The sequence below is a fragment of the Camelus bactrianus genome, chromosome 2, assembly GCF_048773025.1.
Source record: "Camelus bactrianus isolate YW-2024 breed Bactrian camel chromosome 2, ASM4877302v1, whole genome shotgun sequence".
In the NCBI taxonomy this organism is placed as follows: Eukaryota; Metazoa; Chordata; class Mammalia; order Artiodactyla; family Camelidae; genus Camelus; species Camelus bactrianus.
The window spans coordinates 85651283-85939640 of NC_133540.1; the positions used below are offsets into that span (position 1 = coordinate 85651283).

General features: G+C 37.0%; 5 protein-coding genes and 1 pseudogene across 16 annotated transcripts; 5 read left to right on the forward strand and 1 right to left on the reverse strand.

The window, feature by feature from the left end:
• Positions 1-2498: 2498 nt before the first annotated feature.
• Positions 2499-4766, forward strand: LOC141573786 (growth-regulated protein homolog gamma-like). Its single transcript, XM_074345049.1, has 4 exons — positions 2499-2838; positions 2934-3057; positions 3165-3248; positions 4031-4766. The coding sequence occupies exons 1-4, from the start codon at positions 2748-2750 to the stop codon at positions 4044-4046; spliced, it is 315 nt and encodes a 104-aa protein (XP_074201150.1). The 5' UTR covers positions 2499-2747; the 3' UTR covers positions 4047-4766.
• A 14819-nt stretch (positions 4767-19585) lies between these two features.
• On the forward strand, positions 19586-134779 carry MTHFD2L (methylenetetrahydrofolate dehydrogenase (NADP+ dependent) 2 like). 9 transcript variants are annotated; one of them, XM_074345081.1, is made up of 11 exons: positions 19810-19949; positions 20229-20276; positions 21806-23583; positions 25551-25596; positions 35426-35610; positions 36239-36361; positions 58141-58293; positions 59424-59531; positions 75005-75097; positions 113020-113145; positions 133417-134779. In XM_074345081.1, exons 3-11 carry the CDS (start codon positions 23556-23558, stop codon positions 133527-133529), a joined length of 975 nt encoding a protein of 324 aa, XP_074201182.1. In that variant the 5' UTR covers positions 19810-19949; positions 20229-20276; positions 21806-23555; the 3' UTR covers positions 133530-134779. The 9 variants fall into 9 exon arrangements, with proteins under 9 accessions (XP_074201174.1, XP_074201190.1, XP_074201207.1 ...); XM_074345098.1 differs by having other exon boundaries at positions 21806-21925; XM_074345097.1 differs by lacking the exon at positions 25551-25596 and having other exon boundaries at positions 21806-21925.
• On the reverse strand, positions 115991-126394 carry LOC123612606 (bolA-like protein 3 pseudogene; annotated as a pseudogene).
• A 3993-nt stretch (positions 134780-138772) lies between the features above and the next one.
• Positions 138773-147907, forward strand: EPGN (epithelial mitogen). Of its 3 annotated transcripts, XM_010969337.3 has the most exons (5): positions 138795-139536; positions 140070-140159; positions 142916-143036; positions 143776-143928; positions 145411-147906. In XM_010969337.3, exons 1-5 carry the CDS (start codon positions 139494-139496, stop codon positions 145463-145465), a joined length of 462 nt encoding a protein of 153 aa, XP_010967639.1. In that variant the 5' UTR covers positions 138795-139493; the 3' UTR covers positions 145466-147906. The 3 variants fall into 3 exon arrangements, with proteins under 3 accessions (XP_045362170.1, XP_045362169.1, XP_010967639.1); XM_045506214.2 differs by lacking the exon at positions 143776-143928 and having other exon boundaries at positions 138773-139536; positions 145411-147907; XM_045506213.2 differs by lacking the exon at positions 140070-140159 and having other exon boundaries at positions 138784-139536; positions 145411-147907.
• Positions 147908-189035: 41128 nt separating this feature from the next.
• Positions 189036-209065, forward strand: EREG (epiregulin). Of its 2 annotated transcripts, none has more exons than XM_074345137.1 (5): positions 189036-189214; positions 201047-201133; positions 203001-203124; positions 203754-203903; positions 205347-205777. In XM_074345137.1, exons 1-5 carry the CDS (start codon positions 189163-189165, stop codon positions 205492-205494), a joined length of 561 nt encoding a protein of 186 aa, XP_074201238.1. In that variant the 5' UTR covers positions 189036-189162; the 3' UTR covers positions 205495-205777. The 2 variants fall into 2 exon arrangements, with proteins under 2 accessions (XP_074201238.1, XP_010967709.2); XM_010969407.3 differs by lacking the exon at positions 205347-205777 and adding an exon at positions 205784-209065 and having other exon boundaries at positions 189039-189214.
• A 36961-nt stretch (positions 209066-246026) lies between these two features.
• On the forward strand, positions 246027-255573 carry AREG (amphiregulin). The gene is made up of 6 exons (XM_010969335.2): positions 246027-246325; positions 247433-247681; positions 250275-250476; positions 251194-251349; positions 253473-253584; positions 255316-255573. Exons 1-5 carry the CDS (start codon positions 246079-246081, stop codon positions 253564-253566), a joined length of 948 nt encoding a protein of 315 aa, XP_010967637.2. The 5' UTR covers positions 246027-246078; the 3' UTR covers positions 253567-253584; positions 255316-255573.
• The last annotated feature ends 32785 nt before the right edge of the window (positions 255574-288358 follow it).

A 288358-nucleotide genomic window follows, 5' to 3' on the forward strand; every position in this document is an offset into this window, starting at 1 on the left:
TATATTAACTGTGAAACCTTGGCAACTTGCTTAGTTTCCTTGTGGAGAAAAACTGGAGAAAAAAAGACCAGTAACTACTTCACGGGGCAGCTGAGAAAATGAAGTGGGTTTTATACATATGTAAGAGATTCAGAATATTGTCTGTTACATGAAAATGATATTTATGACAGCACTTCATGGTTACTCAGCATCTTGTAAGCATATAAAATATGTCAGTTACTAGGGACGCTGAAAAAATGATTCGATTAATGCATTGATAATGAAGAAGGAAACGGGCTGTTTTATGGTACCCTAGTATTATTGATACGATTGCTTCACGGTAGCCTAGCCTGTGCACTAATAAATGAATCGCTATAAAAATTTTACACCTGTAGTACTACAGTCAAATTCATAACATAGGAGTGGAAACATTTTTTCAAAAATTTACCTGTGATGACAGGCTGATGATACACAGTTTCTCCAACAAAAAGAGAAAGGCATGCTGTAGGGTAATGAAATTCTTTGAAAGCAAAGTTATAAAACAGTAAGAAAATTAACACGTTAATTTTATATTAAATATTACTCACCTTATGCCTATATAAGAATAGACTAGTATGTACATGTATTCTACACATTCATGACATATAAAACTTTTTCTTAATTTTTTCGATATTTCTGGGTGACATGTTTAGACTTTGAGTTTTTTTCAAATTGCCACAAATCTCCAAAATATTTTCCAGTATATTTATTGAAAACAATTCACATATATATGGATCTGTGCAGTTCACACCCACGTTGTTCAAGATTCAATTGTATTTCCAAAAGAATCCCCCCAAAATAAGAATACCAATAGGATCTAAACAAATTCTCAATTATTTCTGAGATAACTCATGTTTTAGAAGCTTTAGGTCATCCTGCATTTCCTACTCCTTTTTAAAAAATAAATAAATAGTCTGTTCTTTTTCTCAGGACTTGTACAGATGATTACTGACAAATAAAATGTAAAGACAAATCTTTATTCATAATCTAGTCATTCACAATCTCTAATAATCAAGATAGGACATCTTTAACTTTATTCACATTCTGTAGTTGAAATGACTAAAACTAGAATTATAGAATTACCCAACAATTAAACTAGACAACAAAACATTCTAAGTTTTCTCTTAAGAAAAAAAAAAATAAATATTTTATGCTGTAGGATTTTGTGGGGTTTTGTTGTTTGTTTTGTTTTGTTTGCAATAATTCTGTTCTCTTTGTATGAAGATCTTATCCCCAGGTTAGTTTCAGTTTAGTAATATGGAAAAGCAACTTCTATTTAATTAATTAATTTATTTATTATTTATAGCTTTTAATATGTACTGGTATTTTCAAATGTTTACACATTTATTCATCATAACAACCTGTTGAAGTGGAAAGTACCTTTAATTTCCATTTTACAGATAAACTAAGGCACAGACAGGTTAAATGTCATGTCAGTTATCGGGAGCACTGTAATTCCTATCCTGGCATATGGGGCAGAGTCCTTCTCTGTGCCTTCACCCACCTCTCCAGCATCCTTTCCCTGCTCATGCTTCCCACCTGGTGGGTATCCCCACCCCTCTCACAGATCTGCATCCAGAATCACTCCTAAACCATCTGAAACCTATCTGAGTATAATCCAAGAAAGGACATTAAAACTAAGAATGAAAAATAACTACGCAATGACAAAGGCTCCAGTTACCAGCTTGAAATGTCTTATTAGAAAGCAGTAGAAATAAAATATGACTGCAATTATTTCTCTAGAGAGGAAATCAGATCACTGGAAGCAGGAAAGTCCATATAACTTGGAAATGAAATGAGATTTGTAGCCATAAAACAAGGAAATGAAATTAGATTCATGATCTAGCTCTTAGATACTTTACAGGAGCACGTTTTTCTGCTGCTTAGGCGAGCAAAGGGCGCTACTACTCACGTTAGACAACTGCTTCCGGTCCCTATGACCTATTCTGTGCTTGGACAAAACTGGAAACCGTGGACCCGTGAGCCCAACGCAGCTGTCCCTCTCAGAGCAGCTCCAAATGACCACCAACCCCTCATTTCATGGATTAATCAACACCCTCTATACCAAAAAGGTGGTATTCGTGGATTTACTCGAGCTCTGGAAGTTCCAGAATTTCACAGGGGTAGGATTACAACACGACACTATGTTCTATTTTAAACACTGAATTAAACTTTTGATGTTTGTCATCCCGTCACCAGTGCGAGACGATATGACACAAAGTGTGATTTATTCGTGCTTTCAAAATACCACGAAGTAGGGGAACTTCCTTATGTATAATTTGAGGTGGCATGTATTTTAACTGTTATTTATGCAAATACGAGTAAAATCAAGTCCCAAGGTTCTTAATGCGTAAGTAACACATGGAAAATCAGTTCTCTCTGATTTTCCCCTCCTCTCTCTCCTTAATTCCCCCAATCTTAATAACTAACGTTCATCACGACACCTGTCTCTAAGGTCTGACACCACATCTTGCACGGCGACTCATTCCCCCGTGGGGAGGCCACACCCCGGGGTCCCCGGATTATGCGGGAGTGGGGCGGGCGGGGCCCGGGCGGGGCCGCGTCTTCCTTCCGCACCGCGGAACGACCCGTGCGTCAGGGGATTTCCCTGCCTGGGGCTGCGGGTTCCCGTCCCATCAGGATAAAAGGCGTTCGACCGCCCCGGGGAGTCACAGAATCCGATTCGCCAGCTCAACCGCCGCAGACAGAGACCCTCCGAGCTGAGCCCCATGGCCCGCACCGCGACCCCCGCCGCCCCCCGGCTCCTCCGCGCCGCGCTGCTGCTCCTGCTCCTGGTGGCCGCCGGCCGGCGCGCAGCAGGTGAGACGCGGCGCCCGGCATCGCCGGGGCGGGTGGGCGGGTGGCTGGGCGCCCATCCCCGGACGGCCCCCTAACCGAGTCTGCTCTCTCTGCAGGGGTGCCTGTGGTCACCGAACTGCGCTGCCACTGCTTGCAGACCTTGCAGGGAATTCACTTCAAGAACATCCAGAGCGTGAAGGTGACGGCCCCGGGACCCCACTGTGGCCAAACGGAAGTCATGTAAGTGCCGCCGCTGCTGCGGTCCTTGTCACCGCTACCCTCCCTGTCCCCCCACCCTGACCCCCAGCCCGACCTCCGGCCTCACGTGGTCTCCCCTCTCTCTGCAGAGCCACTCTCAAGAATGGCCAGGAAGCTTGTCTCAACCCCGCAGCCCCCATGGTTAAGAAAATAGTCGACAAGATGCTAAACAAGTGAGTTATGGTTTATATTTGCACGTACGGCTAGAGCAATTGGTCACAAATACAGACATATTACCTTCTGAAAACTGTATCAGAGAACCTTAGGGTTTAGCTGCAGGGCTGAAAATCATTATTATTTCACAATTAAATTTGCCATTAAGGTCATGAATCTGCTCTGGCGCCAGAAGGATATTTCCAGTGCCTCATCCCCCTCTCCATCCCCGGTGAATGTGGGTAAATGTATGTTCCTGAAAGATTAAGTAGATTTAGCCAATGATGCTAAAATGCTGCCTACGCATTAAGGAACAGATATTGTTTAGGTCTGTCTCCTATGGGTTTCAGACCTGAAAAGTAGAACCCTTGGTTTTGAGCAACACACACCTCTCAAGCTTAGTGGTGAAGAGGGAGGACTTTGCAGTGAAAACCAACCCCCACCCCATAGGTTTAGTTTCCACATTTTATTGTTCCTGTAACCCCAAGGAAAGTATTTAACCTCTTTAAGTCTCAATAACATGGGGAAAGTAATAGCAGCGACTGCACGGGGTTTGCTATCAGGCTTAAGTGATGTCATGCATGTACTTTTTTTTTTTTTTAATTCCATTGCTTTCTGTTTTTTTTTTGAAGCTAATAATAAGATTGTGACCACAGGCTCCTTATTCCTAATTAAATGGCATCTAGGAGCCTGGCATTTTCTGCCACACAAGGCAGCAGTGGTCTAGGTAGCAACTACTTGGTATAAGGCTATGAGGTCAATTTTTTGAGTCCTACTAACAGTAACTATTTTCTCATCACAGGGGCAGCACCAACTGATCTGGAGAGAAAGAGGAAGCTTACTGGCTACTGCTGAGCCCTAGTGGAATTGGAGTGAATGAAGAGAAAGGAATAGCTCCTGGGGCCACCTAGACTGCATTTAATGTGTTTGGCTATTTCTTATGAGAGTTTTCTATTTATTTGTATGTATTTATTTATTTTTCAAAGCTTGTATATTGATGTTCTATCTAATATTTAAAGATATGAATGTGTTTGGCAATTTTCTGTACTGTTATTTAAAAAGATAATTTTTATGTTCAAAGTTCAGTTCTATTATTTAATTTGAAGATGCTATGTTTTAAATGTTCATTCATTAAACTACTTGGGGGGGAGTGGCTAGGGGGTACCATACTGTACCATCCACTTTGGTAAAGGCTGGAAACAATAGTGGGGGAATCCAAGCAAATAGATCACTGTTAAGTTAGGGGAATGTATGTGTACATTATTATCTGTCCTGATGAGAAGATTGTCAGTTGTTATTTATTGAAACAATTTCATAGCATGTGGTCAACATTTCTGATGCTGAAGCTTTTAAATAGACAGTATTCTGAATATCCCTTGGACATTTTATGTCTTCCTTGTAAGGCATAATGCCTTGTGTAGTGTTAATTATGCAATGATTTTCTCTCTCTCTCTTGGAATAGAGAAGTTTAAATATTTTTTGATGTATTTTTACAAATAACATGAAAATAAAGCTTTTTACAAAAATTTCTTGCTTAGATTTCTTTTTTACTCCTTAACCTTTTCCCCCTCCCCTGAATACCCAGCACTTGGGTTTTCTATTGCTGGTGCAACAAATTATTGCAAATTTAGTAGTTTTAAAGAACACAGACTTATTCTCTTACAGTTCTGGAGGTCAGAAAATCAAAATTTGTTCTACTGGGCTAAAGTCAAGGTGTCCACAAGGCTATCTCCTTCTGGAGGCCCGAGGGGACTCCATTGCTCTGATCGATTTAGTTAGCAGAGGCCATTTATACTCCATAGTTCACAGTCATCTTCCTGCATCTTCAAAGCTATCAACATAGCCTCTTCAAGTCTCTTTTTTAGGGCAGCAAAACGTATCTCTTTTCTGATTATTTTTAATAAACAGAAGGCTCAAAAAGTTTTTCTTGTTACTTCCCTCTTACTTGCCTAAAGTAATTTAGATAAAGGACCTGTTCTCATAATAGAGATATCACCAGAGATATCTGCAAAGAAAATGGGCCAGGAGTGGTGGGGGAAACTCTAGTCAGGGCCTTGAGATCAGAGTCCACTCTGTCCCATTGTCTCTGCAAGGCCCAGTAAGTATTGTTTACCAAACATTTGCTTTTCCATCTCCAGGTAAATTGCCTTTTCCCCCCTTGAAGTCTCAGACCATTACCCCTAACATCCTCTCTTGTCTTTAGCTGAAGATGGTATTTAAGGCGAGGACTTTGGCCATTTTACTTGGTTTTCCTGTGTCTCTCCCATGATATGTATTATTAAACTTTTGTTTGACTTTCTTCTCTTAATCTGTCTTATGTCAACTTAAATCTTAGATCAGCCAGAAGAATTTACAAGGGTAGAGGAAAATTTCTCCTTACCTGACACTTTCTGTCCTTCTGCTCTGTCACATCACCTTCTGTCTGATTCTGACTTTTTCTGCATCCCTTTTGTAAGAATCTTAGTGATTCTATCAGTCCATCTGGGTAACACAGGATAATCTTTCCATTGTGAGGTCTGTAATTTAATCACATCTGTAAAGGTCCTTCTAAAATGGAAGATAACATGTTCTCAGTTTCCGGGGATTAAGACAAGGGTATCTCTGGGGAGCTATCATTCAAACTTCCACAGGGTATTTGGATTTCAGTGCCAAAAGCAATTTTGATTAGGTTAATGAATGTTATGTTATAGAAGGGGAATTGGAGATTGTGGATGGAGCCAAAATGGTATCAGGACTGGCTAATATTCAACAAATGCAACTATTATTAATGTTTGTCAGTTAAGAAGAAGCAGATTTAGGTATTTTCTCCAGATTGCTACTAGAAAGCTTCAGAGAACAAAAATATATTTATTACATAACTAGAGGGAAGACATGAATGATTGGAAGAGGAGGAGGAAGATCTGGGTCTGCATTTATCGTTGGTCCTCTGGCTTGCTCTCACAGATAATAACGCAGTCCTGGAGCAAGCATAAATGTCAAGAGTCAGAACCATGTCTGGAAGTCTTTGGAGAAGAAGGCAGCCCTCCACTAGGAACAATAAGGTAGGAAGTAGAAGACAGGTATTTGAAAGGATGGTCACAGGTTGATGATGGCAGGAAAGAGATGTTCTCTGCATAAGCAGATCAGTTAGAACAGTGTGACACAGTATTACCAGCTGAACTTGAGAAGCCAGCAGGATACCATAATGGCAGCAGTGCCAGAAGTTTCCTGGGCAAAGGAGCCAGAGCAGAAGAAAAGGAATAATGGGTGATCCCACTCCATGATTATGATTACTTATTTGAGAGTTCTCTTGAGATATCCTCCAGAGACTTTCAGAAATTAGCCAGATGTGCGAGAGAGGAGAGATGGAGGTTCTGTAATAGCAAGATGGGGAAATGTTTTCTCTGCTGGAACAGGAAAATTACAAGGTAAGAGTCCTGTTTTATTCTATATTTCCCATAAAACAGAGCCCTTGTGCAAGTGCCTTATTAAGTCCACCAGCTCACATCCCGAACTTTATCTTCACCTGTGTGTGGTACCTCTGTGGAAACATTTTATCCTCTGCTTTCAGAATGGTAGCAGCAGATGATTAGGGGTGTGCCTTTTACTTTTAGGAGTCCTGTGAAAAGAAAACGAGATGATCAGGGCCGTCATGAACAGATCAGATGGACTTGCACCCAGAACAGCAAGTTAGAGCTCAAAGAAATCTGCTCAGTGGGCCACAAAACCTACACATGCACAGAACCACCCAGCCAGTGCCCTAATACAGCTGACACAGAAGAAGAAAGAGAAGCAAGGTTCTTGAACATTAGTCCAGTTCACATCACCCTCAGAGGACTGTGGCTGACCTCTGACTCTAGCATCATCTAGAGCACGGCACGTTGTAGAACCACCAATTCCCTCTGCTTCTCAGGTTTCTTCCCAGACCCCTCACTGTGGGCCACTGCAGGGTGGACTAAAGCAAAGTTATGGGCATTGGCCAAACACATTTGAAAGAAAAAAATAATTACCTTTCTCTTTTTGTGACCTTGCCAGATTATTTACCTCCTCTGAGTTTCAATTTCCTCATCAGTAAAATAAAAACATGCCTTGTAACATTGTTGAAAGGTTTCAAGAATATACACCACAAGCATGTAAAGCAGCACTGGCATAAAGCAAAACGCAACAAATGGTGGTTACTTTTAGGACAATGTGTGGTATCTATGTCAGAATAAATAATTATTTTTGAGGAGAGAAATATAAGACATAGGTCAAAATGGAGTATTTAAAGTAACTTACAAATTTATGCATATAGCCCTCTGAGCAGCTGGAAGATCATGGTAATGTGGTAGATGATCTTATAAACCTGAAGATTTGATCATCTTACAATATTAAGAATTTAGAGCTTACTACAAATTAAATATACTATCAATCTGGCATTGAATCAAAGCTCTGATAGCACATAATTTGATCACCTCCACGTGGTGCATAGACAATTGAAATTCAAGGAATTTAAGATCATGTCTGAATAGTGTTTCTGATTCATTGTGGCAGTTTTTTGCTTGGCATGAAGGCCAAGAACCCAGCAGTCAGTTGAATGTTACAGTCATTTTAATCTAAATACATGTTGAGACTTATTTCCTAATATGTCATTCCCTGTCACAAAGCTGTACCTCTTGAAGCATAATTCTGTTTACAGTGTTTATCAGTTCTTTCTCTTAACGCTGAGTTTCTATTCGTCTTTTTTTTTAATTGAAGTATAGTTAATTTATAATGCTGTGTTAGTTTCAGGTGTGCAGCAAAGTGATTCAGTTATACTTATATATGTATATTCATCTTTACAGACTCAATTCAATGTTATCTTCTTCAATGAAAGCAAATGAGATATTCTGATTATTGAGGTTATCTGTAAAGTGGCCCTGTGTCAACAATTGTATTAATTATTCAGTTAAGTGGTTTGTTTATTGATGCAGAAAAAATGTGTTGAATATGACATAACCAAGGCCATTTAATAGAACAATTAACAGAATTTGAGCTCATATTTCACTGTTAGTAATTTAGTCATTACAGCTTTGAAACTTAACATACTCTTGGTAGGACAGGAATTATTAATTTATCAATAGACAGCAGATTCCATTAAGACTTTAAATGTGATCATGCAAGTGGACATAAAAGGCAAAGACATAGTAAAGCATATTAATTTCCATATTAATTTTTCAAAAGATGTACAGACTTCCTCATGACAATATTCTTCAAATTATCATTAACTGAAAATGGCATTGGATCCTTCAAAGTTTCATAGCTCCACCCCTAGGAAATAATAAGGCAAAATTCTCTCTTTTAACAAACGTATTACATTCTGCACTCCCCATCCCTCCCAAATAAAATAAACTAGAAAAATAAATTCTACTTCCCTATTGACTTATTTTAAAACTGACAAATACTCCTTTGATAAGCTTCTTGTTTTATTCTTCAACAAAGAGAGAGAAAGCAATAAAAATTAATCTTGAGATTGCAGTGCATAAAGCCTACTATAGTGTTGCATCCACCAAGGTCTGAAAACAGAGGTGCCTACTGTAACCTCATAGACATTTTTCTTTTTCTTTTATCTATTGGAAGTTTCATAAAAGAAGAACTAGATCTAAAGAGACTTTTTGTTTGACTTTAAGTGAAGTAAAAACTGTAAATCGTTAGCCAATGTCATAATAAACATGCATTACTGAGCTACTACAATGGAACAGTGTTAGACATGCTAGATCAAAAACCCATTCCTTAGGTTTTTATTGTCATCAGGATAAGCAATATAAGCAGAAAATTAACTGTTTCATTCAATGAACATTTATTCACATGATAATTAGATGTGAAATCTCTTTTGTGATTTCTCCTTAATCATTTCTACCAATTTTGAATTGTTAATCCAATATAGTGGTGGGCTACATTGACTTAAATTTGGGTTGCTTAACGTTTTGCTATTAAGAAAAATGCAGCATTTTTGTACTCGTCTCCAGCTACACATGTGTAAGAGATACTCTAGAATATATATGTAGGAGGGGAATTACTGGCTCATACAGTTTACACATCTTCAACTTCGCCAAGTAACACTATTTTCCTAATGGTAGTACTGATTAATTCCACCTGCAGGCAACTCATGACAGTTCCTCTTCCTCCACCTACTGGCCAGTACTTGGAATTGTCAGACTTCTTAAATTGTGGAAAATCAAATTACTGTATAACAGTATCTTATTGTGCTTTTAATTTGCTTTTCCTTTATTACAAGTGAGACTGAATATCTTTTCATATGCATATAAACTATTTGGATTTGATCCTCTGTGAAATTGTATTTCTTTTGTCAATTTTTTTCTGTTATCCCATTTGCTATTTCATAAAAGTTTTTTAAAAAACATATATTTTGTATATGAATCATTTGTCACCATATGTATGGCAAAAAGTTGTATCTGTGGTATTGTAAAACAGATTTTTATAATGTAACTTTTTAATAGCTATGCTCAAAGTCATAAAAATAATCTTTTGTATTGACTTCTAAAAATTGGATAGTTTTATCTTTTGTATTCAGAACTCAGAATTGATTATTCTCTATGATATGAATAGAAAGTCAATTTTTACTTTTCACATATGGATAACCAATTGTCCCAGTACTATTTATAAAAAAAAAAGTCCATCATTTCCCAATCTCTGTCATAAATCAAGAGAAGTAAAAGTAAGGGTTTGTTTCTGGACTCTGTTTTTTTTCTTTTTTTTCCCCCATGGATCAATATATTTATCTGACATCAGAACCATACCATCTTTACCACTGTAGCATTACAAAAACTCTTGATAAGTGTAAAGGCAAGTCCCCCAACATCATTTTTCTTCTTTAGGAATGTCTTAGCTCTTCTTAGTTCTTTCATATACATCTTAAAATCAGTTTGTCAATATGTGGATTTTGAATGAAAGTGTTTTGAATTATAGATCAGTTTGAGTAGGGATATTTGATGCACCTTTAAAATAGAAAATCTTACATTTGTGACCTTGATGTGGTCCAGAAAGTGAGGTCTTTGAATAACATTTACTTCCAGAGACTTTTGCGTCTGGATGCTATTGTAAATGTTGTCTTTAAAACTGCATTTTCTGATTTTTGTAAATTAGTTTTGTATCCATCAGCCTTCTCCTTATGAATCTGTAAATTATTTTGCGTTTTCTACAGAGATAATTATGTCATCTGCTACTAGTGACTGTTCCATTTTTTCTAACCTTCCTGCACAAGTTAAACATTTCAGTATAAGCTTGAATGAAGGATCATAGCAGGTTCTCTTGTTTCGTTCTCAATAAACCTCTTAAACATTTCACCACTAGGTATAATATTTACTGTGGATATTTTATAGCTTTCTGAGGTTAAGAAAGGAAACGCCTATTAATGAGTTCTTTCTCTTTTTAATGGAGATACTGGGAACTGAACCCAGGACCTTGTGCATGCTAAGCACACACTCTACCACTGAGCTATTTCCCTCCCCTTATCGATGATTTCTTAAGAGTTTCTTTTTAAATCACAAGTTAATATTGAATTATATTACTTTTAAATCCTGGAATTTCCACTCTGAGTTCAAACTATGGTGAGATGGCCACATTTTGAACCTAACAAACTTCTGAGGAAACATGGAGATGCAGGTAGAGCCCTGGGGCCTATGAACAGCAGTTGACAACTTCAGAATTAATGGGGGCTTAAGTAGGACACAGAATACTTTCCCGTGATTTGAACAATGTATGCTCTCTCTTCCCAATAATAAATAAGATCTTAATGAGATTCTAGAAGTAGAGCAAGCAAACAAACAGAAATAGACCACAAAGACTACCAGAGACATAATACTAGACAATATATGGTAAACATTCTATGATGTCAGCTTGGGAGATACATGTGTAGATTACCAAACCTAACACAGAACCTTGTACATGGAATTACATGTATTATGTACATATTACATACATAGTAAGAAATGCTTTCTGATTGGTTTATTGCTGACAAGGTCCTATCTTCCATTTGAACTGACATTATTTGTGGTCAATGGCATAAAATTGTGGTAGTACATATAGAATATTGTAACCTAAATATATGGTTAGTGTGATATCTGAGACAAATTTGTTTTTAAATACATATATTTTGTAGTTGCTTTTACAAACTCAGTAAGTAACATTAAATTACCTTGGAATATTAAGTAAAGCATTTTTTTTTAAAAGCAGTACTCCCATTTTTAGTAATCCGAATAGTCTCCTTTTAGAGTCACACTGAAAGATAGAAAATCAATTTTCTTGGCTCCTGAGGATGTATGGGTGATGATCATTATCAAAAAGATAAAGACAGGTACAATATATACCAAGGCGTTTTCAGGCAAATTTTTTTCTTCTTAAATAGATTGATATTGAAACAAAAGCTTTGCTATAGATTTGAATGAGTTGCAACTATACCTCTTATGTAATGTGACATGACCTATTATTCCAAGTAAACATGTAAATGATTAAAAGGACTATAAGTTGTCTTATGTAGATCAAAACATAGGTATATTAACTAGGAAAATATCTGAGCAAAATTTCCTTCCTTCACTTACCCCCTTTGGAGGAAATCCTTGAACTCCAACACAGTGTTGCTAAAGGTTCAACTTCTAGCAGAGTTGACAAATCACTAAGTAGAAATGGGATAATGAGAGCAGAGCCTGAGACAAGGATTGAAGAGCATTGGGGAGGTGCAGGGAAGACCAGCAGAGAAGCATACAGAAACAATATCGAGACGGGAACGCCACCAGAGAAGAGGGCACTGTTAAGCCAGCTGCCACACTGGGACATCAGCTGAGCTCCTGCAGCACCTTCTACTGGAGGATGCTCTGAGTGGTGCACGTCCATGGCCATCAGAGACCGCAGCCCCAGATTCAGGAACCCAACAAACCACATGTAGGGTGAACAGAAATAATTCCACACCTTGTCACCTTGCGGTAAAACACAGAACACAGAGAACAGAGAAAATCTTATAATAAACCAGTGTAATCTTCCATGGGTCAGAGCTCCAGGGAAGAGGCATAGACAGAGCAGTTCTTCGAGTTTCTGGGTAGTATATAACAAAATGCACCCCCCTGTTAAGTCCATGTAAAACTGAATGGTGAGGGGGCAGGTATAGCTCAGTGGTAGAGCCTGTGCTTAGCACACATGAGGTCCTGGGTTCAATCCCCAGTACCTCCAATACATACATACATACACCTAATTATCTCCCCCTTCCCCTCAAAAACTGAATTTATCTGGATCTGAGTTTTGTTTAGTTTGTAAAATAAATGCAATTACTACGGATGTTCAGAGTTTCTATTTAGTGAATAGTAAGCAAGTTTACAATAGAAACCAATCATCAAAATTTTGTTTTGGGTCAGGCACAAAATTTGCTTTGAGATGACTTCTCTCTTTCCAGAAGACTAGAGTGGAAATAAAGGTTAGTAGATTCTCTGTTGAATTATTTGACTGTTTTACTTCCTGACTTATGCAGCCTAATTCTATACACTTAATGATTCTCATTTTAACATTTTTACCTTTAATTTTCTCTTTAAGCTCAAGTGAATGTTTTCTCTATAACCTCCTAGACAACGCTGAGAAATATTGGGCCCATGTCACCCTCAGCATGATCTTCTCCTGTCTGTATGGTGATGTAGGGAGGTTGTACCCAATTCATAGTTTCAGTGCAAATCCTGGTGCAGACATGACCAGTCCAGAGATCAGACCTTTATTAGCCATGTGACCTTGAGCAAATTACTGAACGGCTTACAGGTTAAGTTTTCTCACACTCTCCCCATGAAACCGTATGCTCTGGTTACATCAAATCACTTCCCAGTTCTCTGAAAACACCATTTTCTATTTGGGCTCAGGGTCTTACATACATTGTTGCCTCTAACTGGAACATCTTTTATCTCCTCCCCTTCCCCTAGCTCAGTTGTCTGGATAATCATTACTTTTCTTCAGCTCTTAGTTTATAGATTACCTCCTGCAGGAGGCTCTTCCTGAGCCCTTCAAGTATTAATTAGCTAATGAAGTGTCCTAAGAACAATCATTTTATTTTCACCCAGATCTGCTGGTGAAAGGAAATGAGGCAAAGAGAAATCAACTGACTTGCCCAAGGTTATAAAGCCCAATAAGGGCAGAGGCAAAGCAAGACGCCAGGAGTGTTATCTCCCTTTTCTTTCATTGCTTCTGCTTTAGTTAGCAAGGCCAGCTCCACCCTGGTTGCACCCAGATTCGTGGGATGCTGAGGCATACAATATCCAGAAAGATGCCCTCTGTGCATTTCTGGGTGAGGCGCATTTCTTCCCCGATGCAGTAATACTTCAGGCCATCTGAGACATCCTGACTGCCACTCCTTGCCAATCAACCAGCATCCTTTCATTGGATCATTGGGTGATATGATCTTAATCTGGACTTACGCCTTTCTCCTGTATTTTTTCCTTGCTGCCAATGTTAACATATATCCGCTGTAATTTAGTTCTCCGCAGATTTCATCTGGAAAATCCACTGCTTCTATGTTATTTTTCTTTTGCTTTCTAAAGAATTCCTTCAGCTGTCTTAACCAGGGGCCCTAGTTTCGTCCAGACTGACTCTCTCCTTTAGCTTTGCATCCAACTGGGTTCCGGATCCTGCACCTCAATCCCCTTAACAACTCTCATGTGAAACTCCTCCTCTCCCATCCTTGTGAAATTGCCCTAATTATGCCTTTCATCAGCTTTCGCAGGACCATTGACATAACTTCCTAATAGTCTCCCAGGCTGTTCTGTCCAATAAGTCCTACTCACTGCAGAGTGACTGAAAGAGCAGATCTCATCTGGTCACTCTTTTACTTGAGGTCCTGCAACGGCTGTCTATCACCTGAAGCCAATATCACTGGGCTAAGCTGGTGTATTAATTTGCTCAGGCCGCCATAACAAAGTAGTATACCACAGACTGAGTGGCGTGTCCAACAGAAATTTATTTTCTTATAGTTCAGGAGGCTAGAAGTCCAAGATCAAAGTGTTCTTAGGGTTGGTTCCTTCTGAGGCCTTTCTCCTTGGCTTGCAGATGGTTATCTTCTACACATATGTTCACATCCTCCTCCCTCTGTATGTGCCTGTGTCCTAATCGCCTGTTTTTATGAGAACACCAGTCACAGTGGATTAAAGCCCATCCCAGTGACCTCATTTTATCTTAATTACCTTTTAAAACAGCCTATCTCCAAATAAGTACTGAGGGTTAAGACTTCAACACAAGAATTCTGAGTACTGAAGGTTATGACTTCAACATAGGAATTTTAGGGGCGACAAATTCAATCCATAACAAATGGCTTACTCACCTTGTTCTTTATAAAAATTCTTATTATTTGCCCACATCACATGATATGCCATGAAACATTCAAAATGCTGTTAGTTGGCCCAAGCACTGGCCCAATCTTCTTTCAAAATGTCACACTCTTCTAACAGAGAGAGCTCCAAAATCTTATCTACCGTCATGGTCATTCCATAACACTTCACCCAATATGCTGCTAATCTATCAGAATCTAAAACTTATCACATCAAATAGGTAAACTGGTTATACTTATTTACTGCAGAAAAAAATATATGTACATTATAAAAATTTGAATGGTAAAAAGGTTATACAGTAAAAAACCCAAATCCTTCCCTCAATTAGAATTTCCTGCCTAAGAAAGTTAGTCACCAAGCAACACTTTAATGTGACCACTAAATACTAATAAGCACTATTTTTAAAAACTTCAAAGAAATAGTTAATGTAATTATGAGCATTCTACATTATGTACAAGTATTTAATTTATACTTCATTTTCATGGTTAAGATATCAAATAGTAGTTAAAATTTGTGTTATTTGTGATCAAAATCAAGTAAAAATAATATGTACACTAAATTCTCTGGGGCGATACACTCAGATTTTGATAGCATTCTTATTTGCAGGCTATGAGGATGTTGACAATAGTACTTTTGATTCTTCTCTTTTTCTTCTTTCATTCAAATTTACTCTAACTTTGAAATTTTCTATAATTAACATGTATAACTTTTGTAATAAAAAATATAACCTTTATTTGAAAAAAAATTCCAAGGTTATTGTTTAAACAGCTCACAACATCTAGATAAAAGTCAGGATCAGGTCTACTTTTTAAATACACTAATGAAAGAAGCTTCATCTCTTCCACAAGCAACATTTTTATTTTCTTTATTATTATGGCCAAAAAAGGTTTTACCAACTTTATTATTACTAATTTCTTACAGATCTGCTCATGAAAACTTTTTATATTCTTCATTCTTTTTTGTGCCTTTACGTCCACTGCTTTTCAAATCTTTGCCAAGCTTTGGGGTTCATGAAATACGAGCTCCCTCTAGTGACCAAATTAATTATGGCCCATCAATGGGAGATGAATGGATAGACAGACAGATCTATGGTATCTGTGATATCTAGGTCTATCTATTTATCCATTATCTATCTGTCTGTCTGTCTATCTATCTATCTATCTATCTATCTATCTATCTATCTATCTATCTATCTATCTATCTATATCGGCTTCTTATTGTGGGATGTGGATTAATTCTAAGGCGAATCAACAAATGCTTAGGCCCCTTGTTTAATCAATTTTAATTGAGGTATAATTTGCATACAATGAAATGTTCCCATTTTAAGCGTGTAATTTGGTGAGTTTTTACAAACATACAGTCCATGTACCATACCGCAATCAAAATATAGAACATTTCCATCACCCACCAAAGTTCTTTCGTACCCTTTTGCAGTCAGCCCCAGACAAACAGTACAGAATAGAAACGGTGGAAACAGAAATCCTTGTCTTATTCTCATCTTAGACGTCTTTCACCATGAAGTGAACCCATCATTAGCTGGGGTTATTCATAGACTTCCTTTATAAGCTTGATGAATGTTCCTCTGTTGATAGTTTTCTGCAAGTTTTAAATTTTTTCCATGAATGAATGTTGAATTCTATCAAATATGTTTTCTACATCTATTGAGATCATCACTGCTTTTTCCTTCTTCAATCTGTTGCTGTGGTAAATTACACTAATTAATTTTGAATGTTGAACCAGATAAATTCCACTTGATCATGACATATTACCCTTTTATATATTGCTTTATTAAATTTGCTATTGATTTTAAAGATTTTTTGTTACTATGTTGTTGAGGGATAGTGGTCTGTAGTGTCTTTTCTTGTAATGTTTTGGTATCAGGGCAATGGTGACTCTATAAAATGAGTTGGGAAGGCTCCTTTCTCTTCTACTTTTTGAGAGATTTACATAAGATTGTTATCATTGCTTTCTTAAATATTTGAGAGAAATCATCAGTGAAGCCTACTAAGCTTGAAGAATCTTTATCAGAAGATAATTAATTAGTAATTTCATTTAAAAATTTTTCATGGAGTTATTCAATTTTTAAGTCTCTTTTTGGGTCAGTTTTTTAACTGAGGTGTAGTTGAGTTACAATGTTGTGTTAGTTTCTGATGTACAGCATAGTTACTCAGTTACACATATTTATATATTTTTTCATACTTTTTCATTATAGGTTATTACAAGCTATTAAATATAGCTCCCGGTGTTATACAATAGGGCCTTGTTGTCTATTTTATATATTGTAGTTAGTATCTGCAAATCCCAAATTTGGGTCAATTTTTGATGATTTGTGTTTTTAAATAAATTTGTCTGTTTTATTTAGGTTGCCACATATGTTACATTAAAACTTTTTATATTATTACTTTATTAACATTTTAATACCTTTACATCTGTGGTGATATTCCATTTTCATTCCCTATATTGATAATTTGTGTCCTTGTGAGGGAGTTAATTGTGCCCTATCTACAATCTAGTAAGTTAGCCCTATACAGTTTCATGAAGACTTACAAAAGATACAAGACCCCTGGACAGAGACAAAGAAATTTGTGACAGCAAAAGTAGTAGCCAAAAATGACAAATCCAAAAAGGAAATAAAGAAAATATTTCAATTTACAATAGCACCAAGAAGTATAAAATACTAGAAAAAACCTAACCAAGGAGGACTTTTACACTGAAAACTGCAAAATGTTGCTGAAGGAAATCAGAGAAGATACAAATAAATGGAAAGATACCCTGTGTTCATGGACTGGAAGACTTAATATTGCTAAGATGCCAATGCTACCCAAAGCAATCTACAGATTTAATGAAATACCCATCAAAGTCCAAATGTCAGTTTTTGCAGAAGCAGAAAAACCCGTTCTAAAATTCATATGGAATCTCAAGAGACCCTGAATAGCCAAAACAATCTCGAAAAAGGAGAACAAAGTTGGAGGTCTTACACTCTCTGATTTGAAAACTTATTACAGAGACACAGTTATCCAAAGAGAAGGTGTTGGCATAGGTCAGACATATAGAATGATGGAATAGAATAGAGAACTCAGAAATAAACCCTTGCATATATGATCAAATGATACTTGACCAAAAAAGTGGCTGGAGTATCAGTGTCATTGTTGAAGTTTCCCTGCCCCACGTACCACAGAGTGATGTAGAGGACCAGATGAAGCCTACCTGCGTAGTGGGTTGCCCCACAGAAGAGGAATTCCGAGTTTAAGGAGTCCATCACTTTTAGGGCAAGCAGTAAGCGAGCATCCTCCCTGGCACAGGGAGACATTACCTTATCTCTTAGAATTACTGGCTGCATGAAGACTCCTGAGAAACGGCCCAAGTAGAAAGTGGTCAGGGTCTGGAGTCTTGACACTCAGCAAGACACACAGGAATGTGAATAGTCCATACACTGCCTCCCAGCAGTCCTCTTTTTCCCCTAGTTAATCTAATTAGTTTATCAATTATATTGATCTTTTCCAAAAACTTGCTTTTGATTTCATTGATTTCCTCTGTCATTTTTCTGTTTTCCATTTAATTTGGCGCTTATCTTTAGCTCAACGGTTCTTATTTTTCCCATTTGTTAAGATAGAAGCTTAGACCACTGATTTTAGACCTTTACTCTTTTCTAAAATAAGCATGTAAGGCTATGAATTTCTCTAAAAGAAATGCTGCTTTAGCTGCATTTCTCAAATTTTGATATGTTCTCTTTTTCTTCAGTTCAAAATTATTTTCTGATTTTCCTTTTCATGTCTTTGTCCCGTGAATTATTAGAAGTTTGTCATTTTTTTCAGCTACAGAATCAAGTACCTTTCTTTGAGCCTTAGATGTACCACTTACTAGACTGGTAGCTTTAGGCAAGTTCTTTAATTTCTTTGAAGTTCAAATTTATCATATGTAAAATGGGAACAATAAAAGACTCTACCTCCCAGAGCTATTGTGAAGATTAAATGAGGCAATCTATTTTAAGGACACAGAAGAGGACCTGGCACAGAGTAAGCCTACAGAAACTGCTAGGTATTACTAGTGATTTTTTTTTTTTACTTTTTATTTAATGAAACTTAATTCACAAATAATCCTGCATTTTTAACATGTAAATTACTTTTTATTTTCTCAATTATACATTTTTCATTTTGTGCACCCTTTTTCTGTATTTTGCATTATCCCTTCAGATTGGACTACAAGAAAAAACATTTTTAAAACAGTATTTAATTCAAGGGCATGAAACTACTTGTGTTTCCTTCATATAATCACTAATTAGGTAATATGTCTAATAGACCCCTGCTTTCCCCTAAAGGAAAGTAACCAAACCGCTTATTTGTCTAGTATAGCTTCCTAGTTCCTGCTCCCTTCTGCCTGTAAGTCTTTCATTTGATGAAAGACAGGCCCCTTGGAACTCCTTTCTATCTCGTAAATTGGATGCTGCCCGATTCAAATTGGTTTTTGTTCAAATAAACTCTTAAAATTTAAAAATAAGCCTCAGTTTGTCTTTTAGCATATCCCAGCATAATGAACGGACAGGCTGATTTTTACTTTTTCAAAGGGAGCTGATGTTTTGTTTTCTCACTACAAATTCACTGCATGAGGCAGGTTCCTACGCTGCCTCTAGACTCTAGAAAGTGACAGACATTGGCCAATCTTTTCTCACCAAAGTGGAGGTGAAAAGGCAGAGCTATAGAAATCCTTAGATCCAGGCCTTGCTCAGCCAGGTCCTCCTCTTACTCCTACACACTCACACTTGTGTTTCTTTCTCCGGCTCTCAAGGTATCCCGAAGTCTCACAAGGGAGTGAGAAACACTTTTCCTGCTTTAAATCAAATTCCAGGAACCCTCGGAGGCTGCTGGGTGGAGCGCTGGTTTGGGAGAAAAGGGGGATGCTGCTTGAACTAATTAGTTTAGCCGCCTTCCCTGTGTCCTCGCTACTGGAACATTAGCGTGCTCAGTGGGTGAGAAGCCGAGTCGCCGCCGGGCCACACCGCAAGCCGCCAGTTCCCTGACGCACCTGCCAGTACTCTGGCCCGCCCGCGGCTTGCGTCCCGCCGCGCACCCTGACACTCCCGGAGCTCCTTCGGGCCCGCCCCCGGCCCTGAGCTCTGCTCCTGACCCCGCCCCTGCGTGGAGCCCCCGGGCACCCGGCTGCTGCTGGGACGCGTACCGGGTGGGGGCGGAGCCTGGCTGCCGCTGCGGGACCGGAGCGGCGGGAGGTGGCGCCTCGGTCCAGAAGCCGGGGACTCGCGGCCATGACAGTGTCGGCCCGCGGCTTTCGGCTGCTCCGCGGCCGCCTAGGCCAAGTGCCGGCGCTGGGTGGGAGCGCGGTGCCCCCCTTGGCCGCGCCGGCGCCGGGAGCGGCCGGACGCGCGTTCCGGGGCTTTCGGAGCAGCGGTGTGAGGTACGAGCGCTCCCGGACGCTCGACCTCCTCGGGATTCTGGGCACCCGGGTGCGAAGCCGCCGGCGGTGGGAGGGGCGGCGGGGCGCCGGCAGCTGGCGCGGGCGAGGCCCTCGCGCGCGAGGCCGGGGCTCCACGGCAGTCGCTCGGCGCGGCGGGGCTGGGGGCGAGGCCTGCCTGGGCTCCGAACTTGGCCTGGCGGCCCGGCGGGGAGGTGCGTCGGCCTCCAGTCGGGCGCCTTGGACGTGCTCTGCGTTCACCAGAATGTTCCATCTTTGCAGCAGGTGCAGTGGAGTGATCCAGGAAGACTTTTGAGGCCCCAAGGAAAGGTGCCATAAAAACACGTGGTCTCTTGTTTCAAACACTTTGTTTTGGTTATTGGCATGTTTCGTAGACAAAGGAGCGGGGATGTCCAGCTGGCTTAGTAGTCTTTGAGTTTCTGAATTTCTTGGTTGGTAGTTATACTGATATCTTTTCCATCTCTAAAATCCTTAATGATTTCACACAACAGACATTAATCTTGCCTTATTCTTTTTCTGTATGGCGCTTCCTGAATCTCTTAAATCGTAGATTGAAGTGATCAATTTTACATTCACTGCATCTCTTCGGACCTTGTTTCTGCCTGGCATGTTGCAAATACAGAACAGTTCGGTTTTTAACTCTTCTGCACAGTGGTACCCAGGAGCACTTCACCCTTCCGTCATATACTTGTAGTTACAAACTAAAATCTAAGAAGCTAAAAATACATTCCCTTGACGCAGAGCTAGTGAGTCCAGAAGAGATTCTGTTTTCTGACTTTCGGGGCCTCCAGAAATGTGCTTTCACTGCAGTTTTATATTTTACTTCACAGAGATTATGTCTTACTCATCTTTTTGTATCCCCAGTGCTCAGCATTGTACCTGGAAGAAAGTAATGATCAGTAATGTGGAAAGACAGAGCTACTGCTTATTTAACTTAAATTAACTCCCCCATTGTGTATATTTTGGACCTTAGTCTTGAGTGACTGATATTAAAAACAGTATTTCCTGTGGGGTTTACTTTGGACATAGTTTATAGTGACTACTACTTGTCTTTCTCAAGTATATGTGAGAAAATAACAGAGATTCAGAGTTCTGGTTGTGGAAGCTCTCAGTGTCTGAAAAAATTGTCCAGTTGGTCTGGAACTATCAATTCTACTACCTAGGAAAAGATTCTGTAGAATTCTATTTGTTCTACAGAAATGAAGGAATTATGTACTATAGTCACTCTTATTTCGATAATTATTTTTTGAATTTCAGTTATTTTTGGGCTTCTTTCCAGAGTGCAGATAACCTTTTTCAAATTGTATAGCTGGTTAACTTCCCTTTGTTAGCTAATGTAAATAAACGACCCCAACACCCTATCTTCTCCATGTACATTGAATGGGAGCCACAATAGTTACAACCCCAACATTTCATTGTAGCCACTTGCTCCACACATATCCATACACACACACACACACACACACACACAGAAAATTCAGATTTTTAAAAATTAAATTAATGGCCTCTTTATAATTTAAAATAGTTGAGTGCAGTAGTTTTGGAAAGCTATTTTTAATATAAAGAAGTATTACTTTCAACCCAGCTGGTTTCAGCCCTATTTAATACAAATTATAACTGTATAAAATAATAATACTTTTGATAGTTTTTACTTTTTCAAGGCAGCACCAGTTAAGTTAGTATTAGGTGGTGTTTTTGATGTCCTCTTGGTGTTGAATACCATATATGAAGGTGAGGTTGGCTGTAAGGTTGAGAAACACCTGTGGACTGGTGGGTCTCGGGTGGGGAGGAATTCGGACAGTGTGTTGATGCTTATTGGTGTCTCTTTTCTCTTCTAGGACCAGCAGAGAGAAGAGATTCCTTCCAGAGGTCACCACTGTCTGCCTCCCCACTTGTCCCCATCCTCAGTCATCTTTTTTCTGATATGTAGTGACACGTTAGTTGTCTAGTTCTTCATAGTGAGTGTTTTTAAAATCTGATATCATTCCTACTGACTTGAAATTTGAACCTTAGTGTTAAATTGTCTTTAAGTTTTATAAGCTCTTTCCCCAGTGATACTGTTTTCAATCAACCGATTTATTACCAGTTTCTGAGTTATAGCACCTTAAATGAATAATGAAAAAAAACTTTGATCATTTTTTCATATTTTTGACTAATTAGATACCTATAATAGTTGAACATATAAATACTTTTTTAGTGGGAGAGTTTTTTTAATAAGCAGAATTTCAATAAATAATGTTTGGCAAAATTTGAAAGGTACAGAATCTTGAAGTATCTTTTAATATTAACCTCTCAATGGTTTTCCCTTTAAAATTTGCAATTATTTTTTTTCCTATTTTCTCAAGAGAAATTAGATCTTATTAACTGGAAGAAAATATATTTAATGTCATAGAAATAAATAAGCTATTTATTTCTTTTTGTTGCAGCTTATTGTTTCTTGAATTACCTAAACAGCCAAAAAGTTAAAACATTCTTAGTGATCGAATTTTTTCCATTTTTCCTTTTTGTACGAGAGATTTATAAATAAAAATATCCTTGGGTTATAAACATCACATGAATCTTTGGCATAGGGCTTTTCAGTGTATGGAGCCAGGTAGCAGCCTGTCCCATTTGGAGGTGAGGTTATAGACTTCGCACATTCAGGCCATGCTGTAAGCAGATTTGCAGGTGTCCTACAACAGGGACCTCCCCAGATCCTACACTTTAGATCCTCCTATCTGAATTCATTTTCAGTAACTAAATGGATAGCCCAAGCATTTGTTCCATGTTTATCCTGTTGCTCAGTGATTGCAAAAATCATTCATTTGCCAGATTCTCTTTATTTTTCCTCTCCTGCTGATTCCTTTTAGTATTTGTAAAATCTTGTATGCTGACCGACAGCTCTTTATAGAAGCCTCACCTTTTCTTTTTATCTCACTGCTAATGGCTTTATAATTTTTATAGCTAGGCTGGCATTTAAAAAAAAAACCATATTTTTGGAGTTAGTAAGAGACTCCGGTTTATGTTGTTTAAATAATCATGATTTGTAGAGTGGGGTGTTTAATAATTAAAAAACAAAATTTATCAGTAAGGCTGTTAAGCTTCCTTTAGACTCTCCCCTCTAGTGCTTACTCAGTATTTCTCTCTCTGCCATAGAATTATTTGATTTAAAGATCTTTTTATCCTCTTGTGAAGCTTGAAGGGCCCAGATTCCAGTTAGGACCATTACTAAAGGTGATTTTCCGTAACCTGATTTCAGCCAAGATAGAGTTAGTCCCAATGACTAGCAAAGGCAGTTTCTTAAAATCATGTTTTATTTTGTTGGCAATATTATAGAGTGGTTTTCCTATTGTAATGCCTTACATGTTCTAAAGAGAATGAGATATGATAGCTAGCTGGTTACAATTTTTGATTTCCAAGCAGTTCTTATTTCATTTTAGATTTCAAACCTAAATGTTTCACCATTTCTGTGTTGCCATTGTTTTTGCTAACATTTTATTAGCTGCATCATCTATATTAAGTCAATTGGCCATAACTTACATAACCATCTTGCTGTTGTTTAATGTCTAGTCCTTGAAACATGAAATAATTTACTCTGAGATTCAGGTCATGTTCTTGTCAACGTCATACCAACCAGGTTTGTTCACTTTCTATATAAGTTTCTATAATTACTTTTATTAAAGGGTATGCCTAGAGCTAAGAGACTATTCAAAGATTCATAATTCTAAAGTGGGGGCATATTATAGTTTAAAACAAATGTTTCCGCCCCACCCCCTTGGCTGTTTATCATTAACTTTGCAATGAATATCATCTTGCCTTTAAGTAATCCAGTTGTGTTGTTGAAAAATTCTTAATATTTAATGATCCCTTACTCTGTGTTAAGCACTTTGATGGGATTTTTCACATACAGTATGTCCTTTGTCCTTACAACAACTGAAGGAAGTAGACACTGTTACTATTCCCAATTAACAGATTGAGAACAGGTTGAGACATAGAGAAATTAAATAACTTGTCCAAGATAACACAAGAAATAGTGACGACAGGATATGAAGCTGCACGCAACCCAGTGCTTTACTCTATATGCAATTTATAATTGTTGTCATATCTCACTGTTGCTTTTCCTCTTTTTCAAAACATTTATTAAATCTCATAGAACTCCTGTGAGTCAAGAAAACTAATTTTGCATATAGATATTAAATACTGTCAGATTCCCTCACCGCCAGGTAACCTGGGACTGCATGAGAAGAATTTAGACCTCCTTAAACTTAGATGGGAGGTCACTAACCTCTGATAAATTTAGCATTTTCTTCAATTATGAATGTTGGCAACACACCACAGTAGTATTAGCAGTACTTGTGAGGTTTCCAGTAAAAATACAGATATTTTAATATCACAGAGTTGAGGCAGAGATCTCAAAACATACACACTCACCACTACTCTGGTATTATGGTAGTTATTAGACTTGCTACTAGATCCTTTTATTTAATGCTTTTAAAAAAATGTTTGATAACAGTATTTCAATAAAACTGGCTTCCTTGTAAACCTGTATATCCTATATTAAACATTTAAAAAGATTGTTCTGAGAAGGTGTCCATAGGGTTCAACAGACTGCCAAGGATTCTTATGGTATAAAGCTTAGCATCTAAGATTTTTCTGAAAAAGTATGTGTGTTTAGGTAGCTACTGATGTTCCAAGTTACAAGTTAGGGCCCTGGAAGAGTTAAGTTACAAAACTGAATATCAGTCATACTTAATGAAAAGAACTTGCTTTACATTGTATTGGTTTGCAGAAGTATAATTCCTGATAAAATTACTTCACAGTGTAAGATAGTATTTAGGATATGAAATGAATGTTTTTAAAAGGCCTTAAACTTAACCTTCCTAAGTATTCTTTTACTTTAAAAACATTCACTTACTTCAAAAGGCTCCCTAGTACTAGTGATTGGTTTTATTCCACGTGTAGTTTTACCCTGGTTCCTTTGGATTTCATATCAATGAAACTGTTAAGACCTGCAGAGATGTTTAAATTGCTCATGATTGTATTAGGCTTTTTCATCTTTGTAGATCATAAAACCATTTACTGCAGCTCTAATTAAAGTTGTGGTTGAAAGTGAGATTAAAACGTAGATGCAGAAGCAAAATGTCAAGTATACAAATTAGATACACTCTTGATCTTGGGTAGATTTTATTTGCTGTTACTTTACTATTTTGTAAAGGAATGTTTTGATACACAGGAAAGTCCTGATTTTTTTCTCTCCTGTTTACTGCTTTGCTTTAGTTAATTAAACACTTCATTTAGTTTTAGTAACCATAGATTAGGATGGTTACAATTTATTTTCTGGAAAGTATAGGTAAGTAATCAAGCTCTTAGAAACAGCGCTAAATGCTGATGGCTTTCTGGTGCCATAATTACTTTTGGTTCTCTGAACAGGTGTCCATCTGTTACTTAACAGAAACTAGGAGAGAGAGCCATTTTTACAAATCAGCCAATCAACTCTTAGCCAAATTCTCTTATGTAAGGTCAACAGAGAACATTCCCATTGTATAGATGAGGAAATTGCAAGCCTTTGAGAGCAGTTAAGTGACTTGTCCAATTTCATTATAGCTACTAAGGGTGAACCAGGGCTGGGACTCAGGACTTCTGGCTTTGGGTGAGTAATTTGTACTGAATTGTGTTGCCCTACTAACCTCCTCCCATCCGCCTTCCACTCTGATTTATTGCCTCCTAATGAAGTCACACTTAGTGCTAGCCTAGCAATGGGGTGAGAATAAAGTACTGAAAGAGAATAAAGTGCTAAAGAGAAGTCCTGCCTTCTCTGGGGGTGACTTGCAACATTTCTGCCTTTTTAGGAAATGTCACCTGAGCAAGTAATGACAGGGTGCCTTGTATGAAAGCTATCTAAGGGGTCAAATTGACTTCACTTTTGATGTGTATTAATGGCAATGTGACTATATAATTTTTTGATGAAACCAGCAAATTTTTAAGAGTAAAAAGTGATGAAAGTTACATATTTAGAACATTTATTGATTTATATTAGGCAACCTATAAAATAATTCTATTCAAAACTATTTTCAAAGTTAACATTTTTAAAAGGTAATTTACATCCTTATACATTAAGACAGTTTAAGTTTTTTATCTTAATTTTTATTAATACCCTTAAATGTTTGTGTTAACTAAGCAAATATTAACTTTTAACATGTGACACATTCTTGGTGCACATTCCCATGCAGTTGACTCTTGAACAATGCAGAGGTTAGGGATGCTGACCCTCCACACAGTCAGAAACCTTCACAGTTGGCCCTCTGTATTTGCAGTTCTGCATCCTCAGATTCAACCAACTGGGAATCATGTAGCACTGTGGTACCTTTTTAGTGAAAAAGATCTAAGAACAAGTGGACCTACGCAGTGCAAACACATTTTGCTCAGGGGTCAACCAAACTTGAATCAGTTTCTTAGCCATATCTTCCTTTAACACCTAGTTTCTGATACTTTTCTGAAAAAAAAAAGAAGTTAAATTTGCTGCAGTTTTCTTAATTACTCTTTTCTTTAGACAGTAGTATTTTTATGGTTTTAAAAATACTGTCTCTGCAGATGCTAAAGCACCTGGTAAACGCAGAACAAACTGCTAAAGGGAACATAGTCTCAATTCTAGTTTTTAAAATATTGAATGTGAAGATATTTCAACCTAAATAATTTTCACAGGTGCTATCTGCATGTCTCCTTTCAAAGTACCTTTCTTTGACAAATACTTAAGATAAAAGTTATCAAATAAGTTGTGCCTATTTATGATTTAAAATATTTTATTATTTATAGATGCAGTAAATGATAGGTCTTCTCAGTTGTATTCCATTAAATTACAAACTATAAATTTATTCAGTGAAAAATAGGAACTTTATCAAAAGCTCTTCCCACAATTAGAACATTTTAAATTGGATTGTAGATGTATTTGTTTACTAAGTCTACCATAAACAAAGTACCGCAAACTAGATGGCTTTGTGGAGGAGACGATATTCCCCTCTTTTGTCTCTCAGTTCCTTGAGCTGGTAATTAAAATGACATAAGACAGATGAACAGGAGAAAATCAAGGTTATTATGTACGTATGGGAAATTCACATAAACATGGAGAATTCCTAAGACAGTAAGGCAAGATGAGGTTTGTATGTTATTCTAGACTAAGGAGAAGAAGGTAAGGGTCTGGGAAAAGAGAAGTAAGGAAGGTGAAGAGTTACTGTTTGTTAAATGTTTGCTGGGTCATCTAGAGACAGTGGGACACAGAAAAGACTTTGATCAAATGGGTCTTGCCAGCTTCCTCCTTGTCTACCACACCTAGTTCATACTCTACTATGTTTATCTGTGGTTGTACCATGGTTATCTGTGGTGACAGCACCTTCCTGAACCAGGCCTCCTATCTTAAATTCTCTTAGGCATTTAGGAGGAATTTCAAACATTATTCCTGAGTCTTTTGGCCCTTGCTTGTTTCAGCATGAAATAATGTGTGTGGCACATCTTGGGGCAACTTGCCCTGAACCCCATCAGCTTAAAACAACAAAAAATGTATCCTCACATTTGTGGAGGCTAGAAATCTGAAACCAGCGTATTGGCAGGACCATGCTTTTCTAGCCTGTTGTTGCTGGCAGTCCTTGGTTTTCCTTGTCTATAACTGTGGGACTCCACCCCTGCCTCTGTGGTCATATGGCTCTCTTGCCTGTGTCTTCTCTTCCTACAAGGACGGCAGTCATGCTGGATTAATGGTCCACGCCGGTATGACTTCATCCTCCATCTTAATTACATCTGCAAATACTTTATTTCCAGAAAAGTTCACAGATACCAGAGATTAGGATTTGAACATACCTTCTTAGGGTCACAATTCAACACACAACAATAGAATTTCAAAATCACTTGTATATTATTTGAGCCATCATTGTTTAATTAGTTCAGTGTTTCCCTTGCTTTTGAAGGGAAACATTTCTGTTTGTAAGCTTTGATTTCAGTGATTGCAACTCACTAAAAGTTTCAAATCTGAAGTCCCATCTGCCTTGGTCTATTTTTTTTTAATATATTGATTAACAATTTTCAACAAATTTTGAATAAAATGCAACGCTTTTAGGTCTTTTGGACTCATTTACAAAATAGATTTTTAAATACATTTCTAAAATCTGATGTAGGGAATAAAGAGAATACATTCTGCTGTGATGAAATTTTTTTTGTATTCAATATAAACTTCACAAAAGTTTTTTAATTAAGTTACAAAACTGTTTATATTTGTTAATTTGTTATCAATTTATACTTTATTTGGTAGATTCTAGCTTATTTGCACATTATTATGGATAAAGAGTCCTATGACCAGTTTCGAGCACATATGCTTCACAGGTTTCCTTATATGGAAAGTAGCTGACCCCCTATCAGGAATACTAGAGTGGGGATTCCTGCTTTGAGAGTAATGGGGGCATAAATCAGAGATTCCTAATCAAGGCTCAGCAGAAGCTCTTTATAGATATTTTAATTAAACCCTGTGGGATTTTTAGGTCTAGCCTATACAGAATCTCAGAAAGTTCCTGACAATTCCTTAGCCAGTCTGTCTTAACTGAGTCCTGTTGTGTTCTGTAAAAGAAATTGTGTCAGAAATGGTGGAGATTTTCTTAAGAGACAAAAAGTGGACACTAGAGGCAAAGATGGTTGAGTTTCACATTAAAATCATGAACTCATCAAAAGTAACCATTTAATAAATGAAAAGACAAGCCACATACTATGATACTTGATACACAGATATAACTAATATAAGATTAATATTCAGAATGCATAAATAACTACTTCAAATTAGGCATGGGCTAATAATTCATTAGAAAAATGGTCAAGAGATGAACAGGCATTCCATCAAGAGGAATGCCAAATGGCCATTAAACCTATAAGATACCCAACCTGTAGTGATCAGGGAAATGCATATTAAAATCACAACAAAATTCCATTAACTAATTGGTTAAATTAAAAGCTTTGACAAAATCAAGGAAGTAGAGCAATAGAAATTCTTAAATACTACTGGTGGACTTGTGAACTAGTGCAATCACTTTGGAAAACAAGATGGCATAAATTGAACATACATAAATGATCTTATAATCCCGCAATTCTATTCCTGGGTGTAAACGTTAGTGAAATATTCTCATATTTCATATTATATACATATATAAATGTGATAGATGTCATGTAGATCATGTATATTATAAATTATCACACATAGTATATACGGTGTATATTATTATAATAATAATGTATATTGTTATATTTTTAATGTTTAGAGATAGAAACATTAGGTTAAATGGTAAAAAAGAACAATGGAATTATAAACCAAAATTTCAGGATCATATTTAACTCTATGAGAAAGGAAAAAGTTTTTGGTAGGGGAGGGTTATATAGACAATTTCAGTGATGATGATACTATTTTTCTTAAACTGGATGACAAGGTTTTTAATTTTACTATAATTGTTTTCTTTTCATGTGTTTTATATTTTGCATCTACTCATTTAATATAATTCAAGATCTATTTGATAACATTTAAAATATTTTAAGATAGAAAGATAAATATCCAGAATACTACCTATTTCACCATTTTATTTTATGTATTCCCTTTTAATCTTTAGTCATATGCATTCACATTTTAACAGTTATAATTATGAACCTACAATTTTTCATTTAATTTCTTCACTTAATTTTATACAATGAACATTTTCATATATTGATGTTTTTATAGTTAATTATTTTCAGTGGCTGCATAGTAAAAAATACAAATTGTGCAAATTATAATAAAAATTTAAGTCTGAGAATTCCACAGATATTTAATAAACATATACAATGTGCAAAATACTCTCAGGTATTAAGGAAGAACAACGTTTCAAGTCGAGGGAATAGTACAAGTGAATTCTCAGGAATGAGAACCTGGTGCGGTTGATAAGCTGAGATTTAGCTATGTGTAGTGTGGGACTTGGTGAGCACAGTGAGGCTGAAGAAAGCTCATGCAGGAGTGTGTAAGCCACAGGACATTTGGATTTGAGTTAAAACTCCCATTTTTCAGTTTCTCAGGTCAAAAATTTTGGAGTCATATTTGACTCGTGTTCTTTTTCTCACACCCTACACCTAATCTCCCAGTGGCCCCAGCCTCAAAATAGATTCTAAATCAGGCTACTTAGCACCTCCACTGCTATCCGCCTTGTCCAAGCCACCATCATCCCTTGCCTGGGATACCACACTAGCCTCTTAACTGGTGTCCCTGCTTCCCCCCTTCCTTCCATTGAGTATGTCCTCCGCATTTTAACCAGTTATCACTAAATTAGGAAATGGCACTCCTCAAAATCTCTAGACAGCTTTCTATCTCACAATAAAAGCAAATGTCCTTCTGAAGGCCTGTCGAACCCTGTGTGATCTGATGTCACACTACTTCTCTGACTTCATGTCCTGTTCTGGTCCATTTGTTCTTTCCACTGCAGCCACTGGCCTCCTTGTTATTCATCAGACATGCCAGGCATGCTCCTGCCTTAAGTCTTTTGTGCTTGCTGTGTACTTCCTAATTTAGCCTAGAATTCTTTTCTCCAGATAACCACGTAACATATTCCTTCATTTCCTTCAATGCCACCTGATTAATCAGAGAAGTGACACCTTAATCCACCTATGTAACATGGTAATTCTGGCCTCCAGGTATGCCTTTTCTTTCAGTTTATACATATGATATGTTAAATATTTGCTTTTTTAAAAAATTTGCTTATGTCTTCTCTAACTGGAATATAATTTTCATGAAAGTGGCCCATTTGTTCCATATTATTTATATTCCTGGTGCCTAGAATAGTGCCTGGCATATAGTTGATTTCAATATGTATTTATTAAATTAATAAAAATTGGACATGTGGATTTAATGAGGGAAGTGATATGATTCCATTTGGAAAATCACTCTGGCTGCAGTGTGGAAAATGGATTGGCAGAATTCAAGACTTGAGCCAGGGAGAATTCCTAGGAGTTGTATGCTTCTGTGGCTGGAAATTTGGGTTGTTGCTGATACTTAACATTTTTCACCAATATGTGTGTTGAAAAAAAAATCTCATCTCCTTATGCACTAAAGTCTTTTATGTGAGCTATGAATGTGTGTGTTTACCAGTCCTTCCAGCATATCAGCTGATACAGGCACCCTCCTGTTGGACCTCCGCTAATCCCAAGTTGCTTCATTTATCTTTATATCACGTCTCCCACAGAGCCGGAGTTGCGAGGCTCTGCAGTGACTGAGGGAATCAGTGGAATGGACCAGTTGCTACTGAAAATGCTCTAAGTCCGTATACATAATTGGATGGGAGTCTTATGCGTGTTTACTCATAAACACCAGCGAGGCCAGGCTTTACCATTTCAGCTGTAATTAGCAAACTGACTTAGCACGTCAGTGCTGTGATGTAAAGGAAGCCCTGTCACCTCAGACCCCAACACAGAAGGTGTAGTCAAGTTTCATCTGTAGATAGACTGTCTTCATGGAAGTGATGAATCAGTTTACGCCATTGTTACCTCCACCATCCTCAGGTTGACACAGCTCTGTAGTATCTAGGGCATCGGTATCCTGGATACTTATGCTCAGTGATTGCCAGTTTCACAGTAGCCCATGAATAAGTCATTGTGTTTAACAGAGAATCAGCTAATAAAACGTGTGCGCAGCTGTATTGCTATTCATATGCTATAAAATGTAACATAGAACTCAGATGGCTTTATAGTTTAAAATATAAATATATGTTCTTAAGAGTGAATTCTAGTATATTAGCAGATAAACTTGCTTCTATAGTAGAGTATTTTACCTATCTGAATATTGCTGACACAATAAATTTTTAGAAAGTAATTTTTACTGCCTTATAAATGAGTCATGCTTGAATTATTTGCAGTGTCTGCAGCCCTTCGTATTTGTTAATGTAAGAGTCCTTGTTCTCTTAGTATTAAAATTCTACTTAAATGAATTACTAAAAAATGTGCACCAGGAATTCAAAGTAAATAGTGGAAAAAGTTTGTTACTTAGTTCTGAAAAATAAAATTTAAACTCAAAATGAATATATTTTTATCTTAACTTGATTTAGTCTATAATTGTAATTACATACTAATTACTAGAATGTACAAAGGCAAACTACAAAAGCTCACTCAAGAAATAATAAATAACCTGAAGAGCCCTCTATATTAAAAAATTAATTTGTAGTTTTAAACCTTACAACACAGAAAGCTCCAGGACCAGATGGCTTCACAGGTGAAGTCTACCAAACATTTAGGGAAGAAATAATACGAATTCTACACAAACTCTTCTGGAAATCTGAAGGGGATGGAATACTTCCTAGCACATTCCCTGAGGGCAGCATCACCCTGACACCAAAAGCATGCAGAGACAGTACAAGAAAGGAAATCTACAAGTACCTCTCATGTACATAGGTACAAACATTTTGTCTTAAAATTTTGATGAAATCCAAAATATCTGGAAATGATAGGTGGGAAGTTTATCCTAGGACTGCAAGGTTGGTTTCACATTTGAAAATTAATCAATGTAATTTAACGTATTAATAGACTAAAACCAAAAAAAGCATATGATTATATGATCTTCTTAATAGACACAGAAAAAGCATTTGACAGTATTCTGATACAAAGCCTCATCAAACTAGGAATAGAACTAAATCACAAAACTGAATGTGTAACCTAAACCCATAAAACTTCTATAAGGAAACATTGGAGAAAATGTGACCTTGAGTTAAGCAAAAAATTTCTTATACACAATACCAAAAGCATAAACCATAAAAGGAAAATTAATTGAAATACATCAAAATTGAGAACTTAGCATCCAAAGACACAGTTAATAGAATGGAAATATGTCAAATCACATATCTTATAAAGGACTTGAATCAAGGATATATGAAGAACTCTCAAAATTCAATATTAAAGGGCAAAAACTCAAATCACACAATTCACCAAAGAAGATAGGCAGATGCTGTATAAGCACATGAAAAAAAGTGCTCAACATCATTATTCATCTGGGGAATGCAAATTAAAAGTACAGTCAGATGCTGCCATATAGCCACTAGATTGTCCAAAATTTAAAAGACTGACCATACCAAGTGATGGCAAGTATGTGGAGCAACTGGAACTCTTGTATACTGCTTGCAGAAATGTAAAATGATACAACTTTGGAAAACAGATTGACAGTTTCTTACAAATTTAAACATACCGTATGACCCAGTCATTCTGTTCCTAGATATTTGCTCAAGAGAAATGAAAGCGCATGTGCATACAAGACTTGCCCATGAATGTTTATAGCAGCTTTGTTTGTCATGACTAAAAACTGGAAACAACATAAATATCCATCAACCATTAAATGGATATACACATTTTGGTATGTCGTTACAATGGAAAGCTACTCAGCAATGAAAAGAAATGCACTACTGATATGTGCAGCAACATGAATGAATTTTAATTGTGCTGAGTCAAAGTAGCTGGATAAAATGGAGTATGTAGTGCATGATTCCATTTTTATAAAATTCATGATAATACAAACTAATATATAGCAACAGAAAGCAGATCAGTGTTGTATGGGGACATGGCAGGGACAGATGGAATGGTGAGATTAAAAAAGGATTACCAGGAAACTTTTGGGGGTGATGGATATGTTTATTTTCCTGATTTTGGTGATGGTTTCCCAGGTATATACACACATTAAAACATCAAATTGTACACGTTAAGTATATGCAGTATATTGTATGTCAGTTACACCCTAATAAAGCTATTATAAAATTAGGACAGTGGAGTAAGATTGGTACACTGAACTTACAATGACCTTTCATGTCTTGAAAGCTATTAAATTTTCAGTGAAAAGCAGACAAAATTAAAATCAAAAGTAGAGTGTACTTATAATTGTAATGTCTAACCAATCATTTTATTTGCTCAAATTGTTTACCCACAGTTACGATTATTATTAAAATATACTTTTGTGTTGAACTGAAGAAATGATTTTCAAACATGGTCATGTACAAGAATTACCTGTGGGAACCTGTTAGATGTGCAGATTCCCAGGCCCCCTCCATGGATTCTGAATCATGGGTGTGATCGTGGGGTCTAGGAATCTGCAAGTTCAGTAAGCTTCCCAGGCAATTTTGATACATGTATCCATAGACCACATTTCAGAATCATTTCTTAGCAGAACACTGTTTGCAACAAAATTGTGTAAATCTGGATGAACGCTGTGGATCACTGGTGCCAGACTGAAATGGAGTATTGATCTGAGTCTACGTATGTGTACACCAGCCTATTAGAGAGGGGAGTTGACTTCCCTGAGGGGCAGCAAATCTGCATTATGTCTGTATTGGCTGGTATTCATGATGCCTGATCTTGTTAGAAAATAAAAAGTGTCCAGGTACTTGAAAAAATGAAGGTGCCATAAGGTTTTTCTCTTCTCCCTTTTTCTTCTGCTTCCTCCTCTTCCTCCTTTTCCTCTTCTTCGCAATATTCACTGACCTGCATTTGGCATTTTGGGTCATACTCATGTGCTATACAGTTCATGCTTTCATCAGGCCTTTCAACAGTGAAAGGACAGGGGCAGCAGGAAGAAGGGACCATCTGTTACTTTATCAGGTATCTTTAAAAACGAAACGTGCAGTAGGAGCCACATTAATTCACTACTTTCAAGTCTGATGTCAGGGAGAGTAGGGAAGTCTTCCTGTAATGCATTTCTTTGTGCCTTTCTAGAGATAGATATGTGTCATCTGTCATACAGTGTTTCTTACCACCTTAGGCACTGATAAACCGCCAGGTAGTTTTGTACAGTTTTTCTATTAGAAGTGATGCTATGGTGTGGGGGTGGGGCTTACTGGCCTGGTCCCCACTGTGATCGATGACGAGCATGGCAAGACTGGCAGCTGTTGTCACAGTGGTCCTGGAGCTGAGGAATAACATTTTCCCTTGAGTACGTTAGAAGAGTTGTGTAGTACAGAGCTCATGACTGTGGGGTCTTGTACAGGGTATACTATTAGAAGTGAACTGACTTTGCCTTTGGGTCAAAAGACTACGGTGCTGCATCTGTACCCCATGGCCTGGGGCTTTGAAGATGGGTGCTGGTTTTAACTAGACTGTGCTGCTCTGCCTCTTCTGAAAAAATAACAGAGGCTTCAGTAGCGTCAATATTTTAGTCCAGATCTTGAGTATGTAGTTTGATAATTTAAAAAAAAAATCATGAAGTGAGAGTCATGAAGAAATGTATACTGTAGATAGATTATAATGCAGAACCAAAAAGCCTAGTTGGAATCTTTCATAAAATTAATAATATATTTTTGAACCTGAAGAATGTGTCGAATATACTTGAAAAAAATCAATTTCCGGTTGCTCACTTGGGGAATCAAAGATGTCTTGTTCACTCTTGTACCTTAAATTTATGTGGTCAAATGTTCCTTATTGCCTTTTTAGTACTACATTTCTCTCTTTGTTTTCCACAGACATGATGCAGTTATTATCTCAGGAACTGAAATGGCCAAACAAATCCAGAAAGAAATACGGCAAGGTGTGGACTCTTGGATTTCCTTTGGGAACAGAAGGCCTCACCTCAGCGTCGTTCTAGTGGGTGATGACCCCGCCAGCCACACCTACGTCAGGAGGAAGGTCAAAGCGGCCGCTGCTGTAGGTGGGCGTGCGTTTTAGTTGTGCTTTTTCCTAAATAATGTTTTCTGGTTTCACTTCAAAGTGTGATAATTATGAATGAAAATTGTCAACTCAGTGCTATTCGAATAACATGTATTATTATTATTATTAGAGATTATTTAGTTACCAAAGTTTATTTTCATTTCTTATTCTTTTTCTTCAGATTTTCTTATTGAATCAATTCAGTGTGATTTCAGATCCTATGATGAAATGTGAGAGCAACACTTTACATTTAAAGGGCCTGTTTTTGTCACATTTGCTTTAATCTCATGGTAAACCTGGCCAGTGCACTCTGTCCAACTTGGCTTGGTAGTGGCGGTGGCAGTATTGGTGTTTTTATTCTCTTTAAATCCACTGACAGTAGCTTATCGGCAATAAACGCAATTTGCCACATGGGGTCCTGGACTAAAGAATGCATGTGAATCATGAGAAAACATCTGCACTATTTGAGAAATCCCTTCTGATGGTGCTTTGGACATCATTTTTGTAGAAGGACCTTTCCTTCCCATGGGACGGGAGCAGAGGGAGCCAATTACACGCTGTAAAACATCACTAATGGAAAAACACATCTTTGTTAGTCGAGTGACTTTCTGTACTTGTTTTTCTTCCAGGTATCTGTAGTGAGATCATTCTAAAACCTAAGGACGTTTCTCAGGAAGAACTTTTGGACATAACTGATCAGTTGAACATGGACCCAAGAGTCAGTGGTATATTAGTTCAGTTGCCACTGCCAGGTACATAATGCTCTTCTACGTGTCTGGTTCGGTTAGGAGCAAGGACACCTTTCAACATTATATCCTGACACCTCAAGTAATTTATAAAATATGTTCAGAAGGGGACTAGCTCTTGTATTAGCATATAATAGGTGACAATTTCTGAAAGACTTACATTTACAATGACTGAAAATTGTGAAAGAAAAATGTAGGCTTTGGCAACACGTGCAGTTCTGGCTTTGCACAGCAGTGCAAGAACATAGAAATGACTATGTCTGCTGCAGCTGGTCAAAGCGATCTAAATAAATCAGTGGGAAAATAGCTATTGTTCTGTGACCTTTAAAATTTTTCTCAAAACATCAAAAACTCTCTTACTGTGGTTTGCAAATGTATAAGGACATGAAAAAATAGTAAAACTAATATTAAGTACACTATGATTTAAAACATTAGAAACATTGAGAATTAAAGTGTCTTATTTCATCGGCAAAGTCTTGTCAAGAGGAGTTTGACCTTCCTTCCTCTCATCCTATAACTCTTCATGTGGAACGCTTGCTCTTTTCTAAGCATCTTTTCTGTGCCTTGGTGAGTTGAACTGTCATATTCCTTTCCAAGTTTGGATCAGCTTCTGTTTTGTCCTTTGTACTTTTGAAGTCATGAACTGTCTCTGAGAGTTTCTTTAATGTGAGGTTTTATTCTGGTGTCACTTTCTCTGGGGTGTTGTTGTCCTTTTTGTCACAAGCACATTCCTCATTTATTTGGATCTGTTTGTCCTCATTACGTTCCTGTGGCTGCGTAGCTACGTGGCTTCAAAGGGTGCAGTGTCAGCATTCTGGGGTCATGGCCTACTTCTTGTACAGCCCGTTTACATTCAGGTAGAAATCTACTGAAGCAGGTTTATCTTGTTTTTTACGTTCATGGTTCTTACCTTTATGCTGGCCTAGGTCTCTTCTGTCTTTGCTGTGCCACCATCAGTTCTTCTGTTCACATCTGCTTTCACTTCCAGAATCATCGCCTTTTATTTCTTCATTGCACTTCATCTTTGCAGGCTCATTCCCTCTTCTGATTATCCGCTTCTGTGAAATGTCATGTGAGTTTATCACTGGGAGACAAGGAGGCAGTATGATTTACTGTCTGTGTTTGAACTGAATAACAGATGTGCCGTGATCAATCACCGACAGACTCTGAAAGAAGTGACATGTTAGTCACTGATCATGATGCGCATCTGTTACTTACATAGTGATTTGTGGACCAAAGAGCTGGCAGCGCTTATATAATCACTCACAGTTAATATGCCATGATAACTGAAATTCAAACTGTGTTGCTGGAAGACTGGTGGTGCTTGACTGAATTGTGGCTCTGAAATTCGTGCATATTCAATGAGCAAAGCAAGGATTGCTTGAATATTATGGATTAGGGTAGTTTGGTGCAGTTTTGAATTCTTGTGTAAGTTTGACTTGCAGAAAGTAGAGCTGTATGATATTACTTAGGATCTTTGTATGGTATTAATATTTTAATTTATGCAATAATATAACTTACTGTCTCAGTGTATAACATTTGTGCTATTTAAATTACAACAAAAACTCACATTTTTAATTATTTTCTTTTGATATGGCGGGATTTAAAAAAATTAAAAAATTGGAAAGGATCTTAGAAGTTATCAAGGTTCCCCCCAAGAAAAATGCTTCTGACAGATAATACTATAGACTCATCATGTTAAAATTAGCATGGTGATTTATCACTTACTTTTACAACTATAAAAGGCATTCAACATGTACAGCACACTCATTTCATATCATAGGAAGTTAAGGTCTAGAAAATATCAGGAGTTTAATTAACATCACAGATCTGTCCCAAAAATTTTGGCATTTGGGTTTAAGCCCAGTTTTTGGCTCATGCAAAACAAGATCTTTTTTTTTTTTTTTTTTTTGGTACTGTATTTGTCTCACAATCTTCTTCTTGTGGTTTGCAGTTTTTAAATTTCCTTCACTTGTATTTGAAATACATTCAGATAGTTATAAAAACATGTAAACATGTAAAAATTTTCCAAATATTTGGAAATTAAAAATTAAATTCATATCTGTAAGAAATTTTACCCCTTTATGGGCAATATTCTTTGTTGAATTTATTAGCAATTTGCCACTAGATGGCACTGTTGATCTCTCTGTACTGAAATTTCTCAAGTCTTGTGTTTGAGAGTGAGAAGCATAGAGCTAAAGGGACATGGTGATAAAAAAATATCTGGATTCTCTGAGAAACGACAATTTTATATCTAGTTGAAAAGCCAATAATATACAAAATAACCAAAATTTACTATGTCAGGCATTTATGTCTCAGGCACTTTACATTATTGATTCATTGAATCCTCATAATAACCCTATGGAGGTGGAGCTATTATTATATGCATTTTACTGATGAGGGATTTGGGGCACAGAGAGGTTAGATAACTGCCCCTAAGCTCACAGAGCTGGTAATGGAGCTGGAATGTGAGTCCAGGCAGACTGGCCCCTCATTCCATTACCATTATGTTACCACTCTCACCGCATGTCAGTGTTAGCTGGTGAGTAACAGGTGCTACTACGTGGCAGGTGTTCTTTTATATGGATAATTTTATTGAATCCTCAAAACAGCCTAGCCTTATGTGTAGGAATTATCTTCTTCATCTTACAGATGAGGGGACTCTTCTGTATTACTTAACCTATTCACCTACATTACACTGGGATATGTAATTTGGTTAATAGAAAAAGTTGGATAAAGTAGGAAATCATAAAACAAGGCATTTTATCTTAAACATAGCATTATAACATAAAACATTTAAATATTAATTCACCAATCTTTTGATGTAGGTTGTCGGGAAGGAAGAAATTTTCCTCTTCCCTTCTAGTTTCTTCTGGCTGATCTAAGAGTTAAATAGATATGAGACAGATTAACATGAGGAAAAGAAACAAAAGTTAATAACATGTGTACATGGGAGAGACCCAGGAAAACTGAGTAACTTGCTGAAATGGCTGAAGCCCTCACCTTAAATACCATCTTCAGCTAAGAGAAAAGAAGGCATTGGTGGTAGTGCTTTGGGACCTTAAAGGGGAGGAAGGCAGTTCACCTGCAGATGCAAAAACAAATGTTTGCTGGGCCACGTAAGGACAATGGACACAAAATGGACTCTGATCTTCAGACCCTGCTGAGTTTTCCCCACCACCCCGGCCCATTTTCTTTGCAGTTATCTCTGGTGGTAGCTCTATTCTGGGAACAGGTCCTTTATCTAGATTCTTTAGGCAGCCAAAGGGGAGGCAAAAAGACAGACTTACTGAGTCTTCTGTTTCTTAAAAATAATCAGCCTAAAATTATCCTCATGCCAAAGAGACATTGTGGGGTGGCAAACTGTGCTTCCCTACAAGGTCCAAGACTCTTTGGAAACTACTGTTAGGAATTTTGCACTATCTTTTGGCATTAATAACACCTATGATTCATTGCCTATAATTTTCAGTTTGAGGTAAAAATATCTAAAATACATCTGTATTTTTAAAATGTCTCCCAATCTTAATAGCTGTCTTGCTTTTATCTAAGTCATTATTAATTCTTTTTAGTTCTCAAGAGTGTTTCAAGAATATTCAAATTAGTCTTCATAGAAATAATTGTTTGTTTATACTGTTTTAAATTAAATTTCATAATTTACTGTGAAAGAACTGGCAAAAACAGATGAGAAATACACACAATTGTCTCTTGATTATCATGAAATTCAACTGGTAGGAGCAGGAGTAGCTTATTAACTACTTTCTGATATTCTTTCAGCAAGCCCCGGGCATCAACCTGCATATTTTAAGAAGACATGGAACTCATTAGTCATTTTGGTAGATTGTGCTGGGGAGGGGGAAATTCTCCCCTCTTCTTCTCTTGAGTTCTTGTGGCTGGACTAATACACAACACAAATAAACAGGAGATAAATAAACTTTTAAGAAATTTTAATTTATGCACATGGAGGTCCCACAGACATGTGACCTAGGAAGTGGCCAAAGCAGGCAGCTTTTATACTTTTTAGACAAATAATACATTTGTGAGGAATTGACAGGACAAAGAAAATTAGGCCTTGGGTGCTTAATTCATGAAAAATCTAAATCTAAAAGCTTTCTAAGACATCTACTAAACAGAATTTGGGCTTGAGGTGGTAAGTTAAAGGCGTCGCGAGCTTTATTTACATAGGATTCTTGCCCTGAATTCCCTGTCTCTGGCAACAAGGGTGTCCTACCCCCAGATGCAGGGAGTGTGCCTTTCATGTGAGATTTATTTTCTCCTTTCAAGGGGACAGAGGAGGGTCAGAGTGTCCCCTCTTACAACGGCTCTTTCTTAAGTAACAAATTCAAAATAATTAATGTGCCATTGAGGCATATTTTTGGGTGGCCTACCCTGAGCCCCAACAGTTGGCTATGTGCAAGTGGTTGAAATAGCCTCTCCTGTACGTGTCTTCTAAGATTGTTACAACGAAATGATGAGCAAATGAACAAATGAAATGATTCTAGTCGATTTTACCTCTAATTTTTTGTCATTCGGTTAACATCTGGATTCCACATTATTTCGTGATATAAATCGGAGATTATTTTTTACAATTAGGACAATATCTTAAGCAAAAGAAATTGTAAATTAGAATTAGAAACCTGATGTTGGAGGACTAGCTTGCATAAGGATTAAAGAGAGCATACAAGCAGTTTCCATGCATCTCATTTGGATACAAAGCAAAGAAATGAGAGAGAATTCTGTTCTCCATTTGGTGATAATGAGTCTGTCACAGGCTTACACCCATGTTTATGCTCAGGAGCTGTGTGACTCTGGTCAGGACTGGAAGTACTGAGGGTGCAACTGTGCGTCCACAGTCGTATGGCCTGTCTGTCCTGTAGCTGATCCTACAAAGAGGGAGAAATAGAGCAGTCATATGAGGTTGCTTCCCTACTCCTGCACGACTGAGCACAGATTCTGTCAGTATCAGTAAGTCGTCATCATGTCAAGGCCAGAATGATGTCTGCTATTCACATTATATATATATTTTTTCTCCTAATTAGGCATTATTTGCTTTTAGCTTTTATTGAGTTATATCTATTAAACTGATATTATATTAAGAGTAATATAATTTGTAGAGTATGTCAACCAAAGAAAAATACACAACGTAAAAGTTGAGAGTTAAGTTTTATTTGGGAACATTCTGAGGACTACTGCCTGGGAGACAGACTCTTAGCTCTGAGAAGCTGCTCAGAAGAGGTACGGAAGAAGCTAGGATATCTAGGAGTTTTTGCTGGGGGAGGGGGGTGGGAAACATGTAGTTGAATATCAAAAGCTTACTGCTAATCACAAAAACCAGACATCGCAAGTGAATGACTTTAGTGGTTTTCTATGGGAAGATGCAAGAGTCTGGGCTCACTGAAATTATTCCTTAGCTATGCATCTTAACTATCTAGCATCAGTACCCGGGACACAGAGTGTTTCCTGTTTTTCTCCATCCTGAATTCTCCTCAGGGCACACTGTCAGGCAGGGGGTGGGGCAGCAGCAGTGGCTGCTGGCTTGATGGTGGGCAGCAACTTTATTTTGCTAAAATGCTAGGCAACATTCCCTTCCCACAAGTATCTGTATCAGTACGTACTGTGAAAAGTAAAGTGGGAATGATGGTCTTTAAAAGTTGGGGACCAGTGACATTCTTTTCAGACCAAAGTAACAAAAGGGGAATTATAATATCCACAAGCTTGAAACACACTGAAAATTTGCTATAAATATTTGTCATAGTGCGGGATTTGGCACGGGGTGAATTTGGTTTAAAAGGGTTCAAATTATATGAATTATATGAAAGCATTCAGATGTAAGCCTAGAAAACAATTATCAGTCAATTCAATTTGGATGCGGTGTTTTACGACTACTGTTCCTTGACAGCTATTACCATTTATGACTGCCAGCAATATTCAGTAAGTAATTAACACTCAGAGCAACCCTCAGTGGTAGGTACTTTTTTTTAAATCCATGGTTTATAGTCAAGGAAACTAAGTGAGCTGAGAAACTTGTGTAACGTCACGGCAGTAGCGGGTAGCAGAGCAGTGCCAGGAGAACCAATTCTGGTGTTCTTTCAGTCTTCATCACAGTCCTACAGCTGAGACTGCAAGTCAAGCACCAAGAGATGCTTACCCACCCCTTTTTATTTTCTTGCTTTCTAAGAAATCTACTTCTCCTCTATCTCTGGGAACAAAATTTATTAGGTCGAATGGGAAAACTTAATCTAGCTTATCTATCTTTTTCTAAAATTGTTTTTCAAATGTTTCCCTTCAGTTAGTTTGAAACTTTTGAGGATTAAATCTTCCAATTTATGTAAGAGGATTGATCAGAGAAACTAGAATGAAATATAGGATTAAAGGATTAAATACAGATACGGTGAGTAAGAAGAGTTAGAATTCACAGTGTAGATTTAACAAAGATAATATTTTCTAGTAATTAGTAGGCATAAAAATGTGGGTATTGACCTAATTAGGGCATGCAGATATGTGCATTTGTCTAAAACCTGATTCTTCATTTGGAGGGGATAAAAGGGCCTTGTCTTGATTGCTTTTCTTGAGAGATTATGAAATTTGTGTATGCAGAATACTTACTACTCTATGTATAATGTTTTTCAACAGAGTAGAAAATTTTCATCACCCTAGACTCCATTTTAGTAGAGCTTTTTTTCCTGTTTATTTCTAAATAGTTTCTAAATTAGACTTGACCTTTGTTATAGCATTTTTACTCCTTTCTCTAGGGAGGAACCCCAGTTCTGTGACTGAGTGCACAGAACAATTCCACATAGAATATTTCATTACTTTTTAGTAATGTGTTTCTTCCACTAGACTATTAGTTTCACCATATCAGGGGGGGATTGCAGTCAACGTTTTATTCCTGAATTCCACCCTGCATCCTGGTAGATTCCTAGTGAATGTTATTGCTGGAATGAATGAACCCTGTAGTTTTACAGTCACTGCTTTTGTTTCCCCCTCCGTTAAAGTTTCATCCTTCTACATATTCTTCTACATCTAAGAGAGTAGTATGTAAGTTCTGTCACTGGTCAAGATTTGGCGAGGATCTTACACCCCAGACCCTAGAAAGCTTTCTGTAGCCCTAAGTATTTATTATACAGAGAACACGGTAGGATAACATTTTATTACTTGAATAGGGCTTTAGCCTCTGGCCTCTTAACTACATTGGTTATCTTTTAAACATACCAGTGCTGACTTCTTTCCCACCTTTAGGTCTTGGCTTAAATGCCACTGCCTCAGAGAGCCTTTTTTAGCCACACCCTCCGAAATTGTTTCAGTTCTGTCAATCCCTGCTTTAGATCTGCTTTTTTGTGCAGCAAACAAAGTTCTCGAAACATCCACATATCCCCTTACATTTCCCAGCTTCTCTTAGCAATTAGGCTGGGGCCATGTGACTTCTGGCTCCTGGACTGTGAGGAGAAGTGACTTTTTTTGAGCCATTCTGAACTGAGATGGTTAAAAGCTACGTAGCATCCACCCCTACTTCTCTTTTTGTTGCACTAATCCTGGAAGGTATGTATTATAGATGATTGTCAATTACAAGAAGGAGGGAAGTGGGAATCTTAACAGAGGTTACATGAGTAAGAAATAAGTATCCTTTCACAAGTGATTGGGATTTCAGATTAAAATTCACAAATGTGATGAAAACTATAAACCCGCAGATCTACAAGCTCAACAAACTCCCTGCCCATGAAATATGAAGAAAACTATACCAATAAAAACACCATAATCAAATTATTCAAAACCAGTGTAATGCAGAGAAAAAATACTGAAAGCATCAAGTGGGGAGAAGTCACATTACATACAGAGGGATAAAAAGAAAGAAATAGCAGATTTCTCATCAGAAACAATGTAAGTAAGAAGACAATGGAGCATCTTGATCTTTAAAGTACTGAGAGAAAAAAAACTATAACAATGACTTCTATACTCAGTGAAAATATCTTTAAAAACAAAGACAAATAAAATATTATTTTAGATATTTAGGGAGAATAGAATCCAGACAGAGCTAGGGAAACAATCACCAGCAAACCTACACTATAAAAAAATATTAAAGGAAGTCCTTCAGGCAGAAAAAAATGATACCAGATGAAAATATGTTTCTACACAAAGGAATGAAGAGCACTAGAAATGATAGCTATGTGAGTAAATATATATGATATTTTTCTTATTAGTAAGATAATTTTAGGATGTAATTGGTATTAAACCCCAAAGAAAAACAATTTAATGTGTGGTTTATATTCTAAAATTACCAATACCCAAAAATAAGCAAATAAATAAAAGAAAGGAAAACTACAAACTAATATCCTTCATGAACATAAATGCGAAAGATACTAACAAAATTTGAGAAATAAAATTCAACAATATATAAAAGGGATTGTTCATCATGACCAAAATCTATCAAGACTTTTATTCCAGGAATGCAACATTGGTTTAACATTGGAAAGTCCAACAATGTATTTCACCACATTAACCAATTAAAATGAAAAGTCATGTGATTATCTCAATAGCTAGAGATAAATTATTTGATAAAATTCATAATTGATTCCTGATAAAAAGCTGTCTAAAAACTAGTAACAAAACATAATCAAAGATAAGAAAAATTTGCAGCTAACATCATAGTTGATTATGAAAGACAATATTTTCCTCATATGATCAGGAAGAAATTAAGAATGTCCATTCTTAACCATGTCTATTCAACATTGTATTGGAGATTCTAACCAACACATAAGGCAAGGCAAGAAAAAGAAAATTAAAAGCAGATAACATGATCATCTATGTAGAAAATCCAGTGGAACCTAGGGGAAAAGAAAGGCTATTAATACTAATGAGTTTAACAAGGTTAGAAGATACAAGATTAATATGCAAATATCACTTGCCATTCTGTGTGTTAGCATCAGATATCAGATATTGAAGTGAATAAAGACATTTAAGTTGCATCGAAAATATAATATCTTTAGGCATAAATTTGACAAAAGATGTGAAAAATTTGTACATTAAAAACTACAGAACATTCCTGAGAGAAATTAAAGAAGACCTAAGTAAATAAATATATTGTATTCATGGATTGAAAGACTAACTAGTGTTAGGATGTCAGTTATCTTCAAATTAATTTGTAGATTCAAGACAGTCTCAATGAAAATCTCAGCATTGTTTTTTGTAGCAGTTGACAAAACTGATTGCTAAATTCATATGGAAATTCAAAGTACCTAGAATAGTTAAAACAGCTTTGAAAATTAGTAACAGTGTTGAAAGGTTAATACTTCCTGATTTTAAGACTAATCAAATGTCTTAAAATCAAAAGCAACAAACTTCCAGATATAAAATAAGTCATGGGGATGTAATATATGGCACGGTGACTAAAGTTAATAATACTGTATTGCATATTTGAAAGTTGCTGAGAGAATACACCTTAAAAGTCCTCATCATAAGAAAAAAAATTTTGACTGTGTATTGGAGGGATGTTAACTTATTGTGGTGATTATTTTGTAATATATGCAAATAATGAATCATTATGTTGTACACCTGAAACTAAACTATATGTCAGTTATACCTCAATTAAAATTTTTCAAAGACTAATTATAAAGCTACAGTAATTAAGACAGAGTGGTACTGGAATAAATAGGAAAACAGATGAATGGAAGAAAATTTAAAATCCAGAAATAGATCTATACCTATATCAACAATTGGTTTTTGAAAATGGTGGAAAGATAAATTAGTGCAGAAAGGATGTGCTTTTCAATAAATGGGGGCTGTTGCAATTGGATTGCATAGGAATATGAAACAAGAACTTGATAAATTAGATTTCATCAAAATGCAAAACTTCTGCTTTTCAAAAAATATTAAAAGAATAAAAAAAGACAGACTAGAAGAAAATATTTGCAAAGCATATATTTGCTAACATATATTTGCAGAATATATAAAGAGCTATCAAAAATCAATATCAAGAAAATAAAAACAACCCAATTAAACAAAGCCCAACTCTAGCCAGAACAACATAAATACTCTTGTCCTTATAACAAGAAAATGCTGGACAAACTGAAAATCAATACTTTTCTTGACCCATCAGAAAACTGAAGTTGCAGGGCAAACCACTATCCCAAAATCTGGAGAGACAGGCAAATCCAGTTACAACCAAGGTCTATTTACCTGTAACAAGATTCTGGAGCCATAAACTGATTGGAATACTTGAACGTAATTTTGATGACTTTCTGGAGATTAATGTGTATTAGCATGAGAGAAACTCCTAGGGGCCATTGTCTTAGATGTGGCTTCCCCCCCCCCAAAAAAAATCACAAAGCATGCCAAAAGACAAAGAAAAGCAGTCTAAAGAGACAAAAACCCCATTAGAAACAGATTCACATATGACACAGATTTTGGAGTTATTGGGAATTTAAAATAACTGTGATTAACATGTTAAAGGCTCTGGTGGAAAAAGTGGGCAATATGCAAGGACATACGGGTAATGAAAGAGAGATGGAAACTCTAAGAAAGATTCAAAAAGAAATGCTGAAATCAAAAACACTCTAACAGCAATGAAGAATGCTTTGTTGTAGCTCAGTTGTAGACTGGAAATAATCAGTAAGCTTGAGAATATGCCAATAGAAACTTCTCAAATTGCAATGCAGAGAGAAAAAAGAAAGAAAGAAAAAAAATGCAGAAAAGACCATCTAAGAACTATAGGACATTTTCAAAAGGTGGGACATACAGATGATTGGAATATCAGGAGAAGAGAGAACAGGGCAGAAGAAATATTTGAAGTAATAGTAGCTAAAACTGTCCAAAATTAATGGCACACACCAAATCAACACCAAACAGGGTAAATACTGAAAATGGTCAAAAGATATGAACAGTCACTTCACCAAAGAAGAAATACAAATGATACATAAGCACATAAGTAGATACTCAACATCAGTAGTCATTAGGGAAATTCAAATGGAAACTGTAATAAGATACTACTACACACCTATTAGAATGGCTGATACTAGAAAGATAACTGACCTTACCATGTATTGATGAGGATGTGTTGTTGGTGGGAATGCAACATGGTATACTTTGAAAAAAGATTGGCAGTGTCTTAAAAATTTACATGTATGTATGTATAATTGTCCATGTATTTCATGTCTCTGTATTTACCTAAAGAAAAAAAGATGTATTTGTTAACACAAAGACTTGTATATGCATGTTCATAGAAGCATTTTTTTTAACGGTCAAAAGCTGGAAATAACTCAAATGTTCATCAACAGGTGAATAGATATAAATGTGGTATAATCTATACAGTGGGATATTACTCAGCAATAAAAAGGAATTAAATATTGATGCACACTCCAGCATGGGTGAATATCAAAATAATTATGCTGAGTGAAATTATCCAGACAAGTGAAAGTACATACTCTATGGTTCTATTTATATAAAATTCTATGTACTGCAAACTAACATATAGTGACAGGAAGCAAATCAGTGGCTATTAGTCGGCTTGGGCTGCATAAAAAAATATCATAGACTAGGTGCCTTAAATAACAGAACTTTATTTTCTCACAGTTCTGAATGCTCGAAGTCTGAGATCAGGGTGCCAGAAGAGTCAGGTTTTGGTGAGAGCTCTCCTGCCTTTCAGATGACTCCCTCCTTCTCACATGACAGAGAAAGAGGAAGCTCTCTGGTGTCTCTTCTTATAAGGGCACTAATCCCATCATGAGGGGCCGACCATGAAGATTTCATGTAAACCTAATTACACACCGTTACATTAAGGGTTGGGCTTCAACACATGAATTTGTAGAGGGGACACAATTCAGCCCATAGCAAATGTTTATAGGTGGTTGAAGGTGAGGGGACAGGAAGGGATGAGGAAAAGAGGCATGTGGAAACTTTTCAGGGTGGTGTATGTGTTCATTATCTTGACTGGGGTGATGGTTTCATATATATATATAATATATATATATATATATATATATATATCACAGCTTATCAAATTGTACACTTTAAATATGTGCAGTCTGTTCTATTCAAATATTCTTAAAAGAAGTTGTTTAAAAAAACAAATCTATTAGAAATACAAATAAATGCAATAAAACAATATGGAAAGGAAGCTGAGGGAATGGCAGGCACAGGATGTTTACTGCAGGCAGGAGCAGGAAATGGGATGACTTAGTGGGTGAAATATATGATTAATCTATATGAAATATAGATTACTGTCAAGGCCATAACTTTTGTTTGGGGTGGTGGATTTGCATGCACTCAGCTTATTATTAAAAATAACTAATTAATTATTTTAAGTTGTATTGTGCTTGGAATAGTACTGAGATTGTGTCATAAACCATGACTTATGAATCAACCAATTTATGTCGTTAAGGTTTATTCAAAGAAAAATGGCCAGATTCCAAACACTATTTTGTTCAAATCCTTTCTGACATGATTTGAGTGTTAACATAGAAACAAAGCCAGCCCCATGATATCCTTTATCTACTTAAAAAAATTTCTGATTGTTAACGTTTTTACGAAAGAATTCGCATGTAGGGTGAATAAAATGGAAGACTATTCTCCTGCACGTGGCTTATGATAACCACATGATGGCGGCATAGAGCAAGCAGTGATTTTTCAAAATGTTAATGGTTTATACTGGAAGCTGAGTAAATCAGTTTTATAAGACTTACATATTAGTGGGATTGGTTGGTCTCTGTAGGCACGTATGTCTCTCCCTATTCACTCCCAGGTGCAAACCACCCCAAGAGTTATTTCAGTCACTCAGATCTATAGACTTATGTCTTTTTGAGCAGCTGCTATCATAAACAGGTTATATCATGTAACTTGAGATAATTTACTTCTCAAAGTATCTTCAAAATCCAGAATTTCTCAGGACAACAATAGTTACCTCTTTACTTTTTCATATTTTTTATTTTTCCTTCATCATGATATCTATTTTTGAGTGCATTTGGCTTTGCTAAAGAATTTACCAAAATCAGAAAGTCCTTTGAAACATTTGGATATTTCTTTGTAGAAAGTTTGTCAAGAAATCTATTTATATGATTGCTCTCTGACCCTCTTTGTTCATTTACCAGTTGAAAAAATTTTTACCTAGAGTCCAATCTATATATGAGTCTCTGATAGTCACTAGGGGGTGTGAATGAAAAATACTGCAAACCATATCAGTAAACAAAGAATGCTGAAGCCATCAAGTCATCAGCGGCTGCCGCCACCCCGCAGTGAAGACAAGCCTGCAGCCTGGCTTCTGCAGCCACTCACAATGGTGCACTCTGAGGGCACTCAGAATAAGAAAGGACAGGATACTGGCCCTAGATAGCTAGATGCTTGTCAAAGGAATGAATTCAATGAGCCCAAATGTTTGCCTCTTCCCGTACATAGAAAAGTACTAAATTCTTTAACTTGAGATGCCCGTTTTTCTTCAGGTAACAAGTAAACTTTTATTGTTCCAACTACCTGGTCTTTGTTGTAAAGCTTCTATATATCCTAGCTCCTCCCCTAACTCTTCGGAGCGATCTGAGAGGCTATCCTCCCAGCTCGAGTCCTCCCAGCTTGAGTCCTCCCAGCAAATAAAACATAACTCTCCACTTTCAGGCTGTGCATTTATTTCAGTCGACAGGGGAAAGGTTAGTTAGAAAACAATTTGCGACTAACTGGCCTTGAGAAGTTTGCAAAGTCCCTAAAACACAGCATCTCTTCCCTATGTATAAAAGAAGCTCATCAGACATGCTCACTTACCTATTTTCCTCTGGAATAGACACTGCTTCGAGTGCAGTACAATGTATTTGACAGAAGCCACTGTGTATACAGTCTAGGAAACCAACAGCTTAATAAACCAGAGTGTCTTCAAGCCTGACTGGGGATGTCCTGTATCATTTCTGTGGCTTTATAGGAGAAAGAGGTAAGGAAAGGTGGAGGGCCAGGGCCACACCTTTCTGGCCCAGCGGACACCTCCCGCTCCACCTCCAGGCTCTGCTGTTTTCTCAGATGTAGGGGTGGAGTGATACAGTGAGAGTAGTCACTTCATATTCCCTTTTTGTCCTCTCACCCCTTGATGATGAAATAATTCTTAAATGATATTAGGCAAGTGGTAAGCACCTTCTAAGTATTTTCTGTCAGAAAACATTCATGTAGAACCCAGAGGGTGTAACTTAAATATTATTTATTGGTTTGAGAACAGTGAACATAGTTTCCAAAAGCATATCTCTCATTTACTTCTAGTAAATAATTAACTAATTGAGAGACTACAGCTAAATAAAGGCAGACCTTTATTTCTTTAGAATGTAAGCTCCAGAGGGTAGGAGGTTTACCTGTTCGGTTCGCTTATTTTTCCTAAACCCTTGGAACAGTGCCAGGCACATGGTAGACACTCAATAAATATGTATTATAAATATATAAATATCTCTTGAATGAATAAATGAGTGAATTTTCAGGGACCTTATCTACACTTATTCAGAGTGTGGGCTTTAATGTATAAGCATAAAGCTTTGCCTGAGATTTCTGATTTTTCAAGTCCTGAAAGGAAGAAATAAATGATAAACAAACAAACATGAATCTTTACTTTAAATATATATTGGAGGATAAAAAGTACCAAATATCTAATATTGTAGATGCAGCAAATCAAGACTTTAATGAAAGCCATCTTTGGTTTTTTGTCATATTTGAAAAAGAGGGATGTCAGAGGTTGTAGAAAGACCATTCTAATTGTCTCCAGTTGTCCACTCATTTGTCTGTTTCTCAGTCTGTAAATCAACAGTAATAGTAATAATTTATTCAACAATTTCCAGGCACTGTTCTTTGTGCTAGGAGTACATCAGTGAAAAAAAGAAGTTTTTGCCCTTGTGGAGTAGTAGGAGAGACAGACAATTAAAAATAAACATAATAAATAAGCAACTACTGTATATTTATTAGAAGTTGATATGCTATGTGAAAAAAAAAAAGCAGAGCATGGTAAGAGCATCAGATGTTCAGGGATACGTTGTATTTTTATTCTCCCCTCAATATTTTATTATGAAAAATTTCAAACATTCAGAAAAAAGAATGATACAGTGAACATACATATGCCCACAACTTAGATTCTGTAATTAACATGTTGCTATATTTGCTTTGTTACATCTATCCATTTATTTATCTAATCATCCATCTAATTTTAAAAGCGTTTAAAAAAGAACAAGTAATGTACCTCTAAAACGCCAGTGTGCATATCATTAATTACACTGTTTCCATGTGAAATTTACATGCATTGAAATGCACACATCGTAAGTGTGCTATTCTATAAGTTTTGAAAAATGCAAATTCTCATTTGACTTAAATTCTTATCAAAATATAGAATTTTTTTTTTCAGCTGAGAGAGTTTCCTTGTGACCCTTCGCAGTCAACCTCTGGCTACTTTTCATTCTCACCCTTAAGTTCTCTGTTCTGATATTTTTTAACAAGCATATTGCCCATTTGAATATCTTACTTTATAAAGTGCCTGTTTAAGTATTAAGCTCATTTAAAAAAACTGAATTATTTATCTGTTAGTGATTGAGGTTTGGTAGTTCTTTATGTATCTCAACACATGTTCTTTGTCAGATACGTGTTTTGCAAATGTCTTCTCCCTATCTTTGGCTTGCCTATTCATTTTCTTAATGGTGTCTTTCCATGAGCATAAAATTTTAATTTTTCTGAAGTCTAATTGATCAATTTTTCTCTTTCATTTTTTTATGCTTTTTGTGTTCTTTCTAAGAAAACTTTGCCTGCACCTAGCACATAAATTAAAGTTTTCACCTAGAAACTCTTCAGTTTTATCTTAGGCTTATAAACCATTTCCAATTAATTTTTCTGTATGGTACTATCAAGGAGGTAGAAGGTAGAAGTTTTCCTTTACCCTTCTAAGTTCTTCTTCTGGCTGGTCTAAGAATAAAATTGACATGAGACAGATTAACAGAAGAAAATTAAACAAAAGTTTAATAACATGTATACATGAGAGAGATCCAGGAAAACTGAGTAACTCACCAAAATGGCTGAAACCCTCACCTGAATGCCATATTCAGCTAAAGACAAAAGAGGATGTCAGGGGTAATTGTTTGGGACCTCAAAGGGGAAGAAGGCAACTCACCTGGAGATGCAAAAGCAAATGTTTAGTAAACAAATACTTGCTGGGCGTTGCAGAGACAATGGGACACTGAGTGGACTCTCATGTCTAGGCTCTGTCTAAAGTTTCCCCCAACATAGTTAGCCTATATTCTTTGCAGAATCTGGTGACAGCTCTATTCTGGAACAGGTCTTTTATCTAAATTCTTTAGGCAGCTAAGGGGGAGGTAAAAATTAATTCTCATGCCAAAGAAACACATTTTGGGGTGACAGATGTTCTCCTTCACAGTCTGAAGTAGGGACTGTGGCTCAGTTTGGTTATTTTCTGTATGGCTGTCAAGTTGTTCAAGTATTATTTCTTGAAAAGACTTTCCTTTTCCCATTAAATTGCTTTTAACACCTTTGTTAAAAATCAAACTGATTGTGTAAGTTTTAGTCTAAAGTTGGTCTCTCTCTTCTGTTTCACTGATCTATTTGTCTATCCCTACACTAATACCACACTGTCTTGATTACTGTACCTTTGTAGCCAGTCTTAAAGTCAGGTATTCTAAGTCCTCTAACTTTGTTCAGTTTCAAGATTTCTTTGGATATTCTAAGTCCTTTGCATAGCCATATAAATTTTAGAATCAGTTTGTTGGCTTCTGCCAAAAAGCCTCATAGGATTATTTTTAAGATAACATTGAGTCTATAGATCAATTTGGAAGAATTGATATCTTAACATTATTGAGTCTTCCAATTCATGAATATGGTGTACATTCCATTTATTTAGGTAATCTGCCAGCAATGTTTTGTAGTTTTCATTATAGGTATCATCCCCCAAATTTTAAAATTTACTCCTAAGCATTTTATGATCTGTCAGCTATTGTAAGTAGAACTTTTACAATTTCATTTTCTAGTAGCTGCTGCTTGTATACAGAAATACAATTGACTTTTTTATATATTGACTTTGTACTCTGTGATCTTGCTAAATTCACTTTATTAGTTCTTTTATTGTTTTGTAAATTCTTCAGAATATTCTGCATGAACAACAATCTGTGGCTAGAGAGTTTTACTTCTTTTTTTCCTGATCTTTGGGTTTCTTTTTTCTTTTCCTTATCTTATTACACCAGCTAGGATCTTCAATAAAACACTGAATAGAAATGGTGGGAGTGGGCACCCTTGCCTTCTTCGGATCTTGGGGGAAAGGTTCAGTATTTCATTATTGAGTATAATAGCTGTAAATTTTTGTGTGTGAATGCCTATCATATTGAGAACTTCAAGCTTTGCTTTGCCCTTGGTGAACCACAGCTGCAATCTGTCTAGTTCTGTTAGCCTTAGATGGGCTTCCTGGAATTTGCCTCTTGTGTGTGTTGTTCAAAGGTCAGTCAGAGATTTGGACAGAGTTTATAGAAACAATTTGAGTCTCCTTTCTGCAGTTTTTGCTTTTGCTGGATATTCTCCTTTGATTTCCAGCTTCTGTCGTAGCCCCAAACTTCATTGTTTGATTCCTCAAGCAAGTAAAACTGCAGAGTTCTATCCAAATTCTTCCCAAATCAGAAACTCTTTCAGTGACATTCCATTCAGATGCCCGCCCTCTTCCAAATCTGTCTGCTTCTGGTAACTCTCCAGGGTTGTCAGTGGTTGTTTTAATATAATTTTCCCAATATTTACAGTTGTCTTCTGTTGAGACGTTTGGTCCAATATAAACAACTTTAACATTATCAGACATGGAGCCTACATTTTTAAATAATGTGGTCAGAATAGTCCTTAACAGAGAATGTGGAATTTAAGCAAAGATTTGAAAGATGAGAGGGATTTAGCCGAAGTGGCAGTTTTTTTTTTGAAAAGCCTCCAGGCGGACAGAAGAGCAATAACCAAGGTGGGAAATGCCTGATAGTTCTGAGGAAGAGCAAGAAGAGCAGGATTTTAAGGAGAAGAGTAGTGTGATCAGATATGCATTTCTCAAATATAACCCTTGCTATTTTGTAAATAGATTCTATGGATGCAAATGTAGAGGCAGAGGATTACTTAGGAGGCTGGACAATTCACAGGAGAGATAATGGCCACTCAAACCAGTGTTATCAGTGGCCGTGGTAAGACTGGTGAAGTGCTAGATGTTTATGAAGGAAGAGCCAACAGATTTTTCAGTGGCTTGGATGTGGCCTGTGAAGGAAAGTGAGGTTTCAGAATGACTCCAGGTTTTTCTAGCTTATAAAACAGAAGGATGGAATTCCTATCAACCAAGAGAAGGCTATGGGTGAATCAGCTTAATAAGACAAGATCTGTGCCCTAAAAGGCTCATAAATGAGAGAGATACTTAAATAACTAACAGGATCAACTAACTGAACTAATGTGCTAAGTACTTTTGATAGCAGTTCTGTGGGAGACCAGAGAAGAAAAGAAACATTTCAATTTGTGATGAGGGAGCAGCTGGTAGTGTAGCAACATAATAAAGAATAAATAGGATGTGAAAGAACAGGGAGGAAGGAATTGGTAATGGAAAAATAATCATGAACAATAACCCAGAAATGCAAAAATTAATGCTAAGGGTTTGGGTTTGGGAATTGGGTACAGTTTGGTGTGGCTTGAGTTAACGATGTGTGATAATGATGGTTGGGAAAGAGATGGTGCACTGGAAGAGAGGAAAGTAGAGGACAAAAGAAAGTAAGGAACATATGACTTACTATGCTGATGAGCTTGCACTTATCCAACAAGCACTGGGGAAGTGGAAGAAGGTACTTTTAAACAGTAATGTGAAAATCCTTGGGTGGAAATTAAACCAATAATTTTTGTTTGTTTTTTTGTTGTTGTTGTTCCTTATCTGAAGGCAATTAAATAAATAAATCACAAAAAATAAATATTCAGTGTTGAGTTCTACAGTGTGGTCCCTAAAGGTATTCCCTGAGCTGTTCTGTTGCAGTGTTATGAATTTAATTTGATGACTCTTTTTCTGGCATGATTTAATGACTTCTCATAATATTAAGTAGATGGGAAAAACACAAAGTGAATAATGCCAGGTTCCCCATTCATTTGGGTAAGATATTAAGTGGTTAATTGTTTGCCAGCGTATTCTATGAATTGAAAATGTTTTATAAGCCTTTTGAAAAAACTAATGCTGTTGAGTCTTGTGAATGTCTTTTCTTTTCAAGTCAGGGTCCCCAGGAGTGAGGTATCAGGGGACTTTCCGTAGCAGTCAGTCAAAATCATGAAATATGTTTATTTCTCTTACTCACACAACAAAAGGTGGTATTTGCATGAAATGTTTAATGCTTTTTTGCATGTGTTTAGACACGTGTTAGTTACTCTAGGGATGCTGTTGTCTTTGGAGGCCTAGAAGAAACAGTACATTCCTTGGGGTATTTTAGGATTGTCTTAATCAAATTAGATTAGATTAGAAGGGATAGGAGCCCTTTCTCATTTTAATGTTTGAGTGGTATTTAAGATGACTAGTATTTATGATTTCTATGTAATACAGACGTTTGGGGGCAGAAAGATGTGGATTTTATCTGGACCCTCCTCTTAGTAGCAGTTTGAGATTGGCTGAGTCTTACTCTTTGAGTGTCATCTTTAAAATGGAGATGATACCTTTTCTACCCCAGAAACTATGAAAATAAAAGGCGAAATCTATGATGGTAACATAAACATTATAAAGCACTATTTTAATGTAAGATATACTAATTTATATTACTCCATACACTTACATAATATAGTAGATAAATTTATAAAATAGAATAATAGATTACATAATAAAAGGTACATCTTTCCTGACAAATGATATATGTGAGATTTAACCCACTGCTGAGATAATACAGTTACATAAAAATCACATATGAATTGGTTTCCTTGATTTTCATGATCTTTAACATTTTTAACCTACTACTATCGGTTATTTTCCTTTTAGATTAAATATTCAGCACACGAATAATCCATTTTCATGTGTTCTCTACATCACACCTTTTATATATCCACACATCTGTCTTTGAAACAAAATTACTTAATTAGCTTAAGATAAACTTGTTCTAAAATGGTGATCAGAGTTGAAATTTAAGAAGTACAGAAGAGGACAAGTCTGTAATTATCAGTTTCTAGTGCTTGCCTCCAAATTTTCAGATGCTTACATTTCTTCCTGTTTCAGCTGTTGCATGAGATGAATTATTCATTACAACTTGATGTTATTTTTAGTGAATAAAGCGGCACAGACCAGTGGATGACGAAATTCAGATAGCTCAGGCTTATTTGGTAAGAGGATGGCTCTCAAAATCTACAAAAGAGCCTTTGTTGGATTCTTTCAACCATACATCTATTGTTGGCTCAGATATACATTAGCCAATTTTGAACTTAAAAATAATTTAAGCCATAGCTCAATAATGGAGAGTTCAATTACAGTTATTTCTTTTTTAATTTGCAAAGCTTTTGATGTTGTTGTAAGAAATGTCCATGGCATGAAGCTTCTGCCTGAGTGGTAGGTGTCTAAAAAACGAATCATCACCATCATCATCATCATCATCATCATCATCATCATCATCTTCATCCTCCTCCAGATTAAAAAAGGAACCACTGTTTTTGTCCTCAAATAGTAAGTTAAATATGTAATTCTAAAAAATTAAGAAGTTTTACTAGAACCTGTACAATCATCTTATAACTTCAGAGAAAACAGGTGGAGGCCTCCTCTGCTAGGACATCACAGAATGAATACAGTCACCGAAAGTGACAAACTGTCCATTGGAGAGATATTCCAAAGGCCCACTTTCTATTTGAATATGATTCATATTATGACTTTCATGTACATAAAGGACTTTGCTGGTCTAGTGATGGTGAACTGGGTCTGTCTGAAGTGAGATGGCAGTAGTGGCACTTTTAGAATGCAAAAGGTCTAAGGCATAAGGCATAGTCCTTTGAAAACAATGTGAACTTGGGCTCTGATAATGTTTTTAAAAAAATATGTCTAAATGGCGTTCATTGAATAATGCATTAAGAAACTTTTATGTAGCAAAAATACCTTTATTTTAATATTTTAGGCACATGGGTCAATTGTTGGGTTTCCAGTAACCTAAGCTACTCTGCACAGAATAGTATTAAGAGCCTATTTTATATTTCTATACTCACTGCTTTTCAAAATGAGATGATTGGAATCTCACATCTCATTTGATTAGTTCATTACTCACGTTATGTTCTTTTCCTTTCATAAAGGAAACCATATATTTTGGATTCCAATGTACTGATGCTTCAGGAAAATAACATGTATGTGTGTGTTATTTGCTTTTTGTTATGTCATTTGGGAGGAAGCTAGGCATTACTGAAGTTATCACTATTTTTAACAGTAACAAAGCCCTTTTAATCTGTAATGCTAGAAATATTCAATAGAAACCTATTTGTGGAAATATATAGGAAAAACATAGATTTAAATACCTAATCTTATTGAGGCAAAGATTTATCACCTGGATGTTCCCAGATCTCATTGGCATTGTTTTATTTCACAGATTTTTCTCTTTCACTGGGCCAGCCACTTCTGGTTCTGGACTTGCATAAACTGTTATAGTGGTTAATTACAGCCATTGGTCAAGGGCACTTTGGCTTACTATTTTGGTGGCAAGAAAGGGGAGAGAGGATGATTTTATACATTAACTGAAGCTGAACCATAAGTGATCTGGCTGTAGGTGCTCAGATTTAATTTTCCAGGTTTTCAAATAGATAACAATGATAAAATTACATCAGTTTTACTTACGTTTCAGACCATGTGGATGAGCGGACAGTATGCAATGGAATTGCCCCTGAAAAAGATGTAGATGGATTTCATATTATCAACATCGGAAGACTGTGCCTTGATCAGCATTCTCTCATACCTGCCACTGCTAGTGCTGTTTGGGAAATAATCAAAAGAACAGGTTGGTCTACGGAACATGAGTGCTAAGTGCCAAACTGAGGATTTGTGCATCGCCTTGATGGAAAGAGTGAAAGAATATAAGCCATAAAACTTCAGTCTATAGAAACATATAAAGTCATAGAAGTCAAAGAATAATATAAAATAAAACCAAATGAAGAACATGTGGCAGGTTACAAGTGAATGCTGTTTTATACTTTAGGGAGTGAATTTTCCAAATAGTACATTTGTCTCCCTACTTTCAAACTTTAAATTTAATGTATTTTGATGTACATTTTTCAAAATGTATTATGTTTTTCCTTACTTTTCAAAACAAAATGTGCTGAACACTTTTGAACCATCTCTGATGACCTAGGTTTTCATTATAAACACTTGCCCTTGAAATGCAGTCTAAATACAGTAATGCTCCGACAGACCCTCGAAGAGGCAGGTGATGGTTCTTAAGTCTCCGTTACTGTCATTTCCATTTCTGGCAGCATTTCCTCCTTTCTAATCTGCCGTTTTCTAAGTGAGAGAAAAAACTTCCAAGGGAAAGCAGACCCTAGAATCATACTCTTAGAATGTTAGTACTTGGAAAAACCTTAATTCTAACTTCTTCATTTTACTTAAGAAGAAATTATGCCCTAAAGAGGTAAAGGATGTTAAATCTGTAAGTTTTATCTTTTGGACCTTTTGAAGTCTATAACTTTAGTGGTTCTCTCCTATGGAGTAAAGTGCATGAGTTTTGTGAAAAAAACACTTTTTTTCCCTATGTCATTTTGTCCCAGATTTACTCAAAGTTTGATTGCCAATTAAGCTCGACATTGTTGTATTTGCTTACTTTATAATCAGTAATTCATATATTTTAATTCTCTGCATTTCTAACTCTTCATGTGCATTTTAACAGTTAAAAGTAACTTAATGGCAACTTGAAAATGTCTGTGGTTTTTTAATAAGGATGTAATGAGAGCGGAAGTGACAAATCCAAGACGTATAAAAAGAAATATTTATAAAGAATGAATGTGGGAACATTATAGACAAGACACACAATAATTCAAATTTAATTAGAAGTTTTTGAAGATTGTTTCAATTGACTGTTGTTTAATTTGATTCTTGTTGCTTATTCTTCATTTAAATCAAACTCTGTGTTTTAAGGGATTGAAACATTTGGGAAAAACGTGGTTGTGGTTGGAAGATCCAAGAATGTGGGGATGCCCATTGCCATGCTCCTCCACACCGACGGAGAACACGAACGGCCGGGAGGTAGGTGGGTCTGGAGATTCCAGGCACTCATACAGTCTCTTCTTAAAATCATCAAATGAAGATGTTTGAAAATGTGACTTAGCATATTTGTGGGTTTATGCAAATAAAGATTTTCCTTATTCCTTCTCTAATGACATGAGCACCTTGATAATGAATATAAGAATTATTGGAAATATGTGACCCCTTTGTTCCTACTTTTTCTTCTGAGTATATATACTTCCTTTAAATCATTAAAAATTTAAACATTAAGAAGGGTGGAAAGGCTAGATACATACTAGATACATACAAATCACATGTTAATAGATATGTGTCTGTCCATACACACCACACCCCCCAACACACACCACCAAGGTATGGGTAAAAGACTTTGTTTTACCACTATTAACCTTGGTGAATTCCAGTTTTCTGATTTCATTTATTCAAATATGATTGACTCTTGAACAACATGGGTTTCAACTGCATAGGTCCACTTACATGCAGATTTTTTTCACTGAATACATACTACAGTACTACAGGGTGAATTAATTGAATCAATGCACATGGAACCATGATTATGGGGGCCAACTGTAAAGTTACGTGTGGATTTTCAACTGGGCAGAGGGTTGGTGCCCTTAACCTCTGCATTGTTCAGGGGTCGACAGTACTAATTTTATGATCTTGATTGACATGATGCATATGAAATAATTTTTTAAGCCACAAATCCATATGGAAAAATAAGCCCAATTATAATGTATCATTTATTTAAAATGATGAATTCTAAGACTTTTGAATATTGTTTTTTCTCCCTGGACTTAAGGATTTAAATATTGCCGCAAATCAAAATGTGTATGTGCATCATAGTAAACTAGGGCCTGATAGTGACTCAAGGTAACTTTAAGAAGCCTTAGTTTTGCAGAGCTCTTTGAAAGGCCAAATCTGGTAGTATGAACACAGTTTGCATTGTAACCATCCATAAAGTTGCATTTCTAGTTTTACTGTTCCCTTCTAATTTAATCTATTAATGCTTATCTGTCTGTCTCTTACGGAGATGCTGATTCATATTTCCTTTATGTAACAGTTTCTATGTTAAGCAAGATAAAACGACCAGGGAAGTTTACCTTGGTGTATTAGTTTTGTTGGGAAATTTTGACCAAGAGCCAATGGGCAGTTTTGAATTCATTTTCAACATTTTATTTTCTTATCTCATCGATAACATAGCAACAGCATTATGTAACTCCATTACTTGCACAGCCCTTTCTTGTGAACTATCTCATTTAATCCTCAATAATTCCGGCATAGATTAGTATTTGCATTTTGCAATTAGAGGAAATGAGCTGTCGAGACTTCAGTGACTTACCCAAGGCCATACAAGGACATGGTGTTCTAAGCTGGCAGGTGGGTGCTGACTGTGTGTTTAGGAGGACAGACTTGAAGTCAGACCCCTCTCCTACCAAGCCCTGTGTCCTTGACAAGTCATTTAATCTGTATAAGCCTCCATTTCCCTCATTTGTAAAGCACAGATAGTATTACTATCTTCTTCACTGAGTTATTGTGAAAATTGAATGAGATTTGAGTGTCAAGCTCTACTCACAGTGCCTCACGCAGTAGGTTAAGTAGGCCCTTGGGATGTGTGAACTGTGGCTACTACTATTATTTCCATTATTATGCTTAAGTTAATACTCTGTGGCCATATACATAACTATAAAGTTTAGAGTAACATAATCCAAGGTTAATGATGTATTTTTCACCTTCATTTGAAATTTTATTTTCTTTTTCTGCTGGACTTTATGTTTGCTGTTTTGGGGATCAAACCTAGTCTTTGTTGTAATAATTTGCATAAATATAGAATTTATAAAGGCTATAAAGTATTAGATTAGAAATATGACATCATAAATTGTACTTTACATTTTTCTTGTAAGTATTAATACATTGTGTGCTAATTTCTTGATAAATTCCAATTTTGAATTATTTGTAAAATACCTAAGTGTAAGAAAATTAACTTACCTCTTCTTTATGCAATTTTAAATTAGACATTCCTATGTTGTAAAACATTAACTTTATTAATACTTTACCCGTTGTGTTACAAAATATTTTCACCTGAATGCATGTTAAAAATTGAATAAAAGCAGAATTAGCTATAATACTGGTTATTTACATGCCAAGTAGTTAAATTTACATTTATTATAGCGGCACCAGGTGCTGTTATAATTATAGTACCTAAAAAGTAATACATTATATTAAAAATGATGTTGGACAGTTCACAACATGGATGGTGTTTAATCTCATGCATATTTAATAGGAGTGTGGTGACATATATGATTAATATAATGAATTGTTGAGAGCTGCTTACTGAAGATTTGAAGTCTGTGGGAAAGTTAATATTTCAAACGTCCATGTCTATTAGAGCAGTAATTATGTGCAGTGACTCCATGTGCCTTGTTAGCTAATGGAAATAATGAAGGAGGATTAACTGGGCAACTTCATATCTATAGAACATGTTCTGATGACACTCACAATGTTCAGCATTCAGCTCACACTGTATTTCTTGGCCAGAAAAGATTCAGAGCCCTAATGATTCATTTGTGTCTTAAAGCAGAAGATAATTGCACTAGAAGAAATATGCCCATACCGTAACTTAGCTTGATAAATATGTGTCGACACCTGGCTAGCTTTTAGTCTGGATGAGTTAGGACATGGACCCCAGCTGTTTGGTGAGAAAGAGCTTCTTTGAATTATTCAAGGGCTTGAAATATTTAGAGGACTGAGAATGTGCTAAACTCTTGAGGTAAAGAGGTAGTACTGATACCCAACACAGCAGGATGCTGCAGGGGGACACCCGTCTGCTGAGGACGTGTCATCCCAGGAAGCTTCGTAGCAGACATGACATTTGAGCCACTATGTAGTTTGTAGAGAGCGACAAGTGGTCCCTGTCTTTCAAGAGCTTATAGTCTTGGTGGTGGTCAGGTGGGGATGGAAGTACAGGGGGAGCATTGTATGCAAGTACAGGTGACTTAAATGAGAAATATTCAGTGGCACAAATAAAACTCAGCATCCTTAAGCAAGCATTTCATTTGGTAACTGAGGAAACATAAAGACACTGGGAGTGGAGCGTCTCTTCTCCTAAGCCCCACTACTTGTTAGGCTGTTTGAGTACCATCGTGACTGCCGATAAATCACTGCTGCTCTGGTAACCTCTTTGTGTGTGGTAACCTACCCAGTGTCACCGTTCAGAAGGAAAACTGAACACTGTTGGCTTTAGCACAAAGTCTTTATGCTTAGCTCTACTGTGATGAGGTAAGACAGAAGTCCTCCAATTTCTTTGAAACAGTTGTTTTTTTCCCTTCAAGATAACAAAGTGTCATAATGACAAGGCATTATGTGTATTAATTACCACTGAACGAATACAGAATCTGATATTACTTCAAATTCTTTTCTGCCTATTTTATTTTCTTATGTAGGACATCTCATCTAAATAGGTCCCCCTGAATGGCCACAACATAGGGTTACGTGCTGCTCCTTTAACTGAAATGTGGGACTATTGCCGTGGCATTGGTGCTGGGTCTTTTTAAAAGAGCATTTTGAGGGTTAGCAAGTAGCTGGTTTTGCTTAGAGTCCTATGGACCCAGAGGTGTTCTTGATTTCATTCAGGCAATATGCATTCAGTACATATTCTCTATGAAACACTGTGGGGTACAGTGATGACTTAGTCCTCTGTTTCCAGAGGATGACAGACTGCATCTTCAGGGTTCAGCTTTGGACACCATGTTTTCTCAAGGCGCTGCTTCTGTATTGGTGCTCAGCTTTTACACTGAAGCTGCCCATCTGCTGCAAATTTCTACATATCAGATATTTTTTATTCAAGGGACATCCTATCTAAATGGAAAACCACAAGATATTTTGTCAGTGGAATGCCTTCCCTTTTTGAAAATTGGCTGCAGTTGTGAAAAATGATCATTTTTGCCAACCTGGGAGTATTACCTCCCACCTACAGGAGGTGCCTTCAGGTAGTAACACAGGAGCAGATGTTCCAGGCAATGCAACATGATATAAGTGGTATGTGTGATTAAGCTCAGCCCAGCGCCAGGCTGGGCCAGGCACTCTCGGGTTTCAAAAAGAGGAGCCAAAAAGGGACACCTAAGAGTGCAGGAGTCACGCAAAGCAATCATGCCACCGAGACCAAGATTCTTAGTCTTGTCGGCAGTGGAGTGGAGTGGGACTTTTGCTCCTCTGTAGAATGAACCGTTGTCAAACTGGGGCAGGGAGGAGTGGCCAGCATTTAGCCTCTGCACTTTCCATCCCACTATTCCTTAATTTAGAAGTACTCATGGGAAGATACTGGGGGAATGTTTTGTGATGCCTCCATGTTGACTAGACTTTACTGAATTACAGCTTTGAGTTTGCAGAGTGGAAAGCGATAGAACAGAACAAATGCTTGCTGTAGTCTCATTTTCTAAGCTGAATAGTAGGGATACTGTTTCATTTTCAATGTCTCTTAAATTCAGCCAGCTAGTATCTGGAAAGCACTGTACTTATACCGCCTATTCTCACAGCTGAAACTATTAGTTACACTGTTGAAACTAACATTAAACACTATTTAAAATATAAAATGAAGTCCAAATCCTTTTCCTTCCCTTTCATTTCTTCTCTTTTCATGAACTCAGAGTACCAGATATTTGTTTTATTACCATTACAAAGCATCCCTTTCTAATGTCTATAAGCCCAGTTGTTCCAGGCATCACTTGTAAAGTTGCTGTGCTCTGCTCTACCTGCCTTTTTAGCCATTCCTCCCATCACATTACCCCTCATACCTTATGCAGAAGCTCCATAGAACTACACACTGTTCCCCAAACACACCATCTCTTGCCTGCCTGCTTGGCATTACCTACCCTGTTCCCTCTGCAGAGACTGCCATTTCCCATCACTCGCCTGCTTTGCTCTCGCCTCCCACCCATCTTTCAAGATGTGGACCAGATCTAACTTTTGCACCTTATGTATGCTGCCATCACAATGCTAATCCTGTTGCATGTTGATTGTCTGCCCATTCCCCTGTCCTACACACACATAATAAATATGAACTGCTCCATGACAGATATTTTGTCTTAGGCTGTTTGTATCTCAGGAATTTAGCACAGGGCTTGGCATATAATAATGCAGCTAGTCAGTGAATCAATAAAAGCGTATTTAGTGTCTCCTATGTGCCTGTATTGTAGAAAATAAGGCTGCAGGCTGGGGATTTAAAATAAAACACTGCCATTTATTGAAAAAAATCCCTATATCGTGGGGAAGAGGGAGATAAGTAGCAAGGTGCCTACCACACACTGATTCCTTCACATTTTAACACTATAGCAATTTATATAAAAATATAACTTATGACTCCCCTTCCCCCAAGAATCAGATCACAGTGGAGGAGGGTGCCTCATGACCATCAGGAAAGGGAGAGACCTCAGGACACTGGGAAGAGAGAGGAAGTTGTTATCGACAGCATTAATTGAAAGAGGTCACAGTGTTTTTCCAGTAAAACACTTAAAATCTATCATTTTGTTTAGATTTTTTGTTTTCCTTGAGCTGCTGATATGTAATGCGGCCTTCTTATGAGGGCCTGATTTCTTTGTCACTAGCACGGGGAATATGATGGTGAATAAATCAGATATTGCCTTGTCCTCTTGAGCTTACAGCTTAGTAGGAAAGACAGTCATTAAACAATTAGGTATGAATGATTAATCATTGTAGTTGTACAAAGTGCTGCAAAAGAGGAGAGCTTTCTATAATAAAAAGCTTAGTTGTAGGAAGGAATGGATAATTTCTAATCACAATTATACATGAATGTTGTACCTTTTTTTTGTCTAACTTCTGTTACTGTTGCAGTGGAATGTTTTTATTGTCTACCTTCTGTCACTACTCTTCAAACTAAAAGATCCCATCTCACAAACAAAAATAAAAATATCTTCTAGGAAGTTATTAAAAATTTCTAAAATTTCTGAAATTTCTAGAAGAAAAAAGTTCATTCTCTACAAAGTAAATACTTTTATAATGATAATTGACGATTTGATGATTTAAAAAAATCAAGTCAATGCAAAATAGTGTTACTACTTCAGATATACATCAGATGCATCAGATATAACTTCCTCAAGCCAGCTCCTCTGAAAATCTCACCCACTCCCTCACACACACCACCACAGACACACTGAAGAACTTTTTCTTCACCACATTGATCAGTCTGTGATTATCACTCATCTGTGTCATTATCTGATTAGTGTTCATCCTACTTGCTGGTCTATCAACTCCACAAAAGCGAAAGCCAGATCTGCTTATCTTCCCATTTTATCTCCAGCATCTAGCACAATGGCTCTCCAAGAAGTCTTTGTTCAGTAAGTGAATGAATACATTCACTTTATTTGTAGCACCAGAGTGTCATGAAAGTTCTAATGCAGCTGTTGGTAAGCTGTTTCTTAGGCACACCCATGTACCACAAGATCTTAAATGGGTTTAATTATTTTTTAAAGGGGCAAGAATTAGTCTAATAAGTCTGGGTTAAACAAAATCAGACATATAAGTTGGCTGTGACTATAGTAATATAATATAGCCTTTTATATAGGTAGCACTGAGAGCTCTAATGTGGAATCTCTGAGAGTACCAGTCTTTAGTATTTGACCAGGACCTTTTTTTTTTTCCCCCATAGCTCTATATCTGAACTTGTATACTTTCTGTATCTGTACTAGTACACCCCAGAGGTCTAGCTTTCCCCCACACAGAGGAAGAACAGGGCAGTGAACAGCACAGTGTTCTTCAAGGTGTCTGCATTTTTCAGTCTCGAATTCAGGAAGGAACCTTGTGAATACTTATTTAGCATTAGTCTATGGTCTTTTAAGCTAGTTTGCAGAATCTGATGTAGCAAGATCCGAGTTTATTTTCATATGTTAATTTTAGAAAGCAGAAAATAAAATTCAAAAATTATAGAAAGATAATTATATAATTATGTACACTCACCTCCTAGCCAAAATGACATGAAAGAAAGGGCAATACCTTGGTCCATACTAACACTTAACCCTTTGTCCCATGGCTGGGCTGGCTACCTCATTTTGGCTAGGATTTGGGAGAGTCTGACTGCTTTAAAATCTAGTTTGTTGTTGTTTCTGTTTTTAATAGCTTAAAATCTGTTTCACATTCAGGAATACTACCATCAACACTGACCTCACAGTTTGGTACCATGAGGAATTTGGTCACCTGGGGAACTGATTCATGTGGATGATTTAACACATCTCATCCCTATAATGGGAAAATAACCCTAAAAATATGAGTCCAAAGTGAATATCTTCATTTATAACTGCCAACTTGTTCTCACTCTGCTGTAGTCTTGATGGGTGAAGACTGACTCCTGGAGCAGGAGAGCCTAGTGTTAATGAAAACAGGCCCTCTGATCATGCTGCCTGAGTGCACACTCTCTTCCTGCATCTTCCTAGAACTCAGTGTTTACTCGTAGGAAGTGTTCAGTTCACATTAGCCATTGTGATGTACTTATTCTAAAAAGTGTTTAAGGTGGGCCACAGCAGTAGATAAAGCACAATGCAAATGAGAAATAGTTAAGAAAAGGGGAAGAAAGGCTTGGATGTAAAATAGAGCCAAGAATAAAGCTACAATTAAAAATAGGCCTGTCTTTAAATCTTCATGGCTATTTTACCCCTACCAAGCACATTGCTTTTTTATATACTGTCACTGAATATATGTTTGTTGAATTTATTTAATTGAGTCTAAACTTAATGTGATAGGGTCACTAATTTCATTCTGAAGCTTTTTAGCAGTTGAAAAAAAAAAGATGACTAGTTACCCAATTAAGTGTCTTTAAGATTAAAAACAAACACATGCTCAGGATAAATAAACCATTTTCTGATATTAAGACCAAAAATTAATTTCTCCTAAGGATCCTTATAATCAGGGAGCTATGTAATGGACTGAGTAATATTCATACTATGCTTTTTAATTTAATGAAATGGCCATATTTTATAGGATTATTTCTTTTATTGCTTAGCATAGATCAAAGCCACCATTGGTATGCACTTCTCTGATCTCACTTAGACATTTCTTCTCATTCTCAGTTTCTGAGTCATTCTCTTCTTCCCAAGTTCTAAACCAGTGGTTCTCAACCTTAGCTTTCCACTGGAATCATCTGGGGACTTTAAAAAATGTAGTCACCGGATCCCAATGCAGAACAGTTATATCAGAATCTTTATGAGCTAGACCTGAGTATCAGTATTTTTTAGAAAGCTCCATAGATAATTTAATACAGTCAGGGTAATTGAGGGCGACTGCTCAAAACACTGAAATGAACCCACTGTTATTCCAAGATCCCACACTGGCCTCCTAAAAGAGTCAAGATGATAATCCGAGAAATGCTATTTTGCTGACAAGTGAAAACATGGTGTTTGCCAGCTCTGATTTTACAACTATGAATTCCAGCAGTTCCTTTTCTTTCTGTCCAGTGTGGAGGCTGGATAGAGAAATGACTAGAAGCTTGGACACTAAAACTGGACTAAATGAGTTTCAGTTCTGGCTCATATAATTTTATGACCTTGGACAGATTACTGGGCTTTTTGTGTTTCCTCAGTTTTCTCATTTATAAAATGTAAATAATGTTAATTTGTGTCTCATAAAAATACTCTTACAGTGTTTGGTGACGATGTATGAGTTAATGTGTGTAAAGCACTAGAACAGTGCTGGACATGTGGTAAGTTTTTATATAAGGATGATTCCCATCACATATGTTTTGGCTTTGCCTATTTAGCTTCTATGGAGAATTTTTCTATGGAAAGGTTTTTTGTTTGTCTGTTTTATGCTTCAAAATGCAATAGCAGCTTATGGAGAAAGAAATAACATATTCAAATCCAAAATCTTTAGGCCTCTGGGAGGCATTTGTCCTTTTTCCATCAAGTGCTCTTCTGTTGATGAGTACTGAGTTTTCCTTCCTGCAGTTTCCTCAGCAATTTTCCTCTAAGCCAGACCAGGGATGAATTAATGTAACAGGAATGACTCAGATTTCCCTTATCCAGAGAAAGTGACAAAGCAGAACCCTACATGTGAGATTCTAGCTCCTGTTGGATTCACCCTTTTGCTTCATCTGCTGACGCAGGCAGAAGCAAGTACATCATTATTTGAAGATGTACCTCATGGAAAAGGAAGATGAGACTTCTTCTGCGTTGCTGTGGACGACAGATCTAGGATCATGGTAAAAGCTGGGAAAAGGTAGACTTCCACTCCTTTAAGAAAGAAGTTTCTAACAGTTGGGGCTAAATAATATGCCCTCCTCACATTTTTATAGAAAATAATTTATCAATTGGAAAGGATAGGAAAAGCATAAGGTAACTGAAGCAGAAGCAAACCAAATTCCTACCCACATCAAGAATCTGTCTCTAAGACCTTTAACTGCCCCATGCTCTTCTCAGCTAGAGTAGATAATGGTGCTTGATGTCAACGCTGTAACTTACACCTCCTTTTGACGTGGAACTGTCACACTGTATTATGATTCTGATTCAGATCTGTTCTCCATGTGAGAACTGTGTGTCTCCATTGCTTGGCGTGGTCCTAGGATGATTTCTTAATTATTAAATAAATGAAGGTAGGAAACGGCCTGGAAATGTCTGAATAAGTGAACTTCTCATTTAGGTAATTTTAACCAAAAAAAAAAAAAAATAGACACTCTAAAATGAAGCGTATTGTGTTGTTTGTGTTAGCTTTTTTTAAGAGTGAATACTAATTTCCTCAAAATTGGCATTCTGTGTCAGTTGCCAACAACTCTTTGCTACAATCTGCAATTTTGCATAAATCACAGAGGTAATTTTAGACTAGAAAACCACTCAGGGGGCTGGAAGTGGACAACTCTTGTTTGTGTAAGGAGCGTATCTTGCCCAGCAGCTAATTATTAAGTTCTAACAGAACCTATGATCCCAGGAGATAGGTTCTAATAAGTCTTTTTCTCTTGCTATGTCTTATAAACATGGTGTAAAGCACTGGACACAATGAAATTGCTTAAGACTCTACTTATAGAACATTTTTATCTAGGTTTGTGTGATGGAAAAATTAGGCCCTCTCCCTGGCGGTTATCATACACACAATACGAGGATAAAACTGAGTGTGGGAAGAAGTCATCTGAGGGTCAGAGATACATGCATCATTCTATAAAGTAGCTACTGTAACTTGTTGGTGCTGATTACCCAAGGGAAAAAGCTGAGGTGCAAGAAACAATTAGGCACAGCAAGCCATGGGAGTCATTGAAGAAAAATAACGGCACCAGAATTGAAAATAGGAATGACAACAATTTTCACAATGCCAAGTAAGACAGGTTAAATAAAGCAATAGTTAGGGTATCTGGCTCTCAGCAACAGGAACAGGTATTGAGGGGCAAAGGGAGGAGAGTCTGATGCATTATTTGAATACATTTGCTCTTAACTCACCCTTGGTTCACCCCTCTTTTGCTATCATCATCTAGTCTAATGAACAGCAGGCTAGAAGCCTTGCCATGGTTTGATAGCACAGAAACTGACCAATCAAGTCTAAATATGACTCTGATAGGTATCATGAGTATCGCTGGCCTAACTCACTTAGAAGCAATAACAAGTTAACTAGATACTACTATTGAAGGAGTGGAACTGCCTAAAAGATTCTTCCATGCTGATTGAAATTCATCTTAATATTTTTTTACATGAAACTTTTCAGATTGTTAATCACAGTTGTTTGTATAACACATTGGATTATGTCTCTTTCAATTCCTTGCTTAAATCATCAGTACTGATGAAGTGAGAGGTTTTGGTTTAGTCTTGATTTTAATTCTGGCTTTTGTAGGGATTTGGGAGGCTTTTATCTGGAACCAGAGAATGCTTGAGTGGACTGCTAATGTATATTTCTAAATATAGGAGAACTATATTAAGATAGGGATGAGAAGATGCTTCATAATTTTGGTGTCTTGGGATGGTTCTAAACATATACTCTGCATTTGTTGATGGTTTATAGCAAGTAGAATAAAAAGAAAAAACAAGGAGACTCACAGACTTTCACTAAGTAACTGGGCAGAAGGTGGTACCATTACCTTAAATGAGAAAGATTACTCACGTAGTCTTTCTGCATCAAGTACAAGGAGTTCCCTCTCATTGTTCTTCCTATTCAAAGATTGGCTGGTTTTCTCATTTATTTTTCCATATTAACTTTAGGATAAAATTCTATTCATCCAGAAAGCAGCAGAAATGCCATTTTTTATTAGAGTCATATACAATGTGTAATGGACATAGGGGGGATTGTCATCTTTATGATGTTGAGCCTTTCTGCTCAAGAACATGGTTTAATCTTTAAACCATGACTAGTCCTCAGTCTTATTTAAGTCTTTTGGTGTTGTTCTAGAGATTGTCTTTTACCACATAAATTTTACTCATTTCTTGTTAAGTTTACTTCTGAGTATTTTACTTTTTGTATTGCTATTATAATGGGGTCTTTTCTTTCATTATATCTTCTTACATGTTTTTATATAGGATAGTATTTATGTCTGTTTTAAAAATAAAATAGCCAGTTACCTTATCTGCAAAATGAGTTTATTTGGGAATACCCAGAGGAACTGCAGTTTTCGAAATACAAGCTATGGTGGACCACAGGCAAATCCAGAGTGCAAAGGAGGCGAGCTTGCTTTTTATAGAGAAAAGGGGAGAGTTGGGAGGGACTGTTCTAAACGAAAATTTATTAGAGGAAAGTAAGAGTTCAGGATGGCAACGGTTTCTCATTGGCTGGGCTGTTGCTAGGCAAGAAAAATGTTCCTTCCTGTTGTAATTGACTTTTTCTTGTTTGAGAATGCTAGGTATAGCTCTTCCCATGGGATATGCAAATAGAGGCGAGTGCATACAAATGATGGAGCATTATAATAGTGAGAGTATCCTCTACAGGTCTTCTCAACTCTCGTTTTAGTTAAGGATACCTTATTAATTTTCACATTTATTTCTATGTATTCCTTTTTACTTGGCTAATTTATTGAATTCTCTCCTTGCCTATAATATTCCAGTTTTTAGGCTTATTTATATAAACATTTAAACATTTATGTTTATTAATCTTTTTCTCATTTATTTTATTGTTCTTTGCCTAACATTTTAAGGTAATAATTGATTCACTCATTTTTAAATTCCCATTTTATTTATATAATAATTTAGGACTGTGAATTTTCCTCTAAGCTTTCCTTTATTTATATTTTATAGGATCCAATCTGTAGTACTTTCATTGTACGTGTTTCTCGAAATTCTGCAATGTTGTTTTGTGTTTTCTTTTTGACCCAAGGATTGTTTAAAATAATATTCTAAATTTTTTTCTGATTTTTGCCAGTAATTATAACTTTAATGAGTTGTGATCAAAGAAAATATCTATAGTTTACCTAACCATCTACTTTTTGGTGTTCATTAATATTTTCTTTGTTGTCAAAAATCATATCATTAAAAATATATTCTTGGGGCATCTTAAAGGAAAATATATGATCTCTTTTTGGAGCTTGATATATTACAATCAGATATAAGTCATGAATTATGTTATTCATATTTACTATATCTTTGATCTGTCATGGATTGAGAAAGGTTAATTGAATTCAATAAATACAATATGTTTCTATTTCTGTGTACCTCCTGTAATTTCTGTTTTATGAATTATATTTCTCTTTTACTTGTTACTTATATATTTACCATTGTTGTGTCTTCATTTGAATCCCCCCTTTGCATTATAATATATATCTTTTTATTCTATTTGATTCTGAAAACAGCTTTGATTTAGGTGTGTTTTATATAAAATACAGAATTAGATTTTGCTTTGTGAACCAATTTGAAAATATTATTATATAGATAACTTAGAAGAATTTATATTTATTATTATGGTAAATATATACAATCTGAACTGTCATATTATTTTCTATTCTGTTTGTTGTTTTTATGGTTATTTTCTTTTTATGTTTTTTTCTTTTTGTGTATGGTTCCTTTGATATTTAGGAGATTTAGGAAGTTAATAATTATAACTTTATACAGTACTCTTAGTTCTCTGTTTTTTCATATGGTATCTATTGACAATTCTAATGGAAAAGGTAATAAAATGTTTCCCTTTCATAATTCCATTTCTTTGTCTTCTACCTGATATTTGCCAATAAATATTATCTTTGTTGTATGTTTACCTTATACTTTAAAGTATTCTTATGTTTCTATTATTTGATTGGCCAGTTTTAAATAATATCTGTTCATTCCAGTCATTAGATATAGGCAGTCAGCAAACTTTCTCATCTTTGGCCTTCCCATTCTAATTTTGTTAGTTGCATCATTTCTACACAATCAGAGCAAACAGCATTTACATTTTGTCTGTCACCCCAATCCTCACATTTTTGGTCATAATTTTTTAACTAAATATATTCAAAACTCTCCAATAGTTCTCTTGCCAGTTTCCTCAGATATATTTTGATTCATTAAAGTTCATCTTTTAGCACATACCTCAGGAAAAACTCATGGGAACAATATTCCCTGAGTTCTTACAATTCAAAATTGTTAGCAAACTTTTAATCTTGAAGGATGATTTGACTGGATATGAAGTCCTTGACTCCCAGTTTCTTTACATGAGTCTCATGTAGGTATTGCTCTGCTATTTTTCTGGAATTCAGTGTAAAAATCTGAATCTTTGCCCAGTTGCTCATAGAATTCTTTTTTTAATCTTTAAAATCCATCAACTTTGCTGAAATGTGTCCCAGTGTTGACCATTATAGGTCAATTTGTATGGATTCAAGTCTTTTTTTCCCCAGTTTGTATGACTCTAAGTTCTTATTTTTTAAATATTTAGTATAGTGTTTGGTCATAATGTTCAACTTTTCCACAATAACATTTTTCTGTTAGTTTATTACTTTGTGGGTAAATTCTTAATTTTTATTTCCCTGTAAGTCAACTATGCTTCAATTTAAAAAATTTTTTTGTTTCTGTTTTTTCTTGGGTTTGACATTTTTTAATGTATCCTTTTATTTACTTAAAAATTTGCATATAGTAAAACTTACTCTTTTTGGTGTATAGTTTCACGAATTTAGACAAATGCATATAGTCATGTAAGTATCACCAGAATCAAAATTCCCCTAGGCTGATCCTTATATAGTATCCTTGTATTGATGCTGTGTTAAATCCTTTTTTGTTTTTTATTACTTATCATGGAATGAGTTGGATTTTCTTGGGTAAGCTGTTTGCAGGGTACTTCTGCTGGGGTTTGGGGAGGATGTCCTGGGCAGCCTTCAGATTCTTCCTTTACCACTTTCACAGAGTCAAACTGCTTCCCGTTTAAATGGCTCCTCTGTGTGAGTCTTTGTGTTATACCCCCAGTGAACTATGCTAGATCCAAAAGGGCTCCCCTCGCCTTTATTCCTACATTCTCTGCTACAAATACGAGAGAGATATATTGCATTTTGATGTGACCCCCTTCACCTTCAGGAAGTGTATTTTTGTCGTCATTTTCAGAGATCTGCCAGTACTGGCCATCTTGGTATTCTCTGAACTTCTTTCTGCCTTTCTCCCTATGTGGTATCCACTAACTCTGCTACTCCTGGGTAACTTTTACATGTTTTTGGAGTCTGTGGAAAATATGTCTTCTAGTTTTGCTGAATACAGGGATCCTGCAGTTTTTGTTATTGTCATTAACTGTGTAGTGTTGCATGTTATCTGGGAGGAGAAGAAAGAAGATACTATCTCACACAGGCACGTTCTTACTGGAAGTCCTTCCTTTGACTGCCCTCATCACTGCCTTTCTCTCATTCCCCTTACTTGGCTCAGACTTTAAGCACTGGAATCCCTCAGACTGCTAACCTTTCTTATTCCTACATCACTTATTAAAGCATGTATGAATACTTCCTGTTATATCCTAGACCTCTCCATCGTTTTCTAAACATATAACTTCAAGGTTGGTCCATTTTTTCCTACTGTTCTTTCGGTTTGGAATGCCATTTTATTCTTTCCCTGATTAGTATACTCTTGTTCATACTTCATGACCTAAAAATGTACATTGACTCCTTTAGGAACCCTTCCTTGACACCTTCTCAAAATGAGGCAGAATTAATATCTCACTTGTGCTCCCATAGTACATCATCCCATTTTAGTGCACTTATTTTATTATTTTCAGAATTTATATATCTTATTATCAAGCTAGTGAATACCCCCTGCACCTATGTATTGACCTGTCAATACAGAACTTTCAAATCCTGGATTTCTAGGACCCTGTTTATAACTCTCCTTTGATGGTCAACACACACCCTTATTTGGTCTCATTTGATTTTCCACTGGTCAATTGAAGGGAACAATATTAAGGGTCATCTAGATTTCCTTATCTAACTTTTGGTTTCAAAGTGATTTGATCATTTCAAAGCAATTTTTCTATTCTCAGGATGTAACTAAAACTCCTGCAGAACTGGAGCATTATAAATTTTGAAAAACTCAGTAATCATTAATGGAAGTTATTCTATATTCTAGGTGATGCAACTGTGACAATAGCTCACAGATACACCCCGAAAGAACAACTGAAGATCCATACTCAGCTGGCAGATGTTATCATAGTAGCTGCAGGTAAGTCTTTGTAGCTGTTATTTGGTGGAATGTCATCAGCAGAATAATTCCTACCCTAATTACTGATCTGTCTATAAGAACTGCTTCTTGGGAGAGTTAGGTATGTGTACAACTAAATAACATTTTGTGTCTCTTGGCAATCATCATATTGGTCCATTATGCCTATGTTAGATTTTGTCACTTCATCATAGAAAACTGAAATAGCCTTTGGAATGACTGATTCAGCACAAGAATAAGTGTGGACTTTGACAATTACTTTGACAGACATGATTGATTCTAAACATGAATAAGTAATGCGGAGACTGGTACAAAATGCTGTTGAAAAGGTAGCCAGGGCTAACTCATGTCCGACCTCATAGATCTTGTATAAAACTTTCATATAAGCCAAAGATGGCTACGGGCAGGAGACTGACATGGTCTGGCTTATGTTTTTAAAATATTACTCACACTGTGCCAAGAAAAATTGACTCTAGAAGGGCAAAAGTAGAAACAGAACAGTTACTGCATTTTCATTTAATGGATCTAGGTTTTTCCTTAGTTTGTTTTATATTCAAACATACAAGTAATTCTACCCTTTGCTTCTACCTTTACTCCTCCCACCTAGTATTTTTACACTGCAGACAATTGTGACTCCTCTTACTTTATTCAAGGCTTCAATGAGAGCATTTTTTATTCTGTTTATCAACTAGATGTTATTGGTAATTCCTAGACTTTACACTTGAATTGCTGAGTATTTACAAACTATGAAGTGAGAGTAAAATTTCCAGAAGAAATTGAGTTTGATGAACGAGAATAATGATAGTTTAAATTAGCTTCAACCAAATTTAATTCACTTTCTTACTATAATTTAGGCCTTTCTCTGGAACTGAGAATATATATGTGATAACTCCAGGTGGAGTAATCTGCTTCTTTATAGAGGAAAAATAGAAATATTCTTTTTTCAAGAAGTCACCAGTAAGCTGGTACAGCTAACCACACTTCCTGTCTATCTGAGAAATTATATTCAGGTAATATCAAATGCAAGTTTTTGAACAGGGTTGACATAAGACTGATGTTTAGAGAGGCAGTACATTTTTTAGACAACAGATCAACATTAAGTGGGCTACTGCTGCAGCAACTGATATATTCAGAGAGGGCAAATATTATGTTGAATTTTTTAGAAACACTTGGATTCACACACAGGTCTCAGGATATGGTGAGTAGAGAGGAATTTGAGTGGCCATTGTCCGTCTTTCATAAGACAGAATAAAATTTCCATTATCTTTAAAAGGTGCTGCTTAACTCTAATGTTAACAGCTTGTAAAGAATATTTCATAATTGATCTTCATCCCCACTTACCAATTATTACATTGAATAAATATTTTCATCTAGTGGAGCAAAGTGCCTCAGTGTGCATTCATGCTCATGTTTTTCTTTCTTTTTTAATATATATTTTTATTATATATTTTCTAAATTTTACTAATATACATTATTATATATTTATTATATATTATTTATTACCCTCCACTTTATATATATATATATTTTTAAGACTTTTTTGGGGGAGGAGGTAATTTGGTTTATTTATTTATTTTTTAATGGCAGTACTGGGGATTGAACCTCTAAGCATGCACTCTACTACTCCCTCCCCCCATGTTTTTCTTTTGATGAGAAATAACAAATGGGTGATCAGTCCTCTTTCAAGAACCACTGACATTCTGTTGTGACTAAATGAAACCTATGTCCCAAGTATTTACGCCAACGCTGTCATCATCCTTGAGTTACTCCTGTAGACTCACAATGGGCTCCTTTGTAAAGGCCCACATCAAAACTGAGTATAAGGTGTTAAATTAAGACAGAAAAAGAGAAAGGAAAATAAAGGAAGAGAGAAAGGAAGGACCAATCCCATATAAAATTCACAGAAGAGGAGCCAGGAGGCACTCAAGCCCCTGAGTGTAGAGACAGTATGGAGGCTGCACAGCAGCCCTCCTGCTCAGGGTATCCTCTCACCACCAGAGTGCGCCAGTCAGGTGTGCAGCTATTTCAGACAGACAGCTGGCCACACACCATCCTAATCCTGACCTGGAAGTCATTTTGAATGAAAGCAGTGCAAATGGGTCTTGCTCCTGCCTTCTATTCTAGCTCTAATGCCTCTAAGTAGATACAAAGGTCTGCTGAATGCTGGAAGACAGCCTGGTACATAGCCCTGCAGCCATCCTGAAGAAATGAATATTTGGATAATGGGAAATTGGGGGGAAGAAAATTGAGAATTTATAAGAAATAACTAAACATTGCTACATTTCCACTTCCTTAATAATCACCTGGAGAATTTAAGGATAAAATGTGTTGATATTGGTGAATTGTAGGGAAATTATAGAGAAAGCATGAATTAATGTAAAAAAGAAATTCCATATAATGGGACAATAGGAATTAAATACTAAATGGTCATTACTAAAATGACCACATCATGCATTATGTGTGGGAAATAAGCACATGCAATTAGCAGTGGGGATTAAAGAAGGAGATAGTGATCTAATGGCAGAGGTAGCTGGAACAGGGAGGGCTGGGTCGTTGTCATAACTAGAATGTCAGCATATATGGAAGCAGTCCCATCTAGAAGTCAGGAAGAGTAGAAGGAGGAGCAGTGCGTGATGTATCAGAAAGATCGATGTCTGAGAGATGACAGTACAGAGTGTAATGATGAAATCTCAGAATGGGCTTGCAGAAAAAAAAGGTAAAAGAGGAAATCGTTGTGCAAAGAGTCTGGGACATGAATAAAATTAGCTTATGTTAATATTAATCTCACCCCTCCAGTTTCTCAAATTCCCATATTTTCATCCTTATAGGTTTAACTATATAACACTTATTTTTTAAATATCTATCTGCAAAAATCGAGATTTGGACTAATTTAGAAGCTCAAATCTGAAAATCAGATTATCAGACTGCATTTAGAAATAAGAAGCTTCAAGTCTCTACTTATAGCTACCTCTGAGTTCACAGAGAGAATGAATCTGTTTTTAGGGCATTTTCACTAGACTAGCAGGGACAGGACTAGGGATTTTTTTTTAAGCTTGGTAGCCAAGTGCTTATAACAATATCTGACACACAGTGGGTACTCAGTAAATGTGTGCTGTGTTCATTTTTGAGATTACAAATGGAGCAAGAACTTCTTCAAATTGATACAAACTTAGCTGATGAAATTTTAAGAATATAATTTTATAAAGATGGAATCATTAGCCTAGATTTTGGCTGATTTATACAATGGTAGCATTATTTTTGTGACTAGTAAACATTCCTACTTTGTCATCATAAATTGATAAAGCCATAAAAATGAAAGATTTGTTTATTAGAGAGTAGTTCATATCATTACATATATGAATCAATTGATTTGATTTGAACGGTTAAGATTAAGAAATTATGAGCAGGATGAAGAAACTAAGAGACTGTTATAGACATCTAAAATATAGTAAGAGTATTAAACAATTAAATGAAAAGAAGTAGTTTAGGAAAGGCTAAATTGGCTTTCTGTAAGGCTAATGATAAAACAGGGAAAGCTGGCAAGAATAGGGCACCAGTTCTAAGAGTGGCAGAAGACGTTTGGCTCTGCTATAGCTCATGCTTCCAGGAAACTGAGGGAAATCTTAAGTTTGTAAAAGTTCTAGGAATCGTGATTTTCCAGGCAGGATAGGCAAGTTTTTTCCCAGACATTGTCCAAAGGACCCTCCACCCATCTGAGTAAACTCTGTGGAATTAGCTTCATTCAGAAGATGAGCTGCTGAGTCAATGCCACTTGCATGTTAACCTCTGGATGCATAGTTGGTGAAAGCTGGTATTTTGTCCACTAAGCTATCCCTGCCAGCATGATGAACGAACCCTCACCGTCGCAACTCTAGCGTCTCTATTGCAACACTCTTAATGATAGACACTGTAATATAAAATAGGATAAATGGGCAATTCAGTAGAGTAATTTGGAATATTCATACTTACTCGTCAGAAAATACAAGGTGGCCAACCAATTTCTTTTCACCGCTTCTCCCAGGATATTATCGAGTTTTAGATACACTCCCCTTACACATCATCTCAGGTTCAGAGTTTTCCCTCTGGTAGATTTCTGCCTTCCTGGGGCCAGGTTAGTAATTTTCAGGATGCCAGGACACTGAGAAGTTCCACGGGGTGGGGCAAGGAAATACTCTATCCCACCCTTTGCAGCTCATGCAACTCGGGAGTGGAATTTGCTCACTTATGGCCCCAAGTGCTTCCTGAGTGGATGCTAGCACATCTCATGGTTTCACTAAAGCTGTTGTTCTTCCCATATCCTATTTCTCATTCTCTATCTTGTCCTCTTGGACAGTTGCCTTTACCTACCCTCCCAGTCTCCCTCTCTTTCTACCTCCTCCCCCCGCCCCCATTCCAGCCCCCAGACTCCATCCCCAAAGGCTGAGATACCACATAGGCAAAGCCTCCCTGATCTACAAGAAATCAGCTTCATCAATGAACAAGAGGGCATTTGACTATTAATTTTTTTTTCCTAATGTCAGTAATACATCCCTGGGAAAAACCTGGGAAACCTGACCATTAAAGGGAAAAGAACCCATAATCCCAGCCATAGCCAACCACAGTTAACAATTTGATGTTTGGCCTTCCACTATTTTGTATTAATATGTAAATCTAAGTATTTACATAGTTCTTTGACCCTATATGTACTATCTGGATGTTACAGCTCCACACTGTGTACATGTTTCCTCATAAAATGTTTTCTTCTAACACATGATTCTTAATTACTTCATATTATTCTATGTGATGAGTATACTATAACTTATTTATTCAATTCTTGATTGTTGGACATTTCGATTGTTCCCAGTTTTTACTATTATGAATATTGCAGTGAACAACTGTGAACATCTTTGTAAATACCTACAATTATTTGCAAAAGGGATCTATAATATTTGTTTTACTGGTCTTAAATTCTTTCTTTGCTTATGAAAGATTACTTATATTCTCAAAAACAAAATTAACATTTAAACTTTTGTGTATAAAAAAGACTGCATATGTGTATATAGTATTAATTACATACATATATATGAATATAATATTTCCTGCCTTGCATGTGTATTACTGCACAGCTTTCATATACACCAAGGTACGAGTATCATTTGTAAGCCATTCTGGAGGCCTGTTATCATAACAAATCAGTACTCTGAGGCTTTAGGGATACAGACAAGAATAGGGCAGCCTGTGGTGTAAAGTGAAAGGGACTAGCCTAAAGGCAGGGTGTGGAAGTAGACGGAGCATGCCTTTAAAGTAGGGAGGCTCTGGGGTCAATGTCAGTTTTAGCCTTAAACATCACATTTAACTCTCTGGGCTTCATTTTCAACTATTACAAAATAGAGGTAACATGACTAGTCTTACAGGCTGCTGCAAGAATTAAGTGTCTAGCACATGCTTGATACTAAATAAATGTAGCTTCTCTTCCCTTCAGTCTGTTGTGTTATGAGTCTATGATTAAAATTACAATATGCTTTAAATGAAAATATACAAAAAAATTATCGTCTAGCACTAAAAACTTACTAATACTTTGATATGCATTCTGTAAAAGATGTATATGAACTTCACTGTTAAGATTCTTCCTTGACCCCTGTTATCATCAAATAAACAAAAACATTCCCACCAAACTGAGCATCTGGGAAACATCCCAAGGTTTTATTTCTTTTTCTTCATTTGCCTGAGACCCTTATATGTATATATTTTTTCTCAACTTGTTATAATTGCATGTACTTGTGAAAAAGGGGTTACAAGCTTTCGTCTCCAAGTGTTTTCACCTGATGGTATCAGTACATGACATAAGCACAGACTGATTTTTCTCCTTGGAGGTTAAATGATGAAGGATACGTTGTTAAATGGTGTGTTGTTTATTCTTAATTCTACTTGGTTACATATATGTCTATCACAGGGGGGAAGGGCCCTTTCAAGAAGTGTCTGGCCACTGGAATTCCTACTTTGTTATGTTTTTATGGCCACGTCTTTAAAAATTTTATACTATGAAATATTTAAAATATGCATAAAAGTAGCAAAAGAACAATGTTTATACCTATACAAACACCAGTCAGATTTGTCAGATCTGAATATTGTCATGCATGTTTTCAATACACATTTCTGCAACTTATTGTTATGTTTTGGAGATTTGCCCATGTGAATAGACATAGCATTAGCTGTATAATTCTCAGTTGAGGGAGTTTCCATTTTCTGTTAATGGATATGTATGTTATTGCCAATTTATTGCTAACAGAAGTAGTGCTGTAGTATATAGGTCTGTACATATTTCCTTGGGTCCGTTCATTCTTTCAATAGATATTAATTTTGCCACTATTTATATTGGGCCCTATATTAGATGCTGAAAAACAGAGATACATAAATTATAGTTTCAATTCTTGGGAAGTTCAGAGTCTAGCAAAGGAGAAAGATGTACAAATTAGTGTAATACTGTTTCCTGATACAGTATTAGAGGTATGTGTGTGCAGACATGTATATGTCTGTCCATCATCTAGGAAGAAACAGAGAGAAAGAGAGGCAGCAGAGAGACAGACAGAGACCAAGAGGGACAGACACATGCACACAGAGAGACAGAAGCAGAGGTCAAAAGAGACAGAGACACAGCGACGGAGACAGAGAGAGAGAAAAGACCTCTGAGGAGTTGTGACAGCTGTGTTTCACCAGCTCTGAAGATGAAATGATTCAGGGGGGCCCTGCACACAGAATGAACAGAAGTTCCCTAGGAAGAATCAAAGCAAAGGGGACTTCCAGCAGCTTACAGCTATAAAACTCTGTGCATATTTCAAAAACTATTAACTTTTTCAAAATGATAGATGCCTGTCTGTGAGTGATGAAAGATGAAGTTGAGCACTTAGGGAGGGCCAGACAGCAAAATAAATGAAGAGATTTGGATACAGAGTAGTTTATGGGTAACCTGTAAATAGTTGTAAGTGCTAAATAACATGATAATATTTAAATTTTAGAAGGGTTATTCTAGGAGCTGCTGGGCAGGGATGAGGCTGGAAGTAGCACTGAGGTGGTTCTAAACTAATACAGGAATAGCTGAAAATCAAATGGAGAAACAAAGTAGACTAGAAAGACTTTCTGGCTCTGGATCCTGGGCATATGGTGTTACCATTAACATGGAAGAGGGTGTAGAAAGGAAGCAGGGTGTGGGAGGGGGAGAAGATTAGTGGGCGGGAGGTGATAATGAACCCCATTTGAACTTGCTGAGTTTGAAACACTCATGGTATATTCAGGTGGAAAAGTCCAGTAGAGGATTGAGATATGTGGGTTTGGGATTAGGGAGAGAGCTCTGATCTGGAGTGACAGGTTTAGAAGGCATTAGCAACAATACACTACACTGAGAAGGAGGTTTGAGGTTTGAGGTTTGAGGTTTTTTGTTTTTCGTTTTTTGTTTTTTACCATGCCTCCAATGGACTTACCTTTTTCTAGTTTATTAATTTTTAGTAGGCTTTATTTTATTTGAGGCTGTATCAAATCATAGTTGTAAAAATACTGTTTAACAACACCCATGTAAGGTATAAAATATGCCTTAATATGATGACAAATTTAAATACATGGTGCTAACATGGGATGACAGTGGTTGCCTTTATTTAAAGTAGAAAAGTCTTTCAAGCATCACGCTGCAAATTTTGAAGTGTAACAAAATAATAAAAGAGGAGAAGGGGGAGTGGAAATACAGAGGACCTAGATGAGGTATGTAATTAGTAGGGAACTATATTCAATAGCTTGTAATAACCTATCATGGAAAATAATATACATATGTATACACACACGCAACTGAATCACTATGTGGTATACCAGAAACTAACATAACATTGTAAATCAACTAGAGAGTCTTCAAGACGGCAGAATATAAGGACATGGAGCTCACCCTCTCCCGCAAATACATCAAAAATATATCTACGTGTGGAACAATTCTCACAGAATGCCTCCTGAATTCTGACAAAAGATCTCATACATTCAAAGCTACAAGAAAGATCTCCATGTAACCGGGTAGGACTTAAAAACATAAACAAACGAAAAACAGAATCAATATGGTGCCTGTGCCTTGGGGAGGGAGTGGTGAAAGAGGAAAAGTGCTCTGGGAAGTCCCTTCAACAGCGGGGAGATTAGCGGGAACAGAAGGGGATCTTCAGAAGCTTTGAGGGGAGCGTAGCATCCGCTTTGTGGCAGACAGAACAGACAGAAGCCAGCACAGAGGGTCCAGGCAGGCCCCAGCCCAAGACTTGAGCCTGCTGGTGTGTGTTGGCCCTGGGTGCTGAAGCTTGGACTTCAGAGGACAGACCCGGGGAGAGGACGAGGGTTGGCTGTGCAGAGCCAGCTTTAAGGGGCTACAGTGATGTGCAGGCTGAAACTGGGAGTGTACAAAAGAGTCCATGTCCACCTTTGAAGCCCCACTGTTAATATGCTTTCACAAAGGGAGGGTCAGGACACCACCAAAGAAACCTCTTTCTTTGGGAAGCTCACAAGGTGTAGCCCTGCTCTAAAAGCCTCATTATTAACATGCTCTCATGAAAGGAGGGGCAGGACCCAGCCGTAACAGTCTCCTTCTCAGCTTGCTCTGGAAGGGTGCAGTTGCTGGTGGGTTGAAACTTGAGCTCATTCCCAAAAGCCACAAAAATGCAGAAGCTGTGGAGCTGAAATCTGAGCTGTGTCCCAGCTGGATTTGGTGGACTTATGCCATCGGTGCTTTGTAAATTCAGTGCATGCGGGACATCTGGGCAGAATATTGGTGTGTGGTTGGGGCAGGTCTGACATGAACAGCAGGCATGCACATGCGGGGGTAAGGCCGGGGTGACCCTGTAGCCCACGGCCATCCAAGTGCATGACTACGCACAATTACAGTGGGCCCTGGTGCCTGACTTCTTTGGACCTGCCCTGGTGCTTTGTGAGCACAGTGCCCGAGGGATACCAGGGCAGGCTGCCTGCATTCCCACTGCTGAGGCGGGGCTGAGGGCAGCGCCAAACAATGTACTTTGTTAGCCTGCACAATGGGTGGCAGGTGACACCACAGAGGGCACTTCCCAGGGGACTTCTCCTGTGGAGGAATACTCAGCAGCTCCTCTCCCAGCGGAAGTGCTCCGGTCCCGCCCTCCTCATTCGGCAGCTTAGAAACAAATCTGCGGGGCCTCTTCTCCAACAACTAGGGAACAGACATGGGCCCCGACAGGGCTGTGACAGCCACAGGGCAAAGAGGAGGCCCCGCTCAACATCCAGTGCAGGCTCTGGTCACCACAACACCAATTACACCCCCATCATGGGGACAACAGCCAGCACACATGGAGGAAAAACATGGCAGCCATCCATACTACAAACAGCCCTCACAACAAAAATATCAGATGCACAAAGCTACACAAGGACGCTCCCACACAAGAACAGCGCTTCAAGACCAAGTGGGTAACTGTTACTCCTAAGTTCATAGTGTCAGAGAAATAGAATAAAATGAAGAAGCAGAGGAACCACTCCCAATTAAAAGAGTAAGAGAAAGCCCCTGAAAAATCAATGAAATAGACTTCTACAGTCTGCTAGAACTTGAATTCAAAAAGGAAACAATACAAATATTGAATGAATTAAGTGAGACTATTGATAGAAATGCAGATCACTGTAAAAAGGAACTAGAAACTATAAAGAGAAGCCAGTTAAAATCAGAAAACTCCATTGCTGAGATGAAAGCCGAGCTAAAGGCAATAAACAGCAGACTAAATAATGCAGAAGAACAAATAAGGGATCTAGAAGATAGAGTAATGGAAACCACCCAATCAGAACAGCAGATAGAAAGACAAATGAAAAAAAAAAATGAGAGCAATATGAAAGACCTATGGGATAATATAAAATGTGCCAATGTATGCATAACAGGGGTCCCAGATGGAGAAGAAAAGAGAAAAGGGGGTCAAAAACATATTTGAAGAAATTACGGCTGAATTTCCCAAACCTAAAGAAGGAAACAGATATCCTGGTACAGGAAGCACATGGTTCCCAAACAAGATGAACCCAAACAGATCTACACCAAGATATATTATAATTAAAATGGCTACAGTAAATCAACTATACTTCAAAAAAAAAAGTATGAATTATAGTGGGACAGTATTGAAGGTGACCGCATTGAGGAGACAGCATTGATGTGACTCCCATTGTATTGTGACTTCCAGTAGCCAGGACCATTTCCTATTTATCTTTGTATTTCTTGTACCTAATAAAGAACCTTACACTGGAGAATAGACAATTCAATATTTAATGAACAACTTCCTTCTTTAGAAGTTAGATGCTTATCTTGGTTTAAGTTTTTTTCCTAAAACTTGAGGTGAGCCTTTATAGGGGCAGATGGGCTCTTCAGGATCTGTTCCACCTTAGATTCTCCTTAGTACCTTGTTTGGGGCTGTTCCCCTTCGTGAAGGCTTAATATGGCATTGCATCAGCACTGCTGACTCAGAGCTTACACCTGCAGAATTCAAAGGTAAGGTGGGGAGGCGGCAGAGAAACAGCTGAGAAGTGATGACTGTCATCAATGAAGAACAAGAAAATACTATGGCTTTCCTTTCTCATGTGGGTAGGAATATGAGCCCTTCTTTGGTGAAGTCATCATTCCTGTGATATGTTCAGATTGTGGAATATTGCTGAATGTCTCTTCCAAACATGCGTTGACTGGCAGAAAGTGAAATGATTTCATTGATCTACAATCAGTCATTATTAGTTGTGGCTTTGAAATAACATCCATACATCTAATTAAAATTCAGGAAAATTAAAAAAAAATTCAGGGATGGAGTGTCCCACATCAACACTTGTGTAATTATCTGTACAGAGGTGGTGTTTGAAATAGGCTATGGAGAATCTGACTGTGCACCTGACTACCTGCTCTAGGTGTGGCTTTGGTTCTGAAGGGGAACAGTGAGAAGGAGGGAGTCACTGTGTTGCTATAGATCTCCTCAGGCAGCTTTCTGTGAAAAGTCCTTTCTTTTTACCCATTTCTATAGTCAGAGAAAGGTTTCTGGCTCTGTCTCTTGCTCTATCACCTAGGTGCAATTCTTTCCAAATTTTATTTCTGATTTGTCTAATTAATAATTGCTTACTTTAGAATGACTTATCTTTGTTGAGGATTGATGAGTACTACGCATGCATGTGGGCTTTATGACTGTGGTTGGAACAGATTTTAAAAAGTCATAGTTCTTCTCTGAGTGTGCACATTGCAGGCAATCTGCTCTTAGTATCTTACTAATATGTGTCCTTTAAATCAAGATGGTAATCAATATCAGAGATCAGATATTACATTACAAAAATAAAGGGCAGGTGCATTTCAATCATTTCTGTTGTGCATGTTTCATAATTCATACTTACACTTGTTTTAAACATAAGCAAGGAAGATTCCTTATCTCTATAAAACATACACACACACAAAACAAAGGACACATGACACATATCCTTCACAGAACAGTCAGGACAGTTCTAAAAATAAAGTGATGTACCACGTTAGGATGAATGAGAATCCCTCCTTACATACTAAGAGTAACAGAAGTCCTTTTAGGTAACTAAGATAGCACCCCAAATTTACTTTTTTGAACGAAAAACTACCTGAAAGAGGTTCCCCCTCCACTACTTTATGATAAATTTTCTGATTTTTTAGTGGAAGCTTTGCAAAAGAGTACTGAATGGCTTGGAAATAACTTGGAAAATGACATTAGTTTGATGTGGGCACTAGATGAGATGTAAACTTAAATAAATGTCTTCAAATATAAATAAATAGATTTTAAAACTTGCTTTAGATATAGGCTTGTGAGCACACATTATCTCAGTTCTCAAAATACTACATCCGGGAATTTATCCTAAAGAGAATTGTAAGGAGACTTTCATAGTTAACATTCAAGGATATCCATCACAAATTTATGATAGCAAAGAGTTAAAAACAGCATACACATTCAACAACACGGGAATATTTAATGAATGGTGGTGTAGCTATAAAAAGGACTTATTACAAACAATTCTATTTTGAAAAATAATTATGTTAGGTTACAGACATGATAGAAATCTAAATATAACACCCCCCCCCCACCAAACACACACACACACTGACAGAAAACAAAGATGAAAAAGAATACAACTTGAGAAGTGTTTTTACCTCAGGCTAGTAGTTAATAGGTGATAGATAAATATTGATTCTTCATCTTTCTCTGAATTCTCTGAGTAAATTCTTCAGGATGTATTGATTCCCTAATTATAAAATGAAATTTAAATATATTAAGATGACCCATTCCTGGTCCGTGGCAAGATTCTGCCTGCTGTCTGTGTTGTCTTCTGGGGCTGCTAGCCTTTAATTTAGAGGAGCGTGGGGAAGCTGTACTAAACTGAAATGGCTGGTCTCCTGCCGGGTACCAAACATTTTAATTAAATTACTTTCCTTGGGAGAAAAGAAGAAATGAAAAGACGTGTGAATTAAAAGTATGGGATGTATATCTTAGTAAAGTTTATTTTAAAAAGAGAGATGGGAAACTGAAAGACTTAGGGATAAAGTGAGGGTAATTTTGGTTTTCAAGTTTATTTCCAGATAGATAATAGAAAGAAGTCATCTAGTTTTCAACTAGCACCAAGAGGAAGGAGTAGGGCAGGAATATGAGGAAAGAGGCAGGGTGGGAAGACCCCTACCTGTTCTCATTTGAGTTCCTGATTTCTACCTTTGCCAATCTATCTTGAAGGGTTCTTGCTGCTGAAATTCGTTCGTCTTGCCTCAAGCCCCTAGAGCTACCCAGATGTCGTCAATACCTTGTTCTGCTATAGTCAGTTGAGGGCAAATCCAGATTTTAACTGAAGCAAGCTTTGTAGTGAATAGAGGCACATCCATTTTTTTGCCTCTATATAAATATTTTAAACCTTAGAAAAACCTATTTAGTTTCAGATTTATCCGATTCATCTCCAGCACTAGCTAGTTCCTGATATTTCTGAAAAAGTAGATATAAGACCATTAGATTTTTTTCTGTATGATAAATAATTAATACCTTCTCATATTTCTGAATATCATAGAACATTATTTTTTAAAATATAGTGGTTATCAAACAGATTTTAAAATAATAATAATAAAATAATAATTTAAAATAATATCAGATTTTAAAATAATATCAGATTTTAATATAATAATATCAAACAGATTTTTAAAATAATTTAAAATAATAGTATCAAACAGATTTCAAAACTCTCTCTTGAATAGAGAGCTTCAGTATAGGCTTTTCATCATTTTATTTAAATATTGGTGTTCATAATGTTTATTTATTATGATGATAAGGACTAATATTTATTGAGCATTTCTGAAACATCATCTTATTTAAATATCACAATACCCTTTGGAGGTCAGTAAGTTAATTATCCTTATAGATGCAAAAAGTTGAGGCTTAAAGTGAATTGATTTGCCTGTGGTCATAGAATGAAGTGGTTGGAGCAGGACGGGGAACCCCATCTGACTCTAAACCCTGACATCGATTCTTCATTGTGCTTTTGGCTATTGTTGCCATAATTTTGGAAAGCAGGGTGTGCTTTTATTTTTGTTGTTTATTTTATCTTAAATGAAAGTGTTATAATAACTGAAGGAGCAGGCATCAAGCATGCATACTGTTTCTCAAGAATTTATAGCTGTATTGGTCACACTCCACATTTTATTAGTAACACTTTCCAATAGAACCCAAGGGGCATATTTAAAGAAGGCAAAAAACAAATGTGAGGTTTAAATCTGCAAAGCTTGCAGAGTTATACCTACAATTCTATAACTACCTGCCAATTAATAACGTTTCACATTCATACATTCAAAAGACTTGGCATTTTACTCATCTGAGTAGAGTATTTCTACATCTTTATTCCAGTTCTGCTTTTCCAAAACAGCCTGCCATATGTGTCCCTTCCACAACGCGTGGCAATCCTAAAGAGCCTACTCTCAGAGTGATGTGACCTTCTTTAGGAATCAATAATCTGTTGAAAAGGGCAAAAGTTATCCTATCATTTCCATTTTTTTTGTCATTAGACCCTGATTTGTTTTTAGCAAAGTATGTGTTCCAGCTGAAAAACTGTTAATTCCTGGTACATTTTTTGTGTTTTCATGGCCGAGGAATTAAGTTAGAGATCAAATCAAAACTTTTTTTTTTAACATACTGTTTATTCTTATATACTCATTAAAAGTTTTCTCACCATCCAGTGTGCCTCATTAGGGATTCTGGCCTGTAAACTCGATGGAAACTGGTTGGTACACCCCTAATCCTAGAATAATTATGGAAGGGAAAGGCACCCCTCCCTCCCCTGAACAAAGACACAAAATATGGCTCACTAATTATCACATTGGTTTCCTGGAATCAGCTGGCGGTCATAGTCACATAACAACAGTGGATAAAAGAGGTAAAATTGGGGCAACTTTAGTTTATTTACATGTGATCCATTAAGCCGTATTTGTTTTTTACCCTATCGAAATAACTAGGGATATTCACAAAATAAATTGAATTGTTAAAATTGCCAGGAGATTAACAACATTTATTTATGGAAATTTAATTACACCTTGACTTTTTCGAAGGAAAAAAAGTTTGAAGCAACTTAAAAATAAAGACAGGTATTTTGGTTACATAGGAAGAAGGTCACTTACAGCAACTTAATATCAGTAAAGCTATATACAACACAATGTTCATACTGTGTTTGAGATTTCAGTTAAAAAACTAAGAAGCCAAAGGCAATTGTCATTCATCAAATGCTACCATGTGCCAAGCACCACGCTCTGTGCTTTCATCTAATTTTATTTTTATAGCAAACGTAGGGCTTTGGGAAGTGTCATTGTGTTTATTTTTATAAATGTGGAATATAATCTTACGATTAGTGTGAGAACACACAATTTATAATTGTCAAGGGGAGATTTATTTGCCTCCAAAGCCCAAGTTCTTTCCAACGACTCTGACCACATGCTTGTGCAGACCAAATGGCAAACCTACTTACCCTACGGAGTAACTACTAATTCCCAGTGGAGAGCTGCATTATCATTCCAATTTCCTACATGGGGAACTTCTCAGACCATACTTTGATTGTGCCATATGGAGCAGATAACTGGTATACATCCACCTTACCCCCTGGGATTTGTGAATTAGAACTCCTGCAATTTCTGCTCACCTCTCTCCCCATCCTGCCAGTCCTTGCTTCCACTGCCAGGTGAGACGCTCCCACGACTGTCAGAGACACAGCTGTTTCCCTTTCCCATTGCTTCACTACCGCCTTGCAGGACCAGCCAAGCCAATGAAATGATAAGGCCCAAATGAAAGGAACTACTTCAAAGAACGTTCTCTTTCCTCTTGGGAGCTATTTCTTCCTCATTACCAAGAAAAAACAAACAGCTCACAAAGAATGCTTTGTGTTGACTGGTCAGACTTCCGAGGATTTATCTGTTACCTTAAGATGTCTAACAGACGCTTACTGAACTATATTCTCTTGCTTTCTCACATTAACTCCTTTTCACCGAGTTAAAGTACACAGAACAAGAGCCCTGGTGACTTTCCTATTTTCCTTTGGGACTCTTCTCCTTTTGTCTTTCTCCTAACTTGATTAACGTGCCACTTTCTAACAGCGTCTCAAGATGGTCTAAAGCTACACTCTCCCTTTCTCCCTTCATTTACGCAGCATATTGACCGGGCACCGGTAGTGCCAGGTGCTGTCTTCGTGCTGGGTGGACAACAAAACTCAGCTTCTGCCCTCGTGGAGCTTATAGTCTACTATAAACAGACATTGATCAGATAGTAACATGCAAATGTAATGGCAGAATTTTAAAACACGACAGAAAGTGCAGGGGCTATGTGTGCATATATGGAGGGGGACTTGGTCAGTATCAGGACCGGTGTAACCACAGAAGACCTCCCAGAGGAAGTGGCTGTTTGGCTGGCATACATTTTTAAGGATTTATTAATAATAAGCAAATAAGACCTTCACAGTTTTCTTTCCTTTTACTAGTTTTAACTAGGCACATTGTATACATCTGGTGTATTTTTTTTAATTGTTGTTGTTTTAGGGGGGGAGGTAATTAGGTTTATTTTAATTTTTTTTCTAATGGAGGTATGGGGAATTGAACCCAGGACTTCATGCATGCTAAGCATGTGCTCTACCACTGAGCTATACCCTCTGGACTTTGGTGTGTTTTTATTACAGTGCATTCCAGTTTTACCAGTCATCTCCCACCTAGTACATTTGAGTTCCCTGAGGATGGGCTCTGTTGGCCATCCTTGCACTCCCAAATGTCAGCCTCTCGTCTCACTACACCCCTATTAGGCTACATGGGGAGGGGTGGTCATGGTAGGATCAGAACATCGTCACAAAGTCTTGGCACTTTCTCACATCCATTTATGTGGATTTTGCAAGCACTGGCTTTTTTTTTTTTTTTTGGTATTTTATTTGTTGATTTTTAAGAAGCTTTTTTTTTTTCAACCTAAAAAAAATTATTCCCTTGATTTCCCTGCTTTTATCTCAAGCCTCTTCAGCATTCAATGCTCTGGATATTTTTAGTGTTCCAAATGATTATGAATGTGTTGCCCTTAATTTTTTTTGGTCCTTGTATCACAAGGTTATAAGTAACAAGTTATTCTCCCAAAACAAAGCTTGTAGGCAAGGTAACAGAGCCACCCATTAAATCCCTAAGAGAACAGAAAGCTTTTCTCATTCTCTCAAAGTGCCCATTCTTTCCTCACTTTGGCTTGCACACTGAGCCCGTCTATAGCTCTAAGGACTCTAAGGTTTGGCTCCAAATATTGTTTAATAATATTGCTTTTATGCTTTATGGAGGACTCAAATTAGAACTAACACCATTCAGTTTGTTGATAGGTGTGACAGAACAATCCTCTTGTTACTATTTGTCCCAACTGTTGTTAAGTGATTATTATGTTAAGGTTGTGCCACTCTGTTTTTGGGGGGTGGGGTCTCAAGTGAAGAGTGAGATCACTCACTATATCCATCACCACAGTCTTTCCATGTGCTGGAAAGTGGTATGATCCTCAGATCAGAGAGATGGGGGGGTGGGGAGGTCTAGGCTTGGTGGTAAAGACACATCCTTCCATTGGTTTTGAAGGAAATGGGTCAGAGTGCCCGATGCTTTGCCTTTGCCAGTGGGAAGGAAGATATGAAAGCAAAGACTGATACCAGGTACAAAAGGCACCCAGGTGAGTTGTGGTGGACTTGGTCTAGCCCCCTGGGCTAGGTTACAGTTTGATTTCAAGCAAACTTAGAATTTTGCAAAAGCAGTGTCCCCACTATGAGCTTGACAGCTTCCCAAAACTTTCTTTTCTCATGAGATTAATGGTGATATTAATGAATAGGATTTTTAAAATATTGTTTAATGATATGTGATGATATTAGGAAGATATATGTAACTCAATGAAGTGACATTTTCCAACTAAGTGACACATGATGTCACTAAATCCGTTCAAATGCATGATAGAACAATATTGGGTTTTAATATGACAGAGTATGGAAAGCTCATTGAAATGGCTTCCAAATCCACATTGTAAGTAACCTTTAAGAAACTATTACTTGTCAAGTCTTGGTATAGATTCAGAGACAGATAACCACAATTAAAAGGCTATTACAGCACTCCTCCCTTTTCCAAGTACATATGTATGTGACACTGGCTGCAGCATTTGAGAATCCAGCCTTCTGTGTTAAGCTGGAGATTAAAAGATTATCAAAACTGTAAAACAGTGACTCTCTTCTCTTTTTGCATGGGGATATTTAGTTATGTTAATAAAGATGTGTTATTTATTTTAGCATGTAATAGGGTTATTATTTTTTTGCAAAGAATGAAATAAATATTTAAATAGTTTATCAGTTTTCATTGCTTACATGGTAAAATCAATGGATATAAGCCACATAAACAAAGCTCTTTTGGATCTTCGATAATTTTTAAAAATGTAAAATAGTCCTGAAGCCAAAAAGTTTGAGAAGCACTGATTTACATAACGAAACTTTTCATTCCTGTGTCTTTATCATATGTTTAGATGGCATATGTTTAGAGAGGCCTATCTAAAAATAACAGCCTTTTATTTTTCTTTCTGGCACCAGTCATTATCAGACATTGTGTTATGTATGTATTTATTTGCTTATCAGCTGTCTTCCCTGTGAAAATGTAGGCTCCATTAGGGAAGGGATTTTTGTTATCTTGTTCACTGCTGTCTCCCCATCACCTACTATAGCGCCTGGCACATAGTAGCTATTCAGCAAATACCTGTTGGAACAATGAGGATTTTTCTTATCTGGATATTTTCTTTGTTGTGCTAAAACTTTAGAGATTTTTTTCTACAATTCTTTTAAATTTTGTCTTATCCCTTTGCTATTATTTTTGAGTCTCTCAGAAAAGAGTTTTTATACTCCCTAACAAACCCAGTCAGTTTCACATGGTGTTCTCTTTTACTTCAACCCCCCCATCATCCTCTGCCCACAACACGCGCTCATGTAGAGACGAGGTTACATTTTCTTTTCCTGCCAAGAACAGCTGTTGCCATGGCCAGACACAGTCTCTTAACTGCACACTCCATCCTACATGCGCTGGGCCCTCAAGATGGAACTGCATGGAGTTCTGTTGCAAAATGGGAAAGAAGGCCTCTTCCTCATGGTATTCTTTCTTAGAATACTACAGACTTTTAAAGGGAAGACACCTTGCTATTTTTTATTCATGGTTTCTCTCTTTTCGCAATGAACGAGCCCTATGGGAGCCTAGAATAAAGCCCAGTCTGAGTTATGGACACTAAGATCTATTTAGACTTACCTCTCCTCTAACAATAACTATGCTGGCTTAAGCCCATCATATACACCTGACTCTCTCTTTCTTTAGAGTAGGAACTCAACCTTGGCTACCCGTGTGAATCCGTTGAGGAACTTCAAAAGTGCTGAAGTTCCAGCCACAGAAATTCTGATTTAGTTGATATGGGCTGCAGCTTGATCATTGAGAGGACTCACAGCTCCCCAGATGATTGTCATGTGCAGACCTGGGTGAGCTGTCTCTCAGAAGCTCTGTAGTCCTCCCCCACAGTGACTTGTGTCATACTCACATTTCCAGATCACTGGGTACACCCAGCCATAGTTTTTCCAAGAATTGAATGTAATATGAAACTAGCTGTTTTTGACATTTTCAGCAGTGAAACCAAGTCTCAAAATTCAGGATACACCTAACTGGAATGTGATCAATTGAAATCGAACCAGCCCTTCTCCTAAGAGCATAGTGGGAAATAAAATGTTTTGTCTATCATTTGACAATATGGCAAAACATTTTTAATTAAAAAACACAGTTATTCTAGAAAACAAGAAAAAGGGGTCTCTGTAGACTAGAATAAGGATATTCCCCTCAAAGAAAAAGGCAATAGGAACAAATAAAATTCAGAACAGCCTGAAGCTGTGAGGTCAGTCCATAGGTAGGAGAGGGCTGAGACCCAGGTGAATGCTTGGGAAAAAGTGCTGGCATCTTTATGCCCACACAAGTTGTGCACAAGGCTCAGGACCACATCTGCACAGCCTGAGTGAAACTGGGTTCTGGAAAAGATGCCACTGCTGTCTACTTTCCTGGCTGAGCCGAGAACAGCAGTGCCTCCTGCCATACAGCATGGGGCTCCTGCAGCACAGCCTATGCACTGACAGGGGTCGGCGGATCTGCACCTCAGCAGGAGCACATCTGGAAATGGATCTGTGAAGAGTGCTGCCCTGAGTGCCAGGCCTGCTCTGGAGCCAGACTATCAGTGGAGCCCGTGTTGAGTCCCCACAAACTTGAGTAAAAGTCCAGGATGCCCTAGGAAGAGATATCTTATGGAAAATGACTACACAGGCAATAAAGGACAAACAACAAACTTAGTAAACAAAAAAGCTGACTAAGAAAAGTAAGCCCAGTAGTACAACTAGAAAGGACTTTCAAAAAAGTTACTCTGATGCTATTACCAAGGTAAAGAAGGGATTACAGCCATGAGAGAAGAATGAAAGTTTAAAAACAAGAATGGAGGTTATACAAGAAAAAACAATTATGAAAAATAATTAACTAAGTAACTAATTAGAAACATTGGAAATTATTATTGAAATTAAAAAAAATAAAACTTTGGAAGTAGACTGAATAGTGCTGAACATAGCATAAAAGTAAATCCACTGGAATAATAAAATGAACTCATCCCAGAATTCAACAAAAAGAGATAAACAGCTATAATGTATGACTTGTGATATGGATGATAAATCAAGAAACTCTTCCAGGAGGAGATATTAGAGATAAATGTAAACAAAACACTTTAAAGGAAGATCACTGACAATTTTATGAAGCTAAAGAAAGATATGAGTCCTGAGTTTGAAAATATTTACCAAGTGCTGAGATGTATTAAAATAAAGTAATTATACTTAGATACATAATATTAGACCTTAAGAACATTGAGAATCCTAAAAGTTACAAGAGGAAAAGAGAGTATCTATAAACAAATAAGGATCTGAATGAAGACTGATTGTCAATGGTTTTGGTGCCAGAAGACAATGGAGTATTTGAAGGACAAAAATTAATGTAGAAATTTGTACCTAGCTGAACAATCACTCAGAAGTGATAAAGAAATAAAGAAATTTCCAGATATGTAAGGACTCAGGAAATTTATCTCCTTTAAAATGAGTCCCCCAAAAAAAGTAGAAGACAATGTAACAATACATATATATAACAGTACATATGAATTGATTAAGCAATCCAGTGAAAAGTCAGGGATTGTCAGACTGGTATAAAGGCAAGACCTAACTATATGTTGTCTACAGGAGACACACTTTAGATTTGAAAATACAAATAGGTTCAAAAGTAAAAAGGTGCAAAAAACGACCATAAGAAAACAAGAGTGGCTACACCTTTATACAAACTAGACTTTAAAACAAACTAACAAAAAAGTCACTAGAGATTAAAGAGGGACATTTTATAATAAAAAGTGTATTCACAGACATCAATAATACACAATTATAAAATGTAATAGAAATTCCAGTTTATAATTGCATCAACAAGAGTAAAATACCTAGGAATAAATTTAACCAAGGAAGTAAAAGAACTGCACACTGAAAACTGTAAGACATTGATGAAGGAAATTAAAGAAGACACAAATAAATGGATTGGAAGAATTAATATTGTTAGACTGTCCATACTACGGAAAGCAGTCTACAGATTTAATGTAATTCTTATGAAAATTCCATTGGCATTTTTCACAGAACTAGAACAAATAATTCTAAAATTTTATGGGCCCACAAAAGACCTCAAATAACCAAAGCAGTTTTGAGAAAGAAGAATAAAGCTAGAGGCACCACAGTCCCTGATTTTCAACTGTATAACAAAGCTACAGTAATCAAAACAGAATGGTATTAGAATAAAAACAGACACATAGATCAATGGAACAGGATGGAGGTCCCACAAATAAACGCAAAAATTTACAACAAAGGAGCCAAGAATATACAATAAATAGTGTTCAGAAAATTGGACAGCAACATTAGACCATTATTTTATACCATACACAAAAGTTAACTCAAAATGGATAAAGACTTGAATGTAAGACCTGAAAGCATAAAAATTCTAAAGAAAACATAGGGGATAAGCTCCTTGACTCAGTCTTGGCAATGACTTTTTGGGTTTGACACCAAAAGCAGAGGCATCAAGAGCAAAAAAATCAACAAGTAGGAGGACTACATCCAACTAAAAAGCTTCTGCACAGCAAAGGAGGAAACCATCAACAAAATGAAAAGGCTACAAACTGAATGGGGGAAAATATTTGCAAATTATACATCTAATAAGTTAATATCCAAAATATAGAGAAAACGCATACAACTCAATAGCAAAAAAAAAAAAAAAAATTAAAAAAGTGGGCAGAGGATTTGAATAGAATTTTTTCAAAGAAGACATATAGATAACCAATAGGCACATGAAAAGATGCTCAACATCACTAATCATTAGGGAAATGCAAATCAAAACCACAATGAGATATCCACCTCACACCTGCCAGAATAGTTGTTGCCAAAAAGACAGGAAGTAACGAATGTTGGCAAGGATGTGCAGAAAAGGGAACTCTTGTGCACTGTTGGTGGAAATGTAAATTGGTGCAGCCACTTTGGAAAACAGTATGGAAGTTCCTCAAAATTAAAAATACATATGATCCAGCAATTCCACTTCTGGGTATTATCATAGAAAACAAAAGCACTAAGCCTGAAAAGATATATGCACCCATATGTTCATTTGCAGCATTATTTACAATAACCAAGATATGGAAACAGTGTAAATGTCCATCAGTGGATGAATGGATAAAGAAAATGTGACATATATACAAACACAGGTGGAGTATTATTTAGCCATTAAAAAAATAAACCTTGCCATTTGCAACAACATGGCTGGACCTTGAGGGCATTATGCTAGATGAAATAAGATAGACAGAGAAAGACAAATACCATATATGTAGAATTGTAAAAAAAATCCAACCAAACAAACAAAATTACAAGCACATAGATACAGAGAGTAGATCGGTGGTTGCCAGAGGTGGAGGATGGGTGGGTGGGTAAAATGGGTGAAGGGAGTCAAGAGGTACAAACTTCCAGTTATAAAATATGTAAGTCATGGGGATGTAATATACAGCAAAGTGACTATAGTCAATAATACTGTACTGCATATTTGCAAGTTGCTACGAGAGTAAATCTTAAAACTTCTCATCACAGGGAAAAAAATACCTAACTATGTTGGTGATGGATGTTAACTAGACTTACTGTGGTGATCATTTTATAATACATACAAATACTGAATCATTGTTATACACCTGAAATGTTTTATGTCCTTTTACCTCAATAAAAATGTAATAGAAAACATATTTCATTCACAATAGTAGCAAAATTGGAAATAAAATTCCTAGGAATAAAACTAACCAGAAGTAATAAGAAAGTAGAAAGAAATTATAAAATATAATCAAAGGGGAAGGCTGAAAAAAAATTGAAGATATACCCCATGTGTTTGCACAGAGGAATTTATTCATATAAGGATGTTAATTATCCCTAAATTAATCTTTTAAATCCAATACCATCTCCAAGTATCATAATTTTGCAAGGAAATGGAAAGGTTCATTTCACAAAAGGGTTATCTTATAAATAATGTGATCATATGTCATAATTTGTTTGCAATAATTCAGGATTATGCAACCTGATGTTATTTTTAGTAGTGCTCCCTGTTATTCTCAAAATTGTCCTATTTTGGACCAAAAAATATGCAGACATCTTATTTATAAAAGTAATAAGCAGTGGAAGAAAAAGAATAAGGGAGAAGACCTTTTTTTTTTTTTAATTTCTGCTTCTCAGCTTTCTCACTTACTAGCTGTATGACCTTGTTACTTAAGTCACAGATTACTTAATCTTTCTGTTCCTCAGTTTCCTCATTTCTAAAATAGGCCTGATAATAATATCTACATCACAGCATTGTTATAAGGTTTAATAGAGAGAATACACACAAAGCATTTAGAATACTGACACAGTGTAGGTGCTCAGCAAATATTAGTTATTAATTATGAATAGTAATACTTTATTAAAACTCAGGTTATTTTATAAAGTATTAGTAATTAAAATTATGGCATAGGCACAAGAAAAGACAAATACATCATTGGAAGGAAATTTTAAAACTCATAAATATATATGGAATCAGGTGGTGTCATTAAACAGTAGGAGAAAATACAATTCAATTAAGAGTGTTAAAACATTTGATTTCCCATTTAGGAAAAAAACCCAATTGGACTCCCATCTCACACCGTATGTAGAAATTAATTCTAGATGGAATAAAGAAAATAAAGTAAAAAGACCAAAAATAAAACTCTACTGGAGAATTGAAAAAGAGAATGTTTTCATAAATTTAGAGCAGGTAAAGCTGTCTTAGGAAAGACGCACACAAACACACAGATACACACGTAAGTGAAAATCAACAAGCAACTTGCCGTAATTCAACACATCAATTTTAAAAAATCTATAGAACATGTCTGTTAAAAAATTAAAATACAAGCATTATATTGTGACAAAATGTTTGCATTATAAATGACAAAGAATCGATATCCAGTATATTATAGCTAAATTTTTATAAAAATCATGATGAAAAATACACAAATCTAATGTTAAAAAGGATAATTTATAGATGAGGATGTTAAATGCCAATAAACATGAAAAATTGCTCAATGTCACTAATAATCAGGCAAATGCAACACCCCCCACAAAGAGATAATTTTTATACACATCAGATTGGCAAAGAATAAAAAGTCTGATAATAACAAATGTTGGCAAGGATACAGGGAAGCATATACTTGTACACAGTGCTGAGGAAAGTGTACTTCATTATAGTCACTCCAGGAGGTTATTTGAAAATGTTATTAAGTCTGAAAATGTGCATATCATGTTACCCAGAGATCCCATTTTTTTCTAGATGCCTAAAGAGAAATCTGGCCTAGATAGAGAGAAATACTTATTGCAGCTTGTTTTTAATAGTGGACAACTGAAAACAGCTAAAGTTTTGCCAACAGAGGACTAGATAAGTAGAATGGTGTGCATATACACAATGGATAGCAGTTTAAAGGAATAATTTAGGTTTATAGGTATTGACTGGTATAAACTTTCTCTGTAAAACTGTATTCATTTCATTTATAATAACATAATCATGAGATTTGCTGTTTCTGACCAAGATATAGTAACAGGGGCTAGATTTATCCTCTTGTTTTAAACAACTGAAAAAAAATCAGATAAGATATATTGAAAAAACAATTTACATTCAGGAGACATCCAGCAACTTAGGAAAGTGATCCCTGAGACATACACAGGAAACAAATAAGGTGAGCCCTTTGATAGCCCAGGCTGACGGGCTTGAGAAGGTTTCATGCTGTGCCCTGGGATGGAGGTGACCTAGGCGAAGCATGGTGGACTCTCTAAGCTGAGGAGAATGAGCTGAGAGTTTGGGAAGACCATAGTGGAAAGAGTTCACAGGACACAGTACCAAAGAGGAGAGGTTGCACAGAGAGAAAACTCAACCTAACGGGTGCAGAGGGTCACCCTTGAGTACTCTGGGTGCATGCATGTAAGGAGACTATCCAGGCAGATAAAGAACCACCTGAAGGGATTAGAGATAACAGTGCCTAGTACTCACACAGGGCCAGAAATAGTGCCTGTTTTACTACACAGACTGGAAAAACTGAAGATTCACAGGCAATGTGTAGAATACACAGAGATCTAGCTAGTTAATGTACCTCTAGCCAGACTGATTAGGAAAAAAAAAATAGAAAACACAAATTACTAATATTAGGAATGAGAGAGTTAGTATAATTACAGATTCTACAGATATTAAGAGAGTAATAAAGGACTATGATAAAAAAAATTATAACTAAATTTAACAACTTAGATTAAGTGAATCAATTTTTTGAAAGACACAAAGTACCAAAGCTCACTCAAGAAGAAATCTAGAACCTAAAATAGCCCTATATCTATCAAAGGAATTACATTTATAGTTAAAGTTCTTCCCACAAAGAAAACTCTACGTCTAAATGGCTTCACTATGGTAAATTTTACCTAATATTTAAGGAAGAAATATTACCAGTTCTATACCAACTCTTCCAAAAAACTGAAAAAGAAAGAGTACTTCAAATTGGCCAGCATTACTCTGATACTAAAAGCAGACAAAGACATCAGAAGAAGAGAGAACTATAGACCAAAATCTTGCATGAATATAGATGCAAATATTGTGAACAAAATGCATCCAGATTTAATCTGACATATTAAAAGGATAATGCACCATGACCAAATGGAGTTTACTGTAGGAATGCAATTCACCATTTTTACAAACTAAAACCAAATGAACAAAAACTTTAAAAAGTATCCAAATAGTCTCAGAAATCACTTTGACAAAATTCATCTTTGATTTCTCAAAAATCTCTCGGCAGACTGAGAAGGGGACTTCCTCAACCTGATAAACAGCATCTATGAAAACCTCACAGCTAACATCATATTTTGTTAAAAGAATGAATGCTTCCCCGCTAAGATCAGGCACCAGATCCCTCTCGCCACTTCTATCTCCCATTGTACTGGTGTGTCTATTTAGTGCAGTCAGGTAAGGAAAGTAGTGAAACACATCGAGATTTGGAAGGAAGAAGTAAAACTATTTTTTATTTCAGAAAACATGACTGAAAATCCAGTGGAATATACAAAATAACTACCAGAATTTGTAAATTAGTTTAGCAAGTTTGCAAAATATATGGTCAATGTAATAATATGGCCATCGATACCTAGGTACTCACCCCTCATAATACATTTCATGGTGTAGTATATACTTACATAAATACACATAAATAAGACAAATTTTTACAGAAAATTTATGTCATGCTACATTAAGCTATGCTATTCCTTTAAAAAAAAAAGTGCTGATTGCCACTGGATTGTTTCAAACCCACACAGCTTGAAAATACCAGATTATAACATAACATAGGCATGGACAGTGACTTTCTCTTCTTCCAAATGTTTTGTCCAGGATAATATGTGAATAACTGGCATATCCTCAGTATCTATTGGATATTTTCTATGTGGCAGGCAATGTGCTAAGCACTTTATATACATCATTTCTCTAGTCATACTTATGAAGTGCTGAGTATTATTATTCTTAATATATAGGTAAGAAAGCTAAGGCTGCAGTAATTCTCTTAGGTTACCCAGGCACTAAATTATAAAGCCTGAGTTTGAATCTGAATCTTAGATACTGGCCAGGAACAGAGGAAGCTAGACAAGCAATTAAAATTTGCCATGGCTAGTATTCTTGTTATGGAGTACTTTAAATTGTCCTTCCAAAGTACTTAAACACATTGAAGTTGGTCATTTATGCTTGAGATTCTGGTATTTGTAGTTCTGATTTAATTCTAAAAACACTTCTGTTTGGTGACCAGTTATCCAGACCATTGTATCCTTAAATATCTGTTAAACATACTCCTCAAATTTTATTGAATTTTTCATTAATATCTTTGAAGAAGTAGAAACTCAAACCTCATCCATTTGGACTCTTTGTCCATCTTTCCTGAGGTTGCATGTAAGTACCACGAATGATAGGACATTCAGTTCTATTATGTTTCTAAGCTGGCATCCAACAAGAAGTCCTTTATCTCATCTGGTCCCTGGCCAGCTATCTACACACGCACTGGTCTGTTTGCTTCCAGTGGTTTTATCACTCTGCTACAGGAAACTCTGAGAAAGTGTCTAAGATGTCTTCCTAGGCCTCTTGCGTCCATTTAATTATTTGAGGTCATGACACCTTCTCAACTTCTACACAGGCTATGAGAAAAGGGTCCTTTGTTTTTGGATATCCCAAACCAATACCGAGGCTTTTGCCAGCTCTCCAAGACACATCTCTAGGCAATTTGACCAGCAACCTCTCCTTGGGAACGTCTTAAGTCTAAGCTCTCATCACTTCTTCCAGCTCTCCTGACTCTTTATACTTAGCCCTTCCATTTTCTAGTTTGAGTCTCTCTATCCTTCTGTAGACCAACAAAATTTGCCACCCCAAAGTGTGTTTCTTTGGCAGAGGATTAATTTAGGTCGATTATTACTATTATTATTTTTGTATTGTACTATAGTCAGTTTACAATGTTGTGTCAATTTCTGGTGTACAGCGTAATGTTTCAGTCATACACATACATACACATATTCGTTTTCATATTCTTTTTCATGTTAGGTTACTGCAAGATATTGAATATAGTTTCCTGTGGTATATGGAAGAAACTTGTTTATCTTAGGTTGATTATTTTTAAGAAACAGAAGATTCAGGGAGTTTTTCTTACAACCTCCCCTTAACTGCCTAAGAGAATTTAGATAAAGGGCCTGTTCCCAGAATAGAGCTATCATCAGAGCTATATGCAAGAAATAAGGCTTAGGTGTTGTGGGGGAAACCCAGCAGGACCTAGAATTCAGATTCCACTCTGTGTCCCACTGTCTTTGCATGGCCAAGCAAACATTTGTTTACCAAACGTTTGTTTTTCCATTTCAATGTAAACTGCCTTCCTTTGCTCTGAAATCTCAAACCATCATTCCTAACATCGTCTTTTGTCTTCAGCTGAAGATGGTATTTAAGGTGAGCGGTTTTGCCGTTTTGGTGAGTTACTCAGTTTTCCTGGGTTTCTCGCATGTATACAAGTTATTAAACTTTTGTTTGATTTTCTCCTGCTAATTTGTCTCATGTAAATTTAATACTTAGACCAGTCAGAAGAACTCAGAAGGGTAGAGGAAAATTTCTTCTTCCCCACAACTTCTAAAGTGCTAAGTCTTTTGAAATCCAGGAGCTGGGGAGCAAATTCTTTCTTCTCTTCTAATCTTTCTTATCTGTGTCACTTCTGTGAGTCAGTACACACAGATTGTCTTAGCTGATGCTTGAATACTTAAAGGAGGTGTGTAGTGCGAGCCCTGACAGTTGGCTTTTCTTTTTGTAATGCAAGTGCCTGACTTAAGCTTTGATTGTGGAGACATCCACTTCAAAGAAGCATCTACTTCAAAGATGGCTATCTCAAATAAACACATCACCAGCCCCTAGATAAAGACCCAGGCCATCCCTCCCCTCCAGACTCCTGTTTTAGAGATCTTGGTTGATTTCATAAGTGATGATTTGGGCTGCTTGTCTTCTCTCTTCGTATGCTTTTAATTTCCACTCTTATGTTTTAAATTCACCCATAAAGAGTGAGCCTTTGAAACCATAGACCCCCACCCTCCACCCCAATAAAGAGCAGAACCCCAGGCCTGTGCTCTCTCTCTCTCTCTCTCTCTAATTGTGTGTGACCTCACTGTGTGGCCTGAAGTGTGCCATGTAATTTCCAGCTCCTGTAAGTAATAAGCCGTTTATTCCCAAAGTTTCCTGATAGTTACTGCTGAGGACATTTTGCAATCATAATAAGAACCCCGAGGGCAGGTCCAGGCACAGCACTGGTTATTAATAGGCGGAGACTGTTAGGCAACAAGGTGGGAGAAAGAAAAGTCTAAGACTAAGTACAAAGTTTCCTTTGTAATTAGGAAATAATGGAATTATGAAAAAATCATGTTTCCTAAATATCAGGCCTCATTTGTACATTTTATTTAGAATACCTGGCCTTCAGGAGATACATATGTAAAGCAAAAGGAATTGGACTCAACTCGTTTTCAAACTGGACTCTTGGAAAGCTAAGGAGCTATTGACTGTTCCCCTAACCCTACCTTCTCTTTTCAGTTAGTACATCTGTCCTTGCTTTGATCATTTTACATACTGAGCTTGGTAAATATTTTTCCTTTAAAGCAAGAGTGAACAAACGGTTGAATCCCATTCCACTTGATTTTAATGTTTTATATATAACATGGCGGTTGGTGGTGTAGACGCTTGCCTATTGCCCCCACTGGCCTCCAACCTCCACCCTTGCCCAAAATGCACCAATGTCTGTTGGAAGGGAACACAGTTTTATTAATGGGAGGAAGAAAAGAGAAGCATGCATCTCACCCTCATAGGTCCACTGGACGTTGCAGAGGAAAGGTTCAAGGTAGAAGCTGATAGAACTACTCAAGAGTGAGCCTATGAACTTCTGAAAACAAAAGGGTTCCATACTTCTAGATGGTCAAGTATGGCACAGAGCAGAGCCCTGCTGGCCCTCAGCCCTGTAAGGAGCTTAGTACTGCTCTTGCACCCGAAGGATTAGAAGGTTTGGGAGCATCCAGGGATTGTCCTTGGTATGAACAATATTCTCATGTCAGGCATCACAGTCAAACAGGTATCAGATAAGAACCAAAGAAGCCACGGGAAAAGAGAAAAAAGAGGATATGTTCTGTGGTCATTGCCCCTGACTCACTGGTTTATAAACACTTCTTGAGGATTCCTAGGAGTAACAAGGGGACAATTTGGGGAAGATACTGAAGTATCCAGACTTCTAATGTAGGTTCTATTTAGCTAGGATGCATTTAGCCATATAACTGTCCCCAAAGCAAATAATGCTAAAGTTTTTCTAATCTAGAAAGAAACATATACATTCATACAAATTCCATCAAAATTACTCTTGTTACTCATGTAGCAGGACAACTTCCAGCTGAAGGAGTGATCCACCTGAATAAGCATTTCCATGGTGTTACTTTTTTATCTGAACAAGAGTTCTGGTTTGTTCCCAGCCTCACCTCTGACTCATCATTGTGAAACTAAGAAATCATTTAGCCTCTCAGCACCTCAAAATCTCCCTTCTGTGAATGAGGATAATAGGTAAACCTTCTCTTGCTTCACTGAGTTGTTGTGAAGTTTAATTAGATAATGTTTGCACAGCCCTTTGAACTCTACTAATTAAATTGATGTGTAAATATGGTGCTTCCTTTTATCAGGATGCCTTGACTGAGCCATTTCATAAAGACTTAAAGATGACTATGATAGAAGGATTCATAGGGAAAGGATTACTTTAAAAAAAATCATGTGAACTGAATTCTGAGATTGTCGAATAAGCATATGAAAATACTTAGCTGGGGTTCTAACTGATGAGAATAAGGATACAGTCTCCACTTGCTCAAGGGGTAATGGTTATACCTCATATAAGAGTAAACTTAGCTCCTAGGGTACAGAATCATGTCCTGTGTGTACTTCATGTATTGGTGGTGTTTTTAAAATGTTATATTTATTTGGTATATTCTGTTAAGACAGCATTGGTGATTTATTTCATATTTGTCATACAAGGAATCAAAAAATAACAGATTTGCAATCACCTAATAAGAAAGTCGTAACCTTTGAAGTAGTGTGATTCTGTGTAGGTCATCCATTGGTTAGTCTAACTGTCAAAGAAATTTCACCCACAACAGAGAAATCTTAGATGAATCAAAAATCTTACTAAATTTTCTGATAAGAATAGTTCATCCTAAAATAATTATCCCAATTATTTTGGAAAATCTATAATAATAAAGACCATTTTCTTCTGCCAGGAGTAAATTCATAGATGGATTAATTGGCTTGGGGAGAAAACACAAGCCTACCTCCATAAACCTGTCTTGGGCTTTAGTATATAATTGTATTTGTCAGCTAGAAATTTTTTAACTTAATTTATTTTTAAAGGTTATACTCCATTTATTGTTATTATAAAATATTGGCTATATTCCATATATTGTACCATATATGACATAGTTTATTGTATACATAATAGTTTATACCTCTTTAATCCCCTATTCTTTTATTGCCCCTTCCCACTTCCTCTCCCCAGTGGTAACCATTAGTTTGTTCTCTACATCTGTGAGTCTGCTTCTTTACTGTTATATTCACTAGTTTGTTGTATTTTTTAGATTCCATACATAAGTGATACTGTACAGGATTTGTCTTTCTCTCTTGACATATATCACTTAGCATAATACCTTCCAAGTCCATCCATGTTGCTGCAAATGGCAAAATTTCATTCTTTTTGTATGGCTAAGAACTATTCCATTATATAAATAAATAAATAAATAAATAAATAAATAAATAAATAAATAAATAAATAAATAAATAAATAAATAAAATGGAATATACCATATCTTCTTTATTAGTTCATCTATTGATGGACACTTAGGTTGCTTCCATATCTGGGCAATTGTAAATAATTCTGTCATGAACATTGAGGTGCATCTTTTTGAATTAGCATTAATGTTTCAAGTTAGTGTTTTGTTTGTTTGTTTTCAGATATATACCCAGGAGTTAAATTGCTGGGTCATGTGGTAGTTATATTTTCAGTTTTTTGGGAAACCTCCATACTGTTTTCTGCAGTGGCTGCATCAATTTACATTCCCAACCGTGTTCAGGGGTTCCCTTTTCTCCACATCCTCGCCAGCATTTGTTATTTGTGTTCTTTTTGATAACAGCCATTCTGACAAGTGTGATGTGATATCTCATTGCGGTTTTGATTTCCATTTCCCTGATGATTATTGATGTTGAGCATCTTCTCATTTGCCTGTTGGCCATCTGCATTTCCCCTTGGGAAAAAGATTATCTATTCAGGTCTTCTGCCTATGTCTTAATTGAGTTGTTTGTTGTTTGTTGTTTGTTTGTTTTTTGATGTTTAGTTGTATAAGCTGTTTATATATTTTGGATATTAACCCCTTATTGGTCATAGCATTTGCAAATATTTTCTCCCATTCAATAGGTTTTTGTTTTGTTGATGGTTTCCTTTATTGTACAGAAGCTTTTAAATTTAATTATGTATCATTTGTTTATTTTTGCTTTTATTTCCTTGGCTTTAGGAGACAGATCCAAAAAAAATATTGCTATGATTTATGTTAAAGAGTGTTCTGCCTGTGTTTTCCTCTAGGAGTTACATGGTCCTTGGTCTTACATTTAAGTCTTTAATTCATTTTGAGTTTATTTTTGCATATAGTGTTAGAGAATGTGCTAATCTCATTCTGTTATATGTAGCTGTCCAGTTTTCACAGAAACACTTACTGAAGAGATTGTCTTTTGTCCATTGTATATTCTTGCCTCCTTTGTCATATTAAGTGAGCAAAGGTGCATGAGTTTATTTCTGGGCTCTCCATTCTGTTCATTGGTCTATGTGGCTGTTTTTTGTGCCATGCTGTTTTGATTACTGTAACTTTGTGATAGTCTGAAGTCAGGGAGGGTGATTCCTCCAGCTCTGTTCTTCTTTCTCAATATTGTTTTGGCTATTTGGGACAAAGCTGGGAATTTTTAATGATGATATTATAAGTAACAATTAAATTTCATATGTTACTGAGTATCCTAGGATATAGAGTTGGTATGTTTTATCAGGAATTTAGACAGCTGATATGAGAGTTTTGAAATTGATAAATGTTAAGGTGAGAGTTTGCAACAGCAAATGTTTCTGTAAAATCTTAACAGCATTTTATTGTACTTGTAATGTTTCTTATTACCTATGTACCTGAGGAATATATCTGCTGATGGACCAGCCTAACATAAACATACTCTGAACTGTTAGAACCTTGAAATTCAGTTTCTGAATCGTATTTTCTGAAATATGTGTTCTGCCCCAAGTCCTCCTCTGAATGATAAGAGCAGAATTACATGGAAATTTCAGATTCTTTAGGTCCTGGTTGAGGATTTGTAAAAAGTATGAGGGTGCCTTAGTAAACTCCTGGGTATAACAGCACAGGTATGTATAGTGTTGACATTTCCAAAATAAGGCAAACAAGTATTGATTATTGATCTAAAAGGACACTAAAGAAAACAAAATACACATCTAAAAGTAAAATATATAGTCTCAGGAGGTCCTATAAGATAGAATTTGAGTTTGCTACTATAGGGAACCAGGGAATGAATATTCTATTTATGCGTCTAAAGTTCTGAATGAATCTATATCCTCATCCATTGGTATTGTTAACTAGAAGGATGAAAGTGTTAACAATCAGCCCTTTTTTTTTTTTTTTTGGTTTTAGTCTTTCCTTAGCTTGTGCTTTAAGAGAGTATTATGTACATTTAGACAGAAGTTCAGTCCCATTAATGATGCCAATATCATAGATGTGTAACCCACAAAAAACTCAAGCACTTCTTTGAGATTTTCAATTGGGGCTTGATAATAGAAAGTAAGTAAGCATAAGTCAGTATTCAAATTAGCTGTGACCTTATTATGACTAGGGAGTTCTTAGGGATTTTTAACAAAGAGTCCATCAAGAAATAATTAAATCTGCTGGTAATTCCATTTTCAGTGTACATCTCTCCCTATCAAGTTAGCAAGTGTGGGGTCACTGAGGAGGCAAGACTGTACCTCTGCTCCGGGCCAGGACATGAGGAGTACCTAAGGATTCTTAGAGACCCACCTCTTGAGTAGTCTGTTTACTCCAAGGGAGATACTGAATAAAAAAGTTTAAGGCTAATAAAGTTGTGCCCAGATCAAGCAAAAGGTTGTCCTTTAGCATTGTTAGAAATTTCTCCTTGTGAATTTAAGGATAAAATGAGAGATTGGGTATTTGATTCCTTTTGCTTCTCGTCTTACTCAATGAACAAAGTGCTTTGTTCGCTTCCTTTTTTTTTTCTCTTTTGTGCCAATGTTCTTTCTGTTTCTCTCTTTGTGTCTTCCTCTTTAATGACTGTGAGTGTCTAATTGTTTTATCCATAAGGCCATAGCTTTACTCTGAGTCTTACTCTGTTTTGTTCTTACGTTCTTTCAAAAATGCTCAGCCAAGTGCTGGAAGTCTGGCAGTGGGGCTATTATCCATTCTAGTTTTTCTTGTGTATTAAATTTCAGGCTAAGGTTATTCATGGAAGTTAGAGAGCTCACTACATCTTTATCAGGAGTTACTTCTGAACACTGTCTAAAGGTATTACAGAGCCTATCTCTGAACTCCCTGGAGGATGGCTTCTGTCTTTGCTTATGGGACTGAATCAGGGTTCAATCTATGTTTATAGGAATGATTTGGGGGGATACTTTCCAATATATGCAGTTTTTCTAAAACCCTCTGATTTCTTAAGCAATCTGGGGTCTTTGAATGCTGTCTTTCCATCCAGTTCTTTTGCATCTGAACATATGTACTATTTGATGTATATTTGGGGGTGCTGGATTATACACTCCTAAAACTATTCCTAATTCCTCTGCAATTTTTTTTCTTTCTAGGCTTTAAAACAACTTTAATATTTGGCTTTTGGCTCAATATGAAACTAGATCTTAAAACCAATGCAGTTTTTCTTATATCGGGTAGGGGGATTTAATTTTATGAAGCAATTGCACTTTGGGGATTTCTAGTCAACCAGAAGGTAAAAGGAACAAGTCAGAGGAAATGCAGAAACATAGGTTGGGGGAAGGTAAATAATAGGATAAAGGCTGTTAGATTTGTACTGAGATTTAGAGGAACCTAAAAGAGAGACCATTATTAGTTTTTCACCTTTTGTTTGCTTGGCCAAGACATCTTTTAAGGGAACAATTTTGGAATCTAAATGCCTTTGGATACTTCCTCAAAAACATTAAAGTATGCAGACCACTGGATGCTTGGAATTGTATTCATTATGTTCTAAGGCACCTTTCAAAAGAACACTTTTGTTCACATCACAAGTTCCTCAGAATAGCTATTATAATTCTAAATTATTCTTGGTGAAACGATGCCATTTAGAAAGGTAAGTATAAGAATTTGGGATATGGTACAAATCCATGTAAGAAGCAAGAGTCTACATTGGAGGTGGAATGATCAGGTTTAGACTGAGGTAGGTCCAGAAGAGTCCAGGACTGAAACACCTTAGCTCTCTTCTACAGGATTTGAATCCACCAGTAGGTTAGCGTGAACTTGTACTTGTGGCTGTGACACGAGTTCCAAGAGAGATAGGAAGCACACAAAACCTCTGTAAGGACCAGTCTCATCCTTGCCATAAAACAGAGCAGAGAAAGGTGGAAATGGGGGAGGACAAAGATAAAATAACCATCACAGTGCCAATGTGTTCTTCAGAGTTGTTTATAAAATTTGAAAATGGCACTGAAAAAATATTTTTCATGGAAGACCTCAATAGACCTGCTTACAGATGCATTCGTAGTTTCAGACAGAATATGTTATTTAACCAGTATCACAACTACCACAACTACCAACAAGAGCTTTTATCCAACCCATGTTTTTCCATCATATTAATAAGGGTTCAGTGAAAGTTTTTGTCAAAGTTAATGCTGCAATTAAGAAATCATCATAGTTTTCTGAGCATAAATGATCATCACTGCATTATTTAAAGCAGCAAAATATTGCAATGAGTGCAGGAATGAATGACTTATTGTGATAATTCATATAATTCTTTCATGTGGTTTTTAAATTTCAAATTTTTGATGAAATGGGAAAATGCTCACATTTTAATTTTAAAGCAAAGTGGTAAGATACATAGGCACAATACAAACAAAATAAACAGGCATCGTACTTTATATCTAATACAGAAATATTTCAAAATCCTAGAAATAAAAACAATAAAATGCATTTACCATCTTTGGATGGCAAGATTATAGTGACTTTTATTGTAATTTTAAACTTGTAGATGTTTTTCAGATTTTCTACAATGGACATACATAACATCATCATCAGAAAAAAACAAACATGCATTTAAGGTTTTTCCATTTTGTAATTTTCCTGGAATTAAAATCAAGCTCACATTTCCCTCTATTTTGAACATTGTACACTTGACCATTGCCAGTTTGATATTCTCTGAGAAATTGTAATGAACAATTACATTTGGAAGGGAGAGTTGGATCTTTCTCAAAAGCACAGGAGCTGGATTTTAACAACTATTTCATCAACATTTTCATCTTAAAAATATTTCCTGTGGCCATAATTATGTTTTTTTTCCTATTGGATGCCAAGAAGAAACAGGATTTTATAACTATCTTTAGAGCAATACTCAATATCTATGGGAGAACTGATAGAAAGAAAGAAGTTCTATGGGATAGTATTGGAAGCAAGTGAAAAAAATGTATCTTAATCACTGATGCTTCATTGGTATCATTATATGAGTGAGGAACCTATCAGATAGCAGCATCTGTCTTGGCACTGACTGCCACTTTCAGTTCTTACTCGCATATATCACAGGGTGACATTTAAGCCACCTGGAATGCTTAGTGGATATTCAGATGCTAAAGGAAAGCCTCTGACAACACAACAATAGGTAACCCTTTTCTGGCAAGGGATGTAGAATGTGAAAGTGTGTAAATCACCTGCCAGACACAATGTCAACCAGAGGCATTCTGGTAGAGAAAAGATGGTCACAAATCCTTCGATTCTCCTCCCATTGAGAAGTGGCGTCTCTATTCCCCCTTTTAAATCTAAGTGGATTCTGTTACTGCTTGACCAATAGAATATGACAGAAGTGACACTGTGCAACGGGCACCTTCTATTTCTTATCGCTCAGAACACCCACTCTTGGAGGCCAGCTGCCGGGCTGTGAGAAGCCCGAGCCACGTGGAGAGGCCACACCTGTGTGCTCCTGTTGACAACCCCAGTTGAGCTCAGCCACCATGAGCATCAGTTGCAGCCAAGTGAGTGCGCCATCTTAGACAAGCAGCCGAGCCACATCTTTAGATGACTCCAGCCTCAGCCACTATCTGACTCTAATTATATGAAAGACCCCAAGGACGATTCATCCAGCTGAGCTCAGCTAATTCACAGAATCATGAAACATAATAGTAAATTATTGTTTTAAGAAATTAAATTTGGGAACAGTTTGTTAATTTTTAACAAAAACAAATGGAACACTAGCCATCGTTAGCTGGTACTGTTGAAATAACATTTGAAATGAGTTGTGAAAATAGATGGTGATGTAAGATCTCTGTAGAGTACCTTTCAAACTGGAATGGAAAAATAGTGAGTAGAACTTACTGTATCTTACACCTTTCCAAGTCATATACAGATAAAATGAATCAATGAAACCAAGAAAAAATAAAAAGAAAGCTCAAGATAGCCTTTCATATTTGGAGTTGATGAGATATCACTTTGTGAACAGCACTTTACAGTTTACCACAACCCTGAGGAATATGATTTATTACCATCCTTTTCATCCTTCCTTCCTCTCTGCCTCCTTCCCTCTCTTCCTTCACTCTCCCTCCATTTTCCAAGTTGTTTTCACTCCACTCCACTCACCTTCAGCAGAATCCTGTTTTATTTCCATAATCTCATGCTGTTTATAGTACTTGAAATACAAAAAGATGCTGCTCAAGAAGATATTCGTTTGGAGAAGTCTGGTAAGCAGTCTCTAAGGTGAAAGGGTAAATCCTGGCAGGATTTCATCCAGAGATGCCGCCATGTGCTACTTTTGTTCTTCTGCTTGATCAGAAATGACCAAGTGCAGTTGGCTTCTTCCTTAGGAACAAAATATTTTGTATATTTTTTAAAGCCATGACAACCAAAACATTACATGTATCAACCTTTGTCATACTCGAGGACGAAGTTCAAGTATTTCCCAGTGTTTTACGACTCTGTTTTGCTTTCAGGTATTCCGAAGTTGATTACATCTGATATGGTTAAAGAAGGCGCTGCTGTCATTGATGTGGGTATCAACTACGTCCATGATCCAGTGACAGGAAAGACAAAATTAGTTGGAGATGTGGACTTTGAAGGTAATAAATTATATCTCTTTTGATAAGTGAAAGAAAAAACAGATTCTACTTCGCATGTTTTGATAGAAGAAAGAGAAACTTTCTATTTGATGGGGGCACTATTAAGTTATTAATCATTCCACCTCTTCCCTCTGAGGGAAAAGAGTTTAATCATACTTATTTGCTTCCTTCCTTCCTTCCTTCCTTTCTCTTGACTTCCTTCCTTTACTCCTGCCTTCCTGCTTTCTTACCTTCTTTCTGTCCTTCCTTCTATCCTTCCTTTCTTCCTTCGATCCATTCTTGGGAGAAAAACATAATTGCACCATTAATACTTGAAGAGTAAAGTCTTTGTAATGCAGTTTTTTTTAGTGAAAGAATTCGGGCAGCCTTTTATAGTCGGCATTATTTTGACATGTTGGAATATATCTGTGTCCTTCACCATCCATGCTCTCTACTCAGTCATTCCTCTCAGAGCCAGAAGTCATCGTAGGGTGTGTTTGCTAACCCAACTATATTTTAGATCCAGACAGTTACCTGGATAATTCAACATTCTTCACCTGTGTTTTAAAGAGGATGAGAAAGAGAAGGTAGGCTACCATTTCAACGGCCAGTAAAGGAGATAAAGCAGCCAATGTGTAGTAATAAAAAAACCAATTCTAACCAATGCCTTATCTCTACAGATGAGGAAACTGAGGACCAAGACAGACATATTTTTTGATGCTGACCCCTAATCCAATTTTACTTCCAATATCTTTGTCAGATACTTACTTGCATTCAGGTTTTCAAAATAATCTAGGAATCTTAAATGTCTAATAAAATATGCATCTAATAAAGTGGAGATATTTTCATATTAGAAATATTGTGTATATTAGGTTCACCATTACAGCCAAAAAAGCAAGGCCATGCAAGAACTCCATTAGTCATTAGTGTGTCTTTACAGACAAACTGAAGGGGAAAATAGTGCAATTTTCAAAATAATTCAAATTTGACATTACCTCTTGGAATCTGGTCATCAGCTGATGGTTTACCCAATTCCTAGCATGGTGTGAAATACAGTTGAACATGCAGGAGCTCAGAAGTGTCTTTCTGAATAGGGTATTGGCCCCAAGTATGCGAGCTTCTAGGGTGCATCAAGGACCAGATCTAGTGGGCAATCTGAGCCTGGCGCTAAAAAGAAAAGGAAAACCTGAGGACAAAATACTCTAGGGACAGAATGGTTAAGAGAACAAATACAGATGGACCTTATCAAAGAGCACACTCCTGCCCTTACAGGCTGTCATTTCCAGGGCCTTGCTAGGGATCAAGCTTCCAGCCTAGCAGGGAGTGCCCTCCAAGTTAGTGTGTGTGTGTGTGTGTGTGTGTGTGTGTGTGTGTGTGTGTGTGTGTATCTGTATCTGTGTCGTGCTTACATGCTCACCTCTCTAGGATATGACCTCGTTTCTTTATTTCATTTTCATGTTCAGTCACTAATGTGAGATATCAATAATTTACTTGAATTTCTCAACTTGAAAGAGTAAGGATGCATTTCATTTTAAAACCTGACCTTATTAGTTTTTGCACTGTCATTCTTCTTCTTGCTTGCATTATAGTTACCATGTGTTTACTGCAAAATCACCACACACTTACGATGCACCGGGATGACACAGACAGAACATGATAAGCAGCTCAAGGCGGGAAAAGCAGGGCTGTCTGAACTGCACAACCTTGATTGTGCTTGTGGGGCAAGCTTACCCTGCAGTTGGCAATATTTTATAAGACCCTTCTCTCATATGATATTTCACTGGTCTCAGATCACTTCCATACATTCTTACACTTAGCTAAGAATTTTTTTTCTCATAAGGGTATTATGAAAATATTAAAAAATGAGCTTTTGGGGGTGGGTACATATGCTAAGTCACAGATAAGCAATCCCTTGGTAGTATCTGTTAAATTAAATTGCAGTTATGTGTATCTAAGTATATAGTGAAACAAAAAAAGGAAATGATCAAGAGAAACAAGATGCAAGATGAATAGGAAAGAGCGCTGGACTGGGAGACTGGAGAGATGCTTTCAGATTTAGTATTGGAACACTATAACTTTGCAACCTCTCTGGCCATCTATGTTGTTATCAGTTAAATGATAGCAATGATAGCATGGCTCCTTCCAGCTCTAATACTTAGTGCATCCTGAACATTCAGCTGAATGCTACCAAGTGATTGTGTAAAAACACTGCAACCTTCGGAAAGTCAGGTTTTTCTGATCCTATCATAAAATACGCCCATGTGATTGATAATATTACTCTTGTTGCCCTGCTGGTTCCTGGAGCCAGAGCCCTGAGGAAGACCTGGACTTGGTAGAGAAGGTCTTGCCGGCGAGGCCATGACTCAGCCACCCAGAGGAGCACACGAGTGATAGGTTTTGACATGTTGCTCTTCAGGTTGTTCATCAGGACTTAACCTGAGTGCGGGCTGATCCCTCAGCTGAGAGGGAGGAACTGCAGCGTGGGTTATGCCACAAAACTTATTGGTAGCGTTTGGCTGCAAGTTGCCACAGGGGAAGTGTGGCTGCTGAGTATCGGTGGAAGTTTCACTCTAACTATAGCCCAGATGGATACACCAGATAAAGGTAAAACGCAGGGCTGAAGTACACTGTCCTTGCAGAAGTCTTTGGCTCACTAATAAAGGAAACTGGATGACCTATTTCAAGCAGATTACTTTGATGGGAATAATTCTTAAAGATTAGTTCCATCTGTGACCCTACTTGGGCACTCTTGGAAATATGTAAAGAATGGCAAATTATTTCACAAATGCAATGATCTGTAAAACCAGGAGTCATTTTATCTCTTATATAGATGCCCATTTGTAATCTAAGAAAATATAGATGCCCATTTGTAATCTTCATTCTTAGAAGTTTTGGCTTCAATTTTGAATCAGGCTTCTCTCTAAAAAGAGCGATATTTTACATCAAATACAGCATGATGGTTGCATCACCACTTACTATTGTTCTTGACAAAAAAAGAGACGTAAACACATCCTAAATATTTCCCTTTGACTTTAACGTCAGTGTTTTGTTTTGGTTTAGATATAATTTCCTCTCGACCACATCTTCCTTCACCTGCTAGGGTTTCCTGCTCTTATTTCCTGCTCTCACAGTTAGTGTTTATAAAGTGTTACGGGGCGCTAGTATTGTTTTCAGCCTTTTATATAAGATAACCCTGTAAGTAGATATTCTTTAACTTTGAGTTCTGATGATAACCCTAAAAGGTAGGTAATGTTATTATCCTCTATTTTACAGAGGCACCAGAGCCTGGGCATCTTGCCTGAAATGACACAGTATGGGGCGCCGTGGGTTCATAGGCACCTGTAATCTCTACCCTCTATTATCTCTACTATCCTATACGTCACTTGGTTAATAGTTCCCTTTTAGAACATGAGGTTATTTCTTTATTCCCTCTCCCCTCACTCCCAGATATGTATAATAGCAGTTTTTAAAGTGCCTGAACAACAGTGTTGGTACACAACAGTCCTCCCTTCACATGGTTCTGATATACACAAATCTGTTACCACGGTGTAGCTAGATAGCACCAGTCTCCCAGTAAAGGGATTCAGATGTCAGTTAGCATGGTGTATTAACTGTCATCACATAAAGTGCAAGCTTCTCTGCTCGCTCTTCAGTGCATAAATCATTATGTCAGTAGCAAATGTGCATCATGGTCTGTGACCGATCACATATCACTTCTTTCAAAACCTCTTGGTGATTGGTCATGGCACATCCATTATTCTGTTCAGACAACACTGACTCCTTGTCTCTTGGTGATAAACCACATGACATTTTACAAAATTAGATCACGGAAAGAGGGAATTGCCAGCAAAGAAATGAAAAGTGCTAATGCTGAAAGTAAAATTTGGAATATTGACAATGCCACCATTTGGCATTTGAGAGACTCCAGCTACACTGCTAGACAAGCTTAGTGAAGGTGAACTAGTTGACATAAATGAGGAGAGTGGTTGTGACTGAAAGGATGATGATGCCCCAGAGGAAGGGACGCTGGCAGAAAACTCTACATTAAAGGGACTCTCAGAGATCTGTCATGACATTGAAAGGACAGACAGAATGTTGGAAGCAGAACTAAATTTGGAAGGAATCTTACAATTCATCAATCACAAAAAAGATGCTAGCCCCATACCATAAGGAGTATGATCAGAGGAAGACAGGCACCAGTCAGACTACTCTGCATAAGATTTTTACAAATAAATAAAGCACTTTAATTCTCAAGGTGTCTTATGTTTTAAATTATGGCATAATAAATAAATACTACTTTTACTATTACTTTCAATTCTTATACATTTATAAACAATAGTAAGAGAGTTTTTAATGTTTTGACCAAAATTTTTTAAAGGTCATTGAACAAACGTAATTTCCCCTATTGATTATTAAGATTGCTTTGCACAATTTCAACTCACACAGTCATTTTTGTGGTCTTACATTACTATAAGAAGTGAGCACTGCCTGTATTTATCTGTATATCCAATAAAATTCGTGAAATCAGCGGTCATGTAGTTCAAATCCATATCCAACGTCATAATCACTTCTACTGCATGCTTATTGGGTTGTGTTTGATTACGATTTCTCAGTGTTACTACCCATGTGGGTTGTGCATTGTTGGAGGTATTCTTTGCATAACATCTTTTCTAGGAAACCACACTGGTGCTTTTCCTTAAAGTAGATCCAAGCTAGGTTTTCTCTGCAACACAATTCCTTTTTGGGTGCTTTGAGGAGTTAATAATGCCTTAAGGTTATTGCTAAATTATAGTGCTATTTTGTCTTATATTGATCCTCTGCTGTAGAACTCAAGACAGATCGTCATTGCTTCCAGCATCTGACAGATGCTTACTATGCCCGTTCAGCTACTTGAACATCGCACCCCTGTCTAATTGGACATTAAAAGAAGAAATGGTTTTTTAAAACATCAGTGATAAAATCATTTTGTATGTCTAAAAATCATTTTTCATTATGAATAATCATAAAATAATCTTCTGAAAAATTTGGATTTTCTATGTAGATGTTTTTCAAAAAAAACCCACAGTGAGACATACCCACTTTCCCCTGGAATTTCTTTTAATTGTTTTCTATTGGTAACTTTGAAAGGAAATTCATACATTTACAACAAAGAAGGCTGTATTCTCATGAAATAGAAACAAGAGATGATGTGATGGAAGTTATAAATAACAAACTAGAAAGCGGTCTGTGGGCCAGGACTCAGAAGCTCATACTCACAATGCCTTCAGAACAGCCCTTCACTGAGTGGATATTGTCAACTGAACAATCTGATCACTGACTTCCCATGCTGTTACTTCAGCTAAGCTTGTTCACATTGGTGAACATTCAGGCCTCATTTACACCTTGTAGGTAATACACAGATGTGTCTGTAATTTGGGGGAGCTTTAATAACTTCACTTCCGTTTTGTGATGAATTCTGCAGGGACTGAGGTAGAATGAAAGGAACTGAACTGTCTGCTCAATGTTCCGTCGCTTCTCTCCTCCCTGCCTCCATCCCTGACCACACCTCTCCTCCCACTGGTCTGTACCAAAGCAGGGAGTGAGATAATGCTGGGAAGAACTGGTGAGAAGAAGCAAAGAGACAGGAAGGAGGAACAACGTGTAGGCATTTTTCTCAGAACCAGAACAGGTGGGGTTAAGGGCTAAGAATGATGCTCTTTGCTGACTTAGACCTATAGAATAGTAAATAGAAATTATAGAGATAAGTCGAAAGGCACATTATATTGTTGATGAAGCTGATTTAAATTATAAAAACAAAGAAGCCACTTTTTATGGAAAAGAATGTCTAATCTTCTAACAGAACTGATTTTTTTTTTTTTGCTGTTGTTGCTTCCAGATAGTTTGTGTATGCATATTTTACATACTTTGAGGAATACATGACTTCTGCACTTACATTTTTGTCATTTATGTTCCATGCTGAGATTCTAGTTCATGGTTATGTTTAGTGACTGTATCATGGTTTGCTTCTTTCTCTTGTTAAATGCTTAAATTATTTTCCCCCTTTCCCCTCTAAGTATTATACAAGAGGATAGGTTAAGCTGCTATGACAAAGAGACACCAAAATACATAAACTCAAACAGGGTAGTTTAGCTTGCTCCCATAGAAGTCTGGAGTTGGGCAGGCCGCCAAGGGAGTTACGCAGCCCTGCTTCATCCCGGGCTACTGGTTTCATCCACCTTACTGTTTGTATTAGTTCGACAGAAGTGTTGTAACTAAGCACCACAGACTGGTGTCTTAAATAAAAGAAATTTATTTAATACAATTCTGGAGACTACAAGTTAGAGATCAAGGCGTTGCCAGGGTTATTTCTTCTAATGCCTCTTTTCTTGGCTTATAGATAGATGGTCGTCTGCTTCCTGTATCTTCACTTCTATACAGGTTTATATCCATATTTTCTCTTCTTTTTTTTTGTAATGAAAAAAAATTTTTTAGTTGTCTCTTACCTTTAATTAGCATCTAAATAGATAACATGTTCTAGAATTATACTATGGAAATATCTATGAACCAAATAGATAAAATTTCTGTCAAATGCCTGGGAAAGAATGGTGTCAGTCAGATTCACCCAAGGTGTTAGCAGCAGCATCTATGCAGCCAGGGCGTGGTCAGTGTTTGGGGATGGAGGTAAATATCCACAACCCATGCATGCCTTTGGTTTCTTTTAGTGCCTGATTTACCATCTGGTGATGCGGGCAGTTTTCTTCTCCTTAAATTCTTGACTCAATCTGAATCTCATACATTGCCCCATAACCTCCTGAAACATCAGTGACTTTGATAGCTGTAGCTCGGGGAAACTTTTCTTTGAGAATTTGGGTCACTCTGAGTGCCCCCTCAGCTTGCAAGGCAAACATCTGCTGGGCACAGAGAAGAGGAAGCCCCAGTCCCGTGGAGCAGAGGCACTGCCGTGGCCGAGCTCCGTGCCGCCATGCCTGGGTGATGCCCAAACTTCCTCTTCTTGGAAGGACATCAGTCATATTGGATGAGGGCCCACCCCAAGGGCTTCATTTTAACTCAGTTACCTCTTTAAAGATCCTCTCTCCAAATACACTGACATTCTGAGGTACTGAGGTTAAGACTTCAACATACACATTTTGAGGGGACACAATTCAGCCCATAACATGTTCCACTTGAGCATTATTGGATGACAGTTGAATTACCTCCTCATACATGGTTTCTTCCATGGGAAGGTGAAAGAGAGACAGTCAGGTGACTTCACCTTTAAAAAAATTGAACTGGAAGTTGCATATATCATTTCTGCTAGCACCCTATTGACCTGAACATGTGACACGTGGCCACTCCTATGTGGGAGTGAAAAAGCTATGGAATCCGTGGTCTCTAGATGGGAGACCAAACTTGGCTGAATAATGATCCATTCTGTACATAAGAACTTGAAGACCAATCTCTTACTTGGGGAAAAAAAAGAGAGACAGAGAGAAAGTGATTTCTTCACCCAGCATCCATATACCATTCAGTCTTCTCTGAATTCATTCCATTGTGAAAACCTCAGGAACAATCTCATTATTGTCTGCTTGCTTTTCAGTCAGTTTCAAAACATGACCTGCTTTTTAACTCTTTCCTATGAGGTTAATGGATGCCTAGTGTCAGCAAAGGTGTATCTTGGCTCAGTTCTTACAGTGTTAACTCTGAACTCTCTGTAAGTGAAAGGTATTTAGATTTGCAATAGAATTTCTGTAGTTAGTACAGCCTCATCAAAATATCTTTAGTTATAACTACATTCATTTTTATTATTCAATCATTGGTAGAGACTAGACATTTTTTGACTACTGCACGCAATGTCAAAAATTATATCGTCTTTTTGTGGCTTCCATTTTTCACATCACCACCTTACTGACCTTATTTTCAGTCTCTTGATCATGACTGATGTTTTCAGTAGCCATTCAAATTCACTAGGCCATATCTTTTATTGAAATGTATGTCAAGCAGTACGTCTAGGAATCAGAAAACTAACAGAGGGAGCAGGTCTAGAGACCAGCCTTGGCCCAGACACCATCTGCACCGTGTCCTGACAAGGAAAGGCATATGACTTATCATTTATTTTGACTGGAGAGAAAGAGAGACTCACAAAGTGAGATGCAGCAGGAGAGCAGGAGGCCCTCAGAGTGGTATGCAGGGAGGGGAACCAGCCAGGGTTGGGTCCGCAAGCTACTCGCTGCACCTGCTGGCCTCACCATGGCACACGAACTGGTACCAGATGACCTGCCTCCCAAGAAAGGGCTCCCAGGGTGTCCCAGGCTGGGCTGGGGTGAATCTGGAACATCAGACAAATGGGGTAGCTACAGAGGGTAGGTCAGCCAAGGCTGAATTGGGCCATGTCAGCCAAGAGGTGGACTGGGGAGTCTGACTCAGACTCAGGGCCCCTGGCCTGGGGAGACGGGGCTGTTGCCACTGCCACGAGTCTCTCCTGAGACCAAGGGCCAGGCCTGGACACAGCCGATCGAGTCCCCAGTAGGAGGGCAGTGGTACTTCAACACAGCCCAGAGCAAGAAGGCCTGGGTCATACTTGCAAGGAGCTGGGGACAAGTCTATGAGAAAGCCTTGGCTACTGTTCTCAGGCCTAGGGCTGCACAGGGTCCCTAAGACCCACGCTTCTTCTGGTCCAAGTACTAAGGTTTTTGTGTGTGTGCCCAGCCCTGGGCATACTTAGAGGTAGCAACAGGGGTGCCACATCATGAATGGCCTTATAGACCATGGAACGGAATTTGAATTTTACTCTAAGTGCAGTGGAAAGCCATTGGAGGATCTAGGACAAAGAAATGACATTTAACTTGCATTTTAACAGGATCACCCTGGTTTTCTGAGTGGCAAATAGACCTTAGAGAGCTAAGGGTACAAATACGGTACCTTGTAAGAGCCTATTGTAATTATGCAATAAGAAATTATCTGAGATGGGGCGTGGACCAGGGTGGTAATGAGTGAAAGTATTAAGAGGTGGTTAGATGGTAGATATAATTTAAAGGGAGAGTTAGAGTGACTGGCTAAATGATTAGATATAAAAGAAAGAGGAGAATCATTTATGACTCTAAGAGTTTTCAAATAGGCAAGAGTGAAGGTACTTGTTCTAGAATCCTTTCGAGATGAATCTGAAAGGATAAATTTCATCTATATGTGCGTATACAGGACAGAGAGTGGGCAGAGGGAAAAAGGGGCTCTTTCCATGTGGAGGAAACAGGAGATCAAAGGGAAGGAAGAAAAATTACAAAAGGCCTTATGTACTCAATAATAGGTCCAACACTGTTTGTTGAATGATGTATGATATTCTAAATAATTGTGATTTGTCCCCAGATTAGCTGGAACTTTGCTTTCTTCAAAAGACTGTCCACTGGACAAGAAATCTCTCCTAGAGCAAAAGGGAACCTATAATTTGGGATTCCCATCTGATCAGAATTATGCTTCAAAACTCCAACCCAATAGTCAAAACCTGAGGAGAGAAGAGGGTCTAGAATTACATAGAAGGTACCAGTCTTCTAAGAAACTACTAGAAAAAACTAAAACTCCTGGCGTGCTTTTAAAGCATCTCATCTACATTTTCTCTTCTTTTACTATTGTCACCTCCAGATGTCTTGTTTGTGCATAGTACTCTGCATTTGAAACCTGAGAGCTACCTTTTACTCCATGCTGATTATATAAAATGTACGACTCTTCATAAAAGATTATGATTGGAGTTAGGCTGACTGAAGTTTGAATTCTAGCTCTGTTGCTTAAAACAATTATGATCTTGGCAAATCACTTAACCTCTCTGAGGCTTGATTTTATCATTGAAAAACAGATAATAGTATCTATCTTATAGAGTTGTTATGAAGATTAAGTGAAATAATCACCTCCCATGAGCTAATGTATGTGACTTGCTGAGAAGACAGTGTATGTGTGTGTCTGTGTGTGCATATTATTCGGCCTTTCTCTTTGTTCCTACTATGGTACTAACCTGAAAGTATATCACTTCACATTTCAGTTACCACCCTGCTCCTCATTACTTTTCTGGCCTCAACTCTCTTCTGGTCAGGCCTGTTTTCACCCAACACTCATACAAATCAACTTTAAAGCATTCATGTTTATCCTCATCTTCTCCAAACTCCTGTGGTAGATCTCAATCTGCCCTACTCATTTTGCTCTTAATCCTATACTACCTTGCACTTTTATTTAGTTGTTCCCTACTAAATTGTCTGCCTCCGTAAGGGAAGCTTCTTGTCCTACATTTCTTCTGTATCTCCATCCCGTACCAGGTCTCAGCCTTCTTAGTCACGTCATTGGTCATTGGTGTATGATCATCCTCGATACTTACAAATCTCTAGTGTCACTCTTATATTACAGGAGTAATTCCTTAAAATTGCCTTAATGGGAACAAAAGCTCTCCCTCAAGGTAGCATCCAACACATTATTTATCTACAACAACCCTGATTCAGTAATGATACATCCATTGAGTCATACATTGATTTAATCAGCACATATTTCTCACTCAACACACCTTCCAGGTACTAAGGATATAGCACGCACAGATAGACAAAGTCCCTGCCCTCATGGAACTTATAGTCTCCAGATTATATGTCAAAGCAGGCCTCTTCCGGAAGTGGTTTTGCACTGCTTACTCCCAAATGGGTGTTCTACAAGATGGGAAAGTAAGCACATGTTACCAGTTTCTAAGGAAATAAGACTATTTTGGAATGATACCATTTTGAGAGAACTATTAATCTGTGATATTGTAAGGAACCCAATTAAACTGACTCTCTACCAAGTCAGTTTTCAGTGTTAATCATTTAATTTGATGATATGTGTCTTAGTCAGTTTGGGTTGCTATAACAAATTATAGCTATAGACTGGGTGGTATAAAAAAAAACATTTATTTCTTACAGTCCTGGACACTGGAAGTCCAAGATCAGAGTGCCATCACAGTCAGATTCTGGTGAGAACCCCCTTCTGAGTTGCAGACAGCTAATTTATCATTGTATCTTTACTTGGCACAAAGAGCAAGAGAGCTCTCTGGGGTCTTTTTTTTTTTTTTTTTAAGAGTAGTAATCCCATTCACGAGGGTGGAACCCTTATGACCTAATCACCTCCCAAAGGCCTCGCCTCCTAATACCATCACACTGGAGTGTAGGATTTCAACATATGAGTTTTGGGGAAACACAAACATTCAGTTTATAATAATATAGTTGATCAGTCTGGCTCAAAATATCAATGTTTTGTGTTAGATGATTACAAGGTAGCTCAAAAGTCCAGCTTTGGTATAAAAGAAGACCTAACACTGAAACCCAGAGGTTACAGCCACTTTGAAAAAAGCTGATGGAAATTGGCAAATGCCTCTGTTAGACAAGCTATTACTAATACTGTGGTCATAGTGCCACACATGTCATTTCAGAAAACAGGTAGAACCACTGATCGTCACTATGATATTCCTACCAGTGACCCAACTGCCACCTTGTTGCTTACCACATGGTCAAGATGCTTACTGTAAAGTCTAGGTCTTTGAAATCAGGTCAGTCTTTAGAGACATTCTTTTTAAAAAAGTAGGATGTTTTCGACACTGAATGATCTACCTTTATAGAGAATAGTTAAAGCTGAAGCACAAAAAAGCTGTCTGCTGGAACAAAAGAAGTGCCTGATGCCTCTGTAAGTCTTTCTTCTTCTTTTATACTTAATGATGAGATTTGTTGTAGTTGTTTCTCAGCTTTTAAAAATAAAGCTATCTATGGGAGGACAGTATCATCTTCTAGTGTCTTGGGTTGATTATGGCAGATCACTGAGATCAAGGTCCTGCCAAGACATTTTGAGGATACTCCAAAACAGCCTATCTAGTTTACAGATTGGCCACTCTATCATAGGAATGTCCCAGTGGCTTGAGGAAAAAGGACTGGGGAGAACAACAAGAGTAAATAATACATTTTTGTGAAGGAAGTCATGAAAGGAAGATAGTTTTAGTCATGTTGACAGAGTATTAGAAATACCATGACAGTGATCCCCACTCCTACCTACCAAAATGGAAATTGGCAAAGATGGCTAACACCATTCAAGGTCAGAAAGGAGGTTCCTCTGGTGGGCCATAGACAGAGTTTGTAGAAAACAATTTCAAAATTTCAGCAGGTGACTGATTGACTATTTGGATTCACTGAAAGTCATCTAAGTGGTACGAGCGGTATTTTTAGATATTCACATCTATGAGACAGATAGGGGGAGATACAGATTTGATTTAACATAAGGATAACAGTCACTAAAGCAAAAGAAAAAAGGCTCAGCCACCTTATTCATACAGAGAGTATAGTAAATAGGTAAAGGAAGTCTTTGTAAGTACAACTCACCAGCCTAATGAAGCCAACACAATTCGTATACAAATGTGATCACAGTCTCATACTCTTGTCCCCAGTAAGGCATCAATCCTGTCTGTTCCATTAATACCCGACTAGAAGCCATGATAATGAATGCCTTAATATGTGCAGAAAACTTGTAGAAACCCCAGGAATCAGGCAACTAGGTAAATGCAAGAGAAAGCATAGTAAATTGCCTCTGGGCCACCTGACTCCTTGTTGCCTTGCAAGAATTCAGTGGTGAGCCATTCAGTTGCAAGGAGCCCTTTACTCTCTCTCACTCATCATGCTCTTAAGTGTCATTTTTTATATCAACCACATAAGAATGTGGAGTGTTTTCCATATTGCTTCCTGAGTCATACTTTTCTCCAGTCTTATGCCAGTCAGGTTTTTCTGGTTGTTATTCATGTACTTCATTTTCCTGAAGCTTGTCTCTCCTTCATTACAGTGGACATGTTTGAGAGAGGTCATGCCTAAATGGACTGCATTTAGAAGCATGGGAAAATCTCCAGGCATTTAATTTAGACAATTACACATGGATTCTAGGAGGCTGAAATTCCTATGAGTGGGACAAGGAATTTTCCTTCTGCTGCATTGCCACAGATAAGGAATCATCCCTTTTCCTTTGGGAGAAGGGAGTTGGTTTTAAAAATGAGTTGTAGCATTGTTGGAAATCTGACATGGGCTTAGAGTACTTCCTTGAAAGAGACAGAGAATTGAACAAAATACAAAGGGAAATAAAACAATACCATAGGGACCTGAGATATCAATTCCTCTTCTTCCACCCCAAAATAGACTTACAAGGCACAAATATATTCTTTGACTTTGCCAGAAGATACAATTTCCAAATGGTAGTAGCAACATTAATTATTTTTAGTTACATATGAAAATTCCATTATTTGGGAATTTTGGAATAGTGTATAATGTACTGAAGCAGAAATTCACTATCTGCCTAAGAATTAGTGAGTCTTCCTAACAAAAGTATCTTAGATGAAATTGGATTTTTAAGCCCAGGCCCTGGGAATCTGGGAACATAGAGTTTCTAGAGGAAATAATGACACACAACACACAAACCAGAGACACCCTGTCATGAAGCATGGGTTGCTGGTGCCAAAAAGTTAATGATCACATACTTCTTATTTTATTCTTACATTAATTGTTAAAAGGCATTTTAATTCCCCTTATGTTGCTATAAGTATCCTTAATTAGTAATATTTCCACACCTTGTGACCATGTGTCACACTGGACTTTTTTGAGGCACACACATAAACTGAATACATACTTTCTTTCAGCATCCCTGCCATAACCTCAGATTTTAAACCTCTGCTCCATACCCTATTGTTCCTTTCCTGACACAGAAAGATGGTTAACTTCAAGTAAGAAATGATGAAAATAATGTCAAGCCAAACCTGTCTTATTTCTTCTCTTTAGAAATCTGAATTCAGTAACATGATAAAAAGTAGCTCCCTACCTAGCAGAGAAAAGGAAGCCCAGCAGATTAGATTTAGATTCCAGGCTGAAAACCGATTTCTTGAATAAAAAAATTTAATAGCATTCAAAACCTTGAAACTTTATGAAACTGCAACATGAATTTCTCCTTTATTATAATTTTCTTCTGAAAATTATCTTGTAGTACACATTTTCTCTCCAATTTCTCATCTTGCAAAACTGGTTATTCCTAAATATATAAATAACCAAGTTCACTCGCAGAAGTCTTTTTAAAAGCTTATTCGCAGAAACCATAGCTGCCATCACCCATCCTAAGCGTCCTGACCCCTCACTGTGGGTTCACGAGGCCCAGGACCACCTCCCTCGCCTCATCTCTTTCTACTCCTCATTTCCGCTAGGTGCTTCAGTCATGGTGAACTTCTTTAAGCTCCTCCATTGAGTCCGCTTCATTGTCAAGTCCAAACCTCCTTTGCTTTACTATTCCGTATGCTTGCATTGCCTTCTATCCTTCTTTCTTACCCCCTTAGACAGCCATAAGATCTTGATGCTTTTATGTCACTTTACAAATATTTCTCTGACCCTCATCTGATTTCTGTTTGTCTTTGAGGTGCTCCCACAAGAACCAGCATTTATTACCATCTTAGCATGTCTTACTTTGTGTGGCTACTTTTGTGTTCTCCCTTCTCTCTGCCACAGATGATAAACTCATCTCATTAGAAAAATGTACACAGTACAGGCAGTTTCCCCACCTGACTTACCCTGCCTCCAAATATATGTATTTTTCCACCTTAACCATTGCTCTTAGGTTAATACTGCAAATTTGTAGCATTATCTGCTAGGCTCTCCATGAGCCAGACTATTCCATGTCATCTCCTGCAACTCCTCCCCTTTACTTCTACACGTCAGCCCCACTGGCCTTCTTGCAGAGTTTGCAAGAGTTCATGCCACTTTCCACCTGAGGGAAGCTTCTGCCCACCTTCATCACAAACACTGTTCCCCCACCAAGAATGCTGTCTACTCCCCACCTCTCATTTTCACCTGGAAAAGTCTGATTCATCCTCAGGTTTCTAGACTTAGCATAGATATACCACATATGCTCATGCTCAGTGAGGTCTTCCCAACACGCCACAGTGCAGTAAGCATTTCATTTGTAGAACATTTCAAAACCTTAGCATAAGGAATCCTTAGGAAGTTATATTTGTAATATACATCTCCCAACTAGACTGTAAGTTCCAAGGAACAGTGCCTATGGCTGTCTTTCTCAAGAAGCTGTTGCTGTGAATCCACCTGGAGCAGTTTTTAGCATGTGTAGTAACAGTGAATAATCAAGTTAGGAAAACATGCAAAGACTGAGAAACAATGCAAGACAAGGATATAGGGCCAGATAATAAAGGATCCTAATTGCCATGACAAATAGTTTATATTTTACTGAAGAGACAGTGACGATTCATCAAATGTTTATAAGCTGAAATGATCTAATATATGCTTTGAAGAATAAATCTGGCAGCAGATTATATGGCTAATAAGGTGGAGACTGAAAACCAAGAGACCGTTACAGTGGATTATCAAAAATGACTACACATATCTTCTGTCCTCTAGGCAATGTGACTTTGCCATTCTTCCTATTCCAAGCCTTTAAATTTGAGCTTGATCACATGACTTGCTTTGACCAATGGGGCACGAGTAACTATGATTCAAGTATTTGTATGTCAAACAGAGAATAGTAAGTACAAAGGCAAATCATGTGTCTAAAATGACTGACTTTAAATGGTAATATCTTTTCTTTCTATACAACTGAACATACACTCTCTCACAGTCTAAATTATGCTGGTAGAGCATTATTATTTTTAAGGAAATCTATAGAATTTACTTTGCAGGGCCTAAAGTCTACAGAGAGTCATTCAAATATATTGTCATAATCATTGTTGCCTTTCCTCAAAATATTCTTATTTTCAGAAACTGCTTTAAACATCACCAAATCATTTCCATATAAATCTCATTCCCTAAGGTAAGTTCCATGCAGATGATAATAGGATTTTATGATTGTTTTATTTGCCTCCATTACGGTTTCAGTAACTCTGAAATCATGTTGACTTTATGAAATTGAATTTAACTCTGGTTTCATGAAAGCACAAGTATCAATCAAGATACAATACCTGATTCTCATACATACAGAATTTTTGGTATTTTCCTTGAAACACACACCCACACTCTCTCATAGGATATAAGTTTCTGAGTAGAATTATTGCCTTAAAATTCTTCTGTAATTATTTTCAGTGGAGCATATAGAACACCTTTTTCCCACACATAACAGGATTAATCTTTAATAGCATTATTTCTATAAGCAAGTGCTAACCCTTGTCTGCCCTCAGACCAGCCAATGAAAAGTTATTCTGGTGATATAATGCTTGTTAATTTACTCTCTTGCAGACAGGATTCGGGAAGATGACTTAAAGAGCATCAAACATGTATTGAATTTAACTCTTTCTCACATGACTAATTTTAGCTCATAAGCCACCTCTGGTACTTCATAAACACGTTGCTTAGGACAGCCCTGAAATAGTTATGCAAAATCATTAGACTAGAGAATTTCTTTTAAGCACTGGTATCTGTACCCATCAGCCCTTGCCAATAATAATTCCTCATCTTTCTTGAGAAAGCATTTACTTCTGTATCCTGGTCCTTATGTAAATAGACAAAGAACACGTTAACACTAGCCAGCAGCAGATAAACTGTCCCAGGCATAGATTCTCATGAAAATCAAATCAAAGGGAATAGAGTTCTTACATTTTTTAAATCAAATTCAACTGTGAAAAATCAAAATCAAAATCAACCTGTCAACACTATGTACAAACTTCATTTTCACAACTGTCTACTTTATTCCAAAGATAAAAATACTTGAAACAAGTGTTTGCATAACCAGGTGTGTTCACAGTGAGGTCATCAACTTCTGCTAATGAGTAATTTACAGGGCTCTGTTGATGCAGCTAAATGCTTATTAATATCTAGAGAAGTCCTAGCCTAGGTCAAGTGAAGACCTATTACCCATCACACAGTCTAATTCTAGTCTAAGTGATAGACAAGATAAATGTGTGTTACTTTTCGGCAGTAAAGTGTGCAAAAATGCAAGACACAGAGCTACAAATTTCAGGCAGGTGTTATTTCACGCAACAGCCCGTTCTCATTCCCTATTCCTCCACCCCAAACTTCACTTTTTGAGCAAAAGAATACAGTAGTATGCATGCTGTGAAAAACATAATTTGGAAGAAGAAGGTCATAATACCCGAGCAGACCCATGGTTTATCTGATCTGAATCTCACCCAGGAAGAAAGTAACTCAGACTACTAAGTCAGCTGTAATTTGAAGTGCTGGATATAATTCAAAGATGATGAGCCATGAGTACTCATAGTACAATTGTCAGAAAATTACTATATTAGAACTTGTCCCTCTTTGTCTGTTTTTCCAAAATATCTCCCTAACCTTTTGAGAAAACTGAGTTAATTTTTGGCACATGAGCCTTTCTTGGGACTTTTCTACTTGTTCAAGTTATGGTAATATAGTTGTATTGGGATGGGGGTGGAATTATAGAATCACAGAATGATTCAAACCTGGCTGTGAATGTATCTACAATATAGGAGAGTGGTAGGTCATTTTAACTTCAGTGAGCCACATTTTCCTCATCTATTAAAATGAAATAATAATTAAATATTAATTATTAAAGTCATGTGTATGAAGTTCTTGGCAAGTAGTGAGTATTCAATTAATAGTAGCTGCAGTTATTATTATTTTTCCATATGTACATAATTCCAAACCACTTCCCTCTTCAAAGTTGAAAACCAAATTACATAAAAAATGATTGTATACCCACAATAGATTCCCAATTTAATCCACCTTTTGATTGTGAAATAAGCCATTTTGTTTTCCAGGGAAGATTGAGTTCGTACTTGATTCATAATTTACTATACTATTCAGTAGTATTCTATCTTTATTAACATTTCAAAGTTAGTGCTTTACAAGTTTATGATTTTATATACTATCAATGTAAGTAATAGTAGTGTAGTACATTTCTTCCAGAGACCTGCTGAAATTTTTAAAGGCATTACTTTTCTAATCTTATAGAAAAGGTCCTACCTAGAAGGCATTGCTCATGCCATCAGGTCAGCTTATTAGAAAGTGAAAAATGCAGTTTGTCACCCTCAAGCAAAAAAAGTAGCTTGAATTTTTCAGTAAATTAACTTTAAATTGTTTTGATGTTGTTTGTATCTAGTCAAAAGCACCGACACATTCCTGCAAATTGACTTTGGATTTTAAATATCAAGGGCTAGTTAATTTGCTTTATCAAAATTTACTGAATGCCTCAGAGCACAGAGCAGTTCTAAGATTAAAAAATGACAGCCACCACCACAAAGAGTTTCTGCCTTCTAGGTGCTGGTGTCTAGTTAAAGGCGCAGACAGCACAGTGTGGTAAATTCCATAATAGAGTCTGGTATAGAGTGACTGGAAATAGATGGTGGAGCTTTTAATTCAGTGTTGGAAGGGTAAAGTTTCGAGAAAATTTATGGACAGGTAACATTTTATTGGCTTTTAAAGAATAGTAAGGAGTTTCTTATTTGGAGAACGTAGCAGCGTATTCGGGAAGCAGCGTATCCAGGTGGAAGGAATAGCAAGAGCAAAGGAAGGAAGGACTGATAATTCATAGCTAGCTATTTATGAAATGGCTGTTGACCTAGTCTAGTGTTTCTTCAGCACAGAGTGCATTGAATAGAAGAACGGCAGGGAAAGGACATGCTTAATATTTCAAAAATATTATCTTCCAAATCACAGTGTTCTTTTCTTTGTTGTGCACCATGAGAAGATTCGTGATACACACTAGCAGGATTTTTTTTTGATGATGACTTCAAGCTTATTTAGACTTTTCTTCAGGTAAAATAATATTTTCCTATGATTTAAAAAATGATTGCAGTATGCTACTTACACTTAAAGTAAATGTAAATTTTACAAACTGTAGTTCAAGAAGGCAATATAAATTGTACAAAAATAATACTTAAGTGGGCAGGGTATAGCTCAGTGGTAGAGAGCATGCTTAGCATGCATGAGATCCTGGGTTCAATCCTCAGTCTCTCCACTAACAACAACACACAAAAAGAGTAACTCATTAGTAAAATGAGGATGCTAACATCTGGGTTAGGTGCCACTGTGACTTAAAGAGGCAACAGAACACCTGACACATAATAAAGGCAATTATTAAATACGCTAATTAAAAATAATACTTAAGCTCTAGAAAACATCTACTGGTTTTATTCCTGAATTAATATTTCAAAGTCAGTGCTTTACAAATATGTGATTTTATATATTAATGCATATATGAGCAAACTTGTAAAAGGCAATACATCTAAATAGCATGTGATTAATAAGGTCAGAGTATGCGTGAAAGAAGTATTGTCTATGCTAACTTTGTACGAAAAGAGTTATCTGGAAAAACTTCATTGTTCTTATTCACACGGTGAAGCACTAAGCCAGTAAGTAGGTCAGTGCGTGGAGTCATTCACCTGTAATATTGTGGGTGTAAGAACATTCTTAAATACAACTTGCTGAAAATTCTCTGCCATTTTCTTTAAGTATATTCACTGAAGAAGTCTTCATTCATACCTTACAAGAGGACTGTGCGCGTTTTGTGTTTCAGATAATTTTAATATGTTTAGTGATTCTTATTAGACTTGGACTGGAATGCATTATCCACATATATACATGATGCTGCTGTTATAACAGGAACATTCTAATGTAATGGAACTGTCTTTATCCTGTCTCCACTCTGTGATCAATATTATGTATTTTAGAAGTAGCTAGCTGGGATTACACATAGTTGGATCAATCATGGGTTATAGATTTTCATCATGTAAGACTGAGCTACATGGAGATTCATTCTACAGTGTTGGCCTTATTGTGTTCTTTCTATACACACTGGATATCATACACAGAGGTGTGTGTGTGTGTGTGTGTGTGTTATAGTCTGCTTCATTCTAAAAATGATGTGAGGTTGTTAGGGTTCTATGTGTAGTGCAGAAAAATCTTCTATATTCTGTTAATTAAACAAGGAGGCCATTAGACTGAGGTGGTTCTAGTGCCGCAGCTGCCTGCATGAGCAAACCAAAATCTTAGCCTGTAAATGCCTCAAGGTTATAAAATAGAAACCTAAGGACAACCAATCACAAACAGCCAACTAGGCTTTAAGCTATAACCAATCAACAATCTGCTTGCTTTGCTTCCACCTTTTCTCTGTAAGTCACTCCCTGCGCACCCGATGGTGGAAGCCTTAACAACTACTTCAGGGTTGGCGCCACCCCATTTGAATCCATTTTTGCTCAAATAAACTCTTTACTTTTTTTTTTAATGCCCTCAGTTTATCTTTTAACATTTAAGTGCGTTTGAAAATATGAAATTCTTAGAAAAAATAAAAAAAATAAAGAATACTTTCTGTTTCCTCCACCAGCTGTTCAGAAGAAGGCTAGCTTTATCACACCAGTTCCCGGAGGCGTGGGACCCATGACGGTGGCGATGCTTCTCAAGAACACTCTTCTGGCAGCAAAAAAAATAATTTACTAGGTCACATGACAGCACAAAGCAAACTGAAGCCATGCTGTTTATTTACTTGACAAAAGGAAAAAACCTTTATATTTTACTACAAAGCTATTTCTACACTGTATTTATTTTTTTCATGGATGGAATCATTGTGGATCAGATGATTCATACAACTTAATGCATTTCCTCCTAATATTCACTGAATATTTGGAGTGGGTTTTAATTTTAGGAAAAAAACAAAGCGATGACAATGAAAACTTTAGTAACAGTTGTTTACTTTGTGAATAACATTCGTTCATAATATTAAAATAATAAAGGGCTCACGATAAGTGCATATATTTTTGGCACAAATATCTCAGTATGTTTTTAACTAACGTTTTGTCAGCTAAAAGGCACCCTTGTAAAATGTGATTTAGGTTTTGCTGTAATCGTGCTCAGTTTTTATATATGTTATGTTCTATATTGTATGCTGAAAAAGAGCTTACTTGCTAAAAGAAAGATAAAATATTAAAAATAAAATTTTGATCTCACATTTCTCCCGAATGCATCAGTTGAGGCATCTTAACGAGAAATGATGCTCCCTTCAAGGAAAGAAAATATTCAGGGAAGGCAAAAAATGCAGTGTTACTTGGGAAAGTATTAGGCATGTCAAATTGTGAATGACTACTTGCCATTGTAGAAATGTAATAAGAATATGTTAGGTTTACATGTAGTTTCCTTGTTCTTCTAGAAAAATATATGGACAACACCTCCCTTGAGGAATAATGGAAAATCCAAACGTAAGCCAATATACAAAACAAAATGAAGGTTGTATTTTCCAACAAATATCAGAAAAATATGCTGTAGTATGAGCATGAACTTCATTCAAGAATAGACGTTATGTTTGTTCACAAATCTAGAAATTTCATAGGAAAACATGCACTTCCCGTATGCCAAAACTAAACCTTAGGATGTGACTGAAAATCTACTGCTTTGTTGCCCACAGTTCTTCCCTCTTCTCTTATGGCATTTGGTTTTCAAAGTAGATGCCATGTTTCTAACACGATTTAGATTAGAAAATACATATGACTGTCAGTTGAAGGCTATTTTGAGACTACCCTGGGCACATAATTGTATTGTTTTCATGCCCAAATCCTAGTGTGTTTATGTGCCAATAATGATTCGTACCCAATGCATGTCCTTATTAGTGTGTATTCTTGATCATTCTTGTGAAAATAGACTAGATGTTTATAATTAATATTTCAATTGTATAATAAAGGTAATTTGGAAAGGAATACCTGTCTTCTTTTTCCTTAAGCTATCTATCTATAAGTTTCTTTTTTCATGTGGTTGTTATCTATTTCTTCACAGCATGCTGGGGAAATGCACATTTCTCAAACATGAAAGAAAAGGTTCTATAGCCCATTCCACACAAATCTTTGCCTAGTAACCCTGATAGAAGTTTAAATCCAAAGCTCTCAAGCAAACATTTCAGAAAGGCCCTCTTTAATTTTTAAGTGCCCCAAATTCCCAAAACAAACATACCAACCCAAAATAAATGTACAAGGAAAAGGCGAAGTCTGTGATTTTGAGCTTCCCCCTCTCCCCACCCCAAAATGCAAGAGGAGTTGTTTTTTTTAGATTTTTTGCCCCTTTGGCAAGGCTAAAATTCAGGAGTGAGCCTTTCCAGAGACTAATTAAAACAATGTAAGAGAAAAATTATTCTAACATTTGTTAAAAATGTAAGGAAGACTTTATTTGAGACTATTGCAATGGGGTCAAAACTATCGCAGTAGGGGAGACTGAACTCAACTCTGAATACAGCCAAGACAGCTATGGATTGATAGCCAATGAGCAGAGTGAGGGAATCAATGGATGGAAAACTAAGAGGAATTTGATTAGATGTCAAAGGTAGAGGGATTCTTGTGAAACTAGCTTACCATGATTCTTGATAAGGTTAGGCCAGCTATCAAGGGTAGGAGATGAGGAACTTGATCAGATATGACAGAGCCAGAGGGATTCTCCATAAACTAACTGAGCAGATTTCTTTGCTAAAACTGGGCTCCGCAGGCAGGCTAAGTCCATGCCTAGTTGAGAAAGGGACTCAAAAGAGCCTAAGTAAAGCCTGGCCAAGAAGGAAGCCTTTGCCAACATATAAAGGAAATAAAGTTGGTTCATTGGTACCATGACTTCATTTATACATACTTGGGGGGGTGCATAAAACATAGACATACAATTGCCTGGTTGAGGAGCTTTGAAGAAGTAAGTACCCTTCTTCTACAAGTATGTGTAAAAAGGACCCTGAAGAATTAATGGAGATTGAATAATATGAGGATATGGAGGTGAGAAAGAGTTCCGCATATATGTGTGTATTTTTATATATAAAAGCAAGGGTTACATTCATACTAAAATGAAAAGTGTTGGAGAGTGGTGGAAATACAGCTGGATAATAGAATAATAACAGAAACATATTAGAGAAATCCTGGATAAATCAGAATTTAGACTACATTTAGTCAGTGATGAGAGCTGCAGTTACAGCCTAGAGGATGTTATCACTGATTAACAGGAGGAAGTTGTAAAGAGGAGCTGATTTTGGAGAAGAGATAATATGTTCAGTTTAAGACATGTTGAGTTTGAGGTGATGACATAATTCATAGATTAAAGTCCTGATGTAATGTCAGTCTGGGATCAGAATAAGAATTCATGGCTAGTGATGAAAATTTAAGACTCATCAGCATGTATTAACCAGTAAATTCCTGACCTGTTTGCTGCCCATTGTACACACCCTGTGTCTTTCTACACTTGTCCATTAATAATAGCTGTCTTTAATTGAGCACCTATCGTGGTCTAAATGCGTTCTTTTTGTTGTTGTTGCTGTTATTAACAATCCTCATTTGATACGTGAGGAAATCGACACAAGATTATTAAAAAGTTTCAGTCAAGGTCAAATGGAGAGTAAAGGTCAAACTAGAATTAAAAAAAAAAGTCTTTTAGGATGATGGGAGCCAGAACCCACTCTCTTTTCACTATATCACTCTGCCTCCCCTCAGTGCTTGGCCCACCCCCACCTGGAATCCTTTCTCTTACCACTGGATTTCTAAATTCTACTCACTATTTCAGATTCACTTCAATGAAACTTATCCATGAAAAATGATGTGAGAGTTTGACTGAGTCCCACCCTCAAGCTCTCATAGCAGTTTGCACACATTCATGATAGTCATTCTTCTCTACCCAGCACTGCATTTATATATGTACTTTCCTTACTCCCCGAATTCCTTGAGGTCAGAGTCCACGCATGATTTGTCTGTTTGTCTTGCAAACAATACACCCAGCCTAGTGCCATGGATATTATAGGTAGTCAATATCTTATGAATGAATGGATGGCAACTGAATCCACGAGCATTACAGTGTAAGTTGAGAGAGAGAGAAGCAATGGGCTGAAGACCATTTCCTGCCAATGTCCAGCAACAAATTTTGGTTGTTAGTGAAAGAGCAAGAAATAAAGACAAAAAAAGGAAGGAAGAGAGGGAAGGAGAGAAAAAGAAAAGGAAGAGGAGGGAGAAGGAGAAAGGAAGGAAAAAATTAACTTAAGGGGAGAGAAGGGAAGAGAAGATACTTGCAGAGATGCTTATAACCAGGGAGAAATGAATAAATTAAAGACAGAAAAAATGATAGTGGAGTGCTGCAGCTCTTAGCCTTCTTTCTCACTTTAACAAGTGTTAGGAACGAATGCAAATATCAGTGAGGCCACATGCCCACCTCCCCCATTCTACATTCTACAGGATTAGGGAAGGACTCCGTGATGAGAGGACTGAGGACAGGAAGGCAGGAGACCCTCCTACAGAGTGTAAGTGGGATCCAGCAGGATGAGTCCAGGGGAAGAGAAGCTCATGGGATGATGAGAGCTATTTTCTGGTATGAACCTCAAACTCCAGTGGTAGACGAGTTTCTACATTATGTGACCCAATGCACCAGAGTGGAGAGACATCTAGGGAGACAGGGGTCCACTTCTCTCAGCCTACATGCATGCAAAGGCCACAGTTCATTTAACGTTTAGATTCTTATAACAGACTTAATTTACTGAAAGCTTGAGTTTAGGAAATAATTAGGAGAATCCCACTGAGATCAGTAAACTGACTCCTACCGGAGGACACAGCTGGGGAAGTGGAAAGGGCATATGATCCGGAATCTGAACATGAATTCAAGTCCTGACTCGAGGACGTGTCCTCTGGCAAGTTCACTTTATTGTTTTTGAGTCTTCATTCCTTATTTGCCATATAGGAATGGAAATCAGGCCTATTGTTTATTTCTTTATTCACTCAAGACAGATTCATTGAGTGTACGCTATATATTAGGCACTGGATTTGATGGGGCCAGAACTACTGAAGACAGAATTGGGATGTGCATGAGACCCTTCTGCAAAATGCCAAGCACTGTGCAAGCAGCAGTTGACAGTTATTACGAAGCTGGCTGTTGTGCTATGTCCCAGTCTTAGACATAAAGATATTTAACATTAGTCTTAGCATCTTCCTCCTGCAACTGCCATTGGTTGTGGTTTATTTAATTCTTTAAATGATTTCTTCTTAAATTCTCACCAGTGGGACAGAAGATGATTATTTGATTTATAATTCAAATATTTGCCTGGGAAAAATAGTATTCAGAAATTGTTTTAATAACAAACAGTTCAAAAACCCCACAAAAGCAGAAATACAGAATGTAGGCACATATAAAGTGAGCCAAGTTCTTTTAACTTTAACAGGATGACTCCTGTGGTTAAGTGATTGCCCAAGTTTAATGAGTTCGACAAGCTCATTCTTGTGTGATTTCTAAAGCCAAATTCATCTCTTAATGAAATGGCTCCTTTCTGGTAAATTGAATTTGCTGGGTGGACATGATGCAAATGACAACCTATCTTGACTTAAACAGGTTTTAAAGGTACAGAAAATATGAGCAATTGACATTCCTGGTAGAAAGAAGCAATATCTCAGTAAAACATATTTATAAATTATTTATAATAATTTGGGGCAAGTGAAAATTTATAGATGCTCCTGTAGTCACAAAATGTAATAGCAATAATTACATGGTTTGGCCTTAAAAATGGCACTTCAATAATCTTAAGTAGATTAAGAGAAAATCTTGAATTTGTATTAAACTTAAAACTTTCTATTCATTAGATGCACCAAACATTAATTTAATTTTAACTTCACCTTAACAGAGGTGGTGGTGGTGGTAGTAATATCTTAGTGCTTTACTGGTTCTCTCCAGCCTAATTACTGGGGGCACATTCTTAAGAACTGCAATTCCTGGAACTTAGTAACCCATTCCATCTTCTTAAAATAAGATTAATAGAAGAATGATATAAAGGTAAATGTTATACTCTTTAAAATAATTATTTTTACAGACCTAAAATAGTAAAACTAAATAGCAAAAATTCAAATGGAGTATTAAACCTCTATTTTTACACAAATTTAATTATTCTCCCCTGCCACTAACTTACAAAATATCTCGATTTGCAGGGGAACCCCATCGGTACTGAAAAGCATTTCAGTAAATGCAATTTCAGGGATATTTCTTTTACTAACAGGTTAAGCTTTGTCCTAGTTTGGAAACACCAAAACTCCCCCGTGTTTGAATCCTATATAGGTCGCTAGCAACTTTGGAGCTGGTACGGTTCTAAGTTCACAGCAAGGAGGCCTTTCCTGAATTCTGATTCTTTTTTGTGGTTTTAAGTACTTTTACAAACATGATTATGCCCACAGGTAACAGGAAACCAGTGTTTCAAAAGAAAACTTGATCACAGTGCTAGATAACACAGGTATCCTCAGCAAGTGCGCGAGCGCGAGCGCCTCGAGGCTTCGTGCTGCTGCCAGAAGTACATATTTTTTTGATTGGTAAGACCTGCCAGATGACGCTTCGTGAAATATAAATGCAAGAAAGAGAGCTCAATAAAAACCTTCCAGCCGTCAGTCTAGGAGGATAAGAGCAAGATACTCTTAACAAGTGTGGGAAATGGCTTTCGGAGTTCCAATGACAGTCTACTTCTTATTCAATGGTAGGTCATTTCTTTTTGATTTGTTAATTCTCTGTCAGTGTAAAGTGGGAATGGGATTTGTTTTCTCTGAATAAGTGAGGAGTTGGCTTTTCAGCAGTTGTTCTTCAGGACAAAAATCCAAACAAGGAGTCTGGGAATTAATTTAGTTTCTTATGTAATGTATGTTCCTGTCCTTAAATATTTTGATACCTCTTTTTCTGAGATCTTGAAAATGCTTACTTTATACAATTGAAGAGTAGTCGATATATTTTAACTATGATATAATAGCATCTTTGTGATAGGATTAGTTTATAAATGTATGTACTTTCTCTTAAAATTAATGTGCTTCTATCTTCTGTAATTATAATGTAGTCAGTAGAACTGGAATAGATAAGAAACTGTCAGGATATTGCCCCAGTCAGGTTATGGATTTCAAATGTAAATGAATTAAAAACAGAATAGACATGGGAATAAACAGAGTAACTCTCAATCTGCTGCCTGTACGTAGAAGGAGGCTCACCTGCTAAAGACACCTTTCCCTCCCCTCCACACAGCAATGACAGCCCTGACTGAAGAGGCAGCCATGACTGTAACAGCCCCAACCACAACCCAGCAAAGTAACTGGACAGTTAACACAACTGAAGGTATTTTCTTCACACTTATGTATCTCAAGAGACTTTTTTCTTTTTAAAATTTGAGAGAAGTTCGGATTGTGATAAAAGCAACACTGGAAATTTTTAAATATATATTTTATTATTAGATAATCATTTATTAGGATGCTGTTAAATGGAAGTGACAGGTAAATGTGTCAGCAAAGAACTGCCTTTTCAAAAGAAAGAAGTGAAGCAAATGAGAGAAACAAAGTTGTCTTCAGTCACTGTCCTGGATGTGAAACTTGTAACACTTTCTGCTTGATTCCTGCTGGGTTCCCAATAACCCACTGCATCCAGAGGCGGTCTGTCCCCATTTCAGCATTCTTGATGAGTGACTTCTTATTTTGATCTGTGATTATGAGCTTTGCAGCTGAAGAAATTATGGCCATAAGATGAAGCCTTCATCCACTTTCCTTCATCTTTGGAAAAGTCTTCTTTCTTGTTTGTTTTGGGGAACTTTTTTTGTTGCTTTAGTAGGTGCTATATTTCCTAACCACGTGTACCCAATTTTTGTTGTTGATGGTGATGATATATTTTCTTTCCTGTTTTATTATTATGATTAGAATATCTTCTGGCCACTGTAGAGTATTAGCATTTTTCCAGACTGTTTAAACTCTTAGACGAGAACTTGGAAAGCTCGTTACCTGCCAACACCTGTGTATCAGGTAGTTGTGATTCTCAAGCAAATCACATACCATCCCCCGATATGAAAACTGGCCATTTGACTTAGGACAGAGAAAACACCGTAACACTATATATTGCTCTCAGAGCCAGGCAAATACAGGAAGATAAAGTCAAACATATTGTTTCTGAACATGAAAAATAGTAATATTTAATTATTCTTCATTGCACCAATAATTTTAAGTTTAAAAAATTTACTTAAAATATTTTGCTCATTTGAGTTTTTGAATATATATCAATCTGCAAAATAAAATTTGTGTGTTAGGATAACTTTTAGCCAAATCCTTCATGTCTTTTGAACTTTTAAACAAAGAGAAAGCATCTTTGTTGGAAGATGATACTGTAGAAAATTAAAGTACAGTTGCCTCTCAGTGACGTAACAGTGTGCCCATCACCACCTTTTTTCTTCCCCAGTAGTGAAGTGCAAGTAAAATTCTCCAAGTTACAGGGAATAATAATGGAAAAAAGGGATTGTGAATATATCATCTTAGTGGTTTTCCTTTGCTTTCTTAATGGGAGAATTTTAGATTTTACCTGCTTTTTATTTAACTTAAAATCTGAATCCAGATTATTTTGTATATTACAAAGTTCTTCATGAAGTTATAACTAATATTCTTCTCATTAGGGGAAAGACAAGTCTCTAGTATACTCTTTCTTTGGAAATGTCTTCTTTCAATTCTCACATTTTCTAGGAAGTCCTGGTTCAGGCTTGGTTAATTGAACTTATTTAATCTTGAAGTAGAAAGAACCTAGCACAGTTTATAATGGGAATTCTCACTGACTTACAATTAATTATTAAGATAAGAAATTAGATTTACTATACCACAGTCAACAAAATGAATGTGATTTTTAAGGTAATGTGTTTTCTCAGCCAAAATGAAGTTACACAACACAGTATCTTGTTGGTCTTCGTGTCTAAAAGATTTAGTATTTTCAATATAAAAATTATGCCTTTTTGGATCTTTTTTTCCTAAAAACAAATGAGTAGTATTCTCTTAATCTACTTAGCGAGGCATGTAGGGGGTAACATGATAACTATGGATGAGGAGATCTGTTTATTCATGACAATGACAGAATAAAATGCCACTAATTCTTCTCGAGAAGAATTTAAGAATCAGTAATTAAAGTATACCACGAAGGACTCAATCATGTAGTTTGACCCAAGTGTCATTCCCACTGCATAAATGTCAAGGACAGGATAGGTGTATGTCTTTAGTACATCTAGCAATGAAGAGAAAGCATCCTGAAATACACATATTTTGCCACAGTACAGCTTCCCAAAGGGAAAATGGCCATAAAGAGGCTTCTGGACACTTGACCACAAAAGTTTTGCCAAGCGTGGTGACTTACAGAGTATTAGCACTAGAAATCAAAACCCAGATTTTCTAATTCCAACTGCATGGCTTTTCCCAGGATCTCATAATGCCTCTTAAATGAGTAAATTTTCTAATTAACATTCGAAGGTATTGTCTTAGCTGTGCTAAGCCTGAGCCATGAGTTGTTTCTGGCTTCCTGGATAGGTCGTAACAATAGCTCTTCTGAAATCAGTCAGGGAAAATGCTCCCTCCACCATTAACTACTTAAGGTAGTCACCATAAAGGGAAAGGGGAGTCTCATCTCACGCTTCTCTGGGGAGTGAGGAGAAATCAAGTTCATTTTCTCACAAGCATAAATCCAAATCTTCCTAAGTGCTGACTTCTTGGGTGTAAAGGGGAGAAAGAAAAAAACTGTAAAAGCTTCTATATTTATTAGCATCAGGCAACATTTGGGAAGCCTTGCTCAGGACAGCATGCTATGACTAGAAGCAATGCTGCCACCTTTTGGCAAACTTGTATCCATGCCTTATTATGTAGTTTCTAAAGAATGGAATGATCAATCCACTTCTACCTCCTAATTAATCAGTGATATGTCTAGATGATATTAACCCAACCTGCCAAAGGAATTAATCAATAGTTCACATGACTCACAAATAGTCTTAAAACTAAACGTCTTTTTACATATGTGTTACAAATCTACTATAAAAGTGTGACCCACCTCATCAGTTAAAATTGTATCTCCTTTTCTAGCTGACTACACAGAAGGACCCATTGCCTTGAAGTTCTCACGTCACTGCTTGGAAGACCACCACAGTTACTGCATCAATGGTGTTTGTGCATTCCACCACGAGCTGGAGAAAGCCATCTGCAGGTAATTGCAGAGCACTTCCCAAGTCCTAGAGATGGGAGGAGAATGTATGCCTCCTTGCACATGGTATTTCACATGGTATGTTTCCACATACCTCTATATCATCTAGCAAAAAGGGTACACAGTTTGAACATGATTGACCAGTCCTCTTTGTATTAGAATATCTAAGGAGTCTTCTTCTGACCTACCTAATCCTTATTACTCAAAAATATGGTTCCTAGGTTAGTATCATCTGTGTAACCTGGGATCCTGTTAGAAATGCAGAAACTCATGCTCCACCTCAAAACTACTGAATCCAAATCTACATTTTAACAACATTCAAAGATGACTATGAGTTTTCATGGGTTGATTATAGGATGAAATGAAACAGACTATGGCAAAACCACTTCAGGAATATAAAGTTCTGGATCAACTGAGATATTATCTCTATGATCATCAGTTTGCTCAGTATCCTCCTATAAAAGATCAGGTTAACAATTTTCTAGATCAACCCATGCAAGCAAACTACCTTTCCCTACTACCAGTGGCAGAAGTTGCATTACTATGGGGTTTTAATCAAATGATTTTTATAAAATACATAGCTTCCTCAGGACCTTTCATAGATTGGCTTTCAACTGGTGTCTGCCTCTTTAATTTAAATCACTTACTTTTCATTAAATTTTTTTTTCATTCTTTGAAATTGGTCATTTGTGTTTCTGTCATCCTGAGTTTTAAAATTATACATTATTTTCTTTTTTTAAAGGTGTTTTACTGGTTATACTGGAGAAAGGTGTGAGCACTTGACCTTAACGTCATATGCTGTGGATTCTTATGAAAAATACATTGCAATTGGGATTGGCGTTGGACTATTATTAAGTGGTTTTCTTGTTATTTTTTACTGCTACATAAGAAAGAGGTATGAAAAAGATAAAGTATGAAGTCACTGGGCACTCGTTCCTTGGACAAATGTGTTGAGCCCCTACCATGTACCAGGCATTGACATGTATTAATTTTTTTTAGCGAAAATATGACTATAAATCTGGCAAGTTCCTACATATTTATTTTGATGTCTTTTCTCATAAATCCAGACAAGAGGTAAAAATGTACCTTCAGTTGCCAAAGGGTAGTTCCAATTTGTAATTTCCCTTCATCCTTAACTCTGTCTGCCTACATCAAAGTTATAAATGAGGAGGACAGTTGGCCCACAAGGGTAAAAATTAAATGTGTTTTGTGCACAATTATATTCAGTGCCAAATACCACGTCCAGCAAACGGGGTAAAAATTAAATATGTCTTGTGCACAATTATATTCAGTGCCAAATACCACGTCCGGCACACTATAAACACTCAGTAAATATTTGTTGAATGAACAAATCAAGAAATGAGTATTAAATGAATGCAAATGCATGACAAACTTGGGCCATTTACCCCCAGACACCAATGAGGGTACATTCAGGAGACACTGTCTATTGCTAAAAACCTAAGAAGATAAGCTTAAGCCGCTAAGTATAAATTACTCATGTATTAATTATTAATTGTTATTTCTGGCTTTTCCACACTGGTCATTTTTCCTTAATTTCCATGTAAGTAGGGAACAGTCAAGAAATAACATGAGGCACATTAAAGAAAAAGGTATAAATACATTTCCCTTGCTGTACGTTATTAACTAGTTTGTCATTTTTTTAAATGACCAAACATGGCTACAAAATAAAAAAAAAAATTGTTTGCTTAACAATTGCATCTTAGAATAAAATCTGTTCTATCAATGGTGAACAAATTGATGTAAGATCTGTTATCTCAATTGCTTAAGAGACCAAGAAAGGAAAAAAACCAAAAAGGTAAGACCTTTTAATGCTAACAAGACAGCTGTCTGAGGTCAGGCTCCCTAAGAAGCAGAACCTAAGACAGGACCTCTTATGTGAGTGACTGGGAAAGGGAGCAGTCTAAGGAGACATATCTGTAATGAAGCAGGAAAGCTAGAGCAGAGGTAGGAGGTCAGCTAAGATGCGGCTTTAGCTGAAGTCTAGCCTCAAGCTGATTCCACAGGAAAAGACATGAATGGCTCTGCAGACCCATCCCAAGAATGTGAGGGATTTTGGTTTTAATACCCAGTGTCATCAAGCATGGATGTTAGGATGCTCCTGGTGGGGCAAGGGGTAGGGGCCTGGAATCCCCTAGGAATCTTCAGGGGAAGTCCTCTGTTTGGCCAAAACAATCCTCTAGGGAAGGATGGTGCTGTGAGCCTATTAGCACCCACAGCTGCTGGGGGGCGGTCCACCAGCGGGTAAAGGGGATACAGGTGGTGCAAGGGCAACTGCTACACCAGAGCGTTTATATAATTCTTAATGAGCTATAAAAACATTAGTCAAATTCACACGGAAACCAATGCTCTGTTCTAGGTGTCTAAAATTGAAATCACCTTTTAAGGTCTGTTCCAGAGGAAGACCACTGTGAGACTGTAAGAAATTTTCATGAGGCATTTGTAAAAATCAGTGGGCCCAAGACTGAAATCTTCAAGTGAAACAACACAACTTACCAAGCTGACTAGACTTGAAAATAATAGAAGTTGGGATCATGATGAAACGAGAGAGTACATGTCAATGTTGGTCCTCAGACTTGGCCATCGTGAGGGTGCCATGGGAGCCACGGGAGCAAGCTACAGGGACAGAAGTCAAGTCCAGAGTCCCACTCTGGGTTTTCTGCTTTTGTGTGGTTATTGCTTTTACTGCAGAGAGACTGAGTTTTATGCTTCCAACCATGTCAGATGTGAATTTTCATGGGAACAATCATCAACCTTGCAGCAAGTTACAGCAATGCCAAGCTTGGGTTCTTCATTGTGCTCGCCACCATTATTCTGGACCACTGTTCTACGGACTGAATCCCAAATATGCTGCTTTCATGATGTCTAAAAGAATGTGATGTCAACTATTAGGACGAAATCAGTATTATAGCACCTCCAGGGAACAAACGTGTGCCTGAAGTTTAGCCAAGGAAAAGAAAATTGAATGTCCAAGGCAAACATAAATCATATCCAGCTGGTGATAACACTGTGAAATATGGAATAAGCTAAAAAGTTTCTAATGACTGAAAGCTATATGGATATTGAGCCCTGAGTAGGCAAAACATTTCTATTTTTACATGGATTATAAAGCTTTCTGTCGGACTCACTGGTCATCGAATGTTTATGTTCATCACTTTCTCCCACTGTTAGTGGAATTACCTGACGACTATCTATTTGCACTTAAATTCTAAAATTCTACTAATAAATAAAGTTCTACAATTGGTTCTGAAATAGAAACTGAAGAATTGGACACAGGAATTTTTTCAGCAGCCAACAGCATGTGGAAACTTTCTTTACCATTTCTGAATACTCAATAGAGGATTCACATGTAGAGATAGACAATGGAACATTGGTAGAAACACCAGTTTGGGAATATTAAGGTTCTTCCTCTTTAATCATATTTCCTCCACCTAACTGGAAAAGTTTTGTGCAGGTCCCTTCATTTCTTTGGGCTTTGATTTCATTTTCTACAAAGTCCTTCTGGCTCTAAAATTTGATAGTAAGAAAAGAGAGACAATTTTCCATACCTGTGTTGCAAGTGGGACTATTCTCAGCCCATCTCTGTCCCCACCCTCACCCCTAACTCAAAACACATCATTGGATATCATCTTATGTGTATATTTTAGTGTTTGATTTGTGAAATAATAATTTAAGAATTTGTTTTTAAAGGAAGTAAAACATGAAATTAAAGAATAATAATATCTACCATTTCTCTGTTAGATCTATTCTAAAACTATGGACTTTTTTTTTCTATTGTGGTGTAGATAAGCAAAATAATTTTGATCATAAGATAGGTTAAAAGAGGATCAAACGTGAATATTTTTACAACGGTAGCCTAATAACAAGCCTTTCTCTTACAGGAAGTTATGTCTTTTCATTCACTTCTGAACAAAGCTTTACATTCTGCTTTCCTTTGAGTAGAAGGTACTTCACTCGCTTTGTTTTTCCTTCAGAAGGAATTTAATGCAGATGAATTGCACATCAGCACTTTCTGCATGATCTCACAAAGTATGCCCAGGTTACATCATACCAAGGAGTAGGGAGGTGAAGGTTCCTCCCAATGACTGCAGCGACCGCACCTAGAAAGCTAGGCTTTTCCTGAGCACTTCAAAAAGGTGTTAAAAAGCTGGGAGAGTCCAGGAAGAAATAATAAGGCTTAATTAAGGACTGTCTACTGATGAAAAGAAAGAGGAAGTGAGACTAGAGACTAGAGAGGTGATAACCTAAAAAGTTGATGCATTGTAATTGACTATACTTCAATAAAAAAAGTTATAAATATTGGTGACCTACAAATATTTCTAAAATGTAAACACAATTGAATAGAAATTAAACAACAAATTCAGATTCCTAGAATGCCAAACCAAAAAGTAAATCAAAATAGAAAACCAACAAATTCAAAGTTTTTCACCTTTGAAATAGTAAGCATTAAATTAACATTATCAGACCCATGGAGTGAGACTGTATGGAAATTTAGATTACAGTTTATGGGAAGCCATCTGTTTATGGCCGGTTATACAAAATAATCTTGTGATCCCATAACTCTCAGAGTTAATTTTGTGGGAAGGAATCCCTGGCATTCTTCTGGCAGTATTTATATATGTAAGCAGAACTTAAGCAGGAAAATGCATAAACATAAGATGTTCTGCAAATTTTTTCATCTTCTGGTTTTTTTCCAATATACAATAAGACTCTGAAAAAAGCCTACTAGGTAAGCCCTTGCAACAGAACTACATTTGCAGCTATCAGTGAATCATTAAATTAGCTGAGTCATTTAGGAAAGATGTGAGAACCTGTTTCTGGCATCTCTGACTAAATCAAACTGGCCAAGGGGTTCATCAATTTCTTTCATTTCCCATTTTGTCTCCTTCCTGTGTCTGCCCTTCAGTTCTTGAGAACACATTCTTAGGTCATCAATATTCAAGAGTGCTTCATTAGCATTTTGGAGGATGATGGGGGTGGGAGGAAATACTATAATTTCAGTCATGCCTGAGCAAGTAAATTTACAAAAAGGGAATTATAACTGCTTGCTATTGTACCTTCTTTCCCCAAATGACTTTTTTGTATAATTATGTTTTTATAACGTTTGAAGTAGATGAAATTATAACACATTTCATCTTTTAGTGTTTCCTGGCACAAGTCTAGTCCTTTCATTTTGAATTGTCCACTTTGGTGACATCAAGATTTCCATTCATTACATGTAATTGAAAAAAATGTCTCAAGGAAATAACAAGGCAAACATGAGCAATTTAAGCTTTTGATGTTGAACATAAGGACAGTTCTTCTCCGCAGAAGACCATGAGTCAACCATATAAGTTCTCTGCCTTGCAAACTGTAATGCACTCTGTGGTGTGATGTAAATATTGATATCCTACAACCCACACTCAAGGGAAGGGTTACCAGAATCTCTATTGCAAAATACCATTTTCTGGCTTACATCATAACAGCATGACATCAGGACACTAGCATCTGCCAAGATGAACTGGAAGTGTTGAAATTTAATTTGTCGGAGTCTGGCACTACTAATCTGGGTAAGTCCACATTTCTCGTCCAAATTTTTGGCACAGCCCTGTTCAGTAGCACATTCAGAAGCATATCTTTCAAATTTAGCTCTAAATCTCTGTTAACTATCAAGTCACTGAATGCACAGCTCATAGTACAAGAGCCTAAGTAGCTAATTTCCTAAGAATTCAAAGGCCACACTCCTTGAGACTATCCACAGGAATAAATGTGTCCCATCATTACAATTCACTCCTCGGCCAAAGCTAAACATGACGGACGTTACAGATTGTGGGCAACACTCATGACTTCCAAAGAAGCATCTCATAAAGATTAGAAATGTGATTATATGGTAACAAGAAAAACTGAACTGCTCAGTTAGGTCTTACCTTTATACTTTATAGCCTTTCTTTGTAATTTTTACATCTCAGACAATATTGGAGCATAAGTCATTTAGATTGAAATTCCATTAAGACCACAGTCCAGTGAGTATCAAACTCACTGTGCTTTTGATCTTTAAGAAGATGTTAATTAGGATTCTCATCTTTCTGGGAAAAAACAAAGGCATATCTATGCACAAAAATATTGATTCAGTGTTAAGTCCCTTCACAAACCAAGTTGAAGTAATAGTGCAATATAGCTACCATTTATGAGCACTTATAATGTTTGAAAAACATTATTAGCTTTATTTTAATTAATCCATGCCTGTGTGTAACTGAGGCTTACAGAAGACAGTTCACTTTTTCAAGGTCACATAGCCTTTAAGTGGCAGAGTCTAGACCTAACCGGGTAGATCTGATGTCAAAGTCCCTCCTCTAAACTCTATATGATAATGCTTCCTAAGATTTTATGTAAAATATTAGCGTTAGGGTTTAGTTTTTTGATGAGCTTAGAGATATACCCAAGGGAGCTGCACACAAATGAAAAAAAAGACTTTTTTTTAAGGTATATAAAATAATAACCTTCATCGTGGATCAACCACAAAAATTCCCTACTGTCATGTGCAGATTATTAACATATGCATACCATCCTTAGGGTGGGGCCAGAACAAGCTTCACGCTGCTGACAGTTGAATGTATAGTCGAGGGAGAGACTTTAGACTGTAAATGAACCCTGGTTTATCCTTAGGACTTACGGAGTAAGTTGGTCACTTGGAACACTTGATCCCAGCCTGTGGACAAGGGTTCTCTGGCATGAATGTTATCCTAACTGGGACACACTTGTTTCAGTTTGGTGATGAGATGAGGAGTGAGTGGTTTTCACATCAACAGGAAAATCTCATCAACCTCCTTCCCACCACATCCCTCTCAAGTCTACCGTAGTCCCACATATACCTAGGAGAAAAACAGTCAATGGTGGTGGCCCATCTTAGGGCAAAAATTGGAAGCAACATTAAAAAATCTGCAGCAGATGGACACTTAAAGGACCCGTGATCTGATCTGCTTGAGTGATTATTTAACTTTGCTGGGGCCCTTTGTACATGCTATTCTTGTCTGTTAAGTGGAGAAGTGATACTCTAGAGATGACCTCCACACTCCCCTCCTCACTGGAAGTTGTATGCTGAAAACGTGCAGCCTATAAGGCACATCCAGTCCACAGGCATATTTCCTACGGCTTTCGGTCTGACTCTATATTCTTCCAAAGCTTTGGTAAGAAAGAGTGTGCCCTTGACACCCAGCCTGCTTTCCCATTAAGCTACCCATGCAGGGTTCCTACGGGCCTTACCATCCGCCATCACAGTCCTTTGACTGGATTAATTTTAAGATCCTACCTCATCTAAATTCCTCTGAGTCTAGTCATCAGGGTGCCTGCAGAGGGCCTTGTTGTTCTGCAAACCACACAAGCCCTAAAGGAATCTCAGATGGATGGGTTGTCCAGGAACGTGCTCTTTAGGAGAACCCACACTCACCTGGAAGCTGCCAGGGGTGGCGTCTGATGACTCAGACGACTCTGCCCTGCCCACACCCTCAGTCGCTCTCTGATACAGCTCTTGCCAGATTTGTTTTCTCAGTGTTCAATCCTGTTTATATTAACTCCCTGCTCAAAAACCAAACAAGCTCCCCATTTTACATCATGTTTAGCAAAGAATCCTCTCCTAGCAGTGTGAGACCCTCCACAAGGAGGTTCTGAGGGGTCTCCTTTTCTCATCTACTCTCCCAGGGCTCCATACGCAGACCATCTGCTGCAGCCAATAGCTGCCGTCTGCTCTCCAAACAGACCTCACAATTCCTATTTGCTAGGGTCCCTGCTGTTCCCTCCATATGCATTACACTCCTCCAACTCTGTCTCCTACGATCCTACATTTTTTTTTCAAATTCTGCCTTCTCCTTAAAGTATTATGTTTTTTACAAATATCATCTTTCCCTCCTTTGAACTCCTTGGATATTATATTTTTTTTAATCCCTCAAATAGTGCTAACATTCTTGTATTATAATGATTTTTGTTCTTGGCTAAGTTCCAGTCATAGTAGTAGTAATAATAATGATAATAGACGTCATTCATTAAGTGCATACCACAGACCAGGCACAGTGCAAACTAATTTCTATTCAGCATCTCTTTCAGTCCTTAGAGAGAGCCTGGAGGAAAGTTTTATTGCGAGCTGTGCTGAACAGTAGTTAAGAAGACTAGTTTTTGGAGCTGAAAAGTCTGAGGCTTAAATCGCAGCTCTGCCTCCTACCAGCTGTGCTGCCTCGTCCAAGTTTCCTAACTTTTCTAAACCTGAATCTTGTCATTTGTTAAAAAAGGGTATTATTTACCTGCTAGAGTTCTTTTGAGGATAACAGTAAGTACTCAAGAATATTAGCTATTTTATTATGATTGTCTTCCATTTTTCAGGTCAGGAAACTGAAATTTACAAAGTTGAAGTAACTTATTCAATGATATGCAGCTAGTAGGTGGTGGAACCTGGATTTGACCACAAGGCTGTCCAGTTCCAAGGTCTGATGCACTCAGCACAGTACTCTGACCATGGCTGTCACTTGGCAAATGTTGTGTGAAGCAAGATTTGCAATCTCAGGGGGCTGGGTTTTGAATCCCAACTGCTTATTAGCTCTGTGGTGGAAAATAAATTATTTAACCCCTCTAAATCTCAGTTGCCTACATTATAAAATGGGGATAATAATTATACCTAACCTATAGAGACATTTTAGAATTAAGTTAAATTAGATAGCTAACGTATATAAAATATCTAGAACATAGGACTTAGTTTGTGAAGGAAAAACCGGGCTGGGCTAACAAGATAACTCACAAATCTAAGTATTGGAATACTGATCTGAGTTCTGCTAGACTAACTTGTAAAACTAGGTTAATTAGTGTTGGTTTGCTGTTTATGTTTTTTTGCTAGCCAGCTGGATTTTCAAAGATACATATCTGGCTTTGGAATGTTGGTTTGCTGCCTCCCCACCTCCACTTTTGTGATGATAATGCTGCTAAAGCTGTTCCATGCCTATTGGCTGAATACCCCAAGCTTGTACTTTACCCTATAAAACCTCATGCGCACGTCTTGGAGGTGCTCAGAGCTTCGGAGCAGAAGCCCCTCTGAGCCCGCTGGCGTAATACATCTGAGTACTCCAACCCTCTGAGTGGTGCTTGTTTCTTGACTGGCCTGTCGTTTCCATAACAAGTTAATAAATTTTACTTAAAATTATTAAATATTTCAAAATCCTGTTGAAGCTCTTATTGGCACTCAGTACAGTTTTTTTCCATAACATGTCATAGGCCTTCCTAGAAAAAATAATCACACTGCAAAACTGAGCAACAAAAATTTATGGGAAAATTGGGTCTAGGGGTATAATACTCAAAAACTTTGTCAGTATCACATTAGAAAAAAGAAATACTAAAGAAAGTTATCAAACCACAAAGGAAGAGACAAAGAGAATAATAAAAGAACAGAGAAAAACTACAAAACAGCCAGAAAATAATAAAATGACAGTAAGAACATACCTATTAATAATCACTTTAAATGTGAATGTATTAAATTCTCCAATCAAAAAACTCAGACTGGCTGAATGTATACATCTATCAAAATTCATCAAAGTGTACATCTGAAATATGTGCAGTTTACTGTACAGGAACCATACCACAATAAAGGTGTTTAAAAAAAGAAAAATAAGGAGTTAGTTCTTACATGCAGCAGCAACTTACAAAAAAAAAAAAAAAAAAAACAAAACAAGATCTATCTAATGTTGCCTACAAGACTCACTTCAGATCTAAAGACACACACAGACTGAAAGTTAAAAGGCGGGAAAAGATATTCCATGAAAAGGAAACAAACAAAAAAGATAAAGTGGCAATAGTTATATACAACAAAACAAAATTTAAAAAAAGACTGCAGCAAAACATATAGAAACATATTAGATTATCATAAAGGGGTCAATGCAAGAAAAGGATATTACATGTGTAAATAATTATGCATCCAACATAGAAGCATATAAATATATAAAGCAAATGTTAATGGACATAAATTGAAAATTGACAGTAATACAATTATAGTAGGTACTTCAATGCTGCACTTACATCAATGAATGGATCAATCAGACAAAAAAATTTATAAGGCAACGTTGGCCTTAAGTGGCACAGTAGATGAGCTTAATAGATAACATACAGAACACTGCATCCCAAAACTGCAGAATACACATTCTTTTCGAGTGCACATGTAACATTCTCCAGGATAGATTATATGATAGGCAACAAAACAAATCTTAATAAATTTAAGAAGATTAATGTCATATCAAGCTTCTTTTCCATCAAAACATTATGAAACCAGAAATCAATTACAAGAGCAAAAAAAAAAAAAAAAAAACTGGGAAAAACATAAACACATGGAGATTAAACCACATGCTACTAAACAACCAATGGATCAACAAAAAAATCAAATAAGAAATTAAAAAATACCTTGAGACATATGAAAATGGAAACACAATTTTTCAAAATCTATAGGATACAGCAAAAAATGTTATAAGAGGCAGTACCATACTAATACAGGCTTAATCAAAAAATAAGAAAAATCTCAAATAAGCAATCCAATTTTACACTTAAAGAAACTAGAAAAAGAACAAGCAAAGCCCAAATTTAGCCTAAGGAATGGAATAATGAACATCAACAATGAAGAGCAAAGTAAAATAATTGAAATAGAGACAAAAAAATAGAAAAAAGCGATGAAATTAAGAGCTATTTTTTTGAAAAGATAAACAAAATTGATAAACCTTTAGACAGACTCAACAAGAAAAAAAAAAAAAGGGAGAGGACCCAAACAAATAAAATCAGAAATGAAAGAGAAGAAGTTACAACTGCTACCACAGAAATACAAACAATCATAAGAGACTACTACAAACAATTACACACCAACAAATTAGACAGGCTAGAAGAAATGAATAAATAATTAATAAATAAATAAACAGAAAGCATACAATTTTCCAAGACTAAATCAGGAAGAAATAGAAAATCTAACAGACCAATTACTAGTAATGAAATTGAATCGGTAATCAAAAACTCCCAAGAAACAAAAGTCCAGGACCAAATGGATTCACTGGAAAATTCTACCAAATATTTAAATAGGAGTTATTACCTATCCTTTATAATTATTCCAAAAGATTGTAGGAAAGGAAGCTTCCAAACTCATTATATGAGGTCAGCATTACTCTGATATGAAAATCAGACAAAGACACTACAAAAAAAAAAAAAAGAAAAAAGAAAAGAAAATTACAGGCCAATATCACTGCTGAATATAGATGCAAAAACCCTCAACAAAATATTAGCAAACTAAGTTCAATAATATATTAAAAGGATCATACACCATGATCAGGTGGGATTTATTCCAGGGATGCAAGGATGGTTCAATATCTGCGTTATCAATTACTGTGAAAACTTACATTAACAAAACAAAGGATAAAAATCACATGATCATGTGCATAGATGCAAAAAAAGCATTTGATGAAGTCAACATCTAGATATGATTAAAAACCCTCAACAAAGTGGGGATAGAGAGAACATGCCTAAACATAATAAAGACCACGTATGACAAACCCACAGTTAACATCATACTCAATGGTGAAAAATTGAAAGCTTTTCTTCTGAGATCAGGAATAAGAGAAGGAAGCCCACTCTCACTACTTTTATTAACATAGTACTGGAAGTTCTAACCACAACAATCACACACAAAAAAGTGAATAAAGGCATCCAAAATGGAAGGAGAAGAAGTAAAACTGTCACTATTTGCAGATAGCATATATTATATATAGAAAACCCTAAAAATTCCACCAAAAACTACTAGAACTAATAAATGAATTCAGTAAAGTTGCAGGATATAAAATTAACATGTAGAAATCTGTTGCATTTCTCATTTACAACTGCATCAAAAAGAACAAAGTACCTAGGAAGATATTTAACCAAGGAGGTGAAAGACCTGTACTCTGAAGACTATAAGACATTAATGGAAAAAATTGAATAAGAAACAAATAAATGGAAAGATATCCTGTGCTCACTGATTACTGGAAGAGTTACTGTTAAACTGTCCATATGACATTTACAGATTCAATGCAATCTCTATCAAAATACCTATGGTATTTTTCACAGAACTAGAACAAATAATCCTAAATTTGTATGGAACCACAAAAGATCCCAAATAGCCGAAGCATTCTTAAGAAAGAAGAACAAGGTTGGTAGTATCACATTCCCCGGTTTCAAACTATACTAGCACAAAAGTAGACATATAGGTCAATGGAACAGAATAGAGAGCCCAGAAACAAATCTATACTTCTATGGGCAATTAATCTATGACAAAGGAGGAAAGAACACACTATGGAGAAAGACAGTCTCTTCAATAAATTGTGTTGGGAAAACTAGACAGTTACCTGCAAAAGAATGAAACTAGACTACTTTCTTACACCATAAACAAAAATAAATTCAGAATGGCTTAAAGACTTACATGTAAGACTAAAACTATATAAATCCTAGAAGAAAACATAGGCAGCATGCTCTTTGACATCAATCTTGGCAGTATTTTTTGTTGTTGTTTTGATGTCTCTTCAGGCAAGGGCAGCAAAAGCAAAAATAAACAAATGGGATGATATCAAACTAAACAGTGTTTGCACAGTGAAGGAAACCATCAACAAAATGAAAAGACAACCTACTGAATGGGAGAAGATATTTGCAAATGATATGTCTGATAAAGGGTTGATATCCAAAATATATAAAGAACTCATACAACTCAATAGCAAAAGACTTCAAAAAACAAACAAAAAACAATAGATTTTAAATGGGCAGAAGACCTAAACAGGCATTTTTCCAAAGAAAACATACAGACAGCCAACAGGCACATAAAAAGATGTTCAACATCATTAATCCTCAGGGAAAAGCAAATCAAAACCACAATGAGATATCACCTCACACCTGTTAGAACAGCTATTATCAAAAAGACAACAAATAACAGCGTTGGTAAGGATGTGGAGAAAAGGGTACACTCATGCACTGTTGGTAGGAATGTAAATTGGTGCAGCCACTATGAAAACAGTATAGAGGTTCCTCAAAATTTTTAAAATAGAACTACTATATGTTCAAACAATTCCACTTCTGGGTATTTATCCAAAGAAACTGAAAACACTAACTGGAAATCATATATGCACTCTGATGTTGACTGCAGTATTATTTACAATAGCCAAGATATGGAAGCAACCTAAGTGACCATGTATAGATGAAGGGATAAAGAAGACATTATATATAATGTATATTTAATACATATCAACATATATCAACAACAAATATATATATATATATATGAATATTATTCAGCCATAAAAAGAATGAAATTTTGCATTTGTGACAACACTGATGGACCCAGAGGGTATTATGTTAAGTGAAATAAGTCAGGCAGAGAAATACCATATGATTTCACTTATGTGTGGAATCTAAAAAACAGAACAGACCAACAAACATAACAAAACAGAAACAGACTGATAAACACAGAGAACAAATGACTGGCTGCCAGAGAAGAGGTAGGTTGGGGGAATGGGCATAATGGGGAAATAGGACTAAGAGATACAAACCTCCAGTTACAAAATAAGTTAAGTCACAGGGATGTAATGTACAGCTTAGAGGATACAGTTCATAATTTTTAAATTACTTTTGTACAGTGACTACACAGCATGGTGACTGTTTCACAATGTATAAAAATATCAAATCGCTGTGTTGTACACCTGAAACCAATATATATTGTAAGTCAATTATAATTCAATAAAAAAGAAACAATAAAAACAGTAGTGCAGTTTTATACATTTTAAGTGGTTACAAATACATAAATAGTTCAGTATGTAGGGTAATTTATCTCAAAAATACCTGACATTTGCTTGTGGAACTGATAGAGGAAGGATTATAGAAACTGGATAGAAAACATCAGATCTCGATAAGAGTAGCTCCTAACACCAACCTGAACCAAGGTAGGTGGCACACCATGTGATTTGGGCATGTCATTTGTGCATTTGGTGCCATCTACTCAGCTCAGCTCAACAGCTTTGTGCATTTATCCAGTAATTCTCTCAGGTGAATTCACGTGTAAGAAACAAAAAATTCCTATTATGCTCAAATTGTTTCTTTATGTTGGAATAAATTCACATTTTCAAAACAAGCATTCAAATAAATGTGACTGTACCCTGAAATGATCATAACCCTTGTATTTCAACCTAAAGCTTAATTATAATTATTAGGCACTTGAAATATTCTAAGTATATTAGGCATTCAAGACCTTGATGGCTGGGGGTTATGATAACCCTCATTTCTCTGTCTCAATTTTAACAAGAGTGTCAAGGACATAATTCCAAGGCCCCACAGTACTGCGCTTTATAGTTCTCTCAGACAGCCTTGTTATCACCATGTCTGTTCTCTTCCTTATCAAACTATAAATGAACAGAACACCTTCTGACTATATTTTCCTTCCTAAATTCATTATCATTCTAAGATGGTGCTCTTCCAAATGTTATCAATTTACAGTACTAATGTGAAGAATCCCAATTCTTCCTCCTTTCAGCATGATTTATTCCCCTCCTTTTTATTTATTTTTTAACCCTCAGAGGAAACTGTTACTTGTGTTCAAAAGTTTTTAAATGGTACAGAAAAAAAAAAAAAAAACTGGCTTCCTCCAGCAGTTTCTATTAGGGAATAAATTTTATGCCAACTGCCGACCTTCCAGCAGCAAGAACTTGCTTAATAATTAACAAAATGTTTAATAGAAAGAAGGGACCATTAAGCAAAAGGAAATCAATAAGAAAGAAGAATCAAACTGGTATATACAAGGGTCCCCAGCTTGAGCCTAACACATGCTACCATCAGGGTCAGGCCTGTCTAGATGGGCTAGGAAAAAACGTGTGTCTACAAACTGATGCTTCAGGCAGACTGAAGTCCATTTGCTTGAGGAACTAAACCTTCTGTGAGTGAGCACACCTTCAGATGCTTCTCACCCCTGATCAGAATTGATTTACCCTCCAGTGGTTTGTGTTTGCATGACTAGCGAAATACATAGCATGTAGTAAAATGCAGCAAAAATTCACTCGTTTGCTTTGCCAGCATCCATGCCCCTTCTGAACATAGGACCCCCATTTTGCTTTGGAATGCTGTCGCCCTTCACCTTCACTGTACCTGGTTTAAGTGCACTTAGCTCATCTCTGACACCAGGGGCAATCAGAGCATTCCATTATCACCCAAACTAGCCATCAACTGAAGGGCAAGCACGCTATCGTATCCACACCAATAAAAATCAGCCCTAGGGTTTTTACAGGAATTATCCGGAAAGAAAATTCTCTTTTTCGGACTGCATTGCTAAATCAGCAGAATGAAATCTTAGATTTTTCTAAAGGTCATCACTGCCACCACAGGGCAATAGCCTGCCTGAGAATGAAAGTACCACACAGAGAAGAAATGAGACGTGTTGAAGAGACTACAGCCCTGATGACAGTTTTTGAGGCCCTGATTCAAGCCGTATTTAGAGTTCCAACTCTGACTGCAGACTTGTAAAGATAAAACTAGTCAACAGATTTCACTGTTAGCTTAAACACTGACGATCTTCTTAACCTATAAAATTTACTCCAAGATTAAAGTAGAAAGTTCTGAATTTTTTGGTCCTTAGAGGTTTCACAAGACATATGTTGTCTCAGTTTTCCATATGGTTCCAACTCATTGTTTTTTAAATGAAAGCTCAAAGACTAAAAAATCTGCACATGCAGAGAGTGACAGAAAAAAATGACACCTTTTTTTAAAGCTTAGGAGAACAGGGATATTAACACTGCAGCGAGTAAACCACATGGCTGTGCTGAAAAGCATGTTTTCTAGATGTACTCAGGAGTCCTGCACAGTTAGATTTTCTGAAAAATTAATTTATAACTTCATAAATTCATGGCAATTTAAAACTTTCAATTACATAAACCACTGGTTCCCATAAATCAGTTTCACTGTCTGCCCGAGTTGAGCTATACCAAATGTTTTTTCCTAGTCCATGCACGGAGCTCCACCATTCTGCAATACATTCCCAGATAAAACAAGTAACTGATGATTCTCGTTTTAAATATTTGCTCTTCATTTACTTAAAACAAGAAATTTTACTCATATGCTTACAGAGAAAATGTTCACGATAAGAAAAATTCAGAACAACCTGAAATCATGAGGCATGAAGAAATAAAGTAATTGTCCATTAGGCCCCCTGAACTGAGCCTGAAATTAAGCAGTTGAGAGCAGGCTCTCAACCACACTTAGTGGACCCTTAACGGCAAGCGGCAGCAGTAGACCTATGAATTTTAAGAACTACTTAGATGCTTAATTAAAGACTAGTTTTATTGTGAAGATGCAAATGATCCAAAATAATGGTATTTCTTTGGTAAGAAAAGCTCAAGATACAAAAGCGTGAAATTATCAGTGTTAAATTATATTTTAAAACTATCATATACATTTGAAAGAAAATCATCAGTCTATTTGCAACTTCAAAGAGAGAAGCCTCAACTAGGTAAAATGGAGAATTCAACCACAGGACCAAATTAAAATTGCTTAAAGCTTCCTTCAAAGTCAATTTCAGAATCATCTTGAATGATAAATTGGATATAACTGGAGAATAATTTATGGAACCCTGAATTGTTCATGCAACCACAAGCTGAAGCCAAACTGCAGTAGGTGCCTTTATAAAACAAGGCATATTTTAATATTAAACAAATGATTGAAAGTTGAGCTCAATCCAGTTTTGTTTAACCTTAAAACTGGATGGAAGCAGTGAATTTATTTATTTTTGTTGAAGTATAGTCCATTTACAATGTTGTGTTAGTTTCTGGTGTACAACATAGAGATTCAGTTTTACACACACACACATATATTCCCTTTCATATTCTTTTTTATTATAGGCTGTTATAAGGTATAGAATGTTGTTCCCTGTGCTACACAGTAGGACCCTGTTGTTTATCTATTTTATATATAGTAGTTAGTATCTGCAAATCCCTACTCCTAATTTATCCTTCCCCACCCCCATTCCCCTTGGTAAGCATAAGTTTGTTTTCCATGTCTGTTAGTCTATCTCTGTTTTGTAAATCAAGAATTGAATCTTCTGCATATTATTTTGTTATTGAATTTATGGACAATGTGATGACAAATAACTGTAATCCTTGTAATTCAAAAAATTCTTTGAATTTTGTAAAAATTTGTGAAATATTTCAAGGTAAAATAACTGAAGGCATTTTGAAGACTTTTTTTGGTATCTTTGGCAATGGTTAGAACAAAGATGCAATGTTTACACATATGAATCAAATTTATGACACAAAATTTCTGATGGGCACAGCCCACATCAAAGCTACCAGCACTGTATCAGGACTCTCCTTACCTCGAAGAGCTTGCTTCCTGACTTTCTCAGAGTGTAAATGTTAACACTTATTAAAAGAAAACAAAATAAAAATTACAGTAGTTTCAAATTGTTTTGTTTTAGACAAATGTGTAATAAAACAAGACTTTAAAAACCTGTTTTACTCATATGTTAGGACAGAGAAGCATAAGTGTTTATCAGTCTTCAAACTCAGAACTAAATAACTGTTTTCTGCATGAAAAATAATGATTAAAAAGTAGTAATACTACAACATTGAATTTTTTTAAACTAAAAAGTGAAAATGAATTCATGGTTTATCTTCATAATATACAGTTTAAACGTTGGCTTACTTAGCAAGTGATATGCTTTAAGACTGTTCAACCAACTAAAATAAATGCTTTAGTGAATAATAAATCTGAGTTTGTGTAATTTTATCCATTTACATTATGGTTTATTTCTAGCGATATTCTGGCTAGATATTCAATATCAATGCTAATATTCAATGATATTCTTGTGATCAGATTATTTGAATTACAAATTCTAGTAATTTGTGTATTTCTTACCTAATCCATCAGAACATTGGTATTCCCATCAGATATATTAGGGTTGCTTCATTATCAAAATTCCCACGGATTGAAAACTCTTTTCTTCATCCACATTTTAATCACTTCTCTGGCGCCATTTCTGCTTGAAAAATGCTCTTTGTCTTTTCTTATTTTAATCCAACAGATCTAGTGGTTGGATTTCAAACTGCAGGATGTATATTTTGAATTCCACTTGCTTTTGCTATTTGTAGCTTGGATGGAACTGTTCACTGAATTGTTAGTGTCAGTAGTTCTTCTATAAATTAACGTGGCCTGGCAGTAATCAAAGAAATGACCAACTTCCAAAGAAATCTGTGTACTCTGAATCCTTGTCTTGGTGTATTGCCTACCATGCTCTTTAATGTAGCCTTTACATCAATGGTTCTCAAAATTTAGTGTGCATAGGAATCACGAGGAGGGGTGTTTATTAAAATGCAGATCAAAAGAATCAGAATCCCAGGAGTCAGTGCCTAGGAATTCATATTTTTAACAATAATATACACCTCCCCCAACTCCATTCAGTCATAGAAACACACTACTGGAGATCTTCGTTGGCAAAGATGAAAAGTGAGCAATACAATAATTTTCTTTACAGGAAGATTATTGCTTCTAATTCTGTCATTTTTTCCTTATGTTTTTAAGATGGGGAAAAAAACCCTGAAATATTCAGTACCAGAGATATTCAGATTGCTTTTAAAACTTCTTGTTCAAAGTACATGGATAGAGACGTTGATATAGAATTTAGCCACAAGATTTCTTTTGGCTTCAAAATTATGTGAGTACATTTGTTCTAGCTTGTTGAGCAGAGCATGAATAAAACAGGAAACACAAATCCAGTTGCTGTTAAAATTATATGGCATGGCTTTTTTATGTGTCATCCATGTAAAATTTTTCATATGCTAATTCTTGTTAACATAACTGTCAGACAAAAATAAAAATGCTATTAGAGTCACTTTCACTGGAAATGGCGGCGGGGAAGTCCTTTTCAATATAGGTCTGAAATGATTTGACACATCAGTTGATGCTAAATCCTGTTGTGCTGGCACTAGGAATGAATGTTCTGCACTTTCTTTCATGTTGAATTAGTATCTTTACAGCACATTCATTTCTGTAATTTGTTTTTCATTGCCTATCATGCTATCCAAGCAGTATCTTCAAAAGAACAGGTGACTATTCAGCTATCAGTTCTATTCTGAAGTACTCTGAAAACTGAAGGTCAAAGTGAGACAGGTTGAATTTCAGTAATATCACTTCAGTGAGAATGTTCACTTACCATTAACACAACTCTGCCACCGAAGAACTATGAATTACACATTTGCTGTGCTTCCCACTTAGCACCACAGCAGAATCTGACATCATCACTGGTGTTCTCTATAGCTTTGTAAAGCTCTCTTTCTATGGTTTCTGATCACATAATCGTATCATTGCTACCTGTACATTTTAACTTGGAAGATGATTTTTGTGTCAGGAATTGCTAGTACATGACTGAACTCAGAAGAAAGAAATGGCTCTTACCAGGTTATCAAAAAGAGTGATCCCAGAGTCACAGAGCAGAAGTTGAAGCTATAATGGGAAGAAAGGGAGAGGTGGTTAGAATGTGTAATAGATGTATGTCTTAGGGCTTAGGATGTTAAGACTCACGGGTACTTGTTTAGAGTCCTGAGCTAAGAAAGCTCTCCTCTTGTTTATGAACAAAGACTAGAAAATCTTCACCAGACAGTCAAGATCTCAGTAGGTGAAAAAATACCCACCCCAGGCTATGAACAGAAACAGAATCAACTTCAAGAAAGCAGGGCTTGAAGATACATCAAGCAAGGACATAGGGGCCTGAAATCACATTCCTCATATTGTATAAGCATCCCAGGCTGACAAACTGAGTGTAAGATAAAAGAAAAATTCAGAACCTATGGCCTTTATTGCACATAAGCAGAGTTCATTATAATGCCTTAGAGAGAGGCCTCCCTAACCAATGGTATGTGACAGCCTTCCAGAGAACATACGTCCCACTGAAAATGGCCTCATAAACAAAAATTATAAAACACAGGAAGAATTTCAGAGAGGAGAGAGTCCACAGACTCAAGAAATGTGGAATGGACACCTGAGTAATTAGAGCAAGTATGATCCAAAACACCTTTTAAAATATGCAGCTTAAAATGTTCAAAGAGATAAAAGGAATCATAAAGTAAGGGTAGGGAATTGGAAAACAGGCAAGTGAAAGCTTAAATACAGTCTTCAAGATAAAATAAATTCTGTAGCTAGGTTAAACAGTCGCTTAGACACAATAAATAGAGAATGAGAGAAATGAAAGAAAGATCTGAAGGAAAGGAGATACTCCTGTCCCTGTGACTCCAAAGCTGTTGAAGCCTGGTAAAATGCAGATTACCCTTCAAAAATAGAAACATATTAACATAATTAAGTAACAGCTGTAAAGTGAATATTGCAAAATGGAGAACATTCACCTAGGAATGTCTAATTGTCTTACCCATCTCTTAAAACTTGTGCTCCTAAATTGAATGAAAGTATCAGGCCAGCCACTTAGTGTGGAGGAAGTGATGCAAACACACACGTCAAATTCATAAAATTCAACCCATACTCTCTATCACTCTTACCCTGAAACATATTTTTTTTCTCCATGGTGTTTATCACAGTCAAACAGACTATACAATTTAATTGTGTATGATGTCTATTATTTATCTTTCCTTCTACTAGACTGTAAATTCAGAGGGTGTGGTCTTTTGTCTATTTTTTTCACTGATGCACCTCAACACCTAGAACAAATAGTAGGACCTCAACAAATACTTGCTGATGAGTGAATAAACAGGGGCTTCCAAGTGAGTGTACCATACTTGTTTCCCTTTTACACGAGTATAGCACGAGTAATGCAGTTGTAATGGAGACAACTTTCAAACTTTTATAAAGGAAACTTGAAACAAATCATCAGGGTCTACTTTTTAACACAAGAACGTATCATCGGGTTATTATTTCTTAAGAATTCTAGACTTTGCTTTTAATAATTTATTTGTGCTACATCTTGTTTCAGAAAGGATTTCAGGCAGTTGAGTATTAGAGTCAGATGAGGCTAAAATTACTTGAAATTAAAATTAAGAAGTAAAAATTCATACATGTATTTTGTCAAATATTAAAAAGGTATTTGCTTTTAGTGTTATATGAATGCATATACAATTCATATTTGATCAACATTCTTACTGTTACTTATCTTACTTATCAGTAATATTGAAAAACAGAAAAACACACCCAAAAGTTAGATTCTGTGGTACATTATTTTAATCCTTCATACCTGGAGACAGACACGTTGTGAGCTTATTCCCACAAAAGACATTTGTAGAGTACAACTGCAACTGTAGGAAAAAAGACTTGATGGAGAACATGCGTGCTAAAATGCACACTGCAAAAGATTACAACATAAAGTATTTATTGAGCACTCACTCTGTGCTAAGCTCTGTTCTAAATGCTTTACATTTATTAATCATTTAATTCTTGTGATAATCCCATTATTCCATTTTACAAGATGAGACCTTTGAGGCTTAGGGAAGTGAAGTAATTTGTCTACAGTCGACAATTAATAAGTGTTGTAGCCAAGTTCACTTGGACACCTAGGCTCTGTCTCTTTTCAGACACACTTATCCTGCAGACTCAAAGTATTTTAGTCTCCATAACAGGTGAATTTTATTGTAAAAGTAAAGAATAAAAATATCAACCAATTTCCCTGACAGCGAGGTAAAGGTTACGAGTAATAAAGCATGTAAGAACAGAATCGCACGAAAACTGAGGTGGTGGTTTTGCAACTAACAATCTCATTGACTCTACACAAGTGGTAAAAAGTTGTGAAAGACATCAGAGTCAGAGGTTGTGTAAAAGGTTAAATTTGAGGTACACCAGGCTCTATCAGTGACGTGCTGAGTTACTAGAATCAAGATCTAAGAAGAGATAAACAACCCCAATCCAGGAATCAGACTAGGGCAGGGAAACCTTCACCCATCTGAGTAATTTCCTCCTCAGACTATGTGACCAGGAATGTGTCCAGGCCCCTTGCCTGCCCACCCTAAACTGCTGTGGGACATAAACTCACAGCTGGAGAGGAGCCCTGGAGCCCGCATCGCCAGCAGCGAGGGGACTGCATGCAAAGGGAGTGAGTCACAGCAGCGCACGCACTGGGCACGAAACTAGCCAATTTATCATGAAAAATACCATCATAAAATTGAAACGTTTTTGAGAATTGTTTCTTCATATCTATGTTGCAAGACTATAGATTGGAAAAAGGAAGTGAAATTGCTCTCTCACACTGGAGCAAATTTGGCTTTTTTTGTTACAAGTGAGATTGAATATTTTTATATGTTTTTGAGCATTTGTAATTCTACTTTTGTGAAAGTCCTATTCACTTTCACAGCCCATTTTTTTTAATGAGGCTATTTCAGCTTCTTATTGACATAAAGAAATATAAAATACTTCAAATACCAACCCTTTATCGTTTGGGTTGCAAATGTTTATTCCAGGTTGTTTTCCATTTTTATTTTGCTAATATTTCTCTTTGAAATCCAGAACTTGAAAAGTGATATTTTCATATCTAAAGATATTTTCTACACTAATTTTCACTAGAGAAAATGTCACATTTTATTTTTTAGAGATTCTAAACATAACACAACTTTCTATTTTTATAAATACTAAAACTTTTTATTTTTAGAGATTCTTTGCAAAGAATGCTGAAAATCTTAGTTGTTCTTTTCTAATTTGTGTTGTCTTTGTCATTGATCAGTATATTGTATGTAATAAAAGTTTTATATATATTTACGTAATATATATATATTTAATTAATATTTATTTATATTTCCAAGCTGCAGTTCTGTTTCTTTGCTCTCTTTGCCTCTTCTTGCACTAGTCCAACACATACATTTAACAGTTGTAGCTACATATAAGATGCTTTAAGATCAGGTAAAGTTAGAATCTCATTATTAAGTTGATTTTTCAAAATTTTATGGGCTATTCTTGCTCATTACTCCAGGTTAAGCTTTTGGAAGAAAAAAAAAACTTTCAGTAGGTTTTATATAAACATGATATAGAGAACTAAAAAAAAGAATATTCAAAAACTCATAATTCTTTTTTCCATTACTGTTTCTCAATCACCACATATACTTTTCAGAGGTAACAATTATTTTCTACCACTTCAAAGATATTCTATACATAAACTAGTATAATCCTTTATGAGCTTGTTTGCCCCCAAACTGTGCCATACTATACACACTGGTTTTTTCTTTTACCTAATGTTATATATTTGTAGGTTTTTTTCATGTGAGTGCATCCAAGCTGTATCACTTATTTCAGAGTTGCAACAGTATTGCTTTGCTCGATGCACCATATTAATTAACTGGTCTTTACGTGGTGGACATTTACACTGCTTCTCGTCTCTTATTACTGTAAACAGGGCAGCAGGGAACATCCTTCTGCATATACATCAGGTTGCAGATATGAAAGCATATCTGTAAAGATAAGTTCTTAGAAACGAGACTCCTGGTTCCTAAAAGGGAGGCTGCTGGTTCAAAGACACATCTCTTTCTGTATTTAAAATGTAAATATTTCCATTTCTTTATCAATCCAAGGGCCCACACCATTAGTTAGAAATAAGGCACTGTTTATATAAAGGAAATGATGCTCTTTGCTTTAGAGTTGTCTAGCAAATATTCGTTGTTTGTCTTTCAAATTACTTATGGTACTTTTTAATACCTATAACATTTCATGTAGTCGAATTTATCCATCTTTTATTTTATGGTTTCTTTTCCACACTTAATAAAGCTTTCACTTGGAAACTACTGAATAAAAGCTTCCCTAGTGCACTTCAATACTTTTATAGCTTCATTTTTAAGTTTAAATGCTTGATCCATCTAAAACTTGTTTTAATGTAGGAAATAAGCAAAGAAAGTTGTTTATTTTTTAAATGCCTATTCCAATGTCTCAACATTTATTCAATAATAACTGTTCTTATGCACTGACGTGCAGTGCTATCTTCAAACTATATACTATTCCCATATTGCTGTCTTCAAATTGTGTTTTGTTTTATCATTTTACCTAATCTATTTCAAATACTGACATACTGTTATTTTAGTATTATTGTATTAAATGCATAGCCTTCCGTTAGAGAGACTTTACATTATCATGATGTTCAGTGTTTCTATCCAAGGTTAGAGTATATCTTCCAATTGATTCAGGTCTTCTCCCATCTCTCATAATAGCATTTAAATACTTTGTTTATAGGATTCTTGGACATTTTTTGTTAAATTTATTCATAGCCATTAAGATTCATCCTGGTATTACTGTCAGGTGGATCTTCCACTTTAAATTCTAACTGGTGGTTGACTCTTTATAGGAAGGCCATCAAATTTTGTTTGTAAATTTTTCAGCTATCTTACTGAAATATTTATTTGATTGTAATAGTTTATAAGGTAATTCTGTTTTTTAAAGATATAAAATCATTTCTTCTATTAATAATGATAATTGACCTCCTACTATTCAAATATTTTTGTCTAATTTCTCTCTCATCTATTGCTGACAATTATACTAGCTAGTAATAATTTGTCTCATTCCAGCTTTATTATGAATATATCTAGTGTTCTCCATCAATATGACGTGGACTCTTGATTTCGTCTAAGTATGATAAAAATAAATCTTTTATTTATATTTTAGTAAAAGTATTTTTAAGGTCAAGAATGGATATCGAATTTTATCAAAAGAGTTTCATCATCTATGGAGATTGTTACGATTTTGCTCTTGTTCTATTAATATGTTGAATTAAATTAGTAATTTTCTTCATGGTAAATCCTCTTTGCACTGTCAGTATGAATCACACCTGCTCTTGTTTTTTTAATTTTTCTAATGTGCTGTTGAATTTTATATTCTGGGGTTTTTTTTAAGGTTATTACTATATCAAACTAATAGGTGAAATTGTTTTAAAGTTTCTATTTGTGCTATCCTTGTTGGATTTGGGTGTCAGTATCATGCAGACTGAATACTAAACTATGATGATAAAAGTGCATGAACTCTGGAGCCTGACTAGCCAGTTTAAATCAGCGCTGCTGTTAGTGACTGTGTGACCCTGCGCTAATTATCTAACCTCTCTGTGCACTGGTTTCCCTGACTATATAATGTAAGGCCTGCTATATTTCTGTTTCTTTGTCCTATTAGAATATAACTCTTCAAGTCCCAAATGAAAGGCTGGGAATGTGGTAACAAGGACCCTCCTTTTTAATAGGATCTAAACTCTAACATTTGTCCCCATCCTTGGGAGTCTGCCAATAGCTCTGCTTAGCTTTTCAGTTCCTGGATGTTGAGAATCATTCAGAACAGTCCAAAGTGTGGGGCTCACTGTCCTCCCTCCCAGATGCAGTTCCCTCAATTTCTTACAACTACGTCTCTGATGCCTTCAGGTCAAAGCTTTCTTTTGTTCTGCTCTGGCTTTTGCAGGTATTCTTAGCGGGAAGGTTAATCCAAAGTACTGTAGTCTCCCCAATTTTTATCATCAGTGTAAAAATTAAACAAACTAAGATTTTATGTATAGTAATGATTTTAATTTTGTTATATCTATTGTTTTACTTGCTTTTCTCAATTCTGTCCTCTGTGTCCTCTATTGTGTTTTAAACAATATCTATTGTCTTCTTTTGCTATTTCAGAAAGGTGCTCATTGATACAAAATTTCATTTTTCTTTTATATTTTTCTTGAGCTCTGACAGTGTGTGCCTTCACTCATTCTACTGTCTCATCACAAGGCCCTGTGGTCTCCTGTGCTACCTAAGAGAACTCTGATTAATACTCTGAGCCATCCAAGTTTATAACAATGTACTGTCATGGTTTGTATCTGCTCAGTGGAAATATTTTTCTTTTAAGTGTTCTAAACCTGCCATATTTTCTCTTTTTCTTTTCTTCTTTTTTTCCTGGTCATAATTTATAAGATTATTTTCATTAACAATATACTCAATTCAATAGTAAAAGAAGTATGTATAATGTCAATATGGCTTTAATAGCATTGCATATAATATGCAGTCAGATGAGCTTAAAAGCTTGGAGGTCAAATCACGGCTCTGATTCTTTCCTGCTGGGTTCAAACCCTGGCTCCTTGTGCTTTAGCTATTTTTTTTCTTTTGTAAATAATAACAAATTTAAAAAGACTAACAGTCATACCTTCTTCATAGAGGTTGGTAAGAATCCCATCTATATTAGTTTCCTAGGACTACCATAGCAAAATACAGAGACTGGGTAGTTTAAACAACAGAGTTCTGGAGGCTGGGATGTCCAAGACCAAGGTGTTGGCAGATCTGGTTTCTTCTGAGGCCTCTCTGCTTGGCTTGCAGATGGCTATGTCCTCATGGTCTTTTGCTCTGTGCACGTGCATGTATCTGATGTCTCTGCCTATGTCCAAAATTCCTCTTCTGAAAGGACTCCAGCAGATTGGATTAGAGCCCAGCCTAATGGATTCATTTTAATTTAATCACTTCCTCAATGACTCTCTCTCCAAATACAATCACATTCAGAGGTACTGAGAGTTAGGACTTGAACATACGAATTTTGGAGGGACACAATTCAGCCCATAACACAAATCAGTTCCAGTCTATTTCAAATGATAACTTTTTTTATCTTGATAGTGCAAAATGACTCTCATTCAAACCAGTAAAATCAACACAATTAGTTTAACTGGGAGGAATGGTAAAAGAATGAAAAAATAGCAACTCTGTAAATATAAATAATTGTTAATCATGTTAAAATCATGTGGTCTATGACCAAGGTTTAAATGAATAAATAATATTATGAGTGTTTGTGGAAAATTTCATTTGACCTGTACTTTTACAGATAACCACAGAGTTTATAGGTACTGAATCTTCCAGATTGCCTTCAATGTTACTATTGTTTATGATGTCTATTTATAACTTTAGATCAATAAAATGTGTGCTTTCAAGAGTCCTCTACTATGGATTTAATTTAATCTTGTTAAATAACTCAGCTGTGTCCTTGGACAAAATAAGACTTCAAATATGCAGCTATTTCAAAATTGTTGTAATGTTTTGTTTCTGAAAAAGATTCGAAAGAAACAAATTAAGCTGAGGCTTTCCAAGTTTATATTATAGCATTTACAATATAAAATTGACATAAATTCAGGAACCAAAATGAAGACATGTCACATTTATGAATAAACAGAAACTAGAGGAAGGAATCACATTTAATTATTTCTTTTTGTCCTTCATGCTTGAATATGTGGTACAATATAAACAGTTGAAAGTAAAACTAGTTCCCGTGTTGCACTTAATGGTGAATATACTCCTATTTTATTATTTATCCCCCCAAAGTTTAGACAGTCAAAAAGAAATATGTCCTATTACTCAACTCTCTTTGGTGAAAGACCACAATCCTACCCACTCTATGTTTTGAAGAGTCATTGTTTATAATTAAGTATTCTACAGATATCCAGCAACCGTGCATACGTGAAAACATTGCTTAAGCTGTCATACCATTGCAACACTCCCCACTATGAGGAAATTTATCTGTTAAACTTTCATTTATTTGATAATAAAATTAAAGGGCCCTTTCTGATATTTTGGCATGTATTATTCACCTGTAACCTTCACCATGGATGTGTGTGCATTTGTGTGTGTATGTGTGTGTGTGTGTGCAGGAGGAACTGACACTTTGTTTCTTGAGCACCTTCTATCTTCCAGGGATTCTTCTCAACACTTTAAATATGTGAAATTGTTTCCCATGATGCACGTTCTATTAATTCCATTCTACAGATAAAACTCTGATTCAGACTTGCTAAACAACTTCAAGCTAGTAAGTGTCAGAGCTGGGACTCAAGAATGAAGTTTAAAAATAGTGAAAATCATCATGAAGAGAGTCATTACTCCATGAAGTTACCTATTCCATCCCCTTGTCTTTAGACAAAATTTCACTTAAAACACAGACAGCAGTCTGCCTTCCACCCCTCTTGCCTCCCCTTAAAGGCTCCAAGGACAAGACTCACACCAATCCTTTGCAGCCCACTCTAGTCTCTCTTGTCTTAATCGCCAGAGTACCTCCTGGAAGCTGCTAATCTCTTAAGAATACTCCAATTTGTCCTATCTCAGCTAAAAGAGAGAAAGTCTGTTCACCACCACTCAAAACTGAAAGGTTTTCTACAGCACACCCCATCCCTGTGGCTGTTCTTGGTTGTCTGCTCAGCCCAGAGGCTCCAGCACAGACATTGATCTGAGTCTGTTCTCAGGTTTCACCCTCGGTTCCCAGAACGATCCTGCCACCAAATCACAAGTTCAAGTAAACTCCTGGAGTCCATTTGGTACTTATGTGAACAGACTAACCCCCAAAACTAACCCATGTTTTTTTTTTTCAAGTTGGAATGACTCTAAGTTGGGCTGGGTCTCTTGGGGCTTACCCAGGCTGTCTTAAATACCTGTATGACTGAGTATTCAACAAGGAGATAAACAGGAATAATGGGACAAATCTAAATACCCCAAATTTCCCAAATAGATAAAAGTAATCTAATGAGTTTTACCTGTATTTTACCAGTACATTTCTATGACCATATCTATGACATAATTATTGCTCCTTCTTAAGTGATAATAATAACAGTTATCACATAGATTCTTTGTATACCCAATTTTGTCTTTGTTTCCAGTTACAAATAGATTGACAGGCACCTCTTTGCTGGATACTGTCTTTATCAGGCCTCTGATGTTACTGCACAATTCTACAAGCCAATTAAATCCATAGGTTCTGTATTGGACATGAGAGAAACGCCACAAGCAAAATGAGTTCACAGACAGAGGTTGAGTAACAGTCTTCTGATTTTCAGTGGCAAAGCTGTTCAATCTCATAGTAATTTTTAACGGATTTTTGTTTAACAAATTGGAAAATACACAAGTTGATCTTATTTGAGGGATGCTGTTAGGAATGAGATTAATCTATTCCAAGTAAGAATGTAATTGCTGACTAATATCTTCCCTACTTAAAAAATAAGTTGAAGGTTATGCGGTTCCAATTCTGACATGTAATGAACTTAGAAGATATCACTCTTATCACTTAGAATAAGAAAAAGCTGGCAAACTAAAAGTCAGTAAATTTCCTTGGACCTATCAGAGAACTGAGGTTATGGGACAAACTGCCACCCCAAAATCTAGAGGGGCAGATGAATTCAGAGTCACTGCTGAAACCTGCTTATCTGAAGCAGAAGCTGCTATAGCCCTAAACTGGTAGAAACATTTAAACGGTAATTTTGATGAATTGCTGGAGACTGAGTGTGGAAGTGAGAAACCTCCGGGGGCTGTTGCCTTGCAGGGAGTCCCACACTTTAATGAGTTTTATCTCCAGAAAAGCATTCGTTTCTCAAGGTGAAGAGCCTAGAAGGAGATCTTCCTGGCTCTGGCGGGGGGAGGAGAAGCATAACCTTATAGAATACACACAGAGCATTCTCCAAAGCAGAAGCCTATCTTCATAGGAAATACTTGACCAGAGCCTCATGCCACCTAGGGGAAGGGCATTTATCCTACTCCAGCCCTTTGTAGTCTTCTTAATTCATATGAGGGAGGAAAAAACAAGCTAAGGAACACTTGTGAAGCTCACATCCTAGGGACACAGACTGATTAAAAGGCAGAGTTAATCATAAGATTATAGACCACTTCCCTTCCCACACCTATCCACCATGACCAGGATATAAGAGTGGATTATAGCTGAAGGAGCTGTAAGGTTTACTGGCTCTTTGAAGGGAAGTCCTTAGAGAAGCCCGAAGTAACGAGGAAAGATTGAAAGAAAAAGGGCTCTAGAGGAAGTTTAATCCTCTCACAACTACCACTGCAACAAACATTGAATACAGCCCAACTCATAGCGAGATTAACAGAAAAGCTCACACTAAAAGCCTATTTACCTCAGTTTCTGACACCTGACATATCATGTCCAACTTTCAACCAAAAATTACAAGACATGCTAAAAGGCAAGAAAATACACAGACAAAGCAAGTGACAGAACTCAAGATAGGACGCAGATGTCAGATAAGAAATTAAAAATGACTATGATTACATATTTAGGACACTAATAGAAAAATTAGACAACACACAAAAACAGATGTGGTAAAAAGAAAACCACAGGTGCAAAATAATGTCACTTATGCTAAAGCCCATGATACTGATGCAGGAAAACGGATGTGGGGAGTGAGGAGGGCCGTATTCCAAATCTTGGTTGAGCCCCTGGGACGTGCCCCGCCAAGTGTGGGTCCTAGGCTTCGCGCAGGAAAGAATTCAAGAGCGAGCCACAGTTGAGTAAAGGTAGATTTATTCAGAGAGATACATTGAAAGGCAAGAGAAAGGCCATGAGGAGTGGCGGTTGGACGCTCAGATTAAAAGTAGGTACACACTCCATAGACGGAATGTGGGCCGTTTCCAAAGAGGGAGAGAGGAGCGGCCGTGAGGCGCCCATGTTGCTGGTTTTTATGGGCTTGGTGGCTTCATATGCTAATAAGTGGAAGGACTAGTCTAAGTAGCCTGGGGAAGGGGCAGGGATTCCCAGGAAGTAGGCCATTTCCCACTCTTTGACCTTTTGTGGCTAGCCTTGGGGCTGCCATGGTGCCTGTGGGCGTGTTATTCAACATGTTAATATATTACAGTGAGCGTATAATGAAGTTCAAGATCTGCTATAAGTTAAACCTCTCATCATCTTGAGCCTTAAGCTTACTGGGGGTTGAATCTTTCACCATTTTGATGTTGATTGCTGTAGCATTCCTTGAATGGCTGTGTCCTGCCCCCTTCCTGTCTCAATACCAAATCAAGATTTAATACTTGACTTAATTGCAGTTTTGACTTTTCCCAGGAATGTAATCTTAATTGGCCTGTCTAGAATTCTCTGATCAGCACCAATGAGGTAATGTGTCATGTGAGCCCTCTTCATCCCCCAAAGGAAGAAGAGGTAATCTGCATGATTGACCCTCATCCTTCCCCCAAAAGAAAATAACCTGGCCTGAAATAATCCTTCCTTTTCTTTTACTAATAGCTTCCTTGCCCCACCTTCCTTCTGTCTCTGAAGGCCTTTCTTTTGTACAACTCCTTGGAGTGTCTTTCTAATTTATTAAATGGGATGTTGCCTGGTTCATGAATCATTGGATAAAGTCAATTAGATCTTCAAATTTACTTGGTTGAATTTTGTTTTTTAACAGATGGGTGATATAAACATAGAGATGGAAATTCTAAGAAAGAAGCAAAAGGAAATACCAGAGATTGTAATACTATTAACAGGAGTAAATAATGCTTTTGACAGGCTCAAGAGTAGAAGGGACACAGCTAAAGAATGAATCAACAATGAAGATAAATCAATCAAAAATTTTCAAAACTGAAATGTAATGAGAAAAAGTAATTAAAAAATAGAACAGAACACCCCAGAATGTGGAAAATTTTCAAAATGTGTAACACACACCCATAGTTAGGATACCAGAGGGAAAAGAAAGAGAGTAAGAACGAAAAAAATATTCGAAGTGTGAACGAAAAATACTGCAAACCATATCAGTAAACAAAGAATACTGAAACCATCAGCTGCTGCAGCCACCACTCCCAGTGAAGACAAGGCTGCAGCCCAGCCTCTGCAGCCACTCACAATGGTGCACCCTGAGGGGACTCAGAATAAGAAAGGACAGGATACTGGCCCTAGATAACTAGGTGCTTGTCAAAGGAATGAATTCAGTGAGCCCAAATGTTTGCTGCCTCCCATAGAAAAGCACTAAGTTAACTTGAGATGCCTGGTTTTCTTTAGTTAATGAGTAATCTTTAAATGTTCCAACTACCTGATCTTTGTTGTTAGACTCCTATATATCCCAGCTCCTCCCCTGCCTCTTCAGAGCTGTCCCTCTGAGCGATCTGAGAGGCTGTCATCCCAGGATTGAAGGGGTTCGACTCCTCAGAAATGTCTGCCAGTTAAAACATAACTCTCAACTTTTAGGCTGTGCGTTTATTTCAGTCGACAGAAGTAACAGTGGCTGAGAATTTTCAGAAATTAATGACAGACACCAAAGCACAGATCCTGGAAGCCCAGAGAATATCAAGCAGGATAAAGAACAGTAAAGATATAGTTGATGTGAAGGGCACTGTCAATCAACATGACCTAATCGACATTTATAGAATACTCCATCCAACAACAGCAGAAAAACGCATTATTCTGAAGTGTCCATGGAACATTCACCGGGATAGACCACATTCTAAGCCGTGTAACATACCTCAACACATTTAAAAGAATAGAAATCATACAAGGTATGATTTCAGAGCACAGTGGAATGAAACTTGAAATCAACAACAGAAAAATATAGCTGGAAAGTCCCCAAAGATTTTGTAATGAAACAACATTTGAGTCAAAGAAGTTTCAAATGAAATAAAAGAATACCTTGAATTAAGTGAAAATAAAAATATAACATTAAAATTTCAAGTGCCTAGAGAAACCTGGAAAGCTCTACTGATTTTGGATGGGCTTCCTCATGAGTCTGGAATTTGACTGGTGGTGGGCTGATCTTGACTGGTTTGAGCTAAGGGCTTAGCGCTGCTCCAGGGGTCTCTCATCCTATTCCTGGAACCAGTGGCTAGCCCGGGCATTGTTTTTCATGATGATGGCGAGGTGCAAAATAGCAAGCCCACCCATGCATATACTTCTTAAGCCTTAGCTAGCACCATATCTGCTTGCATCCCATTGGTCCAAGTAAGTCACGTGTCTGAAAGCAGAATTAAGAGTAGGGAAGTGGCAGCAGGAGAATGAATATTTTTGAACAATGATCTAATACAATGATTGTGCCAATTTCAAAGTGTTGTTGTGAGTACTGAATGAGGTATTAATTGATGTCAATTATGTTAGCTTTCAGCATAGTAGCTAGCACATAGTAAATGAACCACATTTTTAGCTGTATTTATTATGGTGTCAGGCTCTAAAAATAAGACAGGTATAGTGCTTGTGTTCACAGTGCTTATTAAGAAAATAGATAATGAATATGTAGCTACAAGAAATGTCAGGCAAGGTATTAGGGGGGCACAGTCTGCAGAGAACAGATTCATCTTGCATACCAGTCTAACAGTACTGGCAACGTAAATTCATGCATAAGTAAAATGACAAATTACTCCAAGTTACAACCTTTATGACTGATAATAAACAAACTTAAAATATTATACACTTCAACGCCATGGTTTTTACTGAATTGCATTAGCCTTTTATCCAATTTTGGTTATTTTTAAAACAATAAAAACCCTTTTTGGTTTATAATTTCCAAGTTGCTGAGTCCCAAGTGGCTAAATTTTACTGAACTCTTACTATGGGCCAGGCACGGTTCTAAATGCTTTGTGCTTATTTAACACCCACAACATCCTTCAGAGATAGTGATACTATTATTTCTGCTTTATAAAGGAGGAAAAACTGAGGCACAGAAAGGTCAAATGATGCTCCAAGTCACACAATTAGTAAATTGGGTTGTAACGATTTCAAGCCAGGCAATCTGCCCTCAAGCCTACACTTTTAACCCTCCACCCTCTTCAGTACCTTCACATACATCATCCTGTTTAAGGCCCAACCCATTCATCCACCTAGAGAACATTTATGGAGCACTGTTTGTGTTCTAGATGCGGAGCGGGATGCTGGACGATACAACAAAAAGTGTAAGACATCGGGCCTGGTTTATCATCCAGAAAAGGAAAGAAACTTAAAAAATGTTTCTCAGGCCTTTCTAGTGTGGCCTGGGGAAAGTCAAGCCTTCTTCCCTGTCCACCTCTGACCTACAAAAGAGGAGGGTCTTTTGTGAAATTCTACACCAGAGTTCTCCCGATTGTCAATAGGATCCCAGGTACAAGAAACTTCTATTCCTTGCAAATCACCTGAAAAAAAAAGCTTTTCATTGTTTTCTTCTACCTAGGCTCAAAATCAAGGAGCGATTCCTTTTTCCTCAATGGCATTACAGACTGTTGTTGGGTCACCGAAAAACTATGTCCCTATACTATTTATTTTCTACAAAACCAGATGCCTCAGCCTCAGGTTGACTTATTCATCATTCCAGCCTTTTTTGTTCAGCCTTTGGCTAGAAAACATCTGAGTTTTCTGGCCTCCAGGCACCCAGTCACCTCTCACCCGCAACTACCAATGCCTTTTCTACTTCAAGCTAACGCCATTCAACCATCCTCCCCTCTGAGTGACCCTCCTCCCTATCTGATGATCTATTTGGGACGGGGAAAGGGCTGACTCTTGGCTCTCCATGCCTCCAAGGGCTTCACCTGGGAGTCGGTTGTCGACTTAAAAAAGTTTACGCCTTTGGCTCTTTCCATTCTCCTGCTCCTCTAATTTCCATATAAAAAGACACCTGGATCCTCAATTTAAAGGCTCCAAAGTAAGCCGAGGAGATGCGATTTCCTTGCAGGATTAGCAAAGTGAGGCCCTGGTATTTCTTTAAATCAAGAGGCTCATTAACCTAAGGTAGACTGATGCTGCGTAGTCAAAAGTTAAAGCTAATCTGGGGTCAAGTGGAAACTAAGGAGCATATGGAGCAAAGAGTTCTGTGTGTGAAGATTGAGATGGCCCCCAAATGGGAGAAGGAGCCACAAAGGGATTGGCATTAGAAGGCTGAAGAGATGGAGAGCAGGATGGAATGTGACTGGAGGTTTAGACCGAGATCAGTGAGAACCGCTGCAGAAGGAGTGAGAAGGGCAGGTTACAGGAACCATGCAAAAACAGACTGGTCTCGGGATCCAGAGGAACACCAGGAAAGACCAGGGATCTGAAATCTAACAAACCTAGTTTCAAACCCCAGCTCCATCACTGCTCGACCTTGGAAATATTATTTACCACTCAGGTTCTCACCAGGAAATTGGGGATTATTGTATCTACTCAATGGATCGTTGTGTGGGTTAAAAGGAGGAATATATATAACACACTTAGCTTAATGTTTCACACATAGCAAATATCCAATAAATACAAGTTCTCTCCCTTCTTTTGCTTCCTATTCCTTTCCCCCTCCCCCATCCACATCCTAGTCTTGAATTATTTTTACAAACTGGTTTTGTGTTTGTGATTTTGTTAGGTAGTTAGATACGTGAGGGCACTGGGCAGACAGGTGGAGGAGAGGGAGGATGGTCTGGAAGATGGTGTTATGCCAGCCTCCAGCATAAAGGGACATTACTTCTTTTAAATAAGTGCCAGCAAGAAACCGGTTAGAACCCTACAGCCACAACTGCATGGTAGGAGAAAGGACTTAACTGAACACAGCCCAGTGCTCATTGTATTATAATTAACATTGCAGTTTAGCCACCCCCATGGGTTTTTCTGTGTACGCCATGGGTAAGGACATGCGCAAAGGGGCCAAACGTGACTAAGCATTCCAGGGACAAGAGCTGTCAATCGATCCAAAGACCACCTCTAAGTGAGGGTATAAAAGAAAGGGGAGACAAAGACCGCCGCTTTTTCCTCCCTTGGGTCAGCCCACCTCCTGTTTTGGGGGTATACTTTTCCTTTTTTTAAATAAATCTTTTAAAATCTTTCGCTACACAAAGCACCGTCGCCCGACAGTAAACTTGTCTTTCGAGTATGACAAGAATGGGGATTTTTACCTTTTGGGGGTAACAATTTTAGGAAGTTGTAAAAACCATTTTTAATTCCTTTTTAATTAGTTTAAAACTACGGGATGTCACCTTTGTGTTTGAAATACCATGTATCTCTATGAGAGTGATCTGTTCCCATTCCTGACAGACTGATAAAATCTAAAAAAAATTCTAATTTTCCTTTTGACTGAAATGAAATGTTCTTTTTCTAAAAAAGCATGAATAGTAAAGCAATAACTAAACTATCTTGACCCTTAAAGAAGAAAATGTCTTTACTTATCAGAAACAAAAACAGTGATCCCTCAAAACTTAGCATTGAATTCTAAGCAAAGGGGTTAAAATCTATGTAAATTATCTAACCAAATTAACACAAGCCCATAATATTAATTCCAAAATTCTGATGCCAGATTTAAAAGCTGTGAGAAAAACTGCATTATAAGGAAATCTAAGGGCCCAGACAAATACTTTCATTTTACTGCAACTTTGTGCCTAAAGTATTGCTTGAAATAAACAGAACATCATATAAGAAAGCTTTTATTTTATATAGTGATTCAGAAGTAGTGTTTTTTGTCATAACAGGTTTGACCCATAAGGTAAGGAAGCTATAATATACAGAGGTAGCTGTCAAACTTTTTACCCAATAATATATTTCTTTAAATGAAATTTTCTAGGGAAGACCTGTACACAGAACAAAAAGTAGCAAAAGTAGGATGAGAACCTGGAATCCATCCACTCTAAGAACATACATTCTCACACTTTCTATTATAGTTACTAAGTCCTTTATAAATCAGGGATGCAGAAGTAAAAATATTTGAAATACTTCAAATGCAAAAAGTGGCAATAGCAAAGATTTAGTTAATCTATGGAACTGGATGATGCCACATCTCTGAATAACACTGCTGCTGTGTTTCCCTTTCCATCTCAGTACTATTCCTATAGTAATTTTCATAGTAATGAGCACCACAATCTGATCAGCATATTTGTCTTTTTCATGAGGAACACAAGAGTCCGGTGTTGGTTGCGCTCCTGATTGCTGGGTTGCCAACAGATGGAGTCCCTTGGCTCCTTAAGCTTCTGGGTTTTCTCAGAATGATTCAAGATGTTACAGTCTTCAACAAGCAGAATTTTCTGAGGATTGCTTAAAGTATTGCTCCTGCTCAACAGGATTTTGGCTGTCCACACCAAACCCATCAAATGACATAGTTACTTGTGAGCAGTACTGATCCATGCAGAGAAGTATTATTAAGTGCCTGCTTAATGGGCAAGTCTTTCTTACCATTGGTCCTAAATTTGATTCGTACGTATCTAACAAAACTGGTCCAGGAGCTAGTTGAGATAATATGTACACCATTAATTTAATAGGAATTATACTGGTGATAATTATTAACATTGTGGTGTTAGATCACTACCAGATATAGGACAACCAAGTCCCAATGTAATTTCCTTCTCTTCCTGTAATTTATAATATGGAATTCAGCTTTGGTAATGAACAAATTCATTCAACAACTATGTATTTAGTGCCTACTATGTGCAAGATACTAAACTAGGGACAGCAGGGTATCCGAACACAAGGAAGGCATCTCTTTGGATTCAAGAATATTAGAATCTGGTATTGAGAATACAACTTTTAAATCACCATTAAAAGTAAAAATAGTCAATATTTATTGTGTAACTTATTATGTGCCAGTGCAGACAATGTTCCACAATTTTTAACTTCATGTTTTTAGAATATCGCCTGTCATGTAAGTTACTCAATAAGCACAGCTGTCGACCCCTTTCCCATAGAACTTATCTTTCCAAGAAAGAGGCAAAGATGCAAACGCATGAAGAACTGGTAAGTGTTATGGTGGTGAAAGTTCAGGATGTAAAAAAAGGCCATCACTAAAGTCCCTGGCATGGTCTAGGAAAATTAGGGACGGTTCCCAGAGGAAGTGATAATAAAGTTAACTAGGGAAGGTTCCCAGAGGAAGTGATAATGTGGGTTTGAATGTGGGTTAGGACAAAAAATAAGCAAAAGTTCCAACTAACTGAAGCTGAAGTGTCATAAAAGTATTTTGAACTCCTTTGAGAGATATTATAAATATCAATGCTTCCACTCTCAAATTTACCCTCTAACATCAAAAGCTATCCCTATCCCAGCCTAGCCTAGCCTAGCCCTATCCATTGTTGATCTTGATTCAGCATTGTCTTTTGAATATTTTTTACTGACTTGTGATTTTGGAGAGTCAAGGATTTCTCAAAGCCACCAGAGACCTCAGCACAGCAGACACCATCACAAAGAGCAGAAGGGTTCACATTAGGAGGCCACGATACTTACTGTGAGACTGGCAGCACAGGGAAACGACACAGAAGAGAGCAGTTTACAATCCTTTTGGAGCCCCACGGCTATAGGGGCAATCTGTTTCCAAATCCAAAGACACACTGTCATCCAGGTAGGGTTCAGAAGACCTCTAGGGAATTGGCTCAAGATTCCTGTAGAACTCAGGTTTCTTCTTGGTGAGATTTTGGGCTTCATTTCACTTCATTTGTCATGTCTTCTCAGGAAGCAGCTGCACTAAACCAGGAAGAACAGACCTGAAGTACTGTTTCCTCTGGTGCAAAGGTGGAAAGATAACTGGATTTCCAAATAGGTATGTATTAGCAGGTGTCTTTAGAGGAAGGAAATGAATGTTGTTCCAGGGAGTATGGGGGACTGATTGGTGAGACGATGGGAGTTTTGAAGGATCCTGAAGTCTGAATTTATAGTCCAAGAGCCATAGGAACTTAAGAGGAGACTATACCAGTCATAAGATCAATATTCCTTTCATGTCATCTTTTTTTTTTTAATTTTATGCCATTCTGAAGTCCAAATCAGTTTGTTTTATAGCACCATGTAAGACTGAGGGTGGTGATACATGTCTCTATTTGCTCTCAAGGAAGATACAACAGATGCTACCTGTGTGTATGTATATGTATATGTGTATATGTACGTCTGTATACTATATATAGAAGCAATCTCTGTTGTATGTATCTCCCTAAGCTCCCCTCACCTCCACACAAAAAGAGTGGAATAGGGATGGGTAGGAAACGAGTAAGAGAGACCAACGCATTTAAATAAGGGGTGAGTGAGATATTATGTATAGAATCTCAATATCTCAGGAAATCATTTTGTCCCAACCCCTCTATCATAATACATATAAGGATATCTTCTTAGAGCTATGTCACGTTGAAGAAAATTATTCGTGATGTTTCCTTCCAAATTAAATAAGGAAAAGATAAGAAACGCACGTCATAGTAAAACTCATCAGAAGCAGTTCCCTATCTCGCTCATTTGAATACAGCATGGGTTAAACAGAGGCTGGCCTGGAAGAATGACTCACCTCTGCTCTTATGCTTAACTCTGACATCTTACAAGAGGCCTGTGCTGTGAATGTTCCCGTGCTGAGGCTCACAGACGACTCATCTTCTCTGATAGTAACACTTGGTATTAGAAGAAACATGGAATATTCCTTGTCTGTCATCTGACTTCCATCCTCTTCATTCCACTGAACTTTCTCCTGAAAGGTTACCAGTGACCTCATTCTTGCCAAATCTCTTCCTCCATTCCTACTGTCTCGACCTCATTGCTCCACCTGCTATTGGTACCTATGCCTCCTCTTTGGAACGCCCACCTTTTGCTTTGCGAATCCAGCACTATCTTGGTTGCCCTTTAAACTTTCTGACTCTCTTATGTATCCTGGCACTAATTAAATACCTGATATTTATTAATGCCAGTAATTATATCTGACAGTTCTCACCATTTTATTAAGCATTATCGTATTTTTAGTCCCATAAAAATACTGAGATGAATGAAAGGAACAATTATCTCCAGGTTTTACAGATGAGGCAGTGTAAACGAGATCATAAAGTCAAAAGGCTTATGATTGACAGGAGCGAGGATGGCAACCTAGGGCTTCTAGCTACTGATTGTCTCCCTCTCTCTTTTTTTCTTTTTTTTGCTTAAGTGTCTTCTGTTTGTTAGCACATTTAACATATAACCTCCCCCCTTTTTTTTCTATCAGAAAAAGTGAAATTTTCTTCATAAATGTGGTTTGGGTTGTACTACAATATCATCCTCTTTATCTGCAACAGGATCAAGATTTTCAAGTTTCAAAATCCCCACAGAGTTTTTGTGGAGTTAATGATTCATAGGTTGTAAGCAAAGGGAAGAAAACAAAACAAAACAAAAAACACCTAAGCAAAGATCCTAGGGGAGATGAAGGCAAGATTTGAGAAAACTGGAAAAGCCTGTTTATAAGATGAACTACTTTTTCATAGCCTGAGGACATTATCTGCATTATCACTCTAGGATCTTTGAGCCAATGCCTTTGTGTACGTGCCTAAAATTGCTCAATGCTTAAAAGCACCTACCATCAAGAGATGATAAAGCTGAGATTCCATCTTCTCAATACCGTATCTTGGAGATCATAGAAAACTATTGCATTGGAGATCGTGTGGTTCAAATTGCATTTTAAGAATGAAAAAAATCTAGCCCACAGCTCTTAAATGACCTAGACAAGATCACATAACAGTTTATTTTCAGTCAGGACCAGAACTTGGATCTAAACTACATGTGGTTCAGTATTCTTTCTCTCATTCCATGTTTTGGTTAAAACAACAGGCTGTCTGCTTGCGAGAAACAATGCGTTCATTTGAGGCCCTGTCCAAACCAAATGAATCAGAATCTCTGGGCAAGTAAGGCCCAGGCTTCAGTATTTTTTTAGAAGCTGACCAAGAGATTTTAAAGTGCAGCCATGTGTGAGAACCAATGTAATAAAATATTAAAAACTACATAAATCATTCCTTATAGAGTAGGATGCATTGCAAGATAGAATATAATCTCATTTATGTGTAATTTTATTGGGGGATAATTTCTAAGTCAAATAGATATTACCAGTAATATCCAATGCAATAAAAATAAAGGCTTTAATAACTATTGTTTTATTGCCTTTGCTAGCAATTTTTTTATGTCTGTTAGTGGTAGTGCTCAACAGAGAAAAAATATTAATCATAAAACAATTCCTAGGATTTTTGTGGCATTTCACTCTGTCTTCTAGATACTTTTATCCCCCGGGTCTGCAGAAATAAGGCAATCCTAAATTTATTGAACTTAGATTTAGACAATAATTCAGGTATCTTTGAAGACATTGACAGAAAATAAAATTTCAAGCTTAAATATCTATTGTGCATGTTTGCCCTTTTCCCACACCTGAGAAGAATATTAACATTAAATATTTGTGAAACTTCCATAAATCCGTACGTCATCATGCAATAGTCGTGCGAATGATTTAACTGTAAATTGCAAAGTTTCTCCAAGGCTGATTTGTGGCTGAATGACACAGAAAATGTTTATTGAATGACCAAACATAAAATGATTGTTTAAATCAATGCCTTTGAGAGTTAGCACTTTAAGTGTAAAATGTTGCATGGGAAGTAGCAGCATTGATGTAGGCGATTTACAACCACATGTCACTAGGCGTTAGCTAGACACGCAATAGCAGTGCTTTAAATAGGGATAGCTGCATTCCTAATTCATCATCTCTGCGTGTGTAATGAATGCTCTGTGGGTATGCATAAGTGATGGAAGGGCAGGCTCTTCTATTACTAGGGCACAGCTCATGGCAAGCACAAGAAGCAACAGCTCCAGACTCAGCCAGCTTCCTAATATCAAATGCAGTACCTGGCTTTTTCTTACTTTTTGTGACTACTGAATGATTTTTCAGAGGGTTCTGTTGATGAAATTCATTTTTGACGTGACATTTTCAGAGTGACATGTTTTGCATAAGCACAACGAACAATAAAAAAGTAAGACAAATGCTTTGCCACTGGAAGCTGGGAGACTGGCACACCTGATGTTCTTCTTTGTAGGAAAACAGTACCAGGACATTCTTCTTAAGGAAAGAGTATAAAAACTATCTGCAAATGGGTGTGAATGCTCTTTGCAAAGAATCTGAGACTAGAAAACTCCAGAAATGTGGATTTTAATGAAAATATATGAGAGCATCGCAGGTATAACAAACCCTGCACTTTCAGTGAACTGGATGTTGTTACGGGTAAATGTGACACACTGGAGATGAAAGTTTGATGCTGGCTGGAATCAGGCTGCAAGGTTTGAATCCCGTCTTATTGTTTATGAGCTGAAGGGCCTTGAACAAATTTCTTAATCTTTTTGCCTTAGTCTCATCTATAAAATGGAAATAAAAATGTATTGACTTCCCAGGATGATTCTGAGGAATAAGTAAGCAATTGTATTTTAAATTACCTAGTGAGTTAAAAAGATTAGGTATAAATATTAGTTGTCATCATTATTATTATTGTTGTTGTTGTTGTTGTTGTTACTCTTATTATTATTATTAGGCCCATCCACATTTAGATTTAAGAACAAATATCCACTAAGTTCATGCTCCTTTCCACCTACAGTTCTGAATCTAAACAGAACCACAAACTGAAGGTATTGCCTTTTAGTAGATTCACTCATCTGATCAGCTAATCAGCCATCCGCAATGCTCACTCAACATTCAAGTTGTATGTAAATTTTTAAATGTGTCAGAATCATTTTTAATTTAAGGAAACCCTTCAAATTACAAGTCAATCAATGAGAAACAATCATTTACTATTTATTAGATTCTAAAGCTTTCTAAATTTTTGTTTTCTTCTGTCTCTTTAATTACATACTAAAGAAAAACAGAGGATTTTCCTTTTTGAATTCTTAAACCAATTCTCAGTTAAGAATGGATTAGTCCAGAGGAAAAAGACTTCTTTAAAAAGCCTATCACAGAGGCTATTTAAATAAAGAGAGTATCGCTACATTCAATATATGCTTCTCTTTTTCTCTATTTTGTCTCAAACTGGATTAAAAGTTCTTTGGGCTCAGGGATGCCCCTGTATATCTGTATCAGTCTCTAGCTATATAGAAAGGCCATTACAGAGACATTCAAGAAATATCTGCTGAATAAATAAATCAATGAGAGATGTGCCTAAATAGCATTGTGGTCCATTGATTTTTGGTTGAGAAAAGAAAAACAGTCACTGTCTCATAAAGGTTATGGGGAAATATAGTGCCAAGAATTTTGCTTGGAAATTAGTGGTTTATTTGTATTTTATATGATATTATGTAATTTAACATACATTTTAAGAATTATTATGAAAGACATAAATTCTTCATTCAAGTGGAACTTGCTAAAATGCCCTGCATGGTTAAATTTGGCTAAATTTAGAATAAAATCAGTTTTTTCAAATATTAACATCTGATAGAACAGAGTTTCATATTTTGAATATTAAATTTAACAATTTGATCTTGGACACCTTCCTATATTTTTCAAAGCCTTCATTGTTAACAGAAGCAATCCATTACCACTCCATCGCACCAGGTTCTTGCTAACAATTAGCTAGTAAAAGACTTGAAACATTTCGTGTTATATAAAAGCTAATTCACCAAAGTATGTGTGCTCTATTGTCAGTTTTGAAAAGCGGGTAATTTCCTAATAAACAAGTGCCAGCTGCAATCCCAAAGAGCACTAACTTGAGGGAAGAAGTAAGAGATGGAAGAAAGGTGAGGTTTTCTATGTTCTTGTCTGAGGCTGGATGCTGGTCCTTTGGGTCCGGCCCAGAGCTGGATCTGGCTGTGGTCTGCAGTAGGCTGATTGCTGATACCAGTTTAGGGCCTGTGTGTGGATACCATTAGTCCAGGCTTTCTTAACGTATCCTAGGAGGACCCCTTTTAATGTAAAAAGATTATTTTGCCACATCCTCCCACCTGATCGAGCTTACACGTTTGCTTTGTATCAATTAAAATACACATGCAGTCAAGCCACCTTGAATTCATTAGCAATTTTAAATGAATACAGTTTAATAATCCCAATATTCAACATATTTTTAAAACTGCATTAGATAGATAGATGTTTAGTCTATAGATATTACTTATACTTAACTAACTCAGAAAAAAAGTGCCCAAACCTCTCAGGTTGGGAACTGCTGAACCGGTTGATGTCTTCAGTCACTTCCTAGTTGGGAGAGTCTATATGCCTTGATTTTCTTCTCAAACTATTCTATCTTCAAATGTGTTTTGGGCCTTTAAGAGGAATTATGATTGTACTTCATACTATGTATATACATTTAAGTGAAAGATTAAAGAAAATTGTTCCCAATTATTTTTTTAAAACGGAAGGCTATTCTGCGGAGGCAGAGGCAAATCTTCCCTGATGCGTCATGAAGGAGTCATTCTCGAAAACTAATGGCTAGAAAATTGAGTAAACATAGAACTAATAAAAAAAAGATTTCTTCACACCATGTGAAATCAGCCCATAGAAGAGCACATTGCTGTGGAAAATTTTGGGATAAGCACAAGGATTTTTTCATGATGATGGGATCTCAGGCTTGCAAGCATCAGCTACAACGTAAAAAAAAAGTCCCTTGCCACATATCAATACCGAAGAGTTGACTGTAGCCGCGTGACCCCGTTCTCCCCAGTGTGTTCTCACCCCATCCTTTTGAACACAGACCACAATACTATATTGGTTAAAATAAGATATTAATCAGGACTAAGAAATTCTTCTTCCGGTCACCCCTTGTTAAGTGCCGACAGTTCTACTGCACAGAATAAGGGAATGCTCCCAGGTGACACCTCAATTCTTTAATTTTTCGGACACTTGAGCTATTTCTTTTCCAGATCCAATTTGTAAAACAAAAGCCACTGTGAGCGAGGAGTCCCTTTTCCTAAGTCTAGTTTACCAAACTTGTGATCTCCATCAATGTTCTATAAAACTAAGGCTTGCCAGGATCATCTTTCTTGGTTCTATTTATTCTTTTACAAAAAAGCAGTTAAGTGCCAAGTCACTTACTGCCTGTTTTCTTGCCGGATTCAGAAGGTAGATTTAGGAACCCAGACTCCTCCCTCCACCTTATTGTGCATTGATTCATTTAACTCATGAATACTGACCACCAACCAAGTACCACCATCTTAATGTATATCGACATAACATAATAGGTATTTTTAATGAGTGCCAGCTCTGTACTAGCGCTGTGAAAAGCACTTTCATTACCTTCCTGTTAGATACTATCACTAACCCTATTTTACATGTGAGGAAACTGAGAGAGATTAAATAACTCATCCAAGGATTCCCATGCAGACAATCTAAATCCAGAACCCATGATCTTCTAACCACTGAAAGAAAGATAAAGTATTTGTTTCCAACATGAGTGTTCTGGACACTAAAGATGCTTGAGATAAGGGAGAAAGAGGCCAAAACAAAAAACAAACAAAAACAAGGAAAGGAACAACAAGAAGAAAACAAACAGTAGAAACAGAGAGTTTTCAACATCCATTAGATTCAATTTTCTATTCAAATATGCTGTCAGTACTGCTAAACTGACTCACTGTTTTTAGGCCCACGGAGGAAATGCAATAACAATAACAAGTAAGACAATGTATGTATTCAGACAGTTCTGAACATATGACTGACAAACAAGAAAAGGTATTCAATTCAAAGTAATTTCATCAGGTATGAAGTACCAGATCTAGAATTCTATGAGACTAGGGCAAAGAGAAACAATACAAGCTGTTAAGAGATCAGAACGAAAAAGATCCCTGTAGGCTCAAGAAATCCAGGCCCTTGAGAACTGTGAAAGTGAGTAGGATCTGAGTAGCTCCAGGAAAAGGCAGCCATTTCCCCAAACCGTGACTCCACCAGCACAAGGAGGAAAGTGGGCGTAAGCAAAGGCACGGTGAGCTTCCCAGCCTGGCCGGGGTGCAGCCGTCTGTCTGGTGAACTAGTGGGAGCTGAGGTTGAGAAGACTGCTGGGTTCCCATTTGTGTCAGGCCTTGTCCAAAAGGCAATGGAAAGTCACTGAAATACTTTGTTTGTACTGGAGAATGACAGGATTAAAGCAAAATTCGGGGAAAATAAATCAAAAGCAGCAGGCTGATGGATGGCAAACACGACAGAAGAAAACATAATTTAGGGGCTTTTCTTCATAATAACTATGCTACACACACACACACACACACACACACACACACACACACACACACACCCACACCCACCCCTTTCCAAAAGCATGTAGTGGGAGCTCCAGCTCTGGCTGGCCGGCTGACTGATTCAGGTTATGCCTGTCACCCAGAGCAACTAAAAACACCACCCACTATCCGGCAGGTGACCCCACGGAGCAAACCAACCCTTCTGGTCCATGCTCCCCACCTCCTCCCGCAGGAGCCCGAGAAGAAGATGGAAAAGTTTGGGGAGTAGTCCCCGGCTCACCAGAAGGGCAATTTTTCATTCCTCAGCCACTCTCAGGTGTTCAGAGAGGGAGGATGACATCCGGACAGTCCTCCGGCCACTCCTCCCTCAGGGCCGATTATGAAACTCTGGGCACTTTGTACCTCACCCCGCTAGTTAGTCCTCGGGCCCGAGGCCCCTCCCCAGACTTATAAAGGTCGCGGCGCGGGGCTGTCGACCTCACTTGCCTGGCAGGCGGGTTGTCGGACGGACGTGGCAGTCGAGTGGCCCCTCCGGCTCTGCTCAACGCGCCCCCAAGCCCGCGCCCAGCCCGCGTCCCGCAGACGCTCACCTCAGGAGACGATGATGGAGCCGGTCCGCGCCTGCCAGGTCCCCGCGCTGCTGCTCTGCCTGGGTGAGTCCCCCGCCCTTGCCCGCCGCTCAAGTGGGGACAGGCGGCCTGGAGGCAGCTGTCATCTCAATGCGGAGCTTCCCACCAGGCTCAGGCGTGCTCCACTTCACGCGGTGTCTCTTGTTAGGCAAATCAGTCTTTCCCTCCAGCAGGGGATGGAAGAGGGCTGGGGGGGGTGTCTGTGTTCAAAATGCTTTTCATTGATAAATCAACGTGCTATATATGTGATGAATGAATTCATAGAGCTCTGTATTTAGCGAAATAAAAAGTTGAAAAGGTTTGGGCTTTTCCTTTTGAAAATTTGCCAGTTCTAGAAATCCAAAGACCGAGAAGACGCGGTGGGGGCGGGAACCGACAAGACCCGCGCCAGTTAAAGACCTTTTGGAGAGAAATGCTTTTCCGTCTTGCGCTCAGTTTTCTAACTCAGGCCTGGTTAAGCTTCTGGGGGCGCTGGTGTGCGCCTGTGTCAGGTGTGCGCCGGTGTCGGCGGTGCTGAAGCTCCGGACAAGACGGAATGAAAAGGCTGTGTTTGCGTGTTTGCGTGCCGGGAGCGGGAGGGACGCGGGCAGGTCCCGGCGCTCCTCGCCGCCCGGGACCCCAAGGCCTGCCGCTTCCGGTTTCCCCCGCAGCCCCCGCCCCGGGAGGCCGGTCAGGCGCTCTTCACTTGCTGCTAATTACACCCTAGAGCTTGTAATGGCTGAGTGTACTTTAATGCCCGTCTTCTTATTTGAGATCATTTAGTTCTTGTGCATACGGGAAAAAAAAAAAAAAAGAAGAAGAAAAAAATCTTCATGTAACTTACCTGGTTTGAAAAAAAAATATTGCTAGTTCCTAAACTTCAAGCGGAATTTGGGGTTTGTATATGAAAGTTGTAATAAGGAAATAAAAGTTGCCAATCTCAAATTCTTTCTGGAATTGCGATGAGGCGAATTCCCCTAACTATCTGTGCAGGATGTGACAGTTAAATTATTATTTCGACATGCCTTATCTCAAGAGTTGGGAGACTTTATGAAATGCATACTATGCATAGTTGTAACTTACTCATCCAAGTTCAAGAACATAGGTGGAAACTGGATCTGTGGTTTCTACCAAACTTTGGTAAGAATGACTTGCTAGAATCTCAGTGTGGCTTTGCTATCTTTGTTTTGAAGTCCCTGTGAAAAGAATGAAATTACAAAGGTGACAGACTTCCTGGAGTTAGAAATCAACCTAGAGGTCAGAATGGCTTAGCACTTTTTTTTTTCCACCTGTAAGGTTGCTCTGAACAATGCAGGTATCTGTTCTGGGCCACTCATTGAATATTCTAATTTGAGACAGCAAGAGCCTATGAATAACCTGGTTACTACCCCTCTAGTGTATGTGTTGTGTGTGTTTTTGTTGTCATAAAAGTGCTTAAGTCCTTTATTGCATTACTTAATTATAGTTCACCTATTTCATCAGCCACCAAGCCCATTTCCAAATGAGCGAGGTCAGTTTCTGTTTTCCCAGTTTGTTTGGATATTTCTCTGCCACTAGGAAAGTTCCTGTTTGAATTTCCGTATCACATCTCTATACTCTACTGAGGTATGCAAGTCCAACAGTCTTATTCTAAGGCACATGGGAAAAAGGCAAAAACATCTGTTATTTCTGAAATTGCCATTTCCCGCCCCCCAAACAAAAAATTAACTAGAAATGCTTTTCCCAAATGTCTATCCTTCAAAAGAAGGAGGCATTTATTTTAGATTTTGGCAAACATTTTTTTATTATTTTTTGTGGACTTACCTTGATTTATGGCTGGAAAAACAAAATACAAACACCTTCACTTTCCTATTTTGCCTCAAACACATGCAGATTTAAATTGCTACACACTCCCACAATCATTTAGTTACTTTTATATTTTATAAATATTTGATATCAATGTTCTCACTTTATGTATTGGGAAACTCTGGCCCAGAGTCTCATAGAAAAGCAGCACTACAATGAAAAAGTTCACTTTTAGCTGGCACTTTTAGCTTACTCAACATTAAGTAAAAAGGTTGAGATACCTCAAACTAGATAACACATTTCTAAATAACACACAATTTTGGAGTTAAATTATCATTTTTCATCTTATGATTGTTCCAAAATGAAGATGAGAAATTATTATCTCAAGTTCTGCAATGAATGTTTAGGGGCTTTTGATCTATAAATCAAACATGTCCACTGATATCTGAATGGACTTTTGAACACGCTCCTGAATGACATCTCAATGACAATTCATCCCTACTTCATTGCCCAATGACAGAGAAGTGAGCAGAGTAAACATTCTTTCTTGAAAACTGAGGAGTATGGATGACAGTGAGACACTGGCTGGCCTCAGATCTTTTCTGTTGACCCCGAGAGTTTATAAGCTGCCCATGTTGTCACAACCAGAGGTGACACATCATAGGCTGAAAACTTGATGACAGGCCTCTCCAGGCTGGATTTTTGACCCAGGTTCCCTAGCTGCCTTCCACATCATCTTGCCATACGAGCAAGAGCAACTTAGGTAATTGGGGTGTGTGGCTCAGCACTGAGGCCCAAATACAGGAGTTGGGAACAGAACTAACAGTTACCAAATGCTTCCTGTGTGCCAGCCATGTCGTGTGTTAGGTGTTTTACAATATCATCTCAGTTACTTCTTAGAATAACTCTACGAGGTAGCTATGATTGGCCCAGTTTGACAAATGAAGAACCGAAGGCTCAGTGAAGTGAGATACCTGCAAGGACTTAGAGATAGCAAATGTCAAGGTCATTCTGGAGCAATGTGGAAGGAGCCGGAGGGTCTCAGAGTTACCAGGAATGTAGTAAAAATAACTGATTCTAATAGAGAAGTTCCAGAGTAGTCTGGCGTCTGCCCCAGGGCTTAGAACCTGTTATGGGGACCAGTATATGTGCAAAAATGGTATCTTTATGGTATCACTCAAAATCAGGCACAGAGAAGTTGTGACTGTTTCCTCAAACTCTGCTAAGAGATGTTGAATTTTTTACTTAACCTGTATTCAGCATTTTTAATCAACATAGTACCCTGGAAATTGACTTTTATTATGAAATAACCATTGACATCAGTTGATCAAGGCCTTTATTTCTGTGTTTTCCAAGATGTAAATTAAGTAAAACAATCAAAGAGAAGGACACCCATGTCCTTTTTGATTGACTGATTTCCTGTATCAATTTACAGTGTTACTGTGAATTGAACATACTGTATATGAAGGACCGAGTTGGAATCTACAGTACATTTCTATTACCAGTGAGAAAATAAACATACTTCCTTGGTTAAAAAAAAAAGAACAATAGTCACACAGTCACTTTGGAAAAAATGAATTTGAATGTCTTCTGTCCATTTTTGCCCAAGAAGCTTGCATTTTCTGGTTAATGATCACCCAGGAGATATAAATGTCATGTAAGAAATCCTCTTTAAAGAGACTGTAAATTAAGGTGTGGTTTTCTCATCTGTCAGTCCTCACTCTGAATACAGGCTTATGCAAATTGTCTAATTCATCTGGCTGTAACTGCTGTTAGGAGCATTCCTTCAGAAGACAATAGGAAGACTCCTCAAAGCTGTAATAGGAGAGCTCCTTAGGGAGGAGCACCGTGACACCCATCACCTTGGTATGACCGTCCTGGAACCTTTGAAAAAATGAAGTAATGAGACAGACTCAGTGTCCTCTGGCGATGCAGTTTATGTAAGACTGGATGTCTAGTTACAGGGCAAAAAAAGGTGCAGTGACATTCTAGGTTAAAGTAATGATTTAATTAACTAGGTTACTATTTATAATACACAAGACAACTTGATAATTCTCCAGGAAAAAAAAGTGTTAACCCTTAATCACTTAGACAAAAAATCCTGAATTTTAAATTTGAGGCATGAAAGTGAGTTAAATACAAATCTTTTTGAAAATCCTTACGAAAATCCTTACGATAAGAAGAGCCTTTCTTTCTCGATTATCGTGTACACACACACACACACACACATTCAGGTATGGCAAACTTTATAGTTTTGAGTCAAGGGACATAGTATATAGAACACAAGTTTCATACCCCAGTTCTTTTATTTCATACTTTCACAAAGGTTTATTCCTCTTTGAGCTTCAGTTTTCTCATCTGTAGAGAGGAGATCGTAATAACTATGTTGTCAGGTTATTGTATATGGATATTATAAATATGATAATATTAATTTTTTTTTAAAAAGACACTTTTAAAATTAGAGCTGTTAGCAGCAACAGCAAGTGCTTTTTTTTTTTTTTTTTTTTTTTTTAAGAAAAAGGCCTCGTTTGATCCTTATAATAACTTCCTTTTGCCGGGTAGGGTTTTGTTATCATTTCCATTTTACAAATGAGAAAACAGAATTCAAAAGAAGTGAATTACCCAGCATGTAAGGGCTGATTTTTGAATAGGCTGTATCCTCTACTGTGGATACTCCCAACTCACACTTCACTTTTGGTGAGAGTTCAACTCATCCTTTAAGACTGAAGAAAACTATTAAGCTTTCTCTAATACTCTCCTCCATCTTTCTGTCACCACTGGAAAATAAATGGGCAGTCTGCCTCCAGCCCTTTGCACCTCTCTGAGTCCTTCGGTCCTACTCTTCTTACGTCGCACTGTAAGTGTGTATCTGGCGGGTCTCTCTAAGTACTATACTTATCTTTTATCATTCACATTGTGACTGACTTATATTAATCACCCAATAAATGTTGTGGGGTGGATGATTAGAAAGTTACTTATTCCGAGTTCTCAGCACTATATTTTGACTTAACCAGCTGTTCTTTGAAAATGTGCTGGAGAGGCAAAATATTTTGATTAAGCAATAGTTTTTGAAAATTCAATTCTATCTAATAATAAAGTTGAATAATTTTTCTCCCTTATTTTTCCCATTTCTCTTAATGGAGTCTGTATTCACTGATGGTATGCCAAGAAAATTTAAGTATATCAGCACTCTGTGTGTGTGTGTGTGTGTGTGGGTGGGTGGGTGTGTGTGTGTGTGTGTGTGTGTCTATGTGTCTGTGTATGAGAGAGAGAGAGGGAGAGGCTGGGGCAGTGAAATGACTGAGTGATGGATAGTCAGTAAGAAAAAAAAAAGTATCGTTTTAGAAATGAAAGGAAACTTAGAGTAACCTGATCTAAATTCCATCTCCCGCTCTACTCCACCCTACTCATGGGTGCTGTTTTTAGAGATAAGGAAACCCAGCTGCAGAGGGATAAACTTAGTATCTGAGCTAGAACTAGATTCCGTATCTTACGGATCTAATGCAAGGTTTTTCAGCCTCGGGTCTATTTACATTGTGGACTGGATAATTCTTTGTTGTGGACTGTCTGATACACTGCAGGGTGTTTAGCAGAGACCCTGGCCGCTACCCACTAGATGTCAGGAGCACCCCCACCCCCGCCTCCCAGGCCAGTTATGACGATCAAAAATGTCTCCAGACATTGCTAAATGTCCCTGGCTGACAAAATTACACTAGGGTGGGAAGCACTAGCTAATGTGTTTTCCATTGCTATAACACATTGCCACTCATGATTCACAGTTTTAGTAATCAGTAATCAGTGATTTACCAAGGCAGAAAAAAATCGTATTAACGATAAGCTGGATGCAAATATAAAACCAATTCTAGTGTTAAAAAAACAAGTTAGCAATTTTTATTGCTGACTTCAGCACCATTGGTCCTGAACGATGATGAATATTATTCACGATCCAGTCACTCCTCCTTTCTTCAGTCATCGCATTGCTGACCACTCTGTGCCTCCTTTGATAACTCTGTTCTCTTGTCTCCCACGAGACTGAACTTCCTTTTTTCTCCAGTTTCCTTGGCCATTTCTATCCACTCCTTATCACATACTTCCCAAACTTTTATTATTTGCCATTCCATACTATTTCCCTTGGAACATTTAAATGACTCCTAGGCCTTTAAAGGTGGTATTTCGTCATATGACTTTCAAATAGACTCCATCGACTCCATTCTTATTCTTTTACTCAAGATCTGTCTTCCCAAGGGCCTCATAAATATACATAGAGGACATATGAGCTACAAACTCAAATCCCTTCACTCATTAAGTCCTCCCATCCTGTGGACTAGCTGCGAATGACACCACGAACCTTCCATCCTGGCTGTGTTATCTACTCTTCTAATGGCTCCACCTCCCTGGAGATTTTCTGGCCAGAAACTTGGCATCATCTGTGAATTCTCTCCTTCCCTCTCCCTGGTATCTGGCCCCACTAACTCTATTTAGAACAAGAACTCTCTCCTTTGCATCAGTTTTCCTTTCAGCATCTTGTTCAGTATCTTGCATCTAGAAAAATATCAGATATTTATTGAACAGATATTACTGAGACATGTAGTTACTAAAAGTAAGCAAAGGCTAAGCTGCGCCCTCCTTCTTCCCCATTTATTGAGTATGACTAAGCCCTTCCCACCCTCCTGTCATACTACAGGTGCATACATGCTTCTCATGGAAGCTGAAGTCTCCAGTGTTAACCAAAAAGTGTATTTTCACAAAGTAAAATTTCTCAGCAGCTTCCGTTGTGCTAGGAGCATTACATCGATTCTTTGGATGAAAAGCGATTCACTTTGAGGCTTTTAAAATCATCTTTTATGTACTCATTTTCTCTTTTTGTGTTTTGATGATCACTGATTAAAACTGTATCCTTATGCAAATTCATTTTTTGGCAATAGGCTTCTATATAAAAGAATGAATGATAAGATAGTAAATATGGTTTAAAAAATGTCATTAAGTCTTCAAACCCTTAGGATGCAATACGACCATAATGGGAAAAAAGTTAAATGGCAAACATTTATAATCCAAACTGCTGCTCCTTTAGGAGATTTTTATGTCAAAACAGTAAAGTAATAGAAATTTAAATTTCTGAATTGGATCAATAGGGGTAAGTGTGAGAAACAACATGGAAGGGAATAAAGATAGAAAAGGTTATAAAAAGATCCTACCATGTAACATTATCTTGAAGAAAAAAATATATATTTTCAATAGACAGTTTGAAGTAATACTCTAGACATGAATCTTTGGTTTTAGGGGCTGCAATTCCCATATTTAGAGCTCTTAGTCACAAAGTTCCAAAGCACCCAGATTAATATAAATTAAGTGTACAGTAGTTTTATACAGTAGCTGATGTGCTTTCTCCTGCCTTAGGAGGACATTTCCATTATGAATAAGACATACACCTTTAAATCCATGTTTAGGGCAAAGTAAACTATACTCTCATATTTTGACTCACTGATTCTTGATTTGAGTACCTTTAGCTACAGTATTGTACGATCACTAAACTGTATGAGCGCGTTGAAGTATGATTTAGAAATTACTACTGAAATTGAAGGGTTTGATTTAATGCCTATGAATTGAAAAATGCGGCCTATTAAATCTTTTCTTGACACTTGACAAGGGAGATCTTATGACTATATTTGAAACTCAAAATTAAAAGATTTATTTGTAACCCATTATTATGTCAACCTCTGGTTTCATCTCGTTATCCTGTTTTTAATCTCTTTTAATGAAGCTTAGTTATAAGGGTAACATTGAAAAACTGTAGGAAGAAAATGATTGATGGTAGAAGGCAAGGTTTACAATATACAGATACATATATATATATATAAAATGATATATATATATATATATATATATATATATTTGTCCACTAGTCTCTGAAAAATAGACTGTTACTAGAAAGAACTGACATTAGTTCTTTTCAGTGTCTGATGCGATAAAGAATTTGCAATTATTTTAACCAAGTGGGGCATGACTTTATCTAATAGTGGAATTTAATTTAAAACAAAAAGACATCTGGAAATGGTGACAGCATATTCACTCCTTGAAAGTACACAAGACCTAACAAGCCTGCTACGTTACAGACAAATCCTAAAATCACAGACTGCCGTGGAAGAAGGTAGAGAACTAACAGTCCGTGAGCACACAGGCAGGTGACCACAGCAGAAGTGTGAACAGAGCAGATTCTGCTGCCTGTTCGGGCTGGACAAATACTATGATTCATTATGAATTTGCTGTTCTGGTCTAAATATCCTAAAAGGTTGAATTGGGAAAATAAAGTGCATTCCTTTCATTCTGCAACCTGTCTCGTTTTATTTGAGATCATTTGTATTTGCTTGATTGTTATTCAGGAAAATCATTTTATCTCTGAGAACGTCAAGATTATTGCAGAATAGGTTTGGTCAGCCAGTCACCAAATCTCAGCCTCCTTCTAGATGGCCCCTCTGTGTGGCCATAAGGAAACAAGGACAAAAGAAACCATATGCAATGAAAAGGACGTTTTCTACATCTGTCACTCCTCCTGAATTTCAGGCAAGCACTTACTTAGTGCTCGGGGCCCACGACATTTAGTATCCCCCACTGGGGTGGTGGTACTCAGCCTCTCCCACACGTTGTCCCCGGTGTTGTGTAAGGTGTGGGCTCGGCCCTGACTCACAGAGTAGAGGTGATTTGTATCCTGTGAGTCATCGGCATCACTTCCTGCTGGCACAGTTGGCCATTTCACTGAAACAAATCCCTGAAAGGTGAAGGTAGACAGATGGACAGGAGCTTTAGACACCTGAAGCCCATTTGGAAATTTAACAGAAATAGTGGCCTCCAAAGGGACTTTTATTTTCATAACATTATTGAAATAGACGTTCTAACGGCCAGTTTTGAGTTTTCAGATCCTCTGCCCCATTATCATTTAGAACAGAATTCTGTGTCTTAGTTACCAATGTGGAGCTGGCCACCAGATCTGTTTACTGACCCTCTGGTATTTCAGAATCTTTAACATCATAGTGAATTATTTTCTTAGCAAGGACCCATGGTCAAGATCAAAAACTCAAATGTAGTATTTGCAGTTGAATTACAGAAAGATTATCATGGTCAAATGACAGTAATGTCATGAAAAGCTGAAAGATTAGTGGAATATATGGATATGACTTTAGCATCTATTCTTTCCCTGTATGACTTTAAAATAATGAGTTGTGATTTATAAGGGTGACAGGGTGGTAGATATCAAAATTCTCCATGGCTGGGCTGTTTCAGTCGCTTGATTACTTCCACTTACTCCTTTACTGTATTTTGCAACACTCAGGGGCAGAGATGAAGTTGAGGGAAGTTTGAGAACCACTCTTTTAAAGCAATAGAGCTGTGTAGATGGACACATGATTTAGAACCAATTTTGCTAGTTTGTTGGCTATGTACATCTGTTGGAAATATAGTCTAAACACTTTCATTTGATAGAAGCATCTAAAATTATTTATAATTTCCTCTGTAAAATACCCGGATGTTGGATTAATGTATCAAGTCTCACAGAAACCATCCTGAGTGATGGACTATGTCCAAGGGAGCGTCACAGGTTAGGCCAGCCCAGTTTTTGTAGAGGCACGCCCTGCCCTGAACATTCTTTAATTCATAAAAGCAAATATTTCACTTGTGGCCTGGCCAGCTGGGACACAGTTTCCAACAGTGGAAAAACTAACAATACTAAAAACCTTTGAGAAAAAAAAAAAAAAAAAGACTACAAAGCAACACCTTAAAGAAATTAGCTTAATTCTATAATAGTTGCAGTTGTAAGCAATTCTGAGCAGGAAAGACTAGGGTCTGATTTGTGCTAAGGATAAAGAAATGATTCTTTGCAGATAGAGAAATGTGCATTTGCACCACGGACCTGGATGGCCCTTTTGCAGTGGGAGAATTGGTAATATCTCCTCCCATCACTGAAGAAGCATGGAGGAGTAGGAGCATCATGGGTGTAAAAACACAGATCGAGAACTCTTCAGAAGTGAAAGTGCAGGTCAAAATTACATTGAGAAGTAGAACAAAATTGGCTTGGATGAGAATCTAGCTCATTCTTTCGAGAAGACTATGGGGACAAACTCACCTTTCTCCATCTTTGTTCAACTGACAGTGAAATCCAAACTTTAGCAATTTTTTTGTCATTTAAGAAAGATGATTTCCACCCCACCCCCACTCCGTAACAGCAATTGAAGTGTCACTTATATTGTAGGAGAAATATGGAGTGGGAAGGAGATAGTTCTAAACTTTTCAAAAGATACTTTCAAATCATTGAAAGGTTATGAGACGATGTCAAAAGATAGATTCCTAAGTTACTTTCTATGGTCACTAGATAATTGATCTTGGACAAGACATTTAATTTATCTGGGTTGAGGCTGTTTGGGGCTAATAACTGCTTCGCAGGATTGTTATAAGTGTCAAGTTTGAAACATAAGAAATCTCAAACTTTGATGCTCTTGTGTAATTTAGTTTTAAATTTTTGTTTTACCCAGAGAATGTGCAGTTTTCTTAACATATACATACCTCCTCTGTTGAGAAAAAATAAAATTCTTTATTACTTAGATTTAATTATCCTTTAAAGTATCAAATTACAGAGTGATTTATAACCTTGTTATAGACCAGCAGAGGGCACTACCCACATATACTGCTGCTGGATGTTGAGTGTCATGGAGCATTCATCAAGTCTCTGGTATGTTGAACGTTTCAGAAAAATATCATTTCACTTAATTCTCCCCAAAACTCTATAAAGTAGGGAAAATTAAGATCTGGAGAAGTTAATTAATTTATCCAAAGTTACATAGCCTGAGTTTTCTCCCAGGATTGCCTTTCCACCATGTTTTGTTGCCTCCTTATGGGGTTAAATAATCTGCTTCAATTACATTTATCCACGTTTGTTCCCTGTGATGTCCAAGCCCATTAGACTCTAGTATTATTGCCTGTTTCCAAATCTATAATGTGGCCCATTAAAGACATGGCTGTGTACTCTTGGGAAAGATACTTAAACTCTTTATGTCTCAGTTTTCTCATATGTCTAATGGGGAGAACAGTTGTGTCTTCTTCAAAGAGTGAGTGAGTGGATTAAATGGGACAATATTGGTAAGGAGGGTAGAACCATGCCTTCATGTAGTGCATGTTCAAGAAATGCTAACGGCTGCCAACTACCACCACCACCACCACCACCACCACCGATAATGTTTATTATACAGCGGTTACTCACAGAGCCTGGAAAGAGTGACTGAAGAGCAAATAGATGACTTTTAAGAAGAAGAGGCCAAACTCTCTTCAGTAAACATCCGTGCAATTAAAAGGATTCTTCTTATACTTTCTATGCAATTCAGAAACCACTTGAGTCATTCTGGTGCCTGTTTTCCAACATTTGTCTTTTCAGGGGAGACAGATGATGACAAGGCTTTGTTTAACCTCTTCCTGGGCTGACCGGATTCTAGGGGTGGATTCTAGGGCTCAGTGTGGTCCATCCAGCACGTGTGTTCATTCCCGTGTTAGATGAGATATGTTCTGACTTTAGATTACATTTTATTAATTAAAAGCTACTTTCATGTGGAATGCAAAGAGTAACTTAGGTGCTTAAAGGAACAACTAATTTATCTTAGGTTGAGAGTTCCGTTTTGTTGTTACCATACATAGAAGCTGATTTTTTAATTTGAAGGCTTCTTTTGTGATAGATTCTGGCTTGCAGCATTGCTCTGAACACGTCATGGGTCAAACAGTGGAAATTTTCCAATTTTCCAATTGCTAAGCTTCTTAAGAAATCAAACTTCAAAATCAGGTCTTTGAAAAGGTTACTGTGAAATATTTAGAGCAAGTCCAATCTATAACTCTGAATACAATGCCAGGGCTTTTACCCACAGACAGAGGAGCGAGGGATTCATTTATTTTCAATTATATGCCTATTTCCATGAATTATTTTCTTTTACGGTTTTGATGGGCCAAATTTATGATTTAATTAAAAGAACTTTATAAATACTGTAATTATGTAGAAATCTGATCAGGATTTCTTTCTTTGAAGCATTATTTATATATTTGATTTTCCTCCATAAATAGGTTTCCACCTTCTACAAGCAGTGCTCAGTACAACAGTGATTCCTTCATGTATCCCAGGAGAGTCCAAAGATAACTGCACAGCTTTAGGTAAGCCCAGATTTGTCGGTGTTGCATCAAAGAATTACACGTTCTTAGCAGAAATGTAAACTCAAAGACTATAAATACATGATAGCGGGGAAAAAAGGAGGGGATAACAGAAGAATTGTTAAAACGTCCCCCCTCCAACGAACTAGTGATCTGAAAAAATTATATAAAGGAATAACCAGAGGCAGAAGGACTGAACTTCTAGTTATATATAAAGATTTGATTTTAAAGAGGTAAGGAACAAAGAAAATCAGCACTCTCTAGAGGTTTGGTCTTCCTCCCTTCCTTTTTTTGGTTGTTTAAACAAGAGTATTACATTCAAGATGCTTTGTTCAAGATGCTTTGTGTGACTGTTTCACAAGCATATTTCACATTTTAATATCTAAAACATTCTAAATTGAATTTTATGTGTAGTTTGCAACATTATTCTAAAGAGGCTCCTGCTTTTATTGCTGTATTTATGTAGCCAAGGCGTTTGTAACTCACGTCAGGTCTCATCTTTAGAGATGTTGAGAGACTTTGATTGATTTCCCAAACCTCAAAAGATTGGGAATGCACACAGAGATAAGCTTTGCTGGCTTAAAACCCACTATAGAATTAAGCTTTCTTAAATTAATTAATGGATTCAGCCTGCCATTGCTTTTGGAGTAATGTCAGGATTATTTTGAGATTTGAAAAAATCACCCTGACTTTGTCTGGATAAGTGAATAACTGTGATTTTTGTGTATATGTCTTAAACTTACCTTTTCGATCCTTAAAGGTTGTCTTTTGGGAATTATATCCCCAGGTTTTATATTGTTTTGTTTAGTCTGTTGGACAGTTTTTAGGGGGTCAGATGTGTGTTTATTGGTAATCACAGTGACTTCCTAGTCCTGAAAATACCTGACTGGCTTTGTTATAGCAGCTCAGTGGTTACTATTATGAAAGGGTTATTACTACTTTAAAGAAAGCAACACTGCTGGTGGGAATGCACTTTGGTGCAGCCATTGTGGAAAACAGTATGGAGATTCCTCAAAAGACTAGGAATAGACTTACCGTATGACCCAGGAATCCCACTCCTGGGCATATATCCAGAAGGAACCCTACTTCAAAATGACACCTGCACCCCAATGTTCATAGCAGCACTATTTACAATAGCCAAGACATGGAAACAGCCTAAATGTCCATCAACAGATGACTGGATAAAGAAGATGTGATGTATTTATACAATGGAATACTATTTAGCCATAAAAACCAACAACACAACACCATTTGCAGCAACATGGATGTCCCTGGAGAATGTCATTCTAAGTGAAGTAAGCCAGAAAGAGAAAGAAAAATACTATATGAGATCGCTCATATGTGGAATCTAAAAAAAAACCAAAACATAAATGCAAAACAGAAATAGACTCATAGACATAGAATACAAACTTGTGGTTGCCAAGGGGGTGGAGGGTGGGAAGGGACAGACTAGGATTTCAAAATGTAGAATAGATAAACAAGATTATACTGCATAGCACAGGGAAATATATACAAGATCTGTGGTAGCTCACAGCGAAAAAAAATGTGACAATGAATATATGTATGTTCATGTATAACTGAAAAATTGTGCTCTACACTGGAATTTGACACAACATTGTAAAATGACTATAACTAAATTAAAAAAAATAAAAATAAAAATAAAAAATGACCTATCAAAAGAGCTGGTAAGTGCATCAGGATATGTTTCAAGAACATTTGTTAATGAAATTCATAATCAGAATAGTAAAAACATATAATGAAACTATTACTATTACTGTAATTTTTTTCTTCACATTAAATAAATTTATATATATTCATATAAAAAAAAAGAAAGCAACAGAACTTACTTAACTTTCCATTTCTTTTACAGTTCAGACAGAGGACAATCCACGTGTGGCTCAGGTGTCAATCACAAAATGTAGCTCTGATATGAATGGCTACTGTTTGCATGGACAGTGCATCTACCTGGTAGACATGAGTGAAAATTACTGCAGGTAATATGCCAAATACAAACAAACAGAAGCAATTTTTAAAAAACCTATATTTCTCTATTTTTTTTTAAGTTACTCTATTATTTTCATGGGCTGCAACTTATATGTACTATTGGCATGCCGTTTATATGTACTATTAAAAACTTTATTAAGTGATTTTTTTTTTAAACTAGGGAACAAATAGTAGAACCAACAGTAATTATCAAATTGTACAGATTCTTTGGGGGTGCAGAATGGGGAGGGCTTCCGGTGCCTTCCTCTCACACTTGCCACAGTAGCAGCTCAGCTTTTAATCTTTTCTCTGGACTTATGTGCCAGCCACTGTTATAAGAATTGATTCCACTGATTTATACGAAAAGCACCTCAAACCTACAAAACTTAAAAGGCACCGTTTTCAGCCACCTCAGCAGCTGAATCAGACTATCGTTTTAATACCACAACTGAGCTTGAGGGCTATGTGGGGCTCTTTTATCAAAGCTGGCCCAGGTTTAAGGTCAGCCTTTGAATTCATCTTTACAACTTTTGGCAAACCTTGCATGATAGTGTGAGATTAGCTCTTAGCTCTTACCAAACTAATTCAGAACCTTGATTTCTTTTTTAAATAACTGATCTTTCTGTGCATTTTCCTTTAGGTGTGAAGTGGGTTACACCGGTGTCCGATGCGAACACTTCTTTTTAACCGTCCAACAACCTCTGAGCAAAGAATATGTGGCTTTGAGTGTGATTCTTGTTATCTTGTTCCTCGTCTTAGTCGCTGGTTCCATATATTATTTCTGCAGATGGTAAGCCAGCATTTTCTTTTTTTTTTTTTAACGTTCTACTTTTGTAAATTACACTTATACAATACATTACAAATTTGATAAAAATATGGCAAAGCATTATTTAGTGGGGTAAGACAGACTCTGCACTGATGATATTTGTAAAGAAGTTTTAGCAGCCGAATGTCTGGATTTGACTATATTATTGGCTCTGTTATTTATTATCTCTGTGACTTTATGCAAGTCAAACTGGGAGAATCAATTCCTTTCTCTACAAAATACAGATGGAAATCCTTATCCTTAATGACAGAACTGCTTTCAGTATTGAATATAACACATGTGAAAGTAAACTGTAAGGCACCATGCCAATGTTAAACTTAGTCACTTGTATTTAATTTAGTAGGTCAAATTTTGTATTTCATAAAACACGTTTTATAAATCAATAACCCCGAGGCTTAAGATTTTGAAATTTAAGGCAGACTAGTAGAAATGAGTTTCCAGGTAATTATAAAAGTTTAATTTTAAAAACTGGTTTGTGTCAGTCCCCAGAACCTCCATCTTCATCACTCCATCTTCAGGTACAATATTGTACTGACATATGCTGATAACTGATAGAATATAGAGTGGGCACTGAAATACCGACAGTCCATCGGATTGTCAGTTTTTTAGGATTAGGACCAGGATTTGGGAACAGTGTGACTTAATTAATAATAACTGCCTGTAAAATGTCTCCATGAAATCCTTCTTATTTTGGAACTGACACAAATGTTTTAGGGTAGGTTTGAGTGAATTTTATTTTATTTTTTGCTGAAAGTAATGCACCTTTACTTTGAAAGCCTGAAAGTGTGCTGTTACTACAAGATTAAATTTATTTTGCCCATGTTTGATTCTAAGTATTCATCAAATGATAATGCCTTTTTAAATTAGTTATAGTCACAGAACTGCATATTATCAAAACTGAAATACACTTGAAAGGTCTTTGATTACAATCCTTTTCTTTATAAAGGGGGGAAAATAAGACCCAGAGAGGTCAATTTGTATGGTCCAGCTCATTTAGCTGATAAGTGGCAGAACTGAGCCTAAATAAAAACTTTCTAATCTTATTCTTCTATGAAGCAAAAACATTATGCAGTTTCCTCAGGGCTACAAGCTTTATCTCCAAAATGGGTAGAAAATGAACTCAGAATATTAGGAAGATAGCTTTAATGATTGAGTAAATGAAGATTCTGAATCATGATAAATATATGAATCCTAGATGGAAGAACTTGGCTAGGTTATGTAACCCATTTTTACTTCACTTTCTTTGTCTGTAAAATGAAGATGATAATGATAAATGTGAGGATAAAATAAATAATGACCATAAAGCACTTGGAACATTGTCAGTCACCTAATGAGTGACATCATTGTGATGGGTAGAATGTAATAATGTAGTGTGATATTCAGAATATGTGTACTTTAATAATATAGGAAAGAAGGAAGGAAGGAAAGGAAAGGAAGGAAGGAAAGAAGGAAGGAAGGAAGAAAAGAAATGAAGGAAGGAAGAAAGAATGAAAGAAAGAAAGAAAGAGAAGGGAAGACAGAAAAAGAAAAAAAGCTAAAACAGCCGAGGATTTAATGTGGTCACACGCTTTCCTGAAATTTTACAATTTCATCATCTAATGTGAAAGCCTCTGAGAAGTCCTTTAACTGCATTTCACCATTTCCTCCCAAAATTGTTTGTCCATAAATACTAACCCCTCCTCCCCTCTTTTTCTCTCGTGTCCAGCCTAAACCTATTCACCTCTGTCATTTTGGAAACGCTATGCTAATGTACCTTTCGAGTGCATATATTTGTTTCGTTAACATACTTTGTTCTTATTACGGTGAACTACAGTGCTAACAGCTTCATTTCTGAATATTTCTAGTTATAGAAATCGAAAAGGCAAAGAACCAAAGAAGGAATATGAAAGAGTGACCTCAGGGGACCCGACGTTGCCACAAGTCTGAATGGTGCCATTAAGCTTCTGAGCAGGGATGCACTGCATGGCTAATTATGTTAATATTCCTATTTTATTAATAATATTTATGTGGGGTCATGTGTTAAGTCAACAATGATGTATTTTTAATATACTAAGAAAAGTTTTTATTTTTGTTTTATTTTTGACAGACTATTTGCTAATGTATAATGTATACACAATATTTAATGTAGAAAGAAAATGGTTATTTTTGTAAAAAAAAGTTATTTCCTGGGCTAAATGCTTTACTGAAAGCTTCAAAGCATATTTACTGGCTGCGTAAAACTCAGGAGAAGGTGATGCCCCGTTCATTGTTAAGAAGTATCAGCAAATGACAGATTTCTGTAAGCCTAGATATACGGTCAAATCAATTTAATAAGTATATTTTTCTGCTCCTCAAATCAATGATAATTGTTTTGACTATATCATAGTTTGATGTAAAAGTTGGCACCACTGGGGCATGTATTAAAACGGTAATGCTGTGGGAACTGGGGAGAAGCAAATATAGATCGTGTGCTACATGCTACACACTGGAAACAAACTAAACCCAGGAGGCTATCCCCCCTCCACCTGTATCTTTAGCTGTAACTCGCTCTTTATTCACCTGGAGGGAAAGTGGACAGTTCTCTATTCTAACCCACAACTCCTAAGATGCTCGTCAACCATGTAGCAGATTCTCCATAAGAAAATGGACTGGGAACATTATTTTATACCATCTTTTATGTAAATAGTATTTTATAGCTTCACAGTTTGTTTTTTTTTTTTTAGTACAGCATTTATGTGAGGTAACTGTTGCTCATGAGACAAAAAAATAATTCACACATGAAGCCAAAATCCATGCTTCTGTTTAAGACTATTTCTACAGGGACTTTGCTGAAGAATTCTAAGATTAAATCATAGTCCAAGATCTGATGGACTGATATTATTTTAATTATTATTTTAAGCACTGTAAGACAGTAGTACTATATATTGTCTAAAGTTGGAAATACAGTTATTTCATTTTCTATTCAAGAGAGTTTAAACTTAAAACAATGCAGTAAGTAAAATGATATATTTAAAATTACATCCTGATCAAAGAAGTGGGGAAAATACGAAAAATATCCTAGTGTATTTTTCCAAATGAATACATTCATTTGAAAACTTTTAAAATGTGGAGACTTAACCACACCTTCCTATGGAGGCTGAGATGAAACCAGGGTCCTGTTGTTTGTCTTTTATTTTTTTGAAAGAGACTAAGATTTCTCCTATGCTTTGAGCCCATGGTCTCAGTGAGTTCATAAGGGTACTTGGCACAACCACATAAGGAGGCACAGCTGTCACCACCTGCAGTCTCCTGGGAGACTGTGTTATTGAATGCTGGACCTTTGGGGACAATGTTTCAGGATCCCATACCTGGTCAGGGAGGATCTCTTCTTTCACCTTTTTCCTTGGAATATGCTAGGGCAACAAAGAGGAAATAAGTGATGGCTGACTTCTGAAGTGCCAGGTGCCAGGATTTGCCTCCATACGTATTCCTGCCTTATATACCCTGGTGCATTCATGTGACTGTCATCCAAAGTCCTGGGTCTGGCCCTCACTGTGAGGAGAACAAACAGATAAAACCATCATTTGTTGCTCTATCAACAATATATAAAACTTAAAAACAAGATAAAGAGAAATTAAATAAAATTCAGTAAGATCTAAAAGGATTTTTCTGTTTCTCACTAATACAGCTTAAATCCTGCACACACTTATTGACGTCTACTGCATGTAAAGGAGGTTTGCTTATTTTGAGTAATTTTGATTGCGTCAAAGAAAATTTCTTGACGAACCAAGAATTTAACTACAATCTATTTATTTTATTACAAAAAGAGAGTCATACTGGTTTATCTTAAGCATCTCAGTTCATACTACGTAATTAATTTTAAGTAGTATTTTGGGGTGTTTTTTAACCCTTCTTTAAGAATGCTTAAAAAACTAACCCCTGCAAAAGTTAAATTTTTTCTTATAAACGCATATTAAATGATAAAAAGGTTTGACACAGATCTCTTTAATGGATGAAAAAAAAATCATTGTGTTAATGAGGACAATGTTGAGCAAACTTGAAAAATGATTGCTATCAGCTCATGTTTCCTACAAACAGTGGAAAAATTTTGGCTTACATTTAGTCTCTCTTCCTTATTCTACATATTTCTCACTATATGTATTTGCAGAAGGCGCCATGAGAACAAATGCAAATCCAATGCATAAATGCATAATTTGTGGCTTTCCACCGAGGCCACACAGTAACCCAGCTGACGTACTCTATAACCAGAGACATAAAGTTCTATGATTGGTACAAGATTCAACCTCACAGTTAAAATTTGTGTAATATATTAAATATTAAAAATACAATCAAATGCTACTGTTCTTTTGGACATTCTTTTACTCTTATATTTGCCAAAGTCAAAGCAAGTGGAGAAATAGTGCACTAGTATGACAGATTTTTATTTTTGAGTCTGAGAAGAGAGTTAACTAAATTCAACTGCCATGAGATAACAAATTAATCAATTTTTATGTAGCAAATACATACTAGTTTCTAATTTCTGTTGAATTTAATAGCATAGTTTTTAAAAACTCTTGTCTGACCCACCTTGCCATTTTTGCTGCAATATTCATTCTGTAGACATTTAGGGGAAAATGTGTTTAATTGGCTGCCCAATATTTCGATATTTTCTAATTTTTTTCTACTCTTATTCATCTGGGCAAAGGGGGAGTAACAATTTGTATGAGCAGTGTTGCTGGAATACAGTTTAATCTTTTAACTGAAGAATAAATTTATCCAAAATATATGTTATTCAAATTGGATGATATTAAATGTAAGACAGTGAATTTCTCACTGCTTTCTTTGCACTCTGTAATTGCACTTTTCAAGTCTGAAGAGCCATTTTGGTATACAGCTTATATTAAAGATGCTATGGAACATAAAGTTGTATTGCATACAGTTTAAAGTAACTTATTTGACAGTGAATTTTATGAGAGTACTGAATTGTATCAATTTGTTTGTGTTCGATATCAGCTTTGATAATTGTGTACCTTAAGATATTGAAGGAGAATATAGATACTTATAATATATTATTAATTTTTATTTATTTTTGTTGGAAACTGGAAAAAAAACACAATTGAAAAATAAAAATGCATTAAACACCTTGCATTAAAAATGTCACTGATAAATATGGTCTCTTTTTTTTTTTTTTCTTTTTTCCATATTACATTAAAGGATTTCAAAGCAGTGACAGGTCTACAATATGTTTAAATATAAAGACATATGGCTTTAGTTTCAGAAAGCATTATATAAATTTATCATATTTTGTAGCCTACCATAGTGATGAATTTCTTTGAAATATAAGGAACTACATTAATCATGTAGGGGTTAGTATTTTTTAGAAGAATATTTTAAAGGGTATTTTTTAAAAGTATTTCTAAAATGAATAGCTGTCCCACAGAGAAATAACTTTTGAAAGGACGCATCAGCCAGAAGAATGTCCTGTGATTCCCTCAGCATCTGCCAACCAAGAGGCTTGGCTTTCCCAAGCCTTCAGAACAGGAAACGGTCCTCTGAACCTCTGTCAGAGCAATGGCTTCCGAGGTTCGTGCTTCAACAATCTGTAGGGTGCTATGCCCGTTTATTAGTTCCCTGGTCCACTTCATTAGCCTGTGGGTAGCGCAGGGAGGCAGAGCCATGACCATTTTCTGTGGAGGTAAACTAATTTGTCCAGGGTCACAGTGGTAGTAAGAGATGAACCTGGCATGAGAAACAAGGTCTTCCCATCCCCAGTTCTACCACAGCTCTGGCCATGTCAGAGGCAGCAGAACAAACCATCATGAGGAATTAGTCTGAGATTTAGTTTAGAATTTTGTGGGGAAGAAACAGAAATTCTTGTAAAATGAAATTCTTGGGATCTCACAGAACCATCAGATTGACTCTGTTCCATGTCTGAGAACCCAAAGGGTTAATTAAGAAAAAAACGTCTTAAAACACTTTAGCCTCTTGGCTTCCAGGATGCCACACTCATCTGGTTTTTCACCTGTTTTCAGTTGCATGCTGGATCTTCCTTAATATCTTCCATTCCCACCCCTGATTTGTAAATGCTAGAGGGCCCCCAGATCTCAGTCTTGGAAATTTTGTGCTCTACAGCCACTGTCTATTCCACACAGTCTTATGCCTTTAATTGTCATCAGTATACTGATCAGTCCTAGCCTTAATGTTTTTCCTGAGTCCCAAATTCATTATCCATCTACCCATCTAATATCTCCACTTGGATAGCCACTGGACATTAAAAGGTAACATGTTCAAAAACTTTTATTCCCCTCAAAATGTGTTCCTTCTACAACGTTCCCACTCAGTTAAATTCAACTTCATCCTTCTTGTATCTCAAGGCCAAAAACCTGGTCTTCTGGAAGGTGCTGAAATGGCTCACTTTCAAGAGATTTCAGAGAGGATTTACCTTAAACTTTTTACAACAACAATGGAATCAGTCATTTTGAATACATTATGCAGAAAGAAAAAAAAAATCCAGAAAACCAGAGTTAGATAGGATATTGCAATTTTTAAAGAAGAGGATATTGTAGGCACTGAATTTCACTTTGGTCAATTCTAGAACATCTCTCTCCCTAAATGGTCACAAGATATTATAAAACATAAGTGCTGTTTAATAGCCTCCACCATGGATTCATAAAGAGGGAGACATAAAACATGAATCTTAAAAAAAAAATCCTCTCTGGTAACCAGCTAATGGTAACTGCCATCATATAAAACCAAACACAGGTACTACATTCATTTTATCTGAATTCAAAGAAATATTTGGAGAAAGTCACCCAAAAATTCCCCATAAGCCTCCAGTGCCATGCACCTAACAAGAAAATAAGCATGGGCTGGGCTAGTTTAATGCAGGTTTTGTTAATCGACCCATCACATGCCAACACCTTAATGTTACCCAGTGCCAACACCTTGATTTTAGCCCAGGGAAGCCTCTGTCAAACTTCCGATCTACAGGACTGTAAGGTAATGCATTCTATTGGTTAGGCCACTAGGTTTGTGGTAATTTGTTACAGCAGTAATGTAAATTGAATATAACTGGTGTTTGAGGAAAATTGAAATGAGATTATTTGAGAAGACTGATTGAGAGAAAAAGACTAGAGTCAGAGAGAGCAGCTGGTGGAGTGTTGTAATGACCTAGATGTAAACTGAAGAAAGCTTTGACTAAGGTTATGTCTGGGAGAACAGCGAGCAGGAGGAAAATTTTAGACACATCACAATGGGAGAACCCAAGTGTTTAGTGACTGGATATGAGAAATAAGAGAAAGTGAAGTGAGAAAGAATTCCGTTTGGGGAAAAAGGAAATTAATTTAGTTTAAATATGTTGAATATAAGAGCAGTGTATTTGTAGAAATAGCATGTTCAAGGTATTTGACAATACCTCAAAATTATATGTACTATTTTACAGTTTACAAAACACTTTTACATCTATTAATTCTTTGTTTAAATGCATTCTCAGAGATGGAAGGTTGAGATGAAGAATTATATTACCTACAAGAGAATATAGTTCCTAAAAGGTTGTGGTTTGCTCTGAGTCACAAAGCAAGTAAAGTCACAGAACTCATATATTATTTCAGGTCTCACAAGCCCCAAATTTCCATCTACTTAGAGCTGCCTCCTTGGTGTGGAACTTGAGGGTGTGGTATGAGCTAAAAATTTAATGGTGGGAACTCCCATCACAGGGACTACACCTGATACCAGAGAAACGTTTCAGGTTAAACACTTCAAAGGAGTGAGGGTAGAGGAACAATGCCAAGAAAGCCAATGATTGACTCCAAGGAAGTGTCTTCACTTAAGGAATTGGCAAAAAGAAAAGGAGCCTATGAAGGCAAAAGAGACACTTCACTATTTCACTCATTCATTCAACAATTACTCACTGAAGTCTTAGTATGTGTCTCACTGTTCTACATGCCGATAACAAGTGATTGTTGAGACAGATAATGCCTGGAATTTGTATTTCTAGTGGGAAAAGAAAGGAAGTAAATATATACTACTAATAATAACAATATCAAACACTTATCCAGGGCTATTTACTGTGAAACTTTTAAAATGCAATAACTTGTTAAATCCTTGTAACAGCCCTATGAGCTATATAGATACTTTTATAAGACTCATTTCTCAGGTGAGGAAACAGAAGCAGAGAGTAACTTGCCCAAGTTCTCATGGGAATTGATAAACTAAGTAATAAGTAAGGCATGATATACTCCAGTTTCAGGGCTGCTTTAGCCGGGGAGGCCAGGGAGGCATCTCTGTGGAGGTAATATATGAGAAGAGATGTAGAGAGATGGGGCAAACTCTACTACATGAACTTGTGGAGCCAAAGTCTTTTTGACCTGGAGCAGGAAATACAAGGACTCTAATGTTCAAAAGACAGAAAGATCAGCATGGCTGGAGCATGCTCAGTGAACAGTGGCAAGAGAAGTCAGAGAAGCCAGAGAGGGTAGAAAATTGAGGAGGTATAGGCTTTGGTAAGGTGTTAACTTTCTGTTACAAATGTAACAAGTAATCAGAGGGTTGGGTATAGGGTGATGATAAAATTTGTATTTCCAAAAGGCCAGTCTATTTGCTCTGGGGAAAACAGACTAAAAGAGGGGCAAGGCAAGCCTAGAAGACAAGGTAGGGGGTTATTTTAATTATGCACTTAAATTGTAACATGGCTAGGACAAAGATGATAGTAGTGGAATGGTTGAACTTGGGCTGTACTTAGAATGTACCTTATAGCAACAGGACTTGCTCATGGTTATAACCAGGAGAGTAACTGGGAGAATATAGTGGTATGAAAGTCAAGATGAAAAAAATTGAAGATTTGAAGCAGTAGTCAACACTGTCTAGTATACAAGAAACAGGGGAAAAAAAAAAAACTGAAGAAGAGGGAAAATGCCACTGGTTTGGACTTCTGAATGTCATGAAATTTGAAAGAGTATTTTTAGTGGATGATGAAGGTGGAAGTTAGATTGCTCTAGATGAAAGGAGTTGGTGGTGGCTGCTGGGAGAGAATCCTTATCTAGGATCTTGACTGTGAAAGAGAATGGAAATGACAAGCTCTCAAGTGTTCAATAATCATATAAATTTTTTTATTTACCAGATCCTATGCTTTCCTCTTTGGCCTCTTCTGTAATCATGAGAATCAATAGTTACAGTTGGCATCAGGGAGGAGCTTAAAATTATTGGTATAAAATGAAAGTTGGGGATCACCAATGGGTTCAGTTCTTCCAGTCGCCTCTGGCACTCATAGCACAGGTAACTGAGAGTTGGCTCTCATCCCGAGTTTCAGGAAAGGGACCAATGCATGTGAGTCATGTGCTTACATAAGATGCAGTCTAGATTATAGTAGGAGAATCTGGCTGTGGAAATATAAATAAGCCCCTTATCACTGGGTAGGGCCTCTTTATAAAACATGGGTTGGACTACCAACCAGAAAGCTTAACTGAAGAGCATACACTCAGCTGTACTGAGAATATATTCCCCCTCCAATGCATGTGATGGCTCCTGATCTGTTGGTTGTGTTGTATAACTCACAAATCATGAGTAGGCGATTTCAGGTTAATGGATACAATCATAGCTGACGTCTCAGAGGTAACAATCTGCTCTCTTTGACGTAACAAGACTGGGAAACTTAATAAGGGCTTGTAGTTGAAATAAAGTGCCACATTATAGCATTGTTTCTGCCTTTTACATTTTTTAAAATTGAAGTATAGTTGATTTACAAGTTGTGTTAATTTCTAGTGTACAGCATAGTGATTCAATTATAGGGGTTATTATACTAAATAAGTCAGACAGAAAAAGGCAAATATCATATGATATCACTTATATGTGGAATCCAAAAAAATGACACAAATGAACTTATTTACAAAATAGAGACAAACTCACAGATCTAGAAAACAAACCTATGGTTACCAGAGGGGAAAGGAAGTGGGGTGGGGAGGGATAAATTAAGAGTCTGGGATTGGCAGATACAAACTACTATACATAGACTAGATAAACAGCAGGGTCCCACTGTATAGCACGGGGAACTATATTCAATAGCTTGTAATACCCTATAATGAAAAAGAATATAAAAAAGAAGAGATATGTCTGCTTTTAATTTGTGTTTCAAGTCCCCAACATTCAGTAGCCCCCATTGCACTAGTCCATAGCTTGGAACCCAATCTTCAGTAGTTTATATGCTGAATATATGTTTTCTGGCCATTTGTCATTCTGTGGCACTTAGTACAAGATTCAATGTTTATTACTAATATGGTAACATAAGTAATGATTCCTCATTGGGATCAATCTATGAGACTGATGTGCTACCTGCTGCGCTAACGAAGCACCTCATTAGGATCGATCTAGATTGTAAAAAAGCCCCAAACCAAGACTGTACGGACATAGTGTCTACCTCCTTAGGTATCTCCCACACACACATGAAATACAGTTTTTTTAATACCAATATGCATATAAAACTACAAATAAATACATCCAGAGTTGAATGACAAAGAAAAGATTTTTTAAAAATCACAGAAATAGTTTCTAAATCCAGGCCTATACTATCTGAAATTTAGGTCCTAAAAAACATGTAAGAAACTAACCTTGGAAATCGAATCACAAGAGAACTGAATTCCTTCAAGAGTCCTTGACATTGAGAAAATGCAAGTTTTATTATAAAATAAGTGTGCCTTTTTAAAACAGATTTTAATAAATCATATTGTATTTTCTTATGTGGATGGGCAGCATTTAGTCTCAGGCTTGCTACTTTCACCAGGAAACAAATCCAACAGGCCATAGCCCTTTATAGCAGCCATAGATCTGTTTACTACGATGGTAAAAGGATTTCCTGGTGTTGAGTTACAAACTGGCCCCCATACAGGGAGGGCAAGGAGATACCAAAGAAAGTGGCAGACCACTCCAGATTGGTAGCTGGCAGAATTAATAAGCAAGGGAATTTGCATATGAGGCTTGTCTTGGGAAGCAGTAAGATGGGTAAATCTCCAATACCACCCACCAGATTCTTAAAGCTTTATATAGAGGCCTGAAAAGGGTTCAGTTACATATACCTTGCAGATGGTCTCAATAACACGTTGTTTTCTCAAGGCTGTATCCTTACAAATGGCTCTCACAGTGGGATTGGTGGGCAGAACACACATTCCAAGGACATGGGAGGGGAGGAGGAGCCGCCAATTGCCCTGGTCAAGCTTGAGGGTCAACCAGTGACCATGTCCTTTTGATGGCCTCCTCCAACACCTGGGTATATATTCCACTAAAGGAAGAGTTTGGAGGTCACGTTGTAAATGTCACCCACCAACTTCAGCAGCAAGATCTTGTGTCATTGGGAAGAAGTTATAGTATGTACTAGGTGTGTATGTGTGTAATAAGAACAGAATTTCATTAAAATTTAAGGCTATGTATGCCTCTTTTTTAAGATGGGCTCTAGATTTGCAGCAAATCATTTAGTTTTATAATTAGTTTTTAATTACAGAATAATATGTCTGTTTTTAGCAAAATTTTAAAGTACTATCAAGTAAAAATAACTTTAAAGTTACCCCTTTCCCCATTCCTTACAATTATCACATCTTGATTTATAGTTTTGTGACCTTTCATATGTATGGGTTTGGGACCATATTTATACACATAGAACTGGAGAAATTCTGGGTGTACTATTTTGCTTCTTGTTTTTAACCCTTAACAATGACAGTTATACATGCCATTAAATATTATTCGATAGCATTTTAATGACTGCATAATCTCAAACCAAAGGTATATTATTGGATGTGTAAATTGTTTCTAATTTTCCAAACTTGTATACAAATTTTGATGAATATCCCTGTAAAACCACCATTGTGCCTCTCCATGATTATTTCCTAGAATAAACACCCAAAAATAAAATTAGAGGGACAAAGTTAAGCCTATATAAATTTTGCTTTTGATACAACTCTAAGGAATTATTTTTTAAGTCCCAGATGATAAAATAAAAGATACATTTTAATACCAAAAAAAGACATTAGCAAATTACTCAGTCATGAGTTAATCTATAAGCTTTTCATTCCACTTCCTCCATCATTCCTTCCTTCACTCTCTGCACAATTTGAGAGAAGCTCCAGCTATCTGGAATTCTGCCTCTAAATACATAGGTATTTATTTCCTAATAATAAGGATATTCTCTTACATCACCACAGTCAAGCTACCGAAGTCAGGAAATTTAACATTGATATACTATCCTCTGATACTCATTACATTCAAATTTCCACAGAAGAGGAGCCAGAGAGTGCTATGAAGATATATAACAGAAGGACGTCAACTCTGGGAGAATCAGGGAAGAATCCCTGAGGAGGAAATGTTTAAACTGAGCCTGAGCACATTCTAGTTAAGGAGTGAAGGGAAGGAGTGAGGAGAGCAGTTTCCTGTCCAAATAGAAGGCGTTTGAGCAAAGACTGAGATGGGAGAGAACATGTCACATTTGAAGCCCCAGACAGATGCCTGCATCTAGACAGAGAGGAGGTGGATGGTGGGAGATGGGACTAGTGAAGGGGGCAGGTTAGGTAGGGTCTTAAGGCCATATTAAAGATTAGGGACTGTCCTAAGAACAGTGACACACACCATCAAGTGTCCTGCCTCACCCAACACATTTTTACAGGAGCCACTGCTCAAATCTATAACAAGGAAGCTGACTTTAAATCTCTTTATTCCCCTCTCAGGCTCCCAGACATGCTCCAAATGAAGGGCTTTGGGTTGTCAGCTCAGACAACCAACAGGGCCCTAACTTGTGCCAACCTGTGGAAAGAAGAGAAAAAAATTCATTTAAAAAGAAAAGGAAAGAAGAGGGTTATCAACAGGCAAGGTAGATTTTCCAAGTTTCTGATAGTAGAATACATGACCAAGCTTTTGTCTTCTCTTTATCCAAGTATCCTAAAATACTTTACATTTTAGGTTTGTATTTGAGAGTCTAGTATTTCACAGATTTTCATTTTTCCTATGCCTGCAATTTTTTTTCAATGCCTGTAATTCATTTAGCTGCCAAGTAGTTTAATTGGTATGGAGTCACCTGAGGACAAATGAATAGTCTAAAATACAGCTGTAGAGTTTTTTCTCCAAATTATGTATTTACATCTATAACAATTAATGTGATGGAAAAATTTAAAAACAGGAATATTAGTTATTTCAAATCATTTTTGTTTTCTACACTTTAAAATTAGTACAATTATCTCCCTTAACTTCTAGGAGAGTGGTGAGAATTACAAGGGATAACATATTCAATGGATATTCAGTACATGCTTGTCACTGTCCCTTGTACTGACAGAAGGACTATTCTCAGCAGAAGCCAAGGCTAACCATGAGGAGCTGACCCAATAAGTGTGTCTTTCATTTCCTCAGTCTGATTTGGAATGTGTCACTGCCAGGGTAACAGTAGAGTTGTACTTGAGGCCATGAACAGTTAGAGGATATGCAAGAGAGTTGAACAAAATCACCAGTGAATGTCATTCTGTTTTGGACTCCATTTTTCATCAAACTTGCTCTCTCTTTGCAGTCATGAATCCACACTAACTTGTCAGACTTTGTCCAGGTGGAGCTGAACTTAAAAAAAAAAATCTAGCAAAATAAACTGCCCTAGGCTATAATTCATGTGATTCATTTGAACAGAAATGTGAAACTATTTGAAGGCATAAAGAAAATTTTATATTAAGTGATCTAAATAAAATGAATTAAATGTTGAAATATGAGTCAATTCTTTTCTCCAAAAGCACTAGAATTCTTGCTGACATCATTTATAGTCATTAGTCTTCCTGTAATTATTCCACCTTTTCCTTCACCTTGCATTCACCCCTCTATTTTTCAGTATTTAAATCACATAGACTCTTTGAAGACAGTAAAAGCAACATACTATCATTTATGCTTTGAAATTAAGGTTGATAATTTTGCCTTTGATGGAAGGTATCTGAGTTTTTCAATAAACTTTCAATTTTGCAATTCTTTCTTTTTATTAAAAAAAGCTGCTGTAACACAGCAGAAATACCCATTTATAGCAATGGTTCTGAGAAACTGATAATTCAAGAAATTTCCAAACTGCATCATGGGTTATTCAGCAGAAGTATTTGCAAACAAAGGATGGTTGACATAACATAATGTCTTATTTTATCCATGTAAGATGTGCAAGGGGCAAATGCATTTCCTTCCCAGATGGTGGTTTGCATAGGTGGTGACATCTGTGTCGAAATGAACACACAGTCTTGCACGCGATTCATGCCCAGGTCTTTTCCATCAAAGAGTAATGACTAAGAGTGACCACACCAGCTCACAGGGCCAAGAATTTCAGAACAGTCTTCTTGCCCGCCCAGGCCCAACCTGTCATAGGTTCAGGGATAGAAAGCCTTTCTGGTCATCCTCATAATCACTTACAACTGGGAAAAACTAGTTAAACAGAGTAGTCTCTTCAACTGGATATTACTTAGTTATTACAGATGACCAGTGACAATAGCCAGTGACGAAACAGATTTTTCCCACAATTAGATATAATTTTTTATTATTCCCTAACTCTGAGTTTATCAATCCCGGCTGCACATTACTAAAGAACTTGAGGTTTTGGTTTTGTTTTTTAAATTTTTATTTGTTTGTTTGTTTTCAGTATCTATGCCCAGGTCCTACTCCAGACAAATTCATCAGAATCTCATAAATTTATGGCTTGGTTCATAGAAGCTCCTTGTGGTATTTGCTTACATGTGACATAAGATTAAGAAGAATGGTTTCAACCAATGGGATCACTTGGTGTCCCACCCCCAGAGATTCAGACTTAGTTGGTCTGGGCTGTGCCTGAACATTGGGAGTTTGAGAACCCCAAAGGTGATTCTAATGTGCAACCAGGCCAAGATGATGATCTTATAAATTGCCTGCATCTTCTGTTAGAGATGTGTAGAAATCTATGAAGAAGAAGCCTTCTAAAAACAGTGGTGCCACCATTTAATTTCTTTGTAAAGAACAGAGCCATTTATAACTATAATAATTTTTCACATTTATTTAGCATGCAGTACATTTCAGAGTGTTCCTCAAAGCATTGAATCATTTTAAGTTGGTATGAAAATATTTTTAAAATAACTTAAAAATACAAAGCTAATATCTGTCTAATATTGCCTATAGTTTTCTACTTTGCATTATCAGTTATTTTAACTCATACTTAGCTCCTCTAATAAACTAAATGTTCCTTAAAGTTCACTTCCATGTCTTACTTATCTTAGTATTCCACACAACTGTTCAATAAATGTTTTTACTTGGTAAGTATTCAATAAAGTTCTCTTGAATAAATGATTGGATAATTCCATTTGCTTTGATGAATACTAATCAGCACTTCTGTGTCTCCATTCTCTGGGGCTTCCAGACACTGTGAAACTTATGTCGCAGCTCCTATTTTCACGGTGCTTACACCCCAGGGAATGAATGAAATACTAAGATTTCAACTTCCAGGACTAATCTGTATGTCTGGCATCGATACTGACAGGCCACAGCAGAGCTCCCAACTGGCACAAGCCAACAACCCAGAGACACATGCCTTTTCCTTTGCTTACAGTCAAGAATCAGCCTTTCTGGAATCCTTGCAATCCTTCTGTCACTTTAAATGAACAACGTCCTATTACTCTGAGCTTCCTCACACAGGGGTCTTGAAGAGTACAACCAAAAAAAATGTATTAGCAATGCTTAGAACAGAAACCTGAAATCTTAACAGATGATGCAGATGCTTCCAGTTACCAACTAATCTATGTTTAATTTCCCCACTGGATGGACTATACCCGAGGCTTCTATTTGAGCTGGTGATTTACACCTGCAGTGTATAAAACAGATATATGTGCCAAGGAGAATTCTTGGCATAAAAGCATTTAATATCCAATTAAAATAAAGTTAAAGGTATGCACGTGTAATGATCCAATTGAAAGCACCGAGGAGAATAAGGTGGCTTTTCCTTAGGTTGTGTGAAATTGAAGAAGGGATTAAGGAAGCCTCCAAAAGCCTGCTGATAATAAAGAGCCCCTATCCCAGACAGCTCTGGAGTCAGATACTAGTTTATAACTCTTCATCAAAGACTAAGTTCTGTACTTCGCTTTCAAGGGAAATGGCATCACCATCATCAAAGGGTGGGGACTATACATGATCTGAAGACAGGGGATTTGATAATCAGTCTCACTGGCCCTTTGGATTCCAAAACTGCCTTTGGGAAGGGAGAGGAGAAATGAAGAAAAATCATAAAAGCTCTCTTTTACTCAGAGTAGAAATTTACACCTGATTAACTAACACCTAGAGTGCAGGATGGGGTGGATAAAGTTTGGCCCCAAATAAATTTGCCTTCAGCTATTAAAATTCTGCTTTGAATTTTAGAATTCAGGGTCTTTGGATTTATAATCCAATGTCTTTTAGGAATGCTGGAAGGCCTAATGGAGCAATGGCAGGAATTCTGTTAAAAAACAAAAACACAAAAACCCTGAGCTTAACTTGGAGCCAAGGTAGTATTTAGTGCAAACAACTGACTAAAGAAAGACCATGATACTGGGACCTTGAGTGTAGAGGTGAGGTTGGGGAGAAGAGTTATTTGAGTTTTGAGTCCAAATATAAAAGTGATAAACACAGAAGGAAAAATAGTAGTCTACTTTCAAGTTCAACTTCCAACTAAAATTATTTATCATAATAACCATAATTATTTTAAAGAGCACCTTGAAAAAAATTTGCACAGAGAGTGGCAATTCATCTGCAGGTCAGAATCTTAGAGTCTCGTCTAACATTAGTGTTTTCTTTGTTAATATCCCTTGTTGTGTTTACTATAAGTGCTAATCTCAGGTATATGCTTTCAAAAACAGTACCTGTCTCCCAGTCCCTTATTAATCTTTTGAAATGAAGTAATAAAAGAGCTAATTACCAAGGAAGGAAAAAAACCCTACATATCCAAACAGCTGACCCATATTAGGGATCACTTTCCTTTTCTAAGGCAGAAGAGAGTGATGATCCAGTGGCTACTTTTAAAGACTGGAAACTGACTATATACTGATATAACTGATATAATCTTTTGGCATGAAGCTGGTGTAGAAGAAGCTGGTTACTACCAAGTAATTAAGTGAGATGAAAATGTCAACTGATACTTGACATAAAGGCAAGAGATATTTTATTGAAAGCACATTTCTGTGCTGCAAATATTAATATTTAAAGGAAGATATATAGTTAAATCAATTTTCTATTATCCAGAATTTTATTAAGCAGAATTCTCTATTAATTGGCACTTCTGACAATTTTCAGTTCATTAAGAGTTATTATTACCTCATTGGGGTATTAAAATATTGTGAAGAATTATTTAAAGGCCAAGTATATTTGTATACTCTAATACAAAATAAACAATGCTTATGTAAATCGTGTTTGATACATCTTATAAACCATAACATTATTCCTTAGCTATCACAAATATTTTGTAAATAGCGTCTATTTGAAGATCCCCCCCACCAAGTTACATTAGTAGAAAAAGATTTGCCATTGAAGCCAATTAGAAAAGTGATTTACATAGAAGAAAAATTATTGTGTCATTAGTCTCATACTTCAAGTGACAATGAATTTGAACTCATCGGTTTCCCTTCTCCATCAATTTTCAGATAGTGAGTGGCTTTTCATTAAGGCTGGTTCTTCTTGGCTTGTTTGTCACTTTTGCCATTTGGGGAACAATGTTTTAGGCCCCCATTATTGAGTTCAAGCACAGAATGAGTTCAAGCACATGGTGAAAGTGATTACAAATTGTAGGAGTTGCGAGGTCTCAATCACTCAGAGGGATTCAAACGGCATTTTTTCAAAGCACAGTCCCTGGACCACTTGCATCAAGAAACCATCTGGGCTGTTTGTGGCATATGCGGCAAGTACCGCAACTGATTCGTACTCATGCTGAAGAATAAAAATATTTGCCTTAAAATGATTTATTTTTCCTAACTTTTAAAACCAAAATGTTATAAAACCTGGGAGTACTTAAACATTCAGACTTTTGCTGAGCTCTAAGCTCTGCCTAATGTAAAACTGTCTCTGATGGAGCTGATCAATGGCCTGTTGTATAAAGCCTCTAGGAAGCTTTCCCAAAGTTACACTATGATGATGATGGTGGTGATGATGATGATGGTAGTGGTGGCAGTGATGAGGATAATGAGGATGGTGGTGGTGGTGGTGGTGATGATGGAATCATTAATTTTGGCCAAAATTCTAGGCAATTGCTTGAAAATTTTAAAAGCAACACTTATCTCAGGATCTTTGCACTTACTATGTTCCCTTTGAAATGAACATTCTCTAGGTTTTAAATGGACTGCTTTTCATTTGTGCTAAAAAATCATCTTATTTGAGGGATCTTCCCTGACTACCTTAAATTGTTACTACCTTACCTTACTCTCTGTCCTCTCACTTGGATTTATTTTATTTAAAGGTATTAATCGTGTTATGTATTTATTTGTTTACTTACGTTCTCTCTCCACTAGAATGTAAGATTGATGAGAGCAATGTCTTTGTGTGTTTTGTTCACTGCCCTCTTCCCAGTGCCTAAGATGGTAACTGGCACATGAGAAATCTTAATAAAAATTTGTTGGAAGTGGATGAGCCAACATACATAGTTGTTAGTGAATCCCTTAGCAAATATATGTTTTAAAGTGGTCTAAAGGGGACCTGGAATGTGAGTTTGTAAAACCCTAACTTACCCCATGCTTTCATGCTCCAGCAAAGTTGTCTACACAAAGAATGTGCTAAAGGTAAATTTATGTTCCAATGTTTTAAGACACTCCCCTAATAAACTAGTCTTCTTGCTTCCAATATTGCCACATTCTAGTTTATCTTCCAGGTGGAAGCCAGGGTGATCAGACTATATCATTCATCTGCTTAAAACCCTTCAACAGCAGCCTATTGTGTCCAGGATAAAAGACTCCTGCCCAGGCTTTGCATGGTCCAGCTTCATCTGAGTCCCAACCACTCTTTGCCTAATTGGCTCTTTCTTAGTACAAACTCTGCCAAACTGAATGCTATATCCATGCTGCCCCCTCTACCTGGACTGCCCCACTGCTCCTTGTCTTGGCGAGATCCTACTCATTCTTTACCTCTTAGGTGAACTGCCATTTTTTCTCAGAAGCCTTTCCTGACTTTGCCATGTAAGTTAGTTCTTGTTGTATTTTCTGATAGCATCCTATGATTTTCTTCCATCATATTGATCATAATTCACATAGTTTTTGCTGGTATGATTTTTATTTTTAAAAACACTATTTCCACTAAGTTCTAAGTGGCATTTCACAAGATCTTTGTGTTCTTTTTGCACATCAGCTGTTGGCAGAACACAGTGGACTCTCAATCAATACATGCTGAATGAATAAATGAACTGTCCAAAGCTAACTTCTAGTAAGGATGATGTTAAACATAGCAATCTTCCACCATTGCAAGTGCTTTGAATTTCCTGGAAAGTTTAAATTTTGTAATAGCTTCATTTTAATTCTAGTGTCATCTTTTGTTGTTAATAGTAACTCTCATGCATTATCTGATGATTGGATTTAACACTTTAAAATCTCTCTGAAGTAATTTTATTATACAGAGATGAGGCTCAGTACAAATGATGGATACCAGGACTTGAGCCCCATCCTACTGACTCCAAAGCCTATGCCTTAATCTCTCCACTGTACTGTTTCAGCAATATTAGAGCCTTCCACAGATCTCTGGTTCCTTCCTGAAGCCTTGGACACTTCCACACTTGAGGAGTGCTCTGAGTTCACATTATCGAAACTTAGTCCTTTCTTCTCTGTTTACTTGGGTATTTACAGCATCTAATGGAAGTGAGTTAAAGCACCCTTCTTCATCAATAGACAAGACAATCAAATACTCACTTTAGTAATCCATGTATGGCCTCGTGTTTCTAGGTTCTGGGTTTCGGCCTTAGAAGGCAAATTCATACCTTACCTTATTTTTTTTTTAAATACTGTAGTCAAAAATGTTTAATGAGTATAATGACAATGATATATGTTAAGACTGACCTAATATGCAAGATTTGTATCTGGCAGCTACCTGGCATGCTAAACGCTGAGCTTAAACATGCCTTGGCATGTGAGAATGAGTTTGCTCCCTCTGCCCTCTTTATGGCTTTCTGGCTGATAAAGAAGACCTGGAGCCAATGAGAATTCCAGATCACCTGTGGAATTTATAACATTATTTGCTTTGAATCAAAGTTCATTCAATCACCTCTGGCATTCTGGATGTTGGCCTGAGGCTTCCTAAATTGTCTTTGTTTCTTCTAAAGCAAACCTCAGTTGCTGTTTTAAAATCTTGATTAATAGGAAATCAGTGGACTCTGGTGAAGTAAGTAAAAGGCAGAAGTTCTTTCTGGGTGAAAGTTCATCAGGCTTTTGAAGACATGCATAAATGGCACATGAGTCACCAACATGAGTGAGTTTATTATGTATCACTATGAGTTTACCTTTAATCATTAATTTTTTTTAATGTGAGACAATTGTCCTTATTTTACAACCATTGTAGAATTTCAATACTCTGTGTACCTTCATGTTTATTTTAGATTAGACCCCCAAATCTTGTTATTCTTACTTAGATTAGGACAACATTCCAAGTCAGAAAATCAGAAACCTAAAGAGATATCCATTTTGTTATATGATTTACAAGAAAGACCAGGGATAGCATTTAAGAAGTTTAGAATAAATGGCAAAAATTTCAGCCACATTTAAAATAAGCATGTGCCCCTTTGACAGACCATGAAGACTGCTTAAAAATGAAGAGTATGAGTAGTCATTTAACTTCCCATTTTTCCAAGCTTATTACGTAAATGTGCACTAAGTTAGTGCATTCAGATCTCAGTGTACAATTGGAATCACCTGGGTATCTTGTTAAATAGCAGATTGTGATTCAGCAGGTTTGGACCCGAGGTTCAGCCTTTATATTAATCACCCTCTGATGCTGATGGTCCTTGAACCACTCCGTCTCACACAGAGTTACAGTTCAATAGAGGCTGATTTTAATTGAATTCTTGAAAACTGATTTCATGAGGTCATGCTATGACTTTGTCATTCCTTTATTTATTGAACAAATACATTGAGTGCCTACTATGTTCCAGGCTCTGTGGTAGGCACTGGGTAACCATATTTATAGCAACCCTTATAGGCCTCAGTAGAGAACCAATTCAGAACCAGTCCTGTCTTTGCCTCAGAGTCCTGTGGAGATGACAAATACTACAGAAATAAATACGTATGCAAATATATTACTATAAATTTAGTGCGATGAAGAACATAATAAAAGAGATTAACAGATTTTTACATGAGTGTGTAGATATGTGTTAGTAGACTTGAAAGGTGCCTAACTGTTAGCCACATATAGAGGCAGAAGGGTGCCCTGGGCTTGGCTCCTAAGGCATGAAAGAGTTAGCTTCCTCATGAAACGTTGTCCTCAGACATTTCTGGATGGCCAGTGTGGCTCAAATGTAGTGTAAAAGAGAAGGCTTAAAGAAATGAGATTGAAGTTCAACGACCACCCACCTAATTTATCATCAGGCAATATTTCTGAGAGTAGCAGAATGCATTCTTAATAATGACTTTAAGACAATTAGCTTTAAACCAAGATGTATGCTACCACCCTAGTGTGGACAGGCAGGCAGAGGCCAAATCACCCAGGCATTTTTGATGATGAAGTTGTTCTTTTTTTATTTTTTCTAATTGGAGGGTGGTTAGTTTTTCTTCTTATGGGAAGAGCTCCTAGTTATAGGACTAAAATAATCCCATTTATGGTTTAATAGATTGTTTTGGAGGGGTATGATGGTGAAATGAAAGTCTTTTACTTTTATTTCCAAGAATTTTGGGGTTTGCTTCAGAAAAACAGAGTCAAAAAAATAGAACATTAATTTGAGAAAGACTACAGTCTTATTTTTATTTTGTCCATTTCTTTGTTTCAAGAGGGCACATAAGGTTTAATTACTATCTATGGCATATGAATTTACATAGTGTTTCCATCTGTTTAATTAAAAGTGTGTAAGCATTAAGTAAGAAAATTCTGGGAAGAATTTTAAGATCCTTGGCATATAAAGTGTTACATAAATTTAAAAAATTTTAAATGCTGGGAATGTAAGTATGATGAACAAGATATGATAAAAAAACTTGGGCAAAGGTTGAGTATGTCTGCTAGAGGTCTGAGGTGCAGAAGTAGATATATAAGTGATGGCCCTTCTGTCTTAAAATATTAAATATTAGCAAAATATTAATAAAAATATTAAATTATCTCACATAGATAATATAGAGAGACCTCTGGGATACCTTAAAATAACTAACTAAAAGCCACATACTTTCTTTGTGTTGCTTCTCTTCAAGAAGTGGTTTCTCATTTCCTTCCCACCCTTTCTAAATAGAAGCCCAAAATGCTGACAATTTACAATGCTCATCTATTACAATGCTCATCTAAGTGATTCTTCTTCTTTCATCATCTCTCTAACTTTGGTGTGTCAGAGTCTTCCCCAGAGCCACTCTGGTTTCTGGCAGTGATTTGGTTGCTTGGGGAACACAGTGACTCTGTCCTGACACTGAAGACTGTTCATGTACCCCAGGAGCCTGGTGTGTGTGTATGGGTGTGGGAGTGAGGGCATTCAAAGGCCCCACTGCTTCCTTTCTTCCGTCTTCCCCATCCCCTCACTACACGCCCTCTGATGCCAGTTGACTCATTCATTCTCCATGACCCATTGTCTCCTCTGGAACCTGTCCATTTTCTCCCCGCCTTCCTGTTTCCTCTGCCTGGAGCTCTAACTCTAAGACAGAGAAATGCTTTCCTAAAGAGATGAGTGATATCATATCCTTTTTCAAACTGTTTCTCTTATCCGAAGCCCTTGTTACATCCAGCAAGTTTAATTCCCTCTGTGTGAGAGATGTCCTTAACATTTGTGACTGAATCGAATTTATTTTAAACGCATTATGACATCTTTGCTACTGAAAATAGTACTCTGAGGAATGCTTTAAAATAAAGAAAATGAAGAGTTATTCCTACCCAACTACCAACATTTATCTTTTGTAAGCAAAGATTTTAACATACACTGTTTGCCAAAATGGGGTACACCTGTATAAAACAAGGCTACATGGCCACCTCAAATGAAAAATGGCCCCCCTTTTAGCATGCAATGACTAGTGACTGATGTAACCACTGGGGAAAAAAAATCAAGATTGTTTTCTGATATTGTCTAGTTTTATGAGATGACACATCTTTAAAAATAAGAAAACTAGCTTTTTATATATGTTACAAAAAAACCCCACAGCATTGCACAGTGAAAAAAATCACCCTTAATATAACCACCTAAGGATAAGCAAGGTTAACTTTGGGGACCACTTAGTTCACAAATTCCAAAATAAGTTTCCATGTTCTCATGCTGGGTAGGCAAGGCTAGAGATGGGGGTGGGGATGAGAGAATAACAATCATGGCCAATGGTACCAAAGTATTTCTAAGTGGGTGGTAGAAGATATACATCATTTCCTTATCCAGGATGTCACACTGCCTCTGTAGAGAGAAAGAAAGGAAGTGGGAGTGAAAGCAGGGAGGGAACCTGAACAAAACTCCTGCATTCCTCTGGACACTTCCTCAAATGGTAGGAAAAGTCAAAGAATAAAATTTAATAGAATTCACTCTATTAAGTAATTTACTAAGTCTCTTCTGGGGACACAGAAACCTGGTTCTCCTTGTAGATGTGAGTGAGCATAGATTATTAACTTGGAGACTGAAAAAAAAATCTTAGTCCATTTTATTCAGTTGAGAATGGGAGACTGGGCAGGCTTGTAACTCTACCATCTTTATAGAACACACAATTCCAATACGATTATTTGTCCCACTGCATGCTTGGTTTTAAGGGCTCCTAGGAAAGCATGTTATGCCCTAAAACAACTCCAGCCTCAGGGATTTTGCTCTTGCTTTTCCTCTGCCTTGAACATTGTCCTCCTAAATCTTTGCATGTTGTTTCCTCATCACTCATCCCAGCTCAAAGGCATACTCAGAGAACTTCCTCAACCCTCTCAATGTATAGTAGCTGCTGTAACCCCAGCCCTCTCTAACTCATTTTATTTTCTTCATAGTCTTATCAACATTTGGAATTATTTTTATTTATTGATTAGTTTGTCTGTGTTGCTACATTAGAATGAGAACAGGGGCCTCATATGTCTAGTTCACTGCTTATCTCCTATGTCTAGAAAAGCAACTGGCACATGGTGCTTTAAAATATATTTATATTAAGTAAAAATTTATTAAATAAGAATGAATGGAACAAAATATGTGGTATAAATTATACAGATGAAAACAATGAATGAAGCTTAGATGTTACAACTATATAACTGGTCATGTGAAAGCTGAAGCAAACAGAAGTAGCAAATTCTGGGTAAGTATACGGATTAGTCCTTCTATGAGCCAGAACCCAGAAGATGAATAGGTCCTGGGGATTCTCTTTCATCTTACTCTCTTATTTCTTTCTCTAGATGCTCTTAATTTATGCATGGGAAAACATTTGTACACTGTGAAGTAATTTACAAACAGAAGATGTTTTTATTTCTATTACCAAGGATCAACTTCTATCTGTCTTACTTTTTTGTTGATGATAAGGGAAACAATGGTTACATGGGGGAGAACTGAAAGACATAAATCATCCAAGGAAGTAGGACACAGAGGGAACTAACTTTCACTGGTATCTACCATGGATCAGGAGCAATCACAGCTTTCAAAACAACCTTATAAAATATTCCTAGTTATTCCCATTTACCCATATGGGGAAACTGAGGTTAAAAGAGTTTTGAATAGCCTGTTTGAGATCATATAAATAAAGCTAGTTTTGATCCCAAAGCTAATGCTTTTTGCTATACCATGATGACCCAAAAGGGTGATGATGTGTGAAAAAGGAAACCAACTCGATTACCACTGACCCCACTCCTTACTCCACATTACACACAGTGTCTAAACATGATGGCTTTAGCAATGATAGAATTTCTTGCAATACGGAAAAAATGTTGATAATTTGTTTCTTCTGCCTGTTTGTGAACATGCTTCTCTCCCTGAGCTCTCATTTCCACTGTAAATTTGTCTTAATTTATTATCAGAAGAAGGATAAATGAAGGAAAAGGAGGAAGAGAAGAGGGAGGAAGAAAGGAAGGAAGAAAGGAAGGAAGGAAGGAAAGGAGGGAGGGAGGAAGGAAGGAAGGGAGGACAGAAGGAAGAAAACAAATCTATTAAAGCTCTGGGCACCAGGATTGTCATTTTCAAAAAATATTTTTTGGTTTGTTTTATATAACTATGTCTCCTATTGCAGAAAATAAGGCTAAACAGAGAGCCACCTTTCCTCTATTTACATCTTGTACCAAAATATCTGGCTCAAGATGAATTTAGATTTTGTTTCTCTCTTACTGCAGATATCACCCACCTTTCGTGCAATTTCTGCCCCTCTCAATTTGCTTTTTATGTTCTTTGCTGAACAACCTTTAACAATAAATTTTTTTTTTTTGCTATCTTTGTAACTTTTTAAGGAAATACTCATGTCTTGAACTAAGGTTAGGGAGAAGTTAGGGGGATGGGATATGGAAAGGATGAGATAGGAAGAAAGAAGAAAGAAGTGGAATTTAGTTTTAAATGGAAAACTTTGGAAAGGAGTACAGTAACTTCCCTCCTCCTAACTCAGCCCTCAGGAATGAAGAGATGTAGCAGGAATATCTGCTCCCTAAACAGGGCAGGTGCCTCTAGAGTAAGTGTAGCCATTTTAGTGTGAGATCTAAGATTGAAGTCCTGATGTAACTGGTGGCTCATTGCTCTCAAAGATACTCTTTATAACAGCCCTATCCCTATACAATATACTAAGACCAGTTGTGTTTCTATTGAGGTTGACAGGATTTAAAATGTCCTTGGCCACCTGTTTGGTGGTTCAACATTAAGCCATGTTTGCTGTTGGTCCTTCTCGGATCACTATTGGTGCCTCCACCAGTCCTCCCTGATTATGGTGACTATATGCTTATATAGTTCCGGTAATTAGACTTTTGTTCATTCTATTGAGACCTTGAGTTTCTGTCCTTTTTTGCGTATCTATCTGGAGTCTCACTCTGGACCCCTGACCTCAGTTTAATGAGTTTTTGACATGGACAATACATACACGCAGCCATCACCCAAAGCCAGATATAAAATGTTTTTATTAGCCCCAGAAAGTTCCTTAGTCTATTTTCCAATCAATTCACCCCTCCCCCTGCTCCTAAAGTATCTACTTTCTGAATTATGCCCCTGTACCTTAATTTTGCCTATTCTTGGACCTCATAAAATTGAAACAGTACAATATTTAAGCTTTTTTGTCTGGCTGCTTTCCCTTAATAAAATGCTTTTGAGGTTCATCCGTGTTATTGTATGTATCACTCTTCTTTATTGTTGAGTATTTTTCTACAACACCAATATACCACCATTTGCATATCTATTCTTCTGTTGATGGACATGGGTTGTTTCCTGTTGGGGCAATTATAAATATGATTGCTCTGAACAACCTTCAGCTCTCTTCAGCAAATACATAGAAGTGGATTTGCTAGGTCATAATTGAGAAGTGTATTTAGCTTTATTAAAAACTGCCAAAGAGTTTTCTGAAGTAGTTACACCATTTCATACTCCCACTGGCAATACAGGAGAGATCTTGTTCGTCTTCATCATTACCAACATTTTGTGTTGTCAGTCTTCTATTTTAGCCATTCTGAAGAGTGTGAAATGGTATTTTACTGTGATTTTCATTTCCTTGACAACTAATGATATTGAGTACTTTCTCATTCACATATTCTTTGTGTAATGCCTTTTCAAGTTTTTGCCTATTATTTTATTGGGTTGTTCATTTTTGTATTGTCAGTTTGACTGAATTCTTTACATAATACAGATACAAACTCTTCATCAGATATATGTATGATAAATACATTTTCTAGTCTGTGGCTTGTCTATTCAGTTTCTTAATAGTGACTTTTGAGACTCAGAAAATTTGAAGTCCAAAATATCATTTTTTTTCTTTTATGGTTTAATGTTTTTATGTCCTGTCCAGAAAGTCTTTGCCTACACCAAAGTCTTAAACATATTTTCATACATTTTTTTTTAGAACAGCACAGTGTAATAGAACTTTCAATGATTTGAGCATTCTGCCTCAGATGCACCATCCAACACTGTGGCTTCTAGGCATATCAAGCTATTCAGCAATTTATATGTGCCTACTATGGCTGAGAAAATGATTTTTAAATTTTATTTAATTTAAATAGATACAGCTAGTGACAACCATAGTAGACAGAGCAATTCAAGAAGTTTTAAGGCTCTGGGTTTTACATTTAGATCAAAGATGAGCTAGAATTAATTTTATGTAATGAGTTAGGAGTCATAGTTTGTTTCCATATGGATACATGGATATCCAGTTGTTACAGTCATGTTTATTACAAATACTTTCCTGCTTCAATTGACTTGGCACCTTGGTGGAAAGTCAGTTGACTGTGTAAGTATGGATGAAAAAAGGTTTTTAATGAACTATACCACTCTCCTCAAGATCTTAGTGCAATTAGGAACATGTGGCAGCCACAGGGAATTGCAATGTGGCACAGTATAGTGGGAGAAGTACAGGGTACTTAGGGCATACGTAGAAAGAACATGCAACCTGAATTTGGGGGCAAAAGTCATGGAAGGTTTTGTTAGAGGAATTACTGTCTAAATTGAAGGCTAATACAAGGTAGTCAAAGAGTGGGAAATGTATTTCAGGCAAAAGCAGAAGAAAAACATTTAAGAAAAAATGTTTGAGTCCTTGCAATTAGCCTGTGCTTCACATGGGTTATTTTAGTAAACCTTGACAACAATCGGTTAAGACACAATAACACTACCATTTTGTAGACAAGTAAATTGAGGCAATCAGAGATTAACTTTCCAAGTCATACATGTAGCCATTAGAAGTACCAAGATTTGAAGCTAGTCTGTCACTCCAAAATCCATGCTTTTATCCACTACTGAATAATGTTCATATTATTTGATACTTATCTCATTATTCTGTATTATTTTATTGAATTTTTATTGAATTTTTTTAATATTCATCGTGTTTTACCTTAGATTCCCGGAGCTTGTTCATCTTATAACTGAAAGTTTGTACCCTTTGACCAACATCTTCCCATTTCTTCCATTCCCCTCAACCCAGCAACCACCATTCTACTCTGCTTCTTTTTGAGTTTGTCTTTTTACATTTCATATAGAAGTGAAATTGTACAGTATTTGTCTTTCTCTGTCTGACTTATTCTACTTTATATATTATATTATATATTATATATAATATATATATAAAATCTCACATTTTCTTTATCCATTCATCCATCAGTGGACACTTAAGTTGTTTCCATGTCTTGGCTGTGGTGAGTAATGCTGAAATGAACATGGGGTACAGATTTCTCTTGGAAATAGTGATTCTATTTCCTTTGGATATACACCCAGATATGGGATTGTTAAATTACGTAGCTTTATTTTCAATTTTTTGAGGAACCTCCATGCTATTTTCCCTGATGGCTATACCAATTTACGTCTCCTGCAGCAGTGTGAAAGCACTCCCTTTTCTCCACATTCTCAACAATACTTCTCACATCTTTTTGATACCAGCCATTTTAACAGCTGTGAGGTGATACCTGGTTGCAACTTTAATTTGCATTTCCTTGATGATTAGTGATATTCTGTATTTAGATAAATGTATGTACTAAAGAAGAATAAAGAGTGTAAGCCCCCCTAATTGTTAGATCGTCTCCATCAAGAGTCAAGGAATCCTTTTTTTTTTTTTTTGACTAATTATCATCTCCATCAACACCTTAGCCAAAAGCTTAAGCTTCCTCTCTGATAATGTCAAAGAATTTTAAAAGTTTACTGCAGAATTCTATGAAGATTGGTTAAATCTTTTAACCAGAGTTAAGTATCATACTTGTCTGAATTTTGTCTTTTCTGATGTCCTTTGTTCATCACTTTGACACTGTGATAAAAGTTCTGGTTTTAAAGGTTCTAGTGCTCTAGCACAAGAACATTTTCCAGGTCACAGTAAGGAAAAGAAACCAGTTCGCAGAGTACATAATGAGTCCCCAAGTTACTAAGAGCTGATAGTAATAAATTAAGAATAGCGTGTAACTCACTTCCAGATTGTTGGTGTTCACTCTACCGTGCTGACAACAGGGAAAGTAAACAGTCAACAAAAAGCTCATGACTCAGACGTCGTGCATGGTATGTTTATAGAAAGCCAAGCCTGGCTCTTTCTTTGTATCCCACGTAGTTCCTCTTAGGCTGAGTTTCTTTTGATGTAAATTAAAGCTTTGTAATGGAAATGCATTAAGAAACGTGTAGAGGAAAACAGTAATGTGATGATCAATGATTTAAATAACAATCATTTGGGGAAAAAAATCATCATGCCTGATTAGAAATCTATTTCAAATGATTTCCTAACATAATGAAGGTGACAGTCAATTATATTGAGACTAGGAAATGGATACCAAGTGTTCTCTCTTTTTTAACACTTCTCTTGTACCATTACATACATATCATAAATATGCTTTTGTTTGTATAAAATATTTGATGATAAAAATGCATCATCACACATTTCCCATTTAAAAATGCATCAAGGAACTTAAATGCTGACCTGCATTTCACTGGCTGCGCTATTAAGCTTTTTTACTTATTGCACTAACAATTCAGTTCAAATTACAGCTGGAAAACGTAAATTTACTTACTCCTATTAAAAGAAAATGCAAATTTTCTTTTTGATTTAAAAGCAATAACTAAAATCCATAACCAGATGTCCTAAGAGAAAAATCCTAAAAGCTTTCACAGAGACAAATGAGAGGTATCCTAAAAGAAGTGAGCGGCAGACTGAGGACGCGGAACCTGCCGGCAGCAATGCTGAGCATTAGAAGGTAGTGAAGCAGTGACTATAAGGTTTGGAGCAGAACTATTTTGAAACTAGAATTTGATTTGTAGTCAACTATCAGCAAAATGTAGAAGAAAATACATTTTAAGATAGATAAGAACTTGGACTACTAACATCCCACACACCCGATGTCAGAAAGTTTATCTGAGGAGATACTCCAGGGAAAGAAAAAACTAAATGGGGAGAAGAGGAAGGAGCATGATATATGGTTCAAGAAAGAGTAGCAGCTGACTGCAACCCACAAGAAGAGAAGGAAACTAAAGACACTTGAGATAGCCAGAGATGCTAGGAAGATTCTCCTTTGAGTGACAAAATTTAAATGACATTTGTTTCTCTATAGATGCAATATATCGCTCAGTTCTAGAATGCCACAAGTGCTATGTATTTTCAATCTTAAAATTATCTAATAAAAAAGCCAACTGACACTGATTATAGTAATAACGTAAGACCTCAAAGTTATAAGGTAAGGTTAATGTAGTAACCATTAGAAGGAGACTCGGAAGTGAAAAAGCATAAAGAGAAGAAGTGAAAAAGAGTAAAGTGAACTTGTTTCTATTTTTCATTTGAAAGGAGTCAGTATTCCCTATGAAAAGTCAATAAATCCAAGACAATATTTGTTTGTTTGTTTTTATTGAAGTATAATACGTCAGTTTATAATGTCAATTTCTGGCACACAGCATAATGTTTCAGTCATACGTACACATACAGATACTCATTTTCATATTCTTTTCCATTGTGGATTACTACGAGATATTGAATATAGTTCCTTGTGCTATACAGAAGAAACTTGTTGTTTACAAAACAATGTTTTAAGTATGTTGTTCAAAGTTATAAAGGCAAGTGATAAAATTACAACTACAACGTTACAAAAAAATTGAGGACTAATGAGATTGGGAGACAGTATTAGTTATTAAATTTCTTTTTCTTCACTGGGGAAAGGAAGCAATGGCTAAAACTGGTCAGTCAAGAACAGAGCTACCACTGCATTATACGAAATTACAAAAGACCACGGAAGGCCCGGAAACAAGAGGACGCCAAGGGCTGCATCTGAGAAATGGCACTGGGGAAGTGGCAGTGGAAGCAGGAGCCCCTGCCAAACTATTTTATTCAGACTTCCACTCTTGATTTGACTTAACCATGTCCAATAATTAATCTGAAAATTCAACAATGAGATGAAGAAACGGCTTGTTTTAAATTCCGTGATCCGGTCAATTTTCTTTATTCATTGACATGCCAAGAAGAATTTAAGAAGGCTTGGTTCTAGGAAGTTTCTTTTTTTTTGGGTTTTATATTTAGACGTTTTTTTTTTTCTCTCTCATAAACAAAGCGTGTTGAATGTGTTTTTTTCTAAGATGTGCTTTGGACATCTTGAATACATAAGAAGTTGAAGGGAAAATATTCTTAAAACAGATACATGGTTGCTGCAAGGAGACATGTTAATGATTTAGGAGGCATCACAGCAACCCACCCACTTTATCCTACCCCGCCACTGACGTTCCTTGTATTGAGTAAAACTCAGATCAACATTAAGTAACACACACAGAAGATTTCATGTGTAAGATATATCAATATTCTCTACTATTTTGTACTATTTCCAATATTGTTCTGTACTAAAATCCTCCTTTATTTATGTTGAAATCCTGAAGAGTTTTTTTCATCTTGCACTGTGAAAGTCATTCTTTGATTCCTTCTATATAGTTTTACAGAACTATATTAGAAGCTTCCAACTGTAGACTCCAAGTCCATGAACTACATGTCATTTGCAAACAGTGCATATATTGAGAACTCTTGAGTGCATGAAGGATGCTACATATGTTAAGGTCTCTGGAATGACTCATGTTTAATACAACTGCCACAGCAACAGTGCCGCAGTCTTTCTCAAAACATGATGAAACAAAGCAAGATGATGTCATAAAGGATCAAATCCAGCAGCGTGCCACCGACTGCCTGGGCGCTGGCTTCCTGTCTGTTTATGCAGCTCGTGTAAAAGGAAAGAGATCACAGAAGAAGAGTGCTTGCTGTTATAAGGATAAAACATCAAATATATCTTAGCTGATCTATTTCGTTGTAAGGTTGTAAGGCTGCTGACACTGGCCCAGCCAGCTAGTGGAAGAGCTCTGTCAGGAGCTAGCCCCTGGGTCCTTATTCGACACAGGCCTTTGCAAATGCTGTTACCTTTGCCTGGAACACTAGCCTTCTCCTCACCCTTATCCCCATTCCCACAATGAACTTATATACACAATCATCTACTCTGCAGCTAACTAGTCCACCTCATTCTTTCCAGATGTCACTTCTCCCAGGAAGCCTTGCTAAGTCTCCTAAGTTTAGGCTATATTCCCACACTGCGTAGATCTCGTGGTAGCATGTCTTTTCCTTAGCATCGCACCACTTCTTATATGCATTGTAATGGTTTGCTTCTCATCTTTCTCTATTTCTGCACTGTAAACTGTTTAAAAGTGTTTTTTCATCTTGGTATCCCTAAAGTCTATCACAGTTCTCAGGATATAGCAGGTAACACATAATACATAATAGGTAACAGGCGTTGAATAAATGAATGGATGGATGAATGACTTACAGGTTCAGAACACCATCACGGCCATTCTTGAAGGAGAAAGCTGACTTTCAGAGGTAGTCTAACTAAACTTGCAGAGAATGAGGTAGAAATCCAGATATCAATTTAGTAATTTGCCATGAGAATTTTGACTGCTGATGTGTCTGGTTACAGGAATCCTCCTGGCCTGTACTGACCTTGGACAATTAAAGACACATTCTAATCAGAAAGTTGCAATGGCATTAGACTGAATGAGATGAATACATCTATTTTTTTCAATAATGGTGTGTCAGCTACCAGAATAAAAGAGATAGACTCCTTGGGCCAGAGAAGACCCTTCCTGGAAATGTGTTCAAATGGACAGAGCCGACTTTAGCCATCTTAAATATCCCTTCAGATTAGCACATTTGTCTTTCAGTCTTACATCAACAGTCAACATCTTGTAGGCTTATGAGCCATTTTGATCTTCTAGACTTATTTCCCATGTCTGCTCTGCTCTATGAATTATAAACTCAGAGGTCAACTTATTTCTAGGTTCTTTTACACTTTGGTATTAGCATTTGGTTTATTGAGCAACTAATTTCCATTTAAAAAAACACTTTTGAACCCCTACTGCTTGTCCAGTACTATGCTAGTCGTTTCATGTAATAGTGATTAAATGCGTGGACTTTGGGGCAGAGAGACCTAGGTTTGGATTATACTTCCATCAAATAAACATGATCTGCAGTAAGTTATATGAACCCTCGATTTCCTCATCTGTTACAGGGGAATGGTAACACTTCCTTATAGGGTTTTATGAAGATCATATGACATGAAATATAAAAAGTACTTAGAGCATGAACTCTCAATATGCATTATCTAAATTATATGATATTATTTACAACTTAAAGGTACTCTTTCCAGTTAGAGGTACCTCTTACTGTAAAGGAAATGGAAACCTAAACTGTTTGCTTTTTTAGTGTAGGAAACAATGGATTTCTGTTCTTATATCGGGGCCTGTATACAATAAATAATATTATTTACTGAGAACATCCAACATACATAAAATTGTGCTAGGAATTAAGGGTGATGAACAGATGAAGAGAATGCCTCCATGCCTGTATTCTCACAAATGATCCATGTTGGATACAGTTAATTCTCATTCTTGGTATCATTTCAAATGTCTCTTTAACTTAGCTTTGGCAATCATATTAACCTAGTCACTGTACAGTTTTCTTTTTTGTTGTTGCTTCTAGTATTGTTTTTGTGGGTTTTTTTTTTTTTTTGGAGGGGGAAGAAATTAGATTTATTTATTTATTATTGTTTTTAATGGAGGTACTGGGGATTGAAGCCAGGACCGTGTGCATGCTAGGCTTGAGCTCTACCACTTGATCAATACCCTCCCCTCATACAGATTTCTTATGTGAAAAAAATTTATTTTAAGAAATGATATAAATTCATCCAAATGTTCTCTTGGTCGCTGCAAAATGCAGGTGGTAACTGGATGTTCTTGATTTGTTTACTAAACATCTATTAATTCATTCAATTCATTCAACCAACATTAATTGAGCCCTCACCCTGCACCAAGTGTCATTACAAGTGACAAAAGAAAAGCAGCCCCTGACATCTGGGAGCTGGTCTGGTACTATCACCTTGGCCTTGATGTTCTCCTATTGAACATTAACAATTTCACACAACACCAAGATCAGACAAGGCCAGTGTATGGCCGTGATGGATTATGGCAAAAGCTAGACCATTTCATAATCATGTCTAAACACAGACAAAACACAAACATAGTCCAAGTCACAGCAGTGACTAAATAGCCCCCTATTCTGACTACTATGGGTGATCGCTGATTTTTTTTTAACAATACAGCTTTAGCCTCTCTCTTTCTATAGAAGATTTATTAAGATACCCAATCATAGAACTACACCCACTTCCTGACAGCATCTAATTAAGAGCAAAATGTCTTACTTTCAACCCTCCCCTGAACCACCCAACACAAGCCCAAATCCTCTATGTCCTTTCAACACTTACTCTACACTATTTTTTGCTGAAATACCCAAGGTTCTCCATAGTGGACATTCTCCCTCACTGCAGTTGTTCAGCTGTATTCGTAATGGTCTTTGGCTGGAGGACATTGGTATGGAAGAGAACGTCATAATAAATACCAGGGTATCTGATTACCAAATCATTTCATATTGAGGTCAACTACATATATCAGAAAACCTTAAATGACAGTAGCTTAAAAAAGGTAGAAGTTTTTCTCTTCTAAGGTAAAGAGTACAGGGCTGGTGGGCAGCTACAAATCAGAGATTCAAGCTCTTTCTGTCTTCTCTGCATGTACCTTCAGGTTCAGGGTCAATTCATGGTCCAGTATGATTCCTGGAGATGCTGCCAAGTGTCCATATTCTAGGCAACTGGAAAGGAATAAAAGGAGCAGAACGATAGGAGTGTAGTTCCCACCTTCATCAGTGACCTTCAAGAAGTCTTCCAGGAAACTCTACCCATACTTCTGCTCACAGTTCTCCAGACCTCACTTGTACAACTTAGTCATACAGTCACCATCATTTTCAAGGAAACCTGAAAAATGGTATATAATTTTAGCTGCACACATTGTCAGTCTGAATAATATCAGGGTTCTGTTACTAAGGAAAGAGAAGGAAATGGACACTGAGTAGAGTCTGACAAAATTATTGATGTGGTAATCAGTATTGAAAAATAGCTCAATTGGGTTAGTTTATGGTGAAGAAAGAAATTTCACCAATAAACAACGTATTCACAGCAGAAATTGCCTGATTCTGTAGGAAATTATGATATAATGAAATCACATGGTAAGAAAAGATTAGACAGCTGAAAAAAAAAAAGAAAAAGTGAGAAAAGGACCTTCTGTTAGAGTTTACCCACAAGTAATGCTCTGGAAATGTCATGTGTCTGGAGTCAGCAGTGCAAGCCATTTGAAATAAGACCTCAGGAACAGGGCTCACTGTTGTTGCCTTCATCATTCTAAAAAAGTTTTGAATTCTCACAGGCTTATCTGTCACAGTAAGCAAAGCTTCTCGAGTTATGAAATCAGTTATAACAATATTTATCTATCCTCATCCACAAATATGCATCAAAATTTTTTTCCATTGGAATCCCTAGTACTTTTTCCATTGATCTTCATATTAATAAAAATAAAAATATATAAGATATTTTGAGCAATTATGCTCAAGGGTCAGATAACTGTTCCAAGTATTTTACATGTACTAACACATTTAAACCTCACAAGAATCCAATGGTTAAGGAGTTGTTATTATCACCTCCTTTTTAGAGATGAGAAAACTAGATACATAAAGTATTTAAATAATTCATCCTGGTTGGTAAGGGAAAGATCCAGTAGTCTTGGTCTCAGATGCTGCAGCCTTAACCACCTCACTCTACTTCCTTGACACCACACGACAAAGGACAGCATAGATGTGGGAGCAGTTGTTCAAGGGTAAGAAAGTGTGGGGAAAAACAGATGGCTTTAGTGATCATTTTTTTTTTTTCAAAACTGACATCCTCATTGGAAAAACCAATATAATCGATTATAGAAATCATGTCAAATCAGTTTGCTTGGGAAATCATCTTGTTGCTGGGATTGGAGTTTTTAACTTAAAAAACCAGAAGTCATACATGATCTTTGTACATATGTTAGGACATACAGATAAGCAGTTAATTCCTCAACCGAAGATATAGTTGATATAGAGCCTTTCAAAATTTTTCTACACATGTGTATATATATATATATATATATTTATATATGTACGTATTTGTAAATATATTAAAAATTTCAACTGTACACACTGTTTTGTTCATTTTTTATGCAACAAGTATCACACATTTAAAAAATGTTAATAAATATGTCTATATAACTTTTTTCTTGTTTTACTCTTAAAAGTAATAAAATTCTAAGAAATGTAGACTTTTCTTATAGTCTTCTCTTTCCTCCTATGTGTGTATATTACCACCCAAACTCAATAGAAATAAAATATGTCTTTAGTTCTTCCCAGGAAAATCCCATTAAAACCAACCATTTTGTGAAGATTGCAATATTGTTGTAAGAAAAATTAAAATGAAGCATATTTTTAAAATAAATACAGGCATATCTTCAAATCTCCAAATTGGGAAAATTTAGATACGTAAAATTTAACATAATTAATTTTTAACAGTCATTATGTCCTTAGCTGTCTGGCAGTTAAAATAACTTTTAATAGTGTGAACTGTATGACTTTTTCCAAAAATGTAATTTTAAGCAAAACATATCAAGTTTCTATTTTTTCTATCTCAATAAATGTAAGAATATTAGTAAATGCTGTTTTTGAGATGGAAACATTTGATCAAATTCATATTTCTTAAAAAAGTTCTCTAACATTTTTGCCAATCACGTAAGTAGCACTCCCCCACTATTATATCAGGTTTAGCTCAGGGCAATTGTACTGTTGAAAAGCCAAATATTTCCTTACAGCCACATAAGATGGTGCTTGAGAATCCCAAAATTATCCAGCAATTCTATATTTAAAGTATTTTATTGGAATGTTTATTATCTTGCAAAGTGACCAAAATGAAAGATTTTTGGAATTCCTATGGAAGGAAAAAAATCTAGGAATGAAATGACATTTTCTGCAAATGGCAGAATCATCTGGGAGTACATAAACCCAGATTTAAGACCAAAATACTGATTTTAGAAAGTACACTGAAGGACCCACAATGTTTATAAAATGTGTAACTATATTTTCAACTCTTTTTCTATGAGTTCTACATGTATCTGTATTTTTCCATATTAACCTTACAAATATTTACTTTTATTCTGGCCACATAATTTCAGTGCACACAATCAGACAGCTTTGGGACATACGACATACAAAGGCCACTTTCTTTGTGGTTTAACCTATCCCTGCCTAGGACAGACTGTACATGAGTGTCTATTCAACAAATTGGTAATTTCTTCACTTAGGCTATTTTAAAACTGCTGTTCTTAATGAACTCAGAAACAAAACCTGCTGTATTCCTGGGAAAATACAACAGAGTCCATATATAATACAGCCTAGCTCTGCTAAATGGCACGAATATTTAAGGGGAGTATCTAAACTGATAACAGAAACACATCAAATATGGGTCATTTCTAACAGGATCGTTTAATTATTAGGGGTAAGCATATGTTGTTCGCTTTTAACTAAAAGAGGGCGAATAAGAGAGTCCTGCAACTATGAAAAAGTGGTCATCACACAGCCCTGACCGTGCAACACCGCAGGGATAAACTGGAAAGTAAAGTGCAAGAAAACGAGGAGAGCAGAAGTCTGTGAAGATTAAGTGAATACAAAGTATGTTTTTAATTTGGAAATAATAAATCAAGGATATAATTATTTAATGACTAAAACTGGTCGTCTATAAACATCTTTCATAGGACTCTGATTATCTGCCCTCAATATATTATTTTTCTGAAATAATAAAATGCCAAATCTTACTCTGAAATCCTAAATGTACAAAGAATTAATAGTGCTAAAATTTAACATGCTTCCTCGTTCAGTGTATGATGGTTGCAGACATCTGTTTTCTGATATTACATTTAGAATTGAGTGAGAACCCAACATGATTTGGTTGTAGATGTGATTCCACTTATGTGACAAATTGGATCCTGAAGAACTATATGCAAAGAGGATTTTTCTTTGTCGTATATTCAGACATATTTTCACCACATTAAGATAGTTCCCTATTTAAAGGACAGTATTTAAATCAGTTTGCAACATGAGTTTCTTAGAAGTAAAATTAATGTCTTCATCACACTTACTCATACACTTCATGTTGAAATTCATTTTGCCATCCTTCCCGTTTCCAATAAAACTTCCATCCACATGAATGTGCAGCCCCACCAGTTTACACCCTCTCTGAATGTACCTTAATTTTTTTCACTTATGTATCCCCTAGTGGAGTAGTTCTTTATCAGTGAAAACGTACACAGGCCAGGACCCCACACCAAACCTACTGACTCGAGAGAGGAGAAGAGAGAGTGGATTTTGCTAAGATTCTCAGGTTATCAGCTGACCTTTGGTGAGAGTGAAATCCAGAGCCCTTGTCTCTCACTGCGAAGAAGGGTGTTCGAGAAATAATTCCTGGAATGAATTCTTCCACAATGTCTTAAAATCCTCCACATTTTTGAGGCCCAATTTAAGGCCTCTGTCTGTTCACCATCCCTCATTCTCCTCGTATGTGCCTGCTCTATCCCTCACTCCTGCCCACGCCTACCTCTGCTCTTCTACACTGTTATGATTGTTCAGTGGAATAATCCTCTCCAGTTTACTCAGCCATCTGTTTCCTCTAGAGAGAAAATGTGAACTACTTAAGTCTAGGGGTATCACATATTTCTTTTTATTACCTTCCTCCACCATCCCAAGTCCTCTCTATCACATATTTTATTTCCTTTCTATCACTCCTCCCTATCTAAATTTATCTTATGTATTGTTTCCTTGGTTATGATGTGTTTCTCTTTAATAGAATGTAAGGTCCTTAAAAACAAGGACACTATGACTTATTCCAAATTCTTTCCCCACTGCCTAAAACAGTGTTTAGTTCTCAAAATATATTTAATGAGTAAATGAGCTACCTAGAGGATTGACTTTTGTTTGTGTAACTGTAATCATATATTATATTTACTTACCATTGTATCAAATCATTCACTGCCTTCAGTCCCATCTGCTACTCCTTGCTCTGCAAAATCCATCCCATGATGGATATAAAGGGCAAGTAATTATATTTTATTCTGTCAAGGTGCCTGACAATCAAGCTCCTTTAAGGCCTCTTTTTTGAGGGAACTAAAAAGTATATCTTCTTTGGCATGGATACATTCCAAGGTGAAAATAGAAAATTATAGACATCAAACTGGAGCTAATGCATTTGTTAATAACATCTGAAATATTACTTACACACTATTTCTTAATTTTAGTTTGGGAGTTCATGTGCTGACTCATAAAAATTGACTGTGAGGTAATACTTACTCAGACCCTGGCACTTTCTGTACAAACTCAAGATCAGCTGTGAGAACAGACACATGAGGAGGCTCTGGGTTCTATAGCACACCTCTGAGCAGAGTCAAAGTGAGTTTGTTTCCACTATACATAAAGTATTATCAGGGTCCAGATACCAGGTACCAACATGAGTGGTCAGCTAAGAATATTTGCCCTTAGGGCTACCCTTAACTTCCTACTAGGTGAGAGAACCATCAATTGATGAGGATAAAGAAGAGCTGTTTCTCTACTTGAATTTCTTGAAATTGCTCCTCCTTGTCTCAGCTCAGCATACAGAATGTAAAGCATCCCACCCCTGCATTGGGCTGGTTTCTTTCTCATGCATAGATTCCAGAATGTCATGAGTCATCAAGGGGTGCCGCCATTGTGATGCAACTATGATGACGCCCCGTGATACCCTATAATGCACCATAAAATGTTCAAAATGTTTAACTTTAATGTGAAGTAGGTACAAAGTTAATGGCTTGAAAATACTGAAGATTCATTCATGTGCTCTGTGAGTAGCTACCTTTATAAGAGTTACATAGTTCTTCAATATGATTTAACATAATGTAACTATCATAATGTCCAGGTTAATAATAGTTACTATCTACCGAGCACTCACCACACTCTAGGATCTGTGTTACTTGTTCATGTATCTTATCTCACTTGAACTCTTTAACAGCAAGTGGGTATCTTTATTCTTATTTTCAGATGAGGAATCCATGTCTTTTAAACATTGTGTGGTGGAATTTATATATGAAAATCCAACTGGTTTGAATCTAAAGCTCATACTAAGCAGTCTGTCCCTATGATGCGATGGTATATTCCAGACCAGCATAAATTATCACCCTCTAAATTTCCAACTGGAAAAAACTAAACAATTTCCAATGTAAAGAACCCACTTTCACTTCAAACAAAGTAAAATACTTTCAATGACAGCTATGCACAATTTGCCTTCACCTAAATAAGAAGAAAGAGTGGAGAAAGGAAAGAACAGGATTAGTACAAAATCAAAATTTAGGAGAGCAGAAAGGTTCAACAGTATAGTGACAGCCTGCACACTAAACAAAATCTCCACCATCTTTTGAAATCTGTGGGCAAGCCTCTGAATCTCTCTGAATCACAATCACCTCATCCATCAAAAAAGATGACAATGCAGGCAGGCCCCTGCTTTACCTTGGAATGGGCTCCGCCACCTTTCTAGTCTGGTTTTCCATTCTTGTTCACACCTTGCCATCTGGTATTCTTTCCATTTCCCACTTTTTGCTGAGAAGGGGAGCAGGTCTGCATTTAATCTACCTCTTCATTACCCCCGTGCATAAAAATAAAACAAGTAGATTACACAAAACATGCTCTCAACACATGTCGATTAGGAGAGAAGACAGATTCATGACTGCTTATTTTATCCTACTAAATGCATGGTGTTATTTAGCCTACTTTACTACAATATGCCATTAAAAAATAAGTAGCTTTTAAAAAGTTTCCAAGAATTAGGACAGATGCACTGTGACCCACATTCCTAAAAGAGTTGTTTTACTGGAACAATCACAGAAGAGATATGTATCTTCAGGACAGAAACCCTAAGAGACAACAATGCTTTTTTTTTTTTTTTTTTCCTTTCTTCCTCAAGTCAAGAAAAAATCAGTTCTGGAGTTGTCTCTACATCAAAGTTGGTCATGTTAAGCAGTTCTTTCCCCCTCTCACGATCAAAAAGCCCTACTAGGTTCTAAATGGGCCCTAACAGCTGGCCCTTTCATCTTGGGATTCAAGAGGCACGGAGTTGGGCACCACCCTCCATCCAAATGCTAATACGCCACCAGTAGAGATGATTCCTTTAGGATGAATATTATTCTCCCCAGACACTCTTTTCAAAGAGAAGTTTAGCATAAACCCCTTTCATTAGAGAGAACAGAGATTTTAGAGTCAGAAAAACTTGAAGTGAAATCCATCTGGCTTCTGCCGCGACCAGCTGTGTGAAGTCCTCCTTGCTTTGTAAAGCTGACATTGGTCCCTCTCGTAAGACAGTTTGGAAAATAGTACTTTCCTAGCAAGATTTTTGAATGAGATGGAGTAGCTAGAGTGTACAGTTTGGCAACAATACATGCTCAATTAGTATTAGTTTTGATGAGGGCTTAGGACCACGTAAAGAATGGGAAGAGAGGAGGTTGAAAATTCTAGCCACGTCACAGTAGTTGACGGGAAAGGACCCTGGGTTGAGACAGGGGCCGGTGATAAATAAAGCAGCGTCTCATTAGGAGGCGCGCGCTCCAGTCATTTAGTGACCTTCTTTATCCTTGTTAAAGACATCGGGCTATCACTGCTAAGTCACTCTTGGTCTTAAAGTACTTTTACATCTTACTACGAAACTTTTCTAGTTAATCCCTGCCGTAGTATTAAGATCAACCAAAGCCTATTCGGAGGATTTCCGGATAGTATGGGATTTTTAATGTCAGATACTAGCGCCCAAACCCAACTCCCGCCCTCGAATGTGGATCTGGTATTTTTTCAGCTTGCAGTGAGGGAACTTTCATTTCCTCCCAGCGGTTCGCGTGTGTGGTTTTGGGGTAGTAACCCCTCCCGGGGCGGCCGCCCGCCTCCACCCACCTCGCCGGCCGCCGTGACGTCACGGGCGATGCCCGGGTCCCCGCCCGGCCTATAAAGCGGCAGGTGCGCGCCGCGCCTGCGGAATGTTCGCACACCTTGTGCCCGCGCCGGAGTCGGAGCCCAGGGATCCCGCGGCTAGCCCGGCCGGGCCTGCGAGCACAGCCGCTCGGTCCCCCCCGTCCCAGCTCCCCGCCGCCACGTCCTCCTCCCGCCCGCAGCTCCCGGCAGAGTTGCCCCAGAGACCGCGACGCCGCCTCTCCGAGGGACCAATGAGAGCCCCGCCGCTGCCGTCGGCGCCCGTGGTGCTGTCGCTCTTGATCCTCGGCTCAGGTGAGGACATCCCGGCTCTGACCTGCCGGGCGCCTCTCCCACCGCGGGCAAAACGGTCACCTTGAATTCTGCTGCTGTTTCTCTCAAAACCCGCTCTTGGGAGGCGACCCCAGCTCTGTCCCGCGGGAGGTGGTCATGGTGGCTCCCTCAATATAGTTAGTTACTCCCTGGGAGGAAGAGAAAAGCGTGCAGGTGTTTGAGATGTGCCGGGCCAGCAAGAGGATGCCGTAGAATCCTTGTATTTTTACTTTAGTCCAGATGAAGGAGAACCTAGAGATCCTGTGATCCAAACCCTTCGTTTTACAGGTAAAGAAACCGAAGCCAGAGAGGTGTAGTGATTTCCTCAGATCCTGGAGCAGCGTAGTTAAGTCCTGGACCGAGGAGCGCAGCCTCCTGCCTAAATTCTCCATCTCCTCTGTCAAGTGATTTTGTTTTTACCTTTCTAGAGGTCCTCGCATCATCACAGGGAGAAGTTAAAAGCATCACTCTAGGGCTTTTTTTTTTTTTTTTAAAGACCTTGATAAAGCAGGGGCTTGAAACTTTGACCCCCAAATTTTAACCTAGTCTGTAATTTTCTTCTCTGTGTGAGAACAATAAGAAACAATGGCAATAAGAACAATTATTGTCAACTACTATTTATATCACTTTTTACATTTTATATAGCTATTCTTTTTAAAATGTGAGCACGTATTAAGAAAATTTGGTATTTATCTTTGGAATCTGTTTATTAAAATGGGACAGGTAGCATTACAGCAAACGCAAAAGCGTTTGGTATGTGACATGATGGCAATGTTTAGACATTGCCTGTTAAGTAATTATATAAAATTAATTTGCCTATTTGGCAGTATTTTTTGATGTGGAGATTAATGTAGACTATCTGTGAAGAAGAAAACCTTAATGAAAGAAGCTCTGTAATTGGAACAGCTGAGTTTGCTTGTTGGCAAAATGTGATGTTGGTTTCGTAAGTGACTCAGTCACCAACAATAGCACATGTGCAATAATTGCTTTGATATTAGAAGGTAAACAGTTCTCCCGAATGCAACTGACTGGTGAGAAAAGGCATTCTCCCTTACCTTTGCTTTTCTTCCCTTGTTCTTGCTCCTACAGCCTATTATGCTGCTGGACTGGACGTCAATGAAACTTACTCTGAGAAAGGGGAACCACTTTCTGGGGACCACAGTGCTGATGGATTTAATGTTACCTCAAGAAGTGACGTGTCCTGGGGGAGTGAGATTTCTTCCGTGAGTGAAATGCCTCCTGGTAGCGAACTGTCCTCAGGGATCGACTATGACTATGCAGACGAGTACGATAATGAACAACAGATGTCTGGCTATATCGTGGATGATTCCGTCAGAGGTGAGTAGAGGGTAGGGTAGTGATGTAGCCAGTGAGCAAAGCTGCTTCAAAAGGAAATCTTTTTTCCCAGTCTTCTGGTGGCTTTTTGTGTGTATGATTGTTGTGTACCCTGCTAGGTAAGCTACGAACTGAGATGGAAAGAGCTACTTGTGGCACACCTTGTATGTATGGAGCTCTAACAAACGTTTTAGGTCTATGAAGTGTAATCTTAACAACAACGTTATGAAGTAGGAATTGTCATTTCACAGATGTGATAAGTGAAGCTCAAAAGGGGTAAATGTTCTGCCCAGAGTTCCACAGCCGGCCAGCAGCTGAGCCAGAGTGAGAACTCTAGTCTGTTTGCTTCAAGTTACTATGTGCTTTCCCACTGTGCCACATGACCCCCATTCTGAGAAGTGGACGTAGACCAGTCCTGTCTACTTTGTATCTCAGCTCTTACATCCACCTCCCCACCACGTTTCCCTAAATAACTGCATTTTAACACAAAACAAGGGAATAGAAAGAAGTAATGCGAAAAGAACAATTGGACCTTAGCCTTTAAGTATTAGGTGCTGAGAAATCGGTGATAATAATAGCAATACCACTTTCGGGAAATATAAAAGAAGGATAAATATGCCTGGATTTTACATTGCTAAAAATCACTATTTAACTAGCTCAGTAATAGTGACCCACACTTTTCTTCTCCTTTGCTATTATCTGATCTTTAAAAAAGAGCATTTGCTTAAAATGAAGGTACCAAAGTAAGGGGCCACATTGTTCATCACCCTCATATCACTTTGTAGTCTGAGAGAAGATGGGGTCATCAGTAAATCAGACCTAGATATCCCAGGAGCATCTAGCATCGAGGCAGGAAGCAAGGCTGTCCTTTCTTGGCCTTAGTTTCCCTGTCTCCTCCCACTCTGTCTGGCTCCCAGAACTGGTGAAGAGATAACGGGTGATACCACAGGGACAGTGCCTGGATGAAGTGGCAGTTGGGAAGAACTTTAGCAAACATTCCACTTTCCTCCCTTGCATCGGAATTCTGCTTTTATGTAAGGTGGGGAAGGACCCATCTATAATTCTTAGTTTGGGGGGATGAGATTAGGCTGTCAAGGCTCTAGAATCTGTTCTCTTAAAGATGTTTCAAGTTGTTAACATTTCAAAAGGCCAAATAAATTTTTGATGGTGCGAATGGCTGGTGCCTAGAATTGCAGTGCGTTGTGAAACAGAGTGAAAGGTAAGCCTTGGGGTTAATGTCTATTGCAGCACGTTAGCGTAGTGACTGTATGTCTCTAAAATTTGCACTGTATCCGACAAAGTGCAGTAATATTGACTTACAATGTTTCTGTTAGAGGACTTATCCCAACTTCTGGTACTTTTTTATCATCAGAAGAAAATTTCAATATAAAAATTGCAGCTCAAAAGGATTAAATGTTCTGCCCAATCTACCACCTATTAAACATTGCTCCTAATTTGACTGCTGTTATAATAACTACTAAAATATTCATAATATGTGTCATTTCCTTAATCACAGGGTTCTATCTTTGATACCCTTCCCTATGTTTCTAGTGTCTTCTATCTAATATGTGCTGCAGGACCATTATAACTAATTGTATTATGACATTATGATATTTTCCTCTTTTCACTGGCTCTACTAAATACTTGCTCAGATAATTCCATACAGGGATTAGTAGAACAAAATGCACAGCTCTAACATGGAAACTCCTCCTCCTCCTACTTAGCGTGTGGGTAGGCTATATCCTGCGTAACTAAAACACTGAGCAAAGGTGTCTGTGGATCTGAAGAGTTAAGATGAATCTCTGAAGCATCAAGCACAAATATTTCTGGACCCCTATTTTTTCAAATAGATTGATCACAGAAATGAGCTCCCTGGAAGATATCAGTCAACTATAATCTGTTGTAATCTGGGAGTTGGAGAAAATTGATGAACGCTAATATATAATTCTCAGTTTCCTCCACCTCAAGTAATACACACTAATTCCCAATTATGATAGTGAGCACAAGACTGACATGAATAAATAAAATCATCAAATATACTCAAGTCCCACTTTAATTAATGGCACTGACCTTTTCCAAGAGAAAACATAGTCAGTAGGGAAATTATTGGCTTTCACATCCCAGCTATGCCATTTTCTAGCTACATGTCCTAGGGCAAGTTACTAGTCTTCACTCAACTTCATTTTTCTCATTTGTATCATCTGGATGGTAATAACACATCCAACCTTGGTTTGGGTTTAATTAAATTATTGCTCATTACCAAGAACTTGGATGTATTAGAAATTCAAGAAGTTTTTAAAATATTCAATGAATTTTCTTAACCAAGTATCTTCTATTATCAATAATAATACTGATATAAATAAATTAAAGACATGTTTCTACATTTATACAACAAAAGGGTTCAGATTTTTAAGTGCCACACAATATATTCTCTTTTTTCATCCTTTGTTGTGTATGAATTGTGTTGAATAATGAGGCCAATATGACTCTTCTCCCCATTAGCTTCTCACTGGTAGGACTTCTTTCCCTCATGTCTCCAAAATGGTATTCAAGATGAAGAGAGACTGTGGTCAATAAATCTCTCTCTTTTTTTCAGTTGAACAGGTAGTTAAGCCCAAGAAAAACAAAACAGAAAGTGAAAAGACTTCAGATAAACCCAAAAGAAAGAAAAAGGGAGGCAAAAATGGAAAAAATAGAAGAAACAGAAAGAAGAAAAATCCATGTGATGCAAAATTCCAAAATTTCTGTATTCATGGAGAATGCAAATATATAGAGCACCTGGAAACAGTAACATGCCAGTAAGTTTCCCTAAATTATGTAGAATTCTATATTCCTAACACTGTGTCTGAAAGCTCTAGCTGCAGAAAACCATTTATCTTCTTCAATGCATAAACCAAGGGTTGGCAAACTTTTTCTTAAAGAACTACATAGGAAATGTTTTCAGCTTCATGGCTCAAGACTATGTTTGTACTTATATCACCTACTAAAATATAGCCATTTAAAAATGGAAAAACCATTCTTGTCTTAACATGCTGTAAAAGACCTGGAAAATGGCCAGATCTGACCCATGGGCTGTAGTTTGCTGAACCCTGATGGAAACCACCATTTTACAATACGTATTTTATAAAACCTCCTGTTAAAAAGGAGCTAAAGGTCCTTTTCACATAATGTTGTTCTGGCTCCCCACCCTCCCAAAGCCGCTAGCACATTAAATGATAGTGGAATGTATTAGCTGCATAATCGGCCACTGAACTCATCAGTTGGTCATAGAAGGATCACAAAGAATGAAAAGGTGTGTCTTCTTGGAATATCACACCCAAACTAATCTCAACTTGTTCTTATACTAATAGAGCTTTGGGTCAAATGCATTCTGTCTCATCATTTTGCAATACAAACATATGGCATGACTTTTTTTTTAATGTTAGAATTAATTGTTGTTTATGATCTGGAAAGTAGACATAAAATATACAGAATGTTTTCAGTGATTATAATTTTAAAATGTGGGTTGTTTGCAGATGTCATCAGGAATACTTTGGTGAACGATGTGGGGAAAAGTCCATGAAGACTCACAGCATAGTTGACAGTGATTTATCAAAAATTGCCTTAGCAGCCATAGCTGCCTTTGTCTCTGCCATGAGCTTCACAGCTATTGCTGTCATTATTACAGTCCAGTAAGTATGGCATGGCTTAAAATTTCCTGACAAAATAATGCCAGGTTAATTCTTTTCAGTAATTTCTATCACAATGTGGTATCAAATTTTAGATGAATTATTCTGTTGGTGACACATGATCTTTGGTCATATTTGTTCATATGCACTTCATTGACAAAGATCACAGAATATGGTCAAATATATATTACTTTGGCCACTATTGAAACAATATATGAAGCCCTTTTCTTGAACTTAAAAATTGATGGTCTTGTTTCATGTTTTATGTTTAATCATGGTTACTTCCAAGTTTCAGAGTGTTGGTATCTTCTGTGACTGTATTAAGCTTAAGCAAGCCTCCCAGAAGCTAATTAAGGCCTGATTCAGAGTAGGTTGTCAGGGGCAGGGAGGGTATAGCTTAGTGGTAGAGCATGTGCTTAGCATGCATGTAGCATGCATGAGGTCCTGGTTCAAGCCCCAGTACCTCCATTAGAAAAATATGTATATATAAACAAATAAACCTAATTATCTCTCACCCCCCCCCAAAAATAATAAATAAAACCAGAGTAGGTTGTCAGATATACTGCTTTAGTACTAAAAAAATCACGAAGAGCTTCAAACCAGACCAGGCGCCAAGAAAAGATACGTCTTCTGCTCCTGTTAGAATGCAAAATTCTGAGTTAGGAATATAGCATGGTGCTAACCGACTTAGAGCTTATGTTGCCTGTTATGTTATTGTCAAATGCAATATGGGAACTCAATTATTAAAAAAGAAAAATTTCCTCCATATGCCGTGGCATAGGAAGCAAGGACAATTCTATTACTGTTCTGTTCCTGCAGTGCCTTCCCTGTGCTCATAAAAACAGATCACATACTTCCCTACATGACCAATGAATGTTAGGACTAGACTGTTCTAGGCAGCAGACACTGGTGAATATGTAAAAATGGCATTGTCTGTCAAACAAAAGTCAGTGAATTAAGGAAGTTGGGGGAGGGTGTGAATGGCTCTGTGATGACTCATGTGCTACTAGGGCTTGGGAAAAGCAATAGACTCATTATTCTAATTTTAGGTCTTGGTAAATTACTTTAACAACTGGATTGTGTACATGATCTACTACTCCTGCCATTCAGGAAACAAGGGGTTATCTTCTGCCATTGTTTACTACTATTTTAAACTCAGATCAGATAATAATAAAATGACACATTAAAAAAACCCGCTTTTATGATGCATGTAAAGTTTGATGTGTGGTTTAAATTAGTTTTGCACAGCCTAGAAATTATTTTGATCTGTTAGTACCTCAGATATGCAAATGTGTTTGGGAAACATACCCTCAGACAAACCATTACTATTTGACATAGAATGATAGAAGAAGAAATTGCCAGTTAGGGAAGATGTTTTGAAATAATTATTTCAACTTGTAATTATTCAAGTTGGAATATTTAATAAATTCTTTGTAGAAAAACCTTGTCCTTTTATATTCTCCTTGTATTTAAGACACATAGCAGATACTAGCTGCTTTTTCATAATTGAAGTTAATTTTTTCCCAAACATCACAACTAAAATTCTTAGGATTTTAATTACAACATTTAGTAGATAAAGATCTAGTAAAAATAGAATTGCTTGTACAATACTAAGACATTTCAGACCATTGACTTTTTTGGTAGCAAGTAGTAATATATAAAACTAGATGTGCTGATTATATTTACAAATAGATAAAACTCAATTTGTTTTGTAAGCCTTTTTTTTAAAAATCTAACCGTTCAAATTAGTTTGTGTAAGCATACAGATCTTCTATGGTAAAACTATACTATCTTCTTCCTCCAATTGTGCATGGCAATTGTGCTAAGCTTGGGGGAAAAAAATGGATGTGTTCCATGCCTTCTGAAAGTTTGCATCTCTAGGCACATTTATTTAAATCTCAGTCCTTTGGAAGTATGTTTTATGACGTCAACATAAAGATCCCCTTAAAAAGAACATAGGTGATACTTTTTTATCTGGGTTTGGTTTTTGGTTTGGCGGAGTGGTCCATCAGTATGTAATGGTCTATAAGGACTCACACAAAAGAATTCCTTGTATTCATAAAAACCCCAGGCACTATATACATGAATAGGGCTTTGATGACAGTAGAATATCTTGTTCTCCAAAGGCTTCGAAAACGATACTTCAGGGAATATGAAGGTGCAGCAGAAGAACGAAAGAAACTTCGACAAGAAAATGGAAATGCACATGCCATAGCATAACTGAAGATGATGCTACAGGTTTGAGTTTTGAAAGATATCTTTAAATCATATCCTATGATTAAAAAATAACATCTATTATCTGAAGAAAAATGAGAAAAGCAAGTTTTCTTAAATATATGCACATTGGCTACATTAAAGTCTTATTCTTTGAGCATGTGACAGAATTCAATGCTGAGAGCAGACTATATCCTTAGTATCATAAAGGATCTAATGATGAGGGAGACACAGATTCTATTCTCAAAGAACTTAGTGCTTAATAGGTAGGGGGAAAAAAACTGTAAGGAACGAGAATATTAGGGGGAGCAAAGTATGTGTCCTAAGAGAGGAACTAATGGAATATGAGGAATTTCCAGTGAAGGAGAGAGAGAATCCAGTGGGATGCATTTAGGGAGCAGGAAAGGATGTGTGTGCAGAAGGCATTGGAAGTGAGCGTCAAAGAAAGAACTAATGAGAGTGGGATAAGCAACTGCAAAGGGAAAGGAAGATTCATACTGTGAGATGGACTAGATTATACTGGAAACTTTTGAAAAATGGCCCAGTTCAAATGGTGTTGGGGAAGATAAGGTTGAGATGGCAGATTGAGCTCACATGGTGGCGAGCCAATGTCAGGGAGCTTGCACCACAAATGTGAGGAAGTGGAAACAGCAGGCAGCATGTCTTTTTAAATAAAAGGGAGAAGAGGTGCAAATTTGAGAGATAGATTGGTTACAGTATATATAGTAGCTCTTATTTTAAACTTTTTTGTAAAGGGAGAGGTGAGCATGTGGTCAGGAGAGGAAAGAAGGTATAGAAAACTGAAGTGAACAGCTAGTGAAGCAAACTTCCAGAGGAAGAGGGAGACAAGGAGATCAAGGACACACTTCAAGTTGGTCAGAAGAAGGAACTCCGTTTCCTAAGACATCTAGGAAAGATGTCACATCCTTAAGTTACTCTTTTCTACCTCCAGTGGATTCAAGAATTACTTGAGGTGCTTGTTAAATACGCATATTCCTATGCCAAATCCTAAATCTACTAGATCAGTATTTCCGTTTTTAATTAACGCTCCAGATGCTTGGAGAACCACTATGTTTAGCACTGGTTAACACAAGCCTTATGTTCTGAGCCTGTTACAGAACTAGCCCAATAACTCATGAAACAGATAATTATCCATGCCAATGCTATATTCACTACTTATTCATCAAAGTGTATAAATGAATTGGCTTCATGTTCTGAAGCTAAAACCACCAACATGAATAAGGGTAATTTTTGGTTATTTAGGACAATTGAAATGTCTCAAAGGAGGTCTGGGGTGACTTTAGGGAAAGGAATATGCTGGGCTGGCACATAGTGGCTGCCTATTAACTGGTAGCTGCTGTTATTATGCCCTTGGTACTAATTACCTTAAATTAACTGTGTATCATAAATACACTGAGCCATTTTAATCTTTGTTTGTAATTATATCCAGTGCATAGATCTGGTTTGGAAAACTATTTCTCATGACTGTTGCTGTGGTTTTATTAAGCTGAATTTGATGACACTGGTTTGAGCATATGCAGTCTTCAGTCTAAGTAGGCCTATTACCAAAGCAGATCTGGAAGTGGGATTCAAGTCAAAGTGCTAGTTTGTTTCCAGAAAGCTCTTTGCATTTTTCGCAGGACTTCTAAGAGAAAAAAATTGACAGAAATTCTGATTCCTGATTATTCTTTGACATTTTCTTAAAGCTATGTTGCAATTGAGCGTATCCTTAACTCTTTATTTAATTCCCAACAGGGTATCAGATCGGAGTCGCTGCCAAGTCACAAGCATGAATGATGAGTTGGTTCCTCTTTTCAGTGGATCATAAGAAAACAGAACCTTTTTGTTCTGATGGTTTTAAACTTTCAATTGTCAGTTTTTAATGCTAAGTCTTATTTCTGTACATAAAGATGCATGGAGATAAAAAGTATTTTTTCAAGTTGTAAATAATTTATTTAATATTTAATGGAAGTGTATTTATTTTACAGCTCATTAAACTTTTTTAATCAAACAGATTGAGAGTCTGAATATTAGTTTTGAGAGTGTAAGACTTTAGGTTATTTTTCTCCCAACACGTGGATGATCTTTAGATGATCATAGTAGAAGGAGTTCCTTCTCCTTCCTTTTTTTGTTTTTTAATGTTTTTGTGTTTATTTATAGCTTTTCTTAGAAAGCACTCTTAATGGCAAAATTATAAAGTAGAGTCACTTATCCCACAAATACTAATATCCCAAACTGGTCTTTCTTATTCTATATAGGACTTTTTCCAGGTCCTGTTAATTATGAAAGCTTCTAAAATCAACACATGCAATGGCCTTTCTGTTACAGTAGACACAGATATTATAAAAGAAAGAGATTATACTGCTTATCATCATCATCACCACAAGAATAGGTTTGAATTTGACATTTCGAGAGAACCAGGAAGTATTTAGATTTGAGACCTCTTTCCCTAATATCATGACATAAATGTATAAAGCATCTAAAACCTACTCCTTTTTTTCCTCCACTTGTTACTCTTTTCCTAAGCTATTTTAAACAAATATGTCTGTATTTGTGGTGGGTGTTCTTTTAAGAACATTAATGTTATGGAATGACTCACAGTCTGGTTCCTGGCTGGTCAACTAAGTTACTCCCATGAAAAGCAAAACAACCTTTATAATGTGAAGGGAATACCTTGAGAAAATTAACCAATTATAAGCATGATTTTGGCAATCATCTCGCAGAATTTCGTAAATGAAAGGTGCCTCCAGCATCAACACTTCCATCTGTTTCTAGCATCCCATTCACCAAATCTTTGCCCACTTAATCCTCAGAACTTCCTTAGAAGGTAAATACATTTTATAGGTAAGAAAAGTAAGCCTTAAAGAGATTAAGTAACTTGCCACACAGCTAGTAAGCGGCAATTAGGCTCTGTGGCTCCAGAGCTGGTTCACTTAAACTCCAATCTCTTCTACTTTTCCTATAGTCAAGGTGTTTGTTTTTGGTTTGGAGAATACTATCTACATACCAATTTGGCAGGTTTAAAATTGCCACTCATAAGGTACTTGGCTTATTTCTTCAAATTCAGATAAGATGACACTTTTTATCTACCTATTTCATCTTCACAAAGTTTTCCATTCTATAAAACTTCCCTTACACTGTAGAATGCACACCTTAGTGTTAGCCCACTCAAAGAGTAAGAAAGCTGAAATATTTATCCAAAAATTTTATTCACAATTTTTAAAATACTTGGGTGGGTGAGATTAATTCCCTGGAACTTCCGGTCTGTGTAGGCAAAGTGAACTCCAGTAGCCAAAGAAAGTCCTCTGGCAATGAAATACAGGTGGGTTATAGGAAGGGCCAAAGTGCTTAGAAACAGAATCGCCCTAGGGTGTATAGGTGGGGCAACTGCTGAAGTGGCTGGGTTATTGCTGAACAATGCAACTCTTACTTCTTAGCTACTTTGTCATTCATTCAATAAATAACTACAAATAATTATTAAACTCCAACTATGTACCAGGCGCGCACAGGTTACTGAAAAGCAACATCTCATAAGTCCTAAGGAGAAGTATCCGTAAACTTAGGAACAGAAGGAAATGGCAGAGTAAAAGGTTTAGGCAGGGTCAAAACAGGTAGTCATCCACTCAGTAATTAATAGTTCACTTTGTTTGATGGATTTGACCCTTATGAAGTATGACTAAAGTAATGACACTGGTTTTCTTCCATGGCTTAGAAATCAACATAATTCCTTAGTAATACCTTGTGTAAATATATTCACCTTAATCGCCAACCTTTCAAATTGCATATATATGTATATATATTTTATATATATATATACACGCACATACACATATACTATGTCCATTCAATCATTAATTTAATAAATCTTTATTGAGAGTCTACTATAAGTATAGTGATACTTTCGACAGTGAAATTTAACCTTCTTCCAGGTCTCTCTGGGGAGACCAAGTGTGTGTCATAAATGGCTCTGTGTGTGTGTGTGTGTGTTTGTGTGTGTGTGTCCTGATGGTGAGGTGGTTGGCAGTTTAAGTTATAATACAATACAATCAGAAAAAATTTTAAAGGATAACAAAAACTGTTGTATGTTTGGATATTGCACATTATAAAAATCTACTGAGTTAAAAATTATCTTAATGAAAATTACAAAATACTTAGAACTGAATGAAAATGTTTTATTTGTCAAAATTTATGACACTCAGTTAAAATAGTACTTAATAGACAGTTTGTAGATTTAAACATATTTATCAGAAATAAGAAAAGCTTAAAAAGGAAAAAAACTTAAGCTATGTATTAAACTCAAAATTTAGAAAAAGATCAATTGAATAAACCTAAGGAAATAGGAATAAAAATATTTACATAGGGCAGAAATAAATGATAAAGATAATTGAATAACAAAGCCAATAGGCTATTCTTTGGAAAAATTAATAAGATAGATCTGTGTTAAAACTGATCAAAATAAAGAGACAATACATTAAAAAACATAGACAGAAAAAGGAGAAATACCTACAGGAAAAACAGATTTTAAAAGTAAGAAAAAAAGAGAAAGAGTATTAGAATTCACATTCATAAATAAATTTTAGTAGCTTAAAGAGACATCACTTTCTCTAATAAATGACATAGAAAAGTATGATACTCTAAGTTTGCTTAATTCAACTGTCCAATAGTAATATTAAATATCCAGGTCCTTTCCCTCCTGCTACTGTTCTATCCTCATGGTTGCAAGATGGCACTAATATATAAAAACCCAAGATGTAATGGATAAATGTCTACAAAAGTACCAAAAATATGAAAAATGTTTAATAGTAAAAATAAAAAACTTAAACCAATAAGTAATAAAAAATGGAGTGATCAGAGCTCATATCCCCACCCACCCAAAGAGAAACCGAACCCATATGACTTTATAGTTGTTCAGAATATAGAGAAAGAGTGAAATCTGCCTAGCTTAATGTATGATGCTAGTGCCAATTTGTACAACGGCAACATAAGGAAAAAAAATATGGGCACATTTTACTTATGAGCATAAATGTGAAAATTCACAAGTATATTCTTAAAATTACATTATGAGAGTAGAGCTTTTACCAGAAATGCAAGGAAAGTTCAACATAAGAAAGTATATCATTGTTATATAAAATAGAGTTTAAAAATTAGACTTTTTTTATTATACAAGTTAGAGTTCAAAAGTGTTTTCTTATTAAAGGCAGAGAAAGCCTTTAAGTGCAAAATTTACTTATAATCTAAAATATTTTAAAACTAGGAATAGGACACTTCTTGTGTTTGATAAAAGCTGTATACTAAAATAAACAGCTGAATTTATACTTAGTAGCAAATCTATAGATGCTTTCCCTTTAAGATTAAGAATGAGGCAAGGATGCCCATTATGAAACAGCACAAAAATTCTTACTAAAATTGAAAGAAAATAAGTAAACATAAGAGATATAAGAATTTGTAAGAAATATGTGTCCCTGTTTGCAGATAATATGATAATCTACCTAGAATAGCCAATACAATCAGTATGCCAACTATTAGAATTTGTAAGATAATTCCTTGAGATTGTCAGATATAATTATAAAATTCCAAAATTAATAGTACTTTCCAATGACAATTTATCTGAATCTTAAAAGATAAAATAGCACTCATATTTGCTAAAAACCTGTAAGATATACATGTATTGAAAATGAATACATGAGATTTCATTTAAGAAAAACGTGGATACCTCTTAAAGAAAACAAAGAAATCTGTCATGGATAAATACTCCTTTCTCTTAGACTGTAGACTGTGAACAGGTTAATTCTCTTTCTGAACAATCTTTAAATTCAACAGAATGCTAATCAAAATTCCAAATGGGTCATTTGAAGAACTTCATATACCCTATTCTATAATTCACATAAGAAAAGAAGTCCGTGAAAATTTGCCATTTTGGGGAAAAAAAGCAAAACAAGAAATCTTTTATATAAAGACATATACAAAGTAAAGTAGTAAAAGAGTGTGACTCTAGAGTAAGCATGGACAAAGGACTAATGGAACAACACAGTTCAGGGACAATTTATAGCATGATAAAGAGAGCACTATAAATTAATAGGGAAAAAATGACTGCTTAGCAAATACTGTAGAGAAAAGAGTCTCAGAACGTGGAGAAGAATAAAATCGGAGGATTACCTTATATCATAGTAAAGGTGAATCTCATGAAGATTAAATATCCAAATGTGAAATATAACACTGTAAAGTTAATACAAAATGATGCAGGAAAATATCCTTGTGAGTTAAGATTGAGGAAGGATTTAAGTAAAACCTCACAATTAAAAACAATGCAGAGAAAAATGAACTATTTTTTTGATTACGTCAAAATTAGGAAGTTTGGTTAAAAGAAGAATGTCATGGACAAATTTTACAGACAGTTGACAGAATGGAGAACTATGCAATGTCTAATGCCAAAAAGGGATTATGATATGTAAGGAATGACACAAAAATCAACATGAAAATGCAGGACCTTCAGCTTAAAAGGGGGAAAGTTTATGAGCAAGGAATTCCTAGAATGTGAAACCTAAGTGAGTAACAACCATGTTATTTGGACTAGTACTGTCCCAGATGTTGCTTTGCTGAGAATTAGCAAAAGTCAGCCTTTCCTCCAGACAGCTATTGTCCCAGGCCAGGCCAGGACACACAGCGTGGGTATGGGCTGGAGCTCAGCTCCCACTCGCATTCTTGACTGGATGCTCTTTTGTAAGTACCTTGCACTCATCTGTATATCATGGCCCTGAATATAAAGAAATGTTCAGACTTACTGGAAATGGCAGAAATACAAATCAAAAACACAATAGAATATCTCTTTATGCCTGTCAGATTTGCAAAAATAGAAAGATGAATAATTTTTGCAGAAGCTTGTGGACATAGAGACCCTTAAACATTACTGGTTGGAGGTTAGCCTAGAACTGCCATTTGGGTAGTACTTAATCAAATTAAAAATAAATATGTCCTATTACCCAGAGTGAACATATTCCTAAGACATATAGGCCCACAAAGGGACGTGCATGAGGATGTTCACTGCTGTGTTGTTTATGATAGTGGAGAATTAGACGTAATCTAGCTGTTGACTACCTAATAAGGAAAAATCAAATGTGGTGGGTACACACTGCAGAACACAATGCAGCCATTAGAAACAAATGAGGTACACTCATAGTAGTATAGGCAGATTTTGTTTTAAACATAAAATTTTTAAAAGGTAGTGCTGAAGCAGATACGACATAAACTAAGACAATTTACAATTCCTTACTTTAATTAAATACACATTTTACAAATGTCACAAATTATATTAATTAAATAACACTTGTGTTTATTAAATATAAAAACTCACGTAATATATTAGAATGGTTGTAACAGTGAGGGAAAGGTGACCAATAGGAGTTGGGAAGTTGTGGGGAAGGTATTAAGAATTAACTAATTAAAACAATGGGAGGTCTAACTGAGAAGCATATTTAATTCAGTCCTGTGCACCCAAGTTCAAGAAAAAAAAAAGAAACTGAAAAAAAATGCATAAAACGATGATAGGTGAAGGTAATAAATATGAGACTTAAATTATGATTAAATTATGGGGTTGAGGGAGGGTTGCTGTAGACCAGATAGAAGGCCTCACTGAGGAGATGTCACTTAGTTGGTACTTGAAGGTCGAGAAAGGACCAGTCTGAGAAGAGAGGTAAGATAAGGCTGGAGGAAAGTATGAGGCCCCTTGAGGTGCTGTGATGAGGAGAGAGGGAGGGAGGGAAACTAGGCCAAATCTTCCACAGGCCACTGGTGTTTAGACCCTTGTGTGAGTGCAGTGGGGAGTTTGACTTAAAAGTGGAAAGTCTCACAATCTGATTAACGTACTGTGTTGCTATGTGGAGAATGAACTAGAGGAGAAGGACGGAGAGGGGGCAGATTGATTGCTGAGGTGACTCAAGTCTTTCAGTGGGTCAGGCAAGGGATAAAAGTAAATTGAAACAGGATAGTAGTGGCACTGGCAACAGAGAGAGATAAGAAACTTGGAAGAACATGAAGGACTTAGCTTGCAGGAGAGAGAATTGGGGGAAATAAAGGCTCTAGTTAAATCTTTAACCTTATCTATTCAAAAGTAGAATTACTCTGTTACACCAGAGAAAATAAAGTGTTTCTGTTGTTTCAGTTCTTAAGGGTTGATTTTGTTCAATGTAAGTAAGAAATACCTGAGAACAACCTAACAGTAGACTTTGCTGCAACTCCATTTCTGAATTCTCTGTTAATGAAAACATGTAAGCCAAGAATATGTCTGAATCCTGGCAGGAGGGAATAAGCAGTCAAGTGAAATCTGTATAGTATGGAGAGTTTGGGCCAACTGACCATTACGGTGGTTTCCAGTGTTAAGCAGCATTCCTCTAAATACTTCATCAGCATATATCTGTTATTTAAGAAAAAAATTATCATACTTTTCATACTGCTTTAAAAATTTCACTTAAAATATATTATAAATATCTCTCCCATATCATTAAATATTATTCTATAATATTACTTTTAATGGTGTAGAGTATCCCATACCTTGAGCATGGCAAGGATAATTTTGAAAGTGGGATGGAGGGACACAGTATAGGAAAGACTTTCTGAATAAAATGTATGACATATGCTATAAAATTGTATGGAGAGGAGAACAATGTTCAAAGGACTCTTACTGGGCAAACTCCAAAGCCCCAGCATATAAGAACTAACTTTATTTAGGGCTTAAAATGTGTCAAATGAGGTTGAAGCACTTTGCATGTATAAATTTATTTATTCCTTACAACAATCCAATTAGGTATTAACTGCCCATATGACACATGGAGATACTAAAGCATAGAGTTTTAGTAACTTGTTCAAAGCCACACAAATGATAGATATGGAAATGAAATGCAGGTGTCAGGCTCTCTTGCTCTCATAACTACCATGCTGTGCTATCTTAGGTATGATATTGGAAGGGGTAGAGGACAGACATTAGCAGTCTTCACCTATGGTAAGTGCAAAAGTTATGCTTAGAAGCAATTCCACAGAGCTCAACAACAAGTAGATTGTGAGTGACATACATCACATTTCCTGTTAGCCAGGAACCCTAGTCCCACATCGCATTTCCACAGATGCAAGGTGACTTCCTTCTTTTTTTTTTTTTTTGATGGAGGTACTGGGGATTGAACCCAGAACCTCATGCATGCTAAGCACACGCTCTACCACTGAGATTTACCCACTGCTGACTTCCCCTTAATATCAGAATATTTCCACTTTCTCCTTTCCCCTTTTTGATTCTCCTGCAAATAAGATGACTTATTTACTTGGTGAATTAGAAATAGGTAAAAATCCATTGACCCTTGGTTATCAGAAGGATGGTCATCGGCTTGCAAAGACAAAGATCCTGGACCTGCCTGCCTCTAGTCTCTTCCTTCTCCTTGGATAACTGTGAGCAAGCAGGCTGACTTCAGTTTCTCTGCCTGTAAGTAGGTGGGTAGGTCAGGTGAGTCCACATTGTTAGTCCTGCCTTCAGCTCAGTAAAGAGGAAGTGGAAGCCCTGTGTGAGGCTCAGATCCTGCTGCCATTGTTGAGTCCAGGTTTACCATCGTTTACCGTTAATTCTCTGAGCACAGTTTGGCTACCTTTTTCTATTTTCAGCTGTTTAGGGCTTGCAGGGAGGAGGAGAGAATGATTGAAACTCCTAATCTCTAGCCATTCTGGCTTGCTGATTTTTTTTTTATTATAGGGCTAACCGTGGGACTGTTTGGCATCACAAAATCTTGTGAAAATAAATGAAAGTTTCCCCACCCTTCATACTTATTTATTGTTTCCAATTATAGGGGGCTATGTACTCCTTGAAGTCCATTCTTTAACCACACAAGAGTCCATGGGTCAGGATTAAGAAATTCTGGATTTAAATGTTTTGAAATGTCCTATGTCCCTTGATTATTCTTCTAACTCTCTAATGCACTCAATAGTTGTTTGGTATTCTCAAAAACTCAGCTCTAATTCTAGGGGTTTGTAAGCAAATAAAAACTCTTTAACCCTAGCCCTAACCCTTCTGGCAAACATCAGAATGCTTGGTGGAACCACAAGAAGCAAGTTTCTCCATGTATAGGGAGAAGATTGGAGGAAATTTCCAAGACTAGGGAAAAAAATAAATGAGTTTAGCAGTTTAGAGTATCAAAAAAGGGATAAAGCAGAGGAGGAAATGAATACAGAAAGATGGTCAGGACAAGAACGGTGCTGGACTTGGGAGCCACAAGGAAGCTCTTCCTTACACTATCGAAAATATACAAAGTACCTTGCTGAGAAAAATAACAGGGTTGGGCAAACAACCAAAGATCAGGAGGGCTGACTTGAACCCTTTTTAGGCCTAAAACAAAGGCCTTTTGAGAGTCTGTATAAATTAGTGAATTCTTTCTACACCTTCGCTTCTCCTTCTCTATTCATTTGGTGCATATCCTTTCTAGGTAGGGAAAATTCCTGAACTCTCTTTTTTTATATTTTTATTGCAGGATTCTCATTTTGAAGGCTGAAAATTTGGTGAAAGTCATACTTCACTGTTCAGAAAATAACTGGAAGCAAAGCCAGAGTGAACTTAAGAATAATCTTATTGCTTATACAGATTTGGTGCTTCATAAAAGGTATTCTACATTACATGAGTTTAGCATCGTACATTCACAGGAACATAGCATGAACATTCATACACACAACAATTAGTGGGGATATTTTATTTCAGAAATCTTAATGTGTGCTGCAGAGTAAGGCACTGTATACCTCTGTGATCCTTACCCATAAAGGGAGAGCACACATCAGTGAGGGCCTTATTTCAGGACACTGGCTCCTAAGGACTCTACTATACCACCCATGTGAGTGTAGACCCTTTAATACCCCCACTGCTTAGACATTAATCATTTAATCAATCAATCATTAATTAATTAAAACAAGTAATTAATTCAAAACAGTCTGAGATTCCAAGAATGGCCTGAAATCAGTGATGAATTAATTTTCAGGTATTTCTCTTAGTCAAAGGCCATCTGTGAGTGATTTGGCGGCCTGCCTCCAGGGTTTCCCCAAGGGCCATTTCAGGCACATGACTCATTCCCGAGAGGCTTTTAGAACCAATAGCCTCAGTGCTACAGACAAAGGCTGGAGATGTGTCTCACTAAATAGCCTTCATTTAAAAGGGAGCAGATAATTGGCCAGGATTTGATTGGAGACAAATCATGGACAAGGGAAAAAAGTAATACCTAATTCAATCCCAGTCAGCTGATTCTGTCGCTCAAGCCCCCAGAGGATTTCACGGAGTCCAAGCAGCTGACTGTGCTGGACCACCAAAGGCATAGCGCTAACGTGCTCAAGTAGCACATGTGCTCACTGAAACAGCCAGTGTACTGAGAAGGGCCTTTAAGGAGCCTGTGTCCACTACTGATCAGGACTGGACCTGCTGTGTGATTTTGTCTTTGTCTTTTTTGCATGCCATTCTCCTTCATTTATAAAGATTCAGGCCCCTCCACTGAGAGAAGCTAATCTATCCTAAAAAATATTATGAACATAATAAAGGCCATATATGACAAACCCACAGCTACCATCATACTCAATGGTGAAAAGCTGAAAGCATTTCCTCCAAGATCAAGAACAAGACAAGGATGCCCACTCTTGCAACATTTGTTCAGCAGAGTTTTGGAAGTCTTAATCACAGCAACCAGAGAAGAAAAGGAAATAAAAGGAATCCAAATTGGAAAACAAGAAGTAAAACTCACTGTTTGCAGATAATATGATGTTATATATAGAAAATCCTAACGGTGCTACCAGAAAACTACTGGAGCTCATCAATAAATTCAATAAAGTTGCTGGATACAAAATTAATTTACAGAAATCTCTTGCATTTCTATACACTAACAATGAAGTATCAGAAAGAGAGATTAAGGAAACAATCCCTCTTATGATAGCATCAGAAGGAATAAAATACCCAGGAATAAACCTACCTAAAAAGGCAAAAGATCTATACTCTGAAGCTGTAAGATGTTGATGAAAGAAATTGAAGATGACACAAGCAGATGGAAAGATATATTGTGTTCTTGGATTGAAAGAACCAATATTGTTAAAATGACCATACTACCCAAAGCAATATACAGTTTCAATGCAATCTCTGTCAAATTACTGAAGATGTTTTTCACAGAAATAGAACAAATTTTTTTTAAAAGATTTGTATGGAAACACAAAAGACCCCAAATAGCCAAAACAATCATGAGAAAGAAGAATGGAGCTGGAGGAATGACACTCCCTGACTTCAGACTATACCACAAAGCTACAGTTATCAAAGCAGCATGGCACTGGCACAAAAACAGACACATAGATCAATGGAACAGGATAGAAAGCACAAAAATAAACCCACACACTTATGATCTATTACTCTATGACAAAGGAGGCAATATACAATGGAGTTTCTTCAATAAGTAGTGCTGGAAAAACTGGACAGCTACATGTAAAAGACTGAAATTGGAACATTCTCTAACACCATACACAAAAATAAACTCAAAATGGATTAAAGACCTAAATGTAAGACTGGATACTATAAAACTCCTCGAGGAAAACATAGGCAGAACACTCTTTGACATAAATCACAGCAATATTTTTTTGGCTCCGTCTCCTAGAGTGATGAAAATCAAAACAAAAATAAACAAATGGGACCTAATAAAACTTCAAAGCTTTTGCACAAAAATGAAAATTATAGGCAAAATGAAAAGATATCCCATGGAATGGGAGAAAATATTTACAAACAGTCCTACCAATAATTTCCAAAATATACAAATAACTCACACAACTCAGAATCAAACAAACAAACAAACAACCAGTCAATAAATGGGCAAAGACTTAAATAGACATTTCTCCAAAGAACATATACAGATGGCCATCAGGCACAGGGGAAAAAATGCTCAATATGGTTATTTATTAGAGAAGTGAAAATCAAAACCACAATGAGGTATCACCTTACACCAATCAGAAGGCTATCATTAAAAAGTCTAAAATAAGTGCTGAAGAGAATGTGGAGAAAAAGGAACCCTCCTATACTGTTGGTGGGAATGTAAATTGGTGCAGCCACTATGGAGGACAGTATGGAGGTTCCTTAAAGAACTAAAAATAGAGTTACCATACAATTTTGCATTCCCACTCCTAGGCATATATCCAAAGAAAACTAATTTGAAAAGACACATGCACCTCAATGTTCATAACACCTATTTACAGTAGCCAGCACATGGAAACAAACTAAATGTCCATCATCAGATTAATGGATAAATAAGATGTGGTTTATATATGGAATATGAACATTTAGGTTTACATTTAAGTCTTTAATCCAGTACAGTGGACTACTACTCAGCCATAAAAAATGAAATAATGCCATTTGAAGCAACAAGGATGGACCTAGAGATTATGGTATTAAGTGAAGTAAGTCAGAGAAAGATAAATATCATATGATATCACTTAAATGTGGAAACTAAAATAATGATATAAATGAGCCTATTTACAAAACAGAAATAGACTCACAGACATAGAAAACAAACCATGGTTATCAAAGGGGATAGCAGGGTGAGGGGAGAGATAAATTAGGAGTTTGAGATTAACATATGCACACTACTATACATAAAATAGATAAACAATAAGGACCTACTGTATAGCACAGGAAACTATATTCAATAAAAAATACTATGAACTTTGCTGACAGGAATGCTGGAAAGACCGTGGTACCCTGAGCCAGGGGACTTGGTCCTGGTAAACAGACTCTTTGGCTTTTTAAGAGCTGTAGGACCTTAGGCAGGTATCTCAACGCTCAACCTTGGCCTCAGCTGAAAACAAGGCCCTTAACAAGGCCCTTAGAACAGCTGTCCATGACTTCTTTTCTAGTACTGAAATGGTTCCTTGGGCACAAGCCACGATTGGTTATTACTCACAAAGGACTCATAAAATTTTAGAAAATGTAGCTAAAATTTTCATAGTTAATCAAGTCCTCCACTCCTTTCCAAAAGGCAATTCCTAAAAGCTATGTAAGTTAGAATTTTTTATTTTATGAAGCTGGGGGGTGACTCTTTCCTATAGGATTCAGAAGGGTGCCCAGAATCCATAGTACATACCCAATACATTTTATTTTTAATGTATGAGTATACGAATAAATGAGGGCTCTTTAACTCATGTAGAGGGAACAAATGACTTCTCTACAATGTGAAATATGTTACAATGAAATTTTGCTGCAGTTGGGTTGACAGTGAAATATAGTGAAATGTGCACTCGATTTGCCATTTGAAGCCCCAGGTATGAGGCCTGAATGGCGTTTGACAAAGCAGGTGGCTTTTCTAAAACTCAATTTTCTCACTTACAAATTGCGATTAATAACAACACCCACCCTATATACCATACAGAATTCTGACAAAAATTATGTAATATCTGAAAACTGTTTACAAAAATAGTATCATTAAAAGATTAAACATCATAAACCCTGAACAGTATGATTATTAGTGGTAATGTATTACTTCCCCTTATATTTCTTTCAATATTATTTATTTGTTATTTCACTAGTAAGCCTCTTTAACTCATAAATTAAGAAAAAAAATTTTCTATGAATGTTTATCTGTTGTTTCCAAACAAAATATAAATGATTACTTCTCTAACACATATTTTAATCTAATGAATAATGTATATGAGCATATTATGATGACATTAATATTCTATTTCCTAGAGGCTTCTTGAGGACCTTTAAAACACCAATCCTTAATCCCTTATCTGTAAATGCCAAGTCTAAAACTCTCCAAAAACAACTTTTTGTTGCTTTTATTTATTTCAGTAAATGAGAACATTTACTCATTTCATGGCAAACATATCAAGGAGTATAATATCTCATGTGGCCCAGTCCAACTGAGATATTGTAAAATCTATAGGATATGTAAGGTACTACCTTTCTCAAACCAGAAAAATTCTAAGTTTCATAGCACATTTGGTTTCAAAAGGGATTATTGGCCTATGCTATCATAAAAAAGGATGAAAGCATAACAATAGCAGCTCAAGGACACTGGAGACTGATTTTTTCCCTTGGAAATACATCAGAACTTAACTACTATAGTCCATGTTGGCCTGCTGGGAAGCTCTATTCTTAGCCCATTAATACTCAAACTTCCCACTGAAATTGCCCTTAGGGACTGCATCACATTCCTTTAAAAGTCCTCAGTGATGGCAAATCTTCATTTTCTAGCATGGATTACGTTCTTGGAAGCAATCCAAAACATTGAAAAGAAAATCTAATGAATAAAGTGGGCATTTAAGCTGAGCAATATGTTGTCATTCTTATTGTTATTGTTATAAAAATATTTATCTGGGTATAGGGACATTGGTAAGGTGAAAGCCAATAAAATAGGTCGTAATTAAACACAAGTTTTCACAACCCACAGAGTCTCTGGGAGTTGATAATCTCTATTTTATAAGACTAAGTGTCTATTAGATTTTATTGAATAAATTCTCCATAAGCAGTAGAATCATGAAAAGATAAACATAAAACATTGTTACTTGAATATGATAGCTATGGTGCTTTGGAATGACAGAATTTTCTATGGCAAAATTTATCTATTTGCTCCTGATTTATAGTGAAAATTTTGCTTTCAGACATGATTTAGTAACAAATGCTGGACTTTTCTTCATGATGTTAACAAATAGAAAACAAGAAATGAAAAATTAAACAACTCTTTTCAGACCACGGACAACAGACAGTGCAAAAGAAAAGAAGAGCAAACTAGGTGGGCTTTACTATTATCCTCAATTTATGCCTAGAGGTACTTTCTGTGCCCTAGAACACAGAGAGGAGAGGAAATCTAAGCAGAGCACGGAGGTCTCACTACGTTGAGAAAACCAATTTGTGTACAGGGTGACAGAGACAGCTGAAATGTGTGTGGCTGGTGAGCCATACAGATGAAACATATGCAGAGAAAGAGGTGCAGAAATCTGCATGGAGGTCTCAAACTTTTGATTAATATTAAGCTTTGCATAATTAGGGTAAAATTCACAAGGCCATGTAAGGAACAACTAACTACTGAATATCTGTTAGTGGAAAATTCCCAGGGCCTCGACAGATGTAGAAGATGTTTAACTTCATACCATCCATTGTGGAAAGACCTTGCTGACAAATGAGACATTCAGTAGAGTCTTTGCTAGAATCATGTCTTATCACTAGACTAGAGGTTACTCTAAACAGACCCAAAAAAGCTTAAGAACAAGTTAAAAAAGCATCAAGTTGATCTGAACTAATGTAGCTCTATACCAAAAAGAAAAAAAAAAGAAATTAATGAAGACAACGAAATACAGACACTCAGCAATATAATATTAAAATGTCTAGCATCTAGTCAAAACTTTCTGGACATCAAAAACAGCATTATTTTCCTCAACTTCCAATGGAAAAAAAAAAGTGTCTTTTTTTTTAAGTCTGTTTATTATTTATAAATTGACTCTTCCTTCTAGTCAAACTTTCCTTCAGAATAAGCCTTTATCTTAAACTAAAATGAACTCTTTAGCTTTATCTTAAACTAAAATGAACTCTTTAGCTGTCTTACAGTTAATGGTCCATTTGTTATGGAACTCAGGTATGGCTGCTTGCTATTCAAAAATTGATATTCAAGAGAGGCAACATTGATAGAAAGGAAAGTTGCTTTTAATCAGAATGCCAACAATTTGGGGAGATGGTGGACTCTGTGTCCCCCAGAAACCATCTCTGAAGATTCTGCTCAGCATGAAAGTTTTAAAGGGAAAAGGGGAAGTAATCTCAATTAATCATTGAGACAGTGGGTCAGAGACATCACCTTCCCCCTCTGCATGCAGGCTTGCCAACTTCTAGTTATCTTTTCTTTAGATGCAATCCTGTTTACATAGTTTGTTCATGAGATTATTGAAGGGAAGCTAGGGGAGAGATCTTGTTAATTGTTTATTCTCCATCTCTACTTCTTTGATCTATGGAAAAAACCCAACAAGTTAGGCAAGTGACCAGACAAATGGAGCCTCCTTCAAAGAGTTCTTTCCTGCCAAAATCTGCTTACATATTTGAGTGGATGATACCTTGACAATTTTAGCATTTTCTAGATTATCAGGTGCCTGAAGAGTAACGTACAACCACACATGGACAGGCATTTATGGCCATGGTCATTGGATCATTTAAATATACAATGTGGCCCCTCAATCAAAACGAGTAAGAAAGTTCTGCTCTAAATAATATACATTTCTACCAAACCATGAAGCATCATGCCTTTTTTTTTCTTTGCTGTAACTTCAAGCTTTCAGGCTTCCCTTGAAGCATAGTAGGACGACAAGTTGAAGCACAATGCAAGATGTCACTAATGTGGTCATTCATCCTATACACTACAAAAGATTGGGGAAAATTAATCTTCATTTATTTGTTTTCTAGTCTCACCTCTAATAAAGTGACAATAGATACATATCATGTTCCACTAATATAATATGTGAAGAACAAATTATACATAAACTGTAAAAAATGCATAAAAGTAATCTTATTCAACTAATTTTAAGAAACATGTACTGATTACCTGCTATATGCCAGATGCCCTGATAGACAGTAAAATTATACAAAAGCAACAGAAAGCTTAATTTTCCATTTTATAAAGGCAGTCCTGAACTTCCATGCATTAATTTTCAATGTCTGCTTTCATGCATTATAAACTTACATCCTTAAACTAAGCTTTAAGAAATCTTATTAGAGCATTTATGGATCAATTTACACGTTTCAAGTCATGGTGTGCCAAACTTCCTGTCAACCAAGAATTCAGTTTGGAGTTTATTTCCTTGTTGTTAGTATGACAACTTTTATTTGTGCCATTATTTAAGCATTTTGTTGTAGTAATACTCAAATATAAAAGTGGGTTGTGCCTCAGTATTACCTTCTGGGGGCAATTCCATAAGATTCTATGTCCTCTGCTTCCATTTTGATCAGGAATCTCTGCTCCATTTGTGTGTGAATGGTCTTGTAAGGAGGTCCTCATTTGAATAAACTCTTCTGCAACTTAAAAAAAACTAAAAATTACTAATGCCCTTTTACATTTTTATCATTCTCTCATACAATGAATGGAAAATAGAAAGATCAAAGTGCCAATAACTTAATATAACTAAGTCAAAGATACATACATTATTAGACTGCCAAAGAGACAACTTTTTAACTCTGGTCAGAAACGTATTGTGATTAACCAGTATATTGTCTTCACTTGGGAAGAAAATGAATAAAATTAATAAATACCATCAAAATTATTTGAAAGAAGAGGCATAATTATGAATCTTGAGCTGTATCTTCACTTTCTGGGAGCAAAACTCTTCCTATATAGGCCCCTGTTTAATTTTGTCTCCTTCAAACTCATTCTGTATTTCCTTTAAATAAAAAGTAGAGAATACTTGTAACAGGGAATTTTAAAAATAAATTAAAACCATCCTTATTGAAACTGTCTTCTTCTTGGTTAGAAAAAAATAAGTCACCTTTTCTGGGGAATGCTGCCCAAGAGAACTTTTGTGAGCTCATCCAGTTGTGATCACTTTGGGAATCTTAGAGAAAATCAACACACCTCTGCTGGAGGAACAGCTGTAGGAGATAGGTGAGAGGAAAAAGCCCAGAGATCTAGCAAGACATTTAAGGAAAGGTGCTGTTTGAACTTGTTCTGGGAGGGCCCAGCTGATGAGTTAGATTACCTTTCCAAACACAACAAAAGCTCTTCAGGGCAGAACTGCAGTCCCTGGGTAAGCTTCCTATTTAAGAGCAGAGAGTGCCTGTGGCATTGGGGCACACCCAAGTCCTCTCACAGCTAGTTCAAGGCTCGAGAGTTAACACAAAAATGGGTCCAAGGCAAGAGGATTTGACCACAATTATGGGACTAGCAACTAACACAAACGTAGGAGTTGTAGAGAGCGGAAGGAGGTTGGAGTGGGGAGGGAGAAGTGGGGGGGGGGGAGGAGAGAAATCAGTTAGGAAGGAGGGGTGGGTTAAGAGAAAAATCTGACAACTTGAATCTAACTTGTCCAAAGAAACCACTTCAGATTCAATGACTTTTGTAGGTTTATTGACTTTCTAGTCTTGTTTTCTCCAATTTTTCTCACTATTTGCCTTGGGATAACAGTAGAAGAGTATGAACTAGGTTCTGAAAGAGATCATTTCTCCCAAGAAGTCACCGCAAATAATAGTTTTATTATCAGACAGATCTAAGTTTATCATCTCAAATTTGGCCCTTTTCTGGGTAAGTGACCTAGCTTAGTCCAGGAGACTCCCTAATTTGAAAACAGAAGAATTGATGGTTACCACTGAAGATGGTTGTGAGCAGATCCCATGCACCCAGTGGACACTCAATAAACAGTAGGGAAATGAATGAAACCCTAACCCCATAGTCTGGCTGAACAGGTTTGAATTGTCATTACTAGCTTCGTGACCATGGACAAGATATACCACTTTGTCTGCAGCTAGAAAATGGGGAAGTTATAAAATAGTAAAGTACCTACTTCATGAGGTTGTTATGGGGTTAGCTGGGAAGAAAAAATTATAAAGTATGTATCCCTGGACCTGACACATGATAAGATGTTAGTAAATGCTAGCTCTTGTTATTTCTTTTCTCTGTAAAAGCGCTGCCAATGGAGTATATCTGTTAAAGACTCAATTCTTACCCTTCAAACAGTGTAATAAACGGCTCAACTAAGTAGCGTATTACTTCATAGTATGTCATCAAATGCATGTAAATGGTGATAACAGACTGAGGAGAGGAGGTATGTCGGAAAGGCCCCTTGTTTCATGATATTTACCACCCAGAGGCAGACCAAACTGAAGGTAAGAATGGACACATACTTAATCTTACTGTACTGGCATCAAGCAAAATGGCTCAGATTTTCAGTTGTCCCCATGTCCCTAATTTATTTTAAAAAATCAAACACAAATTATAGGATCACATCTTTATAAAGCATTTTTGTGACTGTAAAAGGAGAGAGATTTTTTGAGATACGGAAACTAAAAGAGACAGTGGCTGCAATATTTGCAAAACTGAAACCGTTTGTAATCATTTTCTGATTACAAAAGATAATAAACTAGGCAGTGCTCTAAACTTTTACATGAATTAGTTTATTTCATCTTTATACTGAATCTATGAGATAAATACTATTATTATAATAAACTGAGGAAAATTAGACCTAAAAAGGCTTAGAAATTTCACCAAGCTTACTCAAAACTGAAATTTGAATCTACAATTTGAGTTTAATAGAAAAGAGTATGAAGTAAAAAAATTAAATATTGTTTGAAAGCATTCAACTGAGTGTCATCACACACAAAACATATACTCCACTACGGTATCCCAGTATCTTAGATTAGGCATAGAAATACGTTGTTTGAAACTTGTTGAAAATACTGGGAAATGGCATGAAAAAACATTACAATGTGAGGTAGTATTGACTGCAACTTTAGTGAATGCAAATAAGCAATAATCAATAGGCGATTGTGAAACTGAATCAACCCCCAAGGAAGCCAGTTTAAGTCAGACATGACAACTTTCTTCTTTGCCCAACAGCTTAGAATAATAAAAAATGGCTACGTTGGTGGAGGATAAATTATCTTCCTGGCACTTTCAAAGTGCTTTACACGTATTGTGTAATGACCATCACAAGCCTATGCGCAGGTATTATTATTCCCCTTTTACTGATGAAGAAGACTGGGCCGCAGAGAGCTTAAGCAATTTAAGCAAGGTGCAGTTAAGTGGCAAAGTTGAAATATGACACTGGCAGTCTAATTCAGGACATGTAACTTTAACAACCATATACTGCCACACCTGAGAGAAGAATCCAAGTGCCAGGTTTTGGCCCCACATGGAGGGGAATTGGGTTCACAAGGATAAAGACAGTAGAGAGTGCTGAATAGACTTTTTAGAAAAAAACGTCTTATAGATAACTGGGCTGAGGCAGAACTGCCTCTGTGACTGTGTTCCAGTTAGTTTTCTTAGAGGTGCGGCCCTCTGAACTTACTGGATTGTGTTGGGACTTTGGTCCATGTGTTACAATGGCCCTCCTTGGCTCCTTCACAAAGTTCTCATCACTGCTTGCCCTTGGTGATATTGGCTTGGCAGTTTCTGAGCACTGAAATGGGGCGAGCTGGGGCATTTCTCTTCCAAGGGCCTTGCTGTTGGAAGGGTTCAGGGCCTTTTCCTTCTACCCCATTTTCTGTTGCTCGCATATCCCTGCCCTAAGGTATGTTGCTGCACAAATTACTGGCACTGATGGAATCCCAGGACACAAGGGAAAACCAGTCATATGCAACATGATGCCAGGTTATACCATTAGTTTAAGGAACTGAAAGAATTAAACAGTCTTTTCTAGGCACTGCTTTTGACTCCCATTCTAGCCTCACCCTTATAGTCCCCTCATTACCCCACCCCCATCACCAATGTGTTGAAATCCTATTCATCTGAGTGCACTGGACTGGCTGGACTTAGCTTGAGCACTTCCTTTTAGTTTCCTGGGTTATTTACAAAGTGGGGGTGGCTTCCTCCCTGAGCCACAGATACATGCCTTTGTCCCACGGACCAAGTTGTCCTGCTCATAGGTCTGTCACATTTTTCATGATTAGAGCCATGCCTTCTGGGGCGTGCTGGAATTCAGACAGGGAAAAGGGAATCAGCTGAAATGAAGTTGCCTTGAGGGGGCTTGACAGGGTGAATATTGACTCTGTAGAAAGCAGATTCTGGGAAAAGCTCACCATCTGGCTTCAGGTCTGGTCTCAATATCCCTGTCCTTGGCTCTGCTAGAAGAAGGGCAGGACTGAGGAATGTCGGGACATTTTACTGTTCTCATCATTGGATGAGATTTTGGCCAGCGATTCAGAGAGGTGTCGGTTTGAGATGACGATGTGACCATGAGAAACAGATTCAGGTTCCAGACGGGCCCCACTTCCCATAGCAAGTCGGGGCAAAATATCAGTACAGTCGATGAACCACATAATAATAGAGAGAAATGCTGCTCCGGGAGCAATGACTTCAAGCTTAAGGAAGGACAGCAGAAACAGATCCATCCCTCTCCTTCAGACACTAGGAACAAGCTCTCTTTGACCCAAATCTGGGAAGGACTGAATCTACATCTGAAGGAAAACAGGGAGGAGACCGGGACTGGACAGCCCTCCAGCTCACACTCTGCCAATCCAAAGGAGGCCTGCCTTCTCTTCTGTATACACAACTCAGCACCCTACAGTCTCACTTTGAAACTAAGCTGGAAATTTCTGGGTTCAGCTCTATAAATCTTCTAGCTCTCTCTTCTCATTCCTTTGTCCTTGGTTTATTGTTTTCCTATGGAATTTATTTCCTGCACCCTAGATTTGGGACTATTTATTTTACCTTTTTTCCAGAACACAGACCATCTCTGAAAATTCTTGAGCTTCTTCTGTAGGACCTCTTCGTCTTGCCACATCTTCTTTTCTTCATAGTTGGCACTATCTACCCAAGTTACCCAGCTCACCTCAGACTTACGCCCCTGTCTCTTCTTGGGAGAGTAGGGTGGGGTCAACACATTGCTCTGACTCATTTTTGTGACAATTCTGCCTTCCCCTTGAAGGCTGGGATGGCATCTCAACCAGTACTTTCCAAAGAGAACCTTTATTCCTAAGACTGCTGTCTTCCTTATTTCTGTCCACTGCATACATTTCCCCCTCTTTTCTCCTTTCTTTATTGAATATTAAATCAAAATTATATTAGCTATATCCAAATAAAACTTCTTACACCCATTCCCTATTTTTCATCCCAATTGCTGTTGTGTAGCCCCAAATATCTCTTACTTAAAGAGTCGCAAAGCCTTCTGCAGAATTTCCTGCATCTCAACCCTTTCCTACACCTCCCTCCAATTAATCTTTCATAGAACTGCCTGGTTAATATTACTGGAACAAATCCCTGATCTTATAATTTTCCTGCTTAAAAATCCAATGCCATCATTCTCTGATATTTCTTAAATGACTACCTGTTCCCGCATACTCATTATCTGCCTGAAAACCTAAAGTAGAAACATATAATCCTGAGAGTATGCTCCAGCATCATTTCTGGGACTCACTCTCTTATTTTCCTGCAGATCTGGTCCCCCATCAATACCCTGCCATCACCACTATATTTAGCACAGCAACTTCTACACAGGGTACAGAATATTAAGTTTTCAAGTTATGGCCAACATCCCTATTCTCAGCTACCTCTGTGTGGTCAGGATAATCTGGCTCCTGGAATCAAAATACTGCTTCTTACTCAATGCTTAAGCATGTCTGGAAGTTCTTATTTTAGGTGATGATTTTTCGAGACAAGTGTGGTCTGGAACAGTAGTGCTAGATCGATGTGAGAAATTTGCCTTAGATTCTGTCTATTCAGCAACTTTCCAAGGTGTTGCAGCAGGACGGCAATTTTAATAAGAGATTCAGAGATGTTCTGGGCACCTTCATGCAACCCCACCCCCTCCAGGAAGTGCTGTCATTGTGGGTATTTACCAGCCCCAGTGAATGGAGTGTTCCCACACTGCCAGGCAATGAATCATGACAGGAACCAAAATTTTTTTCTTCACCCATACTCCATCTGGGACCTTGTACATATATCTCAGCCTATTAGCATCTTTTCAACTCTTATTCATAGCAATGATATGGGAATTGATGAACTGAAGGAAATGCATTGATAAAACTAAGAGGGAAAGGGGGGAGATGGAGAGAGAAAAGGTCCTATGATCTTGATAACTTTATATATGTAATTAAGGCTCCCTTAAATCTGGGCAACTTGACAGCTTAGTTTGATCCCTTTACCGTGCCAATGAAAATGTTCTGCAATTCTCCTTAAGCTGTCGACAGGCTGTTAAAACAGGGCAATGTGCCCTCATCTAACCCGCCTCAGCTTGAGTTTTGCTCATGGCCCTGAGTCCTTGGCCTTGCCAAGGGAAGGCGTAGCTTTGGGAAAGTGCACCAAGTTCACAGTCTTGAAGTTATAGAACACAGGGATCAAAGAACCTGGGCTCCTGTGCATGGGCACAATAAGCAGGCCCTGGCACTGGTAGGTAGGAGATATGCTGCCTATAAATAGGCTGCAAAAGGATGTAAGAGCGTTAAAAAAAAGTAGGTCAAAGGCTCTGAAAGCTTCAGTTTCCATGTTTGGGTATATTTACATGTGTTTGGGCGGTGAAAGTCACTCTGGGCCAAGAGCCATCCAACTCTAGCAGATTTTACTGTGGCCCAGTCATCATTTAATTTAATTTGAAGGGAACGTATAGTCCTGGCTTCATGAGCTTTGTTGGTAAAGTAGTGATGAGTTTGCTGCAATAATGATAGGATAAATGCGATAAACTTTTGAACATAAACATGATGGTAAGGAAGAGAAAAAGAAACAACAATTAAGATTGTTTCTTTTTTTCTAAACAAAACTAAATAAGAACCATATTTCAAATCCCTTTTATGCTGGAATCAAGAACCTACAGACAAAAATCTGTTCTAAAGCGTTACCCTAAACCCTCGTACAGTCATAGAAGTTAACTTCATAAGAATCAGAGAACAAAATGCATATATAATCCAAATATTCTCAAGCCCCATACGAAATTGCCTTCATATTAATATTCATCAGGTACATAATTTGTGGAGCTCAGTGCAAAGTGAAAATGAGGGTTGGCTTGTTCAAAGAGGAGGAAAAAAATGCCATTATAGGAATTGAGATCCAAAGCTTGTTCATTTCCTCTGCAGTCTTTCTTTTGACCTATCGTGGTGTTTTGTTTTGTTTTTGTTTTAACTGAAATACAGTTGGTTTACAATGGTATGTTAGTTTCTAGTGTACAGCATAGTGGTTCAGTTATACATATATATATATTTCTTTTCATATTATTTTTTATTATAAGTTATTGCAAGATATTGAATATAGTTCCCTGTTCTGTATGCTAAGACTTTGTTATTTATCTACTTTATCTACAGTAGTTAGTATCTGCAAATCTTGAACTCCCAATTTAACCCTCTATCGTCTTTTTCCCCCTGGTAACCATAAATTTATTTTCTATGTTTGTGAATTTGTGAGTTTCTCTGTTTTGTAAATAAGTTCATTTGTGTCATTTTTTTACATTCCACATATAAGTGATATCCTATGACATTTTTCTTTCTCTTTTTGGCTACTTCACTTAGTACATCACAGTGTTTTTAAATGTCTTTTGTAAAAGTAAAATTGTATGTTATTAGGTTGAATTTTATCCTTCATGTTTATGTTGTGCAACACTGATTTTTAAAAGGAAATGTAATAGCACTTTCATTGTTTGCAGAAACAGTGAAATTACACAATTCTTCCTTTGTAGCTCACACATGTATGTGCAATTCTTTGTTTCCAGAATAGGGGAAACACTGGGCAAAAGTAACTCAACTGTTTTTGTTTCACTTCTTGATATGCACACATTCTGCCAAGTCTTTACCTTCAGCTTACAGATGGATAGGGAAGGACTGAGACAAAGAACTATGGCTGGCCTTATCTTTCCTTTTCCTTCCAAGCCATTATTTTTAGTGTAAGTGGTTGGCTAATATAAGGAATTACACAAGAAAGAAAGGATACTGTATATTGTGCTGAGTTCCTTGGGCCTCAAAAGTTTCCCACATATCAGCAATGTAGTTACAATTAAAAAAGTTGAAAACAAGAGTTAAGAAAATAAAGTGATGAGACAAGTTTCACAGGTTAGTATGATATGTTAAGAAGGCAGTAGAGAGAACTGAAGAATTTTGGAGGAGGGAGAGAAAATGGAGAGTGGGAAAAAAATCAACATCATCAATAAATTCATCCTCATCAAATTTGCAACAAGAAGAAACAATAGTCTCTTGCACAAAAATTTTTGAATCATGGTTGGCATTTAGAAAAGATGGACAGAAAAGCTAATGGTAGGGTCAAGGTGACAAGAATGAAGATAGAAAGATAGTCCTGGAGTAGAGTGCAAAATTCTAGCTGAAGCATTTCAGCTTTACTACTATAACCATTGCCAGTATTAGTCAGAAAATAGTAAGAGCTATCTTTTGGTGGTTCCCCCACGACCATGATTATCCCTTATGTGAATTAATTTACCCCTAATCTTCATGATGAGACATGAGTTAGGTACTGTTAATTAGACTCATTTTCAGAAAAGAGGAAATTATGTTAAGAAACTTGCCCATGGCCTGGTGGCTGGAAAATGGAGGTACCAGAGTGTTTGAGGATAAATAATTGGAGCTTTTGTAGAACAGGAGTGACAGAATAAGACACAATGAAATCTGTCAATAATGTGTAGGACCCATCCAGGTGGGACTGCCCAGAGGCAGTTGTCAAAGGTATTGAAATACATAGATGTGAAAATTTAAAAGTATGAATGAAGGAGGAGCAATGGACATGGGAAAGGTAAAGAAAATGTAAGAAATCAAGCAACAGAAAAATCAACAGTTTTGAGGGCTGGATGTATCATAGACTGAAAGATAGCTGAGACTCGAAGATTATCACTTTATACAAAGGTATATTAATCCAAGCCTGTCCCACTTTGTGAACAAAAGGATTAACTGACAATTTGGGGAAGTAAGGAATTTATGCTGAAGCGTCAGCACTTCCGTTCATCTAACATTTGTTCATGTATTCCTTTAATTAAAAAGTATTTAAGTGCTGTCCAAGATACTGAAACAACCAACATTTCTTTTTTTTTCATTTTTTTATTGTATTAGAAATTAAAAAAATTGAAGTATAGTCAGTTTACAATGTTGTGTCAATTTCTGGTGTACAGCATAAAGGTTCAATCATACATATACATACATATATTTGTTTTCATATTCTTTTTCATTATAAGTTACCACAAGATAGATATTGAATATAGTTCCCTGTGCTATACAACCGGACCTTGTTTATTTTATATACAGTAGTTAATATCTGCAAATCTCGATCTTCCAATTTATCCCTTCCTACTCCCTTCCCCCTGGTAACCATGTTTATCTTCTGTGTCTGTGAGTCTGTAACAGCCTATATTTCAATCAACATTTATTTGTTGACCACTTAAAATCTAAGTACTAGAATAGCAAGATGAGCAAGGTAGATAAAGTCCCTATTTTCAAGAAGCTTACTGATTATTGTAGAAGAAATAAAATAGGAACAAATCAGAAAGAAAAAAAAATAAAGATAGCCACCACTCACCCCAATGATATCAGAATGTCAAAAAATAAATAATATAACAAAAAAATCAGATAATATTAGAAAATATAGGTGCCACAAAAAAAAAGTCAGTTATAAAGCAGAGTAACATGACTGAGAGTGATTAGGAAGTAGCCAATTTAGCTAAGAATGATCAGGGTCACCTGAGGAGATGACAGCTGAGCTGAAATTTGAATGATGAAAAGGCAGCCACGATGGTGAATAACTTTGGTGCAAAAGTCCCAATGGGTGAAAGAAGCTTGGTGTGTTTGAGAAACAGAAGGACCAGTTAGGCTGGAGATGGGGAGGGAGAGCGAAGCCTGGATGAGTTAAACTTGGAGTTGGGCAGCAGCCAGGTCATTCAAACCTAGGAGACCCAATTTCTCCATCCAAGCAACTCATAGCCTAGTGCAGGAGGCAGACTTATAAACAAATGTTTACTCTACACTCCAGCGTGATAAATGCTCCGATAGCAACCTACACCGGTGATAAGTAAGCAGGGGTCAGTTGTTACATCCTGTGGCCTTCCTGCACGTGGACCACCCAACTCCGATAGTGCCCTCCTTCACTTTGACTCCAAGGCACCCCCCTGCACCCTCCACCCATTATTCTGACTGCCCCTCTGAACTGGCAGGCAAAGAGAAGAATTGGGCTTGTTGCCTAGAAATCGCTCTGAGCCCTTGGGAAGAGAAGCACTCAGTAAACAAGGCCCAGGATTATCTCACTGCTTTATGAGATCAAAGCACTTTACAAACATTAACTAATTGAGCGTATCATGTGGCAGAATGTCGGTGTTGTAACGAGGCTCTGTTTAAGCTCTTTATTCTTTCTTAGATGCCTGAGTCCTCTTGGAAGGTATGAGTTCCACATTGACTTCACGGACAGAAAGCCTTTATTTGTTCCTCGGTCTCCACTGCTAGAGAACTTTGTCTCAGCTTGGGGAGCGGGGGAGTTTGGTGAGAATGGTACTTGCGGGAACATTAAGTTCATTACCCCACAGCCCATTTGAGAATGTTTAAGCTAGAGCTCTCAGCTAATGAAAGTAAGACTATAGGATCCAACACCATGGACCTGTACTCTTTGCAATGTTCTGGAAACTCAGTGGCACCTCTAATCTTGGCCAAATATCTCAAATATATATGTGTTATAAGAGAGACTTAGAAAGAAAGCACCACCAGAGCCATGCTTCAGAATCACTTGTTGGCTTGTTGAAAATGCACGTCGCTGGAACCCTCTCAAGAGCTATTGAATCAGAATTCCAGGAATCTCTATTTTAATAAGTTCCCTGGTTGTTCCTTATGTATGTGCAATTGACAACTACTGCAGAAAAATGAACTCAAATCTCAGGTCAATTTATTTCCATTCAGTACATTTTTATTAAACACCTATCTAGTGCAAGGCAGTAAGAGAGAAAAAGAAGACCCAGTTTTAGCTCAAGAAATATACATTCTAGTAGGAGGGAAAAAACAGAATCCAGGTGATGTTAATGCAAGACAGAGAATAAGAATATGCAGAATATTGGGATGGTTCAGAGTAGGCAGGACTGATACTCATTTAGGGTCCAAGGAATGAAAAGTGCAGGCTTCCCAGTTGGACTTTGAGGGATGATAAAGTTCAGGATTTGCAGATACTAACTACCATATAAAAAATAGATAAGAACAAGGTCTTACTGTGCAGCACATGGGAACTATATTCAATACCTTATAATAGCCTATGATGAAAAATAATATATATATATATACATATATATATATATATGTATAACAATCACTATGCTGTACACCAGAAGTTAACACAATATTGTAAATCGATCATATATCAATTTAAAAAAAAGATTTCAACTGATTACAACTTAATGATCAGAAGCATGGGCTTTGAGGTGAGAAAGCCCTGGATTCTGATTGTGGCCCTACCACCTCACTGTGTAATCTTGTGCAAGTCACCTAACATTTCTGTGTTAGTTTATTCATCTATAAAAATGAGAGGGCTGGCAAGATGGCTTGAGGTCCTTTCTAGTTAAAAACTGCATTACTCTGGCTTTATCTGCCTCAGTGATCTAGGGGTAGGTATGTTGGCTCTTCAGACTGACTGGATGAAGACCATGAGATGTGTAGTGCGCTTGGCAGTGAGAGCTGTGTGCCGGGTGGAGAGGTGTGTTGAAGCCAGCACCCCCTTAGGCTGGACTCCCAGACAGGTTTGGTGAGAAGGAGACTGCTGCTTGTGTAGTGTCTGTCACTGCCAGTTTAAAGTTGTTTACTTCTTATTAAATACTCACAGCAAGGAAAAAATCCCAAGTTCTATTGCTGCTGCTGCCTCACGATTCGTTCTCCTAGAAATAAACAGATTTCCTCGCAAGAAAGGTCAGTTAAGCTGCCATAGATAATAATGAGCTAAGATGAATAAAAGGATTGGGAGGAAACATTCTGAGTGGGATCTTTGTCCTGGGTGGATGTAGACCCTTAGGGAGACAGGGATCAGGCAAGCAGCGATGAGTTTGCTGGCGATTTACCATGGCTGTTTCTTTTCCTCCAAATTCATCTACCACCCAGATCTTAGTGAGAAATAGTTCTCTTCCTTCCTTCATTTTAGGGATGGAGGCTTTGTAGGGCATGATGGGGGGGTGGTTTGTAAAATAAGAATTAGGCTACCAATTCTTCTGGTGCTACTTCTGAGCCTTCTGGAGAATGACTATTGTCTTCCTGGTCAAGCAGTACCTAAGTATTTAATCTCTTCCTCATTCATTAAGAGGGGAGAGGAGAAGTCAATCTTCTGAGTTTCTCAAGGTAGATAGTGTGGTTTGAAAGCCTTTGAACAACTTTCAGAGTTTTTGGGTTAATGATTTAAAAAGCCTTCAAGGCAGTGGTGTGCAGATGAAAGTTTAATGGGCTGGGACAGCCCAGATTTACAGCATTTGCTGATTTCCGTGGGGTAAATATTCCCATCGTGACCCATTCCAGTGATGTGAGGTTACTAAACTCAGAGCTGGGAAGGAATACACACAACGACCAATGGCAGTGAGTGTCATTTGAGTCCCAGCTGGCCCCAGAACACCAGGGTTCTTGAGGGTATTTCTAATGTCATTTTCTGCACAAAACTAGGTGGGTCACTCAGCTGGAAGGCTGAGCGTCCAAGAAAGAGCAAACCTGACTGGCCTCCAGGTGCTCGCTGGGCCTCCTGAGAGCTAGGGCTGGAGCTGCTGAGGCCAGTCTTTCTGAATCGAGTACTACCTAACTGAGATCAAAGGTCATGGTGCCACTAGTCACTAGTTACTTGAGCTGTTCTTCAGAAGCTGTATTTCTAAATGGTTCTGGTAACTGCTAGTGTGACTCATCACTGTACCTATTTCACTTTACAATCACTTAGAGAAACTAAGTTGGGTCATGAGTTTAGGGGGAGGGAGGCCAGCTGCATCTTTATTCAATGCTGTGAAGTTGAGAGTCTTGTGGAAGACTTGTGGGCAATCAACACAGATGGAAGTTCTTTAGGATGGACTCCAAAAGGGTTTTCAGATATAGAAATCTCATTTTGCACCTGTTCAAATGCAGCATAAGGAAGTTCAATATTTGGGCATCACTATGTATTGATTCCTTCTGGTTATATTTTCATCTTTCCTCTTTAAATTTCAAAACGTAAGTTAATGCTCATGGAAATAAATATAAAACAATATGGAGACCTGTAAAGTAAAAGCTAGTCCTTTCCTTCCTTCCTCCACTTACACACCTCAGAATTAACCACTATGAACAATTACTTGACATGTTTTATTCTGAGTCTATCCCTATTCTTATTCAAACACTGACATTGGACTTTTATTTCTGTTTTTAATGTCTTTGTTTTGATAGTGTACAAAAATGAGAACAGTACATATCGTTCAAAACTTGTTTTTTTCAATTAAAACACATAATGAGTGTCTTTTCAATGAGCTCATTCAGCACTATATAGTTCACTTTAAGGGATGCTTAAAATTTCAAGTAATAGCTTGGAAGTGATGCTATTTAGATGGCTTCTTTCCTTTTCTTTTCTTTTTTTTCCGTCCTTATTACAAGCATGCTGAAATAAGCAACTTGGTCAGAAGGAGGTAACTGGATAAGTTTGGAAATTCCTTGGGGACAGATGATATGAGTTCAAATCCTGGCCTACTATCTACTCTCTTTGTGATTTTAAGCAAGTTATTTATCTCATAAATTTCACAATCTGCAAATTGAGGTTGATAATAACAGTATCAAATATTGTCATAAAGATTGAGTAAATTAACACATGTGCTTAAAACAATACCTGGCACACAGAAAGGGCTCAATAAATGTTAGCTCCTATTATATGTTCTACACACTTACAGTGGCTGATCAGTTTTTTAGATACCTAGACTGAGTCAAATGCACACAGTCAGCTCTGAAAAGCTTCTGGCCACCTCCAGCACCCCCTGCTTGAGGGCATTCCTGGAGTCATACCTAAAGTATGCATACTTCACATTTTGACAAATAATGTCAAATTGCCCCCAACCCTCAAGGCTGTACCATTTTGAATTCCAGCAACAATTTCAAGTGTGTCTTTTGCCAACACCAGAGATTATGAATCTTTTAAAATGTTGCTAGTTTGTCATAATATTTATTATGAAGTTGGATTCAGCCAAGGAACAAGTTGTCCAGGATGCTACAGGGACTGAAAAGAACCCTGAAGAAAGGACCAGGGAAAATGGAGATCAGAATCTCTTGTGTCCTTTTTACAGAGATCATCAGCACTGAGAGCATGTGCTCCACACGTGTAGTTTTTCTCTAGGTGATGTTTTCTGGTGAGACACCTCTTTCCCCCTTTCTTGTCTAGAGTCTACATGCTTTGTCTGGTGGCACAGACAAGTCACAGGTGGTTTGGGATGACTCTGCTAGCACATTTGTATCACATAGGTAGAGGCTATAACACTAAGAGCCGCCTCAGACAGGAGTAACCAGGTATCACTTCCCTCTCCAAAGAGCAGATCATGCCTTCCCAGGCACTCTTGGCCAAGGCAGGTTGGTCAGGTTATAGTTGTCACTCATCACACCTCCCACATGTGTAACTTTTCTCTTCTATTTTGTAAAGTGGTAGTTGAAACATGGGGAGTGAGAAAGAACTGTATTTCCCAGCATCTACCTCAGACAGTATAAACTATGTTCACAGACCGAATCCCGTGGGGCAGTGGTTCATTTGAACACTGTTTGGAAATCTGGTATCACCCAAGAAAAGAGATCACACTCTGTTGTGATCAAGGTATTGTTTGCAAAGTAAATGTGATCCTTTGTCAAACAATATAATCTCCTTTCTCATAAGAATGTGGCAGTCTCATTCTGGATATTATTGAACTTTAATTAATACATAAGAAATCAGCAAACTGTGGTTCTCAACAACATATGTAGAAGTCAGCAGTCATAACAGTAAGAATGGAAAAAGAGAAGGTGAAATTTGTGGACATCTTGTCAAATAAAGTGATATATTCGGATGCATCACCAGTTCACCTGATTACGTATGCCATTAGAGATTGGTTTGGAGCTATCCCAGCATATGTATATACATATATAAAGAAACCGTAATCCCAGCTGTAAGCAAGCACATCCCATGGAAGTGGAGATCTTATAATTGTCCCAAAATAGTGTAGACAATCTATAGGATAGAGCTATAGACAAAAATACATATATTCTCTTTGTGGCTGAGATTACTTTTTTTTTAAATTGAAATATAGTTGATTTACAATGTTATGTTACTTTTTGGTGTACAACATAGGGGTTCAGTTATATAACATATATATATATTCTTTTTTATATTCTTTCCATTTTTTTTATTCTTTTCCATTATAGGCTATTACAAGGTATTGAATATAGTTCCCTGTCCTATATAGTAGGACCTTGTTGTTTATCTATTTTATATATAGTAGTTAGGGAGAAGATCTGTTAAGCACTAGAAGAGCTAGTTGGATAAAAAAGCTGCACTGCACTTTTACACCAGTAGCATCCATATGAGACTGGCCACATGAGAGCCATATAATTAGGGTAAACAGGATAATGCTCCATTTCATGCTCTCCAGAACACAAAAGAACACGATTGTTGCTTTCATTTCCACTTTTTTCCCCATATTAATAATTGGACTCAATGTCCATTAAAAGTCACTGACTGATTCATAGACATACAAGGATTATCCCTATTTTTAACATTACTCTGTATGTTCACCAAAAATTAAAAATAGAGAGAAGACCAAATGTATCATTTAAAATTAAAGGAGTGTTCTCTTTCTGATTTGGGGAAATTAATTTTCTTAGAGATGATGGAAAAGGATACTTTATTGATATTATAGAACACTCAAAATCAGGTTCTACATAAAAACACAGAAAGATTCTGATTTTTAGGAAAAATTTGAGGAACTTTTTCCTTTCCCACCAAATTGTGTTTATTTTTTATGTGAAGTCCCCTTTGGAAGTCGATTGTGGCCCAGCACAATGAAGAGACAAAGTTGGGGGATAAGGATCTACTCTGAGATGAATGGCAGACTCTGCCCCAGTCTCAGATATCAGGCAACCAGAAGCAGCTAACACTTTTCTAAGATCTACCAAAACTCAGCAACAAAAATGTAGGAAATGCCTGAAAAGAAACAGAGCCTGGGCAGAGATTTTTTTCAATAGTGTAAGTTGTTCTGCAAAGATAAATACATCCTGTTGCTATTAAAAAAATTTTTTTTGAAGTATAGTCATTTTACAATGTTATGTTGGTTTCCAGTGTACAGCACAGTGATTCAGTTTTATATATATATAAATATATATATATATACACACACACACATACACACACATACATATACACCTTTCATACTATTTTTCATTATCAAGGTTTGCAGATACTAACTACTAGATATAAAGTAGATAAACAACAAGGTTCTACTGTGTAGCACAGGGAATTGTATTCAATATCTTGTAATAACCCTTGCTATCTGAAATGTTTACCTTTCTCTGGAGTTACTAAACATTTATTTTATTTTTTAAACTTTTTTTAATAGAATTATAGTCATTCTACAATTGCTAAACATTTAGAGAATGAAGACTAGATTTCTTTCTAGTCTGTATGTGCACGACTAAGTCATCACCAGTGAAAGAAGCTTGTATTTCTCCCACACAGTAGGAAAGCTCCGTCCTCTTGTGCACAGAGTTTCATAGGCATATGAACTCCCTGACTTTCTAAAAAGCAACTGACAGAAATATTCAAATGAATCCAGCTAATTTCTTTATCTTGCAAGGGTATCTGAAAAGCAAATCAAGTCAAAACAAAACACTCTTATTTCTCTACCCATACCTGCCTGCAATTATAACCTGTTGTACCAGGAACTCCTCTGCGTATGTGTAACAACAGCTCACACGTGGTGAGAGCTTCTAATCCATGGAAAACTGAAGCTTGGAGAATTCAAATATATTTGCAGATTCAGTTTCAGGGAAGGTTCAAAGATCTCCCAGGAGTTCCAGGCATAATCCTGAATGCTGCTAATAGAAAAATGCATAAGAGAAATCTTTGTAATAGAGGATCTACGAGGGGAAACAGAGATTCAAATAATTATAATTCAGTGTAAGAGGCGCTGATTAATATCAATGTTTATAAGCTATGAAGTTATAAATAAATACCCA

Excerpts from the sequence above, each read along its gene's own strand:
- LOC141573786 (XM_074345049.1), top strand. The coding sequence starts at position 2,748 with ATGGCCCGCACCGCGACCCCCGCCGCCCCCCGGCTCCTCCGCGCCGCG. Across the intron at positions 2,839-2,933 it reads CGCCGGCCGGCGCGCAGCAG|GGGTGCCTGTGGTCACCGAA; the intron begins GTGAGACGCGGC and ends CTCTCTCTGCAG. Across the intron at positions 3,058-3,164 it reads TGTGGCCAAACGGAAGTCAT|AGCCACTCTCAAGAATGGCC; the intron begins GTAAGTGCCGCC and ends CTCTCTCTGCAG.
- AREG (XM_010969335.2), top strand. The coding sequence starts at position 246,079 with ATGTTCGCACACCTTGTGCCCGCGCCGGAGTCGGAGCCCAGGGATCCC. Across the intron at positions 247,682-250,274 it reads CGTGGATGATTCCGTCAGAG|TTGAACAGGTAGTTAAGCCC; the intron begins GTGAGTAGAGGG and ends TCTTTTTTTCAG. Across the intron at positions 251,350-253,472 it reads GCTGTCATTATTACAGTCCA|GCTTCGAAAACGATACTTCA; the intron begins GTAAGTATGGCA and ends TGTTCTCCAAAG.
- MTHFD2L (XM_074345073.1), top strand. The coding sequence starts at position 19,801 with ATGACAGTGTCGGCCCGCGGCTTTCGGCTGCTCCGCGGCCGCCTAGGC. Across the intron at positions 59,532-75,004 it reads AGAACACGAACGGCCGGGAG|GTGATGCAACTGTGACAATA; the intron begins GTAGGTGGGTCT and ends TCTATATTCTAG. Across the intron at positions 113,146-133,416 it reads TGGAGATGTGGACTTTGAAG|CTGTTCAGAAGAAGGCTAGC; the intron begins GTAATAAATTAT and ends TTCCTCCACCAG.
- EREG (XM_074345137.1), top strand. The coding sequence starts at position 189,163 with ATGATGGAGCCGGTCCGCGCCTGCCAGGTCCCCGCGCTGCTGCTCTGC. Across the intron at positions 201,134-203,000 it reads AGATAACTGCACAGCTTTAG|TTCAGACAGAGGACAATCCA; the intron begins GTAAGCCCAGAT and ends TTTCTTTTACAG. Across the intron at positions 203,125-203,753 it reads ATGAGTGAAAATTACTGCAG|GTGTGAAGTGGGTTACACCG; the intron begins GTAATATGCCAA and ends ATTTTCCTTTAG.
- EPGN (XM_010969337.3), top strand. The coding sequence starts at position 139,494 with ATGGCTTTCGGAGTTCCAATGACAGTCTACTTCTTATTCAATG. Across the intron at positions 140,160-142,915 it reads GACAGTTAACACAACTGAAG|CTGACTACACAGAAGGACCC; the intron begins GTATTTTCTTCA and ends CTCCTTTTCTAG. Across the intron at positions 143,037-143,775 it reads CTGGAGAAAGCCATCTGCAG|GTGTTTTACTGGTTATACTG; the intron begins GTAATTGCAGAG and ends CTTTTTTTAAAG.